Below are 283497 nucleotides of genomic sequence, written 5' to 3'. Positions count from 1 at the left end.
CAGCAGCCTTCATGATTAGCCTGTTACCAATAAAGCCTAAAAACAGGGAGGTGGGGGGGTTGGGGGGGGCAGCGGACAGTTGGCAAGCTATCATCAGAGACTCCAGGAAGTTGGTTCTCCTTGCCAAAGTCCTTTTACTTTTACACTTTGCTTTTTTTTTTCTTTTTTTTTGGGGGGAGATTAAAGAAAGAATTTATAGTTCGACTCATTCAGAGCTGAGCAGCATTCAAAACAAATCTAAAAAAAAAAATATTTTAATGGTGGATTTCTGCTGCAAAGGAGTCCAAAATAAATAAAAATGTATTTGCATTTCACTGTTATCATTTCCACAGCCTCACTGGGCCTACCGGCTCCACGGTGCATGATTTAGATGATGTGGAACTGTGATTGGCTTACAGACAGAAAAATAAGTTTGTGCATTTAAGTGGAGTTGGGTGACAGTAATCATAGATCTAGACATCATGTTATGTCCTTAGGGATGGTCTGGAATCTGAACGGATTAACCGGCTGCCGGCTCCAGCTCCATATTTACTGTACAGACTATTGATCTCATCTATCTCTCTGCAAGAAATCCAATAAGCCTATTTTTCAAATATCAGACAATCCCTCTAAACTGGTCACAGCTACACACCACCTGCATTAGCTGCTCGAGGGCAGAAGGAACCAAAATTAAATTAGAAAAAACCTGAACAATAACAAGTACCAGCCCCTTTAGCCGCTAAATGTTCCACCATAGTCACAGTACAATCTGTTAGTATAGTAAATTAAAGGCCAAACGGTGTCAAAGGTCTGTGAGAAGCCAAGACAGAATCCAACTAAGCAAAAGACTTACTGTAGATGGCTCCTTTGGGCAAATGGAAATATCCAATGAGGCAAAATAAAAAGGTGAGGGTTGAATCCAAGCAGAAAAAGGTGAAGTTTTCCCAAAAAAAAAAAAAAAAAACTCAATCACAGCTTCTCCAGGGATCAGCACTCTGTGGCAGCACATGGTTGCCCAAGCAGGAAATCCAGCTGGTTCTGCATACGAGCTGACACTCAACCTCTCTTCCAACTGTTTCTCCTCTTAGTCACCGTTGTGTTAGTTTGTTTCCTGCTTTTCTCTCAGACAGCCGGTTCACTAGGTGAAATCTTCACTTGATCCTTTTGTTTCCCCCTCTCTTCTCTCCTTTCTGCTCTCTTCCACGTTGGTTTGTTTGGTTTGTTTCTGGCCCTCCAACAATCACAGGTGTTCCTCATTTAACTCCTCCCACTCCAAGCTGGATTTCCCCCCCACACTGCTCCTCCACAGTCTTCCACTTACTGACATTCACACATTGTGTTGGGAACGGTGCTCTTATTGATTATCAACAAAAAATTGTATTTATTTTTTTATTTTTTTTAATTTAGCTCATCAATTCCTGGACTGTGGAGTTGGTACCCATTCAGGTGGCCACCTCTGGGGGGGCAGTGGTGTGCAGGGGTGTAACAAATAATCAATTTGAATTGGAAAATCGTTTTTAATTCAAAAGATGTGCGTGCATCAGGCCCTGGATCGGTCTGAATGGGGCATGAACTGGCTGAGGGCCCAATTACAAAGTTATGAATCGGATTCCTTCTGTTGCTGAGCTGCAGCGTCCTCCATCTGCTCAGTGTCTGCAGCTCTCTCTCTCTTTAATGCGCCCATAAAAGTCATAGGAACATCAGATTGCTCTGTTTGTGGGAGAAAGACAAATTCTCCAACATGACAGTTCAGTTTGTGTTCATTTGTCAGAGGGACTCCGCAAAGTTCTTAAAATGTGATGTTACACTAATTAACGGAACGTTTTGCTGAATTCATGGGTCATATGTAAGAAAACACTCATTCCCCGGTCTTTGATAAATTTATTTGAAGGTAAACAATGCCACATTTTATAGCTGCTGATTCATAATGAAAAAGGATTGTCTACTTTAACTGTATCAAACTGTGTCATATCCCATCACATCGTGTTGAATCCCACTGAAACGCACACCCCAGTTACAGTACGTACAAAATTACACTGCAGATTGTAAATGTCATTGCAGCGCCAGCTGAGAGCTAAACTGAAGGCTCCACGTGAATGTTTAAAATGTGAAAAATACATATTAAGTGAAGTAACGCAGATGTGATGTAGATTTATACTTAGTGAGATGATGTAAGATAAAAGCAGAGAGATGATGAAGAAAACTTCCCTAAAAGCAGCCTCGATGGAGGAACATCCACCCAAACTTCAGGCTGTTTTAAATGTAAATGTCATAGGAAGGTCCATCTGGAGGTCAGTCTGTCCATTAGAGTGTCCATCTCCGACCTCCAGGTGCTTTTGAACATGAACTGTGGGCGGTATTTCATTTAAATTCACACAGACAGACTGAGGCGCTTGTGATCAGTTCAAACACAACACTGCCCATTTATGAATTGAATTAATGACAGATTGATTTTTCCTGTTCGCATATTTTACATGAATACATGAATACATGAAGGAGTCATCTCCTTGTGATCCCTCCTGCTCATCTAAGAGCCGTTTGTGCGGCACATCATCGCAGCCATGTGGTTAGGGCCAGGGGGGCCAGCAGCCACGGTGCTGTACTCACAGACATTTTCACAAGATTTTGTTTGTTCGTTTAGCTACGAGAGAGACTCTTTACTGCGTAATGCTCATCTGCACAACGCATTCCTAAATATAGCAGATGATAGTATTGTGTGCTGGATGGATGCTGTTTCAGGGGCCTGTTGGTTGGTCTTTGAAATTCATCTGGCAGGATAACCAGAGTTGGTTTTGTTTGTGGTGTCATAACTGTTGTGCTGAAAACATGGATTAATCTCTCTCTTGCTTACTTGCTTGATGAGCAAGTGGAAAGGCCGCTGTGGTGCAGATACTGTACAATATCATCTCGCTGGCACTTCTGCTGGCTAGAGCTGCATTTTAAAGTACAGTCCGGTCACAGTCGCATCAGCCTGCAGCTGTTTAGCTTTGGTGTAAATAAGTATCATCTTGAGGGCTTCTCTTAGATCCCCCATCACAGACACATCCCTCTCCAGAAACACAAGCTGTACTGTATCTGTTAAGTTCAGGCCATCAGATGAAATATTCCACAATCACTACAACTAATTTATTCCATCATCGCAGCGGATTCATTACCTCTGTGGGTGCCTCTAATTATCTGCACACAGATGTTGAAAAATATTGCAACGCCTGGTAAATTTTTACATTCCAAGCTGGTAAACATCGCCATAAACTCTTTTAATACTTTTCTGACGACACGAGCTCACGTATTTAGATGGTTTTGGTGACAGCTGATTGAATCTGAATGTGTGGGGTGTAACAGCTAATGGAGATGATTATCTTCTTTATGGTGTAAGAGATGACAAAATCCTGTCCTGTTCTTGTTATTTAAAGATATATTACTGTCTTTATATGGTCCTTGATTTTTAAACTGACTAAAATGTGGTTGCCAGCAACTTAAAACAAAGTGTTTGGAATTTTAAAGCGTTTGCTGTTATTGTGAAGATCGATTGAGGGGGACAATTAGCAGCAGAAACCAATATTTAAGAAACGCTTCATGGGAAAAACTAATGGCCACCATAACTCAAGGCACTTTAACCCGTCCCATAAGACCCCCTATCTGTTTATCCATGTGCGTGACAATGATTTATCTGTTCTTGGACGATTAAAGACGTCTTTTAAATGAGCCCATTCAACGGCCTACAGCGTTTAAACGCGCTGCACAGCTTCAGCTACGGAGTAATTGAAACGGTGGAGAGAGACAGAAAAACAGACAGAGTAATGCTGAGAAAATTTACATAATTTTACAGTATCCCAGCGTTGCGTTTGAACAAAGGCACACATGAAAAGCATGCATAATTCCAACCTCCCATCTGAAGTCTCTTACACCTGTCAGATATGAGGTTGTGATCTGAGGGCGTTGGCCTCGTGGGCTTCTGCTGCGCCCGTCCTGTGGATTCACTTCTGTCCCCGTAAAAACGTGCCCTTGGGCAACGATGGACAGGCTCAGTGTGTGTGTGCACTCCACATGAACATGTTCACGTACATGTGTTTGTCTGTGCGTTTATGTGCAGCGTATGTGTCAAGGACAGCTGTTCCTGCTGTTTCTTAGTAGGGCTTCGGGGGACTCCCCATCCAGCCTGTCCAAATGCTCCTTTCCTCGGGGGACGCTGATAAATCATCACTGTTCTCCGTCCTTCCCAACGGCAAAGAACACAATCAGAAACTGCCACTGCTTAAAAATTTCAGTTTGTTTGTTTGTTAGTGCTGGTAGCCTTAAATGTGTCTGTCCTGGCGTCTGGGAGACGTCACAGTTGGTACATGGCAGTATGTGGGTCAGTCTGTGTAGATCAACACCGCTGGGTCCTGCTTCTGCGGGACACAGTTGCAGATATCAAGCTGTACCGACTTTCATCTGATTGAATAACATCCAGGGAACTTTTAAATACGTCCACGAAGCAGAATTACGTGGAAGAACTATGAGAACAGAGACAACCAAATGGATTGTGGGCGGTTGTGCTGCATGTGTGGGCACCGTGAGATTATGAGCAGTTTAAATTATAAAGCTTTTCAGCCCGTTAAAGCCAATTGTGCTATCGTGTGCTCAAAGTCCAATTGACACAATCAGATGCTCACTAAATCCCTTCCCCTGGCAGCTGTTACTGTATCACAGCTCTGTAACTTTAACAAGGCATGGCAGGCCTGTCAAACTTGTGATTTCTCCACACGTTAAACAAGTGAACGAGAGATATGTGACAGTTTAGGAGTTCAGATTTTTTTTTTTTTGTTTTAGCCTGCACCAGTTAAAAAGCCACAGGAGGAAAAAAAAAAAAAACAAATGTGATGAAGAGTGTCTAATGTTACATAAGCTACAGTCATCATCATCATCATGTCAACATCACTGCTAAAGCCAACAGTTATCGGCCTGTATGCTAACAGAGATCAGGCTAACGCTGGTGTCCCAGTCCTGTTATTATGGGATGTAATGAATTCCTCCAGCAGTGTTTAAGATAGCATTGGATTTCTGATTGGGACTCATCTGAAAAGTCCTTTCTCAGACTTGGAATAGCTGACATGTGGGTAAGTTATGTTTCTCTGATGTGTCAGAGAAACAGTCTGATCTTCGTTTTTCTCTTTTCTCACATAAAATTCAAAACCAACAAGCTGCACAAATACAACAACAAGTCCAGTGCTTCTTTAGTCGCTTCCATTTGAATTATTCTGGAAAAAAAAGATAAATACATTTAAGGTTGCCTTCCAAGTAACAGCATGAAGTTGGTTTCAGTCGCAATGGAATATTCTTGAAATAGCTCCTTGAATTTTGAAAAGGAAAAATTCAAAAGATCATTGCTAATTATATTTCAGTATTCAGCTTAATCATATGCCATGCAGCTCTCCCATTACATAACACTGCAAGTGAATTTGCCCAGCTGTTACAATCTATCTTCGCTACGGACTCACATTCACATCCTTTTTTTTTCAACTCTGTTCATGGATTCTTCTTCCCGTGCTCTGTGAACAAATTACAATAATATGATTTCATGGCCAAATAGCTACTAAATGGTCCTTAAGCATTTCCCAAGGTAAGAATGAACTTTGAACACTAACCCAGAAAGAAATCAGCCAAGAAAAAGATTTATAAATCGCCACGGCACTGAATATGCGATGTTATTTAAATTTTTGTGTGTGAAATTAAAACTTGTTCGAATTGTTCTGTCCCACTAACTTCAGTTTTCCCTTACTGGTCTGAATTCCTGAGTAATTCCTCCCCCTGTTAAAGTCCTAGCTAAGCATTTCAGCGGCGTGTTGGGAAACTTCTTTTTCTTTCAGCTTACAGTGGCTTTTCATTTGTGCGTAAGCCCCCTGAGGTTTACCTGCAGCTACCTGCATGCACAGAGAAATGGAGAGTCTCATTAAGGAATATTAGGGAAGACCAAACATCCAGCTTTTTCTCTATGGAAATGTAAAAAAAAAAAAGACTCTTGGGGGAACTAAAGACAAAGATTGTGTCTGTAAGAGCTTCTGCAGCCCTCAATATCCATCAATCTCCCTCTGAAAACACAGGAAATGCTGTTTTTCTCTCAGTAAGTGAAGGTTTTGTGCGCCGAAGTTCAGTTTCAGCTCGAGTCAGTCTTTCATTCTGCTGAATAAAGAATCGTCACGGTCAAATTAGAAAGCAAACTAGTAGCCCACTTCAACTTCGCTCTTACCTCCATGCTTTTTTGACATTCTCTGTCTATTTTTAGCCACACTATATATTTAATATTGCTTTTATGTGCCATGGACTGTTGATCATTGCTGTTTGTTGTCGTAACTTTATGCCTTTGATATGTATTATTAAGTGCCTGCAAACCCAGTTTCCTCTGGGATCATTTTAAATTTAAAGTTAATGGCACGAGTTTCATATAACATCAAAACAAATTGTGGGCACTCAGGAGTCGGATCCAGATAAAAATTCAAGACTTTGAAAGCAGCTCTGAAGCTTTCCAAAGTCGATGCCTGTCTGTTTCTTACTCGAACTGCCAAAAGTAGATATTACTGAGGTTTAAATATGCGGTAATTCGGGGACTCTGGTGACAGCGACTGGGATTTTGCTTGCAAGAGGATAATGTTCTTATTCATATTGAAAATGTCAGGCTTATATTCAAGAAAAAAGAGGCCTCTATGATTTTATCTGTCTACTAGGAGGCATTTGTAGAAAAGGACATGATTTAATTCTGCGTTATCGTGACCTTCAGTAGCATATTTGTTAGACAGGATGAACCTGACCTATTCTTTAACCGAAAATCAAGAAACACACAAAGAAGAGCATAAAAAAAAAGACACAAATGACACAAATGACAGCCTGATACGCTATACCTTCGTCAGAAAGACAATAGTTTTATGGAAATTCTGTTATCATTTCTCATGTGTAAAGGTACAATGGGTTTAAGAATATATTCTCTATCTATATGTTTCACCTCTTCCACTTATTTCATTAAATATTTATGCCTTTGGGTATGACTCTCTTCATATGATTTTTTTGAATAATTTATATGTGAAGTATTGTGCCTCGCTTCATGTGGATTGTCATTACAGCTGCTTTAATGAATACACTGTGCCCAATAGAAAAGTTTTCCAGCTGTGATGGGACCCAGCATCGTACTATTTCCCCTGAAATTAGCGTGGCAGGTAGCACAGCAGAAGTGGAAAGAGATGTGACAGCGGGCACACACAACTCCTACTGACTGGAGCCACCCTTAAAGTGCTAAAGAGGTGGGTTTTTTGTGTTTTGTTTTTTTTTTTAAATGGTCTCTGAAAGGACGGGGGCAGGAACCTTCAGTTGGATTGGAGCAGAGCTCAGACTACACGGGAGCCCAGAAAGCTCCAGCCCAGAAAGCTGTGAATGGAAAAAACTCCTTTGTAGATGGTGTTATTTTCTTTAAGCACAATTCACAAATTTGCAGCAAACCTGCTCATCAGCACTCCATATGTATTCGTTTTATTAGGGTTATTCATCAAACGGCGAGCAGAGGCTTTTGTGTTTGGGGGGAACATTTGAGAAATCTGCCGTATCATCATCCTCTATTCTGGAGCGCTCTTTGTTTGTTTGCTAATTATATTGTAAGGCGCTTAAATGGAATGATGCTGCATGTATTTTTACTGAAATTACATGCACTCACAGGGATGTGAAGCACCAACACTCAGCAACCCCCTGTGTGTGTGTGTGTGTGTGTGTGTGTCTGTGTGTCAGGTTTTGCATCTCAGCATTTTGAAGTACAAATCTATAGACAAAAATCGATGATTTTCTTCTGTGATGTGTGTATCTGAGGCATTGTTTACGTGTCTTGGGTGATGCATTGTTGGCAAATTAGATTTCAACAGAGCCATTGATTAATGTCTGTCTATTGATCCGTGCTTTACGATGAACACACACGCACAAATATTGTACTGCGTCTTCTTCAGCACACACAGCCGCAGCTTTGTCCATCTCTGTCCAGCAGGACTCAGAAGCAATAATCAGCTGTGTGAATTTCAGCTTGGAGGCCACAGAGTAACCACACACACTGACACACAGAGACTAACGCAGAATATTAGCATAGATGAAATGATGGCTTCTGTGAACCGGCAGCTGTTATGAAATGCTCATTTTTCAGCAGTTTTATTCACCATATAAGCACGTTGGTAGTTGTGTCGATGGGACTGGTGCAGAGCTGTACGGCTCTCTCTGAGAATGCGTGGCTTCAGACGGAGGGCGCGCGGGTTAAAGGTCATCTGTCAACCATAAGATCGAATCGACTGTGTGATCCCGTGAATGCGTTCGGTTGAAGGTCATTTTGTATGAGTTTGTCTTTGAGTATGTGTTTGGAATACACGCTGTGCGTCTCTTTTTCACACCACAAGCTTCAAAAGGTTCGCTGAGACATGATGAAATGTAATCATTCACTGTTTTCACAGTCTGCACCGCCACCACGCATTTCTTGGTATTCAGTCCGCGTAAGTCCACGGGGAGAGCATTAGTAGCAGCAGATGTCCTGTGATTGTAATATCCAAGAATATTTCAGAGATATCAGTGATGGCCTCGATGCCAGGGTGAAGAAATCCCCCGTGCTGACAATTCACAAAATGAGTCCTCTGACAATTTCAGCCTTTAAAGAGAAGCAGTAAATACTATTTGTTTTAACACACAAACACTGACTTGTCATCCACAGAAACGATATCCCAGTTACTCACAGAGAAATCACATTGAGCAGCGATCATTGGAAAAAATATTTTAGGTTTGGAAGGCTTTGAGTTCGAAGAAAATTGTGTGTTGGCAGACAAACGTGAACGGGTCAGCAGCAAATGCGATGAAACAAAAAACTAAAGGAAGGAGGTGTGACCTGCTCTTGATCTGCTCAGACGTGGGCAGCGGTACAGTTTCCAAACACAAGGAAGCTAAAAAAAGCCTCTGTTCTGCCTGCCCATCATCATCGAGCTAATAACTGGTGAGTGAACGAACAGATAAAATGAGAATGACCATTAATGTATGCATGTATAATGTATGTCAAATCTCTCACTGTGCCTGAACAGTGCCCTCTGCAGGCAGGGCTGACCCTCCGGTGTCTTCCTCTGATCAGGACCTTCCTCCTCTGTGTTGGACTCCACGGTTCTATCGTGTTCACGAGCTGAGAACGTGAAACTGAGCGAGCTCAGTGCTTTCATCGTCTTGTACTATTTCTTCTTAGGCCTCTGGACGAGCTGCGGGGAGGAATCGCGGGCCCCCCGAGCCCAGAGTTTGCTGCAGTGTTAATCATCAGGGTCGCTCACATGGCGATGTTTATTTAACTATAGCGTCCTACTTTGTACTGGACTTTTACATTTTCTAAGGTGTAATCTTTTTAAAATCTTTGTAGGGTTGCCTCACAGCACAAAGGTTGTGGGATCAGTTCCTGAGCCCGGGGCCTCTCTGTGTGTTGGATTACTCCGGTTTCCTTTTTGTTATTTCCCTCTTTCCTCGGGATTAAGATGTCGAGGCTGACATTAGCATCCTGGCCTCCCAGAACATGTCCGGTCACCAACAGCCAACCGTTGCTCGGTAGCACACTAAAGTGTGATGACATATCATGTTGCGTTCGTAGCTTCCTGGTGTCCAAACATTCATTGTGCTTCAGTTGTCACAGCACTGCGGGGAAAGCAAGAGAGAAATGAAAACCTTATCCGGATATATTCCGTATGAGCAGTGTGATTCAAAGTGTATGCTCTGTGTTTCAGCAGCCGCTGACATGTTCATTAAAACTGCCGCTTCATTATATTGTTGGAACACGATCGGGACAACCTGGAGTTCAACCAGAATGCATTTGCTCTTATTAGTAACGGAGTTGGGTGGTCTGCAGCAGAACTCTGGTCTCTTGTTTAGGACTGATGGGCTGAGCAATCCAGTTTTACATCACCTTGCTATTCAAAGGTCTTGCGCTTGGATTGAATGTTGCTCATCTAATATCGGGTGTACTTGCATAACATGTGAGGTTAATGAGAAAAAAGTTTTTTATGGCTTGGGTAAATTAATCCTTTCATTTTATTTCTCACACATCTCGTAATATAACACGGGTACATCCCATTCACACTGTGCCGCAATGATGTGACATTAGCACCGGTTCAAATGGTTTTCATAAAATGCAGGAGGAGATATCATTACCTGCGCTCATTGTCACAAAATGGTAATTTCATTTTCCGGGGTAACTCGCTGAAGGATTTGTCTTTAGCTCCACTGAGCATCGACTGATGTTTCTTCTGAGAGCCTGAGCAGCAGACAGCCAATTCCTGCCGCCCAAGCTGCCTGAAAGACCTCCAACTATTTCACTCCTATTTTTTTTTTTATTCATTCATTTAGTTTTAATTTATTTTATTTGTTTGTGTTTAGTTTTTTTTTTTAACAGGAACTTCAAAAGCAGCTGATTTGCATATCCACTCGTGATGTAGCTCTCATTTCTCTCTTTCTCTCACTCTGTATGACAATAAACTTTGTTTTTTGAAGTCAAGGCTTCATTAGATTCATCTCCTGCAACTCAACCTCACATGTGGTACAGATAATGCTCCAGTTCACAAGCTGCTCTGAGGGCAGTGGGGCAGCAGCTACTGTGGATTGTCTGTGGGCCAAAAGAAAATCTAAATAGTATGTAGGGGGGCGAGCATTGCATTTGAATAAACTGACGAGCAGTCATTGTTTTCTTTATATTCCAGGTGTGTGAGACTAAATCGCACTGATATTATCCAGTCAGTTTAATATTCTGTCGTACCTCGTTGGAGTTCTTGTTGTATAAATTCCTAAGAGGGATAACTACCAGGGCTGTAATATCCAATTAAAAGGTAATAAAAAATAACATAACAATACTGCGTGGAAGTCGTGAATACATTAGCTTTGCCTATAGGAATAATCTAAGAAAATTGCTAAAGGCTCTCCACCCTTGTGACCGCCTGCTGAGCCCATCTACACCTCTCGTTATTATATAATGTGTTTCAGTGCAGGTGCGGGCTGCTGCATGTGTATAATAGAAAGAGATAAAGAACCAGTGCGTGCAGATAGAGTGCGGCGGCGGATCAGCTCATGCTATAAATGTCCAGGGGAGGACACATGGGCTGCTTTACAGGATGGAGCATCGCATCTGGGATGAAAAACAGCCCGCTCTGGGACAACGGGGCTCACCTTCCACCCTCATGAACAAGGAGTGCGCTGTGCTGGGGGAGTTAAGCTGTTTGTGTTTGCTCACAGGCTGCAGTTCAGGCCGCTCTACAAGGCATGAGCAGTGTAATAATTAAGAGACCCGGGCACTGTGTCTATTATTTGTTCAAGCTGTGAGTTATGTCGGCGCTAGTGGACTAGAATAAGCCCGGATTCAATTGACTGGGAGCCAATTAACAACTCCTTCATTGAGTCATAGTGATGTTTACAAATGTAAGATGTAAGAGACTCTTTAGGAGTCCAGTTTCACACGCAGCACCAGTTCCCCAGCTTCCTCTTCTGACCTTCAACATGATTTTTGTGCAGTTTTGAATAAAACCACTTTTTAAGGTCCTGCACTATTCTACGCCTGGTGATCTTCCATTTTTTATTTTCTCTTTCGAAGATAAAATGATTCTGCTACAAACTGCTCGGCTTCTCATTTTCCTCACAGCACTGAGTTGTTTCTCTGAGAAAATTTCTTTAATCTCATGAGTGTCCTTTAGTTCTTTTCTTTTACTGACCTCATAATGTTTGTGCGTTTGGTTGATATGTAAAACAACAATCGCGATGTTCACTGAAACTCCTTTTTCCATTTGGAAGCTCGGTCAAAACTTTTTACAAAACTTGAATATTACTTCAGTAGCGCCTCATTACACTAACCGGCAGTTCATTTCAGAATCAGTTTTACATTTTGAGTTAAAACAAAACAAAACAAAAACTCAACTCAAGGTCTGTTAACAAGCTTTTTGCTGCATCTCAGACTTCATTAGGGGATGGAGGTTTTTCAGTTGTCACGGAGAAAACTCAGCTGTTTTCGTAACGATCTTTCACCCCGAGCTTTTATCTGCTCAGGGTGGAAGTTGGACTTTGAGTTAAGACTTGATGCAAAAAAAAAATAAATAAATAAAAAAGTTGTTCAGCAACTAAACAACATTTCCTAATTGACACTTTGAATAGAGTCTGTCGCCAAGCTGAAGTTTCCTAATTGCACCAACAGCTAAAGTCCAGTGTGAAGTTCAGCTCAGGCTTTCCCCAGCTGATTGGTTTGCAGCTTTCTGGTTAAAGTTGTGTGGAACTACCTCGAGGCCATCACGCTGGTCTACAGATGTAATGTTTCCCAACAACGCTTGTTTTCGACCAGACGGCTCGATCGACAACGTACATTATCTGTTCACGCCTTCTAGGGTGACAAAAAGATGTGTGTCTGATCTGATAAACCTGGCAGGACAATAATGGCTGAACTGGTTTAGCTTTTGACAGCTTTAAGCAGACTCTTCGGTTAGGTTGAGAGAAGTGCTTAATGTTAGGGACGCTTCATCATCCTCCGTACTTTAGCTGTCACTTTGAAACCAAGAACAGCAGCCTCTTGTATTAAAGTGTGATGTTTTGCTGTCTCATCCATCCGCTGGGACGCCCTCGACCTGCAGACTCTGTCGATCTATAACGACATTAGCTGAATTGATACAGAAGGGCTTTTGAATGGACTCAAAACACAATGTTGTCTTGGTTTGTTTGTGTGTGTGTGTGTGTGTGTGTACATTTTAGCATTAAAATGCCATTTTAGCATTGGCATTTAATTAAGTTTAGGTTTAGGTTTTATTAAGTTACATATCTTGAAGATGTGTAGCTATGTATGTAAAGGCAGCAGGTGACGTTTGTAACAGCATCATTTCTGACGTGTGACACGCGGCCTTTTTATCTTAATTTGTATTTTTGTCTCGGATGGATGGTAGTTTTTGCAGCATGCTCCTCTCATCCAGCTCCACCACAGACTGCAGACGACGTCCCCGCACACAGAGCGAGACCTTTTCACCAGTTTGTCAGTCCTGCGCCTGTCCCTGTCAGAGCAGCAGACCACAGCGTAGAAGATGGCAGGAACTCTGAAAATATGCAGACCCACCTCACAGAGCTGGTCTGCGCAGTCCGTCTGAGGCCGTCCGGGCCTGCTGCCTCTTGAGCTGACTTCTCACCTGATCAGCTGTAACGCTGTGTGGCTGCGGTGGAGTGGCAGATGGGGATGGCTGTAATGTGTGGCGTGTGGAGCCGAGCGGTGCGAGGAGAGCGTAGGTGCAAACTGCAATGTCCCGGAGGAGGAAGAAGGAGGAGGTGGGGGAAGTCAGCATCTGGACGGGGGTTTTTGGGAGTTATAACATGTTATTATGTTATTATTTTTCACAGCTGATCGATATGTGCGATACATGCAGGAGCACACTGGAAACCAGCTCCACGAAACCGCTGTAAGAAAATGAACAAATGCATAATATTAAGACTCATTCATAAAAAGAAGAACCAAAGAGTGGAAAACTAAGTTAGATCTATCTATCTATCATCACTCAGTGTAACTCACATTATGCTGTTCATGGTGAGCAGATTTATTTAGACTTCGTTTACCTGGATCTCACTGCCAAATACCGAAATTGAAAGGGAACACTGAAGGTGTTAATCTTAAGTTAAATGGAAAATGTTCCCATGCTGAATCATCTTTGATTTGGAAGAGGACGGTCGCAGTTAGTCTTTGTAAATGCAAATGGTATCCTCTGCTATCACTTCACTCATAAACTGAGCATCATCTTGATTGGCCCTGAATCGGTCTGTAAACCTCCTGAGCCAACAGAAAGCCTGCCTGAAGCTGCTGTTTATTTTAAATAGATTTCATTTCAACTCATTCATTTTTATGGAATTTCACTTGAGCAAAATGGGTGTAATACGGTGTTGAAAGCAGCAGTACACAAAATGTATTAACTTCTCTGGGAAGGGGAAGGGGGTGAGAGATTAGCTTTAAAGGAGATTGGAAAGCTCCAATTAAACTCCTGACATTTTTTTTTTTTTCGCAATTGCTAAAGATGAAAAATAAATAAATAAATAAAAAAGTGAAAAGAAGCAGACAAGTGAGACGAGCTTTGCTGATACAGGTTCCAATACACGCACAAACACATTTGTCAGCACGAGATCGTTTTCCCTTTTACACGCTGTATGAAATGACCGATTTCTGCACCATATGTGGCATTCCATTTCTGACTGTGACTTTAACCAGCGAATGTTGAATTTCGTCTCTCAGATATAGTGTGAGTGCGACTTTTCCCTCTCCCGTGTGCGTGTGCATGGGTGTGTGCACTTTTGCGGCACGCTAGTAAAACGCAATCTCATTTCCTGCTCATGTTTGGTGCTGCAAGTCAAGGTCACAGCGTGTTGGGCGTCAGTTTATACGGCACATGATCAATCCTTCTTTTGAACGTGTGGAATAAATTCTTCACGGGCATGATCACACATCCGAAGACCAATGTTTTAAACAACCACAAAAACATAGACACACACTCACACAGAGTACACCCGACAAGACAATAATCATCTAGAAAAAATTAGTTTAGGCCTAATTTGTGCATCAGATGATTGTGCGTGTGTGGGTTTAAGTGCATGTATGTGTGTCTGTGTGCTACTGCCAAATGAAAAAATAAGGACAGCCCCAAACCACTTCATGATCCCCTTCTCATTAGCTCTTATTTCTTTTCTCTCCCTATCGTTATTCCTCCATCGTCGTTTCTCTTCCCCTCCAAGGCTGAGCTCCAGCTACCTCAGAATCCCTCTCAACACAAGGCCGTGCGAAATTAACTGTGTGTGTGTGTGTGTGTGTGTGTGGGAGTGATTTCCCATAAATTCTCTGCTCTCCTCTGTCTCTTAGTTTCATCACACACACAGATAGACGGATAGATGAGCCTGTTTGTATGTAGTCTGAACTGACAAACTGCTTTTATCTGTTTAGTGTGAAAAAAAAAAACAGGTTTGGAGGGAAAAAGGGCCGAATGAACGGTTTGCTTTTTGTCCTCCTGTGTGTGTGTTCCCTGATTTTTTTAAATCTGTTTTCTTGCCAGGAATTATTGTTCCCATGTTTTTGACTGCCACTATCACAAAGTACTGTGTCGTTTTATTGAACATCGGTCTTAACTCTGCGCGCGCTGTCACATGGAACGGTGAATTATGGGCATACACAGCACCAAACAAACAATTGTCCTGTGATTCTACAATCGTTCTACAAGATGTAACAAAGCTGCCCACTTAAGACGCTTCCACACTATTAGTTCTGATATACAGCGTACTAACTGCGGTCTCTGTTTCCTTTTTGTCTCAAATGTGTCAAAGGCAATGGCCAAAAAGTTTCTTTTTCAATTCCTTTTCTATAAGCATTTTTCTTTGACCTCAAAAGAAACTTCATGAGGTCAAGGAAAGCCGCGGTGGAGAATTCCTCAGGACTTTCAGGACTTTCTCCTCCTGGTGAAAGATTTTCTTTTAAATACCAACTTCATTTATTACACGTGGATGACCCAAACCTAACTTGGACAGTTCAGCTATTAGAAAAATTCTTAAAAAAAAAAAATGGCCCATACTTTATTTCATTATGACATTTAGGATCTTTCGAAGTCTCGACTTTGTAATTTCTGTCGTCGCCATTTTGGCTTTTAGCCAAATTTTAACCAAATGGCGAGCAGAAACAACTGAAGCTCGACGTGTGTGTGTTTTTGTGTAGTACTGGACGCAGCTCCACCATGTGATGAAGATCAGTTCATCAACTCAACAATTTATGAGGGCGGCATCGTAGTCTTTTACTTTTAAACAACACCAATCACACTTTCAAGAAATGACAGAATGTAAACGAGAATAATTCAGCTATTCAAGACAGCAGTAACAGTTGCTAATTAGACAAGGGAAAACACTTCCATGGCAGCCATTTGTCACAAATTGTAAATCAGTTCTCATCCCTGCGGCGCGGCGCCACCATACGCCTGGATGCAGATATATTGTTCTGGCACCAGCTGAGAGGCTGGATGGGCTGTGACATTTGAGGACACAGAGTGAGACAGGAAGACTGGAGTTCAAAGAGAAAAGGAAAAGGTAGGATCATAATAAATAAATGCGAAAGGAGAAGGTCTGATAACACAGAGTGAGCACAGACAGAAAAGGGGCTTAGCTGGGAAAGGAGGTGAATGAGGCGAAGAAAAGACTCCAAACACATGTGATGTAATAAGACTTCAGCTTATTATTATTTTTTTTTTTTTATCAATACGTTTCATGCAGTGGTTGAAAAATTCATAAGCAGGCTGTGATCTAGTAATCTTGGAGGGTTTTTTTTTTTTTTCTATCTCAGGGATTTATAACTCTCTGTGATGATAAGCTGTTATTGCTTTGGTGTTCGCTCACTTTGCACCAAGCATTTGCCAGTCAAACAGCGAGCTAAGTGCCACGAGATTCTTGGTGATAAAGTTTGAACTACTATTTTATTCTTTCTTGCCTCCCACTGACTATAAATCTCTCAGCAAAGATAGATATTTTAATTAGGACTCGCATCCGAAAGATTTACGGCCTGAGTCGGTGAACGCCAACATTTTCCAGATAGAATCAAACATTACTCCAGCTGAGGATGATGCGAATGTTAAGGTCGGCTTTGCACATTTTTAGTCATACATTTGATTTCAATTTTGAAATTTCTCACTGCAAGTTTCATTTCATAAAGACGTCACCCACCAGTTTGAGAACCGCTGTGTTGAAGCCGTCAGTTTGTAATTTGACTATCACCATTTTGTTTTTTGGAAACCAGCAGAAACCAGTGAGTGAAGGTGGATCTGACCCGATCTGCGCTCTGTACTGATGGTCAGGCAGGTCGTTGACAGTCTGTCAATCACACCGCCTACCTACCCATTTACCCGCTCAATTTACCTCTGAATAGCAGGTTTGAGGGACTTCCACATTGGTTTCTCTTTTCAGCCACAGTGACCATTTTATAAATCTATATACCAATCACTCAGTGTCATTACAGTTTACTCTCAGGACTATGAGAATATCTGTATCAAAATTCATAGCGGTCCTTCCAATAATCAAAACCCCAAAATGGGAAATCCAGGGTGAACACCCACTGTGATCACTGAGATTCACCCCTTGGGCATCATGAATGTTTATACATGAGGCTGTGACACTTCATGATTACAGACGATGAGACATCTCGCAAGATAAGAAATGTGCTGCAAAATGTCAGCGGAATCACCAAAGTGAGTAAGATTTATCATCTGCCACCAACGAATATCTCTAAATGAATGCAGGTGTTCAGATATTTCGGTCCTGACAGAAGTGGTGTGTTGAAACCCTCACGTGGCTTCTAAAGTGAGCAAGATTGATGAGCTAACTGATAAGGCGACTGACTCTTTCGACTACTTCAGGAGGCTGACTCCAGACTGAACGGTGAACTAACGCACAGCGTGGGAGGGCACTTGTGTGTGCGTTCATGTTCATCTACCCCACATGGAAACAACTGGTTCTTCATCAATAATTCATAGTGTTTTCGTGTTACAGTCACGCTCATGCTCTGCCCACGTGCCAGCTGAAGGTAGCTGAGCACTATCACAAAACAGAAAACACACCGACCATAATTAAGGTTTAATCCCTGGACCTTAAACGAATCCTGGAAAGCAATATTCTGACATTAATCGAATTCAAACAATACTCTCTGTTAAGAAATGTAATTAACTGAACCCAAACACGTCGCCGCTTTGAACTAAAGTCCATCTCATCACTGAGGGGGCATTTCAGACATGCATGCCTTTATCAGAACATGACTCAGAGAAATTTCATGGCCTTTTGCGTCACACAGAAAAATCCAGCGACTTGATGATGCGTGAGTTATTACTGTGCGTGAATCCGCTCTCGTATTGCCTATAGCCATCGAAAGAACAGATCAAAGCCGAATTTGCACAAAGCAGTGAGAGGACAGAAATCCTATAGCAGGCCATGTAAACACAGCCAGCGTGTGAGTTTCCACTGGCTAATTGGAGATCCTGGATGGTGGGATTTGTCCGTGGTGAAATTCTTGTGGATTTGGAGCCAGACTTTAGATAACAAAGGGACGGTGGAGGGTATTGATCCACAATGAATCGCAGAAGCATTGGAAAAACCTGTAACCCTTTAATTAGGTGCGTCCGTGTAATGCATTGCAACATGTCCTGCAAAAAAAAAAAAGAGTCAGGGGTAGTTTTCTCCGAGTTTCTAATCAGTTTCTCTGATACTTTCCAGCCCTGTCTCCCAGAAATCACCTTTACACACAGCTTAACTGCTGCAGGAAATCCATTTTCTTTCAAATCTAAGTGGATGGATTATGTTCAGAGCCAGCGAGCTGGGCTTTTTTTTTTTTTTCTACTTCAAATAAATAAAGTCTGACATTATTTAACTGCAGTGGATTGACCAGGAGGTGGTTGGAGTGGATAAAGCAGACACCTGTCATTACCAGAGATTAATGATGCTGATATTTCCAAATTAACAGGAACTGGCTGAGAATTTTTTTTTGCATTTAATTAGTCTCTCTCTAAAATTAACGAAGCACTGTGATTGCCTCATCACAACCATAGAGCTGAGCTGTCGTCACTATTGATGGTAATTTTGCTACTAGTTTGGATGTTTTGGCAAAACAGAAATGCGTCGCTTCATTCGACTGCTATGCTTTCTTGACTCGTTAGATCCGGAATTTACATTTACAACAGATCATCATCTTGCTGTTGCTGTTTCGTTGCACAGGCGAGGTTTCAGTTTCGGTTGCCACGTTCACATCATAAATGACGGATGGATGAAGGGTACGAATTCAGCATTTATACTTTATGCCACAGCAGAGATAAGGATGGGTGTGTTATTACTTATGTTGGTTACGTGAAGGTTAAAAATAATGAGCGCTGACAACATATCATCAGATACATTATGGACCTGCAAAGCTGCACAGGCGTCTGGTGAATGGGAATGAAGCTATGCAGAGTTTTACCATTCATGCTCTCCATGTTGATTATACAGACAGAGGTGAAATTTGCTCTGGCCGGACTAACTATCCAACTAATGTGGGAAAGATTGCACAACTGAGCTCAAATCGAGCAGTGTAATTAGTGTTATTACCTGAAGGACATCTCTGTATGCCAAGTCAGATCAATCAGACTTCTACTCCACTCGTTCAAATTTACGTTTGATTATCAGTACGCAGGAATTACGGAAACCCCTGCATGACGTGAATACAGTATAAAGACGAAAGTCACATGAGCAAGCAAAATTTTGGTGGAAATATTTTCAAATTTGTCATTGCAGGAGAAGAGCAGGCGTTACTAATAAATTTAGTAGCATTCAGCTATTCAATGTAACTAAAGGGTGAGCCGGCACAGACAATCATTCAGGCATCTGAAACTGAAGCAGCTGGGCTGTTTTTTCATCCAACCCTCACTTTAGTCTTTTCCACCTGAGCTTTTCTTACACCGAAATGTCAAAAAGTCTTTGTTGAAAAAGGCCTATTAATCAGTGATCACCGGCTCCGCCAGCAGGGACAAAGTAAATCTGTCAAATCTTTTGTGTCGAGTTCAACCTCAATGAACTCCGCTGCGCCGTCGGTTGAACTGCTCCACATAAAGGAACTGTTATGAGACAGGAGGAGGTATAAGTAAGTCTGTTTGATAAATCGTGGTAACTTATGATCTAAGTGTCTTACAGAGGATGTGTGGCTTGCCTGCACGTTAGCCTTTTGCTCTTTTCTGGAGTTACGTCACACCTAAACTTTCGAAAGCATCAATTTCCCAAAGATGAGCAAATTAATTTAGCAGTGCTAATGTCGCTAATGCTAATGTCTGGTGTGTGACCAAGCTTTATTTTTATTTATTTATTTTTTACATGCATGAAAGGCCTACATAAACCATATACAACTTCCAGTGAATAATGGAAACCACATACTCATATCTTTACCTGAATGAACATTTTAACAGCGACTGTAGTGGGCGAGTGAATTTTAATTAAAGCTGGTACTTTTATATCGCATTCATGGTCATTCCCAAGCATTAAAAGCAGAAGTCACGTACATGCGCCTTGATTGAAAAGTGGAAAATGTGGTTAACCAAAGGATGCTGGACTTGTGTGAATAATATCCACTTCATTCTGTCTTCTTTTAACAGTTTGTCTCAAATATGTTTGCATGAAAAATTGATGAATTCATCAAATCTACCCGGTCAGAACAAGCAGGAAATCAAGTTAACAGAAAAAATGACTTTCAGCTGTGCCCGAGAGCCATTTTTTCCGTGAAATGAAGTGGCAACACAGAAACAATTTTTTCATTTCTGTGCAAATATTTCTAAAAGCACTCCATTTTAACTTTCAGTCGGAATCAGGGTGAGAAATAGTCCATTGTTTGAATGTAAAAATCCATAACTGAGGACCGTTTGAAAAGCACTGTGCTGCAGTGAAGTCTTTGAAGCTGAGAGCTCCGCAGCGGCAGATAGAGGTCAATACTTTTATATTGACAAATGTTGATTGGGCCAGATGTCAGGTCACACTACTTGTGGTTGACCATGGATTATAGTAAATACCAAACACATTTTAAAAACGGATTTGTTTTATAATTTTTTAAATGACTGTACTTAAAGTTAAAGGGGTAGATTGATCTTATAGTGACCAACTCACTGAGAATTATCAAATCTCATATCATATTATCTCTTTTCATTCTCACAGTCTCACTTTCTTTGTACTCAACTATCCATCTATCGAACTGTAGTGTTGGAGAATTCAAATGTGGATACCATTGGAAGTTTTTGTGGAAAACTAAAACTAAAAGGTTTTTTTTTAACAACTGCCTCCTTTCTTACAGTGTCAGAGGCGGGGGAAAAATTTTAAGTGATTCAACAAGTGCCATCACAGGCCGCGATTATCATCATCCAATGTTCAGCTTTGTGTGTGTGTCTATGTGTGGGTTCTATTATGAGCTATAGTCAATAACATCTCTGATGACTGCATTTCATATGTAAGACAGAACATTTTCCAAAACCTACATTTAAATACAAGGTCTGTTTATGGAGGAAAAAAAAGAAAAGAAACAATAGCAAAGCGTCATCACGGGTCTTCAGCGGTTCACTGCTGAGTTTCTTACATAAGCTGTTCATCATGAACTCTTATCCAGCTGCACCTTTTGCTTCTGAAGATAGTCGGAGGCTCTTATTGTATTTTGGCCTGCAGCCTCATTCTGCTGTAGCCAAGTCTGTGAGTTTCATCAATAACAAATCCAAATGCTGAAAAGGTAAAAACTGAAGTTGCTTTGTTACCAACTAGATATTACGTTTCATTCCTTTCGTTTCAGGTATTTGCATATGAAATCGTACAAGTGTTTGGCAGATTGAAAGGTTTTCGGCCACTTGGGGGCGGCAGGACTACCTTCCTTCACAGATATTGGGCAAGTGTTAGCAAAAAGTTGTAAAAGTAAACATCGAGAAGAGAAGCAGCAACATTTCCATTCATTTTCCGTCATGTTTGTACACCTCGCTAACTCCCCAAAATCCTCAGGAAAATATATTTTTCTGTCAGGCCTTTTGGTGCTGGGCAGGTTGTTGATAGATTATCAAAGCTTTGTCAGCTGCCACCTTCGTCTGGAAGCAACACTCGGGAGATGGATGAAACCGAATCAAAACAGTGAAGTTTTTCAGAGTTTTCAAAGATGATAAAATAATTTGGAAAAACCTGCAGGAAACTGCGAAGTCAGGTAAAAGTGATCAGGATTTCATCACTATGTGGCACTCTTTCGCCTTACACAATTTTAATATTTCTACTCTTTCAACATTTTTTTTTGTTGTCTTTGCCTCCTTCAGCATCCAGGTAGTTTTCTCCCGCAGTGAATACTGAACTAAAGATGTGTTATGTTGGTCCATGAGCTGTTGAGTTTTTCTGCTCCAAAGTCACCAAGACAAATTTGGATTTCAGCAATGTTCATACAGCATGTGTTTGGGTTGAGATTTCAGTCAAAGCAAACCAATGTGAATCCAGAAATTCTGCAGATTTCGGAGGAAGCAGCACTTTCCTGATTGTGCGCGAGACAGTTTGAATTCAAAGTGTGATGAACAAAGACTTTTGGATCCACTGCAGATGGGAGGTGGTTGGTACAAATTCTTTGAGTCTCACCTCGGAGAATGAGACTTCTTCCTCTTCCTCCTCAAGATTCACTCCAGCTCTGCTTTTCTTTTCAATCCCACCCCTCATCCTCCCAGAAGTTCTGTTTAAACAAAGAACCAGACCCAAAAAGAGGCAGCCAGCAAAGCTCCTCTTCCTAAATTGCCATCAATTTAGTCTTTGTTCTTACTTATCTGTTTCACTTCCACAACTCTGAAAAACTTTTATCCCTTTCACGGCTGCGTTTCTGTTCCTTTCCCATCCCCATCCCACACTTACACTGTGATAAACCATATTTATTCATTCCCCTGTTTGGCAAATTAGTTTCTATTCAGCGGAGAACCAGTTGAAACAGAGTGTGTGTGTGTGGGAGATGAAATGGCATAGGATGTGTCAACATCGGGTTCTTGCTTGTGTGTCGCCACCTAATCTCACGCATGATTAGGAGAGCAATAACACGACTGTCTGAACAGGTTATAAAAATGGGAGCTCCTCCGTGCATCTGTGTGTGCGTGTGTGTGTGCGCGTGTGTACACTTGAAAATATTTACTGAACCACTAACTGTCACATTACAAACCAAACCTCTCTTTTTTTTCATGCACCTCCTGTAGTATAAGTCTCCGGCCTTTTGTCCTACTCGACCTTCATCCAGACTCCCCTGATTGCTTCTTTCACTGACACATTTTCCGTCTTTACCTCTTCCATCCCCGGCGGCATCTTTTCAATTTCTTCATCTGCTCTAAAAAAATAAAAAAGGGGTTGATTGTGGAGATGTCCAAACAAGCAACACACACACATACACATACACAAGGGAGCACTCACTTGACAGATGTCAACGGTCTCCCCTCAGCCTGCTTTTAACATAAATTGCAGCTTCACCCTCTCTCCCGCCTCTCCCGCCTCTCCTGCCTCTCTGCCTTCCTTTCATTCAGCTCCTGGCTGTGTCCGGTCGCTGGCCTCGCCACTCTGCTCATTTTGACTGTAAAAGGTATGATGTGATTTGTTGAGCGTGAGCATCCACATTATGTTTGTGTGTCTGTGTGTGTGTGTGGCAGGGAAGAGGGGAGGGACTCTCTAAAAGCCAGATGACAAGATAACAGCTCATCTGAAATGGCGGAGTACAGCGCCCCCCTGTGACGGCTATGTGTGTGTTCTCAAAGAAAAGGGCAGGTCAGAAAGTGTTTCAGCAAAACAAATGAAACACAACAAATGAATGAATGGCCGAGTTGCAATGAAACATCCAGCTGTGAAGGAAAATTATTCAAATCTTTTATTCAAGTTCCAGTTTAACAATGTAAAGGTCCTGCAGCTGACATCTTACTAAAGGAGCAGTACGCAAGAATTACACATACAGACAGCTGCAGGTGAACTAAATGCATCTCAAATTGGCATATTTGTTTTCTAGATAAAAAAAAAAACAACAAACAAACAAACTGCTCCACTTGAATTCCTCCTTAGGAAACATTAAAGCATCTATCAATCCCAGCTCGACTGAATCATGAAGTGGAACAACAGGGAAAATTGGTTTCATGCTGCTGGTTGGATGTGCGATTCCAAGCAAAGTGCAATGCTTTGGGTGACGCACTACAAAGGGTTAAATCCTGGAGTTGAGGTTAAATAGTTGGTGTTCACAAACTATAAAACGCACATCATATTAGCTAAAACTCCTCTACATATTGTAATTCCTCCTGCTGCCGACTTCAGCTCTGGCAGTCAAGTGTGGGATTCTGACTTTGAACTGCATCCGTTCATGTGTGGCAGAGAACCTTTGGTGCATGTCACTCCCCATCACTCTCTTGTCACCTCTCATTTCCTGTCACTGCTCTACTGTCAGTCTCCATTAAAGGAGAGGTTCGTGTTTTTGAGCGTGCCTTAAAACAAAACTGACAGGTTCATTTGTTCAATGAAACAGCTTTCAATTCGGCAGCCGTTAGACGGGAGGCTCCTCCAAATATCAGGAGCCTCACGACAGATGCATTTAGGGAATGCCCACTGCGCATATGTGGTTTCACCTGCCAGCTCGTGTTGGGCCACATCATGAAGAAATGATGAATCCTGCCTAAAACTGTAGTACTGCCCTCCCTGCCACACAAAGCTCATTTCTCTCAATAAAGATCAACAAACTAGCTTCCAGTGAGGGCTGGTGATGGTCACACACATGCACTGAAATAATAAAATATATAGCTGCATCAATCTCATATAATGTTGACACCCTACTGTGAGGACAAACCAAAAAAAAAAAAAAAAAAAAAGACGGACAACACCAAAGAAATGATTTCATGATTTCCACCTTGATGATTCGAAGCCCAGGTTTTTGTTTTTTGCTTTTTTTCTGTAGAAAGGTTTTTGCTAAGCTTTGCTGTTTTTGCGTCGACTCCCTTATTTACCAAGAGCTGTGTCCTGTCTCAACATGTTAAAATGGCAGCAGACGGACTCCAAACTGTTCTGAAGAAGGAACGCTGCAATTTCAGTGTGTTTATTATATATAAAATGTACTCATTGTACAGCCGATGTCTCATCCTGAGTTACAGCTGGGGGATACTAACTCAAAGACTAAAAATACAATCTCAACACCTCAGCTTTGTCTGTTTTTGTCTTCCTATTGCCGAAACAACATGTTTACATCAGCTGAATGAAATGAAAAACTGAATGAATCAGAAAGTGTTTTTTCAAAGAACGGGGACTGTGCTTTTTGCCATTACACTTCTTTAAGAATGGATTTGTTTGCAGCCAGTGTGGACAGATAAAACCTTCAGATGTTCTCAATATTACAAATTACTTTCCAGCATCCTTCTCCACAAGGACCAAAAGTCATTTGGAGAAACTGATTTCCTGAGATTGATAGGGCTCAGAAGCTGAGTCAAGCTAAAGCAAGCATGTTATCACTTTCTCATTCTCCAGAACAGCCCACTGATGTCTGGGGGCAAAAAGAATAGGAAGACGTGTCTGGGCACTTTTTTCCTCCTCAAAAATGTTGAAACTCCCTCCCTACTAGAGATGTGGGCATGTGTGTGGGGGACCTTAAAAACAGATTATAGTCAAAGTAAAGTAAAGCATTCTGTATTTTTCCACAGGTCATTAAAATAAAGTCATCCCATGGTTCAGTTCTGATCGGAGTGCCCTCTGTTGAGGTTCAACACAACACACACACATTCTTACTCCTACTCTCTGACAACGTTTAACTGCATCTGTTTAATTTGTCGCGCCATTTATGACTACGCATTTGTCACCATGATGTGACAAATGCTCCGCTGTGATCTATTCTTCCACCTCACTTAATTCGCGCCAGAGGTTGTCGCAAAGGCAACTTCGGCATCAACTGTAAGCACCAGTGTACAAGAACTGCCCTGGCATCCTGAAAACCCTGTCGAAAGTTAACTCACCACCTCATGTTGCACATGTCTGTTGATCTCCCATCAACTTGTTGACTTTGCACTTGAATTGAATAAATTGAATTGTATTAAATCTTCATGGGGGAAACTCCCACTGGGTTAAACACTACCATACCTGACAGGGTACGTGGACGGTCCAGACAGCAGAATGCACATCCAGACTGCTGAGGGGGCTTAAGGAGGGCTTGTGCACATGGACGAGAATGAAGATCAAGCCCCCCAAGTCTCGAAGTCTGTCACTTTTGGAGATGGATATGAAGTGACAACACCATCTTTGTCGTAGGTGGGGAAAAGTACAACTGTCCAGACCGGTCCACAGCCTACACAGCTGAGCTCTCGGACAGGCAGATGGCGAGAGGAACTCAAGAACGGCTTTCAAATGGCCTGGCTAGATAGAACTGGCCGGAGACAGTTCCTTGGCAAGTACTAAGATAATTCACCTCGTACCAATAGTGCTGTCTGTGACGTGGTTTAGCAGTGATTTGGGTAAGTTCATGTATTTTTAGGATAACTTTTTATGAGATACTTTTTATGTGGCATCTCGTTAATATTTCTATGTTTAGCACTTTGAAGAGTTTTGTGCAGTGGAGTTTCTAAGTTTAAGCCTCCGCTACATTAAACGGGAACATTTTGTACAAGCCACACTTGCCGATATGTATATGGATTAATTTGAGTAGTTGTTTCTGTCTAACATCTATCCTGTTTTGTGATGATGGTGATGAAGATTAAAGCCAAGGATGGGAAGTGGAAAGTCCAAAAATAGGTAAAGGAGGCAATCAGCAGGCGGAACCGGCATTGAAGGTTGTTTGCAGAATCCAGGAGGACAAAGAAGGCCTGTATGGGGGTGATGCATTCCTCTGATCAAAGGATACCATGAAAGAAAGCAGGGGAGCTACATATGGTGGTGTGAATCTGTGCTGAGAAAACTGACAGGGCTGACTATCTCTTCAGACAAGAACCATTTTCAGTTTTCCAGGTACAAAGAGAGCAGCGAAGGCTGCTTCTGCAAGACAGATGCAGTGAGAGTCCACCCGACAGGGAACAGAACATGAGAAATGGCCAAGGAAGGAAGCTTCGGGTCCCAAAGGAGACATCAATTTGTCATTTGTCAATTGCTTGTGATCCTGATGTTTGTTTGTGCCCTCTGTCTTGTTTTTTTTTTCTTTTGTTTGATAATAAACAGAGTGGATAGCCTGTCCATTTTCAAAGCATTACACTGCCCTCAGAAAACAAGCCTTTTTTGTGTTTTCTTTCTTTTATTTTAGCTAAAGTACTATTTGAATTGTCGTCCGTGTATTTCACTGCTGAGAACAAAAACCCACAACGGCTTTTATTTTTCAGACATTAACACCAAACGTTTCAGTCTCCATGAAACTCAGACGCAGCTGCACTGCTAGAAGCATCACTTTACACCACACTGAAAAATTATCTCATAAATGCAGTAGATGAAAGCATGCTGTCATGAATGGCAGCTGTTGTTGGGAGAATGCTCTCAAATGTGTTGCACTGTAGACGACTTCCTATAACTAGACCGTCAATAGCTTCTGCCACCTGTCATCCTTAAAAACAAAAGAAATGAATGGTTAGCTGTTTTTTGCTGTGTACAATATAAGAAATCTTGCTTTTGGTGTCTTCGATTTTGTTTCTCTGGATCTCTCTTTGTGGCCAATATTCTATAGTTTCACAGTTTGATTTGGCAGTAAAGCATCATTTTGGGAGCATTTTCCTTTTTTACTTCGATGCAGCATACCGTTGGATTCTGCAAAAACGGACTCACAGATGAAGAGATGTAGTGAGCTGGAGAGAGGCTGCCTAAATAGTCAGAAACTTATAAACACAGATACACAGACAGATTTTACATCAAGTAAGACAGGTGCAAAAAGAATTATGAAAGAGAAGCACAAAGCAACAACAAATCCAGGGGTGGAGGTCCAAACAATACATCACAGAGGATGAGAATAAATAGAAAAGTAAAAACTGACATGCGTTCTTATTTTAGAGGAGAACAGACAACATTGCTTAGAAGTGGCGTTTGCAATCTATTGCAGAACTTCAAACTACGGAAAACGTCAGCAGCCACGTAACCCTATGATCTTCTCATCTCATATGGAAAAATCTTTTTGCTTTTATGGTCATAGATAATAATCACAATAATAATCACAATAGTAATGTAATAAAATGCGTAACAGTATAATTTATAGAGGACGTTTTTACTGGAGCTAATTGATATTTGATGACACCTACAAGCCCTAGTAAGCTATGCAATTCAGATATTTTCCCTTGAAACAAAGCATAAAAAAAATCACTTTGGCCTGATAAATGAAGAATCTGAATACCAGTCGAATAAGTTTAATCTTTATGTGCGATTTTTCACTGTGGTATTATGTATTTCATTCATTTATTGTGCAGATATTACTTCTTATTGACCAAAGTGGGCTGTATTTTAATACAACATATAAAGACTTTATCTTTATCTTTGTCTTCAACAAAGCATAATATTTTATCAGCTATTTATATGGTTTGTGTATAATACATTAATACACATAAACAAACATATCCTGTCACGTAAAAGGCAAATACACATAAGGCCCAAACAGTGGACTTAAGATTTCACATCTATCAGCCTGTTTGACTCTGTGAAATGAGATAAATGTAGTATATATTATGATTTATTTCAAATTCAATATTTCTGAAATGTGGTGGAGTGAAATTGTAAACAAATACCTTCAATTTAAAACATCTCTCACAAAAGTAAAAAAAAAAAAACATATATTGAACAGTAATGATTATAAAGTGATAAATAAATATCTTTGGTTGTGGATAAAATATATAAATATGGAAACATAAATCGGCGGCCCTTTGTCTGTCAGCTGCGGCCCGGAAGTGTTTGTAAAGCAGTTAAAAGGCAGTTAGAAGGAGGCTAGTTGGCGTTAGCTGTCCGCCGGGTTCAGTCACTGTGCAGGGATGGAGGTGACACGGAAAAGTAAGTAGCTGGCCCCGTTTTCCACTCTCGATTTTTATCCATTTCGACTCGTTTCTTGCGGAAATATACGGCCGTGGAGTGACACGAGGCATTTTTTCATGCGTAAGGCTCACACTTTGTTGCGTTTCTGCTAGCTAGCTGGCTAATACCTAGCTAGCTAGGTAGCTAGCAAGCTAGCAGCGAGGACTCACGCACGGCTGCGGGGCTAGCACGCTTCCCACGCTGCTGGTGGTTTTAAAGCACCTTTTCTTTAATTAGTTTATTTAATTATTTTTTTTTTACAGATTATAAAGACTCCTTAAACACAGTGTACAGCGCCATAGAGGAGGCTGACTTCCTTGCCATCGATGGGGAGTTTTCAGGTAATCGTTAATGAGTTTTAACAGAAGTGGGGGGGGGGGGCTGAAGAGGAAAGGCTTTGTGACATGCTTGTTTGTTTGTTTTCCTTTCAGGGATAAGCGACGGTCCTAATGTCAGTGCACTCACCAACGGTTTGGACACGCCAGAGGAGAGATACACCAAGCTCAAAAAGGTCTGTCTTAAAATCACAAATCAGTGATAAGTGAATTAGAGATTGCACAATCTGAATCAAAAGTGCTTTTAATGTGGGAAAATGTAGAAGAAAGCTCAGCATGGGCAACAGATGGACTCTCTACCAACATGCACTCGTGCAGAATATGCCATGTGCACAAAAAAGGAGCGATAAAGTAAAATTACAGTACAGTCAGTCGGGACATTGCATATTTGAGACATATTTGAATAAGCAGTTTCCAGGACAAGATGGATAGACCTGTGTAGCACAAAGAATACATGGGCACGCAACAGGAAAACTGAAGTACATCGCTTGCACATGTAGGTGGAATGAACAAACAGCAGGGAGAAAGAAGTTGACACACAGAGGCCAAAAACTCCTGCAGCACCGATGATCCTGTGCATCCCGGTTTCGCTGAATGTTTCCGTTCTGTGTCTGTTTTGTTTCATCCAACTAAACCTCCGTTTCTGTTCACCAGCATTCGATGGATTTTCTGCTGTTCCAGTTTGGATTATGTACGTTCAAGTATGACCAGGCAAAGTCAAAGTGAGTGGTAACTGCAACAAGGGAGAAATTATGAATCTGATAACCTAGATGCACTAGCTCCCAAAGGACTCCCTTTTTTGTCATCTGCTAATATTTTTTTTACATATTTCATGAAGACAGCAGATATAAATTTGCTACAGTTTGGTTCCGACTCAGATACTGAGGAGAAAAAGGAAGTTTTTTTTTTTTTTTTTTTTTTTTTTTTTGGCAGCAGTATTTGTAGACGGTATCTAGACAAGATGCATGTTAGACTGACATAACAATCATTCTTTTTTCTTTTTTTTTTTTTTAAGCTGTTTTCAGGACTAAAGCAAGTTTAGATTTATGAATTTGCCTCAGAGCATTTAATGTGTACTGACTTATCTAAAGCGCTTTTGTCATTGCTGCTGTTAGATTATATAAAGATATTTGGGAACAAATAATGGAAGTGATAAAGCTATTGTCCAAATTTATTTTTCTTTTCTTTTTTGCTCTTATGTTTCTCCAGGTACATCACAAAGCCTTTTAATTTTTATATATTCCCCAAACCGTTCAACAGGACCTCCCCAGACATTAAGTTCATCTGCCAAGTGAGTCTGTTTTTATTCTTGAGGGAAGTGTTTATTTTTTTCAAATAAAATCATGTTTAGATGGTTTAAAATGGTTTTACTGGATTGGCACTATTATTATTATTTTTATCATTTAATTTTATTTATTTATTTATTTTTTGGATGTTAGTTGTTGTGTCTTTTTAAGGCTGGAAGACTTTTTTTTTTTTTTTTTTTTTTTTCCTTTTATTTTATTTTTCTTTTCAGAGTTCCAGTATTGACTTCCTGGCCAGTCAGGGATTTGACTTCAACAAGGTTTTCTGTCACGGTGAGGAAGTTAACTTAACTTAATTCAGATTTGTTAACCTCAATTCAGACCTGACAAAAGTTGACTTTTACTCTTTCAAAACCACATGAGCTTCAGAAATGAAACTTCAGAAACAATGTAGCGGCTCAGTAAAACCTATGGAGCCATCATTTGCTCTGGAACACTTGTTTGTTGTTCTTTCACAAGTGGTGGTGTTGAAAACATTGTGTAGCTTTAAAATGCATTACATCCTTCTGAAACTAATACCCAGCAACTTGCTTTCTTATCTGACAGCAGACTCTCTGGAGCATGGACTCAGTTTAATCTGATGGAATGCAGTAAACTGTTTAGTTTTGCAGCTGTTCTCAGACAGTGAATAGAGCAGAACTTGAGCTCATCACACAAAAGTTAAATTCTGATTTTTCTCTTTTTCCCAGGAATCCCATACCTAAATCAAGATGAGGAAGCACAGCTGAGGGAGCAGACAGAGGAAAGAAGGAATCAACACGCTAATGGTGGAGGGACACCTTCTTACATCTCCCCATCGTCCTCCAAGAGCCCAGCAAATGTACCTGAAGAACACAAAGACTTCATCAACAGGGTGATGTAAGTGTGGGAAATTATTAAATGAAGTAAGTCATGTTATCAAAGGTTGTGGTTCAGAAAATGTGGGTAGTGGCAGGATCTTTGTGAGGAATGAGGGAAGTTGTTCATAGTTGTGGTCTGAGTTCTTTCACACTAGTAGGACATGATATATAAAATAAGAAAAGAAATCTGGTTATATATTGAGTAAACTGCACATTGCAAGTCAGCAGAAAACCCCCTCCAACCATTGCCCCAGGACTCCTAGATATAAATAAATGGATGAATCCTAAGTTTTACTACCTCTATAAACAAATGTTCTGGAGGATGTGACAGAAAAAAAGCATGCAGTTTTTATAAAGCTGCTTTTCTGACACCGGTGTGACAAGAAATAGTTGAAAAGATAAAATTTGCTATCCTGAAACCTCCACTTCCCCCCCAAAGCCAAATCTCACAGCCAATTCTCCCCACAGAGAGAAAGTTGAAGCCCTCTTCAGTAACTCAGAGAAGACTTTGGACCTGGAGCCATGTACTGGGTAATTTGGCACTTTGTTCAAAAAGCCACAACTACACTGTTTGTATTTATCGTGTGTGTGTTCATATTCATATTTTTTTTTTTTTAAACAGATTTCAGAGAAAGCTGATATACCAGACCCTGAACTGGAAGTGGGTGTCATTTTTCACTTCAATATTATTGTTTATATTATTTTAGTTTTTTGTGGTTTTGTTGATTTTTAAGCTCTTGTTCCTTTTTTTTTTTTTTCTTCTTCTTCTTCTTCTTCTTCCCAGGTTTCCCAAGGGACTTCATGTTGAAACCGTGGAAACAGAAAAGGTAAGCACACATTTTGTTTCAACTTATCTTTTCCCCTGTTTTTTTTTTTGTGTTGTCACTGTTATATCTGTGCCTGCAGAAGGAGCGTTACATCCAGGTCATCAAAGTCGATGAAGAGGAGAGGAAGAGGAGGGAGCAGCAGAAACTGGAAAGAGAACAGGTGAGTGCAAGCTTCAGACAAAACACATTTCAGGCACGCTCTCCTATTCAACATGATAGCGTGTTAAATCTAGAAAGGAATAAATTCTTCCCACGTTTTCTGTGTAAAATTATTGAAGAGGAAACTACAGCTGTCTGACCACATGGAATATTTTTACCCACAACCATCTCTCCTCTCTTAACAGGAGGAGTTGAATGATGCTGTTGGTTTCTCCAGGGTCATCCATGCCATCTCTAAATCTGTGAGTCAACCTATAATTCTCTAGTTCTTATGTTTTTGCCCAAAAAGTCCCAAGAGTATTCAACTTTACTTGACAGCCTTTATGACCAATATACCGTCTTGTTGTTGTTGTTGTTGTTGTTTTTTGAAATAGCTTTTGCTTGGGCAGTTTCCTTTGTACCCCTGACTCCTTTTTAATCTGGCACACAGGGCAAACTCGTTGTTGGTCACAACATGCTCTTGGATGTGATGCACACCATCCACCAGTTCTACTGCTCTCTTCCAGAGGTACACAGTCAAAATGGCTATTTTCCTTCTCTAACAGCTAAAAAGACTTTTTTTTTTTTAATCTGTGTATATTTTCTTGTTTCTTATACAAACGATCAATTTAAAGCTAAATAATGTCTCATATTCATATAATATATATTTTATTTGATATCAATGTTCTTTCCTTCAGGACCTGCAAGACTTCAAAGAGGTTACAATGTGCGTCTTTCCACGGTAAGAAATCACCCCCCTTTACAATAAATTTTTTTTTTTATTCATTCTTATGTGTTAAATGGGTTATTTATCTATTTTATCTGTTAACTTGCAGACTTCTGGACACCAAGTTAATGGCTTCCACTCAGCCATTCAAGGTAGATATTTAATATTTTTGGAGAGCTTATCTTATAGTTGTAAGTGATCTGATCTGTTCTCTGCACTGTGCTATGACTGTCATAACATTGTACTTTGTCTCTACCTCTGTGTTATAGGAGCTGATCACAAACACCTCTCTGGCAGAGCTGGAGAAACAGCTGAAAGACACCCCCTTCAAGTCACCACAAGTTGGTGAGTAAATACAAATATGTTCCTGGCTTATTTTTCATTGAACAGAACCTTTCTACCAACTTCTTTTCTTTTTGCTGTCCAGAAACAGCTGCAGGGTTCCCTAGTTATGACACAGCCCAGGAGCAGCTCCACGAGGCAGGATACGATGCCTACATCACTGGCCTCTGTTTCATCTCCATGGCCAACTACCTGGGTAATCCAAACACACACACACACCGCCAATTGCTCCTGATTTCGAATACAAAGATGTCTAAATACTTAAACATTAAGATGATCTCTTTGACGCTCTCTTCAGGCTCATTTTTGACTCCACCAAAGGCTTACATCTCAGCTCGATCAAAACTCATTGAGCCTTTCTTCAACAAGTAAGTGACTTGCTTATATTCATTTGCCACTCTTTTTAATGGAGGAGTGTTAAGAATTGTTTGTGCCTTCTCTTCTCAAGGCTTTTCCTGATGAGGATAATAGATATTCCCTACCTCAATATCACAGGACCAGATTGTGAGTAAATCATTATAGCGCAGTTATGTCAGAATCGTTAACTCAGCTTGGATGGCCTGCCATACTTTTTTTTTTTTTTTTTTTTTTTTTTTTTTTAAACCTCTCTCTCTCCTCTTTCCCCTCTGCTAATCTCTTCTACAGTGCAACCCAAAAGAGACCATGTCCTGTATGTCACCTTCCCAAAAGAATGGAAAACAAGTGACCTCTACCAGCTCTTTAGTGCCTTTGGTAAGAAATGCTTTTGTGTGTTCTGCTTGCTAACAGGTGTAACCTCACTGTTTATCACTCACGTTTTACTTTTGTGTTCTATGCAGGGAACATCCAGGTTTCATGGGTAGATGACACATCAGCATTTGTGTCGCTGAGTCAAACAGACCAGGTGCAGATTGGTGAGTTTGACCTCTTTGCTCACTTGCTACTTGACTCTCGTCATCTGCGTGAACAGGATTGAGGCAGCTTGTTAACATGTTCCTCCCATCCCACAGCTATGAACACAAGCCGCTATGCAGAGAGCTACAGGATCCAAACGTACGCAGAGTACGTCCAGGGCAAGCAGCTGGAGAAGGAGAAGCTCGGCCAGACTGTCAAAAGTTGGGGAGAGGACGGCTGGGTGAAGTCTCACTATGCCTCCTCCACCACCTCGAGTGGTTTTGGGTATTCCAGGTATGTCTGATGTTGTTGTGCGTTACATTTTTTCAGCACAATATTCACTATACTTGTATGTTGCCTTGGCTCTTCTGTAGATTTCCACAACTTCTTTTTAAAGTGCTTTTTTTTTTTTTTTTTTTTTTTGTTTTGTTCTTCCAGGGGTTTAAGGAAACGCAGCATCAGTCCGGTTCAAGGAGAGCAGGGGAGCGGAGAACCACTAATTGCAGATGGCTGGAGTCACTATTCATATCCAGATAGTACAGGCAGCAAGAAGATGAAAACTGATGGTGTGTGTAAACGCATGCGTACTTTTCCTGCCGCAGCATAGTTAAAGATGCAGGTTTCCCTTTTGAAGGTACTTTACAGGCTCCCTGAGGAAGAGGGCAGGTGGCGTTGTAAATAATCCCCAAGGCAGCAGGATTATTTTAAGATGAGCTTTTATTTATGGCCACCTGTTCCTGGACAGATTGAATGCATTGTGGATTGACTTTGACGTTTCAACCCAACTGAAGATGGAGAAGTCTCAGTGAAGTTTATTGGCTTTTAGCCTGGGAGTCATTCATTGCTCCATTCTAATGTTGCTGTTGAGTATCAAATTGTCACAGAGTCAGTTTACCACTTAAAGATTTCTTGAACAGTAATGCATGTCTGCAGCCGTGTCTGGCTTTTCAATTATGTTGGCCAGCACAAGTTTTTTGAGGCTTGGCGTGTCGCTATTCAATTTCAAGGCTGTCAGTGCCTAATTTTTCTGTATTTTCTGCTTGTGTGTTCTCGGTTCTGTGACTTATGTGGTGAAATACATTTGTCGTGAGGTCTCATGCCCCACCTGTCCTTCTGCTCCTTAGATACAAGTGGACAAGCAAATGCTGTCGAGAGCAAGACATCAGAGGGATGGCTGAAGACAGCGTAAGTGAAATGGAAATGATCACTCATCCTGTTTCTATTAATGCAGTTTGGTGCAACTTAACCTTAATGGCTACTGTTCCCTGTAGAGATTCATCAAATTCAGCAGGGCTGAGTCCAGCTCCTGATGAGGAGGAAAGTCCTGAGGGCACTGATCCAGCCGATGACGCTAACGGGACTGTCACCTGGCAACAAGCCCCAGCTGTCCACGGGAGGAAAGGTCAAAAGAACAAGAAAAAGAAGTCTGAAGGTCTGTTTGCTCATTGAAGCCTCGCCTATAAATCGGACAAATTAGGTTCCTTTATAACACCAGAGCTTAACTCAGATGATTAGTTCTTTTTCAATATCAACTCCAATGTGTTCAACAGCAGCAAATGCAGCATGACTTTCCCACATGTAGGTCACAGAAAATAGGCAAAAATCTGAGCGGGATTCTAATCGTCCAACAAGGCTCTGTCCTAAAAGTGGACAAGACCGGGAGTCGAGAGCCATTCTAATATCAGAATGCTCAAAACATGGCAGTAGCACAGGAAAAGACCAAAAATCACTGTCATTCAGCTTCATTCATTCATTCAGCCTTTAGATATTTTCAGTGTGACAGACAGACTGACATCGTCATCAGAGTCCCATCAGCCAAAAAGTCTGACTCAAAGGGTTAAATGTACTAATTGTGTGTACATACGAGTGCTTGTTATCTTATCAAGTCTCCCTCTCTTGTCCAGTGGCTGAATCTACAACATCACTGTTCGAAGTCCCAGAAGTCTGGTAGCAAGAGGTCTGGACTGGAGAGGCCTCTGTCTCCCACTGGGCTCCTGCCCAGTCTCTTGTCAAGCACTTGGGGCGCTTCCTGTAAGGTTGTACATCACTGGGAGTGGTACATGCCCTAAATTCATTCGTTCACTCAACAGCTGTGGATACTGTGTCCGGAGCTACCAGCCAAACTCCTTGACTGGACTATTGAGAGAAAAAAAACAAAAAACAAACAAAAAAAAAAAACACAAGCCATAACGACAGCTGCCATATTTTGATCTTGTACGACAGAGGAGCAGGAAACTCTTCTGGGTAAATGCACGCACACAAATATATTTCAAGATATCAAAAATCTAAAGTACAGAAATGTTCATTTATTCTCTGTGTCCAGACTGGAATCTGCCACCACAGCCATGCTCTCATCATTCCCCAATTTTAACGACGCGTCACCTCAAATCAGTCTTAATTTTTTTTTTTTTTTTTTTTTTGTGTGTGTGAGTGTGAGTTGGTGCATGTGAGTTTGTTTTTTTTGTTTGTTTTTTTTTTTTCCCCCCCTCCCCTAGTCTTTGTATCCCTGTGAATCCATTTTCATAAATTGTGAGAGATAATACACCACTTGACAGGTCCTGTAGTTTACAATGTCAGGGTTATTTAGTATTTTAATGCAGCCAGATTTTTTTTTTTTTTCTATTTTAAAAGAAAAGGTAAGTTCTGTCAACTCTTGCAGTTTTATCATAAGCTTATCAATGATAATGTGATATTTATGATTGGTGGCATTTTGACCCTTCATGAGGTGCTTTGTTTTTGTACAAAGTTGTTTTTTGCTTTACTTTTCTGTGTTGAATGTTTTGTAACTGTGTTTACCCTGCAACAATGTCATAGTATGTTCTAATGCAAACATTGTAAACGTTAAGAAGACGTGTACATTTTTGTATAAGATAAAAGTTTAAAAATCCTAAAATATTTCCTTGGAAAGAGGGAAAAAATTAAAGAATGTTTCTTAGTATCTCTGTTCCTGTATCATCTCTTCTCAAACTGAAGGCAGTCTTTGTTTATCATTAGTTTATTGAAACAGAGCGTCTTGAGGTTCTACGTTAAAATGTTGATCAAACTTTCTTTTCTTTGAATGCAACAGATCCGTTTTAGAAACTCGTTACATTGTCTACTTGCATTTTTTTTAAATTATTGCTTAATTTTCTATCTGACAGCACAAATTTTTATTTAGTGTAACTATGATTGTTATAGTCTATTGAAGTGACTTTCCAGAGTTATGCTGGTTTAATTGTACTGTAGAGAAAGACAAACTCTGACATGGAACTGTTTTAATTGCACAGAATTAAAATGCTATTATCCTGTATGAAGAATATTGCTCAAAAGTAAAAAGTCTTCAGTTGTTTTCTTTGTAAAAGTGACTAACAATTAAAAGTAGAATCAATGGACACCTGATTTCCCTTTAGAATTTAAATTTGTATCAATCTAACAGTAATAGAATACTGCTGGTGTATGATTTTGAAAATGAGGAAACCTTGTTTACTTTCTTTCAGCAGAACAAATGGTATCCAGAAAAGTTGAGTCCAACATGTGCTGCACACTTCTGTGCTTCCTCCAATTTTCATAATTAACTCTTGCTTTTTAATTCAGAGTCAATCCAAGTAAAACCAAAAGCCAATCTTTCAACAACAGTTGTACAAATTCGGCGTTTGTATCTGCATGAACATTGTTTTGCAGCAAAGCCACAAGCTACGATGTTGCTTCACTTATTTCTAGGCCACAATATTTCAGAACTGCATTACAGTCTTCACATGCCAAACAGAAGATTGTGTGATTGGGTGGAGAACTCTCAGCTCTTTCAGTTGAATAAAGGAAAATTTCGCTGGGAAGAAAAGAACGAGCTTTGGTGGATCACTGTTCTGCTCCAGACCTGCATTTGACCTCTATGAAGCACAAACCAGGAAGGTGGCCATGAGCACTGAGGAGGAGGAAAGAAGATAGATTAGAAACATTTAACTGGGCAGCAGCTTGATTGTTTTGGTTTTTTTTTTTCTCCCCCTCCTCACCTGGTACATCCGAGCAGCAGAACTACAGACAAGGTGCAGTCTGGGAGAGATCTGAAGACCTTCCCCAGGCGACGGTCCAATTTTCCCATCATCAGCGCCATTTTCTGGTCCTGCAGATATCGGTGCCTTCGTTACATACTGTATGTGCTAGACATCATACATTTCGACTTCATGACGAATGCTACTTCTGGACTCTGCCTTAATTCATCCAATCCAATCCTTCAGCATCGAGAAGCTTCAACAATCACACGTCCCAGATAAGAAATGTCAGAGAAGGCACAAAGAACAATCTTACTGTCAGACAGACATGTCGAAAAGAATAGACCTCACAGAGCCGCCTTTAATCTGAAGAGCTCAGGTTTTAAAGTGATTTTTGTCTGGAACAGATGAAGTGAGAATTGACTGACGCCGGCAGCTGAAAGCCAGAACAATCACTCAACTGTGATGTTCAAACATCCCCCACACAGCTGTCCCTCTCACTAACGGCGGGACAGACACCAGCAGCCCTGTGTGGCTGTATCTGTCATTACACGCCACTAATCTGTGGAACGTGGACATAATTATTCTCCTGGGCGAACAGTCACACGTGACCACAATGATTAACAACAGTGGGGCAAACGTTTTGATGGCGGCAGAGAAAAAGATGATGCTAACCAGGCTTTGCTCTGATTCGATCAGTCCACTGCTGTCGGCCTCAGATGTTTGAGATAGAAACTTAAAATAGCGTAAACCTTCTGCAGCATGCTCGGATACTAATGAGTTAGCATGTTAACATGCTGACTGATAAAAAGACATTAAAGCTAATGGACAGTCGGGACCACTTCGGGGCAGAACAGACAGATTAAATGTAAACTACATTTCTACACTGTGGTTTCAAAGTGAGATTTCCATCTTTAAAGCAGGTCGAGGTTCTGCATTAACACTGTGATTATTGTATTAAAGTGCTCAGATTACAGAGAAACACACACAGCCTGTAATCAGAAACTCTTAAAACCAGCCTCTGGAACTTTGTGATGTCACAGCGAAACACTGGCCTCATTCAGCACATCCACACTCTGACTGTGACTGAATGCGTCCTTTTTTTTTCCTTTTTTTGTGTTGTTTTGCTGGCTGTACAACAAATTTCCCCCCAGGGGGTTAGTAAGGTCTACTTAACTTAAAATTTGGTTTCTCTGAGCGCCCACATGAAGTCTGACATATTTTTTACTTGAAATAATCTCATCCAAAAAACACTCCCTGTGGATATGAAAGCTTCACATAAAAGCCCATAAAAATGTAAAACGACAGCCATATGGAGTTCATAAAACCGGTTTCCTACCTGAGAACTGGTGTGCATGTGGGTCCTCTCCCCGTCGTCCCCCTTAACATCCGCACTGCTCCCCATTGCTGACATTGAAACCCACGAACGTAAATGGGGCGGAGTCAGAGACGGACAGATGGCGTACTCCTCCTTCCACAGGTCCTCCGAGGACCTGAGGGCGCTGTGTTTACCCTCCGAATTCTTAAACTCTGTTGATCAGACACAAGCAAAGCGGAGAGTTTCAAAACCACTGCACAAAAATACAGTAGTGAGCAGAGGTGAATGACGCTGCTGCTCACTTATGCACGCATGACTCGCACGTCTTCCAGATTCAGCAGGCAGGACGATTGTGTCCACAGTCCCAAAGCGGCCAAACGTCTCTCTGACTGTTTCCTCCGACAGCGCACACTTTGTGGTGGTGAGTTTCAGCTGTTTTCCGTTCACTTTCGGTGGCCACAACCCTTTTGTTGCTTTAAAAGAGGCTACAACTGGACATGGTGGGTCCAATGTGTGTCCATTCACCTTCCCAGAGTGTTTTATGCAGCCAGCCAGAGTGGGCTTTAATTTAACAGTGTAAAGGTTCGTGGTGTTGAGAGCGTCATCCATCAAAGCATTGAGAGTCAGATCCAGGTCCAACAGCGACTCGTCGACAGGCCTCTGGACCTGGACAAGGCACGTACGTTGGTGAGAGGTTTGGAATAATTCTAAGTACAATTTAAAGGGAATAAGAAGAACGTTACCTTGATGGATTGTCCATGCAAATTAAGTCCATTCAAAGTTTTTAAAGCTACCACAGCTCCCTCCAGCAGCTCAAACTCTACCATTGCATGGACCTGGAGGTCAAGGCACACCCAGAGAGATGAGGTTCATTTTCATACAAACAAACATTGCCGTCGTGTTTCAGTGGCATTCATTTAAAAGGAAAATCCCATCACATGAAGGATCCTCACGCAGGGGAGGCATACCCTGACAGGTGTGGGCAGCATTTTGATTTTCCAAACCGGTCCACAGCAACAAAAAAGCCGCTTCACTTCCCTTTCAGAGAAACCTGCAGGGAACGGCCCGGCAAATACCACACACATGTTCTGGAGGTATGCACGCAGCTGTGGGATAAACAAAGGCTGTAAATGATGCAATAAATAAACCATTTAGGAATTTTTGGTATGACTTTTCGAATTGGTTATCACCCTCTGGTGCTGCTGCTCCTGATGAGCAACACACCCCTTCAGCTGGTCTGCCAGGGACGAGAACTGGAGCACAGAGAGGAACGGAGACTTGGTCTGCCTCCTGAAAGCTGCCAACACCTGAGGGAGACGATACGGTTGTCAAGGTAGAAGAAGAAGAATTCAAAAGTTTAGGGGTCGTAAAGGGAAAGAAGAAAAAAAAAAACCAAAAAAACAGTATAATAGATATATAGTGTAGAAATTTTTCTCAGACTCATTCTAGATGTGCTATAATGTTTACTCTGAGAAGAAAACTTATTATTTCAGACCTCAGTCAAAACCACCTCACTTCTAACCTCTTTGTCAGAGCTGTGCCACCGCTGATTGGACAGATCCAGGGATACATCAGAACGCTTCCCGAAAAAGGCCACAGACTGACCAAGTGTCTGCAGTATGTCAGCAAACCTGGAACAGGTAGACAGAGAGATGGGGAGGTTGTTTCTAAAACCTTTTCGTTGTCTTCAGATGTCATTTTTTATTTAAAGGTTACATTTGACGAAAATGTGAGGGCTGAGTTTTTGTATGAACTCGTCATGGATATAGTTTTTGACAGGCACAGTGCGTATCAGGTGATGTACCTGAGACTTGGCGTGGGTGCAGATGCACAATCAGTGACCTCCTCCTCTATTGTGTATCCCCACAAGTCCTCCAGATGATGCTCCACAACCTGATGGAGCAGACAGAAAAACGCTTTAGCAGCTCTGTGCGTTTATGTGCAGGTCTGTGTTACAGAACAATATGTTACCTGTCGAGGACCTGTTTGGATAAAATACTGGGCCAGCTCCAGCGCAGCCAGCGCGTCTTCAATGGGATTATGACCATTCTTCTCTTCAGTTTGTATTTGTCTCCTGGGACACAGGTGGACAACTGAATTATTAGTCACAGTGGCTGAGAGAGAGCAAAGACAGAGATGGGAAGAGTGAACTTACTTCAGCACTTTCTCTGCCAAGATCTTGAGCTTAAACCTCTGTCCAAACTCCTTCCTGTACAACAGCGAGGTGTCGATGACATGTGGGTGGATCAGCTGCAGGAAAGACAGAAGACAGAAACAAAGACCGAAACTTAAAAAAACAAACATTCCCCTTTAATTTCTGAAACAACAATTCAAAAAACACGAGGATGAGACCAAACTCAACCCCAAGCTTAGCTAGATCTTTTCATAGTTGCTGCAAACAAAAATTGAAACATCAGCAGTTCGCTCACTTTAAGAGCGATGAGGTCGTTGTTGACTGAATGTCCCACCAGGACAGCGTCCCACGGCAGCACGGCCCTGAGCTTCGCCTGAACATCCCGCAGGGTGGTGGTGATCGGGCGTAACATCGCTGCGGTGATACCAGAGAACCTATCAGGACGCACGCGGCAACAGGCATGAACTTTAACCTTTGTATGTCGCATGTGATGTTGGTTATTGATGGTGCAGCAGCATGTGAGTGTACTTGGTGAGGTAGCTGAGGATGCGGTTCTGAGGTTTCACCAGCTCGTCCATCACACAGTTCCCGTCACTGTCCACCAGAGAAACACGAGTCAGCTCGTTCCCCTTTTCTGTTAGACACTGAAGCACAGCAACACAACTGTAGTGAAACCAGTTGGAAGTAAGTTAAGACACAACACTCTGAGGAAATCTCAAGAAAAAAAAAGTGCCAATATCACAGTAAAATGGAGTCAGAGCAACAAAGGAAGCAGCAGAGAATGGAGGACATTTTTCAAACAGGGAGATTGATCCACAGTTTAGTTTGGTTTTAAAACAGAGTAGGAGCGAAGCAGAACAGAGTTATGTTCAGATTCTTCAGGGTGACAGCTGTAGCTGGAGGTGTCTGACAACTGGAGCTGCTTTTCCGATGAACTACGAGTGGAATAAAAGTCATGTAGCTCATTCTGTGAGCTGGTAAATATTTATCACTACAAACTACCAGAAACATAAAGCTCCAAGTCAGCTGTGTTTTTTCAGAACATTTCTCCCGCTGCCTGTCTGTGGAAAGCTTTGTCTCTGATAGAAAGACACATTTTTCTTTTGAGGGGCTATTTGTCAGTTTTCTCTGCCACTGAATGGAGTTTTGAGCCAGGAGCGTGTGATGCTTGGCGAGAGTTGATATATTTATCAGGACTGTGTTGCCAAAAAATGTATGATCATGGTGCCTCTTGTTAATAATGAATGACGCATGGATCTGTTTGAATGATCGGCTGGAACATAACAAGAAATTCACCATTTCACAGTCAAGTCCGTAGAGGGGGCTTCTGTCGGTCACACAGTCAACACTATCTGTGCACACAAATTCCTCAAACCCTGGCATTCCTGTCAACATAAAAAAAAAAAAAAAATAGGTGAGAAGAAGAGATCGTGTCTGCACTAAGCCAGTTACATCAAAAATGCATCTGTTCCTGTTTGCTGAAGCCTCCAAAGTACACAGTTTTCCTACCACAGCCCAAAGTGGACATAAACACTGACACTGCATTTTGGTGAGGATTATGAAAGCAACGTCGGACATAAGCCTGGTGAGACCCGGTCAGGAGCAGAGTGCCAGAAACACCTGATCAAGCTGTCTTATTGTGGATTTGGTCAGAAAGAGTCTCACCTTTGACTGGGTAGGTCTTTTTGATCATCTCCTCCTGGGTAAGGAGATACGCCGTCAGCCCTTTCCTCTTTGTCCCAAACTTGGTGATTACTGGGTGATTCTTTAGAGCTGCAGCAGGACGCACATTAACAAAGACATCCACAGCTAATCCAACATAAACATACCAATTGACAACACAAACTTGTTCAGAACATCTTTGTCAAAATGCCTGATGGCATTCTGCTCTGTCAGCTACATAAACAATAACACATGATAAAAATACTTTACCATTAAAAGTACACTTTAAAATAACAGCCTCTGTTATTATGAAATTATTGCATATTTTATTATTTAATCATTAGCACAGACAAGCTTTATTTAATGGTAGTAAGAGAAAAGAAAAGTCACATAGGCTATATTATTCATACTAACTTCATCATTTTGACAACGTTAGTCAGTGTTTTACTGATAATATTCCCATCAGAACAAACATATGCACATTAGCCTCACCTTTAGGAATGTCATTGTTTTCTTTGAGCGTGTGTGAAAGTGATGAATCTTCTGATTTAGGAACTTCATTACTGAAGATTTCAGATGCTACGTTGTTAGGTGATGGAGTGAAGGTGACTCTCTGTTACAGTCCAATGAAAGCAGACATAAAAGTCAGACATGTTTTGCCTCATTAAATAAACCGTGCCACTAAATGTACACCTGCTGTACACTCTCTGGATACGTACAGAGCTGTAGCGGGCCCTGAGGTGTTGCAGGCTGAGGTAGTGCTTGTAAAAGTGACTCTGGGCCAGACCGTCCACAATGACAACATTCACCCCCGTAACCTTCCTCTGGTGATGGAGATGACACCAACTAGCAGCGAGGCAGGAAGAAGATGAGAGAAAAACTGTAATATCATGTCTGCCAGATAAAGGAACTCAATTAGATGTCTTTATGACTTTTGAAGTAGAAAGACGGTGTAAGTAAATAACAGTTATTTGATAAAATAGATCAGATCTTGCTCAGAAGTGATTACCTGGGCTGTTTGATGCCACCTGCTTTCCCCAGAGCAGCATAATGCAGCAGCTCTGTCAGCTCATTCAGTGTAATTGGTTGCTGGAGGCGCTCAGGTGGCACAGAGATCCGCGGCAAACGGGGCGGACACTCCACCACCTCCTCACCTTCCTGACCGGTTTTTAATCTTTTGGCCTCATCCTGTGCTGTTAAAGCAGAGCTCTTCCTTTTCTTTCCGCTGTTTTTAACTGCAACCGACGACAATGATGATGATGAAGGCTCCATGCTCGAGCTGATGTTTCAAAAGGGAGCTATGAAGAAAACAAATAATTAAAATGGGCTGAAGCTGTCGAAAGTCAACTGTATATTTTCAACAGCGGAGTCTGTATATCTTTGTTTTACGCAAGCTTCTCTTTAACTTTTAATTTCTCTTAAGGTGGATATAAAAGCAGAACATTGAGGTCTGCGGTCTTTTCATCTAACCTCAACACTTTCTAAGGATCAATAAATAATACACCTGCAATAAATTAGAACCCACTTTCATAACTGACAATAACCAATAATAACAATAATAGTTTCATCTGAAATGTCAGAAAATAGTTCACCATTCCCACAGCTTTAGTTTACACTGCACAGAATTCAGCGCTTACATTTCAGAAGCTGTAACCTGCAAATATTTGCCATATAAGCCAAGAAATCTGCTGCCATCTTGAAATGATCACTCAGTTGTGAAGAAAAACTGCAGGTTCATTTTCCTGCTAGTTGATTTATTCATTAACTAACCAACCACTTGTTACTTGGTCAAATCAGTTATCATCATCGTAACAATAATGACAATAATGACGAATTACACATCCCCTACCTAGTTGCAGGAAGTAACTTGATGTAGAGTGATGATGGAAACAAGTGGATTAACTTGGCAGTTTTGCTTTTGGGGATGTGTGTATAAGAAACATACTTAACAACTGTGTCCGAGCGTATTTGCTTTTAAAAAGCATTATTGTTATTCCACATAGAAATAACATTGAACCTCCGCTTAACACCATGTCCACACAACTTTTATACGTCAGTCCACATTAAAGCAGGGACTATAAAGTGTGAAGGTTTAAAACAACAGTGTTCAGCAGAGCTGCTGTGAAAGTGGTGAGCAAGTTTACTGCTGCTTCAGTACAAAAATACACAAGGATTCGTACACGATTTACATTTACAGTCTAGGATAGAATCATTTATGATTAGATCTGTATAAATGGATTAAAAGTGTATATACCAGATGTTATTAGCCCAGTTGTTTCCAAAATCATCGTTTTTCGGCCCTCTTAAAAACACATGGCTAATGAACCATGTTGCAATGGCAATGTGTAAAGTTCAAATAGGCTAAACCTACTTCCGGTTTCTAACTTTAAAAGTAAACTCATGGAGTGCGTGTGATTGTCGGTATGTGTGTGTAAATTTGGATGGACGTGATCACATTTGGCCTGCTCTGTAAAAAATAAAAAATAAAAATCTGATTGATAATCTTAATATCTCACTGTAGAATTCTATATGTTTTGCTTTACTTTCACACTTTTGTTCTGATAGGCAACGCAAAACCGGAAAAGCGATTCGCTCCTTTTTCAGTAAACTTTATTACTTTTCTGCGATCGACTACCTGTTTCGGCGAACGATTGTGCCCTTCAGACGCAGTCAATCGAGCCCAGAGTGATAGATACGTTTTCCGGTTTTTTTTTTTTTTTTTTTTTAAAAAAACAGCGCGACTTTTTCATTTCACATTTTAAACTGTAAGAATATCGACAAAACTTTCACTGGTTGAAGGATTCAAGAGAGAATCATGGCTACAAAGAAACTGGCCAGGTGAGTAGCCGATGAGCCGGCGGCCATTAGCGGAGCTAAACGGGCTAAAATAGCGACGTTTGAGCGTCTCAACTAAATATGAGGGTGTCAAACGTCACTGAAATGTGTTTAATTCAGTGAAATCTCACAGAAGTTCCGACAGAAACAACAAGATAATGGGTTAATACGGTTCTGTCGACTCCTCCATCCGCAGACAGCTCGGACTGCTGAGGCAGAGGAGTGCGTCTTCTTCAGGGACAAACAGATCTTGGATATCCGGTGAGTTTGATCTTCACGACACACACAGAAGGCCAATGTGTACACTGAACTCCTCTTCCGTTGTCTGCCTTCTTTCAGATCAAGCATTTTCCTACCTGATTGTGATTGACTTCGAATCTACTTGCTGGAGAGAGAAGAACAACTACACTCAGGAAATTAGTAAGTTAGTAAGGTTTATCGCCTTGTGCCTGTCTTTTCCACTTTTTATTGGCAGTAACGCCATTCCTTCTGTTTTTCTGCCTTCTGGTAGTTGAGTTTCCTGCTGTTCTGCTGAACACCTCCTCAGGGGAAGTTGAGTCTGAGTTTCACACTTATGTTCAACCTCAGGAGCATCCCAGTCTGTCTGAGTTCTGCACCGAGCTGACAGGAATCACACAGGTAGCTTTTGCAGTGCCAAAAATGTGCAACTACAAAGACCACTCCACTTCATGGATTTTTTTTTTTTTAAATTTTATTTTATTTTTATTAAATTTGGTTATAGTTGAATCTGACAGCATCACTCCTCTGCATCACAGGAGCAAGTAGAGGCAGGGATCCCCCTCCAGATCTGTCTTTCTCGATTTTCCCGCTGGCTGCAAAAGCTGCAGCTTGAGAAAGGTGTGGCGTTTCCCAACAGACAGCAGAGATGTTCATCACCGGCCCCTTCACCTTCTCAGAAGCCGTGCACCTTCCTAACGTGGTCAGGTAAAAGCCCTTTCTTTATTAGTTTTGACTTGCTCAGTGTTAACATAAAGTTTACCTAGTTAGCCCCTTCATGTGGTCCTAGCTCACATTAAAAAAATAAAATCATAAAAAACATCAACATTAATGCCATCGTTACCTTCAGACACACCAATTGTTATGTTCTTACAAGAACTCCCGTCATCTGTTGACATAAATGTAATGTTCCAACATTTGCGTTGCGTACCAGACTGGGATCTCGGAGTTTGTTTACAGTACGAGTGTAAGCGCAAACAGCTCCATAAACCTGATGTGCTCAACAGCTGGATCGACTTAAGAAGCACATACAGAGTGAGTACTAACTCTCTTGTTTCCTCTTTTTGATATTTGCTCTCTTTATTCCTGTCTCGCTTACGATGAGAACTGAGTGATAATTCTACCAATTATACTCCTGAATATTTAAAATTTTATTTTCAAGTAATGACAAATTTCATTTCGCAGACGCTAAATTTAAGTTTTCAATTTGCTTATTTCTATGGAAGAAATATTCAGTTATGGAGCTGTGACAAATGCATTTAACAAATGATTTGGCGATTAATCAAACTATTCCTTCCTGTCTGGTTATTAATACATTTTTTTAGTTGCCCAATCGGTTTGACAAGGCCTCATTAATTTGGCTGTCTCGTTGTAATGAATCCCTTCTCTCCACAGCTTTTTTACAACAGGAAACCTAAAGGTCTAAATGGAGCACTACAAGATTTAGGAATACAGTTTTCAGGGAGAGAACATTCAGGTACAAAGAAAGAGCAAAACCTCCTTAATCCAAGTTATATTGCATATAAAGGAGATATAATCTAAACCTTGGTGCATTATTTATTTATCTTTTCCTCAGGTTTGGATGATGCCCGAAATACAGCTCAACTGGCAGCAAGGATGATGAAGGATGGGTGTGTGATGAAGACCACTAGAAGCCTTGAGAAGGTGAGTGGCCATTGTCCAAAGTTACATCCCAGCTCCTAAATGCCCAGCGCCCTTCTGTCTCCAAAAACCAAACCAGTTATGGACAATGACTGCAATCTATGGAGATCTTTACTCTTCACGGATAAAGCCTGTTTGATTGAGTTTTGCCCTCAGATTTTATATTAATAAAGAAATATAAAAGTGGATTCTTGTCAATAATTGTAATAAACCATGATGCTTCTGACTAGAATTTTGTTTCTTGATGACATTTTAAATACACTTTCTGGAGACTGGGCAACGTGAACATGTAACATAAAAAATGTACCATAATTTCCTGATTATAAACCGCTACTTTTTTCACACGCTTTGAACTCTGTGGCTTAAACAACTATGCAACAAATTTATGGATTTTTACGGGTAACGAGCTTCATGCAGCCAATACATTTAGTGTCACATCAGACCAATGAAATTACCAAACAGGTCACAGTGGACCAATGAAATTAAACACACCCACACTAAATTCTTCAGATCAGTCATTTATTTTGCGCTTCATGCACACACCCTTATAATGGAAAACGTACGAAGCAAAGCATATGATGCAGCTTTCAAGTTAAAGTTGATCGATCTGACGAAAAGGCAAAATCTTTCTGTGTAACATAATTCCTGCCATATGCCATTTCCTCCAATATTTCCAACACGTGCAGCTTATAAACAAGTGCGGCCTATATATGTACAAAACAGTTTTTCTCTTTAAATTTAGCGGGTGCGGCTTATATTCAGGTGTGCTCTATAGTCCGGAAATTACGGTAGATAACTACATAGTTAATGTGACATTACTTTTGAGGAAAATCGAGAATGAGTGGCAGATTTATTTTTTTTTTAATATACCTCTTTTTAATCTTCTTCTCACAGACGTCATCAGTGATCAAACCTGTGGTTGCGAACACAACTGGAGACAACAGAAAGGAAAAACCCAACACTAAAAAAGAGGAATCTATGGCCACCTCATCATCGAAAAATCCTCCTCAATCATGTCAAATAAAGTTGTGTTTGGAGAACAATACAGTAAATCTCGTAATGAAGGAAAACTCACATTCAGGCCAGGAATCGGTTCCGATCTGTCAAAGCTTGATCTCACCGAAGACACTTCTGAATGGTACAAGTGCACCACTGTGGGGGCAAAGCAGGAGGTCAGTAACCTCAGAAGCTGCCTCTAATCTTTCCTGTCCAACCATACTAAACAATACTTCACCACACAGCAACGGTAACAAAAGCCTTGTTCTGTGTTCTACTACTCTGGGCCGCCTCTCTCATCATCTTCAGCCAAAACAGCTCTCAGAAACTGGAGCAGCAGCGGATCTTATAAAGGACGAGCAAAGTGCAGATCTTCTAGTGGAAGTGGAGGAGAGGTGTGGCTCATATGATGATGTGGTGTTGGAGGGCGATGGTGTTGCTGATGACGCTCCAAGAGAACGTGACACTGAATACATATCACCTTTTGACAGTGGATGGTCTGTGTGGGAAGACACTGAGGACTCACAACTGAAAAGGAGTCAGCTCACATTGAGGGACAACATAAGTGCAGAAAACAATTCTACCAGCTGTGACTTATCTGCACCTGTTTTTACAAAGAAGATAAGAACGGATCAGTTCAATAACACCGAGCAGAACTCAGCAATCTCAGAGGCAGATGCATATTTTGCTGTGCCAAAGGCTGTTACTTGGTGCTCCAGAGTGAATCAGCATGAAACCGGACTTGAAAGAGTACAAATCAGAGAGAAGGCAGACAAAGTGCTCAAAAACTTGAACACAAATGCTCCATCTGCGCTCAGGCACAACCGTTTTCTACCGGATAAGACATCCACACCTAATATTTCATCTGCCAGGCCCAAACCAGTCATCATGCAAAACACAAAGCACAAAGAGACCCTGAAGTCTTCCTTTACCATCTACACCGACTCTTCAGAACAGGCAGCAGTGCCTCTGCCCATCTCAAAGAAGGTCCTCCGCCCTTTGACAGCCAACACAGTCCCAACATGTACCGACCGTTCCTTCACCTCTGTGACAGCGAAACCACAGAAGATCACATCCCCACTGTGTGCGTGTGGGCGCCGTGCAAAGCGTCAGGTCGTAACTAACGGTGGTCCCAACCACGGCAGAGCTTTCTACTGCTGTCCAGTCCGCCGGTCGGGCAGCGGAGCCACGATCCAGAAAGGATGTGAGTTCTTTAAATGGGAGTCAGCTCTGATGAAGAGCAGTTTGGTGGCCTGTCCTGCGGCCGGGTCCTCAGTTTCACTCTGTCAGGCCAGCTCGGCTCTGAACTGTCGTCCACAACGGAGCTCAACACTAAGAAAGAGTTACTGAGTTGCACCTGATTCATTTTACCACACACAGTGACGCTGAGATATTTTCAATGCAAAGTACATTCAGCTCTCTACAGAAATATGTGTATTGTGTTGCTTTGAGTAAATGTAAAATTCAATGGAAAGAAAGGAAAATGATGTAAAAAGAGACTTTGAATCAATGCAGGACATTTTATTCATCTCAGTTCACCACAGTGGAGATCTCCTTTTAAAGAGCACATACAACAGCAAAATCAGTGTTTCATTTACTTGACAATTTAAATGCTAAATTGTGTTATTCCGTTTTAGGTGATTTATTGTCACAGAAAAGTTCATCACTGCCAAATTAGTGTAAAATGAGGACGCTTAAGCTTTTTGCCTTGATGCATTTCTTTACAGATAGGGGTCACGTGTTTATCCAAAGTAAACTGATAATTATGGTCATGTAAATATAAATACTGCTTTGGAGATTAAATCGTTATATATATATCGTTTTTTAAACTGTATCCATTATGATTTTTATGAAGTCATGTTCTTGGTTTGTGCACCACATTTTGAATGACTCACCATCAGAATTTTACGAATCCTTTCCCATCTTCGATGGAGCACAGTAGAAAAACAAAAGAATGTATTTGTGATTCAAACAAACTCCAATGACTTCACTGCATTAACTCACAATCCGCATTTGGGAAAATTTTTTGCTACTGTTGTATGACAGCTTTTTCATGAGACACAGTTTCCAGTGTTGCATCAAACCGACTGCATGAGTAAGTCTGAGTTCACTGCACAGATCCAGCAGATTATTACACAAAAGTTGCAGCTGCAGCACAAACGCGTGGCTGCCACAACATCATAATGTCACCCCGAACCAGAATCACAAAGGGGTTTTTAACGGGATCGGTCCGATATATCGCCTGTTAAACTCCGTTTGTTTTTTGGGTTTTTTTTTTCCTCGATTCGCCAAAAAATGTCGCAGACTTTTGTCCCTCCGCGCACGCCGTAGGAGGCCCGTAAAAAAACAGGAAGCGTGCTGTTGTGACTGAATGAGACGGCCACAGGTCCAGCCGGAGAGACTGTCTTCACAGCCAGAACCCGAACCCGCCGCAGGTTCTCCCTCGGATTTAAATAAAACCTCCGGTCGATCCGCTTCGTCTCCAACCGCCCAGCTAGCGGCTAATAAAGCCGGAAGGAGCGGAGAAGCCAGACAGAGCGCGACCAAAACAAGAAAGCAGTTGCCGAGCTTAAACGCAAAACACACACATTTAAAAATAATAATAATTTATATATATATACACATATAAATATTAAAACGTCTCTGCGATCATGTCCGCCGGGCAAAACGAGTCGAGGAAGCGGAGCAAGAAGCGCTTCGGGGCCGGGCACCACAGCAAGCGGTGGAAGGGCTCCCGGGAGCTGGAGGTCGGCATGGAGGGGATCCTCATCACATGCAACATGAACGAGAGGAAGTGCACGGCCGAGGCCTTCAACCTGCTCAACGAGTACGCCGACAAGCTGTACGGACCCGAGAAGGTGAGAGGAGCCGCCTGAGGAGCCGGAAAGTTTTTGGTGCGCAGGCCCGACATGGCAACTTCGTCTTGTTGTATTTATGTTTATTAACTCAGGGCGACGTGATGCATTATTGGATTGTTACAGTTTAAACTAAATGCAAAACTTTCTTTTTAAGTGTTTATTTATTTTTTGAGCCAGACATTATTTTAAATGTACGGAGCCCCTAAAATCCCAAAAGGTGTTTGTTTGATATTTTTAATCTCGTGCGCAAAAGTGAATATTATGTTCCCCTAAGATATTTATTTTTTACGCACAAGATAATAACTTGTGCGCACAAAATAAAAAAAAATATTTTGGGACTTTAGGGGCTCTGTAATCGTCAACTGACCTCAAAGACTTCAAATAAAGCAATGAACGCCGCCATGTTTCAAACACACCTGAGAAATCAACGAATTATTCAAAGCTATTAAACGCAATTTACCCCTGAGGTCTTCAAAGCACAGGCCTCTACTGTTAACCTGTTCCCACAAGATAAATAACTTGTTCTCATAAAATATTAATTTGTGTGTACAAGATTAAAAAAAAAAACCTATTGGGACTTCAGGGGCTCCATATAAATGTGATGTGATGTGTAACTCTGAAACGATTGACCAACAAACTAATCTTATCAATTACAGATGTATGTAGGTTTGCCTCTTTCTTCTTTTTATTGCCAGCAGCTGAATGTTGTCGGGTTTGAAATGTGGTTTGGAGAAGCAAATGTTTCAACCCTGATCTGCTATTTGAAAATTCACTCTCTTATGATCACAGTTGCAAGACAATACTGGGAGCAGCAGTGAAGACGAAGAAGACGCTGAAGAAGAAGATGTTGAGGTCGCTCTGAAGAAGGAAGTGGCTCAGCTGCAAGCATCTGGAGCTAAACTCGAGAGACGCTTCCAGGCCTTGGACAGCGGGGCAAACAACGTCATCTTCATCAGAACTCAAAATCTAGGTAACCGCTTAACCGAGAGAAGTTAGTGGTTCATCTCTCTACAGTGTGGCTGTAAAGTTTTTCTTTGCTCTTTCCCAGAATCGGACAAGTTGGTTCACCACATTCTGTCCGATCTTCACACTACCAAGAAGAAAAAGTCCCGTGTGATCCTTCGGATGCTTCCTGTGAGAATCTAAAATCATCTGGTTTTAACATGGTTGCTTTGTAAATGTCACATTTATTTTCCATCTGCAGACATAACACCTCAAAGACATACACATCACAAGAAGAAGGCAAATGTTTAGCACTATAGGACCAATCAGTATGCCTCTTTGTGTATTTAAAAAGTCTAATTTTGTTGTCTGCGGACTTTGATTCTTGTTTTGATCTAATCCAGGTAACTGGAACATGCAAGGCCTTCCAGGATGATATGATGAAATACCTGATCACTTTCTTGGAGCCTTGGTTCAAAACGCCAAACTGTGCGACCTATCAGATCGCCTTCAAGGCCCGAAACAGCAGCCATAACAAGAGAGACGAAATCATCAAATCTATTGCAGGTAGTCTCGAGTTCATTTAATCCGAAAAAGGAAATCAGTGTATCAAACTGAATTGACTCTGTTTTTTTTTTTTTTTTTAATTATTGCAGGTCTTGTGGGGAAGCTGAACCCTAAAAACAAAGTGGATTTGACAAACCCAGAACTGACAATCATTGTGGAGGTCATCAAGGCTGTGTGTTGTATCAGTGTGGTAAAGGACTATACACTGTTTAGAAAGTACAATGTTCAGGAAGTAGTAAAGGAGGACGCACCAAAGGCTGATGTGACAACAGCAAAAACTGATACAAACATATCTGAGCAGCAGGAGAAACCGGACACAGGGGAGACGAACCAAGAGGAGAAGAGAGGTGAAGAGGAAAACGGCAAAGATCTGCAAGAGAGCAACAAGGAGGTTGATAAGGGGGAAGGGGAATAAGACTTTTCAGTTGACCAGTCAGATTTAAAAATTCACATGAAGTCGTGTCTTTTCTAGTAATTTTGTCTTAAATGGAGAGATGATATTACTGGACAAAATAACAAAGCCGACCAGACTCAAACAGGGTCATAGTATAATTTAATGTGATTCTCCCGATGATACGCCGGTACCGACTTCATTAAGCTGTCCCTTTTAACTAGCAGTGATTTTTGTAGTAACTTCATGACACCACAGCTCGCAACTTTTATGGTGAATTAATTTTTAATTTGTATGTCATCCTATTTTTGACATTTTACATTATAAGAAAAGAAGTTTGAAGTTTTGTTCAGGTCAGCTCGTGTGTCACATGTAATAATAGACAGTTTTTGTAAGAAACGTTTTTTTCTTAAAGCTGTACTTGAATTAAAGCTGTCTGGGTTTTTTTTTTTCTCATTTGATGATGATATATTCCTCGTTTATTGGAACAGGAAGATGAAGGTGTTGGAGGAGGAAGGGAATTTAAAAACTCCCACTCAGACAAAATGAAGTCCATGCAATGTGCACACAAACTGAGGAGTTTCACATTTCACATCAGAGTTAAATGTCCTATTTGACATCGTCTTATTCTAATAATCACCATCTGGTAGGACGAACCAGCAGTTTTTCTTTGCACCACAAGATGGAGGCAATGCCACATTTTGTAGCTGCATGGGCAACTGATGAATAAATATTAATCTTTGTTGATGCTCACATCAATGTCACAAAACCTCATATTGGTATTATACACTCATTGTTCCAACAGTCTCCTTAATGCCATCATGCTTATCATATTTGTGCAGAGTACAGATGTTCAATGGTTTGAAATATTACCCCTAATTTCAAATCTGATCAGACAATACAATTATTCTCATGTATTTTACATCAGGAAAGAGATGAACTGGAATAGACAAGCCATCAAGCCAAAATCTGCATTGTCTTGGCTGAGAGAACTTTGGTTAACTATAGTGACCATATAAATTTCATCTCTTAGCATGCTGATGTGTTTAGCAGTATGAAATCTGAACTGGAGCTAAGCGAAGGAGAATATCAGTCATTCTGCAGCAACGATGTTTCGTTATTTTTTTCAGAGCTTTGTTTCAGTTCATTTTGAAGGTTCGAGCCAGAAAATCTGATCACGTTTCTGTAGAATTATGTTTGGTTTATCATCGGTGTCTGCCGAGGCCATCCACAAAGGTCACCGACAGTTTTATGGTTTGTCTTTTGAAGGTGGTACCTGGAGGACTTGGCTTTGTTTATCAGATGTGTGGCTAAACATGTCAATGTGGAAAATTCAGTAAAACGTCACTTTTATGGGTTTTCACAAAAGCGCAAACGGAGGAGTAAACAATGTCTCTGACAGTGATGGCATTAATCATCATTAGGAGAAGAAGCTCTGGCTCTGGTACGTATACACATTTGAATTGTGAATTCTCTTTCTGCTCATTACTGTTGGGCTGGGATTGTTGCTGTGACCCACATGTCATTATCTCGACCACACTCAACCAAAACTCGCAAATTATGTTGCTACTGACTTGCAGGTTCCTCAGTCAGTGTGACCTGCTTATGGCTCCAACATAAGGGGAAAGGACTACACGTCTCAGCCTGCCAGTGTGTTATTAGTACAATACCAATTAGATTTGTGCCTCGCCCACCAAATGGCGAAACTACAGTGATGGCTCATAATGATATATCTGCTGCCAGATACAATTCTTGTTTTTATAAAGTCTGTACTACCAAAATTTGCTTAAAGAGGTATTTTTATATATGAGTCTTTCGCACAGTGCATTAAAAATCAGCCATGAAAAGCACAATCAACACAACAGTTTGACAATACTTACAGCGGTAACCTCTCTGCGTCGCCTACATGAGAAAATAGACTCTGATGTTTTAATTGCCCCCAAGCCCGTGTCTAATTAAACCTCCATGGGTGCAAAAGCTCCAGCACGTACAAGCACGTACGCATCATTCTGCCACCCAGGACTGTACGCTCATTCAGGTTTAAATGTCACGGGCCTGTGAAACAATTGCATCCACGGGCGCATGTGCACACAGTCCCCGGGGTCGGGATTAGCATCCACTGGTGTGACTCTATATCTGACCTTTATGAGTCGATAAGCAGAGCTCTCCAGGGTCTCATTTGTCTCACTTTAGCTGAACAATGGGCTCAACCCAGGTTACAACGGTAGCATTCTCTCTTACTGCAGAATGAACACGGCAAAGCTCAAATTGTTGAGCCTCAAAGCTTTTTTAAGGACCCCAGGCCCAATTTTCAGTTTTCAATTGCGATACGAAACTTCACCTTCTATGAGTGAGTCTGTGACCAAAGAGTTTTTTAATTTGGTAATTTTATTATCTAGGTAGTTTAGATAGCTCAGAAATTCATTTCTCATGTTTTGGTGTGGTCTCGTTAAATTTGATTTTCATGTGGCTGACAACATGAAAAGACAAACAAACAACATAACAGCTGACAGTGTGTGTCGTTTGGTTCCCATTTTCTAGTAGACAACAAAAAAAAACTGAAAACCCAGAACGCTGAAAGAAGCAGAACTGATAAACTAATATCAGTTTGGCGGAAAACTTGTATGTTTGTGGGGAATCTCAAAGAACAAAGAAACTGATTGATTTGTTTTCTAGTGATGCCTTTTCTTGCTTATTGGTCGGGCAGCTTATCTGTTTGCACACAAATAATAAAAGTGGCACTTATAAATATGATAATATTATTATATTCTCTAAAGGGATGCCAAGTAGTAACAAAAAAACTGTCTACTTCATCTACTATATGCAGACAAAGACAAGAATGAGAGGATGAGAGAGCTAGAGTCATAATTCTGCATTAACAATATTTATAGCGTGTTTATCCTTCTGTACCTAAAGCTACACAAAATGTACCTGAACAGATACAATAAATGAACACAGAGAAAACAAAATTAGGTATGTGAGCATTTTCTCACCAGATTAATTTTCTTCATATCTTCTTCATCAAAGTTGTTGATTTTTTTTATGTTAATGTAATCATCAGGCTGATTACTGCATAATTTTATGTGGGATTTTGGTTTGTTTTTAAATGTGCTCTCTAAATTAATTGTTTTGGCTCGATGACCTTTAAGAAAAGTTCCGATCACAAGATGACAGCCTACAAAATCGGCCTTAAGGAGGAAATCGTGACATGGGACCATGTCAAAATGGAAAATGGAGTCATTGTTGATTGATTGATTGACTGACTAACTATTTCAAGCGGTCTAAGTGTATATTACACAATGCACCAAACTGAATTGTCATTTTGTTTTTCAAAATGCTAAATTAAATCAATGAAACGAAAAATTGTGCAAAAACTAAAGGGTTGTGAATACTTTCCATATGTAGAATTGCTGTAACTATTGAAGCTGAGATATTTGTTTATTTACATTTGTAATTTTTTCACGACTACTGCAAATGTATGCAGTTTGAAGGATATAAAAAAAAGAAGAAACAGACCCTAACCCTAAGCCATTGGACATTTGCATTCTCGCAAAGTTTAGTTGTCCAACGCTGGCTGAAGGACACTAAATGTGGTTTTTACATGATAATAAACTATGGCCTCAAGAATGACCACACGCTGCAAAAAAAAAAAAAAAAAAAAAAAAAAAAGTGATTATGAGCTTCGCCAACTGAGCTGAGAGTGTTTTTTGCCCATCCACTCTTGTTATGTATCAGACTGGGACTTTCCAGATGCTCTCAATTTGTGTCACACACATAAACAGTCAATAGATGCACAATGATTTAGTTATTTATTTATATCTATTGTTACACTGAGGGGGATATGTTTTGGAGAGCATCTATTTCTGTGTGTGTGTGTGTGTGTGTGTGTGTGCGTGGCTGCCAGCTATGTGAATAGGGTTTGATAATGAGAAATGCTTATCAACCGTCAACAGCCTGTCAGTTCTCTGCTATTAGCTTTTACCCCAACAATCCTACAGGTAGGCCAAGAGTGCTCCAATTGACTCCAGACATTCCTATTTGTCCCTCCAGAAAGGAGCCAATCAGCAGACGGATTTGGATGATTAGGATTATGGTAAGTCATTTATGGAGGAAATAAGTGGGCATTTTTAAGGGATCTATTAATGTGCTGAAATTAGTTTTCTTAATACCTGGAATGAAGTTGCTGTTTGACTGTAAATGGCTGTTTATGTGATCGAAAACGCAGACGGCAGACAGAAGGTTTGGTTTTAGGACAGCTGAGAAACAGTTTGTGGAGTTGAGAGAGAGGGAAAGGCAAAATGGAAAGAGGAGAAAGCAGACGAGAAGGACAGATTTACTCTGTCATTGTCGTCGGTGGAATGGCCCTCGCTGAGGTTACTTTCCATATCACTGCATGGCTTTCGCTGCAAGAGGCACATTTTAGCATAATGCTAACAAGAACCTTGACAATTAGAAAGACAGCAGGGGGGAGCTGGGGGCAGAGCGGCAGGAGAGCAGCGTGTGGAGCAAAGATGTGAATAAAAGCTGTGGATTTCCAAATCAGCCTTTCAGATTGAGCATTTGTTCAATAATCTGTAACAGTAGGTCTAACAAACATTTGGAGATTTGATAGTGTGAACAAAATGGTCGACCAAAAAAATCTGACTACACACATATACACAGAACGAGTTGACTGTAGCTAATTTGAACTGTGCTGATGTCCATCACTTCTTAGCTCTTTTGCACAAAACCATCTGCCAGATGTGTAAATGAAAATATAAATGTAACGATTACTGTGTCTTACACAACACAAAAAAAACTTAATTTATAGTTCATGATATGTGTGAAAACAGCAATTTAAATTTGCAGTAAATATTAGACAAAGCAAAAATTCAAACCACAATTACTTTTTCTCCCACAACTGGATACATAAAACAACAGAGTTGAACAAAATATTGACTTAAACAACTTCAGGATTTCTGTTGAAGCTTTCTGGTGATTGAAAATTCAATTTAATGAGTTTTTTTTATTTCTAATGTAGCTGTAGCTTAAAGATTGTCATTATAAATACTAAAACAGCAAAACTAGAGCACAATGGCACAAAACTAAACAAAGTGGGGATAAAATAAATGGCCCTACAAAAGACATAAAATGAAGACATTTCTTTCCTTCAGAGAGCTCGGCATCCAGCCTGAAAGCTAAAATCCACTCGATTGTTTGTTTACTGTTAATTAAATGAATTAGACGTCAAAGACATAGTTAGAAGCAGTTTGCTTAATTCTGCTTGCTGCTGCATTAATGTTTGCCAAATGCTACTTGATCTGTTGTTAATGGTGTGTGTTTCTTCGGGGGGAAGACCTCATTGGATTGGATAACAGCTGCCGCCCAGGACTGAGAGTGTGACAGTGAAACATGTATATGGGATTTTCAGGCAAATGACAGACAGACAGAGGGGCTCCTTAAGAGGACATACAGCTTTAACAGGATTGGAAATGGTACTGACCAGCTGTAAGAGGTAAGAGAGAAAGAGCAGGGGATGAGAGTCAAAGTGGGTGGAAGGAGGGGGCGGCTAGTCAAGGAAGAGAGTTGGTAGACCAGTCTGAGAAGGAATTAACTGTCATTTAGGCCCAAAGTTGACTGAGAACACGTTTGTGCTTGCTGCAACAGCTTTGAAAGATGGATAAGGGGGATGAAGTAAACAGAGAAGAAAAAACGAGCGAGCTATGAGATGAATGAAGCCGTTGAGCACATCATCAAACGCTGCAGGCACAGCAGGGGGCCTCGGGATACACCCGTCTGAGAGATGGGTGGTGTGGGTGTGCGCGTGTGTGTGTATAGTTTTGTACTGGTCTAATAAACCATCCATCTGCAGGGAGAGCAGGACAGTGGATGTGGGGAGCGGGGGGGGAGATGGGGGGGGGGGGGGGGGGGGGGGGGGTTGCAGGACTCTTTATGCTCCATATTTACACCCTTTTAGATACACAGCCCTGCCCAGAGGTTCTTTGATGCTTGTCGATACCGCTGCGTGATGATGTCATACGGCACGGAGCAAGGGAGGGAGGCATGATCAAAGGAGCGAGGGAGGGATGAAGACGCAGGAGAGGATATCCAAGACAACAACGGGACAAAGATGGCGACTGCTTCTGCTGTGGGACGTCCACTGGCGTCTAGACCTCTGCATCACCAGGAGGAACCCGGGCCGGGCAGCCGCCGCCTTCACCTCCCTTATTCTAACAGGATGACCACCAAAATGGCAAACTGGAGCCACCAAGCCAACCTCAGCCACCACTACCGCCGGGCTAGCACGGTAAGCTCTCTGTCTACCTTAGCCTTCCCTCCGCTGCTGTTAAACCGTCAAACCCTCAACGCCCCGATGTCTGGTTACCATCACTCTATCCCAAGTATTTATCATGAGTTGCCATTCTTTCTCATAACACATTTTCGAGCCATTTTCTTTCTTTTTCTCCGTCCTTTCATCATGGTCTTTTGGCTGTTAATATAGGCCTCTCTTTGCCATCAAAGGCAGCACATCAATTGCCTTGACTCCCAAGTGTATGTGTGAGAGTGAAAGAGAGAAAGGGAGAGCGGAGAAAAAAAGACGAACACCATGTATCAAAGATCAAGGCACGCTTTCATGCCTGATTTTGGTCTTGGTTGGATTTTGCTCTCCATCATCTTTCCATCCTCCTTTTTCTCACTGTTTTAGCGCTGCAGACGCTCTCCAGCCCCACCGACGTTTTCTCCCAACGCTCAGTAGTTCAAATTCCACATTTGGGGAAAAATGAAATCAGATTCTTTTGTAGGGGTAAATTGAAGCAAAGACATCTTTTTTTTTTTTTTGTAATTCTGTAGCTTGCAGGCTACCGGGCCACAGCTCTGCCCCAATGATGACAATACGTGAAACAATATTTGAATAAGCAGCAGGAGGGCAGCCAGCTAATCCACTGTGGCTAATCCAGTATTGGTGCAGGCCATATTGGTAGCTGGAGTATTCAACCCCGTCACAATACACATCAGCAGGACGCCATGGCAGATATACTGACACTCTTACTACAGGCATGGCTGGGAAAGGCCAGCAGATGGATGGACAGGTGGATGGATGGATGGATGGATGCATTAGAGACAGAGAGGTAGATAGATATTTACCTGAACGGACAGGAAAACCTTTATATTGATACATCCGCTCTTGTAATACAAATATTGTTCTGTCCTTTCATGTATCTCATTAAGGGTGTTTTTGAGATAAAGGAAAGAAAACGAAGGAAATGAAACTGTGATGACACAAATAAAGGTGGATAACTTCAATTATTGTAGGACAATTTTTATTCAGTAAACATGAACACAAACCCAGATGAAACGTCGACATCGTGATAGCGAACTTAATAAGAGGGCGCACTGTACAAGATGGTCCTTTGTTCTTGAGCTTTCCTTGCAGCCAAACAAACTACTTGTCTCCAATTAATTTTCTTAAAGAGCAAAGGTCTGTTTTTCTTTCAAGACGTGTATAATGAAGATTTCACTCTCTGTGAGCACCTAAATAGGTCTTTGTGCTGGGAGGCCCCCAAGAGATAAGCCTGTTTCTGACAGGACTCCGTACAGACGCCTAAATCTGCTGTGGCAGCTGGAACAAAGGCACCCCTGAGCCGGACCGGCACACTGACCAAAGGCTCCATCTCGGCAGTCTAAGGGCGCTGCCTCAATTTAAGAAAGAAAAATCCACTTTTATCTTCACTGGAAATGGTTATTTTCAGCACGTACTTGACAGTGGTGAAAGAGCAATTCATTGTCTTTTACTGAAACGGTGCAAATAGTTCAGAGTAGCCACAAAAGGTCGCCGTCAGTCGATCCTCCATGCACCCTCAAAGATCAATGATATTGTAATTACCCAGCACTAGTTTCATTATACCCAGTTCTGAGTCACATTCAATTTTCTGCTATGCTTGTTTAATGCAGTTTCTTAGAATGTGAGCGAAGTAAACAGTTAGAAAACAGACAAAAATAAGTTCAGGGGGTAAAACAATAAAACTGGATCGTTATTTTTAATTATTCCAGTAAATTTAAAGCTTTGATAGTGAAATAACTTCAGCGGATTAATGCTAAACCAAATAAAACTCTAAAAGCAGTATAAGCAGTCCTGTTTTAATGTTGCCCGAAAATAAAAACTTCATTGTACAGCTTTTAGTCTCACAATGAAGCTGTCATTAAAACTTCCTGAGCCTAAAATAAAGAAATATTTAGATCTAGGCTCAAATATGTGAACAATGTTTTGATAAATTGCCATGAAATACATTCATGTTCCCCTCCGGAGGAATCATAATACGTTTGGTGGTCTCTTTGTATCCCCTATAACACCATCGTGAAGTTTATTTCATTTGTGCTGATTGTGGTCAGCATCATACCCTTCAAAGACCACTATGTTAGTGATGTCATCGTGGACATGTCGGCATGAGCATTAAGCTCAAAGCAGTGCTGTACCTCTGAGTGCTGCCTCAAAGAGCAGCTGTCGTGGATGAAAAGTAGCTTTAGACCAATAGATAGATAGACAGATGAGCAGGAGAGTCAGGTGTATTATCCCCCTCCCTCTGTGATGACCTTTCTTGAGCTAAGAAGTCAAACCTCCACAGCATTCTCTCTCTCTCTCTCTCTCTCTCTCACACACACACACGCACAGCTGAGATTCATTATACATTCATAAGTACCAACATACCCCCAACCCCTCCTCACCAAGACATCATAAAGGTCAAGTTCATCTTCCTCAGTATTCTCCCTTTGTCTCCCTTCCCTCTCTCCTCATTGTCTCCGGAGAATCTGCAGCAGCCATAACAACAGCAGCCTGTTGCAGCAGGAACCTGTGTATGCATGTGTGTGGGTGTATGTGTGTGTGTGTGTGTGCGCGTGTGATGACCACAGAGGACATAAGCCAAAGTGATATGAATACATTTCCATAATGAAGTGAGTTTCGCAGTTTGGCTGTAAGGTCGGCCAGTCAAACTCGACGGCAAACATCTCATCACCATTTTCTCAAGCTGCAGCAAACAACCGTGCTTCATTACGTCCGCCTACGAAAGGCTGCTCCAGAGCTGTCAGCGAGCAACGTCTGTAAAAATAAATCTAAATGTTTTTAAAGGCACAAGCTAAAAGGAGACCATAATTTAAGGTCAAGGCGTAGCATAGTGGGATTTCATTCATCTTAACTGGAGGCAAAACTAACTGGAATGGAACTAACTCATAAAAACTAACTGCACGTTTTTCACCAAAAGTGTCAAAGTCTGTATATTTGATGGTAGAGTTGGATTATTTTGACATTAAAAAGGCTGATCTGAAAATACGACAGCATAACAACCCTAATCTGATTTAAAATCATTCCATTAGTGTGGCATAACTTAGTTTTGTTCAAACTGTACATGATTGACTTTATTATTGCAGACAAACAGACATCAAATTGTGCTCCAGCAAGGATGTGATTGAAAAAAAAAAAAAAAACATATATAAATCTGTTTCTCATTTTATTTCTTCACTCTGCTATTATTAATGTTTCCCATGTCCAGATTGTGGTGGAGAAGCAGTCCGTCCTGGGGTGGACAGAGATGAGGACAGGTGTCTGGACGTCACCTGAGCCTCCTGACCCTGACCCCTCCCCACACGGGACAGCAGGCCACAACAGCGCACAGGAGGCCGGTAAACAACTGTGCATCATTATGAGGCCATTTGTTTTAAAGTTAAAGAGAGACAACTGATGATCACCTACAAACACCAGGAATGTAATTAGAGCTGAAATGATTACAACATTTATCAAACAAGAAGCAGCTATTTTTGCAAGCTGATTAATTTTTTTGCTGTTTTATCTGGTGACAAGTGAAATGAATGTCCTCAGGTTTTGAATCACTGGTCAAATAGAATCATCTTAATAATCTTAAATCATTTTCTTTTGCTCAAGGAAATATTTTTTTATTAACCTATTTTACTCTTTGCTGCTGTTTTACGGACCAAACAACAGAATGAATTCATGAAAAAACTGTTTGCAATAAGCTGAACAGTTGAAAATCTAATTAGTCGTTAGCGGCACCCCTTTTAATAATGTACATGTTGCTTCATTTTTATCTTTAATTAGTATTGATGCTATTTATTTTTTGCCATGAAAAATCTTTTATTTGTAAGAGTCAATTCTTAATTTTTGATCACGTAGGTAAAACCACACAGTCCGTGTTGTATCTGGTCTGGAATAGACTGTGTGTATGGCTCTGTCCAACTTACACCTACGATTTTAAGTTATATTTTTAAGAAATGAAATCTGTGGTGCATTCCATGATAACTGGGCAATCTCCATCAGCTGATGAAGACCTTGTGATGTGATTTAACTGTCCAGCACAGCTACTAAACAGAAGTTCTAAGTTTTTTCATTCCAACCCTCAGATTTTACAAAACAACCCCCATCTGAGATTATAAAAATATGTGAGTTTAAGTGATTTTCAGATATTTCTCAAATCAAACGTGCAGCATCACATGTGAAAACGTGAAGATGTTTTTGTGTTTCAGTAACATTGAAACCTCTCCTCCTCTCTCTCTCTTTCTCTCCCCCCCCCCCCCCCCCCCCCCCCCCTCTCTCTCTCTCTCACACACACACACACACACACACAGGCACAACCTGGAGGCAGCTCGGTGCTCCTGACTGACTGACAGCCCGGTGCAGAGGAGTGGCAGGCGGGATGCTCAGGTGTCTGTGTGTCCTGTCAGTCAGCGTGGCGGTGGAAATGGACTCCGCTTACTGAGCAGCTGCTCCGAGGTTACAAATCTGAGGTGAGTCTGCTGCTTTTTTTTTTTTTGCTTTTTTTTTTAGGGGGATGGGGGGGTCCTTCTCTCCAGAAATTGAGGGTTTCTTTGGGGGTATCTCGCATGCAGACAGAGCTGTAAAGGAGCAAAGTGAATCTGCTCCTGGTCATTTTGTCTGTGGAGCTGCTGCTGCCTCTTTGATTCATTGATTTGGTTTATGAATTTTTTTTATTTTTTATTTTTTAGTTTGCATATTTACGGTAATGAGTGCCACTAAATGCGTCTGATAAGTGACATTATTACTCATTAGAGTTTGTAAAAGAGGAGCGTTTGGACTGCAATCCATTTTATTTTGTCGACGTGTGTAATGACCAGTCGCCGCCGTTGGGGGCGCTGTTTCGACGACGCGGCCTAGAAATGTGACAGATAGAAATTATAAGATCCATAAAATCTGTGATCAATTCAACGCCAACTGATCAAATGCATTTAATTGGTTGTTTTAATTTCACTGAAAATTTATAGAATTTTATTTGCAGCTACTTTTTCTTCTCTAGTTACTTTCTGTATTACGATTTCGTCTACAGAACATGTGGGCGGTGTCGTGAAAGTACGACTCACATTTTAATGCATCCATATTAATAATAATAATAATTCAGTGGAAGAACTTTAATAAGTCTCAGTTTCTAGTCTGACTGATGTATTCTTTAAGCGCGTTTTCTGTTCTTCTTCCATGGTTCAACACAAGCAAAACAGAAAATGCAACATTAATATGTTTATATTTTTTGTTTGGATGGAGAATCAGTGAATTATTAAATGTTTAGTTCATCAGATGTTCTCCGGCAGGGTTCAAGAACATTCCTTCAATTTATAATATTGGATTTTTTTCTGCTGCCCCAGTTTCTACCGCTGCTTACATGTATGCATCAGTCATTTATATTTATATGATATGTTATATATATTTATATCCGTGGTTATAAAAGGGCTGTGAAATTAATCAAATTGGCCAACTTTTATAAAAGATATCATATCATAATATAATATGGTAATATGTGTGACCATGAATGAAGTGTCAATGCTACAGAGGTGGTCTGGTTTACGGAGTTTAGGCTCCAGACATGTTACTAAAAGACAATGAACATCACATCATCATGATTTCAATATTTTATAGCGAAAATTAAATAATTGTTCGCCCGTAGGATGACTTCTTTATTGATCAACGAAACTTCTAAAACGTGATCTATTTTTTTATTCTAATGACAATGAAATCCAGCAAAGCTCGCCTTTTATTTTGATTTATTAAAAAAAAAAAAAACATATTCAAAATCATTTTTGCTAAATTTACATGACTTTGTCTATCGGATCCGTTTCCAGTAGTTGCGTTTTTTTTTTTTTCTTCCTACGAATAATCGATTAACCGACTGCTCCACCTTCTACATATAATATACCCAAGCGGTGAATGCTTGCACCTGCATAGTTAAAATAAACCTAAATAACTGAGTTAATTCAACCAAAAGTGAAAATGCTAAGCTAAGTCAGTGACACCGGTGCGTCGCTTCTATCCATCGCTGATCTATAAACGTGCTGCTCACCGCGCAGCGTCGGCGCGCACGCACGTATTCTCCCGATCCGTATTATTGAAACCAGCCACCATGGGGAGTTAAGGGCAAGACGACGGGTTATTTTCCTTCATATTTAATATTAAAAAGCTATCCATATGGTGCGTTTTGGAGCGCAGAGTTCGTGCCAGTATCCCCAATGCAGCGGATCACGGGGACCGGGCTTTCTGAGACGGTAGGGCCGAAAGTTTGGTGGGAAAACACGGGACGTTAACGCACCAAGCTAGGCTAGGCTAGGCTAGGCTAAACTACGCTAGGCTAGGCTAGGCTAAGCTAAGCTAACCAAAACTAGCTGGCAGTGCAGCCAGCAGACTGGAAAAACGTGCCCTCGCTGCCTTGTGTTTTTTGTTTTGTTTTTGGTTTTTTTGTGGGTTTTTTTTTTGGGTGGGGGGGTGGTGGAGGGGGCGGGGGTTGATCTTAAAACTCTGCCGATCTTGTCTGGGGTTAATCAGTCGGAAAAGTTGGCGGTGCTTCCAGTACGAGTTATCCCGAAGCGAGTTGATGTCCAAAGTGCGGCTGTGTGGAAGTGTCTCTGCATGCAGGCCCGTCTTGTGTGGTTGTAGAGTTTGTTTCTGTACCCATCCCCCCACCGTCTTTGCAGGCCAAGATGAATGAGATTCTCACTTTAAAGCACTGGCATCGGTGGTGGCATTGCTACGAGGCAGGCTAGCTGTCTTAGCTTGTTAACTTTTGTTGGCTGTTGTTGAAAGAATAAAATACATAAATGAAAATTTCGACTCAACCATGCGAAGTGTGAGTTTTGTTTTGACAACCTCGGACGCCAGTTTTTAGGACTGTTGTACCGGCGACAGAAACTCGAAGAGGTGAAGTTCCCATTGTAGGTTTAGCCACACAGCCTGCAGCCTCTCTGCGTGTTTGTAAATAATTAGCGGTAGAAATTATGTTTTGTTCTAAGAATCTTTTTCTTAGTAAGCTCCCATGTTATTGTTTTTAGATTTTGTGATTTATTTCAATGTCAGCAACACTAATTTCTTGTTCTATTTCGTTTTTGTGTATCTTATTTGCTCATCGTCTCATTTTGTTGCTTTTTAGTGGTACATATATGTGTGTTTTTTGCTGATCTGACTCAGTGAAGTGAGAAATTAGTCAATATTGATCACCCTAGTTATAATCGCGTTGCCTCCCATTGCTGCAACTAACTGCTTTTCGTTTTCTGTCACAGGGTGAATCGTTTGCCAGCAGAATCGTTGCTCGAGGCGAAGATCTGACCGCTGCCTTGTGCAATCAGAGACATGAGTGTTGTCAGAGAAGTACATGGGATTGGGTACAGGGGTGGCGGTGGGGTGGTGGCCCCGCTGAGCGGACCTACCCACTTCACTGAGGATGCCCCTCGACCCCCGGTTCCTGGCGAGGAGGGGTCCGATGTGGACCCCCCACTCCAGTCAGCCGTCACCCGTCCGAACACCCTTTCCCAAAACCTCGGCTATCCCCCATCATCCTCATTGTCTAAAATGGGGGATCCTTCGAGTTACACACCCTCCTCGTCGTCTGCGACTCCGCGTCGCCCTGACCTGGACTTGGGGTATGAACCTGAAGGCTCGGCTTCACCAACTCCACCTTACCTGAAGTGGGCAGAGTCCCTTCACTCTCTCCTCGATGACCAGGAAGGCATCCAGCTGTTCCGAAACTTCCTGTGCCAGGAAGGGTGTGCAGACCTTCTGGACTTCTGGTTTGCTTGCTCGGGGTTCAGGAAGACGAGCCAAGAAAAGAGGGCAAAGTTGGCCAAGGCCATCTACAGGAAATACATTGTAGACGGAAGTGGGATTGTCTCCAAGCAGATCAAAGCAGCCACCAAGAGCTTCATCAGAGACTGTGTAGGAAGGCCGCATCCAGACCCCGCAATGTTTGAACAGGTATTTAAGACGCAGATTTCATCCCTCATGTTAGATCACTAGCAGGAGCGTATGCTGGATAACACAGGCCAGTGGACGATCTGGTAGATTTGTCCCTGTGTGTCGTCTGTCCATCTCAGTCTTTTAAACTGTCAGGTTCAGGAAGTGTAAAGGTTTGAAAAAAATCAGTCTGTTGAAGAATCAGTCAGAGCAAAGCAACAGTGCTGTGCAGGCAGGCAGGCAGGATGCAGTATCTGAAACTGAACTATGCCTTTTATCATGTTCACATACGACACCCAAAACAACGAGAAAGGTATCCCTTCACCTTTTTTCATCGCAAAGTGTTGTTGTGTTTACGCTCGTAAACTCATTGTCGTCTGGTTGTACATCAGTGTTCACTTTTACATTTGAGGAATTTGACAGGTGCTTCATCTCTACTGGTGTAGAAGAGGTTTTAAAAAGACATCTTTATATTTCTTGTAGAAGAATGGTAATTTATGTCAGTGTAATATAGGGTATGATTTTTGTATTAAAGATTAGTTCTGTGATAAGCAGATGAAGATTAGTTGAAAGATTATGCTGTAAAACACTTACTGCAGCTTAGTTTTTTGACACCAACATAAGAGTCAAGGGAATAGGACCTGTAGTCTGAGAGTCAAAAGTGGACCTAGGTTCCTGTAGTTGAAACACAGTTGTTAAACCCAAGTGCCATGAAGGGGCTCTCGGTCTTCAAATATGTCCCTGTGGTTGTAAAGGGTTGTGAAACCCTGGCAGGAGAAATAAAATGGCATTTTAAAGTGTCTGAAAAAAAATGGTGCTGCTGTTCCTACACATTTGCCTCTGTTGGAGCACTGATTTGTTTGTCTGCTTTAGCAAGTAAACTGCAACAATGTGTTTTGTGAGTGTTGGTCCTGTTTGCTCTCTGTAGATGGGTAGATGTGTGATAGATCTGCTGTTCAGACTGCACATAATATACGACACGCCAACTCCTCACAGATCTTGTTAGCTGTCCAGCTGTTATGCCTTACACATGACCTTAAGGAGCAAAATTGCATAGGACGAGATAACATAATTACCGTAGTGAATGAGATTAAAATAGTTTCAGTTTTTGTTTTCTCCCACCATGATCTCTTTTGCATAATTTTCTAGTGCGGTTTCCTTTTTCTCTCTGTTTATTTATTTATTTTAATACAAAAGTAGTCACTAATTGCTGCTGAAATATCAATACAGTAATTTTCTTTCCCCAATTAAAAGACCAGTTCACCAAACCCAGATGGTATCAGTTTGGAGAACAGTCGGGAAACACGTCGGTGCTTTTAGATAGAGCTTCTAGTCTGAGGTTAACATGCTTATTGGTTTCAGTATGGACTGAGTATTAAGTGAGCTGCAGTGAGTTACATAAATGTTGGTTTTTCCGAGTTCATTGTGTTGGTCTGTAATTGCTAACAGTTGACTACATTGATCATTGTGTCCTGTGTTCACATTTGTACATAAAAACTTAGCAGTCAAGTAATTGTGTCCAGACTAAGTAAGAAACTTTGGCACAAACTTTAACACCATTGGTTTTTGCTTCACTGTAGGATAAGTGTGTATTATTGATGAAATCTTGCACTGATTGTGTTAGAAATTATGCAACATGTTAAGGCATCAATGTGGGACCGCTGCTTGTTTACCCCAGGCCCAGACAGAGATCCAGGCCATGATGGAAGAGAACACCTACCCCTTGTTCCTAAAGTCAGATCTGTACCTGGAGTACACACGGACAGGAGGAGAGAGCCCCAAACCTAACCCCAGTGATCAGAGCCCTTCATCTGGGCCAGCCAAGCCTGTTCCTGGGTACTTACCTACACTCGCTGAGGATGAAGAGTGGAGGTGAGACGAGCTCGAGACTCTGTGACGCACCACAAATATCATCTCCTGAAATGACTTTCTCAGTGCTGCACTGATATTCTCATAACAAGTAAATAGAAACAATTACGCAAATGCTTCTGATGCTCTTAGGTGTGGGGGAGGAGGTGTGAGGGAGATGGAGGAAGAAAAAGATATGGAGGAGTGTGGAGACACACCAGCTGGGAGGCTGACTCACAGCCTGCTGATGCAGACAGCACCACAAAGAGCCTCAGCAAGCAGGAGGAGGCCCGACAACAGGGAGTACAGGTGTGTGTTTGTGTGCTCAAAAGTAAAGAAAGTGATGCTATTTTCTTCACGACAATGCGGTTTTATTATAGATGATATGTTAACCTGAAATAAAATATATCATGGGAAAAGGGTGTTGGGTGCTTGTTGCATGTAATTATTATTATTATTTATTTATTTATTTTTTACGTTTCAGTTTAAAAGACATTTAAATATTTGAAATATTCATGAAAACAATTGCAGTTTCTGAACTAGTTGGGTTAAACTAGCAAGAAACCACATTAGGTGCAACAAAAGGTGAAAAGCCTCGATGTGTCCTGGTCATAAAAATGGTGTTTACTGTGTACATGTGCAGACATTTGAATGTGAACTCACCTCATTTGAAATCTCCTCTACACAACCTCAGACCATGGAGGGAGCCAGTCAACCCATACTACGCCAACATGGGATATGCTCGTGCTCCAGCCACCAGTGCCAACGACAGTGAGCAGCAGAGCATGTCGAGTGATGCAGACACACTGTCGCTGACCGACAGCAGTGTGTAAGTACTGTACACACAGATGTGCCTGGATTTACTGCACATTTTCATTAAGTCACTCATTTAGTTGCCGGATGTTAATGTGGTTACTAACAATACAGCAATAATCAATGAGCTCTGGCGGTCTGTGTCTAACGGCGGTTTATCTGTGTCTGTGCAGAGATGGTATTCCTCCATACAGATATCGGAAGCAGCATCGGAAAGAGATGCATGAAAGTGCCAAAGCCAATGGACGTGTGCCCCTACCTCATATACCTGTGAGTTAAACAGACACCATCCGTTTAGTCTCATGTCAGCATGCGTGTCTGCATTCATCTAACAGTAACTTGAACCCTGGAGGCCTTGTTAATCAACACACTGTTGCACCTGTAATTGTTGCTGGTGTCTACAGCAATGAGTTACAGTTTTGAATTTGGCTTTTCAATTTTAGCAACACGTGTGTAAGAAATTCTTGGATTCTAATTTTTGTGGCTGTGTCTGTATGCAGCGCACGTACCGCATGCCAAAGGACATCCACGTAGAGCCTGAGAGGTTTGCAGCAGAGCTCATCAGCAGGCTGGAGACGGTTCTCAGAGAGAGAGAGGCTCAGGAACGACTCGAAGAGAGACTGAAGAGAGTACGACTGGTGAGTATACAACTGTGATGATGTGATGGGGGTTTGCTATAGTGACTGAGTCAAACTGAATTCACACAATGTTGATCTCAGAAATAATTTTGAGTCACATTAAGAACTTGGACCGTTAATCTCTCTAGTAATGTAAAACTGTGCGCTGTGGTTGGCACATCAACTCAGTGAGTTCAGCAGCTATGTAGGAGAAGCACTTGTATTTCTTTTAAATTTATTGCCACTGTGGTCAGGATGCACGCTTTATTGTTCTCTAGCTGTGTGTGTAGCTGATGTTTTTGCATGAAATAATGTGGGTGGGAGGCACTAAAGAAGCCCGAGCACAATCAAGCACATTGTAAAATTGGTCCAAGCAAAGCCTCAACTGTAAAATAAGACAAAATTATCTGTCACTGTATTGCTGTTGGTTTGGAAAAGCGATCTTTATCTTCCACCAAAGTAAGCAAAGCCTTCATCTACATAATTATACGCTATCACACGTACTATTGTTCTTGTACTTCTAGATATTTTCTGGTTGAACACTTTCACAAGCTGTATACATTGGCAGGGAAAAAAAGCTAGATGTGGTGATGGATCAACCAGTGGAAATGTTTTATCCATATGATAAGCTGAGTCTACAGAATCGAGAGTAATATGTGCTGCAGCATTTTTTATTTTTTATTTTTTTGTTTTCTTGGCTCCAAGGGAATCAGCAACCAGACTTAACCGCTGCTCAACTGATAATGAAAAAGCTTTGTTTTAATAAGAATATATGAAGCAGGACACAATATGTTTTTGAAATTTATAAGCACATATAATTTTCAGGAGGGATATATTCAATTTTTTCAGAATCTTTTGTGAGATTACTTAGGAATAACATTCTTATCTCATATTCTCAACAGGAAGAAGAGGGGGACGATGCTGACATCTCCATGACAACCTCCATGTCTTCTCATAGCATACCACTCCCCCTCCCCTCATCGTTTCCACCTCTCTACGGCGCCCGTTATTCAGAGACCACTGCAAACACGGCAACAGTCACCACTTATGGCGGCCTGGTTGCTATGGAGGATTCCCATGATGATGACCCAGAGTCTATTTTGGATGAACATGTATCACGTGTGATGAAAACGCCGGGCTGCCAGTCGCCGGGAGCAACCAACAGCACCTTAGGAGGAGGAGGTGGTCGACACACTCCTCCCAAATCATCACGCTCACCTGATGGGGGCATCGGGCCACCTCACTACTCCCAACACCGAGGGGGAGGTCACAGCCTGCCTGCTGCCGGGGTCAAAGGTAAGAGGCTGTGGGGGAAAGGAGAGACAGAGAGCAGAACAGTCAACACGTCTGCCTCTGTCATTTTCTGTGAAAATTAACCGGCACCACATGTGACCATATTCCCACCCTACCTTCACCCCCCTGCAAGTCCTCTTGTCAGATGATAGCACTTCATACGCAAGATCTCAAGATCTTGTCACTGTCTATAGCTTTAATTTTTCAAAAAGGTTTGGCTCTAGTGTCTTCTTACAACACCAGGATCTTGTAGGTTTATAATGTAAGTACAGTGCCTATGACTGATTGTGGCCCACAACAGTGTGGCTCTTTTAGAGGGCTTGTAGTTATTTTTTTTAGCAACAATGGAAACCTGTGACACACAAAATTATAGTAAATAAGACTAAGGAGACATGCAGTTTGGTTTTGTTTGTTTTTTGTTCTTTTTTTTCTCTTTTGTTTAGTTTTTTTGTGGGATTAGGACATTGTTGTGGTCTTTCAATTAATTTTTGTAGGCGTTGGAAGGAAAATGACGAAGTGGTGAAATACAAAGACTTGGAGGGACAGAAGTAGCCTTGTAGAGACAATATTAAAGCCACTATTGTTTTCGGAGAATTTTAATTGTCAGGTGTGTGCTGTGGGTGCCAGCTGAAGCTGCAGCAACAGTATCTTTTGTACTTCAGCACGGGATGTTTTGATTAACAATATGTCACTAATGGATCTCACCCTAATGTCTGTGTCAGGTGTGCATCACCACAAGCAGCTGTACCACCACAGAGGACGAGAGGGACAGGAGGATGGGGGTTCTAGGTCCCAGCCCAACTTTGTGTGGAACGGAGACCCGGCCAGCCAGTACACGGGGAGAAGCCGTAACTACGCAGATGGGGCTGGAGCCAGCACGCTTGAAGGGATGGGTTACAGGTAAGCCAGCGTAGTTCGGTGTTTACCATGAATTTGGTCTGGAGCAGACTGTATGTGCTGCCCTTTACTCAAATGGTCCAAGTTTGTTTACTGTTTGTGTTGCCTGTTCATTCTACAGTAGTAAAGGCAGCACGCTATCACGGCGAGGCTGTAAGAAGACTTCAGAAACGTCAGGCAAAGGTGATGAGGGCGGTCGTGGCCTGGAGACCCAGGCGCCAATGGATGATCTGGAGCGAAACCAGAAGATCCTACAATGGATGATGGAAGGAGATAGACAAAGGAAGAGCTCCCATGGGTGAGTGACAAAAATTAAAATTCCCACAAATATTTACGTTTAGTAATATTTTCATTAAAATGTTAGTTTAATAAATCCATTTCAGATAACAGTCATAATTTTCAAGATATAATATGAATGAATTTAAGTTCATTCTCCCCTTAGGTGTTTTTGTTTCCCAACAACTGACTGCAATTCCTGGTTCTTTAACTTCTAAAGAGTTTATTAATGGCGTCGCTGGCCTCTGGCCACCAAATGTCACAAATAATGCACATCATGTCTCCATGTGTGCCTCCCAAAAAATACCTTTTAGCTCTGTCTTATTGTGAACTTGATATTCATCCACATTGCATTGTCCACCATGTTATCAGTACCATTTATATGTTTTTCTTTTTTCTTTTCCCAAATCATCTGACATTTCTCGTCCCACTCCCTCCCTTTTTGTTTTCCCAGTGGCAGCACAAGCAGCTCCAGGCGGACAGGAGCCAGCAGTGAGTCACCGCGCCCGACTTCAGTGGAGCGGCCTGGAGCTGTGCACCCATGGGTCTCTGCCCAGCTGCGTAACAACTCCTCTTCAGTGTCCTCCGCCATCCCCGGCTCATCGTCCGCCCAGGTCCAGCCCTCACACCCATTCATCCAGGACCCAGCCATGCCCCCCAACCCAGCGCCGAACCCCCTTACCCAGCTGGAGGAGGCTAGGAGGAGGCTGGAGGAGGAGAGGAGGAGGAATGCACTACAGCAGGCTAAGCAGAGGTGAGATGTCAGGTCAATTTTTTTAATATATATACGTAGAGGGAGAGAGAGAGAGAGCATAAAATTTCATCGTCCTCAGTTGTTTATGCTTGTGGCTGTTTGTGTGTATGTGTGATTGTCGTCATATTTAATGTGGATGTGTGTATGTGTGATTGTCTTCATATTTAATGTGGATGTGTTTTCTTAAAGGCATAAGTCTGGAAAGCGACAAGTGTGTGAGAACATGACGGTGGCTTATTATTTCTGTGGAGAGCCAATCCCATACAGAACATCAGTCAAAGGCCGTGTGGTGACTTTGGGCCAGTTCAAGGAGCTGCTTACCAAAAAGGGCCACTACAGGTGATTATAATATTAAATACTATAATGTCATACTTTTAACAGACACATTTTTTTCAGTTTTTATCCCTCTGTTTGGTTCCTATAAATGTGTTTGGGGACTCTGACATGTTTTGTGTCCAGGTTCTACTTCAAGAAGGTGAGTGATGAGTTCGACTGCGGGGTGGTGTTTGAGGAAGTTCGTGATGATGACGCCATATTGCCTATCTTTGAGGAAAAGATCATCGGGAAGGTGGAGAAGGTTGATTGAAATTTGGGAACAGGAAGATGAAACAGATGTGCAAAAAAAAAATCTGGAGAAAAAAAAACGTAATTTGGAAAAGAGGAGATTGGAGGAGAACATTCAGGTTGGATTGAAACTCAGCGGAGAAAATGAAACAAACGAAAGAAAGTGGAAAGATGGAAGGAGCGACGTGTGACAGAAGGGGGTGGTTGCACTGCATGGTAGAAGCTCAAGTATTACGAGGTGGTGATTTTAATGGAATATACGGAAATCTGTGTCAGCGCCTGGATCAAACCCACATCAAGCCAAGAGGCTCGGCCAGATGAATCGGGAGCGGAAGAAAGGAACATAAATTATTTCACCTGTTTTGTCTCCACTGTGGGTATTCAAGGAGGGCTGTTAAAAATCTGATGTCTGACCAGTCCTCCACTTCCACTGCGATGGATGGACGAGGGTGAGGGGACTGCTGTAAGGAGAGAGGATAAAGTAGTCTTCCACTTCTGCTTCGGAGGAGTCTGTCCTCCGCAGACCATTACGATGCTGCTACATTACCACGGAAACTCTTCAATCGGTGCTTGGGGACAGTAAAGAAAGCGGTTTTGTTCCACTCGGGAGTCTCGCTGCCTTTTGCTGTCTCTGTTCCTTGTCAGTTGGTGACAGGGGGAGAGGACAGAGGATTTCGGAGAGTGGAATTTTTTGCCTGCTTCTACTCTCACTGACTTCATAGCCTCAAAACAGAGAAACTTTCTCACCCTTGATTCCTAGATGTCATGTAGTGATCTCTCACATCAACATGTTCAGACAACAGTTCTCTACATAACTTGTTTACCAAAGCTACATATTTTTGATAAGACAAGTATCCTAGCTACTTGTTTTCATTTTATTTGAATTGTGTATGTACAAGGCAGGTACTATTTCTTACTAATGCAGCCTAATTTCGTCATATCTCAACTTAATTTTGTATTATTGTGTATGTTTTGAAACTAGCTCATTAGTCGTGCCAGGGCAGCCGGTTTTTTGTTTTTGTTTTTTTTTTTTTTTTCTTTCCACTGAACCACATCCATGCACCTCAGTTCTGTACTGTTTACCTTTTGAGTGTGCTGTTCTGTTGTTCTGCACAGTAGATTTTATTTGATTTTTTTATTTTTTTGTCCACACACAACAATTTTCGGAAAAAGAAGAGTGCACATTAAAGGTGTGCCATCTTTGACCACAGTATCTGTTGTTTTTGAACAGGCCACACTCTCCACTCATGTATCTTCTAAAGTTTTTGCTATATCGAGAGCCTGTGTACATAACTCCAGCTCAGTTTAGGTGCCTGCCTGCTTGCCTGCCTGCCTGCCTGCCTGGCCAGTGCCATTACTATCTAGAATGCTTATTCTGAAGCGTTTTGGTGAGTGTGAAAGCCCGTGGCGGTCTTGTATGTCTTAACTCAGCCAAAGAGCATATTGTACGTCCTGTATGCCTCCATGCGTGTCTGTGCAGTCCAAGTCTACAAATATCAAATGTGCTTTTCGTCATGAGCAGAAGGGAATCCCTTCCTCCTCTTGCAGATTCCCAAACTTTTAACATTGTCGCTTAACATTAAATTCAAAATCTGGAGCCGATCTTCAATGAATAGTTTGGCAATTCAGAGCAGCCATGTATTTGTTTCCTTATTGAGAGTTACTGAGAGCGTCTGTGCTGCAGATTTGAAGTCGACAATAAGCAGTGAGTTAGCTTCCTTTTTATGGATTAAACAAGCTACTGATTCTTTTCATGTGTTTAATCCACCAGTTATTATCTCAATCGATTGGACTCTAAAATGTGGAAACTAAATGGAAAATAGAAACTAAAAATTGCTTTGTCTGATCAGCATTTCTAAACGTAAAAATATTTGGTTTATTATCGCTTCAAAGAAAAAAGCACAGTTGAGAGACTGAAGCTCAGATGTTGATCATTTCTGAAAAGGGATTTTTGATACAGCTCAAAAACAAATCAGATGTGACAAGCCAATTGATGAGCCAAAAAGTGGCACATAGACAGCTTTTGTTATGGACAGAGCTGGGAACCCTCTTTCCCTTCCTGTTGAGGTTTTAGGCTAAGCAGAACTGTTGGCTGCAGTTTCAGGTCTAATGTACAAACATGAGATTGGTATTTAGTCCTCTCGTTAACTCTCGTAAAGAAAAAAACTGATTTCTGAAATTGTCAGTCTCTTCTAAAGTTTCTCACGTCACTGGAGTTGGGCAGTGAGCCCTTAGCGCCAGAATATCAGAAAATCATGAATATGAAACACAGTATACACTGCAGTGAGGAGACGCCAGCTGTGTAAACTGAATGTAATCTGACTTTATCTTAAACTTTTACCTGCTATATCCTCAAAGGAAACATCTTCATCTGGCGTGCCATCATGTCTGAGACTACCTTTAGTACTGATCTTGAACTCTTGGTCTGACTGAGTGTTTTGTGTTTTCAATGCTGGTAGTTAATTGAATGTGTTCATCAAACAAAGGGGTCCTACAGATGGTTTTGCAGGAATGTCAAGTACAATTTGTCCTGGGTTACTGCCCAGTAAGGGAAACAGGATCATAAAACATTTGTCCTTACTTCAACACATTTTGCCTTCAATATAAAATTTTAAATTTAGATATGTATTTGTTTCTTTAAAAAAAATGTAATTTTAATAATCACCAAGCATGTTCTTTATAAGGAATGTTTTCCTGATGAGTTGAATTATCTATTTTGTTTTAATGTGTATGTGGAAACTATGGCCCTCTGATATTTTAACTGTTTTGTTTTAACGCCCAGGGACAGTAAAATTGACAACATTTAAGTGTTGTCTCTTGCGATCATTATTTGATGGACAAAACAAACAAGCACGTCTGTTGTGTTGTCGATTTGTGTGAAACACAGTGCCTTTATCATGTTATCTTTCAAAATATGTTTATTGAACCAATCAATGCTTTTTATGTAAGTTTTTATTTTCGGTCAGTCCTGTTATATTTTTAGCTGCAGTCATGCTTGCTCACTTCTGTTCTGATAGACTCTGCTGTAAATATGTACATTACCATTTCATACGTGTCTTCAGACCTGCACCACATGTCCATGGTGTTTCTGTTTTTCAAAGGTAAACGCCAAGATGTCACTGTGCTGGTTCCACTTGTACATTTCTTTTAAAAAGGTACTTCATAATAAAGATGTTGAATAAACCTTTTGCTTGCCTTTATTGTTCAGGTAGAATTTTCAGTATTCACCGACTTCTCTACTTAACAGACTTATTCTGAATAACCTCTTCAACTCATTTAAATTCTATTATCTCTGTCAGTCCCTGATAATTGATTTTTACCTAGTTTGATTTGTATGTTGAATAGCAGACATAAATAATATTATATACATTAATTTAATTACATGAACTCAATTATTGTGGTAAATTGAACTGATATTGAACAGTAACACATCAGTTATCTTGGAGAAAAAGTGTTGCCTTCTAAATATGGGGAAATATTAACGCGATCATTATTTATTAAATTAGCTTGGTAAAAATGTGTATTTATTGAACAATATTTATAATTAAAAACTATGCAGTTGATAGTGTAGTTAATTCTACAGTCCCAACATTGTGCTTTTATATATTTTAACAAAAACTAAAAATATTCTCAAGACACATTTATTTGACAACATATAAACAAGCATTGCAAAGTTATGCTGAACACAAAAATGTTTTGTTCTCTTGACAGAAATTGGAAATTGCCATAACGTCTTACTTTTAACAAGTATCTGTGTTCTAGTGCACATACTTTGTAAAAAAAAACAAAAAAAAACAAAAACACAGTAACCTGCAATTTTACAACTAATGCAAATGACGAATGACAATTATCATATGTTATTTATAGAGCACTTTTAACAATCCCTCAGTCACTTTACAGAAAGCAAGTCAATTAAAAACAATAAAACTTTACAAAATAAATTAAATCACAATAAGAGAAGTTTGTAGAGAAATGGAAACAATAACATAAAAGAAAATAGTCAAACATAGAAAGCAAACATTAAATTTGTATATAATATCTTATTAATAAAGTTACAATAACAAGAGTTTATAATTGTATTTTTCCTCAAAAACAGATTAATATTTTTTTAATAAATCTAAATGAACAAAATGTATAATTTCTTATAAATCTATGATTGTCATTTTTTTTTTCAGCTGACGCTCGATGTGAGGTCAGAGTTCAAACGTGACGCAATCACGTACGCAGGCACGCACTTGTCGGAAAACGCTGCAGTTCCAGGCGCTTTGTAAACAAGTTTTCGTAGTCAGAAACAGAACAGTTTAACCCGCACAAAAAATAGATTAAAAAAAACAACGAGAACACTCATTCAGGTGCAAAGGATGCGTTAACTCGGGACAAGCGATAACGGAGTTGGCTGGTGGTAAACATTAGCATGTTAGCTAGCTAGCTAGCAGCGTTAGCTATGGACCCGTGGAGCGCAGTGGCGGATGAGGTGGCTTTGGAGGGACTGGATGGGATAACTATACCCTCCCTGTGGATCCGACTGCAGGACAGGCAGCCCAAGTTCCACCTTAAACTCGACGACAGCACCAAGGAGTTTATCTGGAGGTCGCTTATCGGCAACACCGACCTGAAGTTTTACAAGTTACCAGAAGAGAGAGAGGATGTCGTGCTCTCTGACAGGTGAGTTAATCACGAGAGGCTCGGTTCGGATTAGAAAGAGTCACACACAGGTCAGAAGTGGGGCTATGCTTGGTTAAAAGACACAGGTGTCAAACTGTCAAACCAAACCCCTCTGCAGTAGTCCTGATATAAAGAGATGTTTTGATCATCTTAGCGGCTGCATTGGTGTTGCTGTTAAACTTCATGCAGGTAATAAAGATCCGTGTCTGTTGTGTAGCCCACCCTCAACAATTTTAGATGGAGTCTGAGTCATACAGTGACTTTTCCACCATGAAGGCGTAGGGAAAACGTAGGGACTGTTCAGCAGTCATAAATGGGTCCAGCTCTCATGTTATTTCCTGTTCCACTTGTTTCTTTGTATTATATTTGTGATAACATATAATATAGACTGTGTTTTTATTTACTGTGTGTTTCAGGTTTAAAGATGTTGATCCCGAGACAGGCACTGAAATACCAAAAAGTTTCCCTACCACAAAGAAAGATGTCTACCCGGTCCATATCATTCTAGAAAACAAGGATGGGATACAGGGCTCGTGTGTCTTCTTCAAAGAGAGGACAGACATCACTAAACATGTCCGCAGCAAGTCCCTCACCGCATTGGTCAGCTTAGAGGAGGCTTTGGAAAGGTTGGTAGACAATGTTTGAAAAGAGTGACAGCTTTTCCCACAACAGCCACCACCTTCTCTCTGACGATTTACTTACACTATACTTGATATTTTATTTTTGGATTTTCCTCCTTTTCACCAAAAGAGCTTTGGAAATGTTACATGTGATAAAGATCACATATATGGACTGTGACCTTACGTTTTAGGTTTCACTTTTTCTCTTCCCTACTCCCCATCCTCCTCAGATACGGCCGAAAGCTGGTTGTGGTGGCCTCTCAGACTGTGCGTTTCAGGACTCTGATTGGTAGTGAGAGCGATCCCGATTTAAAGCTAAATGACGACTCTTACTGCGTTTTGGAACGGGTGGGCCGAGGACGCTGGCAAGGAGAGCTACAGAGTGACCTGCATGGATGTGCTTTCAAGTAGGATACACTTCCATCTTCATTCATTACTGCTGTTCTGCAGCTACTCTCTTGCAAGCCAGTGTGTTAAGCCTTTGCATAACAGCCATTGCTGCATTACTTCAGGACTGATGCCCGAAAACTGCACTACATGAGAAAGTCTCTGGTCAGACACGGACTCGTCACCATGCAGTCTCATGTGACACGACTGAAGTCAGGCCAACAGCAGCACTCAATACTTCTGTTACTCAACCGCTTCCATGTTAACAGGTTTGTTTTATGTCCATGTCACTTTTTTGTCATTCTCAACTCAACAACTTGAAAAATTACTTTTTCTTTTTTTTTTTTTCCCTCTAACCCTTTCTTGTCTTACAGGCGGTCTAAATATGACATACTGATGGAGTGTGTGTCCAACATCCTTGAACAGCTACCCGGTCAGTTTGCCACTTTGATCACAGTCAAAGAACAACTTGTGAGTATCTCCCTGTAAGCATCTGTGAGACTGTGTGCATGTTCCTCGGTCTGTCCTGGTAATAATTGTTTGTTTTCTTGCAGAATTTGAATGAAGGTACTTGCAAGCGCGTATTTCAATACATGCGATCTTCCAAGTTGATTGAGTTTTGCCAGATCCCTCTAGAAGAACTGGATCCTAGTGCCGGTCCCTGCACCACCACAAAAGGCAACAAAACTCTTGATTTTTATTATCAATGACAGTAATTATTGCAAATTGTGTGTCTTAGTTGGAAATTATAAAGTGTGTTAACTTTAGTGTAATTATATTCAACATTAATGGGTTGTCTTAATAGGTTCAGCTGCTGAAGATTTTAAATCTACAGTGTATTTAAAGATGGATATAATTAGGTTAAATGGTTTTTGATTTATGAGCTGGAATAAATTTCTTACTTCTTAATTCAAATTCACAAAATATTGAATAAGAGCATCAGCCTGGTTCAATACCTTTTACTGTTGCTTAGAAACGTTTCTGTTTAGTTTTGAGTATTGAGAATAAACTGATGATGATGTGAATAAAATATATGCATGGTGTATTTTGTTCCTAAATTTAAGAGCCAGTTATTTATTTATTTTTTTGTATTTTTTCCCAGGGACTAAAGTCCGTGTGCGCTGTTTGAAGCTGGTAAAGCCATATTCAAAGAAAGGTGTCACGGATGATGATGATTATGATGAGGATGAAGAAGATGAGACTGGAGCAAGAAGAGGAGCTTTCCCTCCAGAGAGCCGAATCATGGAGAAGGATGTCTTGTCACAGGCCTATCACATTGGTACGGGTCATCAATCCTTACTCTCAGGAAAATAAATTGGAATACATGTTAAAGGCTTCAAGTTGTTTGTGTTTTTGTTTTGAAACAGAAAAAAACTCATCTGTTTTGAGTTTATCCACCCACTGAACCGAGTATTAGATATTATTGTTATTATTATTTTATATTGTTATTTATTTCCATGTTTTCGAGCCTTAAAAATATACTTTTTTTGGGCTTTTATGGCTTTATTCCACAGACAGTAAATTGCAGAGAGAGGAGAATCATTTGCAGTCCCCACAGAGTCCCCAGAGATGTAAACTCTTTTTGTTGTGTTGCAGTGTTATCATGCGGCACGAAAGGAATCCCAAAGTCTGGTATCGGATACAGAATGAATGTGGGTAAACTGGAGTCCCGTATGCTCTGTCGGAGACTGGAGAGAGATGGTTTTATTAAGGTAAGCCCAATAAAGAGATTTTTTTACGCATGGTGAACTGAATAAATTAACCTTTGTTTGTTTTTCCTTGTTTTTCCTTTTCCGATTATAGATTTGAATTGTTTACATATATATGCATAGAGGGTGTGTGTATCCAAACGTTCTATTATATTGTTGAATTTTTTTTTTTTGTGGTTAGTACAAGAATAAAAATTGACAAGTTAAAAAAGTGATAGATATGCTTAAAACACAAAATATCCATTTCTACATTATTACACAAAATGCATTTTTTTGAATATTAAAAATTGCAGGGATTCATGGAGGATGTGGGTCGACAGAGGACCACTAAATATATTAGCCACAAGTGAGTATTTCCAAATAAGAATAGATTTCTTCTTTATCACCACGTGAGACTCTGCGGTATCAATAAGATTCTTCTGCTCACTTCTCCTGACAGATGTGTGGGTGGGAGCGATCAGCTCCAGCTGTTTGCCAAGGAGCAGGAACGCAAGAAACTCCTCTACTCATCCGCACCGCAAGCATTAGACACAGCCCCTGCCACCCCTACAACGCCATCATCCTCCAAGTCAACAGCAAAAGGAAGCACTTCTACAGCCAAGAAGAGCCGAATAGCAGGTCGAGAAGGAGATGAAGCTGAGTTGAATGGAGACAGAGGTAAAGCAAAACGAAAGTCAGGAGCAATAAGAAAGACAACAGGGAAGAAAGGCAGCTTGGAAACAGAGCAGACGGAAGCCAACGTAATCCAACCAACACCAGATGGATGTGAGTGCTCATTGACCCTTTCAGAACATACATGACTGAAAAACGACAGTGTAAGATAGAGTATGTATCTAACGGTCATCATCATCCTAACTTAAAATGATCAGAGTTGGTTTTTAATTGCAGGTCTTTATGTCATCTAACTCTCCTTTTTTCAATTTCTGTCATCACCAGCATGCAGCGAATCCGCCATCAATGTGACGCCTGATGTTGTCCAAACAGGTAATTCCCAGAAATGAACTTAAGCTCAACAATTGAAGGAAAAGTACAAATAATTTTGTTAAAAATACGCAGAACTTAAACCTTGTTCCTCTAAAGAATTTAAATGGAATGTTCACGTTCCTTTTAGCTGTTTTTATATACTGATTTTTGAGAGAAACTTGTTTGCCTCTGTTGATTAAAAATATGAACTACAGCAGCTTTAATAACAATTTTAAGACATAGGCTCCAAATTGTGTTATCAATAACTTGGACAGAGCAGTGACAAACAACTACTATTGATGGATTTATTTGTTTATTTATTTATTTTAAATGCTGATAAATCAGGTAAATACATCAGGTCGTTCTGATCAGTAGGCCTCAGGTGAAGGCAAATATGTTTTCGCTTGAGTCCAACATTGTAAATGCAAGAGAAAATAAAGATAAGAAATAACAAATTCTGCTTCTAAAATACCAAATTATTTTATTCAATGGGGAAAATGATAATGGCTTTAAACACATCAGTCGATCATGAGCGATAATATCACATTACCATATCCTCACTCTGACTTGAATCTGTTGTGTGTCCTTGAAAGCTCATGTCAAAGTTTTGCCTGGCCTCATTCACGGCCAACTGAAACATTGCTAAGAGATATTTTCCCTCCCAGGATTCACCTTTGCTGCAACATTCAATACTTTAGTACTTTTTCTGTGGCATACAATATATTTTTCTGTTTAATTCATTTTTATTGTCTCTTCTATCAGAACAAGCAACTGAGGAGGGGGAACCATCAAACACATCCCCTGCCAGCTCTTCACCTCAGAGAGAGGCGTCAGCTGATGTCCCAGAAGAAAACAGCATGAACAACATTGTGGTTGTCAAAGATGTTAGTGAGGAGCAGGTCTGTCTGTCGGGTGTTTTGTATATTTTCCAGCCAGAACATGATGCTCTAGCTCCTTTTACCTCTTTGTATCTCAAATTCTGGCTTGGTGTAAACCATATTTTGTCATGAGAAAATTTGATCAGATGGCAGTTTCTTCAATCATTATACAATAATATTTGTATGAGGAAATGTAGCATGTGTTGATTCACAAGTTGAAGCTTTTCTGTTTGAGAAATCATTTAAGAAACAGCTCCACCTTCTTTCTTTAGACCTCCATTCCAAACAAACCCAGAAAGACTTCGGAACGGTCTCATGAAACATACCGCCTGCTGAGGAGGAAGAATCTGATTTTGGAGGCCGTCTGCAACTCCAAAATCATTGAGGGCCTTTTCCCGTCAGTTTGTCTTAAATTTATACCAAAGCATTTTATTACATAATAGAAAGGGGAAACAAAGTCCACACAGTTCTGTCTTTTTCCAGATTACAGAAACTGATCAATGAGGAAGAGAAGCAGGATGGCATGAGCTCAAAGTGTTGCAAGAAAACTATTTTACGTCTTGTCCACGGTCTGTCTAGAGAAGGCTTGCTTAAGATTTACACTACCACCGTCGTACAGGATGGGATCACCAGGAAGGTACAAGCACACACAAGACCTCCATACCTGTTCCAAACTGGATAAAACTACTGACTGCAATGAAAACAATTTGGAAGATTGAAAAGAAATATTCTGTTCCTTACCTGTTGTACCTCCCCACCTCTTACCTCCTTTTTCTCTCTCTTCAACGTTCTTCCACATGCAGGTTGAAATGATTGTTCATCCATCCATTCAGCCCAATGATGACATAGTGCAACGAGTTATTGAGCACGTCCGCTTCAAAATCTCCAGCTCTTATTCGACCTTACGGTGAGAATTTAAATACAAACCCTTAAAACTATCCAGTGAAAAAGGCAGACTGTCTTGGTGGTATGTTATCTCGGTGGTCAACAGTTTCCACCCCAGTAAGTTTCATGATTTAGCCTCTTTCCAACTTTCTCTTGTGTTTCTTCTGCTGACCTGCAGTCTGCAGCACGCTCAAGAGAAAGCCAGAGAACAAGAAAAAGAGCTTGATGAGATGGCTCCAGGCACCTCCAGAGGCCAAAGGGGGAAAGCTGACATGAAGAAAGCAAATCTTAAAAAAGAAAATGAGTTCACACCCACTAAAGGTGCCGTTTGATTGTTGTGTGAATATTGATGGATATATATGCATCTCATTGTTACTCTCAATGTTCCATTTTCTCTCTCCTCTAAATATCTCTCATGCATTGTTTTGCCTTTTCTGTTTTTTACAGTTCGAGGATTGGGTAAGACACTTGGCTTCCAGCCTAAGATGTATCGTCTACGTATTGTGCATAACTTCCTTTGGTACTTGATATACGGACACCCGCTCAGACACAACTCCACCGCCTCTGACTCAACCAGTGAAACGCTAGCAAACATACACAACCCTAATCCTGAAACCAAACAGCCTGACAAATCTGGACAACAGGATGAGAAAAACAACCAGACGCCTGACAAGGCTGCCATTGCCTCTGCCGAGCCACAAACTGCAGATTCGGAGCTTCCTAAATTGGACATGGCATCAGGCGATGAGGAGGATGTGCAGAAGGACGAATCAGGAAAGAGTTGCTCTCAGCTTGACGTTAAAGGTGAGAGCGTCAGTTGTGCATCTATATGACGGACTAGTGCATTCTTAATGTGTACCAGCTGTGAATGCAAAGGTTACTTCAATTATCCAGACAGAAATTGATCTTTCAGGGTTTCCCAACAGCACTCACTGACTTTTCTCTAATCCTCTATCTGTCTCTCATAGTTTACACTGATGAAGAATCATGGAAGAAGTTCATTCCTCCTGTCCGTGTGCACAAAGAGTTTAGCAGCGGCTGGGCCATGGTGGGTGACCTGCTCCTCTGCCTGCCTCTTTCCATCTTCGTTCAGGTCATACAGATCAACTATAAGGTGAGCACATATTTTGTCATCTTTTTAAAAGCATGTTGTGGCGTTAACTTTATTCATTCAGCGCAGCAGAAGTCATGTCACAAACACCTACTTACACACCTACCAAACCTACTTCACATGCAATACATGAGATGTCAGAATTTCCTGTAAATGTACTCAGTGTCTGGAGGGTCAGACGAGAACAAAGGTTATAATTAAGAGAGTAAACCTTTCTAAGCATTTAATTTTGAACATTCAATGAATTGTCATCGCACTCTGCTGAAAGCATGAAATCTGTGTGTAAGGTAGTCAGTGTAATAAGGATAATTTCTTTGCCTTTTTTCTTTGCCAGACCGCAAAATCAAGAATGAATAATCTAACTTCCTGCTAATAAGTTTGGAAAAAATAAACCTATCTTCATTTTCTGGGATATTTTTGGACTGAAGCAGAGTTAGAGGGATTGTTAAATGTTTAGCTGTATGTGATGTTCAATCAGTTTACAGTATATTGCTATAACAGCCTCACTGTAACTGATGGAGTCTGATAACAGCACAATAAATGTAATAAAGTTCAGTTCAGATTCAGTTGATTTCTTAAGATGTGTATTATTTCATGTTATGATGTGACTCTAATAATTAGTTTGTCCTTGTGGATGTTAACACATTGCAGAATACATTGGATAAAAATTTGGGCATAACAATCTGGAGACTGAATATATATTCTGTTATGGCTCATATTGTTGATGGTACATTTCTTAAAGTGCTCATAACTGAACGTAAAAACTGATTTTGGTCTGCAGGTGGAAGGATTGGAGGAATATCTCAGCGACCCTGTGAAACAACACCATCTTGTTAGAACGCTGCCGGCCAGAATGAGAAGACAGCTGCTTTACAAACGGTGACTCTTGTTCTCCTTTGCTCATTTTACAACACATCCCATCCACTGATTCTAAATTGAGTGTTTCTGGGTTCTTCAAACCAGGAAATACCTGTTCTCTTTTCATGAGAACCTGCAGAAGTTGTGCTACATGGGTCTGCTGCAGTTTGGTTCCGTGGAGAAGTTCAAGGAGAAAGACCTGGTATACAAATTGAATGTGAATTGAGTTGAATGTGAAATGTGCTCTACTCTACTCATCAAATAGAAAAACTGTGAAACTACAAGTTAAATGTAGTACAGCAAAGGAAGATTTAAAAAAATCCATATAAACAAAAAAATATTTAGCTATTTAAAAGCTTTTGTAAAGAATTTAGGATTTCAGTGAAGAAATTGGGAATATTTTTCAGTCAGTATTTTTTAAGATTTCACTGTTGGGGAGGGGAATTATGTATCCAAGTGAGTGATATAAATCAGTATAATAATGAAAAAGTTCTGAGGATGAAGTTTAGTTTTTATTTTTCCAATCCACATGTGTAAACGTATGTAGAAACTATTTAGAGCACTCGAGATAAAGCAGGGATGTTACATCAAAGCAGATGTTCTGATGAAAGTTTCTTTTCTTTTGTTGTTTTGTCCAGGTTTTTGTGTATCTGAAGCGCAATGCCACCATTGTTGACACCACCAGCGCTGAGCCTCACTACTGGCTGGTCACAGAGTCCCCTGACAAACCATTTGAGAGACGCCAGTACACATTCAACACTTATCAGGACGTAGAAAACTACTGGTTTGACCTGATGTGTGTCTGCCTCAACACACCTCTGGGTACAATCACACACTTATTAATGAAAGCAGAATCACTCGCAGCACTGGCAACCATCATGAAAACATTTTTTTTTTTTTCCTTTGTGTCTCTTTAGGGGTGATCCGCAGTAAGAAACATGCCTCTGATGATGATTCTGCCCCTTCCTTTGTGCACGAACGAAACGTGTTTGTAGGAATGGCATACCTGCTAAAGTAAGTGTGGAAGCCACAGTGTAAAACAACAAGCAAGACATTCAAAGTTAAGGCTGGAGACAGTTCTTTTGATCATTATTCTGTTACTCAATCAGCTTTTTTTATGAATGTGAGAAAATAGCAAAAATCATAATTTCTCAGAGGTAAACTCACGCCTTTTGTCTGACACTTCAAAACCCTAAAAATGAAATAATTAACTTGAAGAACCTAAAATTTTAACTTTTACGAGTACAAATATATTTCAGTGTGTTACTTAGGTCTGGGATGTAAACCTGACGTGTCCCTGCACACATACAAACACACACAGGGGCAGTCGTGAAGAGTGTGATGATGGATCGATACCAGGAGACCATAAAGGAGCAGGAGGTCTGGACTCTGAGTTTTTCGCTCATCTTAAAAGGAACTGGCTGTGGACCAATCCCCTCCTGGCTGTCAAACCAGTATGTAAACAACTCCAAAGCTGAACATTTACTCTGTGTGTGCGCGCGTGCTTTTGACATTTTGGACGCATGATTCTGTTTTTTATTTTTCTTTTTAAAGACCTCAGCCGCTTTGGAAGCAAAGGAAAACAAAATCAGACTGAAGAGCTTGCTGACTAGAAATGCTTTAAGGATGGCTCTTAAAGCTGGTGAGTTGAAAAGAATTGTGGCCTAAATAACTTTGCGTGTCCAATCGTAACACACTTTGACAGCTGTGTGTTGCAAGTTGACCTCCGGCTTTAATCCAGAATCAGCAATCCAGCTATCATAATTAATCGTCAAAGGAGATCTTTCCGGAAATAATCTTGAAAGTCTCCGTTACTCTGTGATTATGCAGCTAACCCAAACCCTGTTTATTTTGGCAGTGGGCTAAGAGATTTATTTCTTTCCAAATGAGTCAACCACCTTAAAAATCCAACCACTGTTCCCTTTCCAACACTAACATAGTAATTATGTCTGTGTAACAGGAGGAACCACAACACCTCAATATTTGACCACCAAGCGGCCAATGATGGTAGAAAATGTTGAGGTAAGTTTTTTTTTTTTTTTTTTATAGTTGGATTAACTTGTTAATAATTGTAAAGAGACTTAATTGACACCCTGTATGTTTCTTACTGTTATTTAGCTTCCATCCATCACAGATAGAAATGTGGTAGACAAAATCATCAGTGTCATTAGAATTTTCTCAAAATAGCCACGAGCGGAGTGTGATTTACTTCCACTTATCACCAAAGTCAGGTTTTGTTTTACACTGCAGCTGAAAACAGATAGTGCCAGCTTCAAACTGCTGTGTGTTTGTAACCAGGTGGGCATAGAGCCCGCTACCAGAAACCAGAAGGTGATCGGCGGAAAGAAACAGCGGAGGAAAAGGAACAAAAAGGAAGTTGTCAAGGTCCCACGCAAGAAGAAGAAAGGTACGTTGCAGCTAAACACGAAAGTGCATGCATGTATCTGATGGATTGAAGATGAGAGGCTGACAGATTGTGTTTGGACGTTTTTCTTAATTGCCTTCAAGAGCCAAAGAAACGCACGCCTGCCCACGACGAAGCGGATCACAGAGCTTTGAAAATGATGACCAGACAGCGGGTGTATTGGTCAGTGCAGGAAGACTCACTCATGATGCTGTGCAGCGTGGCGTCACACCTGCTGAACAGCAAGGTACACACATGCATACAGCAGTTTTATCTAAAACACTGCGAGTACATATTATATGGGCATCTTTGTAATCTGATATTACCTTTAATTTTTCATTGACCTTTCTGTGAGTATAAACTACGTTTACAATCATGCATTTTTCTTTTATTGAGCTGTTAAATTGTAACACAGTATGTTATTGATGTGTTGCAGTTAAAAAGGCCGTTCATCCCTCACTGTGTGGTGAGAGATCTGCTCCATGCAGAGTTTGAGATATCGATGGATAAAACATCTGTTGCTGTCGGACGCCGCACGCGCTACATCCTCAAAAACCCGCAGACGCTTCTGAACTACAGGTGTGTACAAATTACACATGCGCACAGTCTAAAACGCACAAGCTCCTGAAGATTCACTCATTCAAACCTGGTGTTGCAGGATCTGTCTGGCAGAGGTGTACCAGGACAAATCTCTGATGAGACTGTTGGAAGAAAATAAACCAAAAGATCCCGAAAAAGCTGAGGTTTTTTTTTATTTGTGTCGTCCTTCTTCTTCTTTGCTCTCTTATAGCTGACTTTGTGACTTCACAGGTGAATATTTCTCTCTGTGTTTTGTTTGTTTGTTGTTTTTTTTTTTTTTAGGATTGTGCTAAATCCTTCACCGAGTACGCCAGGCTTCTCAGGCAGAAGTTTAGCTCAGCCATGAACACTTGTGATATGATCATGCCGGACACTAAACAGGAGCTCTTCTCACGGTAAGAGGAGGAGTAGAGAGGATGTTTTCACTCAAGACAAGTAGCCAGTTGCTGTGTGAAACATAGTTTCTTGTATGTGCATTTAACAGGTTTAAGGTTTCCACAATAGACGATGGAAAAAGGCTGTTAAACAAAGACTTCCTCAGCAGGTAATGACTCACAGATAGTTTGTTTATTTCGTTTGAATGAATATGTCTTTATGCTGATTGTTGTTTGTCCACTGCAGCACTGACGACATTCACACTATAGTGTTGCATAACTTGATCCAGAGCACCCTGGCCATGACCAACAATCAGATGAAATCCTCCAGATCCTTTCAGGTAACTTCAGTTTCATTCCTCTGCCCACAAAGTTTTCAAGCACACAACATCACACATAAAACAAATAAAACTGAGCTGCTTTGATTTGCTTCCTTTTTGTCTCGTCTCTTTAATTTCTACATTCACAAACCGGAAGCACTCACAAACTTCTGCTTTCTTTCAGACCTTCCACATGTACAGCAAGTATAACCAGGAGCTTCTGTGCCAAGTGTTTATCGAATGCAGGAAGAGGGGCCTGATCAACCGTCGGCGTGTCAATCAGCCGTTTGGGCCGAAGAAAAACCGAGCACTGCCCATCCTTCCAATGTCCTACCAGCTGTCTGCGTCCTACTACAGGTACGCAACTGTCCGAGGGTGGACAACACCTGCTTTATCTCATCGTATTATCTTATGGCAAATAAAAATAAATGAATAAAAAGTTTTGTAAGGTATGGTTGAAACAAACACGAAACATATGAGATGTAGTCGCTGATGTTGAATTTAAAAAGTCATACGTTTTTGGGCCTGATGTGTTAACTGCTTGGTGGTAGTTTTTGTTTTTTGTTTTTTTTTTTTTTTAAACCATGTCTCTCCCACTGTTTCACATACAGATGTTTTTCGTGGCGTTTTCCTTTCTTGCTGTGCACTGATTCCTTCCGCTTCATGAGGAGTCTCATCAACAACGGGACAAGAGATGACAGACCTCTCACTGCGTTTTATCATGAAACTGAAAACAGAACAGCGAACGGGGAGAGACAAACAGGGTGTAAAAGAAAAGGAAAGGCGATTAGCAGAACAGTGACGGAGCTGGAGGTGCAAATCAAAGTACCAAAGTTGGACTCACCAAAGGAAGGAGAGAGCAACCAAACTCAAGCGGAAGGAGAACCACAGTTAATGGAGAGAGACATGAACAAAACAGGGGATGATCCATCCAGCAAGGAGCAGGAAGCCGATCAGCTGCCTAAAGAAAAGCCATCGCAAGCAGCTGCAGCCTCGCACATAACATCTCAAGCCCCGGAGGATCCTCCAGATGTGTTGGACATGGTGCAGTTCTCCCTGGACTCCCCAGGTGGAGCCTGCATGGCCTCCCTCAGCCTGATTACTCTGGGGCTGCTGAGCGTGCACATTTCCATACCCAAACAGATGGTGGTGGTGGACAGCAACCTGGTGGACAACGATGCAGTCAAGAGGTGAGATATTATTAAAGTCATTTATTTTTTATTCCTTCATCTTCATGAAGAACTAAGCCGAGTTGAACTGTGTTTTTCCAGTATGGTGGCATTGGAGGATGAGGATGATGAGGATTATGATGGGGATGAGTGCGAGGGGAGGAAGAAGATGGAAGTGAAGGCACATCAGGCTTCACACACCAACTACCTGATGATGCGAGGATACTGCTCCCCTGGCATAGGTATGCGTCAGACTGTTCAATTAGATAAGAATCCAGCAGATAAATTGTGTACATTTGTAGAAAGCAGAAAATGCAACTTATTTGATCTTGCACTGCATTAAATGATTTGATTTATTTATTTTTTTTTTAGTCAAAGTACGTAACCTCAACATCAACGATAACATTGTGGTGGAGTCTTGCAACATGAAATTGCAGCTTCGCAGCTCACCTGCTCATAAAGTGTTCAGTATGGAGGGTAAGTATCAACACATTCAATAGAGGAAAACAGATTTCTGATCTGCAAAAGTAATAATTCCTTTTTTTTTTCTCTCTCTCTTTCATTTCCAGACTCCCTCCCACTGGACTTTGCTAAATGTGGTCCATCTCTGCTTCCCTCCTTCCTTACCTATTCGTTCCCTTCCCCATCCTCCTCTTCATTACCTACTGCGGAGGACTGTGACAACTCTTTGATTCAGCAAAAAGGATACACTCCTCAGGACATAGAAGTGTGTTCTCGGCTCAGGAGGAGCTTAGATGAAGCAGGTGAAAATGGCTTGGACATACATGACCTACATGACATGCAGCAGGAGCCACAATCTGGATGCACCAGGAGCTTGCACCACTACTTAAAGGTAAACACAAGAGCATCTGTTAAAGAGAGCTGTGGGGGACCTTCTCTTTTTTTCTAACTGGATGGGTCAGTCATATTTTAAAATTTGTGCTGAATGAGATGGAAATCTGTCAAGAGAAAAATTGGGACTTTTTTTTTTTTTTGACATAATCTGTAACCTCTCAATCCAGCGTAGAAGATTAAAGACAAGATGTTGTGGTGATAGCACCAACATTTTGGAGAGATGTGACCGTGTTGACATGCTGAGAAACCAATGTTTTATTCTTCTTCTTTGCCCAGTCTCACTTTTTATCAAAGATAGGACAGTTGGTGTTTGGATGAGAAAAGTGCTAAAAAAAAAAAAAAAAATTCTCTGTGTAGTTGTTTAATATATTTTTCACTCTCCTATTCTGCTCCAGGATTTACAAGATGGCGGTCAGGTCTTAAGAGTCGGGGGTCTGGGCCAGCGCTGGGTGCTCATGCAGCACGCTGATCCATGGCTGCTGACTCTAAACTCCAAGCAGTGGTCCCAGTCACGCCTCACATCCGCCAAGCTCCCATTTCTGGAGAATGAGCATAACATTCCCTTCATGCGCAAGAGGTGCAGGTTAGAGAGCCGGCAGGAGACCGAGGAACCACCAGCCAAAAAGCCCACTACACAGAGCGAAGACGGAGCAGCTGTAGAGGAAGGGTCGAGTGACGTGAACAGAGAGAACAAGATCGAGGAAACGCAGTTGGAGAAGCAGAAAGAGAGTGCAGATGAGGAAAGTGGAAACTTGAAAGAGCCAGAGGAGAAGGAGGGGAGGGAAGAGCAGATGTGCTGTGAAGAGAAAGGCGAGGCGGAAGAGGCAGGACAAGAGAAGATGGACACTGACGAGAGACAAGAAGGACAGAGAGAGATGAGACAAAGAAAACCCAGATTAGGCACTGAGGGAGATGAAGCAGGATCCTCTTCTGTTAACGCTGAGTAAGTACAGACTTATATTCACACCAGAGCCAGCCCGTGTCCTGAATTTTACCATCACACAGCAGATGCTCTGAAGTCAAGCACAGTGAGAACGAAACTGGCTGTAAATGAGAGTACAGTGACTTCAGTCCACAAGATAGGAATGAAAATCTGAGCTCATCACAGGATAATGTTATATCAGTCACGTTGTCTTATTGTTTATTACTGATACAGTACAGGTTGGATTTAGCCCTCTGATGGTTATTATTTATTTATTTTACCAAACCATTTTAAGCCATTCCTCCGGACTTGACCAGCAATAGAAAATCGACTCAACTCCTTTAAAAATTGTTCCAAATCTTTGCCGTCAGCTGAACATTTCCTGTGTGTTATCTCCTTTTCCTGCCTCCACCATCCGCTTTGGCCCGGCACAGTGAAAACGTGAGTTTTATCAGCCGGCCGTGGCGCATGGTGGACGGCACACTGAACCGGCAGGTGTGTAAGGGCATGCTGGAGGCCATTCTTTATCACATCATGTTCCGACCCGGACTCACACAGCAGGCGCTGGTGGATCACTACAAAGATGTGCTGCAGCCAATGGCGGTGCTGGACCTCATCCAGGTAAACAGAAACACCCTCCCTTCCACAGGCACACGATTTATTGTACCGCATATTCAGAAATCAATACAGTCAGAGTCTTCAGGAAATCAGCACATCCTCCAGAATATCCACAATGAAAGCACTGCAGTCTTCTTCTCAAAGGTGTAAGAGAAAGTATCGAAGAAACATTACGCTTTCTTGATGAAGGCTTATTTAAGGCCATGTTGTGTCACAGTGATTGGGAACTGACTGCTAAAGCGAGGTAATGTATGTTCACAAACACATTCTTTTCAGTGGATGGATGACTTCTTTCTTCTGCTGGTGTCTGTGTGTTTGCCGTTAGCCGTTAGCTCTGACAGATGTGACCTATGATCTAATACGCTGACACCACACATCTGATAACGATATAGTCAGGTTGAAAACCTCTGATTCAGCACTTAAGGTCAAAAACTGTCTGTTGATGTTTTTCTATAGTTAGTTTGTTTTTTTCCCTCATAAAAAGCCCTTAATTTGAAAATGTGTCTTTATTTTATGCTGCTTGAGTCGATGTGGGAGCTTTCAGTTAGACAACTTCATGGCATCACATGAAACAATAAAAAAAAAAAAAGAAGAAGAAGATTGATGCTTTGATCCCTCCCTCTCTCCTCTGTAGGCGCTCATAGACATGGGCTGTGTGACAAAAAAAACTCTGGTCAAAGCTCCTAAGCCTTCACTGTTCACACGCTCACACGTGCACCAGAGAAGAAGTGGCACGGCGCCGAAGATGGAGGAACCAGACACTGTGTTTTATGAGCCCACCATCAGCTGCTGCCTGCGCCTCGCTCAGGTTTTGCCCAACGAGCGTCACTGGAACTACTGCATACCGTGAAGGTGTTCATCCAGCTCACGTGGCTCTCATTGTGTTATGATAAGGAGTGAAAACAGTTACATCATGCTGCTATGATACCTGATTTAATGTCATTTTGTGTTTTACAAAATAGAGAATATTTTTACTTTTATTTTTTTTTATTTCTGCTTTTTGTCCCTAAGTTTAAGGAGGTTTTTCACGTTTAGTATTTTGTGCTCTAAATTAAAATTGTAAATAAAACTGGATCATATGACATTCTTGGCTTAAATAGTGTTTTTCTGAAGGTGTTCTATTCAGAGGTTGTGAAATCGGCAGTGCCAGGAATTTTTTCAGACTCAGGAAGGACGAGGTGAGCTCTTGATTGGGTTAATGTGATGTACTGCCAGCTGTTATCTCAGTGGCTGCTGGACTTATGTGGGTGTGCTGGGTGTTATGTGTTATGTGGTTATTACTAGATCCAATTTTTCATTGACATCATTTCATTGCTCTTCTTTTGTTTTTTTGCCAGTAATTTATTTGTTTTACAGCCTTTTTCACAACTTCAAGCTCTCTGGAGTTTTGCTTGAAGAACAAAATATGAGCAAGTCGACCCCAAACCTCACCCTTTACTTGTGTTTCAATTCCTCCAAAGTCAGCCGATATGACAGCCTCACATTCAGCCCCAATATGGCAACATGTGTAAACTGTCAAGGGGAGACTTGTGTTTAAAAACAAGCAAAGGACCAAGCCCCACTATGCTCAGTGTCACATGAATAGCTGTTGGGAAATGATAAAACATGAAACAGGATGATCAGCTGTATCTATCAATGAAGCCAAATGAAGTCACTCAGATAGTCAGACTGCAGGCATGTCTTGAAGACATAAAAGTCTGGATGACTGGAAATTTTTTACTTTTCAACTCTGACAAAACAGAAGTTATTGTATTCGGTCCTAAGCACCTCAGAAAAATACTAATCATCTATATATCTAATATATATATATATATCTAATCATCTCATCAGTCTGGACGGCATCACTTTGGCTTCCAGCTCCACTGTAAGAAACCTTGGAGTAATTTTTGACCAGGACATGTCCTTTGTCCCTCACATAAAACAAGTTAGTCGGGCAGCTTTCTTCCACCTGAGAAACATTAGGAAAATCAGAAACATCCTCTCTCAGGATGATGCAGAAAAACTAGTCCATGCATTTGTAACTTCTAGGCTGGACTACTGTAACTCATTACTATCTGGATGTCCAAACAAATCTCTAAAAGGCCTTCAGTTGATTCAGAATGCTGCTGCACGAATATTAACAGGAACTAGGAAAAGAGATCACATCTCTCCCGTGTTAGCTGCTCTTCATTGGCTGCCAGTAAAATATAGAGTAGAATTCAAAATCCTTCTTTTAACGTATAAAGCTCTTAATGGCCAAGCTCCATCATATCTCAGAGAGCTCATAGTTCCTTACTGTCCTAGCAGGCCACTCCGCTCTCTAGATGGAGGTTTACTTGTGGTTCCTAGAGTCTCCAAGAGTAAATCTGGAGGCAGATCGTTCAGTTATCAGGCTCCTCTTCTATGGAACCAACTCCCAGCATCGATCCGGGGGGCGGACTCTTTAGTAACTTTCAAGACCAGGCTTAAAACTTTCCTGTATGACAGAGCGTACAGTTAAAAAGTCCTCTACTCTTTAGGTATGCTGCTATAGGCCTAGGCTGCTGGGGGAAGGACTGAGCTTCTCTCTCTCTCTCTCTCTCTCTCTCTCTCTCTCTCTCTCTCTCCCTCCCTCTCGCTCGCTCTCCTTTTCTCCCCCCTTGCATGTGCTGATAAGAACCATCCTTCCTAAAAAAACACAGTTTCACCCAGTTCTAAGCATTTATACTGCATTTACTAACCATGTTCTGCCAAAGTCTCTGTCTCTCCCAGTTCCTCTCCTCTCTCTCCCTGTCCTCATCCTGCAGGTGGTGACTCATCTCCATCCCATGTTCCTGCAACACCTGCTGGTCCCATATAGCATGAATTCTGTATTACAGCTCAACTCCATGAACTTCATGCAACGACATGTTCCTGCCTACACATTCCTGCCTACAGATTTCTACGTTGTGCATGTTGATTTGTAGATTTATGTATTTATTTATGTATTTATTTATTTATTGTAAATAATTGAACACATGTAAAGCTGTGGAGTTGTAGCATGTGTCTTAATATAAATCCCACCCAAGTTCTGTCTGCTATGGGCTGGTGTTTGTTTTTTCCCCAAAACAATGACTTAAAAAAAAAAAAACTACATTCCCTTACTAAAGGTACACAGGATGCAGGTCAATACTTGGGGTGAGAGGAGAGGAGAGGAAATGAAATAGCTTCCTTAGGCGTAGCCAAACAATGTTGTACTTTTGCTTTCTCCAGTTTCCAATTTCACAAACATAAGGAGGAAAAGGCTGCAGTGCCAGCATTGTTCCACCGCAGCATGACATGAACGGCGGGGCTGGAACCAACACAGCACATTCACTCTCTGAACACCTTTGGATTTAATAGTTGACGGTTTTTTATTCTGTCTCTGAGAAGAAATGGGAGCAATGTTCAACATTTTTTGTGGGATTCTTCTGTTGGGCTTCTCACATGACCTCCGTGCCTCTGAATGTAGTAAGTGAAATCCATCTTTAAAAGGTTTTGTTGTCATCGTGCTATATGTTGTGTAAATTAATTGTTACCAGCTGGCTGCACCTTTCACAATTCAAGATGTAGTTCAACACTGTTCTTTTTAGGATTTCACTCGTGGCAGTTATTCTTTTTAAGCAGATAAATATTGTTGTTTGTTGTAGTAGCAGAACTAATTCATGTGTGCTCTGTTCCTAAAGGGGATTGTAAAATCTTGTCTGTTGAATTAGAAACAGCGATTCATTGAAAGAATAAATAAATGAACTGACTAATTAAATGATCAGAAACACAGAAACAAAATATCCATGACAAACAAAAACAGGCAGCATAGGTACTCCGTGTAAAATTAGATAAATGAAATTAGGATAACTGCCTGTTGTCGTTAGTGATGGTGATTTCATTATTCATTTTGGATTTGTGCTGTCATTTTTAGTGGAAACCTCATTGTGAAAAGTAAGAAACAGACAAAACTCTGCTAAACAGTGTTAACTGCAGATGAAAGGGATTTGAATTTAAGCAGTCTCTCCCATCTCGTCTTCCAGAAGATCACACCTGTGCAGACAGACCTGCGTTCACTCCGTCACACCTGGTAGTGAAGTTCGGTGATGCCTTCTCGGTCACGTGCACCGTCTGCTTGTCTTGTGCAGAAACTCTCAAATTTGAAAGAGCTCTGGGAAGCCATAAAATACACGGAAACACACTTGAATGGACCGTGAAAAATATGACTGAATGGGACCCACAGACCACATGCTACTATGATTATTCTGAAGAGGAGAGCTGTTGCTCTGTCCTGCCGGTAACTGTGTACAGTAAGTCTGGTGCTGATTTTAATGGGTAATAAAGCATGTTTTGTATTAAGTTGTTGTCAGCCTTTATCCTTTTTTGTGTTTCTGTCTCGATTTGTCTCCACAGGTCCTCCAGACAGCGTGTCCATCAGCTTTGTTGATCACTCTGGGCCGATGTCTGAGGGTCGTCCCTACACTCTGCAGTGTAAAGTGCAGAATGTAGCTCCTGTTAAAAACCTCACTGTGACCTTCTACAAAGGACAAACAGCACTGGGTCAACAACAGTCCAACAACACCAATAAGAAACCAGTGAGTGAGACGTTCACGCTGGACATCAGGCCCAGTAAAGAAGATGACGGAGTCCAGTTCTGGTGTGAAGCCAAGCTGGAGCTGGGACCTGAAGGACCAAAACCACCTCCAGTGGTGGAGTCACAAAGAGTCTCTGCCACAGTCCGCTGTGAGTCTGCCTTTAATGCCTTGTTGACAATTAAAGAATCGGAGAAAACCAACCAGTAGACTAAGTTTTAAACTTGCAGAAAGTTTGCACGAAGCTCGTAGCACGACGTAGGAAGGCACGACGTAAGAAACGGATGACTTTTGGCCTGTTGTCTTTCACGGTGTGTGTCAGTTTCTAATAGAGTAGTTCAACAGCTATCCGAGACGAGTGAGCAGGTTTAATACGATTGGAAAGAATGTGAATAATCACGTTTACCTTTAATCAACACACAGATGAGCCTCAGCTGGACAGGCCATCCAGATCAGAACTGATTTACACCATCAGAGAAGGAAAACCTCTGCAGCTGACCTGCTCTGCTGCTGGAAACCCCGGCCCCTCATACACCTGGGAGGTCCCCTCAGCAAAACGTGGCCGTTTCACCAGCAACCATCTTGTGATTGAATCTGTAACTCCTGAAGATGAAGGGCAGTACGTCTGTACTGCCAGCAACACCATGGGGAAGGCCACCCTGACTTATAAAGTGACTGTCCAAGGTGAGCTTGTGCTGCCGAACCAAGTGCTAAATTCATCTCTTTTGGTTTGTGGTGCGAACAAAAGGCGGTGAAAGATGACTGGAAAGTGAAAGTGGACGCATCAACAGTCCCTTTATACTTGGAAAGAGAAGTTTAGTTTCACTCTTCTTTAATTTTTCTGAACTATTTCTGACTTTCTCTAATCGCCATCTTTCTCACCACATTTCCAATTTTTTCTATGAAATAATTGTTTAGCGGTGTGTGAGAGAAAATTAAGTTGTTTTTATCTGATTACAACATTCTTGTGAGCAACGTTTGGTATTTAAATATAAATATATCTCTTTTTTCAGTCCTTCCTAATGATCCAACTTCAGTCGCTGTGTTAATTATAGCTTTGCATTACTGACACTGGCTGTGTGTAAATAACCAGCTTTTCTGTGAAGCACTTCCGTCACGAGTGTGTGATACAGCTAACTGACCAAAAGAAGAGGAAGCACGAGTCAACCCTTCATTCATGCTCATTTATAGCATCTCCTCAACGTCTCATCATTGATTTCATTTGTTTGTAGGTTTGCAGTTAACCACAGCCTCAACCACGACAACAACAACTACAGCCTCACCCACGACAACAACAACCACGACAACAACAACTACACCAAGCAGCAGAACAACTGTCCCAAACAGCAGTCGCAGCAACGCATCAGTTCAGACGCTTATGATGTGTATTTTGCTTTTGTCACATGTGATCAAAATCCTCTAAGCTTTCGGGGTCGCAGCTGGAATCAGTGCTTTACTTACATTTGCTGTAGTTTGAAGTTTAGCGTCATTTTCGAACTGGAGTATCTTCTCAAGATGTCAGCCAGGAAATTAAAACTTGCAAATGACTTTTCCTAATAGAGAGGCCATCACGAATTCAAAATATGGAAATATGAGACCGGAGATGAAGCCTACTGACAGCTACCTGAAACATGTGACGCATGGCGATGAGTCTAAAGGCAACACAGCCAAACTTCTGACACATTGGGGATGTGAAGAAGGAAATAAAAGCAGAAATTTGCATTCTCTTAAATTTGAAGTGGTGATCCTAACCCACCTAAAACAGGTGAGGTCTAAATGGCTACAATGTGATATTGGTGCATTTTAAAGTTGATAATAATCCACGAGGATATAACCACACTGAACAGCTTCATTGTTTTTACTGTTACAATAAATGTTTGCACAAAATTCAGTGCTAACGTCAGTGTGTATCTATGTATGTCACAAATCATTTCATTCCGCCTGCCGCTGTCAAATCACCACTCGTGCTAAATATTTGAACCATTTCACATATTAATGCTGTATTTCCCCTTTAGTTACGATGGAAATAGTAAAGCTGCTAAATTGATCTCATATTTAGACGTTTTTAAACTGAAATATATTCCAATGTCTGTTTCACAGATGAAACCCGTGGAAATAAATCCAGAGTTATTTAAATATTAAAGTGCTTGAAACACTGAAGTTAAAAAAAAAGAGGAGGAAGGGGACCAATTTCTCACATATTCCCCCTGAAGATAAACATTAATGGACTACCACACTCCTTTTTTTTTTTATCCAAGTCCATCCATGTTTACAAGTAAATCATCTGTGCACTTGCAAAATAAACCAAATGTAAATGTGCTTATTCTGCAGAACAGTCCATTGCAGAAGAATTAATCATATTTTGAGGATTGTTGATGCTTGACTCTCTGGTTTATTGCTTAAGATAGTTTAGCCCTATTTTAGCATGAGTTGAATGAAGTGAGCATCTGTGACTGTATAAATGTGTATAATATGTTGTGCAGTGTTGTTTTCTGTGTCTGACAACAGGGTGTGATTAATCCGCTGGGAATGTTCTTCCGTTCATTCTCCTGTGCTCGTTGTGTGACTTTACTCCTGGGGCCTTCTGAAGGGGAGGAACAGAACCAGATCAGGTGCACCACAGCACCCTCCAGTGGTGTCCAACTCACCGTCCAGATGACAGGACTCAGTGTGTGCTCCATGTTTTCATCCTTTGCTCTGAGTTCATTTATACCCTTATATTCAGTACAGATGACAAACCTACGCCCGCTGTGGCATAATTACTGGCCAACACAGTTGCATACAGCACATTTCCATGATTCCTGAAAATACCTGGTGCTCCCAGTACTGACAAGGACACACGCAAAACACAAAACTATGGACCGATCAGTCAGGAGGAATGAGGAGGTCTTGCTTTTTTCCTCTCCATTGTAGCTGTTATCACTTTCGCTTGCATCGAAGCAGCTGTGCTGCCTAAACGGACAGACTGATGCTTCTGAAGTTTAACTGGCTTGTTTTGTGCTGCGATAAATAAGTGATCCCTTCATTTGTTTATATTTGCCCCATATGAGGGCTGTTTTTCTTTCAAAATAATGCCAAAGCGAGCCGGATCTCTGTAGGTCAGCAGGTCTGACCTTCAGGACATGAATCCAGTGAACCCCCCCCCCCCCACAGAAAACTGCGACCCTTCAGGGTTGTTTTGAGTCTACATTCAATCGAAGCCTTCTCGTATTCGTTCTTAGAGTCTCCACATCTCATTCTTGTTTATCTTCATTTCATTTCCCATCTATTCTTAGTCACTATGGTTGGTTAGCTAAAAGTTTGATATGCCACAGTTTAGTTCATAGTTGGCTAACAAACTGAGGCTATGGGAAGGTGGACAGTTAACCAGCTCAGATATTTGACAAATTTCATCATTCTGACACTGAATAAGAATTTAAAATGTGACTCACTCAGCCTCAGTTAATTTGTGATGATTACACATGCTGCTGTTGGTTCATTTGGAAGTCCCATCCAGACACATTAGGAAGTTCAACTTGCTAAAAGTTCAGGCCATAACATCAGTGTATTACTTCAGTTTTTTTGTTGTTGTTGTTTTTTTTTTTTGTTAATGCTTCCTTCCTTCATTTGTGGCTGCAAGAGTGTGATGTACTGCGCTTCTAAAAAACACATTAAAAGGGCACAGCACAAGAAAGTACGCTGTAATGTCATTACAGCTTATTTATAATTACTTCTTTATGTTATGTTATGTCATGAGTCCTTTAATTCACCCACAGAAAAGGTTTCATGTTTTAGTAAGAACAACAAAATGCTGAATATGAAAAATTTTTTCTCATTTATGACTGGACGGTGTTTTTTTTTTTTTTTTTTTTTTTTTTGCGAGAAATAAATATACCTCTTATCTTCACGATCTAAGTTATAACTTACTCAGCTTTTATAAATAGGCTTGTATTACTCAACACCCGCCCTGACGTTGTATCTGGTTGCTGGCAGGAGTGGGGGAGGGGCGCTGTCAGGGTGGAGGCACTGCACTGAAAACAACCAGGCAGTGATCCAGAATGGATTAGGAAATATTATGTACTACCTGGAGTATAAAAGAATAAATTACTCTCGTGGTTTTTGTATTTTTATGCTTTTCCTTTATGGCTTTTCCTGGAACTTGGAGTGGGGGGAGGCAGGAAGGAGATAAGGGAAGTCTGGTATTAGATCGCTGCAACTCCTCCTCAGTGAAATCTGGGCTAGATCAGTCTCTCTGCTGTTGTGTGTGGAAGAAGTAAATCTGTCCCAATACATCCACGATAGAGACCTTTTGTAGTCCGATGGCGTGCTGCACATTGTATTGCATGTTAAAGCACAAGCACTCTGCTGCTGAAGCAGACCCATAACCCTAACCCCTGATGATGATTGGTAAGGGGAGTACCAACAACTGATGAACACCGAGGACAACAAAAACGGGTGCCGAAGCTGCACAGTCACGGAAAGTTACAAATTTGGGTGGCAAAGCAGCTCAAATGGGAATTTTAGAAGAACGGGTTGTGTTTTTAGAGATGTTAGTCTGATCCTCTCAGCTGTACCTTGAATAAACTTCATCCACATTAGACTTTGAAGACTCTGAGACATTTCTGGCCCAATGTCAGGCAGCTTGTCCGTCTGTCCACACTGCTCTCTAAGTGTTTTGATTTAATGTTTCAGGCATATTAATGACTTAAATGACATCAGATTTGACATACTCAGGTTGGAGTTCTGCAAAGTTCTGAGGATTCACAAGTTAGATTTGACCTTTTTTGTCACATGACCAGAACAATGTGTGCACACGCAGAAAATCTGAATGTGCTTTCCGGTGTTACTCCTGAAATGGATATTTTAAATTTTTTTAAATTCAAAGGAACCAAACTGACTATCTGCTGCGAGCTATTTCAAATCAAATGAGTTTAATGACGGAGACGAAGTGATCTCATCCTTTAGAGAGATTCACTTTTATTGAAATCCAAAAATACGTCCTGAACTTTTACAGCTCAGGCTGCAGTGGACAGGATTTTCAGAAAATGAATGGTACCTGACTTACCCTGTGCCACCTACCATGACCTAACATGACCTACCATGCACACAGAATAAAGGTGATGGTTGCCAGATCACAGCAGAGTATCCCCCGCATTCCCAGCCTTCACCCTTAATTATGAATAAACATTTTCCTCAAACACAGGTGGCTGTAAGGTCCACATACCAGATGAACTTACAGCCACATTACAGTGTGTTTTGAACAGTTTTGAACCCCTCACTGCCCAAGTGGGCTTTCAGTAAATGTCATTGACTTCAAGTAAATTACCTCATCGGGTCCGGACTGGTGCGTTAGGGTGTCATGGGATTTCCCGGAATTTTTTTTTTATTCAATGACCGTCGGAAATTTTAGTGAATCAGCCTGCTGCCCCTCCTCTCTCAATTATGCTTTATAGCCATTTTACTTTCATTTTCAGGCAAACCTCCTGATCACAGTCGGACTGACACACTCCTCCATCTCATCTACTGAGCAGCTCATCGGGAGACGCAATGTTTGCTTCTTTTTGTGTATTTGTGGCTCTTTGTCTGGCCAATTTCCTGCTCGACTTCCAAGTGTCCGCCTGCAGTGAGTCCTCTCTTCTGTTTTCTGTCAGTCTCTGATGTATTTTTTATTTATTTATTTATTTATTGGATGGCTGTTATGTCCTCAGATGTAAACGAGATTAGTGTGTAGGAGACATTCTCAGCTGAGGGAATACGTTGCATGTGCAGTGTTGTTGAACCTTGTTGTGTAAGTAATGCGACCGAGCCATGCAATTAAATTGTGTTTTACTGTTTATTGAAGTTCTGCCTTTTCTGGGAAAAGAAAAAGGGATAACTATACATTGTCAAACATTTTAGAGTAGCATTTACCGCAGTACTTTTTTTTTCCTCAAACTCCAGTAGCTCGATCTCAAGTTTTAGTTTCTTGATTTCCAGCTCTTTTTTCTGATCATCCAGCTCTAAGTTATAACTGCACTAAAAGAGTGATGAATGCAGACATCTTTGGATTATATTTTTGTGCTTGGCCCGGACTGCTGGCACTACAACTAATAGAACACCAGCTAGAAAACTGTTTAAACTTGATCACAAATAAGACAAATGAAACGAATTTTCCTTTGATTTGGCCCTAATCTTACTGACTTCCTCATATTCTTTATTGTGTGACTCTGCTTCCTTTCTGATATAGCCCTCAGGTCTTTGGTTTTTGTTGTTTTAGCCAATCCGTATTTGCCCTGATAGGAGCATTCCTCTTCTTCTATCCTTCATGGTGTTAGATTATGAAGTAGACAAATGTCCAAACCACCTTGTTGTCGTTTATTGAATCCAAACAGAACAAATGTGAAGTCTGATCCCATCAGAGCGTTTACAGTGTAGATGAAGATAACAGTATCTTAATCCCAGTCCCAAAGCTGATTGGTGACCCCAATCAATTTTAAAGGTTAAAAAAGTGACAGTGATTACTTTGAACTTCTGAAGTCACAAGCAATAGATCTGCAGCCAATAACTTTATCCACTGGTTTAAATTCAGCGCGCTGATTTAAAAAAGTGACGTGAAATACATTTTGGTGAGAGATTCTTTAAGATACATTGAATGAACCGTATGAAATCATTGTCACGCTTTCATATGTGTGAGTGTGATATTGCTAATTTTACATCAAACGGTTTAAATCACAGTCTTTCCCGTCTCGTCTTCCAGATTACACCTGCACAGATAGACCTGTATTCAATCCATCCAACCTGGTGGTGAAGTATCAGGACCCCACATCGGTCACGTGCACCGTCTGCCCGACTTGTCAAAGCCTTTTCAATTTGGAAAGAGCTCTGGGACACCATACAAGAAATGGAAGCACACTTAAATGGACAGTTAAAAATATGACTGAATGGGACCCAAAGACCACGTGCTTTTATACTAGTGCTGACGATGTCCAGTGTTGCACACTCCTGCCGATAACTGTGTACAGTAAGTCATATTGCTGAGCGAAATTCTGACGCTAAACAATGCAACTTGTGGATTTCTTTATTTGATCTCGTAGATGCTTTCTTTGTCTCTCAGCTTGTCTCTTTGACCTTGTCTCCACAGGTCCTCCAGACAGCGTGTCCATCAGCTTTGTTGATCACTCTGGGCCGATGTCTGAGGGTCGTCCCTACACTCTGCAGTGTAAAGTGCAGAATGTAGCTCCTGTTAAAAACCTCACTGTGACCTTCTACAAAGGACAAACAGCACTGGGTCAACAACAGTCCAACAACACCAATAAGAAACCAGTGAGTGAGACGTTCACGCTGGTCATCAGGCCCAGTAAAGAAGACAGTAGAGTCAAGTTCTGGTGTGAAGCCAAGCTGGAGCTGGGACCTGAAGGACCAAAACCACCTCCAGTGGTGGAGTCACAAAGAGTCTCTGCCACAGTCCGCTGTGAGTCTGTCAACAAACTCAACACACCTCAGATCTGTTTCTAAGACAAAACAACCACATCCTTTAAAACAGCTCAGTTATTCTATCACGTAGACTTGTTTTGACTCTTTTTAAGTATTTCTGAGAGCTTGTGCTGCAGCTCCAATCAATATTTCATTTATGGGTTATAGGATGGCAGGTTACTGATTATTGATTAGCAACTAGCTGGTGAAATAAGTTGAGCACCTGACTGAGTAAAGACAGTAAATATTTGACTCTGTCAGAAACACAACTCCAAATCAATGATCAACTTAATGTGTACTAGTTGCGTAGATGGATTATTGTGCGCTAACACCACTTCCCCTGCTGCCCAGTGACAACAAAGTTAGTTATTGCTCCTGTTAATGTGCTTCCGTTCACTCACCAGCTGCTGGATGCATTTCTGTGAAATTTTGTAAAGACCTTTGTGGTCCCCAGAGGACAGAGCATACTGACTCCGGCTCTCTTGCTGTCCCTCCCAAGATGAACTGGGATAACTTGGGTTCTTGGGTGGCCCGTACAAATGCTATGCTAACTCAAAGCACCAAGATGCAAAAACGATTCTAACTTGTGACACTGACACCCGCAACAGTAACTCCTAACTGTGTAGGGGGAGCTGTTTGGAAAGTAAAGCTTTGCCAATCGGATCTTTGCTGTAAAATGTGTATCTGATGTGAATTCATATCAAAATATAATGATATACATGATATACATTTATTATTAAATATAATATTGTCTAATAATATACAATTATTACACGCATTTAAACAGTGTTCAAAGATGCTTTATAGGGGGCAATCAATAACAGTAGAATACATCCAGAATAGATGAAAAAGATGAAAAAATGTCAAGAAGTCAGATACCATCAAAGAATTCCACTCACATTAGTTCATTGTCAAAAGTAACCTTTTTGTTTAATGGATGACACATCAGAAAACTGAAAAGTAAGCCACTACTCATGGGAAAGTACAGAAACATCAACTTTTTCGTGTTGTTTTTTTTCCCCAGTGAAGGAATTGCTTAAGTGCACCCATGGTGACTCTTCGTCAGGATGGGGAAGTCTGTCCTCAATGACGTTTTAGCTGTGTGACTGTGTGTTGTGCAAGGCCATATCCTTGGTTTTTGCATAAAATCCAAGTGTGTGGCAATGGTCAGGAGGAAAGGAAGAGAAGCAGCTAAAGGTCACATTAAAACACATTAGCAATGGTGAAATAAAACTTTTTTTGAATCCTTCCTTCCCCTTAATGACCAAGTTTTAGAACTAAACTACACAAAGTGGCCAAAATGTAACTTGAAATTGAAAGTGAAGAATAATGCCATGTTAGGAAACCACAGTGAAGGAAACACGGTACTTTCCACAACCGCTCTTACGACACAATGCTGATGGATTCAATGGGGTTTTGTTTTGTTTTGTTTAGTTGTTTCCTAAAATGTCCCTCCTTTTATCGTTGCATTTCTTTCTCACACAGTTAAGCCTCAGCTAGAGGTGCCATCACATCCAGGTGTGATCACTGTCACAGAAGGGGAGGCCTTAGAGCTGAGCTGCATGTCTGTGGGAGACCCCATGCCCTCGTACACCTGGAGCTCCCCGCCGGCTATTTCTCCCCAAACTAATATCAGCAATATCACGATCAAATCTGTTGGATCTGAGCATGCAGGGGAATACACCTGCACAGCCAGCAACAATGAGGGCGCAGTCGCTTTGACGTATAGCGTGACTGTCAAAGGTGAGTTTTAAGTTTTGTCATGTCCACTGGGAGTTCTCGGAAATGTAAAAGTTCTACAATTTAAAAATAAAAAAAAAAGGTTTCAGTACAGTTTTCTCGCGAATTATATGAACTGACTCTTACTAATGTGGTATGAAGAAGGAAGTTACTTTAAACAGTTTTGGTATCACCTGACATTTAATGCTCTCTCTTCTTTTTTTTTACCCCCCCCCCCGCCACCCTATTCTCTGCAGCAAACATCATCCCGTACATACTTATAGCAGCAGCAGCATGTGCGATTCTGCTTTTTCTCGTATTTCCAGTAGTGTATCTCTGCTACTACAAAAAAAAACGAATGGGACAGTACAATCTGAAGGAAGTCCTTTTAATGAAAACCCACCACGTCGCCGTGCCCGTGAAAGACTAAATCTGTGCGAAAGTTTTAAACATGTCCGGATAAGCTGGGGAAGTTGCTTTGTGAGAAACTGTGGAGGTTAAGGTACCCACCATCAATTCCCGGAGAGACGATGCTATAACATTTCTGTAAAGATTATATCTGACGATGTAAAATGCCTAGATAAAGGTGAAACATTTTCTAAAAAGTTTGCTTTTTCAGCAGGCTTAGTACTGTACTAGCATTGAATGGACTGAAGTCAACTTTTGTGTTTATAATAAGAAAATTAGAGATGGAGATGATAAACAGGTTTATTCTTGAACTTGTGTACAACTTTCAGTTGTTGCTGTATACAAGGGCCGGTGGATGTTTTTATCAACTGTTACTGTGCTTTGTGTTCTTCTACGACACATCTACGGAAAATGTATATTAATGTTCATGTTATAGTTTTATTGTGTAATTTGAATGGCAGCAGGAATGAATAGTGTGATTTACTGATAATGGGTAAAGACGACTAAGTATATTTAAAAAAAATTTATGTTGTGATACGTGAGACTTAAGGATGGAAGTAGTTAGGATGTTTTATGCAATTATTTAGGTAGTACAACACTGCTTAAAAAAAAAAACACATTTAAGAATAGATCTCACTACTGGTTTTGTGAGAAATTTCCCACAGCTGCTACGTAACCAATGAGAGCTTCAGCTAGCCCTCACAGTAAGCCACATCAGCAAATGTACACGTGTGTACTTGTGTCTTTGTTGACTTTTCACAAGCAAATGTTGTTTGAGTAGATCAGTAAAGCGATATAAGCTTTGTTACTTTTTTTTTTTTTAAGGCATGAATAAATGGTGCAGGCATATGTTTTTAAAAAATGATGACCTTTTCATCTTGTAAAAATGTTCAGGTAAAATATTATTCATAAACTGCTTTTATTTTTGTCATCCTGACCTTTTAATGTTGTAAAAATAAAAGATTTCCTTGTAAAATTTGGCAGTGTGGCAAAACAGAATAAATGAGTAATGCATTCTGTGATAATTGCAGTTTTCCTGTTTACGAGAGTCCTCATTGCTAGTAGACAGAACTATGGGTCTCTGAGGCGCTGACAGGAAAGTGAAGGGGCTGTTTAGGGGGGAGCTAATGACTCCATCCCAGGAATGTTTCACTCCCTCTGCTCTTCTCCTCTCCTTCGTACATGGTATAGATGAGGCCAGTTCATTTCATTATTGAATACTGAAAATAGACGAATAATTGATCATTTATTCCTATGACAAAATCTGAGTTCATCTTCATCCACCATCCCTTTGACGTGGGGGTTTACTCCCCAATGTCAGCTGGGACTGCATTGACCCCTGTGACCCTGATGGGCAGGCGGTGCAGATAAGAATTAATTTTCCTCCTCCTGCCAATTTAATTTCATTCTAGTTAGAGTGAAATAGTAACAGGTCTGCTGTGTGTGTCCCTCTCTGGAGTTGTACATACGCAACCATTCTTCTGATAAGAAATGACAGGTCAGACTATTATTGAATATTGTGGACCCATTTACAGAAAATACATTAACAGGAAACACCTTTATGTCCGGCCTGCAACTCTTTCCCCACTCTTCTGTGCTGGTGTCACTCTCAAAATCACACTGATATGTGGTGGTGAAAAGCTGCTTTCAGACAGTGTGTGTGTGTGTTAAAGCTGCACCAGATCAAAATGTTTCCTTTGGAGCCCAATTAAAGAAATTACCCAGCTAATCACACCTCATGTTCCTCATTCAGCTACCTATGGGATTTCCACTATGACTTTTTAAAAGACATAAAGAAATGACTTAGATTTGGTGTACTTTTGGTTTTGTATTCAGTTTGCCAGTTTTTTTTTTTCCAGCTCAGGAATAAAACAGACTTTTATATTTGATCACTGCCACTGACCATCAGAAACGATCATACAGTCAAACCAACAGGAAATAAGGATTTACTGCTCATTCATTTTAACCTACAAACTGTGTCTTATTATATCTCAAGCCTGAGTGAGCCGTCTAACCATTAAAAAAATATAATGGTCGTGTCCCGATTCACGGCGCTGTTATTCTGTAAATATAATATTTAATATATATTTGGTGTTATGTAAAAAGGGTAGCATCACATAAGCTAAGGCTTCTGCTTCCACCTTTTTGGTTCATTCATCTTTATGTATAGCTTTACAAAAATAAATAAATAAATAAATAAATAAATAAATAAAACTACAAAAAAAAAAGCGTCCCGGTACTTCCTGATGACGTAGGGTCGGTCGGCTTCCGGTGTGCGCGCGCAGCTGTGGGGATTTAAATCTAACAGCCGGTGACGGTTGGAGACGCTGAGAGGATTAAAACTAAAAGAGAAAACAACAACAACAACAACAACAACAACAACAACAGTTCCCTTAAGTTTTCCTGACTGTCAGTGAGGAGCAGAGGCCGGAGGGATGAGCACCGGGCCGGGGGTCGACTACAGCGCCTGGGATCACATCGACGTGTCGGACGACGAAGACGTCACCTGTCCGTTCGTCGACACGCCGAGTTTGTTCCGGATGAGACACCGGGTCAGCAGCGAAACGTGTTGTAGCGGTGATGCCCGGTTAGTCTGACCACTTAGAGCTGTCCCGATGGTCAGTGGAGCCACCGACAGTCCTGAAACCCCGATGTTGCAGCTACAACGCCTTCCACAGGGCTGCAAAAATCGTGATTGTGATTTAATCTCATAGTCTCTCTGCTGCATCTCAGATTGTGTCATCCAGCAGAAAGCTCTGAGATAATCTATCACATGGATCCAGAGATGAGATTTCATAGCTTGCCCAATAAATAAAACTGAAAAGTTTATTTCACAGCCATGACATTGATTGTTATTCTTTTAGCAAGCTAAGGCATCCTCATCAAACACAAGTATTGCAGCTGTAAAATACAATATTTGTGTGTGTAGATAGAGTAAAAGCGATGGCCAAGCTGTGTTGGTAAATCTGGATAATAAGCTTAACCTTGACTTGTTCAGGTCAATTCTTGACTGACTTGTGGTCTCCACCTTACCCTTGGTTTTTTAATCTTCCCATCCCGGTGTTTCTTACATGTGCTTGTTTAAAGTGCTGTAGGCTTGTTTCATGGGGTTGGGAAATGTGCAATTTACATCCACTTTGTGTTTTAGAAAACCAATTTTCATTTGAATCTGAACTGTATGTCTCTGTAGCCAGACACAAGCCGTAACACTTTACATCTACGTGCTATTTCAGCTCTATTGCATTTAGATAAAATCGTCTTCACGTTAAGAATGTAGCTTCGAAGTAGTTCCTTAAGTCTCACTTCCACTTTTACGGTGTATGCAGTTGGATCTCCTTCAGTTTTCACCCAAGTATTCTCCATTTAATTTATGATCACTCATAATCATCATTTATGTATTTGTTTTTCACCCTGCCTTACCACAACAGCTCCGGCTAGAGAAAATGGCTGATTTTCAGCAAAGAGGAGAAGATCTGGAGAAAAACTTTGCTGAATGCAAAAGTTTACTAGAGAAAGCCCACGGACGAGTTAAAGAACTAGAAGAAGTAAAAAAAGAAGGACAGGAGGACGAGCTAAAGAAAGTTCAGGCTGAGGTGCGAAAACTGAAGAAGGATGAAAAAACATTTCAGGCAATGGTTGAGCAATACCACAGAGAGGAAAAGAAACTGCCCTGGAATGTTGATACTATCAGCAAAGAAGGTTTCAGCAAGGTAAGGCATCGCAGGCTTGTAGTAGTTGAAAGATTTAGTGTAACTTGTGAGTATGCCTAATTTACATTCTCTTAATCTTGTTTTGTAGAGTGTACTCAACACCAAACTTGCGGAAACGGAGGAGGAAAAGGTGGAGAAAAACAAGGCATTTGTTCAGAAATATACAAAGGAAATCAAACACTTTGGTATGCTTCCGTCTTCAGTGATGAAATTTATGAAAAGAGGAAGACCATCACTTTAAACTTCCGAAGCATCCTAAGTTTGTCTCTTGAATAGTGTTGATAGATAGATAGATTAATGATTTCATGTTAGTTAACAAATGGTGCATTCATTCAAGTCAAATTTATATGTTTGAACATTTGGGGATTTTAAAAGGTCTACATTGAGCAATTCATCATTTTACTTCCGTATAGTTAGAGGAACTAAATTTGACAGATACAAAACAAAAAATGGTTAAAAATTGAACTAGCATGACCAAAGTAGTGCAAAGTAGGTTTAACACACTAAATTTACCCCTGAACTCTGAGTTAGCTCAGTCTGAGATGGGGGGGGGGGGGTGGCTGCACTTCTGTTGTACTCACTCTGAAAAATTCACAAAAGCTATGAAAGGAATTTTCCATCCTGTACAGCCAAGATAAACTGAGAAATGTTTCTTCTAAGATCAGTGTCTTATGCGTCTAAAGCTTTTTTTTTTAAGTGTAATTATTGCACTTATGTATGTATGACAACCCCACTATTGTCTTAATGATTTACTGTGATGTAAAATAGAAAGTAAACCTAGACTGTCCTGCATTGTTTTTAAGAACCGAGGTTGCCTTTTCTGTTCTCATACTTGATGATGGGTTCATTATTAAATAGTGGTCTTAGTTAACAAGCTCATACAACCTTTGCCATGTTTTTGTTAATGATGAGCTTCGTTGGCTTCAGCAGGAGAAGAGAAACAAGAACTGCCTTGAAAATTATACAACATCTTGTCAAACTGAGATGCTAAAGTTATATGGAAATTGGAGCACCTCGCTGTCTCCCCTGTCTGGGATCATTAATGAAAGTGTAAAATAAACTGTACATGACCAATTCACATCTGGTAGCAAAAGAATCCTGCCCTGAATGTGGAGTGACTGTTTGGACCTCCTGTACCAGGGAAACGTTCGACAGTTGCAGGTTGTAGCTCAAGTGTTCTTTAAAAGGTGTGCTTTTTAAAACAAGCTGGGATAAACTCAAAATGTTGAGGCTGTGGAAACTATGTTTTACGACCTACTTCTTTTTTCAGCCTTCTCGTTTTTATTACGACACTGAAATAGTCAACAAGTCAAATCCTCTTTTTGGAAAAGGAACGAGGCCGTTTTTTTGCTGTCACCTAGCAAATGTTTACATGACTAATGGCATGTGATTGTACTTCAGGCATCATGTTGAGGAAAAAAAAAAAAAAAAACAACTCAAAACATTTCACTTCAGTTGGAGGCAACATGTTGCTTGATGTGTTTGTGTGTGTATACCAGGTATGCTGCGACGTTGGGATGACAGTCAGAAGTATCTGTCAGACCAACCACATCTGGTGTGTGAAGAAACAGCCAACTGCCTTGTTGTCATGTGTATCGACTTTGAGATAGATGAGGTGAGTGGTGTGGTTAAAAATGTCTCATTTAGCCCGGCAAAGCCTCGTAAACTCTCTGTCTGCTCGTAGAAACATGCGCTGATGGAGCAGGTGGCGCACCAGGCCATCGTCATGCGGTTCATCTTGGATTTGGCTCAGACGCTGCAGGTTGATCCAAGAGGCTGCTTCAGACAATTCTTCTCAAAGATCAAGGTCTGTAAGTGAAAAGTGCGCCTGTGTGCTCACATTAGGGCTTTAGTTTTATCCTTGTTCAGTCTTTTTTTTTGTTGTGAACTTGATTGAGTTGAAAAGAAAAATCAATACACAAGAGAACAATGCACTACAACCCCACCCCAACAGCTGGTCAAAGCCAAAAAATAAATAAATAAATAAATCAAATCATGTGGCATGTAATTTCCCATACAAATTGAAAGTAACATGAGGAGATCTGAAATGTCTCCTTTCATATCTACCATGTCAGACTGCAGACAAGCCGTACCAAGATGCGTTCAACCACGAGCTGGAGCTGCTGAAGGAGCGGGTCCGCCGCTGTGCACAGATCCGTATGGAGGATGCCATGAAGGAGGTGGAGAGGGAGGAGAAGCAGAAGAGACTGGGCCCAGGAGGTTTAGACCCTTTAGAGGTCTATGAATCTCTACCTAAGGTAACAACAGGTACACACACTTCTGTGTATTTAAAATGTACAGTGGCCACTTCCTCCTCCATTTTATTTATGAACAAATATGTGTTTGACTAAATTCATGAAATAAGACAATTTCAAACGTTAGCACATTAAAATATAAACATTCTATCAATTTATGTCACACAGAATGCGTTTACTGTTGTTAGACAATTGCATTTCAATTAGTGGTCTTGAAATAACCAGCTCAATAATCCTGGTAGGTCCTGCAGACTCAACTTCTTTATCAGAGTAATTAATTTTGCACGTCTACGAAATGGGAGTTTTCCACAGACAGCGTAACAGCAAGATTTAATGTAGCGTATCTCTGTGCAGCTAAAAGAGCCTGCCTCTCTCTGCACCGCTCGAGGCTGTGAGAGAACAACAGACACGTTAGTGAGTCTCCCATCTCTTCCAGTTTACACAGCTCATCAAATTCTTTCCTCTGCTGTGTCAGCTGAAGCTACAAGGCAGAAAAGGTCAATGCTGCAGGTGAACTTATGAACCAGTTATTGAAATACATGTATGTTTATAGGAATCCGTAATATTGGTTTTATTCTATCCGCCCAGGAGGTCATTTTTTTCATCCGTGTCTGTGAAGAATTACACAGAAGTTACTGAACCGATTTCACTGAACTTTGTGGAGGGATGGAGGGACGCTTTTGTTCGATTGCATGGAGGATTTCAGACCACCAGCCAAGTGTATTTTAAAGATGATTCTAACCTGGAGCCACAAGTTTGTTTTGAATTTTTCCCTGATGAACCTGGAAAGCTCAGAAAACATGAGCGCCGTCAGCCATTTATTTGTTATGCTGCCGGTTTTAAAGACTGTACGCCTCTGACTCACCTGTCAGACACAAGTATTTAGTCAGCATTTAGAAACATGTTCTTTTTGCCCAATTCCAGATCATTATTTGGAGATTTTGAAGTCAGTGTTTGTGGCAGTCTATTGATGCCAGAGAAGTCAATACACAGCTCAGCAGGATGGATTTTGCTCTACGGACAAGGCAACCAGCATCGTCTGCTCTCACTAAGCTTGTACACAGTTTCAGTGAAGTTGTTTGGTTTCGTTCCAGTCATAATGTTAAACATCAGAACAGCAGAAGTGTGACTAAAGTTAAGACAGGATAATGGTGAGCTGCATATACAGTCATCATATGCATTTTAAACATGTTTTCTACTTGGCTCATTCATGCTGATTCGACAGAGCCTCAGTTCTTTGACCATATTTGTTTTACAGGAAATACAAAGGAGCTTTGATGAGAAGAACATTCAGATGCTGCAGGAGGCCATCAGCAAACTGCACCCTGAGGTGAGCATGTCTAAGTCACATCCTTGTTGAAATTAGTATTTCCATTCTATAAAAATAACCTAATGGAGATGATAAAGTGTTGGATTGGCACAAATGCCACCAAAATATATCGATGTATAAAATGGTGTCACTGTGTTTCTTGCTACAGGAAGGAAAATACCACCTAAAGAGGTGCGTGGACTCTGGATTGTGGGTTCCAGATTCAGGAGAGGTGGGTGAGGAAGATGATGATGAGGAGGATGACTCCTCATGATTGACCCACATTGTCACTTTAAGATAACATTTCTTTTTGTGTGTGTTTGTAGCAGCTTCGTTTACAAATGTCTCTGACTTTACATGAAGTACATTGTAGTGTATTGTTAATGGTTTTCTAATCAAATTGAATCATTGCACACAAAATAAATGAATGAAAGAATTAATTATGATGAACTAAATCGTGAAATGTTTTTCAAGCAGTGGAATGGGAGCACCCTCAGTCTCACATTGTATTATTTATTGACAGTTACTGACTGAACGTCATGAGATACAGCTGATCTGAATGTTTATCATCTTTTAAAAATTCTCTTAAAAGATTCTTCAAAAGCCATCACACCTTCTGATGAAGGCAAATTTAGACCAAATCAGAAATTCTGAAAGTTGGTCTGTGCATATTTGCATTTTAAAAATTGTACATCTGTCTGCACGCCTCTGTGAGGAGAAGTCATCTCCTAGCATCTCTCTAGTGTGGCGTCACAGCACCATCTCAAGTCCGTTTGAGAACAGGCAGCCCATAAACTACATCAGCTGCCTGTGTGGTGAACAGTGGTGACAAAAGTAAAAGTCCCATGATCATTTTTAATCAAACTGAACTGAACTGTCGATCAACCTGTAGATTCGTTTTAATGGGAAATTAAATGTGTTCAGACTTTTTGTCCGTTTTAGATTTCTGGAATCTAAAGATGAAAGTGTTGCTTTTGCTCAGTGTGTTTAGGGGAACTGTGACTTTAGTTGTGAGTATCAGAAGTGTCTTGAACTGGAAAGTGAGTGTGGCTGGAAATAAAGATGTAAAGCTGTAGTTGTATGTGTCAGGTGATAAGTAGCACAAAATTTGTGTCATAATCTGTCATATAACTGCCTTTTCTCAGTATTGATGTCAGCCCCAGAAATGTGCTTTGTTTCTACAGTAACAATCTGTTAGTTATTTCCCTGATTGAATTGGTGAATTTTTAGTTTGTAACGCATCATACAGTTGAAGAAAAGCCTGTAACATTTGATCTTTTATATCCAAAAGCCGAAGATGTCATTTGTATAAGAAAACAACTGCGATGACGTAAACTTAAATTATCAATACCACCAATCCATTGTTTCCTAATAGATGTTGTGCTGGTGCTGCTTTGTAATTTTAATGGTGTTTATGTGGAGGTTTGAAAACTAGTGCACATATTATTTTTATGTCTGTAGTGGTGAAAACTGTAAATGAGGACGGTTGTGTTGTAGAACAATAAACCAGACTTTGACTTTGAAACGGCTTGTGTGAATCCACACTCATTTTCTTCTCTCGTTCGCTTGCATAATTATTTGCAGGGCTGCTCTCTCACCCTCCCTCTCCTTCATAATTAATTAGTGCTTTGATTTAGTAGTCTGTGCAGGATTATTTATTTATTTATTTACTTTTGTGGCCAAGCTTCTTTGTGCAGTCACTTTTGTAAATAGAAAACAATAAGCGCAGGCGCAGGTCATAAATCAAATCTCGATAATTTCTATAAAAGCCAAAGGGAGAGCAGAAGAACAGCTTCATGTAGAACTAACTGCGTGCGTGTGTTTTGTTTTTGTTTTTTGTTTTTTTGGATGTCCTGTATGGGTTTTGTAGTCACTCAGCAGTCTGTTTCTCTCTTCATGTGTGAACCGTAAGTGTTGACAATGAATGTTTATACACTTGTAGCTCTGAGAAGTTAATTGTCTAGTGTCTGACAAATGGTCAAGGATTTTACCTTCTTTTTCAACCAATAATGTAAACTACTTGAGAATGTCTGTAATCTGCCTTTTTTTCCCCAAAAAAAATTTCTGACAGCTTTTATTCCCCAAAAGATGAATCAATGAACTAATTCATCAGTAATGAAAATGTCTGTCACTTGCACTTGCAGAACAATTATTTTTCAATTTATCAGTCATCAATTAATAGAAATTTAAATTGAACAATTGTAGTAATTAATTGTCTTGAAGGGAAATGTATATTAATATTTGCTACTCTTTAATCCTTCAAAAATTTCATTTGAACAGAATATATTTCTATATTTATAAACATGGTGCAGCAGGATCCCTGATTTTAAGGCTTAAAATGGATGAATGCAGTATGTGTCCTTTGATGACTGAAGGAGGATGTAGTCAGTAGGAGAGAGAGTAAGAGGAGACATGGATCCTTATCGTGAGTTTTTTTTTTTTTTTAAATTAATTAATTTATTTGTCTTACATTTTAATTTGAGCAGTGTGTGCCAAAACAGGTCTGCTCTGTGTGTGGGTGAGTAAGATGGAGAGAACTGACGCCTGACAATTGAAGCAGAGGATCAGCGTGTGGCTGCCTGTAAGAGGAACAACACAAAAGGAACTGCCAGAGGGGTGGGAAAAACAAACAAACAAACAAAAACAACAACGCCGGGGTACCGACGGAGAGAGGAGGAGCAGAGGCTGCTGTAATGGATTAATGGACACACTGTGCGTCTGTGCAGGAGGAGGGAGGGGAGACGGGCTTCTCCACAGAGGCTGTGGTGGAGGTGGGGGGTGGCTGGGGGAGACCACTGTGGCAGGGGAGAGGAGAGTCAGGGAGGGAGGGAAGCTCGTGAAGCTGTGGATATTCTGAGGCGCCAAGTGTGTGTGTGTGCGCGTGTGTTTTTCTCCTCTCTCTCTCTCTCTCCCCCCCCCCACACCCTCTCTCTCTCTCACTTTCTCTTGCTGTGGTGACACACTGCTGGTCTGCAGAGAGACAGAGGGGGAAGGAAGACAAGTGAAAGCAAGACGAGGCCCAGCCCATCTTGCCATTGATCTTGAGGCGATCAAGGTGAGTGTGTTTTTTATCCTTACATGCTGCAGCCTGACTGTGGATGTGTACGTGTGTGTGTGTCTGACATATGTCTTGCAGTGCGCCTGCACACAGGCACACAATGGCAGGGCAGACCTCATATGTGCATGCTTTTCTATGTCTGCGATTTTTTTCTTCATTGTTATTTTTTTGTTCTGTACAATCATTTTGTCTGTCTTGTAACAGAAGGGCAGGCTGCCTGTGGAGCTGCATATTGATGCATTGCTGCTTGGTTTTATAAGCTGCTATCTGTAGTGGAGGTGGTACTGGTGGCAGCCATGGTGTGTGTGTGTGTGTGTCTGTATGTGCTCACATTTCTCAATGTCTGTGCATATATATGTCACTGTGTCACTCTGCATTTGTTGATTTTGCTGCACAGACCTGTTTTGACTCCGTGAAGCTGTGCAGAGACGAGTGTGCAAGTCCATTCATTGAGTGGGTGTGTTCGTGCCGACCCTGGTAAAAATCACTATCTGTCTGTGTACCAGCTCAATCAGAAGCACTCTGATATGCTGAATCTGTCCTATCCGATGGAATTAGGTCAACTCGGACTGCTCAGAGTAATTATATAACATCAGAGAGCTTTACTGTTGCAGTATCTGCTCAGAATTAGCCAAACTGGAGGTACAGCTCCTGCTGGGCCGCGACAGCCAAAATATTTGGTCAGTTTCTGATTAATTTACATTTCAGCCAGTCGTTCCTTTGGAATTGAGATTTTCATTCACGTTTCGTTTGTTTCCATGATCATGTTCCCAAATATATCTCTCAGGTGGTTTCCATTACTGAAAGAGCTCTGGATGTGTGGGTAAAGGGTTTCTTACGTTTGATGATAGATGACTTCATTACATGAAAGCAGGGTGGTTAGTTACTCAACAAGGAGGGACAGATGACTCAGAAAAGATGTTGTTCCTGGTTGTACTGACTCTTCATGTCTGTTTTCTTACAGGGAATCTACACAAAAGAAGAAACGCTGGGACTAATTTAAGGATGGATCCTGGAAACTCAAACCTGGAGTTTTGACATCTGGACATCTCTAATAAGTTTATTGTATTCAGTGCTTCTCCACATGCAGAATTTGGATCAATATGACCAAGCAGACAATGGGGAACTGATTTGAAATAGGAGAGACCTGGTGCAAATTCTCCCATAATCCTTCTGGATTTTGGATTCATTTCTGTTGGAAAATTTCATCCATGTGGGATCAGGTTTACAACTGGGAAATATCATGCGGACAGCACTCCAGGTTGGATGATTATTTTTCTTCGGCAGCATCATGAATTCTGAGCAGGATATCCCATTGGCTTGTGCAGCCAAAGGAAGACGACATGCAGACAGACTTATTTTCTCACAGAAACTTGTGGCTTACACTGAAATGGAGTGAGACCTCAGATTTTCCTCGCTTCCACCTCTGGCTTGTTAAAAGACAGCAGATCCAAACAAAGGCCAAAAACCTCTCACTGAACCTGGAGCCTCATATTGGCACATAAATGCACCTTTGCTGTTTGGCGGCAGGAGGACGACCGTTTTCAGCCTTCTGAGGTGCGGACAGAGCGCGAGCGAGGCGGTTGGCTGACTGAGACAGTTCCAATGGGGGCCGGATGTGACCCGGTCTGACCCTGGTTTGACCTTGCAGTGACCTTTGACTTCTCCGGTCCTGGCTCTCCACCTGCTCTGCTGCCTGGGTTCGGGAACGCTCCGCCCTGGGGCGCAGAACGAGCCAATCAGAATGAAGAAGAGCCGCAGCGTGCTGTCGGTGACTGGAGAAGAGGTGAGAGTATAAACAAACCTGCAAACTTTTATCAGTTGTGACGGGGAGAGTAGATCCCAGGCAGAGCAGACCGTGAGCCTCGGCTGTGTGTCTGTCTGCCACTTTCACACATCCACACTTAAAGTCAGAGTGGACAGTTTGTCTCGTCTTCCCCGCACTGAGGAAAAACCGTTCAGCCAGTCCATGTAAATTTGTTATGTTCTTGTAATGGAAGCGTCTTGGTTGAAGGACAAAACATCATGTATTATTCAACTGCTCTTATATCGATTACGCTGAGCAGGCATCCATACACTTGTGAACATGTGTGTGCTGCATGTGTGTGTGTGTGTGTGGATTGGACCATCTTTTCACATCTGGTCTGGACGGCATCAAACGCAGCATGGAAGCAACACGGCACTGTTGCCTAGCAACTGCTACCATTCCCCCAGTGTTTTGTTGCTACGGTGCTGCAGTGCAGATCAGCCTCCAAGAGCTGTCTGTGGAGGCCTTATCCCAGACACACACTCACGCATGCATGTAGCCGAGCACACGCACACACACACTGTGTGTTTTTACACAGACATGCGTGCGAAAACACACGCCGTGATAATGGATGGTCAGTGTTTTTGTGGATATTTCTTTAATCATCAGAACCTAAATCTGAAAAACCGACTTGGTTTGATAAATGTGCGATAACAACAGCTGTGTGGTCTTAAGTCTTAAGTCATATTTATCCGTGAATTCAAAACCTAATTCTTTTTCATCGTCAAATGCACGATACATTGTGTGTAACCTCTGAGGATGGATCTCTCTCGCTCCAGTTTCTTGTTTGCCTCATTTGCCCTCTCTCTTGTCCCACAGGGCAATGACACTGACGTAACAGGTGCTGGGGAGAAGGCGGAGTCATCTCGCTACAGCCGATCCTACACATCCGGGGCCACGCTGGGGGCTGAGCTACGCAGGGGGAGGAGCAGAAGGCTCTCCTCCAGTCTCCAGGTGCTGAAAGGAAGCTTGGGTGTATTAAGATGCCGTGGGCCTGAGTGCAGTGTGTTTCCCCAGGCGCCTCCGAAAAGCTACAAACCTGTTCAGGGGCAGATCGGTGCCTTATGCCCTTTGAACAGAGTGTAGCATTTATTTTGCACACTATAGTTTATATTACAGCTAACCGTATTATTGTGCTCCATTTTTCACTTTATCTTCTGTTATTTTTCTCAATCGCTGCACTAACTAAAGTCTTTGCAACTCATTGTGTGCTTCATGTGCAGTGTGTAACAGTGACAACAATGACAAGCCTACAGAGGATTTTAACTTTTCACTGCAGGTGTCTCGGTTTCACAGTACGCTGACTAAAGTAAACACCCTGCACACTATTTGTATTTACCTTCAGAGTTGGTGGAGGCCAAAGCAGAGCTAAGAGAAGGGTGGTCACCACATGAATGATGATGTGTCAGTGCCGTGTTTATGTCTGGCGTTGTGCTCTTCCCGGTCTAACGTCACATCATCTGACAGAACAAACTGTGAACAAGTTGAACAAGTTGCCCTCAAGTGGGCCAAAAAAGAGAGAGAGAGAGAGAGAGAGAGAGAGAAGGAAAGAAAATCAATTCATTCCGGATTAGGCGAGATTCAAAAGCTTCTATAAACGACTGAAAATATTGGCTGACAGGAACTCCATCAAAATATCAATTGACTTCATAATTGAATATGTTTGAAAATATGTGTGAATATAAAAAACCCAAAACCTCAAGCAGCACGTGATGAGGACCTTTTTAAATAGTAATTACCTGAAGCTGAACCTTTTGTGGCTCTGAGCAGTTGGAAGAGAGACTGAATTGACTTTACCACCCGACTCCACAGGTGCCCTGCTGGCTCCGCCCTCGAGATCGCACTCGGTCACCAGAGGTCCTCGGCAACGTGTCTCGTCCCACAACTCTCCCCCTCCGGATCCCACCGCGCATCTCCATCACACAGGCAGATGTTGACAGGTTAACACGCAGTCAAACTTTCTTTGGCCCTCCCGATGGCACCTTTAAGGTTCCTTTTCAGGGTGTTGGATTTCTCTCTTCTCCAATCCAGTTACGAAGCAGAAAACGGCGTGTCACCAGGTCACACCCCGCTGGGCTCCCAGAGTCCAGGCCTCACCCTGAACACCTCCTTCAGCCAGGGCCAGAGAAGAGAGTCCTTCCTCTACCGCTCCGACTCAGACTACGACATGTCGCCCAAGACAGTCTCACGCAACTCCTCCCTTGCCAGCGAAGGGTGAGACAGCCTGAAAGAATGAATGAGATCGGGAAGGGAGTGTGTTTGTGCGCACCTAAATATCGTTCGTTTACAGCAAAATATCAATATCACCTTTCTCTCCCCCTGAACTCTTGTTCCTCTCAGGCACACGGCCGAGGACTTCATCGTCACACCTTTTGCTCAAGTGAGTTTCACTGTCTAGATGAGTCATTCCTCTGGATAAATGGGACATATCATATCCTGATGTGACACTATGTGATGATTTAGGTACTGGCCAGTCTGCGATCGGTACGCAGCAACTTCACCATTCTCGCCAACGTCTCCACACCAACAGTCAAGTCAGTACCAATTATTGTTGTCCAGAAATGTGCCACTGATGTATGTTGTTGTTTGTGTAAACATTCAGTTTACAACACAGTTTATGATTCAAGCTCATGAACGTCTGCTTACAGCGAATGAGACCTTAAAGTGTCACGGCTTATCTTTATTTTGTTTATTAGATGGACTCACGCATGCATAAACCCAAAACGCTGCCTGAAGGAGCAGGAAGGTGGATTTGATTTGACAGTAAATCCACATTATTGTTCCGGCCTGAGACGTTTCGAGATAAATAAAAGAAGTTAAATATGCAGCGTTTAGTTCCCAGAGTGAAAGGCAGAAAGACAGAGACATATGTTGTGTGATCAAGGCACAAAACCTAAAAACAGTGAAGGCCTTTAGAATATGTGGAATTGGTAACAACCACACAAACACACACATATATATTTATAAATAAGCACATAAATCATGTCATATGATAAGCAAGGCAACCAGGCTGCTGCACACTTGTTCCTCCCGTTTGCAGGAGATCTCCTCTGGGTGGATTGTGCGTCAGTCCCAGGGCGACGCTATCGGACCAGCAGTACCAGCAGCTCGCCATGGACACACTGGAGGAACTGGACTGGTGCTTGGACCAGCTGGAGACCATCCAGACACATCGCTCTGTCAGCGAAATGGCCTCCAACAAGGTACGCAAGGAAGTCTGAAGCAGCGCTGTCGGTCACGCCTTGTCTGGAGAGTGATAGTGATTGGACGCTTTTGCTGTCCAACCTTCAAATATTTTTTGACAAAACTTTTGAATGACATAACTTGAGTTTAAAAAAAACAAAACAAACAAAACTATAAAGATTTTCTGTTCTTTCTCTGTTTCGTTCTCCTCCACGGACAGTTTAAGAGGATGCTGAACAGAGAGCTGTCCCACCTGTCAGAGATGAGCCGCTCTGGTAACCAGGTGTCTGAATACATCTCCAGCACCTTCCTGGGTGAGCTGGGCCAACCTGACTTCTGTCCAGAATTACTTGTTTGGATTTTTTTTTTTTTTTTTTTTTCCCTCCCCCCAAGTAAATTCTTCATTTCTGTGCTTGTGTCTTCCCATCATCATATAGACAAGCAGAACGAGATGGAAATCCCATCTCCGACCCTGAAAGACAAACCTATGAGTCACATCAGCGGAGTGAGGAAACTGTCTCACAGCTCCAGCCTCTCTAGCACTTCAATGCCTCGCTTCGGTGTTAACACAGACCACGAGGATGAACTTGCCAAGGTCTTGTTGTCTGTCTGATGCTCTCTGACTCACATAAAATAAGTTACACAATCGCTGCTCAGACTTCGAACGTCTGACTCTTTCCCAGCAGACTGTTTTATTCAGAAGCGTCTTTGTCTCTATCAGTGCAGTGAAAAGAGTCCCTTCCTGAAAAAACATAATAAAATATGGTAGATTAGGTTTTTCTATTTGTACTGACGTGCTCTCTCAATAACACACTGTGCAAACATTTGTCAGGTTCATGACTCCATCACACACAGAAGGAAATTCTCACTGAATCTTTTGTTATGCCTCTGTCTGCTTTTTACTGCTCGGCGCCTCGTTGTTTAATTCTTTGCTGGTCTGTAGAGCCAAATGTTGGAAAGCTCATCAGATTAGACTGTTCTAGATACAAATATACACGATTTATGCTTTATCATATCAGTGACAGAGGCTGCAGATGCTCCCGGTGCACTCTGGACACCCCGTCACATACAGCGAATGATCAGGGTTATTTTTAGTGACATGAAAGGGACGTCTGCTGTGTTATCACTGCTGAAAAGGCACCAGGCGTCAACGTCTGAAGTCTGAACCACTCCCAAATGCTTATCTCCGTCAAACTGGGCAACAGTGACTACATGGTTTTACTTATTTTCTTTTTAGAATGATACATTTTGTCGCATTTTACCGTCATAACACCAAATGTAACATTTCTTGAATTCATCAATCTATTATATTTCCTTACTTGCGTTGGATACTTCCAACATTTGTTCTCTGTAATTTAAGGCTGTGATACACGAATGCTTTCAGAATCTGACCCGACCCAGAAGCTTGGTGTGTCCGGGCTGCTCTGTTTGAGCAGCTGCTCCTGGTTTTGTGGCTCAGCAGCTAACATATGTTCATCATGTCTGTGCCGTTGACCAGGAGCTGGAGGATCTGGACAAGTGGAGCTTTAATGTATTCAGAGTAGCCGAATTCTCCAACAACAGACCGCTCAGCTGCATCATGTACGCCATCTTCCAGGTAACACAAACAAGTGTGAGTGTGTGCGATCCTTCACACCTGAAGGGTTTTGTGTGTTTGCTGCCGATGAGCACTGTGTATTCTAGGTGGAGTGTGTGTGTGAGGTTTTTTTTTTTTTGGCTCCTCTCCTCCATTGTCGTCGTCTTCCTCCTCAGGAGCGCGAGCTGTTGAAGACGTTCCGCATCCCCGTCGACACCTTCGTCACTTACGTGATGACCCTGGAGGACCATTACCATGGAAACGTGGCGTACCACAACAGCCTCCACGCTGCAGATGTCACCCAGTCCACACACGTCCTCCTCTCCACACCTGCTCTGGATGTATGTTCACAAACACACACACACACACACACACACACACACACACACTTGGAAATGGTTACAACCCGTTTCCCTTAAGTGATCTCAACAATAGTGATTTTCTCTAATATTTTAACTCAACATTGACTTTTTCTTTTACTATTTTCATTTCCTCACTATACTCTCACTTGTAATGTGTAGTTGCCATATTTTTCAGCTTGGGTTAGTTTGTGCTTGGAAGGAGACAGATCTGTCCTCCCTCACATCTTTTGTAGAATAAAATTAACTGCAGTACAATAGAAATGTATCATCGTACCAAATTTGTAAAATTATTCATGCACTAACCTGAGGCTCCGCCATAAATGTTTAAAGCCACATGGAAAAAGAATATGACAACCAAAGACGACTGTTAAGTCATTCAGGATGAAAAACCGCATTAAATGGTGAAAAGTAACATGAGCTGATGTTTATTTAGAAAAGAAATTAACGACAGGAGAAGAAAGAAGAACACAAAATTGAAACAAGACAGTCATCATCGACTCAAATACTACTTCTAAATTTAAGTCTGGCATCAGACTGCTGAAAACAGGTATTGGAAACACACAGAAACATGATTTCAGATGACAAACACATCGTGAATAATCAAATTACAACACATTTGCATAGAGCTAGACGTTGGAGATGGCAATCACATAGTTACTAATCATTTTCACTGTAATCATGTAATATTGTACATTAACCAGACATTAACTGAGGTTGACATCGTCATCTGACAGCATCAAAACCTTCAGTCACAGTGTGTCAGGACCCCTCAGCGCATGTCTGCTTGTTGTGTTGCAGTTTGTCTTGACCCTTTTTGAAAAAATGTATTTACTAACCAAAAAAAAACAGTCAAAGGTATAAAAGCAAGTAAAACTGCATTAACAGAAGTCTTGATAGTTTTTCTGGAGTAAAGGTAACAGTAATTCCAACAATAGTTAGTTACTAGTTGCATATATATAAAATATACATTTATTTATTTATTTATAAATAAATAAATATAAAAATATAAATAACTAACCATTTTCACTGGGAATTTAAGCTCAGTGAAAGATGGTGATCACCATAATAACAAAGAGAGAGCAGAGAGAACAGAAAGGAGTGCCTGGGGAATAATTCTCTTGCAGATGTTTTTAGATTTCATTTCATTTGAAATAATTTTTCTGGGCTTTTTTTTTTTTTAAAAGAAGAGAGTAGCTGTGTTTGTCTCTCACTGTTTAAATCAGTCTTTTTCTGTCCTGCCACGTCGGTTCCTCAGGCCGTCTTCACAGACCTGGAGATCCTCGCCGCTCTGTTCGCCGCAGCAATCCATGATGTAGATCACCCTGGAGTTTCCAATCAGTTCCTCATCAACACCAGTGAGTCCACACACAGTAAAATCTGGTGGTCAACGTGCACCGAGCTGTTTTCACCCCTCTCCTCTCTGTGCTCAGACTCAGAGCTGGCCCTGATGTACAACGATGAGTCAGTTTTGGAGAACCATCATCTCGCTGTGGGCTTCAAGCTTCTGCATCAGGAAAACTGTGACATTTTCCAAAACCTCACCAAGAGACAGCGCCAGAGCCTCCGCAAGCTCGTCATCGACATGGTGAGACTGGTTTACCGAACTCACACGACCACAGAAAGACTCACACACACACTGACTCCACTTGGCCTTCTGCCTGGGCCACCTCTGGCTGGTTTGATTTGTTGTTGATGGTCTTGATGACGTCATCTCGCTGAAAAGGCCTTGGTAGCTGTACGTATTCTTCGTCGCTCCTCTCATTGTCCAGAAAAGTGGGGTTACGTTTCCTTTATCTTCCAAGTACCTTCCAGGATTTAGCACCAGTTTAATCAGTCAGTGAGAGTTAGTTGGCGGTTTTGTAGCTGTCAGTCTTGAATTTTTTATTTTTGAACTGTTGCCATTAAGTCGTGAATATTTCATTCTACAGAGAAATACTTGATTGATTTGAGTCCACTAAATTAAATCTGAAAGCAAAATCAAATCTCTTTTCAGAAACCTCTTCAACGTTGGCCATTACTGTGATTTCCAGAGTCCAAACTATGATTTATTTAAGTGCTCCCACTCTGTGATGTTTACAGGAGTGTGTTTGGAAAGCGGCACATTCACATCACATATTATCCTCATTTGTATTTGATGACCGGAGCGAAGTTTGGATCTTCGTGCTTCACTTCTCTCTGTGCCTGCAGGTCCTGGCCACAGACATGTCCAAACATATGACCCTGCTGGCCGATCTGAAGACCATGGTGGAGACCAAGAAGGTGACGAGCTCCGGCGTGCTGCTCCTGGATCACTATACAGAACGATTACAGGTGACCCCTCGTCTGTCCGTTTAGTGCAGAGCCTGAGAACATCACCTCACTTCACGCATTAACAGTTTGGAGTTGCATATTTGTGTAGGTGTTGAGGAACATGGTGCACTGTGCAGACCTGAGCAACCCCACCAAGCCGTTACTGCTGTACAGGCAGTGGACCGAGAGGATCATGGAGGAGTTCTTTCGACAGGGTGACAAAGAGCGAGAGAGGGGGATGGAGATCAGCGCCATGTGTGACAAACACACTGCGTCCGTGGAGAAGAGCCAGGTACCTTCTCTCTTCTGCAGCACACACCGTGAATCACAGCAACACCGAGATGTTTCCTGAAAACACCATAATCTGGGATTTCAATGAAGACACCTCTGGACGTCTTTCTCTGAAACACAGTCCTAACGTGGAATTTCCAAAACCTCCATTAGTCACTTTCAAACTGTTTGCTGCTGCGTCGTGGTTTTAATTAGACAGGAGATTATATCTCAATATTTATTTTTCTAAATGAACGGTCTGCTGACCTCACTGTTTGGAACCTGTAAAACATCAGGTATTTTAATTGGGATCAGTTGACATTTCAAGTGTTTGTTTTTCTTGCCACAATGCAAAACAAAACAAATTTTCACTGTCCTCCAACAGAAACACAAACATTTCGTAAATCCAACGGGATAATGACGCCTGGAATCACTTGTGATAAACTGACAGTGATTCATGTTTGGATACATGTATGATCAACGCATCTGTGTGTCAACGTCCAGCTGGCAGCAGCCAAATGTGACATCTTTGTGGTTTCTGATTCAGCGCTTCGTTAGAAATCTTCTTCCTGCCAGTTGGATTTCTCTGCAGTTTAAAGGGACAGTTGGACATTTTACAGGAACTAAACATCCTTTTTGAGAAGATCAGTGTGACTGTTAGCTTAGCAGCAAAGACCTTAAACAGGCTAACAGCTGCGTCGACATCCTTACTGTTTATTTTATTGTATTTATACATTCATTTTGAAATACTTAAATTTAAACTAATATTACGATCATGATGAACTTTTGAGTCTCTCCCTGTCACATATTTCTTTCTCCATTTTGGTTCTTACAGAGAGCTGGGCTCAGACTGAAAACAAATTAAATTTCACACAATGATCTGATAAAAGAAAATAAATTTGTCTTAAATTAGCAAAGCATTAATGAGAAAAACCAAATCCCAGATGTGATTAAAGCTACTGATGTGATTCTAAACTACATTATGTAAATAAATGTTAATTTTTATTTCTCGAAGGTGTCCTTCAGCCCCTCGATGTTCACTTTGTGATTCTCCTCCTCCTCCTCCAGGTGGGTTTCATCGACTACATCGTCCACCCTCTGTGGGAGACGTGGGCTGACCTGGTGCACCCAGACGCCCAGGAGCTGCTGGACACGCTGGAGGAGAACAGGGAGTGGTACCTGAACACCATGCCCCAGTCCCCCTCACCCCCTCCGGACAGACACCATCAGCACGACCGCTTCCAGTTCGAAATCACGCTGGAGGACATGGAGCACAACATCCACAACCACATGCACCTGAAGAACAACGGCAGCGGCAGCGGCGGGGGGACAGCGGTCCCCTACGCAGACGGGACGCAAGGCGAACAGGAACAGCCGAACGGTGAGGACGAGGAGAACCACAACAGCAAACAGAACGGAGTCCAGGATGAGGAGGAAGAGGAGGAGGAGGTGCTTGAGAACGCATCACATGAGGAACATGGAGAGGAGCAAGAAGAAGAGGACGTTACTGATGTTGTGGAGGAGGCTGAGCAAGTACAGGAGGAGGAGGAGGGTGGAGAGGAAGGTGGAGGGAACCATGAGGCAAACGAGGATGAAGGAGGAGGTGAGGAAAACGTAGAGGATGAGGTGATGAACGGAGAAAAAGAAGGAGAGGGAGAGGAAATAGAAAATGAAGAGGTGGAAGTGGAGGAGGAGAAAGTAGGAGAAGAGGTGGAGGAAGAGCGAGGGGAGGTGGAGGAAGAGGGAGGGGAAGTGGAGGAAGAGGGAGGAGAGGTGGGGGCAGAGGTGGAAGAAGAGGGAGGAGAGGGAGGAGAGGTGGGGGGAGAGGTGGAAGAAGAGGGAGGAGAGGGAGGAGAGGTGGGGGGAGAGGGAGAAGAGGTGGAGGAAGAGGGAGGAGAGGTGGGGGGAGAGGGAGAAGAGGTGGAGGAAGAGGGAGGAGAGGTGGGAGAAGAGGTGGGGGAAGAGGGAGGAGAGGTGGGGGGGAGAGGGAGAAGAGGTGGAGGAAGAGGGAGGGGAGGTGGGAGAAGAGGTGGAGGAAGAGGGAGGGGAGGGAGAAGAGGTGGAGGAAGAGGGAGGAGAGGTGGAGGAGACGGAGGAAAATGTTGAACAAGAGGAGGAAGAACCGGAGGATAAAGCTGAGGAAGAGGCAGAAGAAAATGCAGAGAATGATGAAGAGGAGGGAAGTTAGTCTGGTTTCAGAAGAAGCAGGTCGGAGAGAAGAAGGTTAAGACAAAGAGACAAAGAAATCCAGAGGCTTCCACAGGCAGCAGTACGACGACAGAGGAAGAGGATGAAGAGATGAAGATAACTCGCTCTCTTTCACTTTATCACGTGACCCTCTCAGCTGAAGACCGATCAGACGCAGAGACACAAAAACAAAACGCTTCCCGGGAACAAACAGCATCTTGATCTACTGGTAGTGACAGAAAGACTCGAGTCTTCAGCTCCAAGTATCTGTACATCCATCACTGCCGTTGGGGATAAACGGGGGGCAACAACGACAAAGGGAGGTGGGGGGGGCTGTTTTATTGACCTTTTGTAGCTCCTGAAACCGAAAAAACAAACAAACAAACAAAAAAAAAAACAAAACCTGAATACATGCAAATAATTGCGTGCCTGTTTCCTCAGTCTCATGGATTATTACCCATCATCTCTGTAACACAAACACACACAGACACACACAGACAGTGACCAGAAACACTTAAAAGAATGTCAACTTCCTGTTTGTCAGAAAAGTGAAAACAAAAAAAGTCTGGAAAGTGTAGTCTGCAGTCACAAACTTTCCAGGAGGCTGAGCTGGGCTTCGGTTTAACATCCTCACATACTAACCTTAAAGCATCAATGCTGGATTTCTCAAACCATTTCTAAATAATAATAATAATAATAATAATAATTAATAATAGTAGCTGGAGTGTTTCTCTCCAAGCGGAACATTCGCAGTCCAGCTCCGAAGCTGGTCGACCTGTTGTTGTGTTGATGTTGGACCCTGTTTCAGTAAATGAAAACGAGAAAACACCCAGTATTCATCACGTCTCCCGGACTCTGTGTGTGACTTTGATTCCCGCGTGGATCGTGCCAAACTGTCCCACAACCAGCACTGAGCAATGCAGCCGTCCATGAAGCAATGAACTGTGGGACCAGGCTAATGGGTGTGACGGTCTTCCACAAATCCCTTTTTTTTTTTTTGTTTGTTTTTGTAAAAAAGAAAACGAAAAAAAAAAAAAAAAAGAAAAGGTATTTGGCACTTTATCTAACACCCCTGTTACATACATGTAAATAACAAACCTGTATTTTAATCTGCTGATGTCATATAATAAATATGATCAACGAAGTCCACAGATTGGTGTTGGTAATTTATCTGAATACGTTTAGAACCGACGAGCTGCAGCCTCCAAACTGGAGGATCCGCTGGAGACTGCGGCTGAACACACTAAACTGGAACTTCATCTACAGAATGACAGAATTAATCAGAAGCAATCTCATCTGTTTCAAAATCAGCAAAAATACCCATAATTCTTTGCGTCCAGCTTCTCTAACCTGTTTCCCCTTTCTGGTTGTATCACAGTTTTTGTCCTATGAAATGTTATTATTTCAATATTTACACCGATCTTTACATTATTTGTGGACACAATAAGTAATTTCAAGACTTCCACGTTGCAGCGCGGAAAATGTTTGAGCAATTTTCATGAAACAATTAACGGGGAAATCACCGAAAATAATCAGCTGCAGCTCTTCGAAAAAATCAATGTGAATATTTGTTTTTATATGTCTTCTAGGATGTAAACTCAATATATTTGTTTGGACGAAAACAGCAGCAAGTCAAATAAATCACTGTTGTTTTTTTTTTTCTTTTTTCTTTTAATCGCCTAAATAAAACATTGATTGGAGAAAATCATCTCCATATTTGCAGATGATGAAAATAAAAGTTCAGGCCGGGTGCTGTACCACTTTAGTTTGAAGTACAACGAGGATCATTTGAGGCCAAATATTTCAGGGTGATTATATTCGCACAAAGAAACGAGATGATTTGTGAGAGACTGTGAGCTTCATCCAGGGCGGCACATATTTGTTATTTATTAATGGCAGAGCAACAAAGTGTCGGAGTGACAGGCAGGAAGCAGACGAGCGTTTAAAGTAAAAAATTCAGATCGGATTCAAATCCTTTGGCAGCTGCAGATGCTCATAAAGCTTCACAGTATAAAGACCGGCGAACAGAAAACTGGTCACATGACATCAACAGCAGAATCAAAACTACATTGGCCCAAAAAGTTCAACAAAAAAAACAAAAACAAAAAACACATGAGCAGAAATTCTCTTCACGACTTCACGGCATTGATAGTAAACAGGTGGTGCCGTTGTTCGAAGTAAAAAAGCACAACTTCCTTTTGCTTCTTGTAGCAGAAATTTGCGATTCACTAAAGTTACACTCGTTCTGTATTGTATTTTTTGTTCCATCAGGTTGGAAAATATTTCCTTCATTATCTTTTGGTTTATTTATTTGTACCCTTTGGGTCTTCATATTTTTCTAAATGTTGATCTTTCCTTCCTTTACTTGTAGGTGGCCTCCTTTGGGCTTCTTCTAACACCATTTATAAAAATGAGCTAAATTCAAAATGCAATGATCATCATGAATAAAATGCGAAAAGGATTAAATTGTGCAGTTAAGCTTCATTCATTTCCCATGTAAAAAACGTCAACTTAAATTCACACAAATACGAATTCTTTAAGACAAAGTGTGCTTTAGGCAGCCTTGTTGTGGACAACAAATTCAAATAAATACATATTTGAGAAAAAAAAGCACTTCTCCAGCTTAAGGCACTTGAGGAATTTTGAATGTCAGATGTGCATTAAAGCAAATAAATACTTTCAAACGTAACCACATATAAAATGCACAATTATCCGCCTACATGTCAGCACGCACATGTATAAGAACTATACTGTTTTATCACACCACATGTGACCATGTGTGCGGGCTCGCACTAACACATCAGCAGAATAACGGACCTGAATCACGTCCAATCTGAGACACCGAGCCCACCACACGTGGTCCATGTATGTTTTAAACTAATGATAGTCTGTTAAGATGAAACTAAATCTCTTATTGCTGTAAACGAAGTCCAGTTGGTTGTTTACCTCATGATGGTTCAAGTCCAGCTGTTGTCTTTTTTTTTCTCCTCGCTTTTTCTCTCCAACCAGGTTCTCTTCATTCTGTCCTGAAAAGTTAAGACTCCACGTCCTGGGGAGTTTTATTCTCTCCTAACATCCATGTGTCTGAAGTTTTCAGTGGCCAATCAAAGAAGTCCAGTCCGGGAAGTTCTCGATCTCTCCCGTCTCATTAAGCTGTTGGTCTCCATGTGTCAGTGTCAGTTTGTAGCGCAGACGCACTTTACGCTGAAAATACAAAGAGGCTGATGTGAAGGAAGCATCAAGCATCTATATAATAATACTAAAGTAATAAATAGACCAACGCTTCCTCAGCACTCTCCTAGGAACAACTGTGCATCGGCCCTTTCATGCTATAAATGTGATCTCAGTAACTTTAAATGTGGACTGTTGGGGGGGAATGTGTGCTGGTTTCACTCAGCTCACTCAGATTGGAGGCAAAAACTAAATCCATGTTGTTGATGAGGTCAGACAGGATGTTTAATACTACTCAATACTGATTTGAATCTTTTTATTGTTGCAGATGCTGTGTGTCCTGTTGAGGCCACAGTTTACATGGACATGAAATTGTCTACATGGACTACTTCCAACATCTGGTCTAAGAAAAGTGCTCAGTCTGATGCACAGGCATCTTTTAACTATGTAAATTTATGCATTAAAATCAAATTAGATTAGTTTTTTTCAAGGGACTGTGTAACATTAATGATTTGTTGTGTTTACAGGAAAAGCCAGTTTCCTTCTGATGAAGCCAGTTCGTTAATCAGAAAATCATTTTACGCCAATATGTTTATCTTTGCTTTCCAAACATCTGGTGTCAATTAAAACAAGTTTGAGTGCTGATACAGTTTCAGCATTCCCCCATTGATATGCTAATTTATTTAGAAAAGTCAAAAATGTAATGAGATCGTCTCCTTCACATGGAGCGCCTGCTTCATCGAGTTTCCATCACTCTGGAGTCACAACACAACATCCCACTGACAGTGAACGTGACATTTTTAAATCTGAAGTATAAACACAAACAGGGTCAAATGTAATGAATAAACTGATTAATCATTCTCGGGAGTGAGCCGAGTCACTGATATTTAAAATGGTAAACAAACTGACTTTTTGGGGATTGGCCAACAGGAGGACCTGGGAGGTGGCTGGTGGAGGCAGCAGCGGGTTGTAAGGAGGTAGATGTGTCCCTGAGGCAGGCTGAAGCTTAACCAGCATGGTCTGCAGGACACAGGAAGCAGAAGGCATTACTGGATTAGTCAGAACTATGAGCTCATGTAAAAAGGTGCCGCTTAAAAATTCTGTGATGATTCTAAAATTCTCTGCACGATTAAATCAGGAAATTTGTAGATTTCAAACATGATTTATTGAAGTTATGAAGAAGCACCAAGACCAAAGTATCTACTGGGGGGCACACTGTCTTTTAACAGGGTTAAATGAAGCTATATTTATTATGTCAATAATAAGCTAATAAAGGTAATACATATAAAAGTGATGCGTTTTCAAAAAATACAGAAAAAAAAAAAAAAAAGTCCACCCCATCTGAAGAGCAGGCCTGACTCCAGTAGGGGGCACCAGAAGCATTAGGGTTAAACAAACCCTCCTCATTCTGTCCAGTGAGCACCAGTATTTAGGATGACCTTGAACACATCATCTGTACTGGCCACAGTACTGATGAAAAGATGAGCCAGCTGATGAGCCAGCTCAATAAATTTTTGACATTGACATTCTATTTGTCAAGTACACAAGGAATGTTTTTGAGTCTTGAAGTGTAAAAAAGTAAAGAACGTACAACTATCTCAGACTGTAAACTTCTCTCTTCAGATTCTTGTGTTTTCCCGAAATCCAAAGATAAACAATTTACTGTGCAAAAAGCAAGAAGAAGCTAAACTTCAATTCACTGATCACATCTTCTCTGAACTCATACAAACATTGTTTACCTTTGGAACAGCTGCTTGAAGCACCAAGTCTTTCACATCAAGGGCAGACGTGTTGACCGTGGAGATGACGACCACAGCGACATCTGGGTGACCCGGGGGAGAATCTTTGGCGAAGTGTAGAGAGACGTGGACGCCGCCCTGATCGTACAAGGTGATGGGCTCCAGCTGACCTACCACAACAGACCAGGAAGTGAATAAAGCATTAGTGACGCTACAGTCCTGTACAACAGGAAACCATACACATGTAGTTTCAGCCTATGTGTACGCACTGGATTTGATGGTCTCCATGGGAACAAAGATGTTTTTCAGTAACTGCGGAGGACACATGTTCTCCCCGGACAGGCCTTTTGGATTTTTCTGGTTCATGTTCCGTGTTTCAACTTCAGGGAACTGTTGATTTTCAGGAAGTGACCTGATTGGAAAAGAGGCAGAGTCGTGAGTTAAGTGAGACAATAATGCCTTCCTTTTATCACTTTATAAAATTTTTCTAAACATCGTAAGATAACGTTTTTAAATAATTCAGTATCTGATCTCAGTGTGAAGAAAAGAGGCAAGACGTTTGTCTACGTAATAAATGTTATAAATACAGAAATAATAGTAAAAGAAGTAAGATTCATTGAGTTTATGCTGATTTAAACCAAGTCGACTGTCTTAATGCACTGTATGCCTCTGAGGACTTTAAGGTTTAGTCCTTCTTGTTCTGCATTCTTACCAAACATTTGTCCCGTTTGATGTGGTACTGCTCCTCCCACATCCACGAGCTCTCAGCAAGAGGCCTGTCCCTCCACTCTGATCACCATTTCTCATCTGAATGCCCTCATTAAGCTGAAAGAATAGACTGAGTTTACTAAACATATAGAGAAACACATAGGGAATACTTTTTTTTTTTTTTTTTTTTTTTACTTTAAAGCCTTACCTGAATCAGGTCCTCATAGTACGACTTTGAATTCTTTAAGGCCTCATTATCTGACTCTGTAAATACAGGAAACCACATCACCACATTATGACACATATCACAGTTACAGAGCAGCAACGAGAAGCAGACATCGAAGAAGGTCAACCTGATTCAGTGTGATCTTGGTCAGCTGCTGGCTTGAAAAGATTCGAGGGGAGGAAGGGGGAGAAGGAGGACTGGAAAGACGGTGGCGAATCAGCTTTTTTGCGAGACTTTGGAGAGTCCAGCACTGACAGGTCGATGAGGTGGTAGCTTTTGATCTCTCTGGGACTTGTGGGAGCTGGAGGAACAGGAATCAGATGGATCAAATACAAGGAGAACAAAGCTTCCAAGCAAACACAAGGTCAAGGAGTTCCCCCCACAGGGACGAGGAGAACAATGTACAAAATAATGCTTACCACTGTTTCTATCCAACACTCTCTCCTCATGTTTACTTCCTTCTGTTCCACCGTTGCATTCTCTGCTCCCCACCTGGTTCTTGTAGGCGTTCACAGCAAGTGTTAGCTCATCATTGATCTCCAGGATCTGAGCCAGAGCAGCGTCATCTTCCATCGTTTCACTGGCCAGACGGAACAAGCTGGGCCTCAGCCGGTCGCAGTGCTCGTACACGGCCTGCAGTGAGCAGATCAAGTACTGAGTGGCTGCATTTACTTAACCCCGCATGTTCACACAAACACACAATGCCTGAAGCTGTTTCTTCTGCAAATATTAGAATCGCTTGTTTTCTAATTCCACGGATTGTTTCCCCATGTCAGCACCAATGGATCCCATTAACAAAGAGTGATTAGCAACCACCCACTCATTTGAGCTACAGGAGATGTTAAACCAACACATCATCAGAGCTGAAGCCAGCAGGAAGCCACAGCAGGAGTCACTGTCATGAAGCAGATCTATATTGTCAAAATGTTGATTTATTTGTGATGTTCAAACAAATGAATTCCACTTCAATCGGTTGTTTCACTGATCTATAATAAACACCAGATCCATGGGAGGAGTTTTGTTTTAAAGGATATCAACAAGAGTCTTGACTCTGCAGTGGGACATTATCCAGATCTGCTGCTTTAATTGTGGCCTTTTGGAAGATAAAGCTGCAACATCAGGTTTGAATATTAAAGGATTCTGCTGAAGGAACAGGGCTCCTCCAGTGTATGAACAGCAGAGCTCAGCAGGAGAAAAACACTGAAGATTAAACCACATGAAGAAGAGGTTGGAAGGAGTTGCATGTTACTATGGCTAATGGCTCCTTTGTCCCAATGATGTAATTGGGTCAGCATTGGATCTGAACCGCTGATGTTCAGCTGCCCCACTGTGGTCTGAGTTATCACGATGACCCCCCAGGTAAAAGAGAGCCAGCTCCGTGATACAGGAAAAGACCGAATGACTCTGCAGTCAGCTGTTAGTATCAGTTTTAATTTACCTTCACATCATCACTGGGCGTTGCCGACTTCCCGGTGACGGAGTGCTGCTTCAAAAGCTCTCTGAGCTGCTTGGTGCTGCTCTCCGCCTCCTTCAGAGTAGATTCACGCTTCAGCATTTTCTCTGCCTTCTCCTGCTCCTAAAAACACACACACACACACACACACGCGTGAAAAAACAAAATGTAAACACAGTACACACACAGAAATTATGCCAGAAAAATGCCACTTCTCACCTCTTGAATGGTGCTTTTAATGAGCCTGTTTGCAGTTTGCAAGTCTTCAGGACGAGTACTTTTCAATAATCTGGCCAAAAGCTGATAACAGAAATACATGTTAGCTGGACTGAAAACTTCTGAGTTACATGAACAGATGACTGATAAATTCACACACCTGGGCCTTGTCCTCCTGGTCAAAAACAGAGTCTGTGTTTCTTTGTGGTGGAGGAGCCATTATAATTGTGTCTGGTAACTTCGGATCTTTTTTCACAATACCTGAAATTGACAAAACAGAAGTTATAATCCTTTTATTTGTGAGATAAAAGGACAAACAACTATGAAATATATTATTCTTTCAAGACCTGTAAAATGGATATAAATGTAGAATAACATCCACCAATACAGGTGTGTATCAAAAGTTCACGTCCTCTGAATGGGAAGTTTAAGTGTTGTCATTTTATGTCTGTCTTGCACCCTGACCTTGTTTCTTCAGCATCTTATAGGCTTCAAGAATCTTGGGTTCGTCTTTAAGCCAGAGCGTCCAGCCATAGAGCACCTCCGTCACTCTGTCTTTAACTGTCTGAGGAGTCCATGCCCCGAAGTACTGCGGCAAAAAAAACAAAACATCAGCCTGGTCATTCCTCAGAAAGCAACACTCTTTCTCCAAATTTCTATATTCATTTCCTTTATCTTGAAAATATCTGAATGGATATTTTTCTATTTTAAGATCCCCAGCATTTGAAAGATGTAAAATTTGTTATTTTAATTTGTTGCTCTCTTTCTTGCAATGTGTGAAGTATTTTTTTCACTTTGATTTTGATAAGCTCTCTGTCAGTATAGAGCATCATTATTATTGTGTCGATGATCTATGATGCTAAAATTAATTGTAAAATCACACAAAAACTGATCACGCAAATAGATCTGGTCTGATTAATGCCACTCAGTCAAACTGCTGATATCACACTGCCTCACATTGGAAGGGACTTAATGAATTAAATATAATTAAATTAATTATTTTTGTTTAATTTTAGAGTCTGTAAGAACACTACACAACTGGTCCTCATACAGTTAGGTACATTTTCAAATGACATGCTGCCTAGAATGTTTGTGCAGCCAGCAGTACCTTTGGTGTTAAGAGTTTGATGAGCTCATTGAGAAAGCGAAACTTGGCGGCTTCCCTGTGAAACTTCTCTCCACAGTTGTTCATACACGCCTCAAGGACCTGGAAAGCACCAACTCAGGATAAATCATCACCAACAGAAGCACAAGAGAACAGAGACAGATTTTTTCGCCGCATGTTTGTGATTAATGCGACCTTTCAACATCACATGACAAGAGGCACATGATCAAGAAGCTTCTCTGCATCGCATGTTAAAGTGAAACACTGCAGTTAGTCACAGATATTTTTCACACGAGCTACCTCCTCCAGAGTTAACACAAAAGACATTGTTTTTCAGTTAATAAGTCCACGTTACACATCTGTAACAAATTGCATTAAAATCAGATATGAACAGTATGTGAAACCAAACAAGGATGAGATTGTTTTCTATTGTGGCTGACTTGTTAACAGACAAAAAAGAAGCATTTAAAATTTAAAAAGGGGAGAAATATAGCTGCCACTTAGATCTGGTAACAGTAAAAGTAGATCATATATGTACTTTTGGTGGAGGTCTGATTACTTACAGTGAGAGCCTGCAAGGCCTCTTTCTCCTGTGGCGACTGGATTTTATGAGCAAGAAGACGCACGGCTACCTGTGGCCTGAAAACAGAGCATGAATTTAGTTCAAGGCACAATGTTACGTCACTTAAAAATACTGGGACACTCAACACTAAGAACTATTCATAACAATTCATAAAAGAACTCTCAAAGAGAGCTTATAGATATGGAACAACACTTAAAATGTGTAGGAACAAAATATTAGATTTATAATTTAGTCAATCTAATGCATTCACGCTGAACTGAGAACAAAGTCAAAGAGGAAAAAGGCACTGTAGAGTTCCTCCTTCATTCTTCCATGATGCTGTAAAAGAGAAGCTGTGATCGCAAGATGGATGTGAAGCAACTCTTTCTCAAACACCATCATTGCATTAAAGTAACTTCCAGAAGCATGCAGCCAGCTCTAAAAGCCTAACTTTAATTCATGTTTATAGTGTCTTTCAACAGTGTTGAAACACACACACACACACACACACACACACACACACACAGGGTTGTGTAAGAGGTCAAGATGTTATTTCTTACCCATCAGTCTCCTGGTTGACGAGCTGGTAGAAGCCTTGGATGCAGTCCCACCTGTCCTCCTGATTATTTGGGTTTGTCGCTTGGTCTGGAACAAACAGACCATAGAAACCATTGGTGCAAATTCTATTTTCAGAATTCACCATAATTAGGTCAAACATACACAAATACATGGATATGCAAACATGCAAATAAGTACATGGTGTAATGAGGAAGCGAAATTAAACACGTGCTTCCAATAAAAACTCAACTAATAGTAAAGAAAGTACTCAGCAAAACTTTCAATAGAATGCTTCTTCATATTTTCTTCATAAAACAAAATTAGCATTCATTTTCAATCTAATTGTCAAACAACCAAAGTAAGCCAACTGATTATTTATAGGAAGCTTTTCAGCTTCTCACTTTTACTTATCAATCATTTTCTTCTGCTCGACTTATTGATTGATATGTTGATGTTATATATATAATAAAGTTCCTTCACCTTTTCCATTCCTTAAACTTTCTGGGTCAACTTAAAAACGTGATTTTTTTAAGTGGTAGCAGTGTGGTTGTGTTATGTTGTGTTGTGTTTCCTCCTTTAAACAAATAAAAGAAATATTTTTTACAAAAATCATTTTGTTGTCGTGAACGCGCGCAGCGGAAGCAGCAGACGCGGACACGCGCACGGTGGAAAAACCGCTTCCTGTTTCGGCGGATAACTTTCTGCAGAAACGTCAGAATGAGTTCACAAAGTCCCGAAAAACACACTCACAGCTGCAGAATTTAGCTGCAAATATTACATTTTACGGCGCTGGTCGGTTAGCTAACGCGTTAGCTGGTTAGCCGTCGGTTCAGACGCTGGGACGATAACGTCGCGTTAGCTAGGTCCGATAAACAAGTTAAATAAAGCAAACGAACTAATGAAACACGTTTACTCACTCAGACATGACTCTAAGGTCGCCGAGCTGTCACCGGCCGCCATCGTCCTCCGTCTCCTCCGTTTCCTCCGACTGACTCCTCCGACTGTCAGCGCTCATCTGACGGTCCGACTGACGGAGGAGGAGGGGGGGAGAGAGGAGGGGGGACTACCGGGACATGTGACACATGTGACACACACAGAGAGACACACTGCTGACACACTCAACACAACACACAGAGACACAGTGCTGACACACAAAACACAACAGAGAGAGACACACACACACTGCTGACACACAACACACAGAGAGAGACACACACACACTGCTGACACACAACACACAGAGAGAGACACACTGCTGACACACAAAACACAACAGAGAGAGAGACACACACACTGCTGACACACAACACACAGAGAGAGACACACTGCTGACACACAAAACACAACACACAGAAGCACACTGCTGACACACAACACAACACAGAGAGAGACACACTGCTGACACACACAACACAACAGAGAGAGAGAGACACACACTGCTGACACACACAACACAACACAGAGAGAGAGACACACTGCTGGCACACACAACACAACACACAGAGAGAAACACACTGCTGGCACACACAACACAACACAACACACAGACACACTGCTAGCACATACAACACACAGTGACACACTGCTGACACACACAACACAACACACACAGAGAGAGACACTGCTGACACACAACACACAGAGGCACACTGCTGACACACACAACACAACATACAGACACACTGCTGACACACACAACACAACACACAGAAGCACACTGCTGACACACACAACACAACACACAGAAGCACGCTGCTGACACACACAACACAACAGAGAGAGAGAGACACTGCTGACACACACAACACAACACAGAGAGAGAGACACACTGCTGACACACACAACACAACATACAGAGAGAGACACACTGCTGGCACACACAACACAACACACAGAGAGAGAGACTGCTGGCACGCACAACACAACACACAGAGAGAGACACACTGCTGACACACACAACACACAGAGAGAGACACACTGCTGGCACACACCACACACCACACAACACACAGACACACTGCTGGCACACACCACACAACACACAGACACACTGCTAGCACATACAACACACAGTGACATGCTGCTGACACACACAACACACAGAGAGACACACACTGCTGGCACAAAGACACACACACAACACAGTGCTGCCACCACACAAATGAGTCTTTGTGTGTCTGTGGACAGAGAAATAAAATGTACAAACAGAGAATGGAGACTAAAACTGTTTTTACTCATTCTGCATCACTCTGTAATCATGTTGTGTTTGTTTTGGATCATTTTGTGTCACCTTCACATCATTTTGCATTACTCATTGTGTGTTTGTTTTGGGTCATTTTGTGATTCCTTTCAGGCATTTCTGGTCACATTGTGGTCGTTTTGTTTCTTCTGGCCCATTTCGTTTCATTTTTCATTTCTTTCAGATCATTTTCATAATATTGTCACTTTCGGTCATCTCCAGTTGTCGCGTCTGTTCTTATTTTGTGATCAGACTGTATTGTTATTTAGTGAAATCCATTCTTTCCCCGATCTGTAAAACATTGCTTGCCGTCAAACTCCAAAGCAGAATTTTCCCAGCCTCATGCTTTACAGTTCATGAGATCGGCTTCCTTTTAGTTTCCTTCAGTGGAATTTATGGTGGCTGTGGTCAGAGAGCTGTGTGAACCTCATCTGTCTACAGCACTTGTTTCCAAAACAACTCTCAGGCTTCAGGTCTTCCATGTAGATTTTAATATTTGTAGTTACCATTTTAAGTGTGAGTGGAAGCGCTTCAATATCTTTTTACAACCTCCTATCCTTCACAGGTATCAGATAGATTCATTGTAGGATTTCCTATTATTTCTTTGTTGAAAAGAGGTTGTTTTTTTTTTTGCGTATCCAAAACTTTGCATGTTTTCCTTCTGACTGTACAATACACCTGTAAACTTGAGTTCGTTAAAAAATTTCCTGAAGTAAAACAAAATAATTTGCATATGAAAAAAAAAAAAAAAAAAAAGAAAACCAAGGTACTTCCCATCTTCCCATCAGTTCATGGCAAAGTCTTGTAACAAGAATAAAACAAACACCAAGTTTGGAAGGTAAAGTTTCTTCTGTTTTATAAAATATTTATAATTATTAAAGTATTATTTAACTTAGGCCAGTGTGGCACAGTCCAACTCTCAACATACAGGCCAAGTCCTTGGCAGCAGTGGTCGTCCTCAGGCCCTGAGCTGACAGGCTGTCCGGCCTTTAACTCGTCTCTGAAAGCAGCAGAAGCTTCTGGAATCGATTGATGGCCTCTGCAGGCCCTAAAGACACCATCATCTCCGCTACGCTGGGACCTTGCTGAAGGCCAGAGAGGAACAGAAGAGCAAGAGTCAGTGAAGTAACACCAATCAAACCAGACATGTAAAGCAACAGACAGTAAACTCTAAAATGCAATCAGAAACAAGTTCCTCTTTCCATTTTCCTGAGGTGACAAAGTCAGCAAACCATATCTGAGGCTTTAGCCATTTCTATCATTTCAAAAAGCCATTTTAAAATTTACCCTCACCTTGGATGAAATGAAGAAGAAACATGTGCAAAAAGCATTTGGACAACTCAAGTATTTTTAATGTTACAGTCAAAAAAGCTTATTGAATTTGCTGAGGTTGAGTTTGAAAAATAGATCTGCAGAAATGAGAGTTGCATGTGAAAAATGAAATGATTGGTTCCTCTTGTTGAAAGGATAGTAGAATATTATAGTGCAGGTGGGCCTTATGAAGATAAACAGTCACATAAGTAATATTAGCAACAAAGAAAACCTGAACCTTTAAAAATAAAATAATAAGCATAATAAATAAACATTTAAGATCTTTGATTTGTTTGTTCAGGCCTGTCAAGTTTGGTTACTCTCAGTGAAAAGCTGTGATTCTTCTTGTGTGTGATTTCACTTCAGCTCTGGACTGTCCATTTACATTTATGATGCTGGAAAAGTATGGAAAAGACTAAATTTACAGCGTTCTTGTTGGGATAAATGCCATAAGTGTCTGAATACTGTGGGGGGATGACTGAAACAGATGAAGGGCAGCTTAAAGAATGAATTTTGGTTAAAGTTGTTGGTAGGTCTTCTCGTAGCCGTGGTCAGTCTGTTCACAGTTAGTGACCACCTCCGCTATAGAAACTACTTCAGCTGTGTCAAGATAAAGTGTTGCTCTCTGGGAATCGGCTCATTGGAAAGAGGTTCATTCAATTTTAACGCGCTTCTAGCTGGGAATCAAAAACAGGAAATTGTTCAATGTCACAATTACGTGTCTAAGTGGTGAATTTCTTTTACTCTACGAAATGAGAATACTTTTATCAAAGAAAACGTGAGGACGACCAGAACTGACTTGATCCATCACGCTTAAGCATCAAATGTTCACACGCTCTTTTTTTGTCAGTCAGGAAATGTTGAAGGCCAATGGCTCTCACACACACACACACACACACACACACACACACACACACACACACACACACACACACACACACACACACACACACACACACACACACACACACACACACACACACACACACACACACACACACACACACACACACACACACCACACACACACACACCTGCAGCTATGTGACAAATGACTCAACTCAAGGAGCAGAACTGCTGCTGAAACTCTGGTTAAAGGATAATTCTGTTGATTTTCTATATTTGTTGGCTAATCCCATGAAAGCAAACCATCAATGTTACATTTATCCCACCAAACAAAGTAGAACAAGCAAATTTATCAGTTTTTTTTCCCGCCCACTCACTGTGTTTCCAAAACTAATAAAAGCACATCACTGAGCATCATACTGTGACTCTGGGTTTCTTCATTACAAAAAACAGTTCCACAGACTAATAATATAATTTCTACAGTGTGGAGAGTGCTTCCTCTGAGACAGGCCGCTGCACAAACTCAGGGCGCAGTTGAAGACTTTGTTCAGGGTGTAAAAACAGAACGGACAGCATCACAAGTGGAGTCATGCTGTCAACAACAAACAAAGCTCTTCACACTTACTGTAGTAATCGAAAAAAATCTCTTCATTATCAAATCCTATACGCTAAAAGGCGTTGCAGCAATTAAATAGTTAAGCTGTTTCTAAATAAACAAAGGGAAATTTTCATTTGAATTACAGACAAAAATTTTAATATGGAAAAAGGCTGGCTTTTTTCTTTAGACCAATTTCCCACAGGACACGCTGTAGATGTATACTGATTATAAAAATGAATGTGATGTCTTCAGTTACCTGCAGGCCACTGAGAGTCAGACGTAGGAGCTTCATCACGTCACTGTACTTTGTGGCTTTAGTCTGTTTTGCCATAATCTTCAGATCTTTGCTGAGCCGATCCACCGTCAGCTCCTCGCCGTACGCTTCTATTAATCTAAAACACAGACACGGGAAGGTTTGTGATGCTGCTGAAACGCTGCTGTTGTGAGTAAAGGGAAGAGGTATATATAAAAAGAATAATACTACATACTTCAACACTAAGGAAGCAATGAGCTGGGCCTCTGTGGTGAGTACTGCCACCTGCTGGCTGGAGAAGGAAGGACGCACCCACAGGAAAGCATAACCAGGACCCACAAGCTCCTTCAGGGAGGATATGTGACCCTGTAGGGAGTGGGAAGAGAGTCGGGAGAACACAGGAGAGCAATACAGAGAAATAAGGATACAGGCCACATTTGATCTGATGTTCTAAACAGAAGACGTCGCAGGGTCAGATGACCTTAATAAAAAATTAACTAAATAATATTTGAAGGTCAAACAACATGATGTCCAGCAAACTGACACCTTTCCATCCCCATATGGTGGTTATAATAAGATTTTCAATCATTCACAAGCCTGACTTACAAAAATGTACATTTGGGATGGGACATGGGATGGATGGTTTGACATGCATGACCACATTCATGAGTATGTTCTCAAAGTCACCTTACGAAGATGCAGCACCCGTTTGATATAATCCTCCTGTAGGACTTCCTCATGCTGGAGCTCTGCTGTGTAGACCTGCTGGATTTTTTCCCGTAGGTGTTGTATCAGCAGCTTGCAGTGCTCCTCCTTCTCAATGCGCTTCTCCAGGTGGATTCTTTCCAATCAGAGACATTACTGAAATATGAACTATGACTTTTATAACTTCAAAAAGAAATAACTATTTCATTACATGGTTCATATATTCAGTTTATTTGGTGGAACTTCAAAAGCGAGATTTATCTTTAAAAAGGACATGCCTGCAGCTCTGTGATGCTTTAATGGTCATTACACACCATTTATATCATTGTTGGCAAATTAGTAGGAGTTAAACCTGATATAGAAACAGCTAAACAGAGACGTGTGAAAAAATAAAAGAAGAAAAAGAGCATCAGACCAGAACAGTGGGCAGAATAGATTTTACACTTACCTGTTGAACTCTGGTAGTTTCTCCAGCTCTAACAGAGCAGAGTGAGTTGTGATCTTTGAAGGATTAAACTCAGAAATCAGCTCATCTATCGTCCTTCCAATACGATTGGCTGTAAGGCAACATGACGACTTAAGAAGCCAACATTTTTGTTGATATGCAACTAAAGCATCCAGATAAAGGTAATTTTCTAGTCACTAATTCCTCATGGCGCTTTAGCCTTTCCCTAATAACTTCTCCACTCACTGGTGAATCCGGATCCACAGTTGGTGGTGATATCCAGCAGAGCCTCTGGCAGGATCCCGTCTCTTTGGAAGCTCTGGATGAATATATCCCCTTGCCTCTTGGACAGCTTGCTGCCGTCTTTGTTCGTCAGGAGCGGCAGATGTCCAAAGGTGGGTGGTGTCCATCCAAGAGCTCGGTACATGAGGAGATGTTTGGAGGTGGAGATCAGCCACTCAGAGCCCCGCAGCACGTGGCTGATCTTCATGTGATGATCATCGACTATGTTAGCGAGGTGATAGGTGGGAAACCCATCTGCTTTGATTACCACTGGATCCCCCTCCACCTAGAAGAGGGGACAGAGCATATGAAAACTAAATTTAAGAGAAAAAGTTAGCTTTAAACACAAACTGCTGTTAAGCCATGGCTGCAATGTCAGAGATCGAGAAACTTAAATTTATGTGATTGAGTATGAATTCTACTCAGAGACATTTCAGCTGATACAGTCAGTAGAAGCCCACCTCGGCCACCTCATGACGATTCCACCCAAAGACCAGATCCTCAAAAGGTTCAACGCCTGCTTCGAGACGAAACCTGATTACATGTGCCACTCCTTGAGCCAGCTTCCCCTGGACCTGGTCTGCCCGAAGGTGACGGCATCTGTTGTCATACCTGTAGGGGAAGAGAGACGCAGCAATCTTGCAAAACCATCCTGAAGCCTGGCTGTATTTTCACTTCAATTCAGGGAAAACGTGTTACATCCATGTTTTCTCAGGTTATTTAATCACCTGGGGGTCTGTCCGCTCCTCAAAGCCTCTTTTTTCAGCAGTTCCAGTCTCTGCGGGCTGCAGAAACAGTAGTAGGCGTGACCAGTCTCAACAAGCTGCTGGGCTGTCTGACTGTACAGGTCTAATCTCTGAGACTGAAGATATGGACCTGCTGGACCACCTCGACGGGGACTCTCATCCGGAGGTACACCTTTCATGATGACAACCACCGATGACTCTTACAGTAATTCCCTGCAATAAACAAATCCCACGGTGATAATTCACGGCCACAGTATTTCCTACCAGCCCACTCCAGCATGTCCTCTATGGACTCTGCTGCTCCCGGCACCAGTCTGCTCTGATCAGTGTCCTCAAGTCGCAGGATGAACGCTCCTCCGTATCTCTTTGCGAAGATGTAATTGTAGAGAGCTGTTCGGAGGCCGCCGAGGTGCAAGAAGCCTGCAGCACCAAGCAAGACATATTGTCACAATACCAAACTGTCAAGACAAACAGCAGTACAGAGAGAAATATTGCCACCTGAACTTGTTCCCGTTGACTTTTCAAAATAACCGACGCAGTAAGAATCACAGTGAGCTCACATCTGTTGTGGTTATTTTGCATTACATTTTAGTCTTGTGAAGTTATTTTTGGATCTTTCTGATGCTGATTTTGTCTCTTTTGTGTTACCTTCTGTGTCTATTGTGCTACTTTTGTAACTCTAGTCATTCAGCAGTACTTGTCTGTCTTTTTGTAGACTTTTTGTGCCTCCTTGTGATCACTTTGCTGACATTGTAGTCATTTTGTATTTCTTTAATGGGTCTTTTGAACAAACGAAGCAACAATTTCCATTTAATACAGAGAGGCTTTACTTGTGATCATCAACTATCAGATACTGATGTCCACAAACTTTGTACTTTTATTTGTGCATGATTTGTTGTCGGGTGAGGAAAGGCAGTCCCAAAGTGTGGACCTGGTGGGGGACCTTACCTGTCGGACTGGGGGCAAACCGGACCCTCACCTCCCCCTGAACCGAGGAGCAGCCCCTTCGACAGGCGGCGTCCGGCCGGAGGAGCAGACGGACTCCGCTCCGGTAACACCGCAGACATGACCGCAGCCACGGCGCCATGATGACCGACCGCCTGTGAACGTCTCACCGGGAAAACGGGCGCTCTCTCGGTCAGACCGTGAACGGCTCCGTCCGGTCCATGTGGAGGACAACACGTGTTCACACACACGAAGACGCGACGACACAACTCAACAACACGACCGCGGAAATGTTTTGGTACCAAACGATTTCAGCACGTCGATTCATTTTTTTTCTTCTTCGGCGAAACGAGACCGGAAGAAGAACTGCGCATGCTCAAAGCGCACACTGCCACCTAAAGGAAGTTATCGATATTTATTTTTCTAAAATTTTTCAAATAAAAGAAAATTAAAGTAAATGTTTTTATTTTAAAATGAAATGAAACAAAGAAAAGAAACGAAAAGAAGTTGCCTCTTTATTTGAGGTTTGTGAATATTCCTGACTTTGACTTGAACATTGAGATTTCAAGTCTGAGGATAATGAGGCCGTCAGACATACGCTTCAACATTTATACTGTTTTGTGTTCATGTTTTTGTTTTGTTTTATTCTGGAAGCTTTCAATATGTGATTCACTCTAATCAATACTGATACTATTACTATTTATGGACCCAGTTCTTTACTGTACTATTTTCAATACTTTTTTGAGGAATTAAAGAAAACTTGATAAAAGTAGGAGCATAAACTTAATTTATTTAAGGTTGTATAAAGAAAAGATAAGTACATAGTCATACAAAAAACTTGTTGGCAGAGCAATCTTTAGTATCCACTTCCAGGTCCTCAGGGAAAAAGACTAGACCTGGCAAAATGACCGAAGGCAGCAGGAGAGACTGTGTTAAGTTTGTATACAGGAACCTGGATAAAGATTGCAAACAAACTAGTTCAACCTGATGTGTGTTTGAGTGCGTGACAAACCTTTAAAGCCTGGGAAATTAATATTGTTCTCATGTGGGATGGAATCCAACTAGATACTAAAGTACAAAAATACTGAAAACAACGGCAACAACAACAATTCCTGGGGTTGGCAATTCAAAGGTTCATTTATGTTAAAGTTTTAATCCATGTTAAATCTCTAAAAAGAGAGGTATAGGAATTTCTCTCAAATGTTAAAATGTAAGTATTTTTATGAACAAAGCTAGAGCCTTTGAACAAATATTAGTGAGGTCAAACCTACTGAGCATGAATCATACTCTGTCTCTGTTTACTGAATTTGTTTCACACGGTCATTTGCGGGTGCGACAGCAGAATTTATATCTAATTTGTACACCAAAGAGTGTACTGTATACCTAAAAGCAGCAGTTGCAATGTAGCACGCAGCTAAAACAGAAAAGCAAACCTCATCCTGCCCCTTTGAGCAGCGCAGAGGAGTCTGCCGTCATTACCTGTGTTGTCATCATAAGACTACACACCCTTCAACAGTTTACAGCTAAACCTGCATCTCAGGTGTCAGAGGAGAGTATCTAACCCCTGAAGGATTCCAGCAACAAACAAGATTTGGTAAGATGTCCTTTTATCAATCTATATCTAGCTGACCTGTGAAACCTTGAGTTTCACGTCATCTATGTTTCATTATCATGTATGGACACACTCTTGTTAAACTCCTAATTCATATTTTAGTGTAAAGAAATAACTATAGGACCTTGATAATGGTGTGTATCTCAGGTTTTACATGCAGATCAGGTTGAAAATCGCTGACATGATTGCCTGAAGTGCCTTTTTTTTGTTGTTGCTGTTGTTGCATGAATGTGAAGCTGTGGTAACAACATGCCAACTGGGGATTTAAGTTCTGCTTCATTAAACTAGGTTGTGTTGAAGCCAGTAAGGAGATTCATCCTCTTTATAATACGATAGGGTTAGGGTCTCTATATAACTGTGACTAAATGTAGATAACCTTTATAACAATTCATAAATACATTAAGATATTATTCACATGACAGTTATTTAGCAGATCTGATAGTAGCAACACTTTAAAATAAGTGTTGACTAGATTATAATATAATTTCACTTTTGTTTGTGACTCAGGAATACTTTGTATTTGCATGTCCTCGTTGTTCTGTGTGTAAAATCTAACTATAAGTCTCAAAAATTTAATTTAGCATTGATTTTGCAATTTGATTTGATTTCATTTTGTTTGTACCTTTTCAGCCACCTTTACATTTTTTTTTTTAGAAAGCATTAAAGAGTGTTTGTCTTCACCTGTCAGAGCTATGAATGTGTGCAGAGAACAAATTCTCCTGAGAAAACACTCAAGCTTTAACCAAATATTTATTTTAACGCAAGAGCAAACAGTTTCCACATATAGCTCAAATTCAGTGAGGTGAAAGCATTCAAATATAAATCATCAGTATGCATGTTTGTGCTGTTAGTTATTCACCTGCTGCTCGCACATCTTTATGAACTTCATACAGTATCATATGTTCCTGCCTGCACCTGTACTGAATCACTTCCTCTTGCTCTCATTCTGTCCCTACTCTACCCAACTTAAAACTCCTAAAAAAGTTTTTTTTTTTGTCTATATATTTTGACGATGGAGCTACAAAAATGTAGCCCCAATTTAAAATGTTTAATGAATTAAATGAATGTACTCACACAGGCACAAAATGCCATCCATTGGCCTCCTCTGCTGTATTGATCCAGTCTAATAGATAAATGAACCATAGCTGTGGAATAAAACCTGCTTGAAAAGATTAACTCACACTGTTTTCTAAAGACAGACATGGAAAATGTCCCCTGGCGTGGGTGTGATTTGGACTCGACATGTTATTGTTACGGTTAAGTTGCAGTTAAAGAGAGTGTTCGTCTTTGCAATGCCATCAAAATACAAAAAAAAAAAAATAATAATTTTGTATGTGTCTTTCTGTGTGTGTTTGTGTGACATAGAAAACACGGTATGCAAAAATTAGTGCATTTTCCGCCAAGAGACGTGACCTGACAACTGCTGCAGAGATACGTCCTCCTTTTCTTGAGACTTTGTGTGTCTAAAAATGGTGTTTCTATATGCCATTGACAGATTAGTAAAATTAAAATCGTTCTAAGAACCGAGATGATTTTTTTGCTTGCTTTTGCAAGATAAAATATTTTCAGCGACTTCAATGTTCCCATCGGCTTTGTGTTCATTGTTTGGATGTGAAGGGTGTTGGGTTTCAGCATTCTTTCCTCTGAAACATCCATTGTCTCATCACCTTTGTACCGCTAAAAGGTCACTTTCTGCCATTGACTGCAAACTGCGGAGCAGCCACACCTTGATTCCTATCTGCTGCCAGCTGCCAGTGTTCAAATGTGTAACATGTTCAACTTTGTGATGATTTCACAGGATCAACAGAAAATAATGATTACGTAACATCAACTCTGTCTCACTTTACTTACAGTTCAGGTTTACCCTAAAATGAAGAAACAGAGAAATAAGTTTGTTTCTTTTTTTTTCAAACGCGTCTTGAAAACATCTTCTGAGGATCCACTTGCTCATTATAGTGCTTGTTGGTGCAGTACCTCATTATATGATACTCTGATTCCCTCCCCAGTGATTTCTTTTTGCACAAAAGGCCTTTCATCCCATGAGACCTGTGACATCATGAGATTTCGCTCCTTGTTCATACTCATTTACGTACCAGGGCTCTACTTGGGTAAGATCAGATTCAGATTCTTCTCTTTAATGTATAAGAGTTCATCTTCACTCATTCAGGAAGATTCAATGCCAACCATAGATTTGTCCATCTACTACGAATTGTGTGAAACGATTTGCCTGCTTTATACAAACACTGTCAAAAGTCCCATTTTGTAGAAAGGAGATTTTCATGCATTTCTTTGTGCATAGGTTTCGCTCCTTTGACAAATGTTGTGAGAAATAGCAAAACACAATAACGTCAGCCCTCGTTGTATACGGGATGAAGATATTGTTGAGTCCTGTTGTTACACCAAAGTTAGCAATGTGTAGTTTCTGTCAACATTGGGCCCAACTGAAGAGCAGAAGGATTCTTGTCTCGGATCTAATCATGAACTTTGTGTTCTCCTCACAGGGGCAGCACGCGCACAAAGGTAAGATCAGAAAGTTGAGACGAAACTGAATTAATATTATATTATGTATAATTATTATAATTATTCAGAAAGCCAATGGCGTATAAACTCTTTTTTCCTACTCAAGATTATGCCCAATTCTATATCAAATAAACAAAGACATATTTTCTCTTTAAATCACTATGTTGTTGCTTCACCAATGGAAATCTACAGAAATGAAACGTGCACGACAGAAACTTGTGGTCAGGTGAGTGGAGCTGTCAGACACTTGAACTTTTGATAGTATTTATATTGTAGTGCATGTGAGCACGATTCTCAAACCAACAAATTCATTTGTCTGTGGATGAATCTTAATGCATGATTATATTCAAAATTCTTTTGAAGCTGCTGTGATTTTATCTGTCAGCTGAAGAATTTGATCAAGTTGTGGTATCAATCATGGTGATTAAGTGTGGATTTGGGATTTGTTTGTGTCATGCTTCTTGCATTTAGCATTAAAAAAGCAGCTTCAGGGTTTGTGATTATTTAAAGCAGAATATTTGAGATTTAAATTTACTGGATTCTGTGAGGAATTTAACTGAAATACTGGATGTGGGGAGAAACTCCAAAGTCTCTAGAGTGGGACACATAATTTATAAGAGCTCTCTAAAGCCCCTTTTCCTCCGTTCAAAAAGAAAAAAGTCAGGAATATTCACTAACGTCAGGATTTTATCAGGCACACTCAGGATTCAAATAACTCTTCACAAACACACAGTCTGCTCCGGACACCAGTGTGACAGAAGCCTGCTTTCACAGTATTGTTTGTTTTACATCTTTGTCTTTGACTGCGTCACACTGTGCGATAATTTTGCACATTTCGTGACTAAATGCACCAGCATGCCTGACAGTATGATGAGAGGATTAGATATCCACTGCATGGATAAGCTGCTGCAGTCTGATTGTCTTCATTCATAATGACCTCATGTCCACATCTGGTATGTGAGATGGTTACAAGGACAACATAGGCCTTTTGTCACAGTAATTACTAATTTCATTAATTATCATTAAAACCTTTGATAAATACGCTCATGTATCCCTGATCCATCTCACTCAGCCTGACTCAGACATTATGAATATCAGAAATAAAACCTCCTGCAGTGGAAAAACCACACCGACAACTCTTCACTCCGTCTACTAAAAACAAAAAGAGTGGATGAAAACATTTTTTGGCTCGCGGTTGACCAGGAATTCAAATTCCATATTAAGGAGAGGCTGTTTGGGGTTTGTTTGCTTTGTGCCTCTCAGGTCGAGTTTCATTGTCCGAGCAACACAAATTTAGGATTTAGTTAGCTGGTTAAGATGCTGAGTGCTGCGCTGCATAGTTACATAAGTGAATTTGTTTACTTGGTGCTCGGGTTTTCCTCTTGTCAATCTTTCAAGGTGCCAGACTCAACCTCGCACTTCCTCCAGTGCGTGGGTCTCCCCTCGACAGACACGGGGAGAGATCACATGCGGAGGCTGAAAGGCATGCTCGGGGCAACGATGGACGTATACACCTTCATGGTATGGCACTGACTGAACTCTCACCCGGGATTGTGTGCCTGGACATGCAATAGAAGGAATGTTGCTAGAAATTCCAACCCAACCAGTTGAGTTGGTGCTTTGTTGTTTTTGTTTTTTCCTCTCATGGAGCCATGGATCAATAACGCTGTTTGTTAAGAATATGATGTAACTGAAGGTTATTTGTATGTCTACATGCCTTTTAGGAGAACGCATTAGTCACATAAAATGACATCTACCTCGCTGTTACTGTTTCTTTTCTAATCCTTCCATCACCACCGCAGAGGTCCAGCATGACAGGTGTGCCAGTTCTCAGCCTGCAGGGAGCGCTGGCCTTGAAGCCCGATGCAGACCCCTTCCAGAACGAAGACCTGGTCCAGATGTGGTTGGAGGTCAAGATCAAACCTCTGCTTAAATCCGTCACCAAACACTTCCTGTCCTGCCTGAGCACCAAGAACTTCAGCTGCTCCTCATACCAGACTGTGTAGGCCTGCATCAGCTTCTGTGTCTAACTACCGGTGTCCAGTGATTGGAGCGTCTTCTCACCATCTTGTCTTTCCTCGCAGGGTGAAGGAACTCAGCCTCTATTATTCTGAGATGGATCCAGTCAGACAAAAGTGGATCTACACGTTCTTCATGTACCCCTTCCTTTCTGGAGACAGAGTAGCTGGTAAAGTTTTGTGTTAATTGGTCTGAATTGAATTTGAAGGCTTATTAACGACGATTATACGTTCATTAATTCACTCACAGAATGCATGACGAATTTCAAATGACACGTTCTGACACATGATCATTTAAATTCTGCTTTGACATACAGACTGAAATAAAGAAAAAAAGAATTACAATTTAATAGAAGTAGTTTAAATGAGATGAATAAAAACCTGATTGATTTATTGTTTAATTGCAGTCAGAGATGTTAAATCTTTAATGCAATACCTTTGTACCAAACTCAGAACCATTAAAATAATGTTGCTGTAATGCCAAATATTGGCAGAATGGCATGAAATTGAATGAGCAGCAAATCGAATTAGCACTTACTGCATGATGAATTTAGGAGTTTTGGTTTTTGTAAGGCCAACAATTTCAAGCTCACAATAGCCCACACACATCACATTTCAAATACCAAATTTAAACGGCAGAATAGCATTCATTAGGGCTGGATTATTAGTCTCTTCTAATCTGTCCTGTGTGTCTGTGTGCAGGCTGTGTGAACCTGGGGCAGAGCAGCGAGGAGTGGCTGATGAAGAATTTTGGTGCTTTCAGAGCCATGGCCCGAATGAAGGACTTCTCAACACTTAACGTGGTCTTCAGCGGAGTGAGTTAAAAGGAATCTTCTTCAAGATGTGCAGGATTTAGCAGCCAAGATTTTAGTGTTCGTTGCTGTTCATGTTACCGCTCCCTCTCCACCTTCCTTCTCTTCTCTTACTCTCTTCTTTATTCCTCCACCACAGCTGGAGGTCCTTCACCTGTTGTCTCCAGCCCAGAAGGCCGAGCTGCTGATGATGCCCGGGGTCGCAGGTTTGGACAATGCCACCTTAACACTGGTCTTCCACAATCTGTTGACGGGGGGCTCCGGCCCTCTTCCCACCACCACCATGAGGCCTGGTGGGAGCCTCAGCTGGACGAGCCCCGGCTATCCATCCACCTATCCTGCCAACCCTGGAAATAAGCTCAGAGAGGTTTGTAATGTAGCCGGGTTTTATGGACGCTGTCAGGCCTTCAACAGCTATAACATCTGTTCACCTCCAGAGCAGCTTCGATGACTTCTTCTGTATCATTGACAGGTTGCAAAAGGGTTCATGGCGGTTTTTAGGCCCATTAGGAGCTTCGTTCATGAATTTGTGACCTTCACACGCGAGGTGCAAACACACACACAAGAACGCAAACACATAAACCAACCTGCAGACCAACAATGACCTTGTCCAAAACTGTGACTCCTCATCTGCTGTGTTTCTCCAGAGAGATGTGTCAGAAATAAGAGGAGCCACTCTGACCCAGTTCCTGCTCAACTGGACTCTGGCCGAGCTGGCGGACGTTTACCGGCCGGAAAACACGTCCGTGGCCCCCGAGCTGCCGGAGTTTGACGTGTCCAGTGTGGAGGACTGGTACCGGCAGGTCGTGATTCCGGTGTTACGGCGGTTTTTGCCCAACGACGAGGCCCTGATGCATCAAAACATCACGCTGGCCTTCCACCAGCTGTTGTAAGTCAAGCTAACCCCCCCCCCCCACCCCCAAGTTCTCAAAGGACAGAGAGTTTACCCCATTAATAGGTCTGTTAAGAAGCCAAAGACTGAACAATTTAATCAAATTTAAATGTGAAACCCTTTAAAATTAGTTTTTCAGTTTGTATGCACAAAAACGTCTTTTATCCATTTCATATATATCCACAGAAAAACAAATTAACATGTTTGAGTTTACACACTTTTTTTTTTTTTTTATTCCAAACTCTTCTTTATTTTAGACCAGAATTTTTAAACTTGAATTTTCGCGCCGCTACAGACAGACAGAGCAAAGCAGAGGTGAGCCTGTGCGCTCTGGTGTGATCGACAACATGTTTAAGTGTTGTTTTGTTGGGCCAAACTTAAAGAGGGCTGTTCTAAAAATAGTCCGTAGCACTATGAGCGGTTGACTTTTACACACCTCCGTTGTTGAAACATAGTAATTTCTGGAACATGGTTATTACTGGAACGTGGTGAGTAGTAATGGCAGTTGTTTACAATGTTTTACAACAATATTTCAAAAGTTATGCAGAGAATATCAACTCTAACTGTATTTGGAAAGTGCCTTGAGGTAACGTTTTGTAAATTTGGTCCCATAAAAATAAAAAATTTGTACTCGATTCGCTTGACCGGAGAAAGTTGGCAGCTTGCCTGTACTGAGCATCACCCGGAAAAAGGAAAGTGAAGTTGTTGCATACACTTCAGGAAGCCAGAAATACTTTGCACAAGTTCATGTCGTAAAGATGCAGTGACTCCGTAACATGTCAGCCATAGTAACTAGATCAGGTGAAAATATGTTAGGCCTGAGGGGTTACAGGTTTAGTGTGGAGAAACCCCGTCAATCATTCTGGAAGTCACCAACTAAATATGCTTCTCAACTGTAAGAGCGTTGATTAGAAATGTCTTGTAAATGCATGCTTGTGTTTTATCGTGTGCAGCTATCTGGACCACGCTAAGGACAACGAAACTGAAATCCAAGATGTTTGCAGCATCACCCTTGATAAGAACCCTTGTGGGGTGAGCTTTCTTTTTATGTTTTATTTATTTATGTATTTATTCTTATTGATTAAGTTTGAATATTTCGAAGTCGCCTGCTTAAAAAAAACCCCTTTTTTTTTCCAACAGCTGACTGATGCTGTGGAAAATGTGGCCAATATCTTGCACTGTGCTGCTCGTACCAACCTGACACTGTCGGAGGAGACAATCATGAGACTGATCACGGAGCTGACAGAACGACTGAACTCACTGATCATGGAGCTGTCCACAGCGGTGAGCGTCTGCACGTTTTGTTGATGATAAACATTATTTACGTTCATTTATTCAGTTATAAATGCATTTCAGTGTGCATTTCTCAATGTGAACCTGTTTAGCTGATTGTTTACAAACAAACAAACCCTGTAAAGCATAAGCAAATTAAGCATCAGACAATTCAGCCGTGACAGCAGATTCCAATCAAGTGTCTCAAATTTTTTGTGGTGTGTTTAAACTATCTATAATGAGAAGAACATTTTAGAGTTAAGTTTAGTCTGAATATTATATTAAAAGCAATATGAATTTTATATATCCTGAGTTTCAGGTAAAACACTCTATCACATCTTAATTGGGATATCTTTTTGTGTGTGTGTGTTTCTTGCATATTTAAAAATAAAAACTGATATCAGCGCTTTCTCCGTTCTCTTTTCTTCCCGTAGAACTTCAGTGAGGTGGCCGCTGACTTTCGGCAGATCTTTGCCGAGGTGGAATCTCCATCTCTGACACAGGAACACCTGCAAGACCCGAACTTCATTAAGATGTGGCTCCGGATCAAACTGATCCCCCTCCTTCCTGACATCCCTCCTCCCCTCCTCTCCTGCCTCAGCACCAAGAACTTCTCCTGCCCCGTTTTCCAAACCATGTGAGTTCACTGGATTTTATTTATTTTATTTTACTGTTTTCTGAACACACATGCATGGCTTGGGGGAATAATCTTCATTTTGTTGGTGTCTTGCTGCGTCCAGTGTCGCAGCTCTCAGCAGAGCCGTGAGTTTCATGAACGTGGATCAAATGTACAGCCGAAACATCTATGATCACTTCATCTTCCCCTTCCTGCTGCGTCACAACACCACCGGTAAGCAGACTGATAGCTTACTGATAGAAGAACGTTAGAATTCGACTACACTTTAAAAATACGCTGTAATCTAACATTCAACGACCAGTTATCAAACTTACTAAAAGAAGTGACATGAGTTATATTCTGTTATTGAATTACTGTCACAGATGAGTTCACGTGTGAACATTTTACGTTTATACTTCATCAGCGTGGAGCCAATTTTAGCAGCTTTGTACACTTTTAACCTCAACAATGTGTCACATTTAATATTCTGATCGCGGAAAATGTCTTTTTACTTAAATGTTTTTGTATTTTCAAAGTTCACATTGTTTTTAACGTACTTATTACAGGCTTAGCTACTTCTGATGTGTTTGGTAAGAATAGAAAGATAGACAAAGGTTCTGTTCATATGTTCCAGACCCTCGGTGTCTGTCTTCAGCCAACAACAGTGCAGACTGGTTGAGAAACAACTTTGGCTTCTTCTCACGGTTCGCTGCTGTCAATGATTTCTACACGCTGAACCCAAACTTCTCTGGAGTAAGTGCGGAAAACCTGAAAACGCAAAAAATGCTGAAACTGACCAGCGTGACAGCGATGTGTTGCCTTCTTTCCAGCTGGACGTTCTTCATCTCTTGTCTCCAAAACAAATAGCAGAGATGCTGCTGTTGCCTCTTCCTGCTCCTCCACAAAAAGACGTTGTTATTAGACAGGTGTTTGACTTCCTGCTGACGGCCCCTGAGAACTTCCCAGAGGTCCTTTACCACCTGGTTCAGCTCGCCGTGGAGGTAAAGGCCTTTTATTTCATTATTTTCCTGTGAACTTTCTCCTGTCCTGCAGGTTTAAACTTAATGAATATGCATTTCCTTCAGGTCGATCCACCCTGTGATGTGTACGAACAAATGTGAGTTGGTTTTCTAACTTCTGGTGTTGTTGATTAATTCTGCTCATCTTGTCTTTGTTTATTGGACCCATGAACCCGGTACATCTGTATTTATTTATTTCTTTTTTAACCATGAACCGTTATCTGTATATCTAAACTCAAAGGATTGTGTAGCTTTGCGTCGGGGATGGTAACATCAGCTGTTTGGGTCCTTGTAAAATGTTTGTGTTTCGTCTTTTGTCTGTCAGTTTTGTGCGACTGTATGACACCATACCATCTCTGTCCACCGACCTCGAGCCGCTCGTCTGGGCGGGCATAGACGAGCTGCTGAGCATTGCACCAGATGGTGAGTCTCCCTCACGTACACATAAAAAGACACAGGCGGGCTTGAGCTGACTGTTTTCTGTTTCTGTTTGAACAGCTTGTGTGCCAGCGAACATCACGGTGAGATTTCTTTCATCTACCTGAACACATCATCTATTTCAGCTGTACTTCTAGCTGTTAATTGAATTTTAGTGATGAACTATTACATCACTTTCTTAAACGTGTTAAATCTGTCATTCGCAGTGTCCGCTGACTCTATTCAATGGTGAGGGCTCCTTTTATTAATCCTACAGCCATTAAATTAAGTGTTTTCATAATTAAGTAATTTATTCATTTGTTTGTGTCTCTTTGTTGTCTCTTTGACAGCCTCAAACGTCTGCAGAGGAATCAACAGGTATTATATTTTCTATCCAAAGTTTCCAGACCTCTGTGTAGATTTCCATTTTTGTGTTTTTCAATTTTTTTTTGTTTATATTTATTCACAGCTCGGACCTACAGTCTTACCTTGACACATCAGCCTCCGCGGATGTCCCCTGTAATTTTCCCTTGGAAAAGTACGCGTGTGCTCAGGTGAACAAAAATGACAAGCATGCTAAGGAGGAATGGTTGTGAGAGCAGCATCCGTGAAATCTAACTCCTGATTGAATGACCACTTGACTCTGTCACACGTACAGCTTCAGAACTTCACGGCCAACCGGCTGGTGTCTCTGCTGAGGTGCGACCTGCCTGGAAACAGCAGCCGGTCCAAAGTGCTGTGGAAGATGCTTCTCACTAAACTCTCTTCCGTTTTGAACCCAGCTCTGGACATCATAGCTAACATGGTCGGTGGCTTTTTAAACTTCACAGGATTATTAAAGTGAATGATTTAAATGTTCAGTTTGATGAAGACTGATCAATCAATCGGACACCGCCCACAGTCTACGACCATGCTCGGCCCGTCAGCGAAGGAGGTTTTGGATGTGATTGGAGAGATCAGAGTGTCGTTGCTGACAGATGAGCAGCTGATGGACAGAAGTGAAATCAGAAGATGGTTTGCCGAGCGCCTCCGTGCGTTCCTGCCATCCGCGTCAGGAAGGTTTCTGCACTGTCTGACCCGCAGGAACCTCAGCTGTCCGTCATACCAGCAGATGTAAGTAACTGCTCCAGATCGTCACAGACTGGCGCAGCTGACAGTTTCACAATCAAGAAAGCACGTTGAGCAACATCCCCCGTTTTCTATGTGCTGTGCCAGACTGCAGGTCTTCAGCCGCCAGTTTGACGACATGACCTCAAAGCAGAGGCAAGTCGTCTTGAAGAATTTCATCCTGCCCGTCCTGTCACAGCCACACTCAGGTACTCACCGCACACTGCGGCTCATTTCAGCGTCATAAAACAAGAAATATATTCATTCACGTGTCTGTTTCCACAATGTCGTCCAGGTCCCAGCTGTGTGAACACCTCCAACAGCAGCGCAGAGTGGCTAAGGGAGAATCTGGGTCCATTTTCTGTGTTTTTGTCTCTCAGAGAGCTGCTCCGTCTCAACCCTGGCTTCAACCCGGTGAGGTTTCTGTTAAAAAAAAAGGATTGGTTCAGAGCACTCACTCATTTTTAGCAACCGCGGTAAACATTTTGTTTTCCCTCCTGTACTTTCAGCTGGAGGTCTTACAGCTCCTGACTCCAAAGCAGAGTGCAGAGCTGTTGGTGCTGACTCTTCCTACTCTCCCAGACAAAGACGTCATCATCACTAATCTGCTTGATTTCCTGACTAAACCACCTGAGCAGAAGAAATTGCCGGAGTTCCTGTTCTACCTCGTCATGCTCCTCCCACAGGTAAAAAAACAAAACCAAACAAAACAGATGTCTGACTTTGCTTAAGCTGTTCAAATTACTCATCTTTGTTTTTGCATTTTAAAGGGAAACCTTTCCTGTGAATCATACAGAACACTGTAAGTTGAAAAATACTTTGCGGCATTTAAAAAATGATTTTAAATGTTACGTTTGACGTTAATGACAAATATCTGTGGTGTTTCAGGTTTACCAGACTGGACCTGGCTATGGCTGAAGTTCCTGTTGATATAGCTTCAAACATCACCAACACCAAGATTGCCTTAGCCAGGCACCTCCCACCAGGTGAGACGTCCGACTGGAAGATGTCAGCATACGCAGGCATATATAACAAATCCTCATTTGTTCCAACATTAAGGCCGAAATAATTCTATAAAAAAGGTTCTTATGGCTGCATCGGTCAGTGAAGTTGAAATATTCCAGACACATCTTTTTCAACAAATTTTTTCCCTGAACATTTGTCATGTTATCAAACTTTCTGGTGGATGTGTGCAGTAAGAAGTATTCAAACAGCTTCAAGCTGTCATTTTTCAGCTTCTGATGGAAGTCTGACGCTTTATTGTTGCTGCTTTCGCATTTACAAGTTGAATTGGGTCAAAACAAAACAAGACAAAATACAAGATTCCTGAGCTGATTCCGTTCTCCGGTATCTCTCATTGTTTTATACTGTACTGATTAAGGTGTTTTTTAATTCCCTTTATTTTATTCCAGGTTGCATCATATACAACGGACAGGTAAAGTATGCTCAAATATTTGGCGTTATTGGAAAGTTTTCGTTTTTGTCGTACGATAGATACATAACCTTTGTATCTTCTCTCTCTGCAGTGCAATGTAACCATGATAAACGGTGAGTTGTCTGATTTTCTGAAAATGACATTTTTAAAATAATTCAAAACTTATGATCGTTATGAATGAATGCATTGCTCTTTTTCAGAGACCAACATCTGTGTGGGAGTAAACAGGTGGGACTTATGAACCCTTCTCTGGAGTCATATTTTGGGCTTGATGCTCTCTGCTAAATGTAATGTCGGCACACCTTTGAGCTGCTCTTTCATTTTTCAACCTCAGCACAGCTCTGCAGCTCCATCTCGACAGCGGAGAGAGAAACGGGCGCCTCTGTGATTTCTCCATGGAGGAATTCGCCTGCGCCTCTGTAAGATGATCAGAAGCAGGTCCTAAAACGGCCAGCGTTTGGGACGGTCGTGTATTTTCTCACTTGTTGCCGTTCTGCTCTGTCATGGTGCAGCTGTCAGCGTTAACGGCTGAGGATCTGGTGATGATGCTGATGTGTAATCGCTCCTCCAGCTCCAGCGGGTCCAGACCTGTGTGGAAGCTGTTTCTATCTAAAGCCTCTCGTGTGCTTGATGAAGCTCTGGATCTTCTAGCCAACAAGGTACATGATTATCTTTCAGCGTACGCTGTTGGCACACTGATGGCTTCGAATAAACAGCTACCTCTGAAACAAGCTAAAATATCAAACACAGTCAACTTTTGCTTTCTTGGACCCGAACGAGAACCTGGTTGCCTTTAAAATCTCTCTCACAGACTCTGGACCCCAGAAATCCCGCTCTGTCGCTGATTTTGGATTCCATAAGACAAATCCGACTTGATACCTTCAACATGCTCAGCCTCAACAATCCTGCGTTCATTCGGCTGTGGTTCGGCCACCGGCTTCGCCCGTTCCTGCCTGCTGTGTCCATGGACTTCCTGTCGTGTTTAGCCACCAGAGGACTGAACTGCACCACGTACCAACACATGTACGTACCACAGCCTTGATTACAACGTCTCTGTCCTGTTCATCTCATGTGATCTGGTTCTCTCCTACTCATGATGTACGTCGATCACATCGACTTCTTTTTCCTTTTTTTTTTGTTTTTTTTCTTCCAAAATCAGTGTGCAGATTTTCAGTCGTCTCCAGCCAAAGATGACGTTACCCCGGCAGATGTCTGTCTATACACACTTCATTAAGCCTTTCCTGACCAGGAACAACAGTGCAGGTATGTGATCACATCTCTGGCGTGGGAAAGAGAGACGTGGTAGGCCGAGGCCTTTAAGAACCACGTGCTGGACAAAGTGGTCGTTTTGACCTCCAGGTGACGGTTTTCGGTTTTCAAGGTGTCTTGTACGTGATGCATGACCAAACACTTTCCCGCAGAGGAATAAAGCTGTGTTCGTTTTAGACCCCAGCTGCAGCTCACACGTCGATAACAGCGGAGAATGGCTGAGGAGGAACCTGGGCGGCTTCTCCGTGCTTGCATCTTTCAGCGACATTCGGCTGCTCTACTCCAACTTCTCAGCGGTACCGTCTGCTCCCGTTTCCTATTGTTTGTGTATTTGGGAGTTAAGTGTTTGTGTTTGATCATCCGTGTATGTGTGTGTGTTCGTGTACCTGCAGATGGAAGCGTTGCCGGAGCTGACAGTCAGACAGCTAGCAGAGGTGTCGGCCACACCGGGCCAGCTCATCTCTGCTGCCCAGGTCGGCAGACTGATGCGACACGTCTCTGACAGACAACTCGCTGCCTTCTTCGATGACTTCTCACCTGCCATCATGGTGAGGCTGCTCACGTTTACAAACCTCCTGCGAACTTTCAGAAAAATGTTTTACCTTCATTTAATCAAGCACCTATGTGCTTATCTAAATCAGAATCAGACAGCATATTGGTGGCGTCTCAAGCTGCCCGTGTTGTTGCCCTGCAGAAAACTGGACGGTACATTCTGAAGGTTTCACGTCCAAAACTGAATGTCCTTACTTTTCTGCAGGGCCATGAAAACATGTTTCCCTCTCCGGTGAGGTCAGCCATGTTGGAAGTTGTGTTCGATCGTGCAAACCTCTCAGATGTCTCAGAGAGCGACTCGGCTGTGTTGCTCTGGCTCAATAACCGCCTGCGCCCTTTGCTGGTTAACCTGTCGCCGCTCCACGTGGCGCCTTTCTTCAGAATACTGAGAGGGAGGAACTGCAGTCTTGAATTGCAGGGGTACGTGTTGTGGTAATAGTCACATTTACTTTCATACCAGATATGTTATTGTTATTATTCCACACAATTAAGAAATATAAGCAGGAATAAATGATTGATTTGTTTTTCACACTGCATTTTATCTCTCCATTTCAGAATAGACAACCTGAATTCAACAATCTCATCTCTCAGTGAAGATGTAAAGGAGGATATCCACAACCACATTGTTCAGACACTCAGAGGTAAAGAAATCGCAGTGAAATGAAAGTAATAGAGCTGTCAGCCTCAATGTGTTCATATCAATCAATAAAAAGGCAGAACATTTTTTAAATAGTGTTTAATGGTGCTGCGTCACGCTGTTAACTTGCTGTGTAGCTTTCAGCATCACGATGCTGCATAAGTCCAGGAGATGTACGACGATTCATTTAACTAAAAAAAAAATACTTCCATACTTTTATTTAAACTCTTACGAAATGTTCATATCCTTACAACGACAATTCAGTATGTTGGACACGATTTCATACAGTTTATTAATGATCTTGCTAAATAGCGAGAACTTAAAGTCAGTTAATCTATTTCTAGCAAACTTCCACCTTGAACTGTAACGAATCAAGGTGTGTTCGACAGCTTGTGTCTTTAACTTTCCTGTTTCAGGACCAACGCCTCTCCGCTGCTATGGCGACAACTTCAACCGCAATTTCTACCATTTCCTGGAGCGTACATTCGTGGGCTTCCAGTTCCCCAACCTTACGACCTTCCTGTCACTCGTGCCACACAACATCATGAATCAGGTTCGCGTTCCAGAAACGAGAGAAAATGTGTGAGAAGTTTACGTAAAAAAACAACGAACGAATGATTTCATGTTCGCTGTTCCTCTAGCTGGTGAACTCCATGTCTGTATCCAACCTCGGGGATTTTCTCCGTCGTCCTGACACTGTTGACAACGATGCACAACTCTGTGAGCTTTACAACAGCTACAGGCGGACACCCATGTTCCTGGAGACGGTATGTAGGGTTAGGGTTAGGGTTATAAAATATGGCAGGTATGACGATATGACCCCGTTAATGTGCACGCTCCCTGCAGGAATCTCTCCCAGCTGCGGTGAGGCAGCCCACGCTGCCTTGTGTCTGGCCCAAGGCTCTCAGCAGCTCCACAAGGTCAGAGGTCGATGCTTGGTTCGACCGACGCCTGAGAAACTACCTGGTCTTCCTCACAAAGAATCTGATCAGCCCCAGCGTCACAAACAACACCACTTGCTTGGCCTTCCAAAAGTTGTACGTCTGCTTACTAACGTCTCCGAACTCGTAACAATTCCACGTTTTTATTTATTTATTTATTTATTTTTTTGAAGCCATAAATAGGCCGAAAAAGGACAATTTCATATCATACAGTAATTAAAAAAAAAATCTCTCAGCCACAATCACACCCTCCAAAAAGAGAGTTAATATACACTTACACATACAACAATTACCTCCACAATGTGAGAAGGTTACTCTACTCAACATATAATGAATTTGCCTTCTTGGGACTTTGATTGTAACGTGTATATATTATGTCAAAAAAATCATGCTCTCACTTCATTATGTGCTGTTTCAGTGTCTCAGTTCTCGGCCAACACAACTACACCGGGGCAGACTTTGTGAGGAGAGATGTGTTCGACAGCATCAGGGCCTACCTCACATCAGGTCGGTCTTCAGTAACTGCTAATTTGACACTTGGCGATGAGACTATTTGGCTTCTTAGCTCCTGTATTTGCAGGAACAGCTGCTGTTCTGCCTTTCATGGCAGAAAAGGGATTGAATATAAAGCAGAGGTGGTAGTAGTGAGCTTAAAGGGCTCGCCCTATATTTCTGGATACGATCCTTTTATTTCTGTCTTATTTATTTTTTCACTCGTCATAATTTGTCTCTGTAGCAACTGTGCCACGGTGTTACGACGCCAACGACCCAGAGCTAAACTCCACAGCCTGGTTTGCCGAGTACATCGGCCCTTTCATGCCTTTCCTCACCCTGGCGGATCTGCAGATGTTTGGATCAGCTCAGGTACCGAACAAGTTCTTCGACCAAAACTCAGGCTGAGGCTGAAGTTAAAGGAATGTTTAACTAATGATTCGTAGACCGGCTTGTCAGGGTTCATGGCTGTCCCCCGTCCCTGCAGGTCATCCAAGTGTTCACAGTCAACCCTCTGAATCTGGCCCTGTTGAACCACTCCACCTTACCCATCAACCTCACCAACTACTACACAGAGCTCGTTTATGAGCAGGACGCCAACTTCAACCCCTTACGGTGAGTCGAAAGTTACGAAATGTGTTTCACACAAGTGATTTTTTTTATACTAAACCGTTTCTCCTGTCATTGGCAGCCTGCCTCTGTTATGTCGATGCGTTGCTCCTGGCCCAGCCTTCACCCAGCTAAATGCAGAAGAAAGTATGATAGTGCTGTACAACCTGACCACTCTCTGTCCGGAATTGGATTCACAGGTAATAATAATAAAAATAAACAAATAAACAACAACAACACATGAATTGACAGTGCAGTTTTCTACTAATGCTGAAAATCTGTGAGAATATGTCGTGCTACATATTAAACGGAGGTATTTCCATTTGTGGAACACAGAAGTCACGATATGATTTGATCACGGTGAAAGGCACGTCAGTCAGTCTCCATATTTTTGACCCAGCCAAGAGAAATATTGTAATTGACATTTTAGTATTTAATCAAAAAATACAAAAGTGGAAAAGTGGGAGTTTAACTTGCACTAAGTTTCTGTTGGTTTGGTATACTTCAGGACGTGTTCTTCTTCCTTTCCCTCGTAGGTTTCTGCAGCTTTGGCAGGTAACTTCGGCAACAACATTGGAGCCACGGTCATTTCTGCCCTCGGCAACGAAAGCACCGGCTTGTCCACAGGCCAGATCCAAACAATTAAGCCTCAGGAACTATGGGCTGCCCTGGGCGTTCTTAGCAGCGTGATGGGCTGGAATGAAGGTCAGGCCAAGGCCATCATCCAGTCTCTGATATCTTCAGGGGTCATGCAGGTATCTGCTGCTTGTCCGTTTTGGTGAATTCTGACTTGATTTGATTTGAGATGCTGCGGTTGTTTTATGAGGACACACGCCGGGAGTAAAAGGAATCTCAGTGGTTTTCTCTGCCTCCCTATATTACGCTCATCAGATCAACAGTGCGTCATCGTTGCTCATGCTGGGCACTCTTGTTGTGGGTGTTCCTACGACGGTGTTCAGCAGCATCAGCGGCTCCCAGCTTATTACAGCATCCAGCAATCCTTCATTCTTGGCGCACATGATGTCAGCTCCACTGGTAGTCCGGCAGACCTTTGTCACGCAGGTATGGCCGTTACGCTTCTGCTGCAGGATTTGTAAAATTAATGTAGACTAGTTGACTTTGATTGGAGGGGAAGAAAAGAAAATCACAAATTTCCTCTGGAGGATATTCCAGTTTGTCTCTAAGTCAGGTGAAGGAGTATGAAGAGATTATCTCAGAAATCAGCTGATCCATATTGAATTTTCAACAGATACGGGGACACGAATAACCAGTTTTCTCATGTTCTCAAACACGGCCTCCTAAATAGGATCAAAATCTGATGAAAGTCAAAAATGAAACGCATTTTCAGCTGTCTGATTCGCAAGCAAACTCTGTTTGCTGGCAGTTTTTTGTGTTAATCTTGTGAAGCTTTTGATATCTTTTGGTGTGTTATGCATGTGGGAGGACTTACTGGAAAAACTAGATGCTCCATCCAGATTGGCCCGTGAGAACAATAGTTCCCTTGTTTCAAACACAAGCCATTTCCAGAAACATGAGCCCGATTTACACCTCAGACAGCAGTGATGTGATGCATTAACAGCTGGATTGTCCCGATTGTCTAACAGAGCTTTGGAACTGTCTTTTCTCAGATAATATCTGTGGAGAGCAGCAGTAACGCCGTCATACAAAACGTTCCTGATGATTTCGCCACAGAGATCCCTCCAGCTCTGCTGCTGGGCTTCTCAAACAGCAACGACGTAATCAGAACGCTCAACAGGAAGAAATGGAGACGGCAGCAGGTAAGGGACGGCAACGGAGAAATGCACACTTTTCCATCAACGCACCGCGTCGCTGTCATTACCTGACCGATCTTTTCCTCTAGGCCGAGCTGTTCTTCAGTCTAATAGGTGTAGAGACTGCAACCACAGAGCTGGGGAGTCCAAACAAGTACGTTTTCTAAAGACATTTCAGTCAGCGAACGTCGTTAAGTGGTACATAACCCACTGTGTGTGTTTGTGCGTGTGTAGTTTGTCATCGTCTGTACTCCAAGGGTTCACCTGCACCGGCGTGAGGACCATTAGAAAGGTGCAGGTCAAGAGGCTGATCAGAGCCTGCAGGAGGAGAGGCCAGAACAGGGTCACTCTGGTGGAGACTCAGGTGTGTGAGACCAAAAAAGATGATTGTTGGATGCATTGTTTTGTGTTTTCATTGTTAATGAAAACAACTTTCACCCACAGCTGACCTGCATGTACAACCTGATCAGAGGAGACTCTGATGTCACCAGCTTCGACCTCTATCCTCCCGATATGCTGCTGTTTTATGAGTGAGTTTTAAAGTTTGCGTTGGGGAAAAAAAAAAAAAAAAAAAGGTTTCCTGTTGTAATGACTTTGTTGTGTCTCGCTGCAGTTACTCTCTGGTGCCACTGGCCAGCTGCAGGTCCTACTTCGAACAGCTGGCAGACGCAGACTTCTTCGTGTTCTCCTCCGCCCTCCTCTACAAACGCACCGCTCTGTTTGACAATGCCAGGAGCTGCCTGGTGAGTCCCCAAACGACAAGCAACACATCACAGCTCTACTTCTGTTTTGTACAAAAGTGGCTGATAAAAAATAACTTAATTCTCCTTAAGGAAGATTAAAGTTGCTCCAAGACTAAATTACAGAATAAACTGAATCTCAGAGGGGCTGAATAACTTTTGATTCTGGGTGTGATTGATTGGATTTCTGGAGTCTTTGTTTGATGAAGTTAATTGATGAATTGAATCCATCATCTAGAAATAAGAAGTAATAAGAAGTAAGAGTCACACTTCTGGTACAAAGACGACCCGATTAGAGCTCATCTCATGTTGGCACAAATGATCTGAGCTGGTTAGTCCATGCTTTGTTCCACGGCTGACTGTCCGTGCTGTCTGTTTCATTTCCTGTTTCAAAATAAAATCACCAAATGGCCAAAATATAACATAACTGATTATTCTGATTCACAGCATTTCTATTTTTTATTTTACCGCCTTTAATACGAATCCAAACTTGGTGTCAGTGTGTAAATATTGTGTCAAGACTGTCTCCTGTTCACTCTTCTTTTATTCTTCAAGGGTATAACAAGCACGAGTTTGACCCAGGACAACATACTGGTGTTGGGGAACATGTGCTGCTCTCTGGATGGGTCATACATCGAGAACTCTGACCCCTCCATTTTAGAGAAACTGAATAACTGCCGTGACCTCACCAGACTTCAGGCCACTGCTGTTCAAACGCTGCTGCTGAGCGGGAGAACGCAGTTCGGGTACGGCAACAGCAGATTATAAAACCTCAGCAGTCGTTGGTGCTCGTCTTCTCCTGTCTCTTTAAGAAAAAAGACCAATTTGTGGAAGTGATTCCCATCCCGTTAAAAGATGGATGCTTGTTTCACTTAACAGAGAACCTTCGACGTGGAACGGAGAGACTCTGGAGCAGCTCGGGAATTTACCGCTCTATTTGACCTCAACTTTCTATGAAAACTTTGACAGAGTTAGTATCACGTTGACATATTCCTGGCTTCATTCAGCGGATGATGGGACATCACCTGTTTAATATTGGACTGTAGTCACTGATGTTTGGTGTTTGAAACATCTGTTTTGTTGCTGTGAGCAGAGAACAAAGAAACGCTTCTTGAGGTCCTTCCTCAGCTCAGCCAGGAGAAGAGTGAGCAGACAGAAGCGGAGGAGGCTGAGAAGAGAAATAAGACTGTCCCTGAGAAGGAAGTCAAAGCGATCCACAGGTCAGTGTCTCGCTCGTCCTCTCTGGTAATGTTTTCATCATAAATGTCTCACTTTGGCCCTTTTTTCCTCTCTGTGCTTAGTGAATGAGTGCACCGTGGGAAACATCACCCAGGTGACCATCAGCGACGAGACGTTCCCCTTCGACTATGATGACATCACCCAGTTCAACTGCTGCCTCAGTGCCGAGACCGTCGTGAACAACCTGGATGCCATCACCAACAAAGTGGACGAGGAGGAATACCTCAGGATCGTTCTCAACAAGCTGCAGGAGGTGGGCGTTTTCTTAGAGCATTTCTCAAAAGCTGCAGACAATCGCTCAAAAGACAAATGACATGTTTAAGAAAGTTGATCCAAAAGCTTTGAGAAAGAAAGAAGTATTGAATATGTAAATACCAGTAGCTGGGTGATGCGTAGTCTTCATTTGTAGTTCGCTCACTTTGAGTGATTCTGACATCGTTATGGTCAGCTGCTCGTCTGCGACGGATGAGCTGATTCTCGGCTGACTCCCACACTTTTCTAGGCCTACGGCACCGGCTCCAGCATCCCGGAGAGCCAGGTCCAGCTCTTAGGCCCAGCGTCTCGTTTGGCCGCCACTGACGACATCAACAGATGGAACATCACTCAGCTCGACACGCTCTCTGCTCTGATGGACTCGTCCGATGGAGAGTGGGAACCAAGTCTGGTGAGCCAGCGAGTCAGAAAGTACAGTGTACCACACGTGTGTGTGTGTTTGCTTGCGTGTGCTCACTGTTTCCTCTCTCCCAGGCGAAGGCCATCATCTCTAAGTATCTGAGTAAAGCGGGGAACGAGCTCGGCAGCGCAGAGCTCAACGCCATTGGGGGAGTCAACCTTTGCTCGCTGGATGCTGACGTTTTGAAAACAATTTCCCAGAAAAGCCTGAAGTACGAAGCTACAGCCATGTGTGCGTGTTTTTGTGTCTCCTTACCGACTTCTTGCCTCTTACTCTGAGTGTCTGTGTCCTGCAGCGAATCCGCCGTTCTCGACGTGTCCATCTGCACTTTAGACAAAAAGAAAGAACTGTTCACCATCGCCAGACAAGCATTTTCAGACACCACCCGTTCGAACATCTCTCCGTCCTCCTACATGCGCACACGACCGTTTGTCGGTAGGCGCAAACACACAAACGTGCACACATACTGCATGTAAAGAAAACTTAATCTGACCACCAACATTGAGCTCACTGTTCCTTCCAGGGGGAGCTCCTTCAGACTACGTCAGGAGTTTGGCTGCTTCAAATATCGACATGGACCTGGATACATTCATTGGCCTGGACGAGAGCGTTGTACTGGTCAGTAGTCTGTGTGCCTTTTGTATTATATTTATTCATTCATTCATCTTCAACCGCTTATCCGTTTATTTATGAGCTTGTGTAGTTTTTATTTTATGCCAAAGCATCAGTCTGTCACTGTGTCACTGTCTGCTGCTGCCTGCTGAATTAAAAGAACGTTTTTCTGTGTTTTTTTTTATTTTTTTTTTTATTTTGCATGTTAAAACTTCTCTCCTCTGCTCTCCCTAGAATTTGACTGTTAATGAAGTCAAAGGTCTCCTTGGCAGCAACCTGCCAGATTTGAAGTCGTATGAAAACCAAACGCTGGTGCAGAGCTGGATCAGCAGGCAGCTTCAGTCAGAGCTTGACACGCTGGGAGTGGGGCTGGTGGGAGGGAGAGCTGACGCCTTGTCCACCGCCAACCCTCCGACTGCCAGCACCGGCAGCGGCAACTCAGGAGGAGTCACAAATGCAACAGCAACAGCAACAGCAGCAGCAACAACAGCCGCCGCTACCACCACCGGTGAGTACTGAAAGTTTCATGAGGTAAAAAACAAGCTTAGCGTAAAACTTGAGAGTCTATTTAAATTTGAGATCCCATTTCAGAGATACAATAAACACACAACACAGCTTGTAAGCTACAATCACAGGAGTAATCAGAACATTGGGTGATGTTTTCAGTGGAATGAAGTAAATTATTTTAAAGGTAACTGGTCTCTGAAATCACTTTATGTCAAGTGAAAGTTTATTTCATTGGACTGTAGTGTTTTGTTTTGTTTTTTTAAGAAAGTAAGCAGCTTTTTAACTTTTTGACATTAAATCTGGATGCCATTTTTCCAATACTATCAAAGAACTGCTTTGGGATTGTGCTTTAGTTTAACCCGGTCTTATTCCCAGAACAATGACAGAGAAGTGTGATGTATTATTAAACTGAGCTCTAATGTGAGTTTGTGTGTCTGCATTAGGTAACGGTGTGTGTGTCCGAGCAGCTCCTGGCCTCTCCCTCCTCGTTCTCTTCGTGCTCTTCATCAACACTCAGCGCATCTTTACATGAAGGAACAGAACTCAACTCAACTATCTTTATTTATCTCTAATCGAAGGAAATGATTTTATAGGTGAAAAAAAGATCCTGCCATGTGAGACAACGCTGTTATATATAAAATACTTTATGGTGCAATAACGACGCAATAGATGTAAATAATGCATCACTCTTTATCTCTGTCCTTCACCCGCTGGACAAAAGCTCTGAGAGCATTACGTCATTCGTATGTTTGTCTTTTTAGCTGGAGTTTCAGTTGTTGTAATTGTTCAAGTGAAGGTCAAAAGGAAAAATGAAGGGGATTACTTTTTTCTACTCTACTACGTACGTAAGTCTAACATAGCACTTAGATAAGGCATGTTTACCTTAAAAATGATTAGGATGCCTGCAGATGTATGAGACTCATAAGAAATTTATATTGTTTTGCTTTGCATAATCAAAAAATTATAAATTCCTTAGGCAAAAAAAAAATTCTTTATCAAGGATGAGAGGGGGAATAATTCCTGGGAGGGTCACCTCATTTTATCTGCGATTAACACAGAACACATTTAGAAATTAAAGCAATAAGTCTCTTCAACCCTGGTTGATTCAGGGTTTCACTGTTGACTGATGAATGTCCTAAAAGCTTTACCCTGAAACTGAGAAGCTTATAATTTCGGGATGCAGTTAATGAATATTTGCTCTAATGATTCATATTTTATTTCATGAAACGGTTGTGAGAAGTAAAGACTACCTGAAGAGTTTTCACTGACAGTGAATAACAGGACAGGCTCCTGTCCCAAATCCAACTCTAAGCCCCCCCTCCCCCCTTTTTTTGTCACCAGCCTCGTGATTTTTTTTTAGTTGCTGCTGCTGTCTTAAAGTAGATTTCCATGTTTTATGTGATTATAAAGCAGTTCTAGGTTCTGTGTTAACGCTGTGGAAGAAATACAGTGATGATTTACAGAAGGAGCCTTAAAATAAGCAGTCAAAGCTGTCAGCCATATCTGCATATTGTGAAACAGTCATGATCAATAAAGCTGACTATCTGACATCCGACGGATTGCATTGATTTTTTTGCATTTGACCACAAAAGCCGAATCGACGTACCTGAAGTACAACACGGGACAATAAGATGAAAGATTTTTTTTTTTTTTTAATCAGTAAAAACAGGTGCAATATTTCACATGTAAACAATTGCAGCATCTCATTCTTAATACCTGAATAGTTACACTGAAATAATATTTTAGTGACTCGAGGATTCCTGTAAAAATAGATCAGTTTAAACAACAACAAACAAACAAAAAAAAAAAACAAAAACCTTTTACCCCTTCAAATAAAAAAAGTTCTAAAAAAGAAAGAAAATTCTTGCTGATTATCTCAAGTGCTTGTAAGCTCTCCTGCAGCTCCACGAGTCCCCACCATTAAAAGAAATCTCAGCTTCATTAGTAGCCCTTTCTCCCTGCAGCCAAACTCTTCATCACTCTCCTACAAATGTGCATCAGTCTTAAGGACTGTAAAGCAGCAGGAAACAGTTTAGTGTCTCTAAGTCTCTAATAGTGGCCTTTATATTTACCCCATTTATTTCCACTATTTGCTGCCCTCCAGTCAATGCCAAGTCAAATCCTTCGCGCTGACTTGTTTAGGTTATAATTTATAGTTTTCACATCAGTAATTCCAGCTGTCGTGTCGTTCAGCCGAGCAGTGATTTAAAGTCAGGACCAACAGTCCTGTTGTGTTTTCAACTTCCTGGAAAGAAGCATGCCGTTACACCAGCTTGTTATTTTTAACTCAGTTTGTTGATTTTCACTGAATAAATTTCAACTGAATACTTATTACTCCATTCTTTACCATTGCAAACTTCGTTCTTCATTCATGCTGAAGTCTCGAAGTTGTGCTACTTTAGCATTTACCAATTCCAGGAGGTCTGATCAGTCTAAAGTCTTAAATCTGTTTAACAGAGATCAATTTAGGAACAAACCGGAATTTATGACCCATAAAATAAAAAACAAAGATTACATTAAAAACGGAGCAGCTTTCATATCTTGGCTTTTACTGTGAAAAAACATAGGAAGTGAATGAATTACACTGATATTAGTGAGTGCAGAAATATTGATGGAAGTTAGCAGCAGAGTGAGGAGAATAACATGACGTGAAATTAGTTCTGTGGAAATGAATGTTACATTTATCGTGGGAACTTTTTGGGGGGGTTGCAGATAAATTGATCACCTTTTTAATTAGTGACTGGTCCGGATGTTGTTGCTGGTTGTGAACTCAGCCATCATCTGATTATTGGCTTTCATATGAGGATTTATGTTGACTCTGGGAAGGTAGAGATTTTGGCTGCAGACTTTAAACTTTAACTTGGCTCTTCACTTGAATTTTTTTTTTTTTTTTTTTGTTCAAACGTCACGACTGAGTCTTTTGAATAGAACAGTTGGCACTGAATTCCCACACTGTTGTGTTACTCAGAGTGGGTGAGCCCACCATCATCACAGCACTTTGGAGTTTTCCCCCTCTCTCGTGTTTTGCGACTTAGCAGCGGTCTCCAGTTTCCTTCAGATCTTTGACGACAGATCATAACTGTCCGTCCTAATGCCAGTTTCATTTGGTCCTGTTTCACCATGCCTCATTCTGATCAGCCTTTTTCAGTTCCATCGTGGCTCTTGTTGCTCTCTCTCCCTGTCTTTGTGGTGTTCTCAGGACTCCCAGCGGCCTCGTGGGTCAGGAGGCCATTTGGCTTCTTTTCTGCTCAGCCTCCTTCCTCTCCAGGTCCGCCTGCTCTCTGGCCTCCGTCCTGTCCTTCAGGGCACTCAGCAGGATCCTGAGCAGCGTATTCTCATTGAGCAGGCTCTCTGAGGTGTCTGCCAGCTCCTGCAGTCGCCGCACCGCCTCCCCCAGCTGCCGGCTCTTCTCCTGGTGCTGCTCCTGCAAGCTTTGCCTCTCCCGCTGCAACTCTGCATTCTGCGCTTCTAAGCTGCGAGTGTCGAGCGTCAGGCGGCGGTTTTCGCGCCACAGCTGTGCCAGCTGTTTGGAGAGACGCTCGCGGGCGTGATGCAGCGCTTGGACCTCACGCTGGAGTGCCAGGAACTCTGCATGGAGGATGGCGCTGGGCCCTAAGCTGTCTGCGTCGGCAGGAGATGTCACCGGTTTGTCTGCGTTACGCACAGAACCGGAGTGACGCAGGATGAAGTGGAGGAGGTTGGGTAACGTGATGGACAAATCATCAGGAAACTTCACACTGAGGTGTTTTCTTAAAGAGAAGAAAGAAAAGGGGGAAACTAATTTATTCTGTTTATTACTTTGGATGGAATGCACCTGTATGTCTCTTATTTGGACCAGTTTTCTTTTCTTGAGCATTTAATCAGCTCAAACTTTCAGTGGCAAACAGGGCTCTCTCTTCTCTAGAGAACATTGAGGAGAACTTTTGATTGCTCTGTAAAAAAAAAGATGAATTGTTCTTGGGAACAATTGAATAGAAACTTTGTTGAAAATGCAGATCCCTGTCAGTGGAAACCCAAAAATCTTTTTCCAAAATAAAAAAACGAAACAAAACACGCCATGTTACGACAAAACACACACAGACAAACTGTTACACACTATGAAGTACCACTCACCTGTGTCGGGGGAAGAGAAGCACAGATGGAACATGATCTGCCATGAACTCCCAGGGAAGGTCGTTTCGGGCAACATTTACCCTACACGAAAGGAGATTTGTGGGTAAAGTATTTCCATCCTGTCTTGTTGCAGAATTGCGATGAAACTATGATTTAAACGTCAACATTACACCACAGCTCCTCCGAACTCACCTGGCCACAGTGATGGTGCTGTTTCCCTGCAGAAGTCGGGCAAGCTGGATGATTATGTGGTTGAGAGCAGAGCAGAAGCCGCACCACTGAGTGTAGTAGAAGAGCAGGACATCCTGCAGCACAACACACACACATCTTTATATGTTCCAAATTTATTTAGATCCACGGTGAGTGGACTGAACCGATGACCTTCCTGCTGTCCTTTCTTAATGATGATACAACTGCGTCATTTTGAGGTGCAGGACATTAAGGAAAAAAAAAAATGGTTGGAAATTTAAATATTAAATCTTTGTAGGAAAGACTGTAAAGGTTCCCAGAGTCCTCAGAATTTGTCCAGATATGACAGAAATATTGAATGAGCTTTATCTGTGTTATTAGCATGACAACAGTAAAATAAAATAATAATGAAAAATAAATTTACTGTCAAAATCAATGTGTAGTGGAGTCTCCGCTCACCCTCTGAGGATCCATGACGGAGGGAAGGAAGGAGGAGGTGGTCAGCTCTGTGATGAGGTGGCGAGGAGGCGTCTGCTGGCGTTCGCCTGGACGCCTGGCATCCTCCTCACTCCCCCCCCTGCTCTCCTCTCCAACCAAGTGTCTTTGCAACAGACTGTAAGGGGCACTGAAGTTCCTAATGAAAGCCTCTTTAACAAGACACAGACACACACACACAACATGAAAACACCTGTCAGACAGTCAAACCACACACAATTTTTAGACAACTGATCTACTAGAGTGAAATCCTTCCACCATCTTACCCAGAGATTCTGTTACTGTGGCTGCTGGGTTTCGGTGAAGGACATAATGAACCTCGTCTTTAAGGTTCACAATAGCTGCAAAAGACCTGCCGCTGCTCCCTTCACCTGGGGTACCGGCCTCCTGGTGAAGAGAGGCACTTCTGTTTCCCGTTGCCCCGAGCCTCACTGCCAGAGGCCAGTTCAGAGCAACATCCAGCACATAAAACCTGAGGGTCCTGTTGGTCTGACACCGGAGCCCTGTGATGCCGTCTCCTCCCTGCTGAGGGGCAGAAGATGGAGGTGGAGCGCTCTGTGTGTCTGGCCTCTCTTTGGCTTGTGATTCGTTGCGCTGAGGTTCCACTTTTCTGCAGCAGGCACTGTATCGACTGAAGGGGCTGTAGCTGTTCAGAAAGGTGCTACAACCCTCTGAGGGGGCAGATTCTATGGACACGGGGGCAGTTACTTGGTGGAGGCAGCAGTGTCTGAGAAAAGGCTGCGACACGGCGGAGAACGAGCAGTGTACGGTGGCGCCGGGGACACTCGACCCTGACTGGGTGAGACACAACTCGCACACATTCACGTTGGACTCGGGGAGAAGAACTGACTGGCAGCACGGTGAATTTTTGTCCAGGCTGGAGTGATTATTGTTATCACAGGAATGATAACGCACAGCAATGTCAGCAATCTGAAAGATAGAAGAATGCATTGAAAAAAAAAAAAAAATAATAGATGATTCAAAACAAGGTGAAACAGTGCTTTAAATCTTTAAACACGGTTACAGCCACATCGGAAATAAGCAGTAAAATTTACGGTACAAACTTTAAACTATTAAGAGAGACAGTTCACCTGTTGCAGAATGGGATTGGGCTTGGACCCGAGTGGATTGTGTGGCAGGAACAGCAGCAGTGCCGGACCTTTAGTCAGCTCCTGTTCCAGGAGACGGGATTTTGTTCCTGGGGGCTGCATCCAGTGGAGGACGGTCTCATGGTGTTCGAACACCCAACTACAAATGGCCTCTGACGTGAAGTTACGCTCCCTTCGGGGGAAAATCTGGAAGAACAGAAAAACATACAGTCAATGCAGGAACAACCTATTAGTCTACATGCAGAATCATATCACACTAATTTCATTCAGTGTGTCTTACCAAAGAGGAGTTAAATCTTCTATGGAGGTAAACAGTTTCATCTTCTTCTAGTGGGATGGCCTCTGCCACCTGTTTGTTGGTCACGACCCCAAAACGCACAGCTCCGCGGTAATCTGCACCAGAAACCAATTCAGGGGTGAAGACTGACAACAGTGTATTATCCACATCATTTAACCATTATGGTGCATTCAGATTTTTATTTACAGCTGTTCTCTTCCCTGCTGACTTTTTTCATTTTTCCTAATCCAACTCTACATTCCTCACATAATTCGAGCAGAGAATATAAAATATTTTCTTCATTAACTAATCCTCCAAATACCTTACAGAGCAGAGAATCCCAGTTAGAAGTTGGTAAACCCTGTTGTATGACACTGACATATGACTAACTTGATAATTGGTTGTTTTCACTGCAAACTTATTTCACAGTTTCATTTGATGCCAAAGAGGCAGTTGCGTTTTAGCAGTAAGAACTAGTCTCAGTGCTATATGATCACTTCTCACCCCTTTTCAGTGCCTGCAGGGCAGAAGACAAATATGTGATGTACCCCGGCGGCTGAGGAGACGAGTTAAACTGGAAGAAACCCACCACTCGAGGCTAGAAGCACAAAAGACACACAGACCATATCACCCTATCACACCTGAGGTAAGGTAACGCAACACCACCAACAAAAGGGTCAGTGACAGCGATGAGTGTTTGCTGCACATAATCCACCAGAGTGAATGTGGATCGGGGGCAGATCGGTACCTCGTGGTAGGAGAGGAACTCTTCAAGTATGGCTTTTGATGAGAGGTAAGTGAGCGGTGTGATGACTTTGAGGAGAAAACTTTCCACATATGGAGCCACAAAGGGACCTTTGTACTCAATAGGCCCAAACCTGCATCACAGACACACAGAGTCTGCTCTATGAACATTTTATTTCCAGTTTCATTGGAAATCTGATCTTCACAGTACAAAGTAACATTAAGCGGAAATACTTTACAAAGTCATAACAATTATTGCTATGGATGCAGTTACACTGATATAGCACACCTCGCACAATTCTTCACCATCCATTCTAACTCTTTAAAGCCTCCTCTCGCTCACCTTCTATAAAACAGATGGATGATGGGATACTGGTAGAAGCGATTTTGCTTCCTGCACTTCCCCTGACTCCACCAACAGTTCACAGCCACAAACTGCACCTGTGCTCACATGAGAAAGAGAGTTGAACAAACAAAGATTATTCCCACACAGGTTATGTTGTTATCATTTGTAACCATTTGTGAATCAAGGTTACATCCCAAAATTGTAAATTGAAACAGCATTAAATATGCATTTCACATAAATATATATATATATATATATATTTTTTTTTTTTTTTATAAAATACAAAAGTTATTTTTTCCCCTGTACACATCTAATGTGTCTGTCTACGTTGACAATCATGTTTCTACAACAAGTGTAATTTGTTATTTCAACAATCCCTCAACAATCCCTCCCTGAGTTTTAAACGCATTACATGCCCACTACCTGTTTGGCCAGCTTCTTAGCAACCTGCTGCACTTCCTGTCTGGCAGCCATCGAGTGCGCACACCACGGTGCATAGAAGAAGATGAGGGACACCTCTGCCATACTCCTCAGACGCTCCACCTGAACGGAAAATCCTCACGTTATGTTTGCGCTGTGTTTTAATTACAAGTTTGAATTTATTATTGCCAGCTTGTGAGACTTGTTGAAACTCTTCGGTTGACAGAGGCTGCAGTCTACATCAGTTGCAGATGAAAGGTCTGGCTGTTTGGGCTGAACTCACCTGGTCCAGCTGTCCCAGGTAGAGGTCAACAACCGGGGCATCAGGAGAGAAGAACCGCACCGGAGGCCGAGCTGATGCCACCACATTCTTGGCACGACTAGAGACAAGAAAGGACTTTAGTTTAAATCAGGAACCATCATGACACCATCGGTTTGGGGTATGTGACAGTATATATGTGTAACCTGAGGCAATCTGAATCAGCTGATTTGTCATACTGAATGTAATGAAGAACCTTCATTTGTCAAATTTGTTAATATACTACAACAGATGTAATTAGTTGGTTATTTCATCCAGCATAATTATTGATTTTTTTTTTTTTTTTATAGATTTCATAGATATAGATCAAAATACCCATGGATATTAAAGATGAACCAGTCTGATACACCTGATTGGTATAAGAACTTTTATAAATGATTCCAAAGAGTTGGAGGACAATGATTATAAATTTGTAGAGAAGATAACACTGCTATTGAATCGTTATCAGCAGATGAGGATGAAGAGAAATAGCTGTCTCAGTGCATCCTTATTTCAGATTATAGAGGATACAGTGTACAAGTATAGCATGAAACAGGATTTTCTGCTGCCCAGCGAACTGATCAGAGAAGCTCTTGATGCACTTGGGTTTCTGCAGCTGGAGTCTCAACCCCCGACGTCACTGAACCGCAGGAGAAGGATAATTTGTCTGCAATTTGCTTAAGTCGTGATCTCTCTTGCCTTCAGTGAGCTCCCCAGCTGAATTAACGGAGCGTTGCTTAGTGCTCAGACGATGAACCAACTCATCAATAAAACAACTGACCAATGAACCACCAACAATTTTGATGCTCAGATGATTGCGCAGCCATTTATTAAGACAGAAAGTTAAACATGCTCAGGTCCAGGCTCGCCATTTAGCAAACTTTCAAGGGAAAAAAAAGACAGGATGTTGCTGAGATGAATTGCTTCACTTGTTTTTACACTGTCACCACCAAAGTCAAATCACTTTATCCTTAAAAACCACAATCACATATGGTAACTGCCTTGGGCAGAAAAGCATCTGTATAACCAAGTTAGTTAAAACATTTATTAACCATGGCCAGATTTATCTCCTACTGAGCTCCTTCATTTTTGGCCCCTATTGCCCCCACCAAACATGTCAGGGTCATAATTTTTAGTAGTCTATAAGTCATACAAACCATCCAAAACTAGCAATAAAGCAGGGACTTTTGAAGACCAGGTAAAGTGGGCAGCTGTTGTTGACTCATCTTGCATTTGAATTTCCACATTTATGCTTATATTTATGATTCCCAGGAAGAGGAATACAGATCACATCATCGGAAAGAGTCACAGAAAACCCCTAAATAGAGCTGTGATATCTTCATTCAGGAGATACTGCAGGACTTTTGTGTTCCTGATAAACTGCTCCAGCACATAAAGTGGGGCTGAAGGGGAACCTGGAGGTGTGCAGGACAATAAATGGAGAGGTCACCAAACGTGTATCAAAGACAGGACTGAGGTGATTGTGAATGACCCCAAAAACTAAAAGATTCACAAAATACCGCAGCTGAGAGTGCATCGTCTGTTTAAACGGGGTAAAGCATCAGTTATCCGTTTCTGTCAGATGTAACCTGATTTACTTAATAACCTGATGATGACCTGACCATAACTGGATTATAACATGGAGCAGCTAATTCCCAGATTACCGCCGATACTGTCCGTGCGTCCGAGTGGACCCGATCAGCTGTCACCGGGCTTCACCGACATTCACCGACAGACACGTTTCTTGTTTTACCTGCATGTGAACTTGACGGCCAGCACGAGCAGGACGCCGAACACGATAGCCCCGCAGAGTAGATCCGGTCTCCGGGCCATCAGAAACAGCACCTGCCGGAGAGACTGCCGCACCCGGCGCAGCATTACCGCCTGCGGTCGGCTCCCAGTCCCATTTATACGGCCCGGCGCCTCGCCGCGTCCATTTGCCTAAACGGGGAGGAGGAGGAGGCCCTGGTCGACGGCAGACGCAGCTAACCTGGATTGGACACCGGTGCCGCCGCTGTGTACGGTTTTCAAACACCGTCGGACCAACCTTTCTTCCCCACGTCGACTTTTTACTTCCGCAACAACGACGTCCGACGTGGGCGGGGTCGACTCCAAAAATGTTGTGGGGTCTGTTTAAAAAAAAAAAAAAAAAAAAAGAAAAACAGAAGGAAACCTTTTAACACCGCCATCACAAAAAACAAAAATATAAAGAGATTACCTACAGTTTGCTTTGCGTGTATCGCGTTTATTATTATTATTATCATTATTATTTTGCTGTTGCCGTTTTACGTTTCCAGTCTTGGAGTGATCTTTTCAGACGGTTCCTACGTTGTTATGGCGACAGCCGTTGCTGCCGTGACAACCGCGCAACGCCAGAGGGCGGTCGTTCCTAACGCTTCAATCAAACTTTATTAACAAATAACACTTTTGTGTACATATTTTAATTATAAAAATAATAAATAAAAGGCCCCAAGCTCACATGTATTTTAAAAAAATGTTAATGTTTCAGGCGTTGAGGTGGTATTGTGGTTTTTTTTTTTTCTTTTAATCGAAAAATCATGTTTATGTCGAGGGTCAGGATTAGTTTTTAAATAGTTCTTAATGTTTTTGTTTTTAAAAGGATTTACTGCGTAATTAAGTGAGAAAACTGGATATTATTATTTAAAAATCTTTATTTTTCCTTGGTCATTAGAGAACACTGAAGAGAGAGAAAAAAAAAATCACAGTGTAGAACTTTTAAGTGCAAATGGACAACATAAGAAATTATTTATTTGATTGGCTCTTCCAACTCACCACAGTCAACTGTACACTGCAAACAAAATGTTTTGAACTATAAAAAAAAAAAAGTGCAACATAATCTTTCTCACCAGCATAAGCAAGTAAAATCCTAAAAAAAATTAAAATTTTTGTTTAGCATCTTGGTAAAATTTAAGAACATAATATTATTTCCAATCAAAGTCCCACAGATTTGTGAAAAAACCATCTCGGACTTCCAAGAGTCCAAGATGGTTCTTTCTGATATTTCTTCCCTCAAATCAATGGCGGCTCCTCACAGACTGCAGAACTCTTACCCTCAAGTCACTTGAAGCATTTGATGTATTTGATGGTGCTCTGCAGACAGCTTTGTAGCACCAAGTTCACAGCTCCCGCCAGAGTCCCAATGAGGACCCAAACAGAGTCCAACTCATACTTCTATCTAAGTGATTGTGGATTTCATGCCTGTGAAAATAAGTGACCAACAAATATTCTTTTTGTTTTCTTCCACTGTTGGGTGTCCTGGTAATTGGACCAGTCTTTACTGCCACCAATTTTAAGCATGACTATCATTTGCATTACTGCACTTGGTCCATATAGGCATAGTGGTTTGTGAATGCACTGTGCACACAAAGAGATTGCTGTGGTGGTCTCTCAGAAGCAGTAATATCACAGATATTTCACCGTTTCTTATCATGTTGGCTTTGCTTCCCCTTAAATAGCTCAAAGCCTCTCATGTTTCTTGTTCCGCATGGCAACCATCCAGCAGAGAGACGAAACTGGAAACAAGAAAACCTCCATTCCAACAGCAAACAAAGCCAGTCCCATATGAGTTAAATGCTGAAAATAAACAATTCAGCAACTGGATATCTGGCTATTTATTTAATTTGCTGTGATGTGTATGGCATTAATTTGGCACTGGCTACATGCAGTTTGTTATAGTGCCTGTGTTTCTGGGTGCATTAGCTGCTGCACCACCAGGTCTATATTGATGATGGGACTGAAGTAAAGCGCCCAGTAGAAGAGGCAGTTGCACACAAACTGAGGGACAAAAGGCCACAGGAGGGCAAAGGCAAACCCCTGAGATAACATCTTCCACAAGTGGTTCCACATCTTGCGAGGCAGAGTCCTGAAGAAAGATTAGGTCATAAATTCAAAATCAGCACTAATACAACAGAGTGGAGCACTCTGAATTTCAATTACGTACATTCCAAAACAACCAAAGCTATAAAACACAGTAGAAGTTTAAGGTGGAGCCCAGAAGTGTCATAGGTTCTTTAAACTTCAGGAAATAGGTACCTACACATACAAAGTTCTTAAAATCCTAGCAGAAAAGGCCTTTAATGTTACTGGATATATGTTTGCGCCATTAAAAATTCTGAATAGTGAAGAAAGAAAGCACTTGGCCCTTTTGAAGTGTGTACCTGATCCTGGCTGCTGTCCACAGTCTCCACAAGGCGCAGCCTTCCAGCACAGACAGCAGCATGGCGTTAACGATAATGAAGCGAGATGTCCAATAGTGGACGGCTAACCAGTCCCAAGCAAACTCTGCTATCAGCTGGTATGGAAGCAGAAGGTACTTCACAAGAAACTCTGCCCACTGTCGCCAGCTGGGCTCCAACTGAAACAAGAACATCACAGAAAAACGATGAAGACAAGAAAAAATCTTTCAAACATTTGGATAGATATTAAGGGAGAAGATTCTTGGACTGAAATATCACTCACACGAAGAACTCAACAGGTCTATTAACTGCAATCAACGTTCAACCTGCATGACCTGAACATTACTCCTTTACTGGACTTACTGGACTAAATTCCGAGGCTACATAGTTTCCACATCAATTAATAAGGTGATGCTGATTACAGCCTCTTTCACGCTCACAGGATCTTCTCAATCTAATTATCATCTGTAAACAACACATGAAGTGCATTTAAGTGTACCTAACCTTTTCTTTCTTAGTGGAACTAACAGTATAATGTGGACAGTTTTCTTTGGATTTGTCACCTGTGTGTTGAGAAAGCTGCTCTCTCTCACTGATTGGTCGATGTGCGTGATGGCTGGACAGCAGGTGTGCAGGAAGGGCAGGAAAGTTTCAGAGTAGTCGAATAAATACAAGTAGAACAGCGTGAGACGAGGGGAACGCTTCAGAGCATAAAGCAAGAAGAGAGACTTCCCAGCATTAGCCGCCTGGTTTCAAAAAAACAAAACAAAACAAGCATTTAAAAAGGAGTGAAAACACAAACTAGCACGTATTAATGCAAATATTTGCAAAGTGAGCCAGTTTGCGGAATAATCAGTATTTACTTTGTATTCCCAGAGGTTTTGTGGAGGTTTGACCCCCAAGGCTTTCACTCTGTCCAGCTCAGCCAGAATGGCCCGTCGATGAGCCTGATTCTCAATGCTGTAAGGTGATTTTAACAACTCTTCATCTCCCAGCATCAATAATAGCCTGAAGCACAGAAATAAGGTATGACCATATAAAAACAGATAAAAAGTGGAAAATGTGTGGCAGGCTCACTAAAAAAAAATTCATAAATTGTGTATGGTAAAATGTATCCACAGTTAAAAACCATGCCCCCCCCCCCCCCCATACACACAGTTTCCTTCCTTTACCTTCCGTTGACATTTTCTTGTTGGAAGGGCTCACGGTAAAGCTGGGCCCACGGCCCCAGCTGTTCCAGCCACAACACCACTTCCTCTGGTGTCCAGTGGGACACTGGTTTGCTGATCAGTAGGTCATGCTGCTCCACCACACCACTGCCCCAGTGATACACCAACACCATCACCTGGAAACACACAAACACAGCTCTTTAAATATTTAGATGCAAAGAAAAGATTCAGTGAGACATATGGGGCCATCAGGTTTGCAGAGAGGCTGGAATTCCTTGTGGGCCAGACTGAGTTCACACTCACACACATGCAAGCGCGCACGGATGCACACCCACCTACACCCGCTCACACACAGCCATCATAACCTACATCAGTAGTAGTAGTAGTAGTAGTAGTACATCAGTAGTAGGGTGTTGCAGGAATCACCATCGCCAGTAGAGCTCAGCATTAACGACTTTTCTTTTTAATTCGACAAAAACGTGGATGTGATTAGTATCAACTGAAAATCCTTATTACAGCTTCCTAGGTTTCCCATCACAATTGCTGATATCTGCCGTGGAAATAAGCACATGCTGTGTCCTTGTTGTTAAGTCAAATATATCAAAACCTCAAATTTTTACTCATTTGGTAGTGGAGAATGCACAAAAGAAAAAGGTTATGCAACCTACTTTAAATTTCCTTAATATAGTCTTATTCAGCAATGATAGTCATCCAGAAAGTGGGGTCAAAAACTGTAATTTGTTTACACACAAACACAAATTTACTGCCACGTAGCAAAATACACAGTGAAATTGCTCCAAAGTGCCACATGGGCAGAATAAACATGTGCTATCCACATGATATGAACCACCAACCCTTTGAGTTCAGTTAAAATACACAAGATATGTGAAAAAACACATTTGGTGAATGCTGTATCTTATCAAGAAAGAGTATTATTTACACAAACTTATTTAAATGAATCATTTATGAAACAGCATTGAATTTGTTTAAAATTTATATTTGTCAAGAGCCAGGTCCAACAAAACTTGAAAATCGACATTATACAATCAGCTCTAAAAACAAAACACAAAACTGAAGAAATCTGTGTTGTGAAGTGAAGTTGCTCCCTCTGTGCTCTTTCTTTAATGTTATCCTTTGGAATTTGAGCTTCATTAATAAATCGATCACTGAGTTAAAAACGGCAAAAACAAGGTGAATCTTCTGACTGAAGCTGAAAGGTGGGTCAAACAGTAGCAGCCAGAAACCTTAGCACAATATTAAAGACATCATTTTACTTTAAAGGACAATTTGGTTTTTACTGCTCTTGGATACTTACAGCCACACATGTGAGAGCAACCAGGACGCCAGAGAAGAAGATACCAGCTCCTTTGTTCTGGTTTGTCCTGGCTCTACCTAAGTTGTCACCATATCTAAAAAAAAACCAAAACAAAACAAAACCCACACACATAGAAAGGCTTAGAAAGCTCCACAACATATAAGCAATAAAATAATAATGAACACAGATCAGACAGATACCAGGCACGTTCACATAAATGACATCATCATCATCCAAAGTTCCACTGTTCTTACAAAACAATCTGTGATGAAAACCTGAGCTGCACAAACTCTGATGAATTTCCAGAAGGGAATGTAAGGGATGTAACTAGAAGCTGCATCAGTTATATAAGCAAGTGTACTAAGCCTCTGTAGCCTGGTTCTCATCTCACATTGAGGCTACCAGCTCAAAACTACATTAACCATAATGTGTATAATACTCTGTTGCATTGTGGGTATTATAGGCTGCAGGTTTTCACAATGAGGAAGTAAAGTACAGGTCTCTGATTCTGATTCTTATTTTAAACTTTACTCCAACATTTTGATTAATTATTATTTTAAATCACAAACGTTATGTCACATCTTGTGCTGTACTACCTCTGGAAGGCCAGCAAGCTTCGTGAAATTTTGGGGTTTGCCTGGATCTCCGCTCTCCTCCGGTGAACAACATCATGGAACAGCTTGTCGGTTGCATCCCTGTGAGGAACACAAGTAATCTGTGAATCAAAGTGACACGTCCAACAAGATAGCAAATGCAGGGCGTGAAGGTGGAAGGTGAGGTTATCTTTATTGAACTACCAAGCTGGTGCCAATTTTTGTCAGGAGAGCAAAGATTTGTGATAAAGCTTCTCCTTTACACTTCTCCTCTTTTTCTCATATAAACAGTGAGCTGCTCAGGTGACTTGATGTGTGGTACACAATAATGTCGGGCCAATGCGCAGACAGTGCTGTCAACCTTTTTTCAGGAATTTACTTGGTTGTGGGACTGTCAAATGAAATCTCCCTCTTTGGTGCAATTCACAGATTTATGGAGTGGAGGTGGACTGGCAACCTGCCCAGGGTGTACCCCACCTTTGCCCATTGTGAGCTGGGATTGGCTCCATCACCTCCCACGATCCGGAAACAGATAAGCAGTAGATGATGAATGAATGAATGAATAATCTCATTGAATGAATGATCAGAGATGCTATCTTTAGTTACTTTTTCTTTTGAGATATTTACATATTGAAATTTGATTTTTTGCTGATAATTGACTGTTTATTAGTAAGGCAGGGTCCTGAAAGCAGCTTGCTATTAAACAAAATTCAGCATTTGTTGAGTAGAAAAACAAATTTATATTCCAAATAGCAGGTTATTCAGATTAGTAGTATAAAAAGGTTCCAATGACAGGCACAGCTACACACACACACACACACACACACACTTTCTCAGATGCTTGACACTCCGGGGTTCTACACTATTGGTGTGAGAAAACGCAAATACTTGTTCAAAAATCAAACGTTGATTCACTGATGTGGTCTTACCTCAGCAGTATGTTGATTCTAGGAAAGCCTTCCCACTTCTCCCGGCACTCTGGACACTCATTCTTGTGCGAAGACTCCCACCAGAGAGCCAGACAGTGACGGCAGAAGTTATGGCCACAGGTCAAAGTGGTAGGGTTCACTAAGATGTCGTAACAACAGTGGCAGGAAAATTCATGCTCTGAGATGCTGCTGCTGGTTGAGGACATGGACTGAGAAGACTCGTGTATGTGAGGGGGGACGACATTTGATACTTCCAGACCGCCACCTGTTGAATCCCACTCCATCTTGTGCAACATATTCAAAACTGAAAAAAAGAGGAGAAACAAGGTTATAGAGGAGGGACCAGGTGGCATAAATAATATTAGTTCAAAGAAGAAATAAAGTAGAGTTTCTTCAACTTTTCAGAGACAACTAACAATCATTTGGAAGCAGCCAAGCATCTTTTAAAATGCTGCTTATGCTTTGGGTCATCAGAATTGATAATGTCCATACTGTATGAAAAAGTGGCTAGGGTTCATTTGATTTGGATGATAATAATATACTTTTGCTGGGACTCTTTTCAGACAGTATTTTACAGTCTGGTGGTCGCACCTGTAAGGATCTGAATAGCAGATGGGAAGCTTCATCGCATGTATACACAAAAACACAACAGGCACCAGGTCACATTAATTTTAAACACACTTGTGCTGTTTTGCATGCAGAAGGCGTGACATGATAGCGACAAATAAGCTAGTGAGGACACCGGTCAGCAGACAGGACGGCCACCAGCACCAAACCGGGGACAGACAGACAGACAGACAGACAGTCTGTAGTGTCTGTAGTGTCTGCAGTCTGCAGCCTGACGCGTTTTATACTCCTACTACACAACAGACATCCGGACGCTAGCTGAAACTGGCTAAGCTAGGCGCTAGCTACAAGCTAGCTCAACAACAACGGCATTTGACATCCAACACGATCGGTCTTCTGAAAAGTAAAGAGGAAGAGCAGTTCACCTGAATCACAGACACGGGCTAAATGTACGTCAGGTTGAGGAGTAACAGACGAAAGCCAAACCGGTAACTACACGACAGCTAAGTTGCCTCAGCTAAGTTAGCAGCGCCGCTTAGAAGCAGCAGTCTCACCTGAGCTCAGGTCCGACCCTCCGCAGGTGAGCGGTCCGGGTTTCACATTACTTTCTGTTAAACCAGCTCACGGCTTCAGCTGTATCTATAAGCTCAAATCAAACCGAGCATCGGAGAGGTAAACATCGCCATCCTCACTGCAATGGAAACCCCTCCACACACACACACACACACACACATCTACGTCACAGAGCCACCTGGTGACCTGTGACCTTTCGGCTACCTGAGGCACAGGTGGACTGAGGACGGAGAGGGATCCGGTCCGGTGTCGTCCTCGGTTGTGTTGCAAAAAAAAACTAGACACTCAGCTGTTTTCAGCTATATGGCTTTTTAAAGCTGCTGGGGTCAAAGTTCAGATCAGACTCAGGACTGAATTCTGGTTCTTCAGTTCCTTTATAAATGATAATAATAATGAAAACAGTGGTTGTGTTTCAATATCTGGATTGTTTTGATTGGAGGTGTGTATGTGTGTGTGTCAGAGGGAATAAATGTGGCCCAGCCTTGACACACACTTCAGGAGCAGGTCTGAGGACTCTGGCAGGTATTTATCTTCAGTATGTGGATTGACGGCATCACCCTCAGCGGTACGTCAGGTTGAGGTTGACAGGAGAATCAACCTGACCAGTGATAATACGCCGAACTGCAAGGAGGGAGCTCAGTAGTTTCACAAATACTCCAAACAACAACTGGACTACAGACACAGATCACAGTTTTATCCTTACAGTTAATCTCTTCCTCTGGATCTAAAGGTATGCCAAATTTACTGAAATGTGGAACCATTTTGTAAGAATTAAATATATAGTTAATATACAATACATAATGGGTTTTTTTTTGCACCAAAATGTATATCTGAAGAGTTGAGATATTTTTTATGTGTTACACTTTGTATATAGTTTGTTATGTCAATATTTTTGCACTCTATTTTGTGTTGAGCAATGTGCTTTTTTTCATGATGTTCAGAAAACTTGCTGCTGCACCAAAAATCTGTGTCTGATTGTCTATCTGTCTGTCAATTTGCCTGTTTGTCTATCTATCCATCTATCTATCTATCTGTCTGTCTGTGTATCTATCTATATATCTATCAATCTATCTGTCTATCTATCTATCTATTTATCTATCTACCTACCTATCTATCTGTCTGTCTGTCTGTCTATCTATCTGTCTATCTATCTGTCTTTCTGCCTTTCTGTCTGCCTTTCTGTCTGTCTGTCTGTCTGTCTGTCTGTCTGTCTGTCTGTCTGCCTGTCTGTCTGTGTCCTGCTGTGGTAGTTCCAGGTCTTCCCAGCAGGGGGCGGTGGGCTCCTTCCAACTGGTGACCCGCCACAGCGACTCTGGAAAACGAAGAGGAAAAAAAAAAAACAGAAAACAAAACAGAAGAAGAAGAAGAAGAGGAATTGGTGGCGCAACATAGTTTAGCTAACAGAGACAGCAGCAGCAGCAGCAGCAGCAGCAGTAGTAGTAGCAGTAGTAGTAGTGCCAGCGGTGGCAGTAGGTGTAGTTCATGACAGCTGCTCCATCCACAGCAGACACAGCCACCCAGCTCCATCCTGCTCTCCATCCGGGTTTTTCTTATGCCCTCCATCAGACCATCAGACCGGCCGGCCGAGTCGAGCTATGTTCGAGGTAACGTTGCTGCTTCTCGGGCTGTGACTCCACATCTGGCTCGCTGGCTGGGATTTTTATTTATTTATTTATTTATTTATTTGTTTGTTTGTTGTGGTGGGGGGCGGTGTAGCTTGACTATGGCAGCTAGTTTCATACGGTTCATTTGCCCGCTCATGACATCGGTACAAACATGAATTAAACCCCTTTAGCTTCCACATTAGCAGCTAGCTGGTTAGCTGCTGGCGTTTGTTATGAACTAACCGGCGGTGCGTTCAGGGACACACGCAACTCCATTTATTTATTCATTTATTTTTGCCCTCTCGACCGAAGAGGACGCGATGGTTTTTGTTCAAACTGTGAAGTTTTGTGGAAAGTATCAGACGCAATGCCGGATCATGGTGTCGAGGAAAAAGCGTAATAAAATAGTTAATAAGAAGCTCATTCATGTTCAGGCCGCATAAAACCTGTCAACTTTTTTTAATATATAAATTTGTGAAACAGTTTGATTCATTCATTTGTTGAATTTATACGTAAAAAGTCTTATATATCGGTAGACGAGACTCCTCAATAATAGACATTTCATAATAACAAAAGATTACAGTTTTAATACACTTTTTTATTTATTTTTTATTTAAAAAATTATAATTGTTTTCATTATTTACTTTAATGCTGTTTAGCACAGAAGCTGCAATAAATCATTCTTTATATTTTTGGCTTGTTTTTGTCATGCCTAATGAATTGCGTTCATATTGAATATACACTGTACAAAGGTAGTGCCTCAGTAACACTGTCCAATAGGGCTCAAATTCAGTAATTATTGCTTGTTTCTTCTTTATTTGTTTTGTCTATCCATTCAGTTTTACTGCTGTCTTAGTTCAGATTATGTAAAGCTTGATTACTTATACATACATATTGTGTTGATCCTTGTAATATCGATTATGTGACAACCAAGACATGAATATGAAAAATGCAAATAAATAATTGTAGGCCTTATTGCCCCCACTGGCTTTCTGTCATTCTTTGACCTGTCAACCATGATAAAGGAATTAGATTGAATTTGTATTGCAGATAGAACGTAGCTTAAAGTGAAATAGAAGAAACTACTCATGTAATATGTTGTATACCATATATATTCCAAAGGTAGAACTGTGTAGAGCAATGTGCTGTAAGAAAAAAAAAATATTGTCATCATCCATGAATTTGCTATTATTTATTCAGTAGGTTACTTAAGTCAATGGGTTTTCAAGAGGAGACAATGGTTATTTAAGTAGATAATGCAGTATGCAATCACTAACACAGTAACTGTACGTTCATTGGGACTCCATAGAAAATCATTTATTTATTGGTACATTGTACAGTTGCTTTGTTTTATTCCAGCAGACTCCTCAAAACAATGATCCCAATTTATTATAAGAACAGAGACCAAATATTGTGTAGCACTTTGATCATAAACTTAGACCTGTATGTCAAATATTTCATAGATATCACATGTAGACTTGGGTGATTTTGATACAGTCCAGTCCAAATTAATTGCAATATTACAGTTATACAATAAACCATATTATAATTTTATTTTATACAAATGTATACAGTAGTTGGAATTAGTGAATATTGGTCCAAATATATTTATACCCCATAAAACAAAAAACAAAACACATATAATGCCATCTGGCTTTTATTTCTTTTATTTTGCTCTACTATAAAAAGTTTTTCTCTTTATAGAGCTCAATGACCTTATAAGACCTTTTGCTTTCTTTCTTTCTTTTTTTTTCAGAAACATGGTGCTGACAGCATGATGGACAATCTTTACATTATGATGTTGTTCTGTTAACCTGTGTACCAGGTGTACATTAGACCATATTCATTTGCAGAACATGTTTTAGGAATTATTTCTGCCAAACTAAATTCATTGCCTTCATTGCTGCTGCCCTATTTACTGATTAGTAAGCATGACTGTCTGTTTTTCTGTCTTAATAGGATCCTGAACCCCAAGATCCGTTGTCTTTAAATGAAAATTATGGTGAACAGAGTTTGTCGCACCACGATCAAAAACAAGCACAAGCAAGTCCTGAATATAATTGCGAGACATCAGAGATTCGAGTAATCATCAAAGAGGAAGAGGATGGCTGGACTGTGAGTGAAAATCGTGAGTGGAAAAATCTTTGAATATCAGCATCACCTCAGTAACTGACTTACTCAAAGCTGCTCCATTATGATTTGTCACATTGTTACTTTGTCTTGATAGATACGGATGAGATCCTCAGCACAGAGGGAGAACCACACAATACTTCTGCACACACTTGTCAGCCCCACCTGGAAGTATGTGGGAAAGAAGGCTCCTTTTCACATGAAGAGACGAGGCAAAGAGTTTATTTGGTGGACAAATGTTCGGAGGAGTCCGGTAACCAAGGCTCCTCTGCCAGAGAAGGGCAGCAGAGACATGTGCTGATGGACTGTGATGAGAAACCTAAAATTTCCCGTGTTCCTGGGAAGAAGCAGAAAAATGAGACTGTGGATCAGTGCAATCACACGGGAGAGAAATCTTTCTCCTGCACAGTATGTGAGACAACTCCTTGTCACAAAAAGAACATAAATTCCCATCAGACACATGCTGAGGAAGGATGTTACGATCCAGACCAAAGCCCTCATGTAAAACAAAGCACATCTTTACCAACGGAAGAACTACGTGAGACCAAAAGATCAGCACCTTACCAAACAGTATGTAGAAATACCTTTTGCAGAAATAATACTGTCGGCTCCTGTAGATATTATCCTCTCCTCTGATATCTCAGTGATGTTTCATCCACCCTCACTCTCATATCAGCATCTGACTTAATTCTGAAGCTATTATTTTTCTGAGCAAACTGTTCCCCCAGTGGAAACTTACATTATTAAAACTTGATTACATGGAGAATTATACGCTGCTGATTATGCTAATTACCTGATATCACAAACATGTACCCTGTAATCAACAGAGTTTGATGAATCTCACTTGAAACAGTTATAGATTTTATTGAACTTCTATTTTCAGTTGGGTTTAACAAGGTGGGCAGATAACCTTCAGATGTGTCATTTATTTGATGTCATTGAGGTTCTCCTTTTTACTTTTCATTCCAACCAGATTGGAGAAATATCCGCTGTCACTTCTTCACGCTCTCTGGGTGTGACGCTGCTCAAAAGATGAGGACATTAAAAAATAAAACCTGTTCACCCTGTTTTCTCTTGTTCAGACTTCTCCTGAACGTAAACCTCCGGTGCTGCACAATCTCAACATGGCACCTGCAAACTTAGAGGACCAAACACTCCATTTGACTGTTAGATTGCGGGCTCGGGAGGAAGAGGAAGAGGATGAACAAGATGAAGAAATTGGAGGTTTAATCAACTCTGATGGAGAAGTGGTTGAGTGGGATGCCAGTAAGTTATTAGGAACAGCATTTTTCCTGAATAGCCAAGACTTCTACTAGTGTTTCACATTTAGTCACTCAAGCGAGTGATCCTCCTTCAGGTTCCCATGAAATTCCCATGTAATTCATTTGATAAGGATTATTTTAATAAAATAAAATTGTTTGAAAGCTGATAAAAGGTGCATTCTGAAAGCTGTTACCCAAATACACAAAAGGATGAGTGTGTTCTTTTGTTTTCTGCCATCATTATGCTATGGTTGTGACTGGCAATGTTAAACTATGCATTTAGTTGATCATTCCTTTGACTCGATTCCGCATATAGAATACAGACCGCCAGGCTTGATTTGAACCTGAGCACATTATGGTGATTTTTTTACAGGAGCCAGTCCAGACCGAGGCTCTGATTGCACCGGAAGTCCTCAACCTACCAAGGTAATTTGTTTAAAATATGAATTGTTCATTTACACAATACAATCGGATTCATAAGGGTTGTCTTATTATGCCTCTTGACACATTTGATTTCCTACACAGCATAGACAAAACAAGTCAATTAAATATTTGACATAATAAAATACAACAGCTGCCAGTGTGACAAGAGAGCTGAGTCACTTTGCAAAGCTCAAAAATACAGCTGTTCCATTTTGACAAAAAGGACAGCTAGAAATGACCAGATGTTAAAATACTGGAAAACAAAGAGAGATTTAAATGACATCAAATTTTTGATTCACTTACACATAAGTGAATTGTTGTCATCATCCTCATCAGAACCTTCCTGAATTATATTCCTGCCTGCATGCTTGCATGTAAAATAAGTGCTTTGTTTAGGTATAATGTAGAGCAGCATAAATATGGAACAGTGTAACTTCTTTTGGATGGTAGATTTATCAAATAAGTCCAACATCTAATATACTTCTTAGTCAAAAAGTATCTTCAATCGCATTGCAAGGTATAAAATCTTGAATCTCTGTTATCTAGTCTGTTTGCAGAGTGAGCCTTTGATATTCAGGGATGGCATTCAGGGGTATATTTCTGATGTTTTTTTTAATCATATCATGATCACAGGGCATCAGCCTGTCCGAGTCTCAGCTGCAAGGCCAAAACCAGAGAGACAACAGTAGTCCAACCCTCATCATGGAAGTTGTCTCTGTGGGAGAGGATGAAGAAAGGGAAGAAGGGGAGGAAAGAGAGAGAGTAGGAAAGATGACAGCTGTTTCGCCTTTGTACCGTGGTAAACGGGAATCAAAAGCAAAAAGGAAATGCTTTTAACTTGTGAATAATAGTTGTGTCGCAGTTCTGATGTTTTCTTTTTGCATGTCAGCAGGAAAGAGACGCAGAAGAAAGAACAAGGTTGAAGAAATCACATCATTAGACACCTCAGATGCAGAGAAAGAAGTTCCTGTAAATCCTGGTGAGTGGGAAAACTAACACATTTATTAAAGTGGGATGTAGGGAATACAGTGGTGGTGTAACTCTGCTGCTTTCCATATTAAAAATATTTTCTACTACTGTTCCATTTGTGCCGTAAAGTAAAGAGAAGGTGCAGAAAGAAGATTTCAGAAACTCCACAGCTGTCTGGTGAAGACGTCGAGGCAGAGCCTGGAAGTGAGTTTGAAAACTGAAATTTTAACTCTGCATGTAATTGTGTGTTATATGCTTATTTTTTGTTGTTTTTCTTACAGTATCACGGCGCACCCGAAGAAAGATTCATTTCCCTGCTGTAGTGGAATCAGAAGAATTAAACACAAAAACTGTCCGCCGTGTTGCCAGTAAGCCAAGAAAACATTCATTTCATGAGGGAGTTGGGTTTTAATTTAGTTCACTCTGAATCTCGCCTTCCTTTTAACAATGTTTAATCCAGTAAATTCTCAACACACACATTCATAGAATGGTTTACTGTAAGTTTTATGTAATATAAATTGGGTTTTTTTAAATCTCTAACAGCAAAGCGATCTTACAGAAGAAGGAAGGAGGTCAAAGCATATGCTGAAGGAGAAAACACGGGTGTTTCATCTGGTAGGAGCAACTGAAATGTCCGCATGAATGTGGAACCAGTACTGTGTCCTGTGCTGAGACTTGGGACTGCTTCCCTGTAAACTGGATACTTTAAGCTCACTTATGTGGTTGTATAAAAATACATAGACTCTGAACCTTCTATTACTGTCCTCCCTTGTAGAAATTTACCACAAATAAATCTAAAAGCTTGTTCTTTTTACCACCACGCAGGGAAGAAGCGCCCAGGCAGAAAGATGGTTCGTGTACCTGTAGAGATTCCTCCTGAGCTCCTGAAGAAGCCCAAAGAGAAGATAGAGTACCACTGCTCAGTATGTGGCAAAGAGTTCCCTCACGCCTATAAACTAGAGAGGCACGAGCTGATCCACACAGGAGAGAAACCTTACTGCTGCTCCATATGTGGTCGTGGTTTTAACCAGAAAGGAAACCTCAAAACACACTACAAAGTTCATTTAGGTGAGAGCTCTTCCAGGAAAACTGGATAATAATAAAGGAAAGGCATCAACAGCATTCAGGACTAGGTTTTTTTATTGACCACCTGACAGGATGACCTGATCTCTCTTGCTCAAACCAGACTTTGTCTCACCTTTAATTTGTGTCTGTTAAATTACGGCTGTTATTTACCTGACAGATAACATTACAAAAGATTTTGTTTTAAGTGACCTCATTTGAAAGTAGAGATCCAAAAGTAGAACTACAACAGTACAGTAAACTTGAATTCCTGAATCATGTAAATGTTGTTAATCCTGAGGAGGACCAAGATTGAAACATGGTTTGTCTCTGCTTTATCTTTGTGAAGGTCGTAAGGCTGACTTTGACGATGATGTGAATCCCATAGCATCAGAGCTCTCAGAATACTTAAAGTCTCTGCCGGGGGAATCCAGAATCAGATCGTCCCTCCGTTGCCTGGAATGTGGGAAAGAATGTGAGAGTCAGTCTGCTTTACAAGCACACCACATTACTAAACACTCACCGACAACTGCGGAATCGGACACAGTTGAGCACAGCACGTCACAGCTTCTCTTCTGCCGCCGATGTGGCACTCAGTTTAGTGAAAAAGAGAAGCTGGAAGAACACATGAAAACCCACGTCAAGGAGAAGCCCTACTCGTGTCCCGACTGTGGCAAGAGGTTCATCAATGAGAGCTACATACAAGTCCACCAACGCATCCACACTGGGGAGAGACCGTTCCTCTGCTCCCAGTGCGGCAGAGGTTTCCACACGGCTTCATCACTTAAGCTGCACGAGATGCAGCACTCTGAGGAAAGGCCGTTCGCATGTTCCATCTGCGGGAAGACGTTTCGGATTAACTCGTACCTGACAGCACATTACCAGACCCACATTAAAGACAGACCGTTCATTTGTAGCATCTGTGGGAAAGGCTACTCTAGAGCCGAGGAACTGAAGGTACACCACAGGCTTCACACTGGAGAAAGACCTTATGAGTGTGGCGAATGCGGCAAGAGCTTCATCTACCGCCAGGGTCTGCGGCAGCATCAGCGCACACATGCTGGAAGACGCATCGGGCCAACCAGACAGCTCGGTCGGCCAAAGCAACAGGCCAGACTGGATATCTAGCAGTTGCTCTAAAGATGCATTGTTTTGTTGTTATTGCAGTAAAATGCAGTTCTTCCCTTTTCTTGCATTCCTCCCACCTACAGAATAGACAGTTTCTGTGTCTGAAAATATATGCTACAGATTTGGCGTGGATTGCCGAGAATAATTTGGCGGCTTACTGTGTTACTGTCTTTCCTATATTCATGTTTTGTAATCATGTTTTTATGTTTACTCTAGTAGCCCATCTGTACAATTTGAGTGCCTTTGTATACTGCATGCCAAATACAAATACTTAATGTTGAAAAATTATGCACAATATCCTTGTTATTTTAAAAATCCATGAATACAGAATTTTTTCAGAAACGTCTGTGTTTTCTTGTCTACATTTGAAATAACTTCTCCTTGTGTCATGAATTACTATAATCATAGACTCATTGCAGCTGCCAAGAAAAAGTCAAGTCAACGGCACTTTTGAATTTAATCAACTAACCTTTATTCAAAATAAGAACTGTAATCCGTCACACAAGTGTTGAGATATTTTGGTCTGGACCAAGGCGGTGGCTGACTGAGCGAGAGGCTGATATCCAAAAAAGGGATACAATTCAAAGGTCTTCACAAACTAAACAAACTAAAATATGAACGGGAGTGATGTTCTCCAGTCAAGCCTGTTTGTGAATGTGTTGTGAATCACATCAGCATCGTTGGTGACACAAGTGAGCTCTCTCTCACACACACACAGAGAATGGATGAATGAATTAATGAAAGGTCAAGCAGAGGGGACCAGTAAGGATTATTTGAGCATGTTGGCGGGATTTCTCCCGGCGTTGTCGTTATTAACTTCAGCACCGCGGATAGCGCATCTCGGTGCTATCCGGGGTGCTGAAGTTGTGTTTCACCTTTTTGTCGTTTGTTTCACGTGTTTGTTTGAGCCGATGAAAACTCCACGTGGTTGTACTGAGTGGGGCGTTACCTTGGTTATACGTCACGAGTTAGGAGCCAATCAGCACCGAGGGTTCATGCGTGCACGCCGCGTGCACGTCTGCAGGCCGGAGCGGCTCCGGTGACGGAGCGGGAGCTGTGTCGGAGGCGAGACGGCGGAAAAAAGACCATGTAAGTGCTTCATGTGTGGAAACCTGAAAACTCACATGAAAGTTCACGGAGCTCAGGAACAGCGAAGCAACAGCTTTTTCTTTTTAATACTCATGCTTCACTATTTGCTCTCAGATGAAATGAAAAATATAGATAGAGCTGCTAAGTTACATTGATCCATTATTGTCTCCCCACTACAGTTTTCACTCCACTCATTCTATTCTATCTTTCACTCATATTTATGAGTTATTCCTTATACTGTGCCCTGAAGGCCCGGCCACTGTAAGAGCTGCCGTTGGCCCTGCTGGTGAATTCTTGTAGGAGGTCACTACCATGTTAACCTTGTTTCTTTGCTTCTATGCCTTTTATTCTGCTCTGTTTTGCGGAGGGACAACGTTTCAACAATGCAGAACCAGTCAAACAATGAGTGTCGACAGATGTGCTCGCTTTCCTCACAGGAGAGTTACACGACTGGACATTAGTTCAAGGGATGAGTCGTGCCAAAGAACGTCCTGTTACAGTTCAAGTGTGTGGGGAGTGCGGATTTTAATTTCCCTCGCAAACAACAGCTGTACAATCGCAGAGAGAGTCCAAAGAAAGCCTGAGGCGTTGTACCAAGATATTCAAAAACAAATGTATGCTTCTGAGAAATGTGTTTTTATTACTATCAAGGTTATCTTATCTGAGGATTCACGACAGGAAGCCAACATTGGCAACCAAAACCTCCCGGGAGACCAAAACAGCAGCTCTTTCTGAAATATTGATAAATAAATGAAAGTCATCACCACAGTTTACTGGTCTATTTCCACGTCAAGTCATGTACTAAAGCTATTCAAGTTCAAGTATTTCTATTTGATGCTATTGTACATTTTTGGTAATAAATTGTATAAATGATGATGAAGATTATTATATATTTTGCTGATATTTTTAAATGTATGCTCATATTCATAATTGAATATTTGCACACTTTATTATTGGCATTTTTACTCACCCAAGAATCCAGCTGCAAAGGAGTAAATTCACAGACAGGCTGTATAACTGAGAAGTAAAAACAACAGGTAATTTTGCTGATCCATCCATTTTATTTTTATTTATTATTTATTTATTATTTAGAAAATAAAACCAGTGTAGGACTTTATATCGGCGGGGCTTTTATTGTGAATGAAAAGCCAACCGGAAGCTCCGACGTTACAGGGAGATGCTAGCAGCTAAAGCTAAAAAAAAAAAAAGGTTATCATCAGATCCAAACGCTCTTTTTAAACAAATCACGTGTTCATTTGATGCAATTTCGGGCGTGACAATGAGGGAGAAATAGCAACATTGTCAAGTCGTTTTAATAAACTTCTATCGAGCGACTTCTTATAAACCTGAAGGGAAAGATCTGCGCTGAGGTTGGTCAAAAAAATGTCTATTGTCTGTTGTTAGCTAGCGAAGTTAGCGAGTGTTACACGGGGGAAAAATGTAAACAGAGGAAAAAAGAGAGAGAGAAGAAGGGAAAGAAAGTGTGGTGTTGGCGTTTGGGCTCGGTGTTGGACGTGTCGGTGTTTTTGCTGCAGTAGCTTAGGGAGGCTAATCGTCTGCTAATTGCTAAGATATCCGGAGTTAGCCGTGTCCGAAGCTAGCTGGCTAATCTCTGCAGGTCTGAGTCTCATCCATCTCAGCAGGATGTCAGGACTTTTATTAGCACGCAGCGGGGACCGGGAGGTTAGCTGGCGAGGCTGCTGCCACTTTCAAATCACAAATAATGACGCTTGGAAGTTGCACGGAGAGCATCCCAGTCCCTCTGAGCTGATGCTACCGAGCTAGCTGATGGTCCAACAGCATCACGTTTAAGACACTTGAAAAGCTCAGGAAATGATTTTTGACGGCGTGCACTGCAGCCTTATTTCACAAAGCAACCCCCGAGTGGCTGGTTGTTTATGTGTGTGGCTTTTGTTTAAGACAGATCATCCTTCAGCTGCAGAGGCCCAGCCAGGTTCAAGCCCCCGTCACAACAAAGCATCCGCCCTGCTGAAGTGTCCTTGAGCAGGACAATGGATGTCTTCCAGGGTGGAGGGACTGTTTATGTGGCTCCTTCCACACACACACACACACACAGAGGAGCAGGAGATTACAAACCCACTCTCCTCATAGAAGTCCACAGCTAGTGGCTGAAAATGTGATAGAGAAATAAGTGATAATCACAAAAAACAGCCACTGAATAAATCCTTAGATTTTTTTCTTCTTGTGCCATAACTGTGAGATAAAGCACACGGAGGGTGGAAAAACAATTACCACTCATCTGTAGTTGATGAATTGTTACAATGATAGTATAATTTCCCAAAGTTCAGGATAATGGATTCAGATTACTTTCTTTTTGAAGTCATCCCCTTGAATATTTACAACTAGATATAAGAAAGAGAAAACAAGTTAACACATCCGAGCAGTGGTTCATAGATTTTTTTTTTTTGTTGTTGCAGATAAAATGTCAGTCAAATGTCTAATCAATAAACTGACTAAATAAATAAAGACTAAAGTACACCTGAGTTAAGAAATAGTAATGAAATCTGTTGTGAGGTTTACTTGAGTTGTAAAATATCTGAAACAGTAATACAATTCATATACATCAGCCGGTTAATGTTTAAAATGAGCTCTGATGCGATTTGAACTTCAATTTAATACTTTGAAACAACATTTGTTAAAATGAATGTATATGTTCCTGTAACAGTTGAATTAATTTAATATTGTACTACTAGCAAACTAACACACACATAGTGTTAATAATTTTTTTTACAGCACCTCGGGTCTGACAGTGATTGCCTTTGTGACATGAGTCATGATTATAATGGGACCTTTTAAAAATGTTTTCACTGAAAGGAAAAGAATAGAATGAAACTGAATTGATCAGCCTTAACCTTGCGAAAGCTGTGAAACTCTTGGCCATGTTTTTGTGTGTAGATTCAGTAACTTCAGTAACTAATTTCCGTATTGAATGCCCGTTGACTGACGCCTGATTGTTCACCTCTTTAAGGTTGGATATTTGAGAGATGGGCTCCGAAAACCCAGAAGACTTTGGACCAGCTGTGCTTCTCATAGAAGAGGATCAGCAAGAAATAGGAGGTCTGATCAACTCTGATGGGGAGGAAGTGGATTTCTCTGATCTCAGTGAGTACTCACCTTTAACAGCTAGGTAATGAATTCAGTTTATTCAAAGAAGTTTTAAGCTGACAGCAAGTGAACTTGGTTGTAAATACTTGTGGGCTCATCATAAATTTCACTTGTCACTTAGTTGTAATGGATGAACATTTACATGCGTTTAAAGGGTGCAGTTGTTAAACAAACAGCCATTTGACAGCCACCCCTGGATATTCTCAGGAGCTGTTTTTCACGGTATTTGAAGGCAGATCAAAGGCAACCGTCTTGCAAATGCTTTACAAGACAAGCTAATGCTTGGTGTGCCATTCATCATACATAATTATAGTGTAAACATCCAGCACCCTCTGACTCATGTTAGATTAGACTGTCTTTAAGTACCTGAATGCAACGTGTCTCACAATATATTTAATAAATTATTCGGAACAGAAAAGCAATGTTCCTGTTTTTTCTCTCAACACCAATTCATAATCCCAAAAGAGTGTTATTGACATGTCAGTCCACCTTAAATGGTTTTGCCTTGTCTTTGTGCTCACACAGGGGAGAGTGCCATCCCTGGTATCAGAATTGCAGAATCTTCCTCAAAGAAATTTGATCAGATGGAGAATGAAAAGCCACTGTCTCTTCACAGCTGCTCTGTTTGTGGCAAAGACTTCCCTTATGCCTCTAAACTCCAGCGCCACCTACGCACTCACTCAGGAGAGAGACCTTTCCCCTGCTCCATGTGTGAGAAGAGATTCCCTGAGAAGGGACTTCTCATGATCCATGAAAGGGTCCACACCGGGGAGAAGCCTTTTCCGTGCACTTTCTGTGAGAAACGATTTGCCAGTCAGGGGGAGCTCAGGCTACACCGGCGGACTCACACCGGTGAGAGGCCGTACCACTGCTCCATCTGTCTGAAGAGCTTTTCCCGCCACTGGCACCTTAAAACACACTTGGAGGCGATGCACTCTGAGGTTGTTGCTGGCTTTACAAGGAAGAAGTTTCCATGTTCAGACTGTGATAAGAGCTGTAACTCAGCAGCTGAGCTGAGAGATCACCAGAGGACTCACACTGGGGAGAGGCCCTACCAGTGCTCTTTCTGTGACAAACGCTTTGCCCTGTCGGGTACGCTGGTGAGACACGAGCGTCTCCATACCGGCATCACACCATACCACTGCTCTGACTGCGGGAAGACTTTTGCACAGCAGTGGACTCTGACAACACACATGCGGACTCACACAGGAGAAAAACCCTACAGCTGCACACAGTGCGATAAGTCTTTTGTGGCTCCCGGAGAGCTTCGGAGACACACACGGATTCACACCGGAGAAAAACCGTACACCTGCACAGACTGTGGGAGACACTTCTCGCTGGCAGGCACTCTGAGAAATCACAAACGGTCGTGTACACAGAACAAAAATGGATCAGATACTGCTGTAGCCTCAGGACCGGCTCAACCTCCAGATGGTGAATCATCCCAGCAAGACCGGACCAACAACATCAGCTCTGAGGTAGTGACAAGACAATGTAATGTCAATGTGTGGAATCTGTGTGTTATCTATATTATAGAGTTTTTTCTTCTGCAAATATATGTTCATACCAGATTCTTGCCTCCATTTATTCTCATGAAACTATTTTTATAGATGCCCGACAGACAGACTTTACCCCGTTCAGCACAGCTCCATTCTTCAGAAGGTCTTGACAGTGTCAAAGTAACTCAGCATGAGAAGAGACGACCAGAAGACCACCAGGAGGGCACCACCACTGCTCCACAAATGAATGTAATAGTGAAAGAGGAGGAAGAAGAGGAACCTTTGTGTGGTACTCAAACATAAGATTCCAAGTTGCCTTCTTATATTAAAATAAACAGGAATGAGTTGCATTTTAACAGTGATGGGTGGTTTTTCTTCATAGAGCTAGCACCTGCTCAACCATCTAGGGGCGATGATTGTACCTTGCCAAAAGAAACTGAGGAGCAGCAGCAGGAGAGCAACACAGCAATTAAGATCACAGTGAAGGAGGAGGAGGACGAACCTGTAAACTGTAAGAAAATGAATTCACAGGAGTACAGATAAACATATGTATTCTGTCAGTTTACTTGCCATGTGAAAGATTATACTGGCACTTAACATGAAGACGCAGAGGAGTCAGCATCCAATTGGTTTTTCAAACTTGTAATCTGATTTGTCCTCAAACTTTGGTTATTTCAACATTATTTTATGTTTCGTAGCAAAATGGCACATTTCAGCTCTCCCTGTTTATCTTTCCAGTGACTGTAGATGATCCTGATCGCGGGAAAAACAGTCCACCGTTATCACCAGTTCAGACTCAGTTAAACAAAAAGCTGACAAAGAGCTCTTACTGTTGTGGTCTCTGTGGAAGAGACTGCCATAAGATGTCTGCTCTGCAAATCCACATGCGTATTCACTCGGGAGAGAAACCCTTTCAATGTAGGCTGTGTGGGAAGCAGTTCACCCAGAAGGGCCAACTCAAAGGCCACCAGAAAGTCCACACAGGAGAGAAACCATTCTCTTGCCCGGACTGCGGGAAGAGTTTCGCCCACTCAGGTGCCATGAACAGACATCGGCTCACACACACAGGAGAGAGGCCCTATCACTGCTCCGTGTGTGACAGGAGCTTCAACCGGTCTGGCCGCTTAAAAGAACACGAGAAAATCCACTTTGGGGAGAAGTTTGACTGTCCCAAGTGCGAAAAGAGTTTCACACGAGCATCCAGCCTCAAGAGCCATATCAGGCTTCACACAGGAGAGAGGCCGTACCACTGCTCCATCTGTCTGAAGAGCTTTTCCCGCCACTGGCACGTTAAAACACACATGGAGGCGAGGCACTCTGAGGTCGCTGCTGGCTCTACGAGGAAGAAGTTTCCGTGTTCAGACTGTGATAAGAGCTGTAACTCAGCAGCTGAGCTGAGAGATCACCAGAGGACTCACACTGGGGAGAGGCCCTACCAGTGCTCTTTCTGTGACAAACGCTTTGCCCTGTCGCGTACGCTGGTGAGACACGAGCGTCTCCATACCGGCATCACACCATACCACTGCTCTGACTGCGGGAAGACTTTTGCACAGCAGTGGACTCTGACAATACACATGCGAACTCACACAGGAGAAAAACCCTACAGCTGCACACAGTGTGATAAGTCTTTTGTGGCTCCCAGAGAGCTTCGGAGACACACACGGATTCACACCGGAGAAAAACCGTACACCTGCACAGACTGTGGGAGACACTTCTCGCTGGAAGGCACTCTGAGAAATCACAAACGGTCGTGTACACAGAACAAAAATGGATCAGATACTGCTGTAGCCTCAGGACCGGCTCAACCTCCAGATGGTGAATTATCCCAGCAAGACCGGACCAACAACATCAGCTCTGAGGTAGTGACAAGACAATGTAATGTCAATGTGTGGAATCTGTGTGTTATCTATATTATAGAGTTTTTTCTTCTGCAAATATATGTTCATACCAGATTCTTGCCTCCATTTATTCTCATGAAACTGTTTTTATAGATGCCCGACAGACAGACTTTACCCCGTTCAGCACAGCTCCATTCTTCAGAAGGTCTTGACAGTGTCAAAGCAACTCAGCATGAGAAGAGACGACCAGAAGACCACCAGGAGGGCACCACCACTGCTCCACAAATGAATGTAATAGTGAAAGAGGAGGAAGAAGAGGAACCTTTGTGTGGTACTCAAACATAAGCTTCCAAGTTGCCTTCTTATATTAAAATAAACAGGAATGAGTTGAATTTTAACAGTGATGGGTGGTTTTTCTTCATAGAGCTAGCACCTGCTCAACCATCTAGGGGCGATGATTGTACCTTGCCAAAAGAAACTGAGGAGCAGCAGCAGGAGAGCAACACAGCAATTAAGATCACAGTGAAGGAGGAGGAGGACGAACCTGTAAACTGTAAGAAAATGAATTCACAGGAGTACAGATAAACATATGTATTCTGTCAGTTTACTCACCATGTGAAAGATTATACTGGCACTTAACATGAAGACGCAGAGGAGTCAGCATCCAATTGTATTTTCAAACTTGTAATATGATTTGTCCTCAAACTTTGGTTATTTCAACATTATTTCATGTTTCGTAGCAAAATGGCACATTTCAGCTCTCCCTGTTTATCTTTCCAGTGACTGTAGATGATCCTGATCGCGGGAAAAACAGTCCACCGTTATCACCAGTTCAGACTCAGTTAAACAAAAAGCTGACAAAGAGCTCTTACTGTTGTGGTCTCTGTGGAAGAGACTGCCGCAAGATGTCTGCTCTGCAAGTCCACATGCGTATTCACTCGGGAGAGAAACCCTTTCAATGTAGTCTGTGCGGGAAGCAGTTCACCCAGAAGGGCCAACTCAAAGGCCACCAGAAAGTCCACACAGGAGAGAAACCGTTCTCTTGCCCGGACTGCGGGAAGAGTTTCGCCCACTCAGGTGCCATGAACAGACATCGGCTCACACACACAGGAGAGAGGCCCTATCACTGCTCCGTGTGTGACAGGAGCTTCAACCAGTCCGGCCGCTTGAGGGAACATGAGAAAATCCACTTTGGGGAGAAGTTTGACTGTCCAGAGTGCGAAAAGAGTTTCACACGAGCGTCAAGCCTCAAGAACCATTACAGGCTTCACACGGGAGAGAGGCCGTACGGCTGCGACATCTGTGGGAGGGGATTCAGCCGCTCTCAAAGCTTGAGGCTCCACAGAAGAAAGCATGAGCTGATTCGAACTGAGGACGAGTCTGCATTCAATGTGAAGAATGAGGAATTCTCCCAGAGCAATGATAATTCGCCAATTAATATGTGTATAACAGACAAAAATATCTTGTAATGTATTTATATAAACCATACAGATATGTGCCAGTAGTGCTATAGCGATGCACGACTTTAAGCAGTAAAACATGAACTGAAGAAACGTAAGTGACTACCTCTGTGTATATACCGTTAGTCAACCTTTATGTGGTGGTTCACCCAAAAAGTATTAAAACTTTTAATATTTAACTAACACAAAAACACAAATTAACACAAAAACCAGTTGAGGTCCAACACAGTTTGAATCAAAATGACAAAACAAATATTTACCAGACAAACACAGTTTTTGTAAAATCTTGGAAACTATTTAGATGATAAATTTTAGAGGTCATATTTGCTCTTATTTATCACTATTATCTATATTAGTTGCATTGGAATATCACAGTATTTAAAGTAGTAAAAATGAGTCAGTTAAGGCTTGTGATTTCACTTTGTCCATGCAGTACTTTTCATTCCCACTAATCGTGTATGTGGAAATCGGATTGCAGAATATTTATGTTTTTGTATTAGTGGTTACAGTGGCCAATGAAAAGTGTAGGAGGAATCGGGTGAAACTATAATTCATACATTGGGAAATGCACCCAGTGACAAAACTGTAGGATCATCATATTCATGAGGTGTTTGCCAAAACCATTTTTGCCTTAGTGGTGATTTAGCTCTGTTTTGTACAGTAGTTATTCAAAAACCAAACAATGAATGGAGTTCACCTGGTTTAGCTCATAGAAGCCAAGCGACTGTTGTGAGTTAAAGGACTCATCCTTCAAAGCAAAAGGCAATAACCTGCAGCCATGCAGATGGTAAATTTGGCCCAGTGCTGCCTATGTTTAGATGTATGGGGACATGTTATACTGAACAATAAAAGTGAAAGCATTTAAGTCTCTGAGGATTTCTTCCTTAAGGTGAACGAATGAAAAACACAAACATACAACAAAATATACACAAATCCATATTTAAATATATTTAAAACATGGACGGAAGACATTCACACTTTACAAATCAATTAAAACCTGTCCTGCCTGAGAGTTGGTAAAATAGACAATATGCCAAAAAATATAGACTAACATTACTGTTTTATTGCATTATGCTGAAAACATCTTTTTCTTTAAGCTGTTATGATTCCGCAGCTCCTGAAGGCAACATGATAAAAATTAAACACCGCCTGCCTTTTTAGCTTTGTAAAAAAAAAAAAAGTAATATTAGGGATTAATACACTTTGTCGATTTAAGAACACAACATCTTGACAATGGCACTTTTGGGTTTAGTTTACTTTTACAAATCGTCAATCCGACATCTTCAAGCGGAAGTTTTCAGACTTCCGAGGCTCCGTGAATGTGACATGGAGATAAACAGAGTCCCGTCGCACCGACGGTTCAGGCTATCAACGTTTCCAAACATTCAGCCAACATAGCTCCTCTTTCTGGGATTTTACTCCGTTTTGTTCGTTTAAGGCTCAAAGCACGCCCAGGTAGGTGTTTTATAGCCGTGGCAGCCATCACCTGCTAACGTCAGCGCACACATAACGGTGCTGCTAAAGGCAGCTAATGCTAATCAACGTTAATTTGCTGTGTTAACGTACCGACTGCAGCTCAGCTTCGGCAGGTCAGTCATTGTTTTCTCATAAGTAGAAATAAATAAAATTAATATATCCTTTTAATAATCCTTTATCAATCCCAAGTTATATATTATATTATGTATAAAACCTGTCCAAATATTATAAGAGAGTGTTGTGTAATATGGTAAAGTCCGCATATATAAATGCAGCACCTAAAATATTAAAAGTCCCTTAAGTAAGGATGAAAACTTCAATATTATATAATGAACTTTTTGCCCTTTTTTAAAATACCAGCTGAGCAGTAAATGTGCAGACACTTCTTGCCAGTGCTCATAACATCTCACCCCCCAGGTCAGTGTCATGTTTTATTCAACAGTTTGAATATGTTTTAAAAAAAAACTTACTGCAACACCAACACAAGATTCAGCTGAGTAGAATGAGTACACATTCTCAGCTGAGTTAAAAAAAAGAACAGTGAAAGGTAAAATAATTAAGGATTACAATGTAAAGTGACTGAAATGTGAAATGATTAAGAAGAAAAATTTGAGTAAATTTGGTTTTTCGATCTGTTCTGTTAAATTTTGTCGTGGGGAAATGTTTAGTGCAAATATGTATGACAATGTTGTGTCACTCGATTGGATACAATTTAAGGACTATATATTGTAACCAAAATAAATTATGAATTCGTCATTCATTCAATTCTCAAATTCTGGACTTGAACCGAAATTTGAGGGGCATTTCAGTATTTTGGTGTTTTTGTTATGCAGTTCTTTTACACTGAACCTACGCTACGTCTCATGGAGATCTGACAGCTTTAGTATCTTGTAAATTTTCAGATGTTAATGAAATGATGTTATACATTTTCCGTCACATAAAGCATTTTTGAAATATTTGTTATTAACCCAAACACAGGCATGTTAAGTTGCTAACATTGATTCTACATTTACAAATTACAGAATGAAGTAAAGTAATCTTAGAATGGAATGTATTATTCATGATATAATTGCATGAATGCTTTTACTTTTGATGCTGTTTTTTTCCACTGGAGCTTTTCAGTCTCTTGCATTTTCTCATTTTTCTCTGAATACTTCTTCCACCACTGACATTAACCAAAAGAATCTTAAAAAGAGCTTGCTGTTCTTTAAGCTCTGGCTGTGTAAAGGCCATCGTCACCACAGTCTCCATATTGACTGTCTTCTGCTCGTCTTCTACTCCCCGTTATGTTTCTTCTGTTGTACTGTAACAATGAAAATCACCAAATCAGAGAAACTAATCACTTCGCACTTCCTCATGCATGTTTCTCACACCAACTCGAAACAGCCAGACATAGCATTTGTCATTTAACTGACCTTTGTGCTGTCTCTCACACACACTGTTAGGATGGTTTCATACAAGCGGTTAAACCCTGAAGATGTTCAGTTTTCCAGTGCCGTGTTGTCAGAGGAGCCTCGGCCTGTCCATGAAGAAATTTCAGTAAGTTTATGCCTCAAATCTTATTCGGTTTGTTTTAAAATGATAAAGGTTTGGTCAATTTCTGTGCCTTCAAATCATTGATGTAAAAACTTACTGCTCTTCCTCATTATGGCCATTGTTTGAGGATATTTCAGAATCCACATGCATCCGTCTCATTATCTTAATGTTATACAGACAGTAATAGTTCTGTTTTATTACATCTTTTGGAAAGCCAGATTTACTGTTGATATTACCGTGGCACTGTTGTGACGCCCTTTACCTCTTTGTAGTGTTGGTAGCTGAGAAAGGTCAAGATAAAATTATGAAAATGAATAAAAATAAAAATGAAAATTTAAAATTATTCCAAGTTTTTAGAGAAACACAAGAAGCACAGACCGGCATGTTTCCAGTTATGGCTGGTATTGTTTCACTCATCGTTGCCATCGGATGTTTGTTTCAGTCTGGGAGAAGAAAAGTGAAATTACACAGTGAAGCACCTAAACGTTCCAGAAAATTATTCCTAGTTTTTAATTAAATCTTTATACTACTTTGTTTAATAATGAGACAGAAATTGATTTATTATGATAATTATGGTGCACCTGTGATGGCCTCAGGCTGAGCTGGCTGTTTGCCTACAAAACGTTTAATTTGTATAAAATTCTCATTCAAATATGTGTTCATCCATTTAGGTCCCAGTGAACCTCATTAAGACCTCCTTAATTAGCATATAGTTAAATCAGTCCTTTTTTGAAAGTGTCAGTCAAAATTCAATTATTAGATCTGTAAAGATAGACTATATAATTGAGCTGTTGCATTGGGTTCAATTATATTTTAATTCATTACCTAATTACTGTGAGTTTGTGTGTATAGAAGAATGTTTCAATGTTGTTATGACTTGTAACTCCATGTGAGATTTATTGGGCATTAAACCTTAATGAAAGCTAATTGACTGTTTTTGATGTTTGCTTTCATGAATGTGTTGCTTATTTGATTTTCATGCTGTTTTTGAAGGTGCAGGAGCCGGAGGAGGCCTCCCTGCTTCCTCGGCTGCCCTCATGCTCCGTCACCAAGGCCCTCTTGGTGATCGGCTGCCTGCTGCTGCTGCTCTGTGGAGGCTGGCTGCTGGGCACCTTGTTCTGGCTGCATGGGCCATCCAAACAGCAGCCTCACAGACCCCCGCTACCAGCCGCAACAAAAACGCCCCTCGCAGGAATAAACAACACTGTATCCGACTCACAGCGTCAGGCGTGCAGTTTAATTCCAGAGGCCTGGAGGTTTGATTGCTACCCTGAAAGAGGGGTGGTTGTGACCAGAGAGTTGTGTGAGGCAAGGAACTGTTGCTTTATCCCTGCTTCCTCCTCCCCTGCTGCCCGTCCGTTTGGGAGAAATGGTATCCCTTGGTGCTTCTATCCTCCGGATTTTCCTTCCTACTCACTTGTGTCAGTAAACGACACATCCCTGGGACAAAAAGGTACGCTTGTAAGAGAGGTGAAGACCTATTACCCCGCAGACGTCCTCACCCTGGAGGTGGAGGTTCGTCACGAGACAGACCAACGGCTACGAGTCAGGGTGAGTGGAGGACATATTGTGGACACACATTTACTGTTTATATCTATGGCGGGAGCTTCGTGAATGTCCTGGTGACATTTTGTTTACCACCAAAACGCTCTGAAAGTCCTTCCTGGAGTAAATTTTGAGAAGAAAAGCTTTTTGGCTTTTGGCTTTATCGCTTGTAGTTCACACTGTTCACACTGACCAGTTCTCAGCAAACAAACGCTGAGAGAAGTGTTTAGCTGGTGTAGAAAGAAAAGGAAAGATCCATTTCTGAGGAGGCAGAAATGTTGCTCTTTGTTTGTTTTTCACCTTCACTTGACAATAAGGGTTAACTGACTCACCAATTAAAATCATTAGTTTTAGAGTTGAACGTTTAGGGAAATCCCGTCAACCCCATTAGGCACATGAATAAAGACACAAATTCTGAGTGATCTAATAGGTCTACCTTTTTGTGTTGTTTTGTTTAAACCAAATGTGCCATAAAGGGGTGCCATAAACTTTGAAGTTTTTATTGCATGCTGTTGTGGATGCTCTGTTCTGTAATTCAAATCCAAACAGTTTGTTTGTCTAATGTTTCTCATTTCAGATTACTGACCCTTCTAACTCACGCTTTGAGGTTCCAATCTCTGTCCCCACCGCCACCAAGAAGGCAGAAAGCCCAGTCTATATTGTGGAGCTTTCAAAAGATCCCTTCGGCCTCGTCGTGAAGAGACGCTCCACAGGAGCTGTGCTGTAAGTCTGTCCACACTTTGACAGGCCTCGTGCAAATCAGATACGAAAACAACTGTGTTGTAGCATCAGCAGTGTGTCTCTTTTCTTTGGTTCCCTGATAGTCTGAACACCACAGTGGCTCCTCTCTTCTATGCGGATCAGTTCCTCCAGTTCTCCACCACCATCCCTAGTCAGTTCATCTATGGCCTCGGGGAACATCGCTCCACCTTTCTGCATGACGTCCACTGGAACACGCTCACCATGTGGGCCCGAGATGTGCCTCCTGTGGTATTCATGATTTTGTTCATTTGTATTGAGTCTCTGGTTCCTTTTGGTTTAGTTCATTCAGTAGCCATGAGCCATGACTTTGAGCTTGATCATGATTTTGGACAAATAGCCGCTGCAGTAATAGTCTTCTGTTCCTCTCTGCAATGCAGGAGCAGACAAACTTGTACGGCGCTCATCCGTTTTACCTGGTAATGGAGGACGGAGGGAACGCACACGGCTTCTTCCTGCTGAACAGCAATGCAATGGGTCAGTCTGCCCTCACAGTTGGAAGATTTCACAACTGTTCATGTAACAACAGCTCACAAAGTTCAGCTGCAATATAAAAGCAGAAGTCCCAAATGAACTCTTCTCTAATGAACTTGAGATTTCAGTCGTTTTCTGCTTCCATTTGATTTATTTATTTTTTGTCCCCGTTGTCTCAGATGTGGTCCTGCAGCCTGCTCCGGCCCTCACCTGGAGAACTATCGGTGGAATTCTTGACTTTTACGTCTTCCTTGGTCCAGATCCTGGTTCAGTTATTGAACAGTATTTGGAAGTCATAGGTCAGTAGGACAGGGTGTAGGGAACATGGATGGGTTAGGGGGTGGATGTTATTGTTTCTTTATCTAAAGTGACAGTTCTGGTTTTCTGTCACTCTGATTATTGTCATGGCTTCGCTCTGTCTTGCTGTAGGATTCCCAGCGATGCCCATCTACTGGGCTCTAGGATACCATCTCTGCCGCTGGGGTTACAACACCAGCGATTCTACCTGGGAGGTTGTCAAAAGCATGAGGAATTATGGGATACCTCAGGTAAAGCTTGCTCAGCAGATTGTCTGTTTGTGCTCGGTGTTGATCATTCAGTGATTTATTTACCTGTGTCTCTGTTTGCAGGATGTCCAGTGGAACGACATCGACTACATGGATCGTTTTATGGACTTCACTTTGGACTCGGCAAAGTTCGGCACACTGCCCGACATGGTCAAGGATCTGCACGTTCATGACCAGCGCTATGTCATGATCCTGGTACACAGGAGTTCGTACTTTCACGTAAATTTATTGTCTGATCTTGTGTGTGACTGATGTTTCTCATCCTGCAGGACCCTGGTATCAGCAGCTCTCAGCCTGAGGGCTCATACTGGCCATTTGACGAAGGACTGAAAAGAGACGTTTTTATTAAGGACTCTGAAGGAAAAACACTTATAGGGAAGGTGAGACCTCAGTCGTAATAAGACGCTGGATTCTAACTTCACAATTGAATCTTCTTATTACTTTTAGGAAATTAAATTTTCACAATGACAAAACATATTGAATGACAAAAACTGGCAAAAACTAAAAGCATGTGCATTCCCACCATTTAGACTTCAATTGTGGAAACATTACAGCAAGTAATGTATCTTATCTTGCCAGATGGGTCTCTGCTGTGCTTCACTGTCAAAATGGAAAAAAAAAAAATCAGTGAGATTCATAAATAAAATCCTCCATCCTCCCCTCCAGGTGTGGCCTGGTTTGACAGCTTATCCTGATTTCTCAGATGAAGTGACACATAAGTGGTGGTACGACAATCTCAAGAGGTTCCATGAGAAAGTGCAGTTTGATGGATTATGGATTGTACGTATGAGAATGGGAGATATTTGGAGGGGATAAGCCTTTGACCGCTGACTTAGACGATATTAGTATAGTGGTTCTCAGTATTTATTAACTTCTCACCGGCTCATTTTAGGACATGAATGAGCCGTCAAATTTCCTGGATGGATCCACTAATGGCTGCCCATCAAACAGTCTTGAAAACCCTCCTTACACACCTGGTGAGAGACATGGATCTCAAACACAAAATCAAACAACAAGCAAACTTGACTGTCAATGTGTAAAACCGCTCTTTTTTTTTTTTTTTTTTACCTTGCAGGTATACTAGGAGGTTTGCTGAGAGCCAAAACTGTGTGTGCTTCTGCAAAGCAAAAGCAGTCCATTCACTATAATATCCACAGCCTGTATGGACTGATGGAGGCCAAAGCCTCAGCCAGGTCTGCAGCGCTGAAACACCTGCACACACCAGATAAAATGGCAAACACTGAAACATGTCATGTCAAATAATTTTTGTCTTCCCATCCAGCGCTCTGACCCAGATCCTGGAAAAGAGACCTTTTGTGATCTCTCGCTCCACCTTTCCCAGTCAGGGGAAGTACTCTGGCCACTGGCTGGGAGACAACAGGAGCCAGTGGAAAGACCTCTACACATCTATAGCAGGTTGGATATGAAGAGAAGCAATGCCATGGCAACTGTAGCATCGGTGCTGTTTGTCAGCTGTTATGAGACTCAACGAGATTATTTACCTGTCATATATTTATGACAGACGTTAGTTGTTGTGAACCAGCTAATTGAAAGGTTGTGTGACTCTGGATGATGATTTTTTTTGTGTGTGTGTGTGTGTGTGGAGCTGTACACGACAGTATAAATGATGAGAAACAGCAACGGCCGCATGTTGTTTCACTTCATATTTCTTAATGTAATTGTGATTTTAATAGTTTGGCATTTGTTTGTTTGTTTTTTTTTTTTAAATCTCAGCTTTTCCATTTCCTGCTCTCCTTTAGGTATATTGACTTTTAACCTTTTGGGCATCCCGCTGGTGGGAGCAGATATCTGTGGCTTCAGCGAGGAGCCACAGGAGGAACTGTGTGTCCGCTGGACGCAGCTCGGGGCCTTTTATCCCTTCACACGCAACCACAATGCCATTGACGTGAAGGTAACGCTCTTAACATCACTGTCCAGTCTCATCCCCATCATGGGAAATCTGACTTCTAAATGTCTTTGCAGCCTCAGGATCCCACCGCCTTCAGCCCTCTGGCTCGCACAGCCATGAAACAGGCTCTGCTGCTGCGTTATTCTCTCTTCCCCGTCCTCTACACTCTCTTTCATCACGCTCATGTGCACGGACACACTGTTGCTCGACCTCTGATGTTTGAGTAAGAGGAGCACAGAAACACAACTCACTTGTAAATCATTTTTAAAATCCATTCAAACAGAGATTTGACTGATTCCGGCCTCCCTGCCTGTTTCTCAACAGGTTTCCTAAAGATGTAAGAACCTATGGGATTGACAAACAGTTCCTGTGGGGGAAAGCTTTGCTGGTGACACCAGTGTTAGATCATGCAGTCGATTATGTGGATGGTTACTTCCCAGAAGGACTGTGGTATGACTACTATACGGTAAGACGCAGTCTGGACTCACTACACTGTCCGGAAGGAAACGGAGAGAGTGAACTGTTTGCTCGTCTTCTCCCCAGGGTGACTCTGTGCGCAGTAAGGGTGAAGAACTTCAACTCCACGCGCCTCTAGATAAGATCAACCTGCATTTACGAGAAGGATCAATTATACCGACACAGGTCACTAAGATTATTAATTCACTTTAACTCACTCACTGCGTTCTTTTTATGCCTCCCTGTCCACAACAGGCAGAGCTCAGGGTTCAATGATCAAGGCCACAGTTACCTCATGAACCACAATGCCTTGTGAATGTGATATCTCTGTCATACCTTGAGGGAATGTCTTGAAAGTTGGCACAAACATTCACCTGGACTCCGGGACAAACTAGCCAGACTTTGCAAAAACAATCATAGCCATAGCTCAAGACTTAACGCAGTAATTATGTCAACGTTTCACACAGATGGCTGATGTTTCATAAGACTCCGGATAAACTAGTCTGAGTGGCAGAGTTGCACAACGGGCAATAATTCTATTTCTGAATGAAAATGTGTTAATTAAAATGGAGGTGATCAAAACAAAACATTATCTGTATTATCTGCTTCATGGTCAGTTCTCTAGAAATATAAAAAGTCTCTCTTACCCAAAGTGGCGCCAAGCTATAAAGACATTTACTTCATGTGTATGAGATCAAGAAATAATAAGACAAAAGTCAAAAATGTTAATGCTATTTTTCCAGATCACACCCCATTTTTAATGTGTGTAAGGGGCTGTGTGTGTCTTCACCACAGAGATCTCAGAATGATTCATAGACAGGGTGGATAATGTGTATTTTGGGTGTTTTTACCCTTTGACTTGTTGTAATTGAATCAAGTATACAGGACAAGAATATTGACAAACATGATTTTGGGATTCTGTGAACTTCATTCAGTTTATAAAGTAATATTTATCTTTAATGGCCCATTTATGTGCACAGGCGCCCAATGTGACCCTTTGGGTGAGCAGCGGTCAGCCCCTCCACATGGTCTCTGCCCTGTCCGATGATGGTTCGGCCTGTGGAGACCTGTTCTGGGACGACGGAGAGAGCATCGACACGTACGAGTCCAACCGCTACGCCTACATCACCTTCAGCGTCGCCCAGGTGCTCATACTTGTTTAGTTTTGCCTCGAAAGAAAAGTGTGGGGGGGGGGGGGGGGGGACAAAACCCTGAGTATCTGTTGTTGCCTTATCCGGGCCTGCAATGCCTGATATATGATTACCTCACAGAGTGGATTAGTTATCCTCAGCAGGCTGAGGTGGAACATGCTGGAAAATTATGCATCGAGGAGTCATTGTTCTGATGGTTTGTTTTTTTTTTGAAAACTTCTTTCCTGTGTGCATTGTTGATTGTGCATCTGTGCAGAATAAGGTTGGAGGGGCTGTTATCATATTCCTCCTGAAGCGCTTTAGCTTGTAGTCCAGGGTGCAGAAGTGATGTTGAAATGTTATCATAGACTGAAGTTTCACTCTGCGAATGAGGGGGATGTTTCAAAATCCCCCCCCCCCACCCACAATATTAGCAGTCTATAGTTTTTAATAGAAGAGAAGAAGGAGATGTAACTTAAAGGATTTTAACCAGGCAGCTGAACTTTTTTGAGTAAAGATCAGACATCAGATATTATTTTAAATAGTGTATAAGTTGTGCTGATGCACTGCATTCCTTCATATCACATCCCATTTTATTCCTTTGTCCTCTAGAAATAAAAAAGTGACAAAATGAACCTGGAAATGCGACACAGGACAAGACTTTGTATTTAATGCTGAGTATACTCTTTCAGACATGCGTTGCAATGCTTTTTATTTTGCAGAACGTGATGACGTCCCAGGTGCTTCATACTAACGTGGAGGCAACGTACATCACGGTGGAATCAGCCTCCTTCTACGGTGTGAAGGAGAAGCCCAGCAGAGTGCTGGTGAACTCCCAGGATGCAGCGTTCACCTACAGAGACAATCAGGTGAGGCCGTGACACGAGAGTAGAGCCACTAAACGGAAGCCGTACAAGAGGCCGATCACGTGCTTCCAGTTTCACTTCTACATTCTACAACAGTCATTTTTAACCACAAATCATACGACAATGTGGCCTCAGTTATGTACAAGATGTGTTCACACAAAAATGAAAATGTTACAGTACAAGCTAAAGTCTTAAAATGTAAAAAAATAAAATAAAATACACAGATTATCAAAAAAAAAGTCCTTAAAGTAAAAGCAGCCACACTGAATGGTCCATGGTATTATTATATTTATGAAAATTGGATTGATATTGTCTGCTGGCTAGCTAAAATGTTTAATAACGCAAAAGTGGACCGTGTAAGTTAAAGATATTGAAGAGCTTCTCTTGTGCGGTTGTGTTGTTTTCCCGTTGTTCGTGGTCCTGGCCTCAGAATATATGTGAGTCATGGGCTTTTGTCTTCCACTCTTCCTCTGCAGGTGTTAGTAGTCGCAGATCTCGGCCTCAACCTCAGTCAGAACTTCACCATCAGCTGGATGTAACAGCCGCTGCTGAAGTCACAAGCTCACACACATCGAAGTGGCAATATTTTTTCATTGCTTTGGCTCTCAAATCCAGAACGGACGGGAATAAACTGGGAGATGTTAGTGCTGATTTAACCTTTAAAGATGAACTGACACCTAAGTTGTGTTCAAGCTGTGTTCTGTTGTAGCTTTAAATCACTAATGGAGTTTAATGGAGTTGTACTGACACTGACCCACACTCACTGTGGGGTAGACCCGTACATTACAGCAACAGACTGAGAAGTTAGACCACATGAGGATTTGCTCTTAGTCCACATCGGTATTGAGTCCTGTACTCAAGTCGGCTCTCATGTCCTTGAGCACGGAGCCAAAACAAAACTTTCCATTTTTCAGACAACACAAATGTAGCCACTCAGTAGCGAGTGGAGTCAAGTTTGTGTTAATCTTATTTATAGTTCAACATTCTCAAAAGATGCCGAACAAAAGCATTTGTGCGTGTGGAACCAACACACCTACAAAAGTTTATGAAACGGCAACACAAAGCCGCTGAGCTGCAGTAGTTTAGACACTGCTTTTGATGTGTGTGCACCTTTATATTATTTATATCGCTGAAGTGTCATCTGATCTAAACGAAAAGCTCGTCTTTGCTTTTATACTTCCGCTTTATTTTTAGCTCCATCTGATCGAATCTGCACTCGTGAAGATATTCTCATCAGGAGAGAGATAATGTGCAATAAATGAGATAATTACCTTCCTCAAATTGTGACATGAGTCTGACAATAGTTCATGATGTAATAATCTGTATGTGCTTTAATGCTGTTTACAGCTTGTTTTTGCACTAATTGGGACTGCAGTATTGTGTCGGTAGATACAGGTGCCTTATGATTCCTGTGTGTGTTTCTGGGTTTGTTCCTTTCACATCTGTTGCACAGCGCTGACGACCGTGGTCCTGCTCTGCCTGGAGACGGCTCTAACTATAAGCTCCTACTGTTCTGTAGTCAAGCTGTGATGCGTCTGCAAACACACCGCAAGCAAAAACCTAAAAGTGAGTCAGATGTACACGCTCAGTCACATTCATTCTGCCTGAATTTGACCTTAAAGCTGTGGAAGTGTGACCTGAATTCATGGGCCTCATGGACCTTATGCAATTTTGGAGAGTCATTTGTTCTACGGATCATCAGTGCATGTGTGCTGCGAAGTAAACTGTGCAAAACAATTTTTTTTTAACGCATGTAGACGAATATAGAGTATATTTTACTGTGGTTTGTGTTGATGTAACTGAAATTGTGACCCTAACTGTCTGCAGTGTCTCATCATTAAGCATTTTGTTTTTGTTTTTGTTTTTAGTGTAATCGACTGAATGTGATTATATGAACATTGATGACGAGACAATGAAAGTAAATTTGGTCAACTCTAGATTCTGTTGATGACGCCATGAAAAGTCAATGCAAAGGTTTTTTTTTTGTTTTGTTTTTTTTTTGTTTTTTCAGAACTATGTACATAGGTATAATGTCATGTTGCCTGACGTGATCAGCAGATTATATTTAAATAAACTTTATTTTGACCTTGTCTGCATTTGCATCATGAAGCCGAAGTGTTGACGTACACAAGAGCCACTAGAGGACACAGTTTCTCAAAGCTGAGGCGCTTGTTGGAAACAGATGAGTGTAATTTGCCTCACAGCAACGAAAGATTCTCATGCAGCATTTGTCAGTGTGAAGCGCTCGAAGGTGGAGATGTTGCTGGTCAGCCTGGAGCAGGAAAACAAACGGTGTTTCCGTCCTGTACAAGGCTGACTGGAGGAGCCCGCCCTTTTAATGGACCCCAGGTTTACGGTGCACAGGCTGCTCCGCTGATTGCTGTGAAGTCAGTATTTTAACATTTGTAGTGATATTTCAGGTTTGGTTTTGAGATGTGGTTGACTTTTTTTTTTTCTTTTTTTTTTTTAAACAGGTCAGACAGATCTCACAGCAAGAAGGTTCTGTGTTCGAACCCCGGGGCCTTTCTGTGTGGAGTTTACATGTTGTCTCTGTGCTTCTGTGGCTTCCTCGCATCATCCAAACACAAGCAGGTGACTCTAAATGGCCCGTAGGTGTGATTGTTTGTCATTATGTGTTAGACCAGGGTGACCCCCCCCCCCCCCCCCCACCACCAGCCAATATCAGCTGGGATGGGCCTTAATACATAACTGATGGAAACATCAGCGTGGCTGATAAGTAACTTGTTCAGGAAACGAGCAAAGACGGAGCAGGTGGCTGCTGCCTCATCTTTGATATCGTGTCACAAATTCTGTTTTTGTTTTAGTTTTTTTTTTTGTAGGTGTTCAGTTTTCTTCTGTTTGATTATAGAATAACACTTTTTCTACATTTATTTATTTTTAGAACATCCATTTTAAAGTTTCCTCCACCCAAACCCCATCGTCTGCCCTTTTCTACAGGGGGAGGGAACAACCAGGATGATGGATGTGGCTTTCTTATCTTTAAATGCCAGTTGGACACAGAATTACAACCTCTGTAGTGCAACAATCATCTATCTGCTGTTGGAGGCATTGAAAAGGCTGAACTCTTGAGGCCAGACACCGGCTACAGCTTAGATAAAACAAACAGTCCGACTAGAGGATGATGTCTAAATGTGTCTAAATTTCAGTAACACTAGTCCTTAAATCAGACGGAACTACATTGAATTCTGGGTGAAGTGAGACAAAATAAGGCCGATTTACTCCAACAGGAAATATTTGTCTTTTGGAAGACTGCGTCGGTTACAGGGACATTTTTTTTTTTTTTTTTGTGGGAAATTCAGTGCAGGATGAGACAATAAAATTTAAAATTTGATTTGGAAGAATATGGTGCTGCTGTCTAAATAAAAAACAAAAACAAACAAAAAAAAAAACTACTGCTCTTTTCATAACATTGTCAGCATAAATCAAATTAGCAGCCATATTTTCCTGTTTACTTTTTTTGTGTGCACATTGTCAGTACAGGTGTCATTGATTATTACCTCAGTAACACTGACTCCAACATTAAAGATTAAACCAGGACATGTTATTGAGACCGGCCCCTGGTTTGAGTTTTCTTAAATTATGGGAATGAACTCATATTTATTTATTTTTGTACGATTTCCTCATCGTGGTCTTTCTTCTCACCCCCACTTAGCTCAGCGTCAGAGATTGAATCTTTATTTAACTTTCCACTAATCCATCTCCAGCTTCTCTCTGTCTGTGTTTTTATTACAGATAACTCCTCCAGTCCCCACCCCTTAAAACCCCACTGGCTGTAAGGGAAGAATCTCAGGATGTGTGTCATTAAGCTCCTCCGGTCATCTGAGGACTGAGCCAAATTAGTTTGTCTCCTCATAATGCCGGAACAACTTCTGTGTCCAGAAATTCACCAAGAATCAGGATGTAAACAGCGAAAGAAACACTGACGTCGAGCCACGACTGAGTCATGAAACCAAACAAGTACTTGATTGTTTAATGCGCACAAAGACACACACACACACACACACACACACATCAGTTTCCTGACAGTGAAAGCGAATGTATCCCATATTCCCCCTGTGATAGCGGGGTTGGATTATCCTCCACCACAGATAGACCCATGATAGACGTGTTTTTTTGGCTCTGTGCAAACGTTCACAGACTAACTGCTTCCAGATGGTAGTTTGTGGAGGGCACATATATCATTCAGTGGGAGGGGAGGGGAGGGGGGAGGGGAGAGGGGGGAGGGAGGGCAGAAAGAGAAAGACAGAGAACAGCAGGGGCCTGTCAAAAGCATTCTGCTCTACTGACGAGGGCATTTCCTGTCTGGATTTGGGAGGATTAAGTATTTGTACGTGGGGGGTGTCGGCATGTGGGGGGCGGCGTGAGGGGTGCAGGACTTTACAGGGAACATTCAGGGGAAAACTCCAACAGATTGTCATCAGTAAAAAGGGCCAGTTTACACGTAGATGAGAAAAGTTATTGCCAGATAACATTTCACACAGAGGGCTTCGCAAAACAAACCGAAAGCAGCTCAGTTGTGTCTGCAAAATGTGCATTTCAAATAAAGCAACATTCAATCATTACTCTTTACAGACTGTTATTGTGGAGGAGAGTACAGGGAGCCATAAAAAGCCTAAAAGCAGCTTCACTGTTCAATGCGTGCTGGAGGTTGTCTTTAACATTTGAGTTTGTGCGGTGGGGCTGACAAAAAGGGCACAGCAGGCTAAAGAGTACTATACTTTTTGTTTAGCCCAACAGTTTGGGAAGTTTTTTTTTTTGGTTGTTGTTGTTTTTTTAAACTAAAATTCATCTGTGTGATGAGACTCAGATTTCACAAAATAATCAACCCATGTAATCAAACACAGATGTGCTGTTTAATTACTAAGAAGTTTAGATTTGCTTGAGTCTGCTGTTTTACTCAGAAACAGTTCTCTGAGCTAATTTATAACATTTTTTACACAATTAAGGTGAAATGTCGTCCACATACATCACAGCAGTGTAGCTTGTTAGCATACTAACGTTTCCCTCACGAGCATTCAACATAAAAGGTGAGTTTAATTTGTTTTGCTGTATATTTAACCTGCTGCTGGTGCTGGAGGAAAAGTTAGAGGGGTTCATCTTCTGCTTGATCACTTCCTTTAGTCTGAGAGATTTCACTGTGATGGATGAACAGACATTCAGACAGGCATTCACATTTTGCGACCAGCTTTCAGTTTCTGTTTACAAATGTGGCCACTGAAATGCAGCAAAGGATATGAATGCATGAAATTATCCGTGAAAGTATCAGAGGGAGAGCCCACGAATATTAAAACAGTAAATGAAAGTTGTTTTCAAATACCTTCCGTTTCATTGACCTACAGGGATTTCTCCTCATGTTGGGGCTTGTTTTAACAACCAGCCAAACATCTACTCTGTAATCAGATTAAACTTTCCTTTCTCTTTTGCTTTGAGGAAACTTCAAGCTTATTCTGTGTCCATCATTTGAGCCTCAATCATCGTCTGCTCGTTCATCTGACTCTTCCAGTTCACACACACAGTTACGTCTCGAGGATATGTAACTTCTGACAGCGACGATACATGAAAAACTCACCAGGAGAATGATCTTGACCTCCTGACATAGAGTCATATGTGGCAGAAGACATCGCGGTCACAGATTTAAGTACACGTTTAAGCAAAAGATGTCAACCATCCATCCATCCATCAGTCTTCTATCGCTTTTCCGCTTCTGGGTCGCGGGAGATGTCAACCGTGATTAATGAAATTATGCTGAACCAGAAACTTCCCAGAGAGCTGTGAGATGATAAGAAACAATACAGTCAAACCAAAGAGCAGAAACAAACAAAAGAAAAAAAAAAAAAACCCAAAACCCAAACAAACATCTGGGGGGGATGTCAGGGTTGAAGTCAGAGTTTGTGATTAGACAACACTGATGCAGTCCAGCTTGGAGGTGAAGTTATGACAATTAAAGCCAGTCAACATGATGGCAACTTATATCAGCTGAGAAGTGAATTATTAAAAACCTTTAAAGGACCAGCACGTAGGATTTAACACTATATGTGTACAATATTCATTTCTGTGTTCTCTTTATAGTTTCACGGCAGCCCAGAATGGACACCTCAGTTATTAATCTGCTGAAACACTAAAACAAACACAACACTGCACTGCACTGATGTTTGCAAGTCCAAGGTGGACAAAACCAAACCCACCTCTCCTCTTTGTCGTTGGCCGGCTGCGCCCAAACTGAGCATGTGTACAGGTGTCAGGTAACTGTAGAAATACTCCACCCGCCACCTTCAACACACCCAGGGGACGGGACAGGACGGGACAAGCTGTCTCTCACACACAACAACCACACCAGGCGAACTGGTTTCCCTTTTACTGCTCTAGTCACTAAAATAGAAAAACTATAACCTTTAAACAAATACAATTTTCTAGGACGCTTGTCATGCATTTAACTATGACAACACCTGGATTAAAGCGACGGGGGTGACTCAGGAACGTTGAGGACAGTGCAGTTACATCCCCGGTTGTGTTTCTGGTTGGTTTTGCGTTTTTAAAGACCAGAAGGGGAGCTTATGTGGCATAATTGCGCACAAACAGCTGCACACATGGAAGGTGTTTAGTGTACTTTTGTCCAACTCCTGCTGCTCCCATCCACGCCAGCCCTCAACGGAAAGCCTGAATAAATACAAATTATGTAATATCTCTTTTGTGATTGTAATGGTGTCACTGAGACACAAAGTGTGTGTGTGTGGGGGGGTAAAATAAATACACATTTAACAGGTAACACTTATGTTCTGGGTTAAAGTTATCTGAAGGGGGGTGGACTGAGAAAACAGTAAAAAAAAAAACAACATTTGGTTGGATTTACATACAGTTTATAGGCCACACTTGTGAAACAACACACAACACACAACACACAACACAAAGGGTTACAGGCTGCAGACTCCACCCAGCAGCGTCATCACCGACCTTTCACAGGTGTCACATTATGTTTCTGCCCATTTCCTCAGAGGAGGGGAGGTGATTCCCCAACACACACACACACACAGACACACACTCCTGTACTCTGTCACTTCCCGGATCCAGCAGCAGCAGCAGCAGCAGCTCAAACTGCTGTGGAAACTTTCTGAAGTCTGTAGTTGGAGGGAGAGAGAGAGAGAAAGAGGGGGGAGGAGAGAGAGGTGTGTGTGTGTGTGTGTGTGTGTGTGTGGTGCGGCTCAGGGTCCGGTCCGTGGACCGGGATGGCGGCCGTGAAGGCTCTGCAGCAGTGGTGCCGGATCCAGTGTGAAGGCTACCGGGATGTTTCCGTCACCAACATGACCACATCATTCAGAGACGGACTGGCTTTCTGCGCCCTCATCCACAAACACAGACCGGATCTCATGTAAGTACCGAGGCGGGAACTGAGTGAAGCACGTTGGACTGCGTGAGAATTCAACGTTATGATGTGTAGCTCCTGCTCTCTGCGCTTATCAGCTGATTTCACCTTCAGATGGGATGGACTGGACTTGGCGGTTCACTGGGCCTCATCCAGTTTGTCAACACGCTGAACATCTCTGTTGAATCTGGAGCCAAAGTGAAAGTGTTTTGTGTGTCTGCTGGACAGGGAAAAGGAAATCATTTCATCTAGATTAAGGAACTGCAGATAACAATGAAAATAAGTGTGATTACATTATTTATGTTGCTCTGTGAGCTTTCAGGGAATAATTAAAACTGCAGCACCTTAGAAAAGCTTGACCTACATATTATAGTTGCCTCCTCATAGATGACCTCTTGATCATTTCCTTTTTCTTCTGATCACTTAAGCGTTGCTCAGTTTGTTTACATGTTTAGCCTAGTTTATGTTTATGGAGCCAAGATGAAGCATTAAGAATTTATTTAGTCTCCATAATCGTTAAAAAAACGTTCTTATCTCCTTGTTCTTGGAAAACTATCAGGGAACTTCCACTGAAGGAAAACAGTTTATATTTGTACCTGACAGCTGTTGAGTGTTTTTTGGTTCCAGCTGGTTAGAAGATGGTTTGTCCACATTCGACAGTTGTCGTCATATCTTGGTGATTTTTGGGGGGCCCATTATGGCTGACAGTGGTGGCACTTTCATTTCTCAGTGGCCCCCGTATTTACCTGCAGCCCGACCAGCATGAGGGAACATTTCATGTTTATCTACATATCTCAGCTGAGCTCTCTGTCACGATGCGAAGTGTGCGCGTGACTAACACGAACACAAGTTTTGGCCACCACTTGTGTCCAGAAATATGTGTAATGTGGCGAAATTGGATCATGTGTGCCGTTAGTCATTTCTTGTGTTTCTGTGTTGCAGCAACTTTGATTCACTGAAGAAGGAAAATGTTTACGACAACAACAAACTGGTAAGGCCTGCTTACATTCTGCATTCCGACCTTTTGATTTCTGACTTTGAGTAGTTTGTCAAAGAAGCACAAGTTTTGGTGAAACAAGCCCATTAATTCTTCAGTTGTCCGAATAACATGGATGGTACAATCAGCAGCCGCACCTCTATGCATAAGCTGCTTTCAAGTCTAAAGTAGACCATAATAATAATAATAATAATAATAAAAGAACAATGTGTTTCATGATGAAGACATGAAACCAGCGACTGAGCTAATAAGCCCAGTGAGGGCCATTTTCCCATAGACTTCAATACAAGAAGCCTTTTTTACACCCGGTGGAGTTGTCCCTTCATGGTCATGATGGTTCAGGGCTCCTCCCTCTTGGTGACTGATTCGGAGGCTGCAGTTTGTGGTGCTGTTGAGTTGTGTTGCATTTTCCTGACTGGTGATTATTTTTAAAAATTTATTTATTTTTTTTTGTCTTCGCTGTTCAAATCAGTAAAATAAACAGCGCTTAGTTATCAATTCCTGAAATATACCTGAACATGAAACTCGTTTCTCGGAGTATTTAGATTAACATCTTACAATCAATACATCAGATTGCTTCTTCACGTGTGCTGGCTCTGGATATTGCATCAGCACCCCTTGACGTTGGGCAACAAAGAATTTTCTAAATGGAGAACGAGAAGAGAGCGAAGGAGCTGTTGCCAAACTGGAGAGTGTTTCAGTCTGGGGGCTTTGATTCTGGCTGCTCTGCTGCATTCTTCACTTTTTTCTCCCCAGAGCTTCGCGATCAGGCCGACAAAGCGCTCAGCATCACCAGCTTCTGCTGTTTGAACTGTGACAGAACAAAAGACACACAAGCTAAATTTACTGCCCGACACTGTTCTGAATAAGAGGACAAGAAAAAAAAAAAAAAGCTGTAAGAGATTAAACTCCCACAAGTCAGAGCTAAATTAACTTTGGTTTTATGGCTCCCTCAGTCCTCTGATTACTGATTAGGCCTCCCTCGCTCGGTGGCCTGCTGCTGCTTGTTGTTTTTTTTTTTTTTCCCTGCTTCCATGGAATTGCTGAATGTGAGTCGAGTTAGGAAATTCCTGACTTGCTTACTGCTCTCTTAACCCTCGAGGTGTAGATCTAGTCTGGGATCAGAACTGGGCCATTCAGGAGAATTTTGTTCGACGATTTACAGGAACAAGACACGCACAGCATAAAGCTTTTATTTTGAAGAGGAAAGAATATAGTAATAAAGAATATCACAGGAAGTGTGAATAGTGAAATATTTTCAGCCATGAACTTCCCTTGACTCATGCTGACAGTGTGCAGGGAATTCAACACCTTTCTTTTTTTTCCAGCCATACAAAGAAAAAGAAAGGAAGACAGAGGAGAATTTTTCTGTAAATTAACCAACACATTTCAACACACTTCATCATCCCTGGGGTGTTAAAGCAGCTTCAGGACATCGAACTTTCTGTGGCGAAGAAACAGCCTCATACATGCCTTTTTGAATATTATTATTCAAAGGCACGTATGAGATTATTATAATTCAGACAAGACAAAAGTCTTGTCTGAATTATGCAAAGATGTCTCTGAGGCCCTGCTGAGTCAGACAGTCTTGCTTGTGTTTGATTTATTGATGCTGCTCCATCTTTGGCCAGTCAGTCCAGATTCTTAAAAAAGGCTTTTTTTCTGTACTGCCTGTGTTATTTGCAGGCCTTCAGGGTTGCGGAGGAGGAGCTGGGTATTCCAGCGTTGTTGGATGCCGAGGACATGGTGGCTCTGAAGGTTCCCGACCGCCTCAGTATCCTGACATACGTCTCACAGTACTACAACTACTTCCACGGACGGTCTCCGAGTGAGTATCATGGCCTCGGGGTGCCCCTCCCCGCCCCTCTCGCCCTCCTCTGAACCACCTTTGTGTGCGTTTGTTTGCGCTCAGTTGGCGGTATGGGAGGGATAAAGCGTCCCGCTGACGGCCCCACAGACCAGCCGTCTGGGAAGAAGAACCAGCCGGTGGTGGCCAAGGTGTTCCCCTCATCCAAGCCTGCCAGAGAAAACAGCCCGCCCCCTTCCTCCAACATCAGGAGGCCATCACCTTCTCCCACACAGACCAGAAAGGCCGCACAGGTGAATGCTGCTTCCTTCATCACTGTTGATTTACTGATCAAATTCATCAAGATGCATAAATCAAAGATGAGCTTTGTGTCCACCAAACAGCTTTTCCACTGGATGTAACCTCGCTCATCTTCACTCTCTCCCTCTTCTAGGATGCTGTGGTCCAGAAATCTCACCAGACAGGCACTCTGAGCAACAAATGTGTGTCCTGCAGCAAACACGTTCACTTGGTGCAGCGACATCTAGTGGACGGGAAGCTGTACCACAGGAACTGTGCAAAGTAAGAGCCTCACTCCCTTCAAAATACAAACCAATAACCAATCCTGGCTTTGTGCTTTCAAAATACTTATCTCAACGTTATCTTTTCAACACCGGCATTTATTGTTCGTTTAACTTTTTCCATCCTGTCATATTCCACTTCACTTGTCATCTGTTTCCTATTCTGTAAAATTTACCATTTCCTTTTCCTTCCTCGTCACCTGTTGCATTGTCTTTTTTTTGTACTACCACCAGAGTCTGGTCTCTTTTAAGCACCTGGTCTTTTCCCGTTTCCTGACCCAAAGATGTTATTATGTGGGCCAAGTCCTGAAGTGCTCAGATCTGAGCTGTGTCCTCATTTCATTAACCTGAAAACCAAATCCAAATTTCTTTATCAGTCCCCATTACAGCAGCATCAGACATTTTAGAAGAAAGACACGCAAGAATCAACTAGAGAAGGTGGAAAAACGAAATTGGCTGAGAGAATATTTCAATGTATACAATAATAATAAGACAAAAAGATTCTTGAACTGCAGATTGAATTATCAGCAACTGGTTGAGAAGCAGGAGGATGTGGAGCTTAGATCAGCAGTTTCCAACTTCTTGGCCTTTAAATCATTCGGAAACAGGAGCAAAAAATAACGCTTAGGTTTTTTTCCAGAACAAAACCGTTTTTGAAACCATCAAAATGTGTTGATGTGCATTTGAAGTTGGAACGCCGATGATTCATCCTATGAAAAAGAAAAACTCATGACTGTAACTGTGGTGTGTTGTGTCTTTCAGGTTACTGACACCAACAAGCTCGCCTCTCAGAGATTTAGCCACAAACACTCCTGTTTCCAAATTCACTCCTCTGACAGACTCCACTAAATCCAACACAGCTGCTCCGACTCCAGCGCCCTCCAGACTGGGACCAACATGGCTGACGGAGAAACCCAGCACCCCTTCCAGCTCCTCCATCACCTTTTCTCCTTCGTCTGTTTCCCGTTCTGTTTCAAGCATCTCTTCCACCTCGTCCTTCTCCTCCTCCGCTAAAGACAGTCAGACAGCGTCCGTCTTCAAACCCACACCGACGCCACGGACTACCGTTGAATCTGCCGTTATTACAACCACCTCCATCAGCACCAGGCCCACTGCTGCCCCCCGTACCTCAGTCACATCAGCCAAGACACAGCAGGCCAAGCTCAAGTTCTTCCAGTCAGACAGCAGCCCCAACAATGAGGAGAAGAAGACTGCGTCCATAAACATCGACCTTAATAAACCTAATAAAGGGCCGCTTGCGAGCGGAAAGGTCCAGGAGGCCAAAGCTGCTCAGGCAGTGACTGTTGTTGTAAATGTTGGTGGTGGTGGGAAAAAGGAAATAAGTGTGAACTCAGATAAAGGTGGGGAAGGGAAGGGAAGTTTGAAACCGGAAAACGGCGAAGGTAATAAGGCAAAAGCATCGGCAGCAGCTTTAATCTCTAAGAAACTGGCCGAGCAGAACAACAATAACAACAGCAAACCGTCATGGACGACGGCCGCGCTGAAGAAAACTGACAAGTAAGTGATGAAACCCAAAAAACCAGAATTCAGCAGTTTATCCTGCTTTAGCCTGACCTCTTCTGGTGAATGACAGCATGTGATCAAAGTTCTCCGTCTCTAATCAGACCCTCCGAAGTCGAGACTCCTAAGAGGGAGCCGGGGGGAGTCAGAGGGAGGGTGAGGCTGAAAGTTGACCCGTCCATCCTGGCTGACCTGCAGCCTGTGGACACCCCTAACTCTGCCCCGAGCCCGGCCGGCGGGACCGGACCCAGAGCCAGGACTCCTGACAGAGGGGCCCCGAGGCCTGCCGGTGCATCACCCAACACCCCAGGTTCATTCAAACATCTCTACAACTAAACCCACCGGAAAATAACTTTAATTTCTCAAATAGAGAAGCGTTATAATTTAGAAAAAGAAACTGAAAAGAAAGAATGAAATCTGTTTACTGATACTGATTATGGCCTCTCTAGACCATTTGAAAGAGTTTTTAGATTCATGTTCTTTCTCTAAAAAACTGCAAGAAAAATATACCTGCGTAAATGACTAATTCATCTGTTCATTTCAAAGGCTTCATCAATGTCATTGACACCTCTTTGTCATTGTAATCCAACTTAATCCTTCCTCCCTGTGCATGTACTAATGTGTACAGGAGCAGCCAGTTCCCCTCTGATGATGATGATCTTTGTGCTCATTTAGAGATTCCTTATAATATTGTTCTGCCTGGAAGTAAATGTCATCGCTTTTCTGACAGCAAAAACAGGAACTGACGTTGGACGCTGGTGTGATGACGGATGTGAAAAACACTAAAGTTCTCCATAATTTTTTTTTTTTTTTTTTTCAGCCTCAGAAAAAGAATCTCCTGCAGACTGGAGGTCCAGGCTCAAACCTGTTGCCAAGTAAGTTTTTGTTTCTTTTGTTTGTTTATCTTGTTTTGTGTTTTATTTCTGTCAGCTGACTTTGGGTGAGGGCGGAGTCTGTCATAGGCCAACACAGAGAGAAACCTGTAACCATAACGGTCCCTGGACAATTTGGAGTCACCAGTTGCCCTAAATGGGATCTGGGAATTGAACCCAGAACCTCCTTGCTGTGAGGAAACGGTTATCCTTCTGTGTTTCCGGATAAACCCTTTCCCATATTGACTGACGTCATAGCAGCAGGGAGTATCTGCTCATCGACATCATCGTGCATGAACCGTATGAGGGATTTCTCCCCCCTGAGGTCCTGTCCATCCACCCATCCTTTGATCCAGCCCTCCATCCATCTCTCCAACCAGTCCTCCCTCAGGAAGCCCGTACCTGCTGCTCCTCCAAATGGCTCGGCCATCACTTGTAGTCAGAGCTTTCGGCCTCTCCTCTTCCGCCACATGCATGTGAGCCCCAAATGGTGTCAAGACTGAGTAGAGTCCTCCGTGGTGCAACATATGCTCACCGCTCAGAGTTCCTTTCCCCAGATGACATCTCCTTCCACTCTCATGAATCAAAAGCGAAGGCCGCAGGGCAGTGATTAGCAGATAAATTGCCAATGAGGATAATTTCGGACTCTTTTCGCTTTTTGTCCATCAATCCACAGACCCGCTGGTCCGCCACAGTCCGCTAAAGCGTCGACTGATGAAGCTGGAAAGTCCCAAACTTCGGAGCTCTCCGTTGGGCCGTCTTCGTCCTCCCCTAACGTTCCCAGCGTGAGCATCTCAGTGACTCCAGCGCCATCAAAGGGTAGCGTGACTTTTCTGCTCAAACAGAGAAAAATCAATTAAATCTGTCTTTGTTGTTCATTCTCTTTCTGTTCTTAATCCTTTTCAGGATTTCTGAATGGTCAGAGAGAACATACTGCGAACGGCACCAAGCCGGAGTCAAAGACTTCGAAGGTACTGAAGCTCAGATGGAGCAAAATATTTATATTTATATTTATTACAATAAATAAAATCCCGAGCCGTTTAAAAAAAAAAAATATTTTTTTTTCCAAACTTAAAAAAACAAGCAAACAAACAATCAAAAGCCAAAAAACATTCCCAGTCACATCACTCAAAGATCTTATTGTGTGCCATTTAAAATGAAAGTGTAAGTTTGAAAATATTTTAAAAAGTGGGTTTCTATAGTTTCTCATCGAGTCCTCAGAAGATTTACGTCACTTAAATGAACAGTAAGAGCAGCTGGACCATTTCAGGGAAATGTTTTCTTTTTTACACTTCACTGTTGTTATTTAACTTGATATTTAATTCATTAATTATATTGAATGTACGGAATCATATTTTGCTCATGGACGGGGTGTAGAGGACGTTGCCTCACAGAGGTGTGTGTGTCTGTGTTTGTGGTATTACTCCTGCAGACAAAACCGGACTACATCCCTAAAGAGGAGATCCTGAAGGAGCTTGAAGACATTGAAAATAATTTGAACAAGTTGGAGAAGAGAGGAGTCGAGCTGGAGGTGCGGCTCCGCAAAAGTGAAGAAGGTGAGATGAATGCACACACACACACACACACACACACTTCATGAGCCTCCTCTTTACTCAGGTGAAAAAAACGCAGATTTAGGGGATTGTGTGTGTGTTTTTTGTGTGTAATAGGGATTATTTGTGTGTGTTTGTTTGTCAGAGGGTGAAGATGACTCTCTCATGAATGAGCTCATGGTGGAATGGTTCAACTTGATCAGGAACAAGCAGGTGGCCATGCGCCGGGAGTCTGAACTGGTCTACATGTGAGTGTGTACACACACACACACACACACACACACACACACACACACACACACACACACGAACACATTTAGAAACGGGGCATGTCACTTTATAGCGATTAGTGAAACAGACTTGTGGCCAGAAGGTTGACAGTTTGAATTCCCAGTGTCCTCCCTCCTCCGTCCCCCCCCCCACATGGGGGGGCTTGGAACGGGACGGTCCACCCCCCCGCTGGCTGCAGTGGAAGAGGAGTAACAGGCAGGATGCTGCTCAGGGGATAATCCTGGTGATATTTTAGATTTTTCTCACTGTGAAAAGACGGAAACCAACAGAAATTGATCTGAAGCCGGATGTAGAGTATTCCTCCGGGCCGCAGAGCGCCATCGTTGCCCAGAAACTATTGTGATATCAGTGATATGATAAATGTGGGCGCAGCAGTTTATCTCAAATCGATCCCAAATTCACAGCCACAGTGCTACAAATGATCCATATAGTTACAAATGTGTCTTAATCCACGGCTGAAGGTCGTTCCCAACAAATGCATGTTTTATTCCTCTGTTCCTTTGAGTAATGTTTGTCGAGCGCTGCGAAGCCCTCCTGTTACTGAGCCTTTTTTCAGGTTAAAGATTAAATCCATTCCCCTTTTTCTGAAGATTTATATCTCTGTATGCTAAATAACACAGACAGGGAGGGCTGGCAGTGATGATTTAGAGGTAGCGTTTGGTCATTTCAGTGGAATATGGCCAAGCTTATCATTTAATATTCATTTATTTAAGGAAATAATTGCACTGCATGCTCGCTTTTTAAAGACACTTACTTAATTTCCACCCAGGTCGCACTCCTCCAAATTAGGCATTTTAATAACAGACATTTAGAAGCTTTTAATCAGCATCTGAATTGTAGATGTACCTGATGTAAAAGCTTTCAACTGCATCTGACTGAAAATGGGTTCAGACAGTAATGGCCCATTTGAATAGATATTAGAATGATCAAACTATCAGACTAAAGATATCGAATTTTAGCGGGGAGGGAGTGGGGGGGTGCAATAAACAACGATAATCTGTGTGAGTTTGTGTGCAGAGGAAGAACCCAGGATCTGGAGGAACAGCAGCCCAGTGTTGAACAGGAGCTCAGGACACTGATGGAAAAACCAGGTGAGGGCTCAGGAGGTCACGGTCAACACCACACAGGACATGAACACCAAAATATTTATTTCTTTGTTTGTGTGCAGAGCATCTAAAAACATCCAGAGACCACAAAAGAGAAACGGAGCTGATGGACAAGCTGGTGGAGATCGTCAACGACAGAAACGCAATTGTCGAAGGTCTGGATGAGGACAGACTCAGGTGTGTTTTTGAACAAACAGATGACGCATAAAACTAAAAGTGGCATCCACACAGTGAAAGAGTTTGAAGTTTATTCCCCGTTTTCAGGCAGTTTTTTCAATCAATACGTTTTTTTTAAGGGCCAAACTGTTCGCGTGACTTCATTAAACAGTTCATGTAAATATATATTACTGTGACTTCTTGTTAATCTGTGTTCATCTTTTCTCCATCCGTGCCTCATCTTCTCAGGGAGGAAGAGGAAGACGAGCAGCTGAACCTGATGATGATGAATTTCAGTGAGTGTTCATCCACAGATCATGTGACCCCCCCCTCATTATTTGCCACAACCTCTTTGTCTCCGCAACTTAGTTGGATATAAATGAAACAATTGAGGATTTCCATCATGGATGCCTCTAATTGAAGTAGATAGAATTCTCGTAGTGATTTATGGAAGTGTGTGTGTGTGTGTGTGTGTGCATTTTTAAGGGCGCCACCGGCCGATGTTTTCATCTCATTTGATCTAATGACTGCTAATGGAAAAAGCATCAAACAAAATGCTCCCCCTCTTTTTGTCAGCGGCGTTCTCGTTAGACAAATGGATAATGCAGCCGGTTAATTTGACCCTCTGATAGATCAGCGTTAAAGCCAGCTTCATTTGCAATTCATGACCGGGAAAGCAGGGCTGAAATTGAGGAGATTTATTGAACTTTAATGAAAGGTCGTCATGTTACAGTGAGCGAATACCGACCGTGGGCTAAAGATTAGCCATTTGGGTTTAATGTATTCATAAAGTTAATGCCAAAGTTTCACAGTTCGTTCCCACTCTGTTCAGTCCTCTCCTAGTTTACTCGTATCTCCTAGCACTTATAGCTCACATACAGTATCACACAAGGCTGCAGGGACGAAAAGTGTCCGAGGAAGCTTCCTGACAGGAACGTGAGATTTGTGTTTTGTGGAACAGCAGCAAGTGAGAGACGTCAGGAAGGACTCTGTTTGTGTACGACGGGATGCTTAAGGGGCCTCGGTGATGTGTTGAAAGTTCAAAGCTCAGTTTATCCTCATACAGCTGTTGACCCGCTTCAGCTGGGGGGTGTTTGCTGAGTTCCCATTGTTCAACAGAGTATTGATGGGTCGATATTGCTATTAATTTGAGAGCAATGGATGGATTTACAACACTCCAATAAAATATGGATCAGTAAATAAAACGCATTATTTAACTACAAAAAGAAAAAAGGACAAACAATTCAGCATATGTGCTGTTCTGAAGTAGCCTTTATTTTTTTAATTAATGCATTGCCATTAATCCTCACAAATTACCAGACAGCCGTGTGATTTCATTCATTTCATTTACTGATTCGGCAAATCAGTTAAGCTTCAGTGCAGTGGAGTGCTTCGGTGTAAATATTAAGTATTAAGTACCGCATCTATCAAATAAGTGCAGGAGATCGTCCAAGAAAGTGGAAGACGTATCAGGTTTTAGGACAGGGGGTTTAAAGACAGAGATGGACGTCCCTGCTCTGATTGGATTCAGGAGCTTGCTCTGCCATCTGGGAACCACAGATGAGAGCAGTCTGGCCTGAGATCGCCTTGTTAGCAGGGATGGGAACGCCAGACGATGTTCCTTGGAGGAGCGCAGTGGTCGAGAAGGAGCATGAGGCTAAACGATTGAGGTCAAGTCGATGGCTCAGACACAGAGGTCACTCCGAGGGCAAACGTCAGTGAGTCGAATTAGCCGGTGACGGTCGAAATTAAGTGTGAAATAGTTTGGGGTTTTTTTTGGTTTTTTTTCTCCAGCATGACAGAAAACATCCAGTTCGTGTATGTGTTGTCTCATTGATATTCTCATCATGGGGATTGTCAGAATTTTATTAGTGTTGAATGAAATATCTGCACTGTTACCTCCTATTAATCAATCAGCTCTGTGTGTAATGTGGATTCAGCCTTTTTCTCCACGCTGTCTAAACATAAATATGTATTTTTGTTTTGTTTTTGTTAACCCTTTAACGTCCTCACTAAGAAAAAAGCAATGGAAAAATGTCTTTGCATTTTTAGTTCCTTCGGGCAATAATAACAACAAAATAAAAAACATTTGTAAAGTTTTTAAAATATAGACCTCTACCAAACGGTTGAGATGACACTTCATTGTGAATGTATGAATATACATTCAAATACCAAAATGTGCTGTACCAAATGGTTGAGCAGGACGTTAAATAATGCCGTGAATTAAAAAGAAAAGTGATCAAAAATAACTGAATCCCAGTCCGGGTCCTGGTTTAGGGATCGTCATCAAGTCGGTTCAAGTATTTCTGCAAAAAACGCAAATAAATGAACAAACATGGCCGAGGTTAAAAAACAAACAAAAAACCTGAGTGAAATTAAAGATGGCTGTCTCTCTGTCTCCCTGCCGAAGTGACTCTCAGCAGCAGTGCAGGATTATATGTGAATGCTTGACTTGTGTCAATGTGCTCCTGACAGCTGACTGAAGAGCGTGACGTTGATCAGATCGGCCTTCGTGGCCGTGATATGTAGTGTGAAAGTCCTGAGTTGGACCCAATTATGTGTCAGACGCCTACTTAGTAAAGAGAAAACAGGCGGGCACGATACACTGGAACAATCGCCGTGGAAATACAAAGCCGTTGGTGTTTGTAGTCCAGCTGCGGACGGCATTTTCTCATCGAATTCTTTATTTCTCTTGCAGACATAAAGAAGGAGAAACCAAAGAAGAAGTCCCCGGTGGCCAGACTGTTCGGCTGGGGGAGCAAGAAGGAGGAATGACGAGCTTCTCCCTTTGAAGTGTCTGCCGCTCCAGTTGTGGTCTTAATGTCAGCGTGCTCGGCGTATGATTCAGGGGATACGCTCGATGAATGGATAGTCTGTCGGGCGCAGAAGAAATGCCCTTCCCTTCCGTCAGCTGCTTCGCTCGAGATCTGACGTTGACGCACGCACACACATGCACGCAGAGATGGATGTTTTGGGGGGTTAATGACTCACCAGCCGTGATGTGATTGGGTTCAGTGCTCCAGTTGTTAGTTTTAATCCCCTTCTAGTCTTAATCTGTCTACTTAACGCTGACACTCACTCGCAGAAACAGATGCGCACCCCGCCTGCCCGTGAACATCTCCGTGCTTGTTTTCCTTCAAATGCTGCTTGTTTACAGTATCACTGACGCTAATGGGAGCTCGACACATCCGAGAGGTCGGCCCGCTTCTGGTCTCTCGTGCCCCTGTGGCTCCGCCGCTGTTGCTGCTGCACAGTCATGTATTTCTCTGTCTCACACAGACTTTTTATCTTGGAAGATATAGATGTTGTTTCAGCTAACACGTTTTTTTTTTTTTTTTTTTTTAACCAGTTGTTGGCTGGTTAAAGAGCAAAAACCTCGCTCTCCTCTCTCGATCTTTTTTGACCCCTCAAATTATTCCATATTTGTCCCTTTTTGAAAACATTTGGACAAAAGCACCTGAGAAGGAAGGGTCGTTCTCTGGCAGGGTTAGTCTGACCGTGTGGTTTAATGCGACCTGTGATGAGAAACCTTGAAATGTTTGTCCTCGATGGGTGCTAAAGAATCTAAGAACGAAGGGACTTTTACTCACATTTCACCGTGTTCATTCCTGCAGCCGATCCTTCAGAAATGGAGTTTAAAAAAAAAAACAAAAAAAGCTCTGACTCTTTAGCTTCTGCACAATTGATCTTTTCATTATCACTCGTCATCATGTCACATTTGGTAATGACTTAACGCACATCTGTTGAGTTTTCGTGGTTGACGAGAGAAGAAACAGGTTTTGTGTTTGCGTCATGTGACTCACAGCTTTAACTTAATTGGCCGGACATTTGCCCCTGAGTCCTGCGAATGCAGGGCCCAATCCGTTGTGCGTCGTCGTCGTACATATTTCTTAGCTGAATTAACTCTTTATATTTTATTGTCATCTCTCGTTTGTTTGCAGAGGCACTGAAACAAATTCTTTGTGTTGTGACGAACTTGCTCCCTATCAGCTGAACTGAACTGAATCTGAAAATGATTATTGTATATATGTCAGTGTTATGTTGGGTGTCTCAGCTGTGTGTATTGTACACATCTGGTGATCACAATGCTCTGAAATGTAAATGAATTGCCGGAATAAATGTCCTTAGATTTTATGAAAAGGGCGACGTCATTAATGGCTCATGTTGTTCTCCATCCACTCATGTGAAAACAGTCGTACAAAAGTCAGTGTTAGATTATTATGCTCCTTGATTTTAACTGGGAATTGTATTGTAAAGATATTTTAACCATCATCATCCAGTTGGTTGTGGCTCACCCTGCTCCATTTTCTCGGTGTAACCACCGGGAGGCAGCATGAGCCTTTCCATGTGACCGGAGCCGTGCGCGGTTGAAACCTCCAGAGCTCTTTGCTCTTTTACAAATGACAGATTGAAGGCCCATCTCAAACTCGGCATCAGAGACGAGCGTTGTTTTCTTTTTGTGTTCCAAGGGAAGTGTGTTTTTCTCCTCTTCCCACCACAGGACTCAACAAGTCTTCCCTTGTGTCGCTCCGTTTGAGTTTTATCATAAAACAGCAGGGCAGATATTACTCTGCAAACCACAAAAAGAAAAGGCCCGACAGCACCAACAGCACTGACAAAATGTCACTTATTCACCGAGGAATCATCCTGTGACGTCATCACAAATACATCCCACTCTTTCCAACCAGATAGAGCCCAACGTCCCAATTTCAGTTTTAAGTTTAAAACAACTAATTAGTCACTCATGTTGTGTCGTGTTCGATACCAGAATATACAGATAAGGGCAGGAGGGTTGTTTTTCTGAATCAGTCCACAACCTTTCATCTTAGTGATTAGCTCTAAACAGTTCCCTGTTATCCCCAGAGAACACCCGGCTCTCTGAACGCAGGTGTACATGTGGACTCAGCGACCTGGCTGCTCTCCTGTGGAACCCGGCCTTTCTGTGCGGCGTCTGCACGGCTTCTTCAGCTCCCTGCCACCGCCCAAAGGCATGCACGCTGAAGTTAACTGCTAATTGTGTCTCCCAAACTTCACACATTAGCCGTGTGACGTTTGGGCGACCTCTCGAACTCAACCCTCGTTGAACTATAACTGCGCTGCTACGGGCGGCGTCCCATGATGCACTGAGCATCGTTCCTGATTATTATCCTTACTACAGCGCTCTTTCCCTCTGCAGCCACCAGGTTGAAGCTGACGGCTGCCGATCCAGACTCCGGGCCCGTTGGTGTTTACTTCCTGTTTAAAGTTCCCATCGTAGCTACGTAAATGCTGGCTTGTTCAATTGTGACTGTTGACCCAACCGTGCTAAGAACGGTGAGATAAATAAAAATAAAATTTAACTCAACTGAATTGAATGAAGACCTAGTTTGAACAAAATATAGCTCATCGCTGAAATTTTAAAGATTATTTATTTCTTTTCTTTTTTTTTTTTTTTTTTGCCTGAAATACATGTGATGGGAAAAATGTTCCTGTGCGTCATTTATGGTATCCAGATTTTTGTAAAGGATACAGTTGAGGTGTGAACACAAGAAGAAGAAAAAGACTGTGGAAAAGCTGTCAGTACAAAAAAAAAAAAAAAAAGCTGCTAATCTACTGCAACAAAACCACAGAGTGACGAGGTCAAACGCACACAAGCACATGCAAACACAAAAACAGTTTTTTCTGCTACATCCATTTAAAAGCAAAGAGGGAACGAGAGAAGCATCACAATGAAAGGAGAAAAGAAGAGGAAAATTGACTTTTACCTTCTGGTTGTTGTTTTTTTTTTATATATATATATAAATATATATATATCTTAGTGTGAAAATGCAAAACTGTGTAATCTTTTCTTTTCTAAAGGCGACATCTGTTCCTGTTGTTATGTGTGAAAACCTTTGTTGATTTCCTCCTCGAACCATGATAAAATGTTCCATCACCGCACCGCTGTGCGTCTGAATCAGTCCTGTCTCTGCCTAACTTTGGAACATGTTTATCTTTGGGGTGAAAATGTGCCTTTAAGTCGACTTAATAAGGTACATTTATAACGTGGGACACTGGGGTTTCAGCGCTGCCTGTAAATATACCTTTCAGAGGTGCTTCATTTGCATAACACAGTGCGCTCTCATATTAGTCACACAGACTTTTAAACAGTGCAGTCAGTTTTGGTGAGGCTCGACTCCATGCAATTCAACACTAACAACTGTCTGTTTTATTCATGTTAAAATAATATAATCTTCACATTAGCAAACGCCCAATCTGTTGGCTTTGTTGTGTCACACACATTTATGCATCTCTCCTCATCCCTTTTAAGATTAGGAGAGATGCTGTATTCATAATTCCACAATCCTCTTCACCCCTTTTAAACTTTGTCTTTCCTAACAAGCAACACAAATGTGTTGAGTGATTGTGTTATGGTCTTTTGGTTATGTAAATGGGCTTGTGTTTAGCATGACAACCCACTGATTTGGTATTCACAAGTTTTTTAAGTGAAAAATCTCTCGCAAGTTGGAACATAAACAGATGCTTGTGAACGTTAAAGGGTTCATCTCAGGGTTAAAAAAGAGCTCGCTGGGAGAGTGAACCAACACATTAACGCTGTGAGGCTGGACAGCAAAATTAACACTAATGCTAAAATGTTGATTAAAGCGGCTTTAAAATGAAACCCAGAGTTTGGGATTTCATCATGAAGTCACCTGCACATTGACCTCATGAACTATATTTGCGTCGCCTCTGTGACATTAACACAAAATGCTTCACAGCACAGTGATTGGAGCTTTGCTACACACAGCTACACAATAAGGCCAGAAATATGCGGACGCTTCCGTTACGGTGGACCCTCAACCTGACCTGGCTCGCACGAAGCCTCTGACCTCAACCCTTCTCCACCAAGCCAAGATGGACGCTCGGCCTCACAGACGAAGATTAACACGGCTGACGGGATTTCATGATTTCTGCCGATCACATACGGCTGCTGTTTTACTGTTTTTATTCTCAGCACCAAATCTTTTGGTCTGGCTTCGTGACTTCCTCACATGAAGTTCATAAACAGCTGTTTTAGGCCAACAAATGGAACACGTGTTGAAGTTTAGCATGATTTTTGTTCACTGAAAAAAAAAAAAAAAATCAAATGGTGATATTTAGAATATGTTGGAAAACAATAAGGTGTAAAAGTGAGAACAGATTTGTGTGGAATCCGCAGCAAAGTGATTTTTAGCGTCGGTATGATGCATGTCCACACGGTAGAACAAAATGGTTGAGACGGAAACGCTGCTTTCTGATTTGTTGTTGTTATATATATTTTTTTTTTTGTGCGTCTGAGGTTCCATCATCGTGTCTTGACAAGAAGTGCCGTTTGAGTATAAGTGTGTCTTTGTGACGACAGCACTGGAAAAGCAATCAAAGCCTGAGGACCCCCCCTCAAGAACCTCTGGATGCTGCCCGTGGAAACCCTTTGCACGTGGTCTCAACTTGCAAACACACACACACACACACACACACACACAGTAACCTGGACACACACTTTGGCAGCAGGAGGGAAAATCATTTCAGGACTTTGGTTCAGGTCTCCTTCTTTGTGTTTCTCTAAGTGCCTGTGACAGGCCAGGAGGGTAATGGTCATTGTGTGTGTGTGTGTGTGTGTGGATAGGCACTAAGTAAATTAGAAACACCATCTTATATATTCCCATTGCCTGTTGATGCCTCATTATTTACAAATTGTAAATGCTCAGCTCAACGAATGAATGAACGGGTTTTAAAATTAAAACTACGAATGGTGAAAAAATCAAGAAAGAAAATTGTTAAAAATTGTGCCAAAAATTATGCTGACATTTACTGAATCCTGACTATTTTTGTTTTTCCAGGTAGGAAAACATTTACTCACCTACAATCTTTTGAGGTAGTTGTGTTCACGTAATTCATTTTTAAATTGTACATAAATATATATCTTAAAAAAATGAATCATGATATATTTTTTATCGTCAAAGATACCCAGCAGCTTTATACTGTATTTGAAATGATCCCTGCTGCATTTATAAGGCAAAGGTTGGACTTTTTACAAACAATCTGCTTAAAGGAAACAGAAAACGACAGCTGGCAGTCGAACAGGTGCTCAGTCTGCTGTGTGATTTACTGACACCAGCCTGCAGGTGAGTCAGACAATACAAACTACAGAGCTACAACTACAGATTAGGAAAAGTGAAATAGTTTGGATTCACTTCTACCCCAAACAGGATGTCGACAATGTTTTGTTTGTTTTTTTGTTTGTTTTAGGCCTTTGCTTGTTTACATATCGGAAAAACTGAACACGCCGAATTCACCGTTGTGTGTCTGTGCTTGTTGTGTGTCAGTGGGTGTGTTGACAACTGTCAGTGGATTAGTTTGAGACTGAAGAAAACTTTAAAGCGTGATATTTGTCGGGCCGACTTCTGGATGAGAAGCGTCTTTTTTGAGAGTTTGAGAGTTTATTTATATTGGAACTGGTTTTCAAAAAAGAAAAGTAATATTTCATGTGTTTGTGTTTAGATTTTGGCCCCCAAAATCACTGCTGACTGGGGATTACGTTTTCAAGGTAACGCACAGTTGGCGTTGTTTCCAATTCGAAAACCTCTGAAAAATAACTTTTCATGAGTTTACACTGGCTGTGATATCCCAAATTACAACAACCAGCCATTATTATCAACCATTATTTACCCAATGAAAGTACAAGTAGTCCAGTCAGGTAGAAAAACCTGCAAATCTGGCAACACAAAATAGACTAAGACAAATCTAAATTGGCCGCTTGGCTGCAGAAATGTCAGAGCAGAATTATTTTTCATCACCCAGAGTTGCGTTTCTGGCCACCTGTTGAATGAAACTCCAATATTCATTCTCCTTTTGGCTAGGTTTTTGGTCCCCACCGCTTTTGAGAGAGAAATCCTCCCAGCCCAGTTGATATATATATATATATATTATATTTGATGATCGTCTTTGAACAGAGCAAAACATCAGTAAATACTGAAAAAAAAAAAAAAAGGAAGAGATAACAGTAATACATCTGAAGCATAAAACACAATTACTATAAAAAGAAATAAAGAAACTTTAAATTGACCTTTTTTTTTATTCAGAAATTTCAGCTCACTAGACATCTGTATGTCATTTTTCTATTTTTGGTCCATTTAAAAAATGGACCAAAAGGAGTCTGTGACTTTTCCCTTGATGATTTAGTCCTCAGCATGAAATCTGTTTTCATGGAGGGGGTGAGATAAATGATAACTTATTATGAAGGTTAAAAAAAAACACACTCCCCCAATAGTAAAATAACAATGATACAAAGCTTCTCATGTACTTTGTGGCAGTTGTGTACGATCTTTCTTTGCCTGTATATTTGAAGGTCACTGAAGTACGCCGACGCTGCGTGTGCAGACGTGAACTCATATTTATTTTTAATTGAGCTGAACTGAGATCAGCAGCAGCAAAAGCTTAAAGCAGAAAATGAGAGAAGCACTCAAGTGGCTATCAGTATCATAAAGGAACAAAAGTGAAGGAGGGGAGGGAGTGAGGAGGGATGAAAGCAGTTGATTTGCAGCATTAATCCAAATTGAATTACGACGATAACATCTCTCTCTCTCTCTCTCTGGCTTTATTTTATATATTTTTCCTCATTTCATTTCAAACATCCGCTCTCCCTTTTGTTGTTGTTGTTGTTGTTGCTGCTGCTGCTGTTGTTTCCTGCTCTCAGGATGATGTGAGACACAGTTCGTCTTTGGTTGGAAACAGCAGTCGGGTGGCTCACTACAACATTTCTTTAGAAACACAAAGCCACTAATGAACAAACAGCAATCAGGAGGTATTTATTAGACTCTCTTCCCCCTCTTCCTCTCTCTCCGTCTCTCTCTCCTCCTGTTAATAGTGTAAATTAGCATATAAATGAGAGATAGCATGTGATAGAATCCACTCTGCTCCAATCTGTCCACTGGGACTTATGATTATCTCCTTCTCCTCCTTTTTTCCCTTCATTCCTTATTACTCTTTTCTCCCTCTTCGTCTTTCTCCGCTCACTTCACAGATAATTATTCCTGTTCTCCTGTTTCCAGTGCGAGGGACTCCTTTTGCTTTTATTAACCGGTATGCTTAAAATGACACATTCGCTCTGTTTGTGATTATTTGTTTACCTGGGTGTGTGTTTGGGCTGCCTCTCTGTGCGGTTAGTTTAAGTGTACTTAATTGCTCCTGACTAATTAGCAGATGAGTCGAGGCATTTGGGAGATGGAGAGCACGCGCACAGACACACACGCACATATATGAAAACACATACACAGAGGCATAAATACACACATTTATAGCACTTTTTTGTGTCTGTGTCCTAAGCGTTTGTCTCTTGTTCCCTCCCTCTCTTGCCTTTGTGTCCCCAGACAGTTGAAGCCCAGCGGTACACAGCAGGAGGTGTTAATGATGTGAGGGCTGTGTGTTCTCTGCTGGGAGCGATCTGTTGTGCGTTAGCTGCTGTCTGCCACCATACGAATAGAAAAACATCTTCATAGTTCATGTGTGAGCGTGGCGCTCTGAAGCTGATGTGTCAGTGTAGGTGTGTGTGTGTGTGTGCTTTCGTGTCTGGTTTTCCACTTTTTCTGTTGCTCTGAATATTAAAAATCATGAATCTCCTTCCCCCCCCCCCGCCTGGCAAATAACACTCAGACAACTTTATTGGTGGTTGTGTATTTGTGTATGTGTGTGTCCATCCATTTTAGGTTATGAGACCTTCACTTTGCGTCACTGTTCCCTATTTATAATTCAGATTTGTTGGTTGCTCATACGCTGGATGCGTTCATGTTGTGTTTGGGCTGTGTGGGTATGTGTGAGTTTGTGTTGGGCCCAGTGAGAGAGGCAGTCAAAAAAAAAAAAAAAAAAACCAACCAAGCCTCAGCGGCTGCGACTTGACGACTAAAACAGTAGCACAAATGGGGAGCAATAGAAAAAGTGAAAAGTGACTCAGTTCAAGTTGATCACACAACATTCAGACATCTCCAGAATTCAGCGACATTAGCTGCTAGTTATACCGAACTAGTGACAAATGACCTTTCTGTTGTTTTTTTTTTTACTTATATCCGTAAAGTTTCTTTGTAATTTGATGTACCGAAACCATCAGTGGAACAAATCAGAGGAGATGATTTAGATAAAAATACAGTTTAAGATTTTCAAAACTCTGAAAAACCAAATCATGCAAGGCCCGAGTTTGGGCATCGTGAAGCGTGAAGCGTCCGGACATCTCGTTTTAGGGCATTATTTCTGAACTCCTAGACCTTTAAACAAGAAGGTGCTCGCTTGCTTTTTGATGGAGCTTCTCTCTTTATCTCTGCTTTAATACAATGATTTGTACGACTGCTGACGACGTGAGTGATGGCGCTGAGTCGAGACAGGAGGAGTCGACGAAGAAACACACGAGCTTGATGTGTCCATCGTCGGGACCCTCAATCTCTACTAACGTCTGGTGCTGTCTTACGCTGACTCGACATTTTTGCCTGAATAAATACTCAGAGCTGGAGTTGGCCGACGCACGCGCACACACACACACACACACACACACACAGCGACACTAACAGAGTAGATGTTAGAGTAAACATTTGAATAGTCTTAATTATTGCCTTGTGAAGACATTTTTCCAACGACCAAAGAAATGAAGCTTTGCCAAATGAAACACACACGTTGGGTCTGTGGCATCAGGACAGAAAAACCGAGGGGATGATTTATCATTCCAAGGAACACTGGCACCTCTGTTTCACCAAACGCTGATTCGCATTCATCTCTATTTTTGGCTTCCATCTTTCTTTCTTCTGTTTTTTTTCTCTCTCTCTCTCTCTCTTCAGACCGCGTTTGCCTTTTTTTTTTTTTTTTTTCAGTACCAAGTGTTTTTTTTTTGTTTCAGCAGCCTGCTGATGGTTACAGGAGCTAAAACAACATGAAGAGGATAGATGATGATGCTGTGAGTGAGTGAATTAAAGTGAATCACAGTGTGTTCGGCTCTTCTGTTGGCTTCCCGTCTGCAGGAAGGAAGATTTGGAGATGCACACACACACACAGACACACACAGACACACACACACTAAACCCTTAAGATCTGACACCCTTTCAGATATCCACATTAGACCCTATAATCTAATTCCTAGTTATCGTCTTACAAATCTAATCATGACACACCACTCATATTCAATATCACCAAACCTCCAGCCTTTTAGTTTGGCCTCTCAAACCACCGTGTAAAAGCTTCATCATGGACCATGCTGATGAAATTATCTTCTATTATCCCCCCTCTCTCTTTCTCCTTTTCTCTCCAACTCTCACTCCCTCCATTCTGTCTTACTTGAAGGAGTGTGCAGATTTAATTTACAGCAGGGCTCATGAGCCACTTAGCGCAATCTCGCGCCGTGTGTGAGGATTGATTGATTAGGCCTTATCTTGTTATCTGGGTCTGTGGTCCTTTGATAGGCCTGTTTGTTCTTGCAGTAGTCTCTCAGTCTTTCTATCTGTATCCCTTTCCTTTATGTAATTTCATGCCTCTGTCTTCTCTGGAGAGTGTGTGTGTGTGTGTGTGTGTGTGTGTGTGTGTGCGTTTGATGGCCTGCAGCTTCTCCATCTACTTTTCCTGCAATGTGGGAATCAGACACTGATAAGGACGGATTGTCTAGCAAGATCACAATTAGGAAATTACACGCTTTGCTTGTCGCAGACTCTCACCCCTCCTTCCGTCGGCGGACTGTTAGCCGTTATTGTTTCTCAGAATTTTCTCAAATTGCTCGGCTGTAATGGCCAACACAGTAAATACTCCACTGATGCAGTTACAGCGATGAGGCGCTGGCTTCTTTTTTTTTTTTTTTTTTTTTCGGATGAGGAATTGGCTTATTCGTTGCTTTCTGTTAATGCACAGAAAGCTCGTCTACAGTTCTTAGGTCTGGTTTCCACCTGTTTATTTATCCGTTTGGTTTCTATTTGGTTTGGATAAAGACACAAACTTTAATCCCAAACAGACTTTATTCTGCGTCTGGCTCTTTTTCCACTGAATACAAATATGTCATATTTTAGTCATATTTTATATCAAGGAACGTAACGGGGGCCCAGGTGGTTTGGCACTGCGCTGTCCACGGTTTGACTTCTGTCTCTAGCGCTGTCATTATCTCCATTATTGAGTCAACTCATAGTTTTTTTTGTTTGTTTGTTTGTTTTTTTCACACATTGCAACTCAGAAAATGTTATATATACATATAAAATAGATCAATAAATCCTTGAAATGTCGCCAAAAGAACTTTTCACACTTGTCTGGGGCGGAACAAGCATCACAAGCAGCAAAATGAAATACAATGAAAACTGATGATGTATTGTGCAACTAATCAGATAAACTCAACTGATGAGACTCTCTGCTTCTCTCAATAATCTGTGTTTAAGGTGTACATTTTCAGGAGCATCAGTACGAGAACGGTTGTGAGGAATGAAATCGATCTCAAACAAAAGTGTGGTGATGAACCGAAGTCAAGCCTCCACGACAACCGAAGTGATCAGCTCTCCGTGTACACTTCGTGACTGCATGACGTTAAACCTTCACTGGGGTCTTGTTCATAATTAATCTGATAGAAATGTTTCCCTGTGCTGCTCTTGTGCTGCTGTAAAGCAGCTAGTTGTTGGTATGCTGCAGATTTGATGCTTCCACAATCAGATGTTTGCTCAGACTGATGCCGGAGCGGAAACGAAAAAATCTAATCTGTCTGTTCCCACGTTGAACCAAGTGAGGCCACGCCTCCGTACCAATAGCCAGATCAGTGAAAAAGAAAGACGAGAACAACACAACGTACTTAACAGCTCAAGAGTTTCCCGCTGCATTGATGTTTGACCACAGAAAGGCGTTAAACGAGTGAATCAAATAAAAACCATCGGTTGTCTGTATTGACTTTAATAGTAATCACCCTTCTGCCTAATTAAATCATAAATTAAAGTGCCACAGTGCACTCTCACCTTGTTTCTACACTGAAATGAAAGGAATGGAGTAGCGGTCTAACAGGGTGCACATGCAATCTCAGCTGTGGCAGAACATGCTGACAAACTTTTCACGACGCTGACTGTTTTCACCTTTCACCGGATCCTTTTCTCCTCTGACCTCCTGCTTTCTGCCATCACCTCTTTCTGGCTTAGAATCTGAAAGCCTCCCCTCCTCTGTGGTGCCTCAACAAGGCCCTTCCTCACCTCCTCCACCCTAGACTCCTCCCCCCTCTTCATCAATCCTCACCACCTGCACCGCTCCTCCGCATCCTGCCTCACCCCTGCATGAGCCCGAGCCACCTCCAGCCTCCTGCGCCTCTCCCTCCGTCTGCCCAACCAGCCTCTTAGACACACACGCACGCAAATGCACACACGCATGAACACACACACACACGCGCAGTTGGAGCGGCAGGTTCTCTCTAATGACGTCCTCAGAGTATAATTAGTCTGGCCAATTAACAGCAGTAACGATGCTTGCATTCATTATGTCAAATTACACTGTGCTGACAAAGTGTCAACTCAGCTACGCTCACCTGCTGAGGGGATCTGCATGTGCGTGCACGTGTGTGTGTGTGTGTGTGTGTGTGCTTTGGTAGTTTATTAAACTGTTCTTCATCTTTCCAGAAATGAAGAATGTCTGATCCCACTCATGGTGGTTACAGGAGCTAAAACAACATGAAGGGAATAGATGATGATGCTTGGAGTGAATTAAAGTGAATCACAGTGTGCTCAGCTCTTCTGTTGGCTTCTCGTCTGCAGGAAGGAAGATTTGGGGATGCACACACACACACACACACACACACATGTGAATGCATTCAATTAACACACTTGCAGTGGATCTGTTATTCTGGTGCCTGTTGTCGTGGCGATGCTCTTGTGGCCAGCAATAGGGCCTGTGAAACCAGTTGGATCAGTACATTGCATTATTAAATCATGGATATTGATTCTGTGTGTGTGTGCAAAGTGTTATTAAATGTTATATATTACTATGAGTCAGATGGGATTCTGGTAGCTGTGATCTGTGTGGCCCGAGATGTGATTTTTGCACACACTCATTTGCATAACACTGATGAATATGAGCGAGGGGCGGGGCCAGGAGAGAGTAGAGGTGGATTCATCTTAATTAGCATCTCGAGCCCCTGAAGGTAAACTACTCTGCTGGGGTTACACTCACGCACACGCAGATACAGGCAGAGGTGAAAGATGTAGAAAGTAGAAATAACATTAAAACCATTAAAAGGCCAAACACAAGAACTATTATCGGCACAATTTACACGACATGTTAAGGATGAGCAGAATTGCTTCATTCAACGTGATATTTTATTCCATATTATTGAATTATCATTACTGAAGAATTAATGTACTGTTGTAGCTGATCAAGGTGGAGGCAATTCGACCTACTTTATATGCTTTATGTGCTGTTAAATCTATATCAATGCACTGCAATTTACAAGATATATGAGCTATTATATGATATTAAACATAAATCTACAAAGGCAGTAGAATCTGCAGCTGCCCAATAAATATATCTGAGTAGAAAGTCCAATATCTCTGTTGAATATATCCTGTGGGGAAGAGGTATAAAGCAGCAGAAATTGGAATTCAAGCACTTTTTTACTTTTTATTTTTTTAGAGGAGAAAGTATTAGTCCCCGTTTACCTGACAGAGCTCCTGCTTTCATGCTGTCGAGCTCCAGTTACCGAAAAATTATGCAACTGTGTCACAAAATCTGTGGCAGGCCTGGGTCTAACCAATATTTATGTTTTCTGCTCTGACAGAAGGTTAACTTTTTTAACTTTTCTGCCACTTCTAACCACGTGGACTTTTTGTTGTTTTTTTTTTTTCTTTTTTCTTGTTTGGCTTTAAAATTAAATTGGCTTCATTAGCCAGACGGTGGAGAGAGGGCTACAAATCAAAGAGAGACAGAAAGAGAACAAACCTCCCTGGTCTGACTCAAGATGGAGTTTTTGTTTTTCATGGTCGGCATCTTAACCTCTAATTCCTTTCTTGTTTGTTTCTAACGAGCCTTCCAAAGAGAGAGAAGTTGGATCAATTCGATGTGACGGCTGTGAGTCAGCTCCTCTGTAATCTGTGGTTACCCTGAACGTTCTTCTCTCTGTGGCCGTTTGTGTGCATCTCTGCATAAGCTTAATTTCAGTTTGAGATTGTGATGGAATCACATCGTAATGCTGCTCGGGCGTTTGCACGGTGAAACGTTCACAAACAGTGTTCGCCGTGCTAATTGCGTTATAATGAGTTTGGTTTTGATTTAGGGCAACAGTGGAGTGTTGGGGTCCAGAGACATGAGCGATTTCAGGCTGCGGCCACATAAAGAGTCTATAAAACCAGGAGAAATTAATGACTAGCTTAAGTTTCTGCTTGAATATCAACAAACAATATGCACTGAGTCACTTTACGTCACTGAGCAACTATATGTTTGTATTTATGCACATGGACTTAAACAAAGACTCGATCTAAGCGAAGGAGTGGACCCGAGCAGACCTCTGACGGGCAATTAGCTTGTGAAGTGACATAGACAAGCAAGCAGAGGCCCCAACCACGCACAAACACACACACACGCACACACACACAAGGCAGTGCTGGCTTGCTCTCTTGATAGGCAATTAACTTACTTCAGACACCTCATCAGCAAGTGAACAAAAATCCCTCTCTAATCGGACACACTCGCACTCACACACTCACACAGACACACACACACACACGCTCTCGCAGCTTTGCATATGCAGTGTTCGTGGCAGCATTGATATGCAGCATGAGTGGGAGAATCTCTTGCCATTGCTAGCGCCTTAGCTAAATTGTTACATTTCAAATGCACACACACACACACACACACACACACACACACACACACACACACATATGTATATACATATATGCAGCCATCGGAGAGATCGGGGGGGTAGATGATGCGTCAGGAGTCCTGCTGAGTTAAGTAATCACACTCGGGTGTTTAATCACTAACGAGAACCTGATGATGCTCTTTAATTAACATAAAGCTAATTGAAGAGGGCTGGCGAATCACAGCTCTTGGCCCTGTCTGTTATTTGAATAATTTAAGAGCAAAGGATTGTGGGCGAAGACTCTCCAGCTGTAGGCGGGTCACGGGCCGTTTGAACAAAAAAAAAACTGCAACAGGAAGTTCTGGAGAAAATTTAATTTCTTCAGTTTTTATTTATTTGTTTTTTGATATAAAGGATGACTAAGAGGATTTGGTATCTGTACCTCACACCCTCCTACGTTATGCACATCGTACATCGACATCAAACCACCAGGCCAGATCATAAGTGGTGATTGTAATTTCAAAATAAAACACTTAATCATAAAATACAAGTCCAAACACACTGATTTTACGGGCGAGACATAAAAATTATAGTGTTGAGTAACAAACTTTATATAATAATGATAATAATAAATGATAGCATGACTTCCCGCCAGCATGATGGAAAATAAGCCCACAGGAATTTACTTCCCAGTCTTTAGCGTGTGCTGTTGGCATTAGTACTTAAAAAAGTCGTTTTTCAGCGCTCATGTTAACACTGCTGTGTGAAGATGCTGAATTTAAACGGAGAGCTGCAGGAAAGAGTCGTCCATTATTTCCATCCTGCCCATTCAAAGGCAAGACTAAATGTTGCAATGAACATTTGCATCCGGACTGCAAATAATATGTACTTACCTTGGAGAGGAAATAAATACAGAATCAAGTGTGAATGAATTTTGAGTGCAGATCTCACCTAGAAAATATCTTTTGGCTACAACCAGAAGTCGATGAATAGCATGCTGGAAGGAAAGCGACAAAGCGGGAGAGCCCTCTCAATCCTTTGTTTTACTCGGGATTTTGTGTTTATATATGAAGCGTGTGAATGCAATAACCATTATTCATAATTTACCACGAATGTACAAACATTTGCAGAACAGTGTACGTTGAGGGCTGATAGGATTCTGGAGCCCGCTGTTAACAAGTGCGCAAACTTTGTCAGGCCCCGAAACGACGAGATGGTGGGATTTTGATTCGAGTCCCTGCAGTAAAGTGGGACGGGAAGTTTTGGCAAACTTTTACGTGGCATGGAGAAAGGAGGGTGGGGTTGAGGTGGCAGAACATAGCAACACGGAAGGGGGATTAGTGCTTTGTTAATGAGGATTACCGTACAAACTGGTGAAAGGCAACTAAGCTGAGCACCACCGTCAACAAACCGATTTACTTCCTGGCTCCTATTTAGAAGGATTACCAAACAATGTTATTGTAATTACGATTGTTTTACCAATGAGACTGTTGAAGCTATTCTTGTCTGTTGTAAGTTAACACTGCGCGGCTTAATACGGCAGCTAGTGTTTGTTCTGCTCAAGTCGTGCTGTCACGTTTACATGTCCAAGAGATTTTTTGCTATTGGTTATTATATATATATATATATATTTTTTTTTTTTTTTTTTTTTGCATTTGACGTGCATGTTACAGGTAAAATGCAGCGTGTGAATCTTCGTCTTCTTTAGCCGGAGGAGGATTAACCCGAGAAATGCCTTCGACGTCTTCCTCCTTCTTCCTTTTATTTCCCCCTAGAAAGCTGCTGCTGCTGCTGTCTGTTTATAGGCTTCACATGGGAAAAGGACAAAGGTTTAACAGAGAGAGAGCGACAGAGGGGGGGGGGGGGTTTCAAAAGATAATTAAGGAGGAACAAACAGGCAAACTATTGAAGTAGGAACGGAGGAGGGATTGGGAGCAGAGAGGATAACAGAGGAGCGGAAGGCACCTTTGTTGTGCCTTAAAACAAGTGGATCAACTCAACTGCTTCTCAAACACCATGAATATGTATTATATCAGGTTATTCATCCGGCGCCATTGTTCCTCTCCAAATTACGTCCCCAGCAGAAGAACACTGAGGACAGACAAAAGAAAACGGGTGCAAATAAAAATGAAACAAAAAAACTCACACACACACACACACACACACATACAAAAACAAAAACAAAAAAAAAAAACAGAGGAAGTGTTCTTTTTATGTCCACGCAGGTTCTTTTGTAACATTAGAGGAATCTTTGGATGTCTGGCTTTTATCCACGTGAATAATGCTGTCTTTTGAAGAATCAGCTCTAATTAACATCTATTTGAATAATCAGATTATTCTACGCCACGGCCTTAAGGAAGGAATTGCACACTAATACACTAAAGATAATATGAGCTATACTGAACATAAAACTCTTTTTTTTTCCCAGAAAGATGTGGCAAACTAATTAGGGTGTTTATTGCTGGATGGGTTTTCTGCTCAGATATTTCATTTGTGGGTAATACGCTGTTCAGATATTTATCTTCCAACGCACATTTTTTAAACAGTTGTCGTTATTCTCTGACAAACTCAACAAATTCTAAGCCTAGATGGGATTCATACGCATCAGATTTTTAGCTAGCAAAGGCCGGTGGATGGAAATGCTACTGTGCATCACTTTTCCAGAGTGGTTTTTTGATAAATTCTTCAACGAAGCAACCTCATGAACTGAGCCATTAACTTCTATGTCAACACTCAGGATGGTTTACAAAACGACACACACTTTTAAAGTGTTCACTTTTCATAAACCTCAGATACATTCAGTGCTAATTAGCAAATGTTAGCATCAGATCAAGCCCATCCGGATGATTTTGTGTTCAATTTATTTGAACACTATTCTGTCTTACTGAATACTGCACATTTCTAATATCATTAAAAGTCACAATTTTATTTATATTTTTATGCAAATTGCAAGCAGACTGAAGCTTTATTCTTAGGATACATATATCCAGAATGTTTTTATTTTTGTTTTATTTATTTTCTGTTTTATATCAATACAGAACAAAACAACAGTAAATATGGAGACATTTACAACACAACTGGTTTTAATCAAATAAAATGACGCTATTTCCGGTCTCAACCTGAAATGGTTTGGTCTAAAGTGCTGTCGTTCTACTAATACACGTTCTGCATGTTTATGATGATAAATGCGCCCATGTTGGAGTATAAATTGGATGAATAACAGCGATTCCTAATATTGATTTCATTTTGATTACCTGGGTGAGACTAACACAAAAGGACCGAGACGAGGAAAGTGTGTCTAAGGGCGGGCGACAACTCGCACACGTCCACACACACGGCACTGGCGCAAACACAATAATATGGGTAGCACTCACCTGGAGGGACCAGGGGAACAAAGGGCTAATTAGTGATGATGAGAAGTTAATTTAGTCAGACACCTCAGGTAATAACCCCCCTCCCTCCTTCATCTCCCTCCTCACCCCCTGCTCTGCATATTGCGTTTTACTCTCTCAGCCCAACAATTTTCGTGTTCAGACAAGGTGTCAAATGCTCTAATCAAATGTTTTGTGCGTTTTTTTATTTTATTTTATTTTATTTTTTTTAGCCCGTCAGTATGACTGTCCCACTATCTTTATCTCCACGAGACAAACACACACACACAAAAACATATCCTGGTGTATTCTTCAGAGATCGGTGAGGCTGCAAAGCAGGTGAGATTGTCAAGTCGACTAAGTGGGAAATTACATTATCTTCTGCTTTGACATTGCTCAATCGTACCACGTGTCTGTATATATGTGTGTGTGTGTGTGTGTGTGTGTGTGTGAGGAAGAGAGAGTGCGAGCAGTCAAGATGCTTCCTGAGCTAAATGTTTGCTAGCAGGTGAGCCTGTTGTTGACAGATGGTGTTTGTGAAAGAAGCTCACTCCCTGCAGAGTCTCACCCCAGGAAAACGCTCATGCTAACACAGACAGACCCACTGTACACACACACACGCACACACACGCACACACGTACTGTACTTACAGCTGAAGCGCGTCACAAGGGCTCTGAGTGGATTATAACCTGTGCAATTTGTGTTGTTGGCAGCCAGATCTCAGCAGAGGCAGGTGAGTCAGACCACGAAGGAAAGGAAAGGAGTGAAGCAAACAGTGAGGCGCGGGAATATTTACCCGTTTCCTGTCTGATAAAACAGAGGAACTACAGTTTTGTTTATGGAAGAGAGAGAACTTTATGAGCGGTGGCTAATGACCATCGTGGGTCAGTTAAAACTACAAAACTCTGTTGGCCCCAGACGCAGCGTCATTGTGAGCGTCGTGTGTCGCCTCAGCAGAAAGCAGTTCACCTTTGTTTTCTGCACACGAGGAAAGATCTGTACAACTGCTGTACATCCTTCTCCAGTTTCACTTTCTTTGTGTTTTTAGCCTTTTCTTTCTCAGCAATGCCCTTCAGTGTGTGTCATCTTGACGATCAAATGAGCATCTGAACAAAAAGCCTCTTTAGTTTCTTAAACAATTAATCGCATCCATAGAAGAATTGACGACTTATGAAATTAGTAATAAAGAGTTATGATACATGTTTAATAATCATGATTCGTTCTAGCATATAAACCCGTAACACTGTTGATTCTCAGAAGAAAACAAAGCTGGACCAAAACAGGAGCGAGTAAAGTGAAAGTTACACTAATAACAAAAGCTGAACAGTTTTCCTCACTGGCTGGACCAACCACACACACACACAGCAGCCATTTTGTGTATCTGAGATCAGATTAGTAGTCTGGTGGCACCACTTCCCATCAGCAGGTCCGTTGGAGCGTGGCATTTGTGTAGGAGTCACTATTAGAGCTAATGGCAGACTAAACAGCCTTTAAGTCAGGCCTGTTGTGTGTAATGAGACTTTAAGTGTGATGACAAGGAGCGAGAGGAAGGAAGAGGACAGCAAGGCTGACGACTTAGACGTTAAACCACCGCTTACTCGCTTCCTCAAACCTGCGCGCAGGTGATGAACAAGCGGACTGAATAAGGGAGCACGAGGAGAAGCGACTGAAACGACACAGGATGGAGTCTCACATGGGTCAAATCTCAGAGCATGAGAAAGTCGACAGAGATAGGCAGACAGTCAAAGTGTTAGAGTGGAGAGATCCGGCGAGGGGAGGGGGAGCGAGTGAGAGCTCCTGTAATTAGTCAGTTAATTACATCTGGATGGTGATCTGCTCGGGGGGATGGATGTTGTTGGAGCCCTGTGTGTGTGTCTGCCTGTGTGTGTGTGTGGGGGTGTGTGTATCCTTGGCGGCTGTGTACACTTCAGAAAGCGTTTACTGAAATGGGAACTAATTCTCACTGTCTGAGGCCATTACGGTATTAATTTAATTTGGGTTAGCTGTCGCTAGCTCATTAACACATCTAATTAATTCACTGACATCAGAATTAAGTTGTTTCACTGAAAGTGACACCTCTCTCTCTTAGAGGAGAGAGTGGGAGGAGAGGGAGCAACAGATTGAATGAGAAACAGAGATGGAGAGGGGGAGCGAGAAAGGATGGATTGAATCATATCTCCAAGAAAAATGCTATTAATAAATTTAGTCGGCGAGTAGTGTCAGTCTGTTCTGAAGGAAATATGGGAGAGGAATGACGGGTAAGAGGGAACACGAGAAGCAGATAATCAGTGTTAAAGTTGATTCTGGGGTGTTTTATTACAGTCATTGGACAAGAGAGGCCTCACCGAAGAGAACAGCCTCTTCTGTGAGCAATAGTACAGGATTTATGGAGGAGGACTCAATCGTTTATCTTTGCAGCTTTCACTTTTTATTCTCCTGTTGAGCTGAAACACACACACACACACACACACACACACGTATATATATTAGTACAAAAACCTGAGGAAAGTTTGGAAATGGTTAAAAGCGTTTTTATAGCTCAGAGAGACCGTGGTCAAGGTTAAAAGAAATGAAAGCTGACTGTGGGCGCTGTAGGAAGCCAACAGCAGCCTCCATCCACGCCACCCTCCTCCACGGGAGGCTTCATGGCTCGATAGTAACAACCTTGAGAGTAAACTTTCATTTAAAACGAGAAAAACTCATCAGGAAAATCAAGTTTCCTGACGCATCCTCCCATCCCGAGCAACCTCAAATACGGAAACCAAAACAAAAAAAAGAAGAAAAAAAAAGAAACAGCATAAATCTGGCATTTAAATCAATATACTGTGTCAACTTTTCACTCACAGAAGTGAAAGAAGAATTATACATACCCCATTTTATATTAAACAAACTATTGCAACTCTCTCACCCGTAACTTCTTTTCATGCGGATAATTTTCCAACCAATTATAGTGGCTGTCTGGTCGCGGTGCTTTAATGACTGAGGAAGCACAGATGATTCTTTACAGTCTCCTTAAATAAAGTTTTGTACAGTGTGTGTATGTGCTGGACTGTTTTCATCTTTTTTCCAGCACACCGCAGACTGATTTAAATCAGCTCTGTTCAACCGTACGGGCCAATTTTAAATGATTTGAACTTTCCTCCCAAAACTTCTGATATCATATTTGAGCTGCCATATATTTATACTCGGTTGCTTTAATTGTCTCTATCGAGTGTTTGCTTCTGCTGAAGTTAGCATGCTAACCAACTAGCTCTGCCAATAGCATGGCACTGTAGCTTCCAGTAGCACAGCTCCGAGGTATTATAGCCTTTAATCTTGTAAACACGGCTGACGGCTGAAACTCAGTCACCGCAACAAATAACACCTTTACAAAGAACCAATCTATTTCCTGGATGGGGAGGAGCTGCAGCCAGTCCCACCTGGGTGAGGTTCACAAAAGAGACAAACGCTCAAGCTCTCTGGCAATTTCGAGTCATCATTTACATTTGCGTGTTCTTTGGAGTGTGGCAGTAAAAGAGGGAACAAGCAAAACATGCAAACTCCTGAACCAAAACCTTCCTGCTGTGAAGTGACGGCGTTCATCTCTGTGAGTTCATCAAACTCTCTCACCCAACGCTGTCTGACAGAAGCACCTCGTCATATTTGCATGAGTGTCATTTTGCCTCTGCGAGATAACGTCCTCCTTCTCTCTGCACTGATGCCGACACTCTGTTGTCTTCGTGTCCCTCAAATGAAAAGCCTAAATTTGTTTCCCAAACGCTGCAGGAGTTGTGTCTCCCGCCGTGAGAGTACCTGAGAATATCGGCCAGTTAATTAGAGTTTGGAGAGCGGATTATTTCAGCGCAACCTGGCCTGGGTGTGTATTTTGAGGTGGGACACCTTTAGAAGTGGCACGCAGTGTGAGCCTGGCTAGAGGTAGGGATTATTTGGATGTAACACGCAGTGGGTTTCTTGTTAGAGGGGGGCGTCGTCACAGTCTGTCTCTGTGGTAAATTTGATTAAGGCTGGCGGGAAGAGGTGGTCCAACCGTGAACAGGTGCCCCTCACAGCTGAGTCGGGTTCAACCCTTGGTCTCTCTCTCTCTCTCTCTCCCCCTCCGTCTCTCAGCCATTATACTTCCTGCTCTTTGTTCTCCCTCCATCTATCCGTGTAATCTTTCTCCATTTTTGCCGCTGTCTCTCCTCGCCATCGCTGCTTCTCTGCTTCATCTGTCTCCGTTTGTCTTCTGATCAGTCATGGGAATGGAGGCCTTTAGCTTTTGGAAGCTCCACCTTGAAACGCTTCCTCAGCCGCCGATCGTCTTCTCCGCTGCGTGACTTTCACTGACCTTCATCTGACTTCACTGCTTCCTACTTCCACCCCCACCCCTCTTCTTTATGGCCCACCTGTTTGGATCAGTCCGTCCAAACCTGGACTGTTCATTGTTTTTAATTCATGTAAAATCAGATTACATACATACTTTTCTTGTGGGAAATTGTTAAATTTATATCTGCTGTATTCTGATATCCTGTTTCTTTTTTTTTGTTTGTTTTTTGTTTGTTTTTTTACAACTTGCATCTCATTTTGTTAGTTTTAGCAGTTTTAGATTTCCTTTAATTGAAATCAATTAAGTCTAATGGGAAAAGACACCAGAGCATTCAGATGGCGGTGAACAAGTTTACTTTTGCCAGCAAACAACTTCTAAAGTGATTTCACCGTAACAGACACAAACAGTTTTGGAATAAAATCGTGAGAGGTTTGTCAGAATGGCAGCAAGCTAACGTCAGCTTGATCAGCCGAGCTTTCTTAAGTCAGTGTTGTTTTCTTTTTTAATCTCAACTTGTTTCGGTTTTTTAGTCTTGCCGTGGTGACAGCAAATGGCCTGAGGAGACAAAGTAAGCATCGCCAGCCAGGACGCAGCAAACGCTGAGTTTGATTGGAGAAAGGAGGCGACGGTCACCAGGAGGTCACTGTCATAAATCACTCCTCAGCGTAAGCGATGAAAAATTAATTCTATTTTTCTGCTAATGACTCACCAGCAAAAGTAATTAGTTGCATTACTGATCCAACTCCAAAGCCTCCACATCCACATCCACTGCCACGTCACACAGAACAAGCTGCGGTTTAGAGGTCTTCGCTGACTATCAGCAGCTTATCCCTGATAGAGGCTCTCCAGAAGTCCCACTCTCACAGTTAAGGTTTGAAAGGACGATCAAACCTCAGCTGTACGTTGAGGGAAGACGGTAAACATGAGCAGAAGTGAGAAAGATGGCTGTGCAGCTTCTGAATTGGCCTTTCCCTGACACCACTGTGACATTTTGGAGTTTCTGACTTTCACACCTGCTGTATTTAAGAGATTAAGTGACTAACTGCCTCGTTTTAGAGTCTGTTTCGCTTGACACACAGTTGTTCATTCTTACAGTGATTGTTTGCATTTACTTTAACGTGGAACGGTTTCGATTACGCACAAATATTAAAGGTTTAGGAAACGATAAGATAAGTAATGATAGTTGAAATGAACATTTGTGTCGATGTTGTCTCTTAGAAATTGAATTTCTAGAGAATGAAACCACAACAGCGTGTATTTTTTTTAGGGACTTTACTTATGGGCTGGTTTACTGACATTATTAGAATGGTCAAGTATTATATACCAAACACATTAGAGTCACAAAGGCAGATGGACAAAGAATGTGACGCTGAAGAACGGGAGTTCACACCCATTGTTTAGAAAACAGAGGCGCTATAACTACGGTTAGGGAAAGATTGTGGTTTGGTTATGTGGAAATAAACGCTTCTCTGTCTTGGTGTTGATGTAGAAGTTTTCTGTATGAAACCAGAATTTACCCACAATTACCCAAACATTGTATAAATAAAAACAGCAGCAGAAAAGCTTAAAATGAGATTATTTGGCAGAAAACACATATCGTCAGAACATAATGCGACCACATGAAGCGCTTTAGTTGTATAGAAACGTGATTTCTGTTTGAAAGTCTGAGCCATTCAGCCGTCCTCCTCCTCCTCCTACTGTCAGGACATATGCCACCTCATCCAATGGGCCCCTTTGCTCCCGTCATAAGTGCTACAACCACAAGGGGTCGTCTAACTATAGACGGTAACGGGGCTGTTAGAAAGCTGCTAGCTGGACCTAACCTCCTCAATCATCGCTGGAATTAGCAACAATATTTTTTTTTTTTATCTCTGGGCGTCAGACTGTAAAGCAGTTTTACAGTTTGCATGTCCGAGTTCGATTTTTATTTCTGTCTGACCCTTCGACCGTTGACGTTGTTGCAACATTGCAGCTTTCCCGCGTGTTGATTTCGGCGTAACCATAATAAACCATTGAAATAATGACCTAAAGTAGAAAACACTTCAACAATGCTTTCAAAAAGCCCGAGTCTGTCTCCTTAACACGGTGTTAGACAGCTATTCCCAGCGGAGGGAGGAAGAGAGAAAGAGAAGGTGATCGACAGAAAGAGAGAAACCTCACCTCTTTAGTAGGAAGGAGCTACATAACCAGCTGCAGCAATTAACCCCTCGTTCCTCTGGGGAGCCATTAGAAGGTAGAATAGCCTTTAAAATTGCATATGGCTGCAATTAGGGCAGAGAAAGTGATGAAATGATTTGGCTCGGATATTTCTGTATAGATTTTTAGAAAATGGGCCTTTTTATAGCGCCATAAATTGGAATTAAAAGAGTGAAGTGCGTTAGCCTCTCATCTCTTCTCTTCTCCTCTTCACTGCTTGTGTTTCTTTCTCGCTTTCCTTCTGTGCTCCCTTTGCGATCTTTTTGCTTCTCTCCCTCCTTTCTTTCCTCCCCTCGCCTCTACTCATCTGTTCTTTTATTCATTTCCTGTCACTTTTGTTCATCTTCTGTCCTTTGTCCCTCTTTCCTTCTTCTTTTTTTAAATAGTTTCCTTCCATATGACCTCTCTCTGGTTACTGCCCCTCCCTTCACCTTCCTCCACTCCTCTGTCCTCTGATCCTCCACTCTTTCCTCATTGCCATCTCCATTACTTTCCTCACCTCTCATCTCCCCTCATCCTTTACTCCCAATTCCTCCTCTCCTAGAATAACAGGAGATGGCTTAAGCATCTGTGTCATCGTGCAGATTAATGTTCTAATAATATTCACAGATGTCATTTCAAAATTCTCCATTTGTTTATTTTTGCTCTCCGTCTCCTCGGCACTCGTCCGCTCTGTCGTTTTCACCTCCTTTCACCTCCTCTAGTCGATGAATCACAGGACTAATCACAGGCTCATCGCAGACTTCAAAGCAGCCACTTAAGACGGCCTGTCTCATTCGAATGTGACACACGCTCACACACGCAGACAGACACACACACTCCGGCAGCAGTGTTTTTGGATCATCCTTAATCAGGATAATTACACACGAGAGGAGCTAAATGAGCGAAGGCTTGAGTAAAAAAGTAGGCAGGACGGCCAGTGCTGATAGTGAAAAAGGGGGAATGAGGAAGGACGACGGCGGCGCTTCCTGACACGATTATTCATTTGCTTATTATTTTGCTGCTGTAGCTGGTTGTTTACTCATTAAGGATAATCCAATTAAAGCACTTAAGAGCAGCTTAAGAAGAAGACGCGTACACACAAACACATCTCAGAGTGGGTCCGGTCTTGGAGAGAGGACAGGTTGCAGTGGGGTCTGTAAAGTCTGCAGTTTCCAGCCCTCCCTGCCTCTACAAACAGGGCTTCGGGGGAGCGTGCCAGGGGCTTGGGGTGCTGAGACCATAACATGCCTCCGTGGCGGCTCCGCGTTGGCTCCGGAGCTGGTCAGTCGCCTGCCTGCCTGCGTCCCCACCCCCCCCCGCGGCGCTTTCCTGTCGTGTGTTGGCTGACTGGTCCCCCAGTGCACATATGCCCACTTACACTGTGTGCCTCTCTAATTAGCTGCTCTTGTCTACACAGGCGCTCGGGCTTTGTTAAAACATTGCTATGCCTTTCCTGGCATGTTCTCGTCTTGCAAAGACGAATCCGTCTCACATCGTCAGACTGTACGGCGGGGGGACGTTCGTCCCGGCCTCTTGCGTTGCAGACCGGGCTAATAAAGAGGACATTCATGGCTCTTTTCACACCAAACATGCAATAATAATCTGAAGGGCAGGGAGCACGGGTTACCGTGGTAACCGGAGGGCAGAGAAATGCCTCTTACCTCATTTCTGCTGGTTTTTGATGAGTCATTTGTTTCATGTGTGAGATCCTTTGTTGGATTACTGTGAACTCCCAACGCAGCTTTTCCTCCAGTCAGATTTCATTCCTCTCTCACACCAAATCAACTGTTATCTTTTTTTTTTTTTTTTTTTTTTGTCTTTCTTAATTCCTCTTCCTGTAACAGAGGAGAAGAGGATGAGAGTGACTCGACTTTAGAGTTTGATCATTAATTATTAGTCTCTGGTTCCTCTGAGGAGAGAAGCTGATGACAGCTAATTAAGGATGAAGTGATGTATATGTTCGCTCTCACTCTCTCTCTCTCTCTCTCTCTCACCCCCCCCCCCCCCCACACCACCACCACCACAACCGCCCCCCAATCCCCCCATCCCCATCCCCACCACCACCAGCAGCACACTCCCACCCACCTCCTTCCTTCCTCTCCGTCTCTCCCCCTCCCTCCATGCCCACCTGCCAAATCATATGCTGGAGCTATAGACAGTAAATATTCTGGAGAAATGTGGGGACACCAGCATCAGCTACTGTGTTTACCACATGCTTAACTGATCCTTCAGCAGACTGTGACTCAACCTAAGTATGGAACGGTTTCTTTGTTTCTTTATTTATTTGTTGAGTTTACGGAAACTGGGAAATGTGAAGTGAAACGTTGAATAATTTTTACAGGATAAGATTTGTTGTTTTGCGTTTTTTCCTCTCACCAGCAAACCCCTCAGAGAAAAACAAACCCGACAACACGACCGAAGCCAACTTTCCTGTCCTGTCTGTAGCGCTCTCACACACACGACTGCTGCTTTTCTGCTGACATAAATCGTGAATAATCGCAAATTTATGGTTTATTTAAACGAAAAAACAAATCTTATTACTTTCTCAAATAGCCTCATTAAGCAAACATTACTCAACAAGAGAAAATGGTGCATTTGTCAGGGACTGTTTTCAGCGGCAGTTTGACACACAATAGGTGTTTTAGTGAGTATTTACAGGTGCTGTGGAAACGGCTCCAAATAAAGTGCTGTGTAACCAGTTTGTGTTTTTAATATTTGTCACAGCAGTGCAGCTACAGTGGAATAAGATATATCAGGCTTTGGCTACTCGGACAACACTCGATAGTAGAATCAATTTATGGTTGGTTTTATCTTTTCAAAAGAATAAATAAGAAAAGATAATAAGAAAAATAAACGATAGAACAGGCCAGACTGTGTTTTGATGAGCGGGTCTCCAGGACGTTCAAAGGCGGGCGAAGCGGTGTTCATTCCTGCAGAGAGCAAATCATAAATTACTGCTTACATTTACATGAAATTTTAATTTCACTGATCGAACGCTGGTGGTGCTAATAAAAAAAAAAAAAAAAAAAAAAAAACGACTTAACATAGGACTGAACCGGCAAAAAGGGGAGAGGAAGAAGAGCAATATTTGCTTATTATTAACATGAGCTGCATCCTGATTTTGGAATAGCTGATGCCAATAGCAGTATTGATGTCATCCAGGTGATTGTAATTCAGGCGACTCGTCATTTCTTTTTATAAGTGCAAAGTGCAATCGAAGAATTGTCCCTTAAATTTGTTCCTAAAAAAAAAAAAAAAAAAAGCTTTCCAACATAACACAAGTGAGATATTTTGCACTTAATAATGTATTTAACTTTTCAGTGCTCTCTGGCAAGCAAACTATATAATGACATAATTTTTGCTTCCCTCAAACATATTTTCTTTGTATTCTGTAACTGAGCGTACCAGCCGCCACATATGGCGCCACTTATATTTTTGAAATAAGCCCTATATGGTCGATATATTGGCCTGGCAGATTTAGTGGTCTGAAGCACTAATGCTGTATTGTTCTGTGCCACACAGACATGTCAGTATTCATCTGCTAGATTTTTGAGCGTGCGGTTATTGGACAAATCTGTCATCCATTGCAATGCCTCAAGGAATTGAAAGAGGGCCTCAAGAAACACCTGGAAGATATTAGGGAACCAAAAATACGTATTCAATCTTTGGGAAAATGTCTTTTACCCTGTTACGAGCGCAGAGAGGTGAGAGGTGAGGTCACCGCCTGATCACGGTTTCCTCTTCATCATCCTCCATATTTTCAGTGTCCGTGCAGCTGCTGATCCACGGTGATGATGGTGACGGTGATGGTGATGATGATGATGTCTTTATGACACGTCCCTGGGCGGGAGGAGGGAAGGAAGAGAGGGCGCAGAGGAGAGGCGGGTGGAAAGAGAAGGAGAGAGTTGGGGAGACGTGTTATTTTTAAGGCTCATGGATGGAAAATTGTGGCCCAATTGACCGCATTTAAACCCACGTGTCATAAAATGAAATGAAATGAAGTCACTAAATGAAAAGTGGGGCCTAATTTGCTGAGGGGGTAAAAGAAAACATGCTCACATTAATCTGTGATAAATTTAGAAATTCATACAAAATAAATGGTGAGGGAGGTCATTATTTTACCCCCCCCCGCCTCTCTCTCTTCCCGTCCTACCATGTCCATCCCGCTGGAGCCTTTCTCTCCTGAATTTTGTGGTGACTCCAGCAATAGTAACACCAGTGGAGGAAATCATTTGTGCCTCCAGGCGAGTCATTACCGAAGCAGAGTGTGAGATTGCAGTGACAAAACTCTGTCTCTGGCCTCACGACCAGCCAGAGACCAACATACTTCTCTACACCCATTACTCCACAGCGCCTGTCTGCTCTCCGCCTCTTCCCTTCCTCTCTTCTCCACCTTGCTCTTTTACTCTGCTTCCTCCCGCCAAGCATCCTCTTAAATTTTATTATATTCATGCTCAATACTTTCTTTTAACTCTTCTTCCTCTTCATGGCTCTTGTCCCCCCTCCGTCAGGGAAATTATGTTTGTTTTTGAGGGGTTTTTTTTGCAGCTAAACTGGCAACACAATCTCTATGTTCAGAGGATTGAAATGCTGCATTTATAGACCAGTTTGAATCCAAAGTCCACTCAGCAATCCAGTTTAGGCTCCAAAAATCACAGTGGTGGAGAAAAATCAGCTTTGGTTCAATTTAAACAAACAAATCATTGGGATCTTTTTTCTGGATGAAACCAAACCACAATCGTTCCCTCAACTTAATCAAGTCTCTGACGAAAATAAAAAAAAAAGTTGAGCAATGCTGTAAAACTGCCAGCGGATATCGCGCTAGAAGGTCAGATATTTCAGTGGAAAACAAGTATGTGACCTCTGAGAGTTTCCCTGACAAAGCGCCAAATTTCCTCATTAGACATACTGAGAAAGTCTGGCTACTATGGTTCCTTTAAAAAGGTGCTGTTGTTGTATAGAAACACGATTTCAGAGGTTTCCAATTCAAACTTTGCAGTCCGCAAATCTTTCCCATGACAATATGGAGGCCAAAAAAAATCTTTATTTTTGTAATGCAATTGAAATAGAATTTTAATACACACATCTTTTCATTGCAGCTGTACTGCTTTGCAAAGGCTCAACTTCAATGTTAGGAAAATTTCTCCCTTTTCATATTTGAAATAGTTTGTGCAAATAAAAATAACATCTGGGTAAAAACATTCAACGATATCGTCAAGGATCAGACGTTAGCCAAAACATCACAGAGAAGCATATTCAGCAAGAGCATGAAGTAAAAATAAGAAGGCAAATAAATCACTCTGTTAAAAACTACAAGCGTGCTGAGTAATTTCGTGAATACATTAGCATCTAACAATAAAAAATGAAAAATGAAAACCATTAAAAACATGACGGATGTGTTTTTAAATGCATGTAAACCAGTTTATTCTTTGTTATGTATAAGTGCAGAGAAATACTGAGAATCCATTCACACACGTCCTCGTCGGTGTGTCTCACATGCATTGTATTGTTTCTGTTTCTGTGTATTTTCTTTGGTAATCTGAACATTTGATATTCATTTGGAATATTTAAATCATATATGATTCACATTGACTGTATTTAGAAGCCAGGAGGAACAGAAGGAGCTGAATATAAGTTAATGCAGCCGTGTTACTTTAATTTTGTATTTTTTTTTTTTTAATGAGGAAAGAGGAAAGAAATTCTGACCAACAATACTCTGAACCACTTGTGCTCTTTATTCGCTGGCTGTTTATGCCCTCGCTGGCCAGGAGGTGTCAGCTCTGTGTTGGTTTGGGTTGTGCGGATACACACACATGCGCGCACAGACACACACCGTTCACATGCACAAAAGCCGGGTGCTACGGCCCAGTGATGTCCAGCTGCTCCTGTCAACACTGTGCTACAGCGTGTAATTCACCCTCACACACAACGGCAGCTGAGACCAGAGAGGGAGAGGAGCCCCCCCCCCCAACACACACAAACAGAAATGCATAGACGCACACACACACACACACACATATATATACATCAAGACACTGAGGGGTGGGAGGAAATAAGAGGTGAAAAAGGAGAAAGATAGTTAAAAATAAAAGTAGACAGAGAGGAAGTGGGAGAGCTGAACGTGGCGAGGGAGAGCTGTGGGTGACAGACGCACAGAGAGCCAGACAAAGAGACGGGTGGGGGGGGGGGGACTCTGTGTTTAAGTGGCCTAATCAAGGGACCTCCTCTTCAAAGGGAGAACTAGTGTGTGTGTGTGTGTGTGTGTGTGTGTGGGTGTGTGTGTTTATGCAGAGGGGGGTGGGTTACACATGGACAGACTGAGTCCAAGTTCCCCTGCAATTATCAACTTACCCATCCTCCCCCTCCTCCTCTTCTCCCCCATCATCCCCTGAGAGACCCAAGCTGCCGTACCCATCAACAACTCATTCAGGCCTTAACAAAGCAGCACCACGCCCCCTCCAACCTGCCCCCCACCCCCCCGCCAACACGCACACATTTTCAAACTGTGCTGACTTTGTAGATTTGTTCCCACATTTGAGTCGTTTAAGAACAATTTTGAAAATCAGAGGGAAACTTTGATGCGATCTCCTGTTTCTGTGTTCAGTTTGGCGATTAAATCGCTGTGAGCTCTTTGTCTTTGGTGATATCAACATAAAAAAAATCAGGCTCACATAAACGTCCTGCCACTTCTGATGGCACAAAGAAAACGTGGTTAAACGGAAACTATCAGACGGAAAAGTTGGCACCGTCTGACTCATTTTTACTACAGAGCATGTTTTGCTTTCACATTTCCATTTCCAAACGTAAAGTCGGATGACCCCCTCCCCCAAAAAAAGCCAATTCTTCTGCTGACATGGCATCATTTTGTAGTCATATTCTAGGTGAAGACAACAGTTTGATGTTCTCTCTTCCTCAGGCACATTCTCTAATTTTATTACCAATTTTTCTTTACTGATTTTGGCTGTAAAGGTCGAATTAAAGCCCAGGTAAAGGAGCAAGATGTTTAAGCACAGTCCTCCCCTCCTTACACAGAGAGGCACAGAAACTGTGTGTGTGTGTGTGAGATGTTCATGGCTGGCGTGTGCCGCTCCACATGCTGAACATGCCCTCAGGCCATCATTTCACCTCCGGCACTCTTAATGTGTAGCGCTCGCTGAGTGTGTGTGAACAATATATGCATTTTTGCCTCTGTGTGTGTGTGTGTGTGTCTGTGTGTCTCACTATCCCTCTCTCTGACTTTGTGTGTGTCGTGTGCATTTGTGCTCTAAGCCTTCAGTAATAAGGTTGGCCATGGTGCATCAGAGATAAGGCATTAGGCTGTTGACCTTTGACCTCTACTTCTGTTTAATACAGAAACCCGCTCACTAACACCCAAGGGAAGCCGTGTTTAAGAGGTGCAAACTGCTTAATGAAATCTGTGTGTGTGTGTGTGTGTTAATTGAGCCCAATTTATATGGCAGCTAAGAATATTAGAAATTACTTTTTTGGACAACTTAATAGCTGGATTTTGTTCAGAGGTGACGCATTTCTGTTTGAACGTGTATTAATGACAACGGGAAGTGGAGGGCAGAGACCAGGTTTAGGATCCAGGGTCCAGTCTGCGCCGGGATCAGACTGCCGTTTTTGGTTGAATGGAAATAAATAAATAAATAAAGTGTGCGTGAGTCCTCGGTTTTTCTCTGTCGTCACTACGAGCAGATCTCATACTTTATTAACAGAATGCTCGTTTTGAGCTACAGCTGCCGGCCGGCTTTCAATCTTTCGGCTATCTTTGAATCTCCTGCGTCGTTATCTCTGTAATGCATGTGATGCAGATTTAGTCAGGCCTACATGCAGAGATCACAGTAAAAGAAGCAGACAGTGACGGATCAGCGGGGACTGGATGGGAGGAAGTCTTTACCAGGACAGAAAAATGAACTGTTCTCCGCTGTCTCCTTCGCTTTTCCTCCACTTAGGACGCAGCGAAGCCTCTTCACCCTCCACCGCTGCTTTTGTCCTTCCCTCCTCCTCCATCGTCTCACCCTCCACATTTTAAAATGATATCTTCTTCATTGTCTGTTTCTTCCTCCCTATACTCCCCTCCTCCTCCCCTCAATATTATCTCTTGGTCTCCTGCCGCCCCCTCCTCTTCCTCCTCCCTTCCTCTGTCTTTCTTCCCTCTTTCATTTGTTCTCCACTCTTTCCTTCCCTCTCCTCACTTTGAGCGAAATAGATTTTCAATTACGTGCTGAGTGCCTGGAAGCTTCTATATTTCCCAACCTGACCCCAATACAGCCGAAGTGACACCCCACGCACCAGAAACAACGCACACGCACGCACACACACACACACACACACACACACACACACGCACAAACACACACACATACATACACATTTGATACACTTCCGCCTCCACTTACAGCCTAATGGAGTGGAGGAGAGGCTGGAGAATGTCTTCTGTGTCCTGGACAAACCTGGTAAACTACCTTACACACACACACACACACGCACACACACAAAAATGAAACACGGGAGAAGTGCGGTCCTTAGTCATAAAATAAGATTAAACAGAACTTTATTAATCCTGCAGGAATTATTTTGGGAGGGAATTGTGCAGTTATGACAATATTATATGGGATATGCTTTTTTTTTTTTTTTTAACTTTTTTTTTTTTTTTTGTATTTTGTATTTTGTGTGTATTTACTGAGTTTTATGTTACTGTGAGGAAAAAAAAAAATTGCACTTCTATTTGACCTAAAATATAATCCGGGAAAGTGCGAATACAAATTCCTTCACTCCTGTAAAACATTACACAGATCACAGCTCCACGTCTCACCCCTGCCCTTAGTTCAACATTACTTAAACCTAAACCGGGCCCTCCAAGGAGGAGCAAGGAGTGAAACATTTCCTCAACATATCCTTCACTTTGGATAATAATTTATTATTAGACAGTCGCATAAACTTCTTTTAATTAACGGAGGTGCAACAAGTGACAAGCCGATGGTAGAAAAATACCTGAACAGCCTGATGAACACATGTTCAGAGCCGCTGGCACTATAGTGCAACACTTCACCTCATTAAGCCCACAAATACTAAATCTGTGTAAGTGAAACAAAAAGGATCTTGAGGGGAAATGAGAGCAGATGCTATTGTTGAGTACTGTGGGGGACTCAAAATAAACGCTTAATAATCTGTTTCTGCATCATTTTGGGCCTTTTAGTTGTTCAGTTGAGGGTTTGGGCCGGAGGAAGTCCTGTTCACTGGAATCAAGAAGCCAAAGCTGAGCAGAGAAGAGGGAAGATGGATGGAAATAGCAGCAGAAAGTTACTGATGTAGATAACAAATCACATTAAGAGCCTAAACGAACACTAAATTCTTTGGACATCACATCTAACATGAACGTGCACCATTCAGAACCTGACGATATTTCACTGTCAGGTCAGATTCAGTGACTATTGGACACGTTTATATAAAACCTCTGTGGCCTGTGATGCCTGAATGCATGACAGCATTCCACGGCTCACATCCAGAAGATGATCTATTCAATATTTTCTCATTCACTTAAAGAATATTTAGCATTCAGAAATGGTGCGCAAACTTTTAATAAATTATTTATGACACGTTATAATGATGTTGGAAACGGATGAGCGTGTTTATTTATATATTTAACTCCGGAGGGCATAAGTGAGTGTCGTGTATAAACAGGTATTGAATAACTATATAGCACAATAAAAGAGCTGTAATGATAAAAATATGTGTTTATAGGAGATGTTATCATTTATCAAAAACTAGCAAAACTAGCCAACATCATACAACTCCATTTTGTGTGTTGTTAGTGTGTCATTATTAGCTATTTATAAATGATTAAGTTATTTTCTGTTATTGGTGCAAAAAATAAATAAAAAAAAAAAAATCACTGAAATCCAAATTTCTGATGTGAAAATTTCCCAAAATGTGCAGAAAAGAACCAAAGAACACCAACAAAAGAAAATTATATATAGCATATGTTTTTTCATATGTGTGAAAGATACATGGTGAGGTAGTGTGTGTGTGTGTGTGTGTGTGTGTGTGCGCTCTGTGTGCCCGCGGCCTCTTCATCTCATCAGTAGAAATCTATTCTGCTCAGACTCATCCAATAAGGTTGGTAATGATACTCCACTCTAATATTGGGACTGTCCAAATTGAACACATTTAAACTTTAATGCAAGTCAAGTCCTGGGGAGAATCTAATCTGCTCCACTTAGTGCGTGTGTGTGTGTGTGTGTACTTTTGAAGGTTTGTGTGTGTGTGTGAACCCACTTGCATCTCTTTTTGTGTCACTTTTTTTTTTTCCCTGTCGCTAATGAATTTAAATATGTTAAATTAGACTAAAGAAGAAGATGAGAGGTGAGATGAGAACGTGTGTGAAGTGCTACCCAGAGTTTGTTTAAGCAGTTTGGAGCGACTGTGTTTACAGCTGAGATGAGAAAAACATATTGCACACCTTTCAACCTCGCCCCCTTCATCCTCAGCACAAAGTTCACGCTCTTTTGCTTTTTTTCCAGAGTGAACACTTCGAATGTAAAAGTTTGGAGGCATGATTTTATATCTAGGTTTGATCAGTTTTTGAACTGAATTGTACATTTATCAGCCCGGAACTAGTATTCACATTTAAATTTCTGTGTTGTGCAAAATCAAAATTGTGAAATTGGAAAATATTGGACCAAAACATAAATCATCATTATGCATCGATAAACATTTAGCTTCTTGAGTTCTAAAATAAAACTTGAAAAATTTTTTGACAAACAATACATTTACAGAGATTTAAATTTCTACCCAACAAAACCTAACTCAGCAAAATGTAACTGTTTATGAGAAAATGTTAGCTTGCCTGCAAATCAAGCATTGTTTTTGTTTTTCTATAGAAAAACACTCAACGTTGCATACATATACATGAATTATATATAATAATACATTCAAAGGCTTTTAAAGATTATTTTAAATTATATTTTGTCTTGTAAAAATTTCTTCATTTACAAAACATTTTAATCTAAACTTTATTGGGGTAATTTTCTGACATAAAGTTTCTGACTTCGACGAGCTGCAGAAAACTAGCAGCACTCCGCAGTTCTTAAATTAGACGTTTAAAGCCAATCAGCTGTTGTTACAGGGAAAAGTAACATTTTTAGGTCGAAGCCTTTTTTAATTTCTGTCACGCTTTGCGCTCTGCGAACTCGCAAACACTAAGAATACTAACTGAAGACGCTCCCTTTTTAAAGGAAAGGATCAACTCTTTTTTTTTTTTTTTTTTATTTGAGAGTTGACGAGAAGATTCAATCTGGTTCATGTTTAATTTTGATGTGTTTTAGTCAAAAGCTAACTTTTTGTCTGAATTCGTCAGCTGCGTAAACGTAAACTTTACACCAGATTGACACTTGTGAATCACAGATATGTCATGATTGATGATAATATTTAGAAATATGTAGATTCTTAGTTTTTCACTGTTTGCAGCATTGCGGAAACATGCAAGCACACCATGTACAAGATTGGGTTAGCATGCATTAGCGCTGTCATGAAATTTATGTGGGAAATGTATTATTGTCTGAGTGACACAATAGTAGTAAATTATATTTAGATTTTTTTCCTTTTTGAAATATAACACTGAAGCAGATTTTCCATTTATTTTGTTCACACCTTGGCTTGCTTCATAATTGAATTTGTGAGTGTGTGAGGGATGCAAGTCATAATTCTTGCATGCATGCATATGTCGTTGTGGTGATGGTGTTGGGTGGTGGTGGTGGGAGGTGGGGGGGGTTGTGATTGATTATCTAGTCCTTCTCCAGCTCGGTTTGTGAACGCCTCCAACGTCCGTCTGCAAACATGTTCATGTGTGCGCCATTTTCCCACTAATCCATGAAGAATTGTCTTCCTCCTCCATTTCCTCTTCCTCCCAGGATGTCAGGGTCACATCAAAGAAAGAAAAGCGACCTTTGACCCCGTGACCCCAACTTAGCAGCTTTATGAGTGAGCAGGGCGAGAATCCATTAGCTACAGCGACATCATCATCAACAGCAGAGATGATGATGATGATGATGGAGCTGGAGTCAAAACAGTAAGGCAGATTTTAAATCAAGGGGATAGTGGTTAAAAAATGCCACAATGTTGACTTCATAACAATTACATTTGAGTACAGCTAATAGAAAAAGAATTAAACTGTTATTAGCAGCACTAAATGGTGACACATGATTAAGCAAACTGAATATAGACGATTACATCAAATTTGACTGTGACAATACCAGATCTGTTTTGTTAAGCAGTGATACTGATTACATATCTTTAATGACTCTTCTTTTTTGTTATTGATATTTCAATGACACTGTTATTTTGTACATGAAGACCGGATGAGATTAGATTTAGATCCTTGTTTTCATAACTAATTAACAATGAAAGGGCAAACTGAATAGTGCTTAAGATGCTGAGTGCCGTGTGTGTGTGTGTGTGTGTGTGTGAGTGCATTTGTGCTTGTAAATGGGGCTAACCTGCATTTAAAGCAGCCCTCGGCACTGCTCCCTGTTTTTGTCTTTTTCACAATGAGTAACTTATCTAAACCACCCCCTCTTAAATGCTCAGCTTCAGCCGCCTATTTATCCATTTTAGGTTGCAAGCAGTCCGTCGTTAGTATTCCAGTACACACCTCAACAGCCATTATCATAAAAACACACATTCACATGCAGATGGATTGCTCTTAGCCTCTTAGCTCTGCAGCTAATGGTGCTAGCCACTTAATTAAGGTCACTTATGGACAAACTCTGTTAGCATGGGCACTAATAAGTACTGCCCAGACAATGGGACTGTGTGCGCGCGTGTGCGAGTGTGTGTATGGTAATGATATTGCCGTAAAGCCTGACCTGCAGTCTCCATTATCACCAGCTTATTGAGTGGTTTGTTTTGCAGAGTGCCTCTTAGAGGTGGGTATCATTGAAATTTCGCTAGATGGACAACTGGACACTTTAGAAAATGCATCACAATACATTTTGGGCTTAAGTCTGTGTGTGTGTGTGTGTGTGTGTGTGGCCCAATTGAGGGGCACCTAGAGACAGAAAAAAAGAGATAAAGTGTCTGTTTTTTCACCAAAACCCATGTGGAAACTGAATATCCGGCACATTGTTAATTTATAGCCCTCTGCTTTCCTCCTCGTCTCCCTCGGTCCTTTACTCCTGTCCTCCCTTCCGGAGCGTCTCCTCAAGTTGCCTCATCTAAAAACAATTAGTTCCCCCCAAGCAGACTGACCAACCAGATAGAGTGTATGTACTGTGTGCATATGTGTGTTCAGTGTGCGTGTGCGTGCGTGTGGTGTTGTCCCGCTGGGGGAGCATAACGTTGCCCTCTAACATCACCACACAGGATGCTTCCGAAGGCGGCGTGACCTTTCACCTTCAGCAGTGAAGATGAGAGACGAGGGGAAGCAGAGGAGAGAGGAGGGAAGCAATAGCAAGACGCCGAAACACGGACATGGCAGATTACTGCGGGACACAGGAAATCACTTTAGGGCTCAGTTGGTACAGTGTGTGTTTCAAAAAAGTGACTGGAGCACTGAAGGCCGTACATGTTGTGGCTGCGTGAAGGATTTGTAGATTATGAAGAGAGCAGAAAGTTCTTAAAACTTTGTGTTTTGCCACCTTGCATCGCCAAACATAGTTCAATGTGTTGTGTATATAAATATATATGACTTAGCTTTGTCTTTCTAAACTTATTCTTGAAAGGTTATTGAAAAAACAAAAAGCAAAGCATTGTGTAGAAGCTGGCAAGAACTTTTTTTATAAAATAATCAAATGTAACATGTCAGGAGTTATGGACTTTCTCAATCATTTTTACATCCTATAATATCCAGTAGACAAAAATATCACATGAGATAGCAGATAAAATAAAATATAATCCTTTATTAGGTACTCAGGGGGGAAGTTCACACATTACAGCAGCAAGAATAACTGGGATAGGTAAAAAAAGAAAGTCGTTAACAGAAAATACACAAATAAATATAAAAAAACAAACATTTTGCCACGATGCATGATCATGATGGAAACTAAACTAACAGAAGGGCAGTGTACTTTAACACAATGTAGCTTAACGCGGCCTAATGTAAATGTAAATTTATCAGATCGCATTGCATCCGATCACGTTTTCCAAGTGAAATGGAAGGAAAGGCAAATTAAACTTCGCAAGACAAAGCAAACTAATTACTGTTGTATGCAGCCGTGCCATTTGTCTTTTCTCATCACGGAAACAGAAAGCCCCATTACACAATAAATCAGTGTACAGAATAGAGAGTAGCCAAACACAACAAAACATAACATGCTCTGTGTAACAAAAGACATAAAATCTTTAACCATGAACAACAGCATCACCTTTCCTCCTCTGGAGTTGTATGAATGTGTGTCTGTTAAAGGATTATTGCACTGTTGGTGACCATGGCAACAATCGTTTCTGGATGATGTTGACAATAACTCAGCTGTCAATTAAAAACTTAAGGCAACACCAGATGAAGATTAGAGGTCAGCTAGCCATTTTTATACCATCTCACCATCTTGTGTGTGTCGTGCTCTGATCAAACTCTGTCATCTTTTAAGGTTCTCAGATTGTATCAAAGTTATTCAGTAAAAAGCACACAAGTCTGAATCTATCGTCAGAAAAATATGTTTCAGCTGCCAACCGTAAAAGAACTGGTTGCAAAAAAATGATCCATGCAAGTGTTTTAGTATTACATTTCTTATTTACTTTTATGTACATGTATAGAGAAAGAGCACAACGCGTCATACCTGGAAAGCCACGCCCACCGGAGGGGAAAACAGTCGGCAGCACAGTTTAAAAAACAGTCCAGCGGTTCGTTTAAACATTATTTTAGCATGTCAGATGATTATTTTAACGTATTAGCTGTAATGAGAAACTCACATGTGTGGGTCTTTCTAATTGTTCCTTCTGTTTGCCTTCTTTTTTATGAAGAAATGATCCCACTGAACAGCCAAGGATGACATACGTTGATTTACACCTGATGGAGTCCCACGGTAAGATCTTCATTTAACCTGATAGAGATAAAAAGTTAGGCTACATCGACATTTTATTATTTTATTATTCATTTATTTTAAAATAGTTTTTATAACCCAAATGTTTCAAATATGTCCCACTTTATGGGGTTAATACGTAGATGGCAGATGTACGTTTGCTTTGGTTAGCTTCAGCTCCTACAGTTAGCATTGGTTAGCTTCAGCTCCTACAGTTAGCCTTGATTAGCTTCAGCTCATGCAGTTAGCCTTGGTTAGCTTCAGCTCATACAGTTAGCATTGGTTAGCTTCAGCTCCTATAATTAGCCTTGGTTAGCTTCAGCTCATACAGTTAGCCTTGGTTAGCTTCAGTTCATGCAGTTAGCATTGGTTAGCTTCAGCTCCTATAATTAGCCTTGGTTAGCTTCAGCTCCTACAGTTAGCCTTGGTTAGCTTCAGCTCATACAGTTAGCCTTGGTTAGCTTTAGCTCATACAGTTAGCCTTGGTTAGCTTCAGCTCCTACAGTTAGCCTTGGTTAGCTTCAGCTCCTACAGTTAGCCTTGGTTAGCTTCAGCTCATACAGTTAGCCTTGCCAATTCACCAATCTTAATTTAGAGTGAAAATAATTAATGAGCCTAGCTTTACTATCTTTTTATTAACTTTGTAAAATGTAACATTACATCCCTTGTGTTACTAAATATTCTAATAAAAGCTTGGCATGAGAAGAGTACCCAGTGAGAGCTAATGGCTTGTAATTTATCTTCCTTTCTGTCAGGAATACACACTCACACAGCAATGAGAAATTACACATCTTTGGATGCCCAGAACTTTTTTTGTGTTCCACCATAAACCAGCCAACTCTGACTGCCCGGTCTTCAAGGCTGATGTGTACCCGCCGAGGGAGCCTCTCGTCTTCCTGCCTGTATCTGCTTCTCTAATGTTTTCTGTTCAGCAGCTTCTGAAAACTTAGATCACGGCTCTTTATCCTGTTAGCAGATCACTCTACAACACAGCAGCTTTTTTGGGCATTTGTTTGTGTTTGCTGGCACACGGAGAGTGACAAGAGACACCTTCACACAATACAAAGTCAATGGAGAGCTCCTGATTATTTTCCCCTCCAATGTGGGCGGGGCTTAAATGTGCATTTCGCAACTAATGATATTTTCATTCTAGATCACAGGGCTGATTATTTTTGTGATTAACTGATTGATTGATTAATCCAGAGGGATGATTTACAGTGTAAATGACCAAATTGCTCATGAATGAGTAAAAATCTAATTCATTTAAATCAAAAGCAACATAAAAGTCCATTTGAAAAAGCTGGACTCATGAACTGTTTGGTTAAAATAATGAATATAATCACATAACGCATCACAATGCGTGCTTTATTTTAGGGAGCTGAATTTCATCCATGTGTTCAGCAGCCATTTACTGTGTGGCAGTGAATTATTGCTCCCCGGGTGTAAACAATTGATTATGTCCTCACAGGGACACTAAAGAACAGCTGTTTCTTTCTCTCTGTCCATTCTCTTCCACCCCTAACTGATCTGTCTTTCACCTTCACTACCTCCTTCCATCCCTCTCTTTCTGTCCTTCCTCTCCCGGCGGCATACACACACTTTTCCCAACTTTCGTGGCTGGACATCCCCTTCCTCCATCATTTTCAACTGGGGATCTCCGTTTGATTGAGTGCGTCACGATGAGGAACCCCAAAAGTCAGAGGTCAGATAAATAGTTGTCAGGAGGGCCTTGTCCCAGGAGAGAGAGGGCGAGAGAGCAAGATTGTTATTAAACAAGAAATTTGAACCGGGATGTGAGATTAGCATCGCAGCAGCGAGAACGAACGGACCTCCGTCAAAAACAGCCTGCAGCTTTTACACAAAAAGATGTCAGTGTGTCACAGCAGCTAAGAAGGTGAAGTGTCAGCGGATCACAACCCTACAAACTGAATAAGATCATGGGTCCAAATCTACGGTGGCCTTGAGAGCTCAATGAACTCCAACCTGGGGAAGCACATCTGAATAGACAGAACACAGACAAATTCAAATATCATCTCCGCACATGTGACAACACTCACATCACAACCAGCGATGCAAACATGAAGCAAGTAGCCCGTTTATCACTTTTTATTGCGTATCCTGGAGACACTTCTTTTGCCGTACGTGCTACTTGCCGCTAATGCTCTTTTTGTCACGTGTTTCCTTGAGTTGCACTTTGATCATGGGTGGACTTAGCACAGATGCTAAGTCCCTGGGCTGGCTGCTAAATACCAGACCTGATATCATGTCACTGGGATGTACAGCGTGTCTGGACCACAGGACCATGCCAGGTACGTGGTCTTGAGTGAATCGTCTTGCCTAATTGCCTAAATCTCCTGTTATGTCCTGTTATTAAAGATTTGAAAATCAACCAGGGTTCGTCAAGCCTGATTGCAGATTCATTTGGACAGACATCTCTGAGCATGACAAAAATAACAACAGACGGAAAAAAAACGTGGCCCTGGAATGTATTCTGGTTTTGACATATTGGGGTTTCTTTGATACGTATTATTCAGCCTGGAAATGAGTCTACATAGAGCATCTGAAAACATTAATTTCATATTACCAAAATGCTCCGACGTGATTAATTCTCCCGAACGCCCTGTGCTGCTCAAGATTTATGCATTAGTGGCGGTTCTGCTGCCGGTGAAATAGGTAGCTTCCCTTCACACGCACGCTGCAACAGACTGAGGCAACAATCCCATCTCTCCAAAAATCCACGTGAAATGGATACGTCAACACAAAATGAACGGAGAGGAGAAGGAGGAGAGATGGTGGGGGGGGGGGGGGGGCTTGGAGGAGATCCTGAGAGCGGGATTGAAGGGAAAGGGGGAGATGGGTAGAAGGATAAAAGATGGATTAAGGTTGTGTTTCCGATTGGCAAGAGTGGTTTGTATGTATGTGCTGCATGGGCGTGTTTAATGTGTGTGTGTGTGTGTGTTTAGTGCGAAGCGTAAGCTGGGAAAAATGTGGCACTTTATTTTTTTGTTAGTGTTTTTCTTGCAGCCTGCCATTCCCCACGTCTCCGAAGGAAAAAGCCTGCTTACCCGACATACTTATCTCTGTCTGAGTGTGTCTGCGCGTGTGTGTATGTGTGCGCAAACCTCCTTATGTGTGATAATGACAGCTGTAATGCCTGTCTGATATCTACTCAGCTCTGGGACTTCAGTTGCATGTTTCTATCTGCTGGTGTGTAGGCGTGTGTGTTTTTGTACACGTACCTGAAACATGCACGAGGGATAGACATGCTTTCAAAGCTCTTTGTGCGAACACAGAAACATATCAGAGAGGGATAATCTGAAATGTGTGTGTGTGGGAGCGTGTGCAGGGGAAATGCTGTGTGATGAATGGTCTACGACAGGTGTCGGGGATGAGATCTCCAATTATCACACTTTTATACCTTTTTTTTTTTTTCCCCCCTCTTCGCACATACAACAACACACACCTCGGCGTGCAGTGGAGGGGCGAGTCAGGGAGAGAGTGAAAATGTGGTGTGACAGAGAAGTCAAAAAAAAAAACAAAAAAAAAAACATCAGACCAGGAAGTTTTCTATATTTGTGCACCTGTACACTTCATCAGCTCCCAAATTTCAAGCTGCTATTCAAAGAATGCGCTGTTAGAAAATCAGAGGCCTGTTTGAGATCAAAATCTTTGACCAGTGGTGGACAGTAACAGAGTAAATTTACTGAAGTACAGTTTTCCACGGTCTGTACTGGAGTGATGTATTTTTTTTTTTTGGAAAATGTGTACTTTCACTTTCACTTGTACTTTTGACTGCATTTTTATGAAGTACATTTGTGTTAGAGAACCGTAGTTAGCGCTGCCACTCCACAGTAAGAAGGCGTGGGTCCAAAGACATCATGTTTGGGTTAACTGCTGACTCTAAAGTGTCCGTAGGTCTGAGTGTGAGTGTGCGTGGTTGTTGGTCTCTGTCTGGAATGGCGACCCGTCCAAGCTGACCCCGCCCCTCACCCACGGTGAGCTGGGATTGACTCCAGCATCTCCCGGAAACGGACAAGCAGTTGACGATGAATGAATGAATGAACTTCTTAAACTCCGTTCATGCCCATCTCTTGTGTTCAGCTGTTCCTTTGGGTTTGGTTTGGGCGGCGAGCTGGCAGGCAGGGTTCGAATTACACCGTGGCCCTCGGGGGAGCCCTATTTTACAGTGTGCACCACGACTTGCCGACCATATACGCATGCCCATATCAGTATTCACCAATAACAGGGTTACTGTGAAAAGACACGCTCAGACTGTCTGCCAACGTAACCTCGTGACTAATGAGGAGTTCAGGTGCTTTTTTGTCTCCTATCCAGCAGGAGTCAGTCACAAAACATATATTATATTGACACAATAAACACAGTCTCAATCTCCATGGAGGGGTGTGAATGATGCATGTAAGTCAATTTCCCTTGACAATATGAAGTCGTGGGTTCGGTTCCCGGCCTGGGCAGCCGGTTGGTTAATTGGTGACAAAATTTTCCGTAGTGCGAAAAACGGTAGATGGAGTATCTGATAATGCTGACTGACTTGGTGTGAGGCTGGACGCACCAACCCAGTCTCTGGGGGGGTACTAGTCCTGTCTTGTAGCCATATTCGGGAATCAAACCTGCAATCTTCTTATTACGGGGAGACAACAAAAACCACTAGCCCTATTTCACAGTGTGCACCACGACTTGCGCATATCACCATCCAAGTGCCGCCAATAAAGCCTGGTTTATGGTCCTGCGTCAACGTCGTACCTGTGTCACAGGGTAGCCTGACGTGCACCTCCCAAATGTAAATGCAACTATGCGTCAAAGCCAAAGAAATAATGGAGTGACGGAGAAGTTCAGAGTTCACGGTGGCGCCATGAAAACTGCGTAGATTTAACGCAGGACCATAAACCAGACTTAACAGGGTCACTGTAATGAGGCGTTCAGGTGTTTATCCATTTTTAAAGAAAGACGGATTTAACCCAAAGAAACATCCATCAATACCAACACTCCCACAATGCACCAGCAACCGACGAGCAGGAATTAAGAGCAGATCAGACTCATACTGACTTGGATATGATCTAAAAAGACAAAAACCTGTTTGAACACAGACAGAAAAACGCGTAGCGTCATGGCTACCAAGCAAAGTTGTTTCTGATTGGCTGCTTTTGCGACCATAGTCACCTCTGATTGACGCCGCGCTTCCATGTTGCAGCGTTTGCCACCTCCTCCGTTATTTATTTCACATGTACGTGGACCCCTCACAGCGAGCGTGCACCGCCTATACTATTTTCATCAATAAAGCAGCGGGTTGCTCTGAGAGTTCACCTCGTCAACACGTTCAACAGGTTTTAAGATAAACAGATTCCAGGGAATCTCTTTTAAAGTCTCACCAGTTCTATCCACCAAGTTTGATTTTTATTCTACCTAATGAGCCCTGACGATGTTATTATTGTGCGTGCCAGGGGCTTAAAGGTCATAGGATCCAGTGTTTCTCATTAAACTAGTCTTCTATATTATCTATTATATTTCAGCCTCTCTTCAGAGAGAAATTGGCGTCTATTGGTGCTAATGGTTGGGGCTAAGGTTAGTTTTTCTATATTTTCTCTTGTGGGAATCTGTGCCATTCTTCAACTGCTGGAGGGAAACGCTAACGTTAAGTTAGGTTAAGCAGCCTGACTCACAGCAGGACTTTTTATAACCTCTGGTCTTGTGAATACAACGATGACAATCTTCACTGACTGCTTGTGACAAAAACAACAAAAATAAAACTGATGGAAAATGTGATGAATTACATCTTATTATATTATTATGAAATGGAAAATGAAAAGAAAGCACGTCTCAGATGAAGGCCCTTTGGTGGTTTTGTGTTTTTTGTTGTTTGTTATCTGCTGAACACGAGCTCAGAGTCCTTTTAGCTCCAGAGTAAACATCTTCCTGATGTCGTCTGCCTGTCTCTCTCATGAAGCAGCGGAGCTGGTCTTCTCTCTCCTCCTCCTTTGGTCACTCTGTATCTGCTCCGTCAGAACGCTGCCAGGCAGCGCAATGACATCATCAAATGGAGACGGCGTGGGATGAGCGATGCTATCCTCTGCCTGTCAGTCATCATCGCCGCCCGCTGTGAAAGCTCCACTTTACCCAACAAATATCAACACACAAACGCACATATTTCATTGTGACTCTCACTCACTCAAGAATTGAACATTTCTTTACAGGAGTGTTTGGACGCTTCTTGTTTTAATCTACAATCAATAGAATTGAGTTTTTGCTGCTTTAGATCAATATAAAAGTCTTTTCTGCCTCAGTCTCAGCTGAAAGCTTTTCACGTCTCCACGTCTCCAAGTTTCCGAGTGTTTATATAAATGTACCAAAGCAGAGTGGTTTCGCCTGACTGGTTCTTAACTACACTGGAGGAGAACCATATAAGATCCTTCTTCCCTTGTTAGGTTATTTCCTAAATTGTTCAATTTGGCTTAACAGGAGCAAGTTTATATGGAAACATTTTCCTCACTCTGAATTCAATTATTCTCAAAGAACACAGTAAATATGTCAGCTATGCGTGTGGAATTACATGGTGAGAAGATCATTTCAAAGACAAATTTTTATTATTTTACTATTTTGAAAAGAAAAACTAGCTTGAATATGCCTCTGAAAGTTGGTGCAACATAATAGAAGAAGATATTTTATCAGAAGTCTTCTTTACGCCCTGTAGTGTCGCTAAATTTCCAGTTTGTTTACCCTTCCCGAAAAAGAACTTAAACATAAACATTAATTCATGTCAATAGTTCAGTTTTTAATATAAACAAGAAGAAGATGAAAGCACCAGTTTGTCACAGAGGAGCATCAGTCCTCTCTCTCGACTCTGATACCGAATTGTTCATTTCTCTTTGCTCTTATTTGACATTTTCACTGCAGCCTTGATTTGGTTTATTTCATTATCTGCCTAAAGAGGATATTTGTGCATCTGCAGACGTGATTGGGATAAAGAATGCGATAGTTTTTTAGGTGGTTGTTGGACAGGTAAGACAATATGCAGGCTTCGTCCCTTTCTCCATAAATCTGCTGAAAAAAGGTCTGTGAAACGTTTTTATTCTGTGGCTCTGGCTCCAGCCTGCTGGCCAACATCAGCCTTCAATGTGTTTTCTAATGAAATTAAATTCATTCTGACCTTAAGCAAATGTAATAACTCTGAACCTGAAATTACGCGGAGCGTCTGTTTATCCTGCCCCTCGCCATAAAATCTCCTTTTTAGCAGTTTTTGTAATGAGTGAGTCAGTGCAGCAGAACGGCTGCAGACTGAGTCAGAGGTGACGGTCGCTGAAAGGGGCCTTTGAAACCGTCAGATGGAATTTTCTCATGTGCGTTCGTTCCTCTTCGTGTGTTTGCACTGTTTGTTCAGTTTTGTATGTTTTTACAAAAAAGGGCATGCGTGTGTGTTACGGTTGGAAGATCGTCACAGGCTCACGAACTGGCCGTGATCCGTGCTGGTGCGTACAGTTTGTTTACACACGGCAGTACAGTATGTGAGTCTGCATGCGAGTGTGACAGTATGTGTGTGTACGTTCACTGTGTTTTTTTGTTTTGTTTTCCTTTTTCCTACAGAAAACGAGGGGAGGTGAGCTGAGAGTGGAGCCCCAGTCCGGAGCTTCACCGCTGGGGTGGCCGGGCGTCCCACAGGGAACAGACCTGGGCCTCTGGCTCCAGGTCTGACCTGGAGAACGTTCCAGATCTGTGAAGATGCACCATCCGTGGATGACAGGTTTTAAATGTGTTTGTGTGTGTTGAGTGTGTGTAAGTGTGTGACAGCCTGCTTATTGATGGGCTGGCTGATTATGTTCCCAGAATGACACAGACGGAAAGATGAAGATGATGAAGACGAGGAGGAGGGAAGGGCATGCTAGTAATAATCTG

The 283497-nt window shown here is 41.8% G+C and overlaps 17 protein-coding genes across 26 annotated transcripts; 12 read left to right on the top strand and 5 right to left on the bottom strand.

Annotated features, from left to right (window-relative positions):
* Positions 1–28426: 28426 nt before the first annotated feature.
* parn (poly(A)-specific ribonuclease (deadenylation nuclease)) lies at positions 28427–36114 on the top strand. The gene is made up of 26 exons (XM_029498231.1): positions 28427–28491; positions 28776–28853; positions 28944–29023; positions 29502–29569; positions 30057–30138; positions 30364–30424; positions 30841–31009; positions 31459–31521; positions 31613–31651; positions 31775–31817; positions 31897–31977; positions 32162–32218; positions 32407–32484; positions 32654–32697; positions 32792–32834; positions 32952–33027; positions 33110–33220; positions 33323–33392; positions 33473–33528; positions 33670–33756; positions 33843–33917; positions 34014–34191; positions 34336–34463; positions 35022–35082; positions 35169–35329; positions 35802–36114. The coding sequence occupies exons 1-26, from the start codon at positions 28473–28475 to the stop codon at positions 35846–35848; spliced, it is 2055 nt and encodes a 684-aa protein (XP_029354091.1). The 5' UTR covers positions 28427–28472; the 3' UTR covers positions 35849–36114.
* A 288-nt stretch (positions 36115–36402) lies between these two features.
* rexo5 (RNA exonuclease 5) lies at positions 36403–46376 on the bottom strand. 5 transcript variants are annotated; one of them, XM_029498159.1, is made up of 20 exons: positions 45234–45577; positions 44829–44845; positions 43989–44277; positions 43699–43825; positions 43472–43592; positions 42983–43090; positions 42614–42702; positions 41846–41961; positions 41613–41751; positions 41339–41433; positions 41155–41257; positions 40988–41076; positions 40706–40814; positions 40374–40490; positions 40122–40289; positions 39927–40019; positions 39486–39849; positions 39205–39395; positions 37887–37996; positions 36403–37798 (listed from the first exon to the last, which is right to left on the bottom strand). In XM_029498159.1, the coding sequence occupies exons 3-20, from the start codon at positions 44249–44251 to the stop codon at positions 37732–37734; spliced, it is 2469 nt and encodes an 822-aa protein (XP_029354019.1). In that variant the 5' UTR covers positions 44252–44277; positions 44829–44845; positions 45234–45577; the 3' UTR covers positions 36403–37731. The 5 variants fall into 5 exon arrangements, with proteins under 5 accessions (XP_029354019.1, XP_029354028.1, XP_029354038.1 ...); XM_029498168.1 differs by lacking the exons at positions 44829–44845; positions 45234–45577 and adding an exon at positions 46171–46376; XM_029498178.1 differs by lacking the exons at positions 44829–44845; positions 45234–45577 and adding an exon at positions 45615–45635.
* On the top strand, positions 45745–50493 carry eri2 (ERI1 exoribonuclease family member 2). Of its 3 annotated transcripts, XM_029498209.1 has the most exons (9): positions 45745–45817; positions 46011–46075; positions 46154–46234; positions 46326–46453; positions 46591–46759; positions 46986–47086; positions 47447–47528; positions 47628–47716; positions 48608–50493. In XM_029498209.1, the coding sequence occupies exons 1-9, from the start codon at positions 45795–45797 to the stop codon at positions 50057–50059; spliced, it is 2190 nt and encodes a 729-aa protein (XP_029354069.1). In that variant the 5' UTR covers positions 45745–45794; the 3' UTR covers positions 50060–50493. The 3 variants fall into 3 exon arrangements, with proteins under 3 accessions (XP_029354069.1, XP_029354060.1, XP_029354077.1); XM_029498200.1 differs by having other exon boundaries at positions 45750–45817; positions 46011–46234; XM_029498217.1 differs by having other exon boundaries at positions 45759–45817; positions 45935–46234.
* Positions 50494–51062: 569 nt separating this feature from the next.
* On the top strand, positions 51063–53894 carry thumpd1 (THUMP domain containing 1). Its single transcript, XM_029509125.1, has 5 exons — positions 51063–51567; positions 52357–52537; positions 52616–52701; positions 52914–53076; positions 53166–53894. The coding sequence occupies exons 1-5, from the start codon at positions 51361–51363 to the stop codon at positions 53489–53491; spliced, it is 963 nt and encodes a 320-aa protein (XP_029364985.1). The 5' UTR covers positions 51063–51360; the 3' UTR covers positions 53492–53894.
* Positions 53895–65844: 11950 nt separating this feature from the next.
* LOC115048687 (axin-1-like) lies at positions 65845–74811 on the top strand. The gene is made up of 13 exons (XM_029510378.1): positions 65845–66007; positions 67016–67706; positions 69364–69557; positions 69687–69842; positions 70228–70362; positions 70520–70616; positions 70847–70984; positions 71866–72259; positions 72979–73156; positions 73275–73451; positions 73884–74183; positions 74373–74522; positions 74643–74811. Exons 2-13 carry the CDS (start codon positions 67086–67088, stop codon positions 74767–74769), a joined length of 2667 nt encoding a protein of 888 aa, XP_029366238.1. The 5' UTR covers positions 65845–66007; positions 67016–67085; the 3' UTR covers positions 74770–74811.
* A 4170-nt stretch (positions 74812–78981) lies between these two features.
* On the top strand, positions 78982–95121 carry gtf3c1 (general transcription factor IIIC subunit 1). Its single transcript, XM_029511592.1, has 40 exons — positions 78982–79412; positions 79829–80038; positions 80263–80439; positions 80545–80688; positions 80794–80890; positions 80974–81097; positions 81522–81698; positions 82016–82131; positions 82422–82474; positions 82568–82893; positions 83065–83112; positions 83854–83990; positions 84242–84366; positions 84453–84606; positions 84773–84876; positions 85033–85175; positions 85302–85658; positions 85823–85968; positions 86747–86844; positions 86929–87025; positions 87462–87645; positions 87741–87837; positions 88145–88277; positions 88378–88465; positions 88784–88845; positions 89122–89230; positions 89332–89474; positions 89664–89806; positions 89886–89970; positions 90089–90201; positions 90291–90350; positions 90428–90521; positions 90685–90857; positions 91112–91690; positions 91772–91911; positions 92042–92146; positions 92239–92522; positions 92920–93467; positions 93881–94067; positions 94699–95121. The coding sequence occupies exons 1-40, from the start codon at positions 79192–79194 to the stop codon at positions 94912–94914; spliced, it is 6597 nt and encodes a 2198-aa protein (XP_029367452.1). The 5' UTR covers positions 78982–79191; the 3' UTR covers positions 94915–95121.
* Positions 95122–97305: 2184 nt separating this feature from the next.
* LOC115044877 (vascular cell adhesion protein 1-like) lies at positions 97306–108822 on the top strand. The gene is made up of 9 exons (XM_029504219.1): positions 97306–97511; positions 98069–98335; positions 98439–98768; positions 99041–99301; positions 99850–100038; positions 105333–105596; positions 105717–106046; positions 107534–107791; positions 108025–108822. Exons 1-9 carry the CDS (start codon positions 97436–97438, stop codon positions 108195–108197), a joined length of 2148 nt encoding a protein of 715 aa, XP_029360079.1. The 5' UTR covers positions 97306–97435; the 3' UTR covers positions 108198–108822.
* Positions 108823–110475: 1653 nt separating this feature from the next.
* On the top strand, positions 110476–116968 carry LOC115049490 (hsp90 co-chaperone Cdc37-like). Of its 4 annotated transcripts, XM_029511732.1 has the most exons (9): positions 110476–110727; positions 111604–111885; positions 111974–112070; positions 113385–113500; positions 113570–113692; positions 113961–114143; positions 115399–115470; positions 115619–115719; positions 115890–116968. In XM_029511732.1, exons 1-9 carry the CDS (start codon positions 110611–110613, stop codon positions 115981–115983), a joined length of 1185 nt encoding a protein of 394 aa, XP_029367592.1. In that variant the 5' UTR covers positions 110476–110610; the 3' UTR covers positions 115984–116968. The 4 variants fall into 4 exon arrangements, 3 of the variants coding, with proteins under 3 accessions (XP_029367592.1, XP_029367601.1, XP_029367611.1); XR_003841128.1 differs by lacking the exon at positions 115890–116968 and having other exon boundaries at positions 110476–110762; positions 113961–115291; positions 115619–115681; XM_029511741.1 differs by having other exon boundaries at positions 115619–116968.
* Positions 116969–120251: 3283 nt separating this feature from the next.
* On the top strand, positions 120252–130403 carry LOC115044792 (cAMP-specific 3',5'-cyclic phosphodiesterase 4B-like). Its single transcript, XM_029504099.1, has 17 exons — positions 120252–120299; positions 121167–121268; positions 122127–122254; positions 122346–122528; positions 122655–122694; positions 122778–122848; positions 123355–123517; positions 123718–123811; positions 123935–124092; positions 124996–125094; positions 125250–125414; positions 126691–126790; positions 126866–127020; positions 127623–127745; positions 127834–128016; positions 129063–129597; positions 130339–130403. Exons 1-17 carry the CDS (start codon positions 120252–120254, stop codon positions 130401–130403), a joined length of 2412 nt encoding a protein of 803 aa, XP_029359959.1.
* A 221-nt stretch (positions 130404–130624) lies between these two features.
* LOC115040112 (ADP-ribosylation factor-binding protein GGA3-like) lies at positions 130625–140952 on the bottom strand. Its single transcript, XM_029497351.1, has 16 exons — positions 140837–140952; positions 139922–140006; positions 139363–139438; positions 138803–138901; positions 138160–138283; positions 137855–137955; positions 137698–137778; positions 137464–137601; positions 136445–136658; positions 136153–136326; positions 136008–136063; positions 135804–135916; positions 135361–135503; positions 135092–135261; positions 134262–134372; positions 130625–133385 (listed from the first exon to the last, which is right to left on the bottom strand). Exons 1-16 carry the CDS (start codon positions 140877–140879, stop codon positions 133275–133277), a joined length of 1839 nt encoding a protein of 612 aa, XP_029353211.1. The 5' UTR covers positions 140880–140952; the 3' UTR covers positions 130625–133274.
* Positions 140953–142930: 1978 nt separating this feature from the next.
* On the bottom strand, positions 142931–148645 carry ears2 (glutamyl-tRNA synthetase 2, mitochondrial). The gene is made up of 10 exons (XM_029505135.1): positions 148293–148645; positions 147609–147764; positions 147327–147516; positions 147060–147210; positions 146563–146884; positions 146320–146428; positions 145854–146007; positions 145402–145532; positions 145170–145305; positions 142931–143243 (listed from the first exon to the last, which is right to left on the bottom strand). Exons 1-10 carry the CDS (start codon positions 148429–148431, stop codon positions 143148–143150), a joined length of 1584 nt encoding a protein of 527 aa, XP_029360995.1. The 5' UTR covers positions 148432–148645; the 3' UTR covers positions 142931–143147.
* A 1084-nt stretch (positions 148646–149729) lies between these two features.
* On the top strand, positions 149730–173607 carry mslnb (mesothelin b). The gene is made up of 65 exons (XM_029499600.1): positions 149730–149883; positions 151908–152009; positions 152403–152421; positions 152614–152647; positions 153820–153942; positions 154224–154423; positions 154506–154609; positions 155142–155254; positions 155391–155618; positions 155724–155798; positions 155899–156140; positions 157097–157175; positions 157284–157427; positions 157850–158052; positions 158156–158265; positions 158666–158784; positions 158862–159032; positions 159117–159148; positions 159376–159473; positions 159549–159571; positions 159695–159716; positions 159818–159845; positions 159937–160021; positions 160126–160272; positions 160369–160580; positions 160683–160783; positions 160870–160988; positions 161084–161260; positions 161345–161376; positions 161463–161560; positions 161987–162009; positions 162101–162122; positions 162210–162237; positions 162344–162428; positions 162522–162668; positions 162821–163032; positions 163169–163272; positions 163456–163574; positions 163671–163826; positions 164036–164250; positions 164386–164471; positions 164884–165020; positions 165109–165234; positions 165314–165504; positions 165827–165915; positions 166145–166272; positions 166388–166515; positions 166592–166709; positions 167046–167264; positions 167401–167571; positions 168138–168287; positions 168371–168435; positions 168516–168645; positions 168726–168811; positions 168895–169024; positions 169577–169767; positions 169901–169991; positions 170115–170241; positions 170323–170513; positions 170763–170924; positions 171008–171144; positions 171229–171368; positions 171457–171551; positions 171780–172053; positions 172496–173607. Exons 2-65 carry the CDS (start codon positions 151958–151960, stop codon positions 172582–172584), a joined length of 7752 nt encoding a protein of 2583 aa, XP_029355460.1. The 5' UTR covers positions 149730–149883; positions 151908–151957; the 3' UTR covers positions 172585–173607.
* Positions 173608–174911: 1304 nt separating this feature from the next.
* On the bottom strand, positions 174912–182108 carry txndc11 (thioredoxin domain containing 11). The gene is made up of 13 exons (XM_029511626.1): positions 181797–182108; positions 180029–180125; positions 179749–179868; positions 179323–179420; positions 178984–179113; positions 178740–178833; positions 178239–178351; positions 177941–178144; positions 177116–177779; positions 176814–177001; positions 176358–176470; positions 176166–176246; positions 174912–175801 (listed from the first exon to the last, which is right to left on the bottom strand). The coding sequence occupies exons 1-13, from the start codon at positions 181919–181921 to the stop codon at positions 175273–175275; spliced, it is 2556 nt and encodes an 851-aa protein (XP_029367486.1). The 5' UTR covers positions 181922–182108; the 3' UTR covers positions 174912–175272.
* A 601-nt stretch (positions 182109–182709) lies between these two features.
* LOC115049089 (bifunctional apoptosis regulator) lies at positions 182710–189581 on the bottom strand. The gene is made up of 9 exons (XM_029511064.1): positions 189367–189581; positions 188246–188549; positions 187320–187418; positions 186724–186817; positions 185412–185584; positions 185103–185247; positions 184803–184985; positions 184222–184418; positions 182710–183926 (listed from the first exon to the last, which is right to left on the bottom strand). The coding sequence occupies exons 2-9, from the start codon at positions 188539–188541 to the stop codon at positions 183734–183736; spliced, it is 1380 nt and encodes a 459-aa protein (XP_029366924.1). The 5' UTR covers positions 188542–188549; positions 189367–189581; the 3' UTR covers positions 182710–183733.
* A 1278-nt stretch (positions 189582–190859) lies between these two features.
* Positions 190860–207814, top strand: LOC115049075 (zinc finger protein 91-like). The gene is made up of 19 exons (XM_029511039.1): positions 190860–190989; positions 192949–193117; positions 193217–193689; positions 194202–194385; positions 194755–194807; positions 195438–195603; positions 195697–195783; positions 195903–195977; positions 196055–196141; positions 196317–196388; positions 196599–196841; positions 197185–197868; positions 203184–203656; positions 203789–203966; positions 204060–204188; positions 204416–205536; positions 205669–205846; positions 205940–206068; positions 206296–207814. The coding sequence occupies exons 1-19, from the start codon at positions 190981–190983 to the stop codon at positions 206982–206984; spliced, it is 5199 nt and encodes a 1732-aa protein (XP_029366899.1). The 5' UTR covers positions 190860–190980; the 3' UTR covers positions 206985–207814.
* A 481-nt stretch (positions 207815–208295) lies between these two features.
* Positions 208296–219782, top strand: gaa2 (alpha glucosidase 2). The gene is made up of 21 exons (XM_029511052.1): positions 208296–208430; positions 209897–209990; positions 210981–211538; positions 212110–212255; positions 212357–212522; positions 212672–212768; positions 212945–213064; positions 213195–213313; positions 213395–213526; positions 213601–213711; positions 213998–214111; positions 214224–214308; positions 214407–214524; positions 214614–214747; positions 215092–215243; positions 215315–215463; positions 215565–215706; positions 215784–215882; positions 216677–216841; positions 217549–217695; positions 218169–219782. The coding sequence occupies exons 2-21, from the start codon at positions 209898–209900 to the stop codon at positions 218229–218231; spliced, it is 2910 nt and encodes a 969-aa protein (XP_029366912.1). The 5' UTR covers positions 208296–208430; position 209897; the 3' UTR covers positions 218232–219782.
* Positions 219783–224532: 4750 nt separating this feature from the next.
* On the top strand, positions 224533–239528 carry LOC115047977 (MICAL-like protein 2). The gene is made up of 16 exons (XM_029509255.1): positions 224533–225079; positions 226016–226064; positions 227757–227898; positions 227983–228170; positions 228311–228438; positions 229200–229955; positions 230063–230268; positions 230779–230833; positions 231507–231649; positions 231737–231801; positions 232263–232386; positions 232529–232631; positions 233692–233765; positions 233843–233957; positions 234186–234232; positions 236635–239528. The coding sequence occupies exons 1-16, from the start codon at positions 224937–224939 to the stop codon at positions 236709–236711; spliced, it is 2415 nt and encodes an 804-aa protein (XP_029365115.1). The 5' UTR covers positions 224533–224936; the 3' UTR covers positions 236712–239528.
* The last annotated feature ends 43969 nt before the right edge of the window (positions 239529–283497 follow it).

Source organism: Echeneis naucrates, chromosome 1 (assembly GCF_900963305.1).
Source record: "Echeneis naucrates chromosome 1, fEcheNa1.1, whole genome shotgun sequence".
Lineage (NCBI taxonomy): Eukaryota > Metazoa > Chordata > Actinopteri > Carangiformes > Echeneidae > Echeneis > Echeneis naucrates.
The sequence above is the reverse complement of the archived record's forward strand: the minus strand, read 5'-3'. Positions and strand labels throughout refer to the sequence as shown.

Bases quoted from the DNA above. Each gene is read 5' to 3' on its own strand.
- parn (XM_029498231.1), top strand. The intron at 29,024-29,501 runs GTCTGTCTTAAA...TCTGTTCACCAG, and splicing joins GATACACCAAGCTCAAAAAG to CATTCGATGGATTTTCTGCT. The intron at 29,570-30,056 runs GTGAGTGGTAAC...ATGTTTCTCCAG, and splicing joins TATGACCAGGCAAAGTCAAA to GTACATCACAAAGCCTTTTA.
- rexo5 (XM_029498168.1), bottom strand. From the start codon at position 44,251: ATGGAGCCTTCATCATCATCATTGTCGTCGGTTGCAGTTAAAAACAGC. The intron at 39,850-39,926 runs GTAACGTTCTTC...TGCCTTGTCCAG, and splicing joins TGCATGGACAATCCATCAAG to GTCCAGAGGCCTGTCGACGA. The intron at 37,997-39,204 runs GTAGGAAACCGG...CGATATCTGCAG, and splicing joins ACATGCACACCAGTTCTCAG to GACCAGAAAATGGCGCTGAT.
- eri2 (XM_029498200.1), top strand. From the start codon at position 45,795: ATGGCTACAAAGAAACTGGCCAG. The intron at 45,818-46,010 runs GTGAGTAGCCGA...CTCCATCCGCAG, and splicing joins GCTACAAAGAAACTGGCCAG to ACAGCTCGGACTGCTGAGGC. The intron at 46,454-46,590 runs GTAGCTTTTGCA...TCTGCATCACAG, and splicing joins AGCTGACAGGAATCACACAG to GAGCAAGTAGAGGCAGGGAT.
- thumpd1 (XM_029509125.1), top strand. From the start codon at position 51,361: ATGTCCGCCGGGCAAAACGAGTCGAGGAAGCGGAGCAAGAAGCGCTTC. The intron at 52,702-52,913 runs GTGAGAATCTAA...GATCTAATCCAG, and splicing joins TGATCCTTCGGATGCTTCCT to GTAACTGGAACATGCAAGGC. The intron at 53,077-53,165 runs GTAGTCTCGAGT...TAATTATTGCAG, and splicing joins AATCATCAAATCTATTGCAG to GTCTTGTGGGGAAGCTGAAC.
- LOC115048687 (XM_029510378.1), top strand. From the start codon at position 67,086: ATGAGTGTTGTCAGAGAAGTACATGGGATTGGGTACAGGGGTGGCGGT. The intron at 72,260-72,978 runs GTAAGAGGCTGT...TGTCTGTGTCAG, and splicing joins GCCTGCTGCCGGGGTCAAAG to GTGTGCATCACCACAAGCAG. The intron at 74,523-74,642 runs GTGATTATAATA...TTTTGTGTCCAG, and splicing joins ACCAAAAAGGGCCACTACAG to GTTCTACTTCAAGAAGGTGA.
- gtf3c1 (XM_029511592.1), top strand. From the start codon at position 79,192: ATGGACCCGTGGAGCGCAGTGGCGGATGAGGTGGCTTTGGAGGGACTG. The intron at 81,699-82,015 runs GTACGGGTCATC...GTTGTGTTGCAG, and splicing joins GTCACAGGCCTATCACATTG to TGTTATCATGCGGCACGAAA. The intron at 89,807-89,885 runs GTGTGTACAAAT...CTGGTGTTGCAG, and splicing joins CAGACGCTTCTGAACTACAG to GATCTGTCTGGCAGAGGTGT.
- LOC115044877 (XM_029504219.1), top strand. From the start codon at position 97,436: ATGGGAGCAATGTTCAACATTTTTTGTGGGATTCTTCTGTTGGGCTTC. The intron at 97,512-98,068 runs GTAAGTGAAATC...CTCGTCTTCCAG, and splicing joins CCTCCGTGCCTCTGAATGTA to AAGATCACACCTGTGCAGAC. The intron at 99,302-99,849 runs GTGAGCTTGTGC...ATTTGTTTGTAG, and splicing joins TTATAAAGTGACTGTCCAAG to GTTTGCAGTTAACCACAGCC.
- LOC115049490 (XM_029511732.1), top strand. From the start codon at position 110,611: ATGAGCACCGGGCCGGGGGTCGACTACAGCGCCTGGGATCACATCGAC. The intron at 114,144-115,398 runs GTAACAACAGGT...TTTGTTTTACAG, and splicing joins TCTATGAATCTCTACCTAAG to GAAATACAAAGGAGCTTTGA. The intron at 115,720-115,889 runs ATGATTGACCCA...TGAAAGAATTAA, and splicing joins GATGAGGAGGATGACTCCTC to TTATGATGAACTAAATCGTG.
- LOC115044792 (XM_029504099.1), top strand. From the start codon at position 120,252: ATGAAGAAGAGCCGCAGCGTGCTGTCGGTGACTGGAGAAGAGGTGAGA. The intron at 127,746-127,833 runs GTGACCCCTCGT...ATATTTGTGTAG, and splicing joins ACTATACAGAACGATTACAG to GTGTTGAGGAACATGGTGCA. The intron at 129,598-130,338 runs GTGAGGAAAACG...TGACCCTCTCAG, and splicing joins AAACGAGGATGAAGGAGGAG to CTGAAGACCGATCAGACGCA.
- LOC115040112 (XM_029497351.1), bottom strand. From the start codon at position 140,879: ATGGCGGCCGGTGACAGCTCGGCGACCTTAGAGTCATGTCTGA. The intron at 138,284-138,802 runs GTACTGCTGGCT...TTTTTGCCGCAG, and splicing joins TCAAACTCTTAACACCAAAG to TACTTCGGGGCATGGACTCC. The intron at 137,779-137,854 runs GTGTGTGAATTT...TTCTGTTATCAG, and splicing joins ACCAGGAGGACAAGGCCCAG to CTTTTGGCCAGATTATTGAA.
- ears2 (XM_029505135.1), bottom strand. From the start codon at position 148,431: ATGGCGCCGTGGCTGCGGTCATGTCTGCGGTGTTACCGGAGCGGAGTC. The intron at 147,765-148,292 runs GTAAGGTCCCCC...TTGGTGCTGCAG, and splicing joins GTTTGCCCCCAGTCCGACAG to GCTTCTTGCACCTCGGCGGC. The intron at 146,429-146,562 runs GTGAGTGGAGAA...GTTGCCTTACAG, and splicing joins CTGTGGATCCGGATTCACCA to CCAATCGTATTGGAAGGACG.
- mslnb (XM_029499600.1), top strand. From the start codon at position 151,958: ATGAGATTTCGCTCCTTGTTCATACTCATTTACGTACCAGGGCTCTAC. The intron at 152,648-153,819 runs GTGAGTGGAGCT...CAATCTTTCAAG, and splicing joins CGACAGAAACTTGTGGTCAG to GTGCCAGACTCAACCTCGCA. The intron at 161,377-161,462 runs GTAAGTTGAAAA...GTGGTGTTTCAG, and splicing joins TGTGAATCATACAGAACACT to GTTTACCAGACTGGACCTGG.
- txndc11 (XM_029511626.1), bottom strand. From the start codon at position 181,921: ATGCTGCGCCGGGTGCGGCAGTCTCTCCGGCAGGTGCTGTTTCTGATG. The intron at 179,114-179,322 runs GTGAGCGAGAGG...TCTGTGATGCAG, and splicing joins ATCCATCTGTTTTATAGAAG to GTTTGGGCCTATTGAGTACA. The intron at 177,780-177,940 runs GTGAACTGTCTC...TCTATCTTTCAG, and splicing joins CCAATCCCATTCTGCAACAG to ATTGCTGACATTGCTGTGCG.
- LOC115049089 (XM_029511064.1), bottom strand. From the start codon at position 188,541: ATGTTGCACAAGATGGAGTGGGATTCAACAGGTGGCGGTCTGGAAGTA. The intron at 186,818-187,319 runs GTAGTACAGCAC...GTTTTTTTTTAG, and splicing joins AGCTTGCTGGCCTTCCAGAG to ATATGGTGACAACTTAGGTA. The intron at 185,248-185,411 runs GTAAAGGAAGGA...TCTGTGCTTCAG, and splicing joins CAAGAAAATGTCAACGGAAG to GCTATTATTGATGCTGGGAG.
- LOC115049075 (XM_029511039.1), top strand. The intron at 195,978-196,054 runs GTGAGTTTGAAA...TTTTTCTTACAG, and splicing joins CGTCGAGGCAGAGCCTGGAA to TATCACGGCGCACCCGAAGA. The intron at 203,967-204,059 runs GTACTCAAACAT...TTTTCTTCATAG, and splicing joins AGAAGAGGAACCTTTGTGTG to AGCTAGCACCTGCTCAACCA.
- gaa2 (XM_029511052.1), top strand. From the start codon at position 209,898: ATGGTTTCATACAAGCGGTTAAACCCTGAAGATGTTCAGTTTTCCAGT. The intron at 213,065-213,194 runs GTCAGTAGGACA...GTCTTGCTGTAG, and splicing joins ACAGTATTTGGAAGTCATAG to GATTCCCAGCGATGCCCATC. The intron at 213,527-213,600 runs GTACACAGGAGT...CTCATCCTGCAG, and splicing joins AGCGCTATGTCATGATCCTG to GACCCTGGTATCAGCAGCTC.
- LOC115047977 (XM_029509255.1), top strand. From the start codon at position 224,937: ATGGCGGCCGTGAAGGCTCTGCAGCAGTGGTGCCGGATCCAGTGTGAA. The intron at 228,171-228,310 runs GTGAATGCTGCT...TCCCTCTTCTAG, and splicing joins AGACCAGAAAGGCCGCACAG to GATGCTGTGGTCCAGAAATC. The intron at 233,766-233,842 runs GTGAGGGCTCAG...GTTTGTGTGCAG, and splicing joins GACACTGATGGAAAAACCAG to AGCATCTAAAAACATCCAGA.